The sequence below is a fragment of the Euleptes europaea genome, chromosome 1, assembly GCF_029931775.1.
Source record: "Euleptes europaea isolate rEulEur1 chromosome 1, rEulEur1.hap1, whole genome shotgun sequence".
Lineage (NCBI taxonomy): Eukaryota > Metazoa > Chordata > Lepidosauria > Squamata > Sphaerodactylidae > Euleptes > Euleptes europaea.
Window position 1 is genome coordinate 35782128 of NC_079312.1, and position 258795 is coordinate 36040922.

General features: G+C 43.0%; 2 protein-coding genes across 3 annotated transcripts; both read left to right on the plus strand.

Annotated features, from left to right (window-relative positions):
- Positions 1–34959: 34959 nt before the first annotated feature.
- SYNPR (synaptoporin) lies at positions 34960–202304 on the plus strand. Of its 2 annotated transcripts, XM_056861461.1 has the most exons (6): positions 34960–34977; positions 35127–35192; positions 177080–177204; positions 188241–188439; positions 198220–198411; positions 201030–202304. In XM_056861461.1, the coding sequence occupies exons 1-6, from the start codon at positions 34960–34962 to the stop codon at positions 201315–201317; spliced, it is 888 nt and encodes a 295-aa protein (XP_056717439.1). In that variant the 3' UTR covers positions 201318–202304. The 2 variants fall into 2 exon arrangements, with proteins under 2 accessions (XP_056717439.1, XP_056717447.1); XM_056861469.1 differs by lacking the exons at positions 34960–34977; positions 35127–35192 and adding an exon at positions 140326–140600.
- Positions 202305–221886: 19582 nt separating this feature from the next.
- Positions 221887–226223, plus strand: SNTN (sentan, cilia apical structure protein). The gene is made up of 4 exons (XM_056866942.1): positions 221887–221996; positions 222759–222793; positions 225261–225400; positions 226045–226223. The coding sequence occupies exons 1-4, from the start codon at positions 221887–221889 to the stop codon at positions 226198–226200; spliced, it is 441 nt and encodes a 146-aa protein (XP_056722920.1). The 3' UTR covers positions 226201–226223.
- The last annotated feature ends 32572 nt before the right edge of the window (positions 226224–258795 follow it).

Consider the following 258795-nt stretch of genomic DNA (forward strand, 5'->3'; position numbering starts at 1 on the left):
GAAGGTTGGCAATCCTTAGAGAGTTGACATCATACTGCTATGTAGCCAATTAGATTGGCTATGTATTGACATAAATATGGGTCATTGCCAGGCTGCATAGACAGTGCATGGACTGACCAGCGCTATGCCACACAGGCAGGAAAAGAGGAGGTTTGTCCTCCTGCCGAGGCAATGCAGAGACTCTTCCAATTTCCCTATGCTGCAGCAATTCCCTTCCTTGTACGTGCAGCCTCAGCCCCTCGGCAATGCAGGGATGCACTCCCTTCCCTTCCGCATACTAGACAAACACTTTAACTCTCTTCCTCTGAGAGTCGCCCTTTACTGCCTGTAAGCAGGACTGAGAAGGCAGGGCACACTTTGGCTCAAACCTAGCTCAACCATTTTTGTTTGTTTGTTTGCAGTCCACAATATTTTATTCTTCTCTGAAATATGGACCATTGTAAACCTCTCTGCGCTGCCTGTAAAGCAACCAGTTAAACAATGGCGAGGGGGGAAACAAAACAAAACCAACCTCGAAGCAGGCAATTCTTCCCCTACCATGGGAGAACAGGCCGTTTGGCCCCATCAAGTGGCCGCAGCGTAGACTGCAACGAGGAGCTGGAAGGATGAAATAAATGTGGCGCTGGGAGGAGACAAAAGAGGTGCCTTTCATTTCATTTCATTTCATTAAACATCCAGAACTTGCCAACCGGCTTTAACTGTTAAATGTTACACCAGAGAGACCAAGTGGGAAGATAAACCCTTCCAATGGAAGAACATCAGGTGTTACAGCACAATGCTTCAAGCAGGTATGTTGTACACCTGCAGATTTTTTACTTAAAGGAAATGGCACACATTTGGGAGAGCGGTAATGGGTTCCCGCAAAGTAAAAAGTGATTAGCAAGGAAAAAGAAAATAACTTTAATTTGGATATTTAATTTAGCGTCAGTTATTGGAGGTGGGGGGGGGCTAGAAAAAAGAGAAGATCTTTAGAAGGGTAGAATGCATATCGATGTGCTTTAAATATGTTTATTCATTTTTAAATAGCGTACATTTGTTCTTATCCTGTGTAGTGAATGACTTAAACCATCTCTATAGGGCACACTCATTTCTTTCTCATTCGTGCTGTGCTAGTTCGAATCTGCTCAACTGCTCAATCCACTTCTCTTATATTATTTATTTTATTCAATGTATACCCTGCCCTTTCCCATCCTAAGATGGGCTCGGTTCATGGGGCCATTTGGGATATTCAGGGGCAATTGGAATCCAGAATATGGCTGAAGCATACACAGTTCAGAACCCTTGTTGAAACTAAGCAAGTCTGATCTGGTCAGTGTTGGGATGGGTAACCTCCTGAGATTCCTATGTAAGTTGCCTTGTGTTCCATAGTGAAAAACAGGTAGGAATTTAGTGAATTGGGTAGTTCATGGAGATCTTTGCAGTAATGTTTGGTTTACATTATCATTCATGGACTTCTCTTAGGTTTAATTAGCACCAATGTTCTCTGGGAATGTTCATGCAGGAGAGGGCTATTCATGGCTACTAGTAAAAATAGATACTAGTCATGATGCATACCTATTCTCTCCAGGATCAGAGGAACATGCCTATTATATTAAGGTGCTGTGGAACACAGGCAGGATGCTGCTGCATTCATCTTGTTGGCCACCTGGTTGGCCACTGTGTGAACAGACTGCTGGACTTGATGGGCCTTGGTCTGATCCAGCATGGCATTTCTTATGTTCTTGTGTTCTTATGGGAATCATCACTGAAACCTGAATCAGAGTTTATCGGGAGCGTAGTGCCTCTGAGCATGTACAGAATATCTTTCCTGTCTTTCCCATTATAAGGCTCTCACTTAACCCTTTTGCTGGATGGTTGGGTACTGGTGCAAAGGAAAGTAGGAGTGTGTGTGTGTGTGTGTATGTATGTATATATATATATATACACACACACATACACACACTCCTACTATATATATATATATATATATATATATATATATATATATATATATATATATATATATATATATATATATATATATATAGGTGCTTCATTAAACACACAAAGAGATCCAACACATTTTGTTCTATGCTGCTTTTAAAATGTATATTGGCTGCTAAATATATCTGGGTAACTATTAGTTCAAATAGCACTGCTGCCTTATATTACCAGAAAGATTCCAGCTCTGAGAAGGTGAAAGTTATACAACTTTAGTGCAAATATTAGTGGTTTTCTTATTTATTATTTCTATTTATTACCCTGCTCTCCCCGGCCAAAGCCGGAAATCATGGTTATATTTTATAGCCTACCTAAAACTGATTTGTCCTTGATGATCTCAGATATATAATAAAAATAATACTGCAAAGCAGTCACAATAATAATAATAATAATAATAATAATAGATCAAGAAGCTGAGGATTTCAAAAAACCTCACACAAGGCTTACAATACAGGCATAAGAACTAATAACACGAATAGAGACCTAGCCATTGCAAACCCTCCTTATGATTAGTAATAACACAACCAAAATGTTGACAGCTGTTTTTGTTGGCATGGACTGGAGAGTAGCTTGACCTTTTGGACAGCTCTCTAATGGAGAGAAACAGTTAATTAGCTTCTCCCATGTGTGCCCTTTGTTATGTACCTGTAAGGAAAATGTGCTCTAAAAATAGACTGTGCTAATTCAAGCGAATGTAACAGCCCATCTGAAATGTGATCAGCTGGCACCCCGCTGATTGCTCCCGCTTTATTTTAGAACAGGGGAAACAATGCAGAGAGAAGCAAAGCGCTTGTACCACTGAGCAAAAATTAAAAAAACCCCAAAGAATTCTAGAACATATGCATGTAATCTATTGAGGTGGGCAGAAGGGTAATCTGCTGGTGGGCCGCTGGCAAATTTCCAGTGGCTTGTGGAATACCTGCAGATTGCTGGGATTCTTGCAAAGAATGCTGGAATGGGTGGACTTGGACATTTTATAAACAAAGACCTACTTCAGATCACTTAATCCATATTGGATACGTCTTAATTGTTCCACTAGCCTGAGTATATCCATGGTTGCAGTGGATGAAGGGGATGCTGCAAAAAATGAAACAGGAGACCACGTAAGAGTGAAATCAGATCATCTCCACAGCAGAGTACAATATACGGTTGAATGCTAACCCTAATGTCTGAGGAGTGTGCACATGTCACATTCTTCAAATCATGTCAACGTAAGTAAATTGATCAAAGCTGATATGGCAGGAGGCATAAAAACAACAATAACAGCACCAAAGCAGCCGTAAGATGTAATGGTGTTGTGATTTAGTTGACTGACTTGGAAGGAGTAAAGCTTTCCTAGAACCATTCTATTCCAAAATATAAGTGTCCAGTTGCATATTGAACTTGTGAGAGGGGCCGTGGTTCAATGGTAGAGCATCTACTTTGCATGCAAAAGGTCCCAGGCTTGATCCCTGGCATCTCCAGTGAAAAGGATCAGGTAGTAGGTGATGCGAAAAAGCTCTGCCTGAAACCTTAGATAGCCATGCCCATCAGGATGATCTTGACAAGCTGGAGAGTTGGGCTAAAACTAATAAAATGCATTTCAACAGAGATAAATGTAAAGCTCTGAAGTTAGGTAGGAAAAATCAAATGCATCATTATAGGATGGGGAGACTTGGCAGTAGTGTGTGCGAAAAGGATCTTGGGGTCTTAATAAACCACACATGAGTCAGCAGTCTGGTGCGGTAGCTAAAAAGGCAAATGCGATCTTGGGCTGTATCAACAGAAGTATAGTGTCCAGATCACGTGAAGTGATGGTATCGCTTTACTCTGCTCTGGTTAGATCTCACCTAAAGTACTGTGTTCTGCTTTGGGTACCACAATTTTAAAAGGATGTAGACAAGCTGGAACATGTCCAGAGGAGGGCAACAAAGATGTTGAGGGGTCTGGAGACCAAATACTATGAGGAAAGGTTGAATGAGCTGGGTACGTTTAGCCTGGAGAGAAGAAGACTAAGCATTGATATGATAACCATCTTAAAGTACTTGAAGGGCTGTCATATAGAGGATGGTGCTGAGTTGTTTTCTGTTGCCCCAGAAAGTCAGACCAGAATCAACGGGTTGAAATTAAATCAAAAGAATTTCTGTCTAAACATTAGGAAGAACTTTCTAATGGAGCAGTTCCTCAGTGGAACAGGCTTCTTCAGGAGGTGGTAAGCTCTGCTTCCCTGGAGGTTTTTAAGCAGAGGCTAGATGTCAGCATTTGTCAGCAATGCTATGACCTTAGGCAGATCTTGAGAGGGAGGGCATCTTGGCAATCTTCTGGGCATGGAATAGGGGTCACTGGGTGTGTGTGTGGGGGCGTAGTTGTGAATTTCCTGCATTGTGCAGGAAGTTGGTCTAGATGACCCTAATTGTCCCTTCCAACTCCACGATTCTAGGGTAGAAAATACTGATGTTGATAAACCAATGGTCCTCTGACCCAGAGGATGGCTAGAGCAACAGTGGAGAAAGACATGGTATGAATCCAACATGGCACAGGCTAGAGCTTCCTTTAAAACCTACTCTGTGGCAGGGATGGAAGTTAAGGAAGAATATTTTTCCTCTACCATTGCATCCACAGAATATAGACGTGGGGAAATGGATTTGTTTCCCTACTCCAACACATGAAGCCAGCTGGGTGACATTGGGCTAGTCACACTCTCTCAGCCCCACCTACCTTTCCTGTACGCTACCAGAGGCCCCACTCCAATATATTAGTCCCAATGTGGAAAAAAGACACATCAGCCAGCATGATGTAGTGGTTAAGAGTGGTGGTTTGGAGGGGTGGACTCTGATCTGGAGAACCTAGTTTGATTCCCCACTCCTCCACATGAGCGGCGAAGGCTAATCTGGTGGACTGGATTTGTTTTCCAAATTCCCACTCCTATACACAAAGCCAGCTGGGTGACCTTGGGCAAGTCACAGCTCTGTTAGAGCTCTCTCAGCCCCACCCACCTCACAGGGTGTCTCTTATAGGTGTATAAAAACAAAAATGGGGGGAATCAGTATTGGAGGGTTAGGGAGGCCAGCATTTATAGAGAAAACCATAGCTGGCCTCAACCATAAGCTTGGCGGAATAGCTCCATCTTGCAGGTTCTGCTGAATTCTTTAAGATCCCCCAGGGCCCTGGTCTCACTAAGAAGACTATGCCACCAGGCGGGGGCCAGGGAAGAGAGAGCCTTGGTCCTGGTTGAGGACAGCCAGATACTCTTTGGGCCAGGGACCATCAGAAGGTTGGTATTAGATGAACGAAGATTGCTCTGTGAAGAAGATGGGAAGGGGAGATGGGAGTGGCCTTATATTGGGATCTAATTGGCAGAAATCGAGACTATTAGCAAAAAATTGTGGCTGGCAGGTCAATGAAGGAAATAGAACAGTTTGAGACACATGTTGGTGGTTGCTTCCTTGGGTCCCAACTGAAATGCCTGGAATGTAGGTTTCTTCGCAGACAACGTCTGTACTGGAAAAACAGGTTTTGTGATCAGTGTATCATCTAAAGAAGTCGAAAGGAGGAAAATCTAAATCTTAAAAAAAATAGAATGGAGGAAAAGCCTGCATCCTTTAGACAAGGGCATATACACAGTTGCCTCTTTGAGATCCCTGTTACTTTTTCCACATTGTGAAGGATTCTGCAGGATCTCCAGCAGGACCTCTGATCCAGTCAAGTAAGTAGAGCATGAAAATTAGTTTTGGGCTTGAATTTTATCCGTGACATTGATTCTGCCTCTTTCCCTCTATTCTCCTGCAGGGCGAAATCCTCATAAAGTAAAGTCGCTGCTAGAAATTTGGATGAGAGAACTCCCCTCCCAGCTTGAACATTCCCAGTAGCCCAGAAAAAACAGAAAGAATTTAGTTTCTGTTCTTCAGGGCTGCATTGTTCTAACCACACCTAATCATCAGCAGTGTGTTATTCCCTATGCATATGGAAATACAGCTGTTTGCTTGCATGCTTCAGCATGCACTTGTCCATAAAGTGTTTAGCTTACTTCGACCTCTTGGGTGAAGCAAGAGTCAACTCTGTCCTCTGCCACGCATTTCCAACACATTTTCAAATCACACTGGAGTCCTTGAGCTCTCATAGCACAGAGCTGCTATAAGAGGGTTTATTTAAATGTTTCCCTAGCTACAAGGAAACTGGTTCTTGGTGAATGACAACTGCATATCTGGGATAATGTTTAAATGACCCAGGCGTGTGGTTGAAGGTTGATCAGGATGATCCTTCCCAGGGACATCCTGCCGGAGCCACTTCAATGCTATCTTAGCAGTGTCTAAACGCTTTACAGCAAAACAATTTCTGTGCAGCTGGAGCAGCAGTGCTGAGTGAGTCAACGCCTCTGCCCCCACACTTACCCCAGGGGACTGCAAGCCCTACTGAAGGCACACTGTGCCAGCAAACCCTGAGGCTGGGGAAGTCAGCTGTCCGGTAGCAGCAGGGTGTGGCCTTGGTGGAGTCTACTTGGGAGTTAGCCAGCTTGAAGGAGCCCAGCCGGCTCTCGGCAGCTCACTCAGGAGCAGAAACCAACCCACCCAAGTTCCTACCATAGATGAGCCTGACACTGAGACCCAACGGATCTCAGACAGTGGGGCAGGGAGAACAGACAGCACTGACCTTCTTACAGGAGGTTGGGTGGGGCAGCCAGCTATTTAAAGAAGTCCAGGGGGAAGGGCCAGTGAGCTCACCACTCCAAGGCAAGTATACATTGGCCCAGGGGCTAGTCATTTCCTAGGGTTGGAAAGGGAGGATTGGCTGAACCAAGGTTGGCCTTCTCTTGGGGAAGCATTTAAAGGGCATGCCCAGGAGCCACCAGAGAGGAAGAGCCAGACCCATTCCAAGGCAGGGGAAAATAGTTAAACGGCAGAGCAGAATGGGGAAATTAGGTGAAAAGAAACTCCCTCCTCTTGTTCTATTCTAAGGCTCTATCTTGGAGGCACTTGCCCAACTAAAAGCAACCTTGGAGTTGGAAGGTGAGATGTCCCTAGACTCAGACCCGACCCCAGCAGAACCTGAGAGTGGATCAACAAGAGGACTGGGGAAAGGACCCTGAAGAACGTCTGCCTCTGTTTTGTGGCTAGCATTTGTTACTAGTAGTTTTGAGGTGGAGCAGAACGAAGAAGAAGAAGAGTTGGTTTTTATATGCCGACTTTCTCTGCCACTTAAGGGAGAATCAAAACGGCTTACAATCACCTTTCCTTCCCCTCCCCACAACAGACACCCTGCGAGGTAGGTAACAGAGCTGTAACTTGCCAAGGTCACCCAGCTGGCTTCGTGTGTAGGAGTGGGGAAACAAATCCAGTTCACCAGATTAGCCTCCACAGCTCATGTGGAGGAGTGGGGAATCAAACCCGGTTCTCCAGATCAGACGCCACCGCTCCAAACAAGGGTTAAGGCAGCTACACAATCTCACCAGCTCTTCCCCTCCCCAAGACTGAGTGGTTCCTCAGTGGAACAGGCTTCCTCGGGAGGTGGTAAGCTCTCCTTCCCTGGAGGTTTTTAAGAAGAGGTTAGATGGCCATCTGTCAGCAATGCTGATTCTGTGACCTGAGGCAGATGATGAGAGGGAGGGCATCTTGGCCATCTTCTGGTCACTAGGGATGTGGAGGGGGATGTAGTTGTGAATTTCCTGCATTGTGCAGGGGGTTGGACTTGATGGCCCTGGTGGTCCCTTCCAACTCTATGATTCTATTATTCTAAGACAGAAAACATCCAGCTGCTGAACATAAGCTTGGTATCCTAGTGACAGGAGCTATTTTTCCCAAAGGCCATTGCTACAGAGTTTGTGAAGCATCAGCATCAGTAAGATCATAGGGGTGAAGACTTCACCCATCAGGACCTTCGTAAGACTTCCAATAGCCACCAATCACCCTGAGGGTTCTCAGAGCTGGGGGGGCTACTGATGCCATCTGTCAGGAGCACCAATGGTGATTGCAGAAACACCTAGAGTAATGGGGATAACATGTTTCTTCACTTTGATTCTAACATCTAGTATTTGCTATTACTACTCTTGAGGGAGAGCAGAGCTGGGAGCTACACCATTTGGTCATCAGCAGGGGTTCATTTGACCTCATTGATAGCATCTGGTATCCAAAAGAAGTATCATTTAAAGAAGAGGACCAGCTCTCTTTTGCCTCAGAAATGCTCTCAGACCAGCAAGATGACAATATGCAGAAAGTATCTTTGCCAATGATTAGATACATTCTGTGCCCAGCTTTGGCTGGGGAGGGCAGGGTGTGTGTGTGTTAAGTGCCGTCAAGTCGTTTCTGACTCATGGCGGCCCTATGAATCAATGTCCTCCAAAGTGTCCTATCCTTAACAGCCTTGCTCAGATCTTGCAAATTGAGGGCCGTGGCTTCCGTTATAGAGTCAATCCATCTCGTGTTGGGTCTTCCTCTTTTCCTGCTGCCCTCAGCTTTTCCTAGCATGATTGTCTTTTCCAGTGCAGGGTAGAAATGTAATAATATAAATACATTTTAATGGATTCCATCCTCAGCAGAACAATATTGTCTGCTGATCAACTGACTTTTATAATTGTGAACCACTTTGACAACCATTATGGTGGAAAACAATTATTAGCATAAATAAATACGTGTTTACAAGGCCTCTATATAACGTCCCTTCAAAGGTGCATTGTTCTACATCTCCGGGACTCACTTTTAGGGAGTAGGATCTCTTGCCTTGTTCTACAATATTTGTTGTGGTCTTGTTGACAAGATTTTCCAGTCCATGGACGATAACTAGTTACAGGAATAAAACTCCCAGAAAATCCCAAAGAATGGTTGGAAGGTATATAACATAGCAAGCTTATTTAAGCTAAGGATGTCCGGGATGGTTCACTGTCCCATAGAGGGTTCCCCGGAAGTTTCCTATCAGATGTCTTGAGTTCCACAATGGAAGAAAGGAGGCATATACATGTAATAAGTTAATAGTAAGTAAGTCAATTAGAATTCTTAAGTAAATCCAACAGTCTGTGTAGGATGATGTCCCAGGAACTCCAGGCAAACAGTCGGATGCTGTTTCAGCTCTCTCGGGGGGACAAACAGCCCGGGAAGCAGATCAAGCAAAACAACCAATAAAGCAGAACTGGAGGGAAGAGAAGAACCAGACAAAGATCAGCCTAGGAGGACTTTTGATGCAAATCCTAAGTCGCTTTCTCAAAAGGTTTACTAAGTGGTTCCAGCAGCCGCTTGCTGGACCACTGTTCTGGGATGCAGCAGCTAGCTTAAAGGATACACAGATGGCATAAGATGGTCAATGCATTTGATTATTTCCTCCACAATTGTCAAAATTTCCAGCAAAGCAGAGCCCACTTTTTCTTTCACGCTTGTTGATGTTAACACATCCTGAGGAGCTTGATATCCTACACAAGGTGTGAGCTGGCAACCATGTTTTAACACACATGGACTAACTATTTCTACATAAAGCCACACAAAATAAAAGACTTTTATATATCTTTTTTACCTTGTATAATGTGTATATAGATGTCAGGATGTGAATTATAACATTGTTTTATGTATGACCACTGAAGAAGGCCTATATAAGGCCGGAATGCATTTGGTCTAATTTTGGTCATTTTATGTATTGACATCAACTGAGTATGTGGTGTTAATATTTGTTCATGCTTTTTAGGTAGCCTACATCATAGGACCAGTGTTTTCAACATATATTTGTGCACAATATAATAAAATATATATTTATTCATTTATGTTTTATGTATCTAGCTCAATCTCTTGGGTTTCCTTTGACTCCCAGGTTGAGTTTCTTCTTTTTACCCCCCCCCCTTTTTTTCCATTTCATTCAGTTGCAACCCTAAACCCACCACCCAAGAGGTTCTTCTTCAGGATATCCTTCCTTTAAGTTTGCACATGTGCAGTCTGTTACTGCCTCATGGAAATTGCAGTTTCCAATGCATTGAGAAAATCCTTGTTTTTCAAATTTTTAGATTCATAAAAAAAAAAGGTCTCGGGGCTTTTTTTGTGATAGGAAACTAAAAAGAAAGGCAGACAAATTCTCCTGACCAGGATAATTTCCGGCATGCACATTTTCATAAGAAATGACTCAACTGTAGGTCATCTAAACAATGCTAGTCTTTTCTTGCAGAAAAAGGGTAAAGAATTTTGTAACCCCTCACGTTTGCAGAAAACAAAAACATATACTGGGGGGTTTAATCCCCCCTTGAATAAAATAGTATTGTTTATGCAAGCATGGATAACATACCCTACCTTCTCCTCTGTCAAGTGGCTTAACAGTTGAATATTCAGAAAAACTGCACCATTCAAAGTCCACTGAAGTCAACGGAGTGTAATTCTGTGTAGGACGGCACTGTTCGTTGATGATCTCTGCTTAAATATAGACAATGGTTGTGCTTCTTGGTTGTGGTTATTGGTATCTATCAGTAGCCTTTGATATAGTTGATCATGTCAGCATGCTGAGATGTTTGGAGGCAAAAGTAGGTATCAAAGGATGTGCTCTGTAATGGTTTAAAAAAGAGAATTGTTGTCAGAAGCAATATTTCAGAAGTGTGGGACTGGCCCTGTAAAGTTCCAAAAAGTTCAGTTTTATCTCCCATGATGTTCAACCTCTATGTAAAGCCCCTAGGAGAGGTCATTCGTAGTTTTGGAGGTGGGTGTTAGCAATATGCTGTTGACATCCGATTCTATATGTCTTTGTCTAGGCTGCTGGGTGCTGTTGTCGGCCATGCTGATGGCTTTTTTCACAGAACAGCAGGATACAAAAAACACCTGAATGAAACAAATAACCAAATAAATCATTTGAACACACGCCTTTTTATTATTACTGAGGGAGACTTACAAAGATAAGAGAGAACTCAACAAATTGATTCAATAGAGTCAGTGGCAAGAAAGCTAAATAAAGAAAGTAATTTCATTTACAGTGATTAAAGTACCTTGTCAAGATGAATTAATCAAGGTAAACAATAACCACGGCTGCTGTTTGCTGGTTTGGGCTTTTTTCATGCCCTTTTAAATGTCTTGAATTTGTTTGGCTATTTTTAAAAAACAAATCGTTTAATGTTAAATACATTTTTAAAAAACTGGTAATGATTTGGCAGTTTTATTACATCATTTAAAAATTTTTTGTTACAGGCCTTGACTACATTTTTCTTTAGAAAGATGACCAACAGTGCCATCCTAAACAGACACACTTGTAAACCCATTGACTTTCATGGGTGTAGAATGGTGTATACCTTTTCATCGTTTCCTTGTAACACTCAGTGTTTCTGTTCTCTCAGGTTAAATAAATGGAATGAAGGTGAAGAACTGCCACTGAAGGACATCTTGTTACCTATGAGAATTGAGTTTAGGCTCCTGATTTCCCAGGCCAGGGCCCTTGAAGACAAAGCCATGAGTTGCTTGGAGAAGAAGCCACATAGATAAAGAGAATTAAGAAGCAAGTCCCTGTTGAGTAATGAACACCAAATATTGTCATGAAATCAGCTGAGAAGAGATGTGGTTCCCTTGTTGTGAAAATACCCAAGACTAGACAAAATGCTCCCATCTTCAATGTGGAATGAAATAAATCGTAATGGATAAGTCCTGACTTGGGTTTTTCAGGGCTTCTTTCCATCCCAGGGGTCTTCTACAGGGTGTCATGATACAAATTACACAGATCTGCTTGAGCTGGAAAGGAATTCTCCTTACAAGGCGCTAAGATAATTTAATGTCACCAGCCGATTTACCCTCTTTTTTTCCATCCCTCTCACATCCTCTAGTTATCAGTAAGTGTTGCGGTTTCTCCTTGCTCTAACATCTCAGTCAAGGTTGACATGAACAGTAAGCATCCAGATTGAGTATGAACCAGCAATCTCTACTCATAGCCACACCGCTTTTTTCTTTTATCATGATTAGGGAGCTGTTCTTTAAGACAAGAACTTCACTTGTCTTGGGGTTGGAAACTATGGAAGCAGCCCAGTGAAAGGCAAGATGCCTGCAAGCCAGTGACAGGATATAAAAATAGCTTTTGCTGTCAGCATGGCTTTCTCTTATTTGTATTCCAAGGATCATTGCTTTGGCAGGCACAGGAAGCTCTTCCTGTTTGCATTTTATTCTGCCTGCGGAAAATTTACAGTTCAGATAACTTCGCCATGCTTCATCAGGCTAATCGGATGACAAATTGCTTGAACTACATAGAAGAGACCTTAGACAAGTGAGAATTGTTGTGAGATCAAAATTCTTTTAAAGCCAGTTTTAGTAGGAGTGGCCAAAAAGATGGGGGGTTTGGTTTTTATTTTTTTTATTTATTTTTTTGCTATTTTGATTTCATGTAACTATTCCAAATATTGTTTTGGATATTCTTGGTTAAAAAAATGAGTCACGTTACACTGTTACAAGAATCGCTGATTGCTGTTACAAGGAAAGGCAATGTTAAATTGGGGCGTTTGGTTGAGGACGTGGCTTCCATAACCCCACCTCTTTTGGCAGACCAGTGACTAATCCATCATGGGCTGACCTTATTTTCAAAATTTTGAACTGGTTTTCAAGATTAGTAGTTTTATAAATACTATGGACGACTGTCCTCAGAAATGGACAGAACTGTAAAAACAGCCAGATCTCTTTTTTGCTGTAGTGGATGACCTTGCCCCGAGTGGATGTGAAGCCAAGATGCTAAAGAGATGTTGCCCTAATTTTGCAAGCCAGACATAACATTGACAACTGTTAGTGCTTCAGATTACCATTTCAGTCGCCCTTGAATACAGATTTTAACTGAAATTTCTAGGCATTTTCCACCCTGATATTCTAGGCAACAGAAATTCTTTTATTGGACTGTTTGCTTTTTTAAAAAAATGTTTTATTTATTTATAATATAAAGGGAAAGGGAAAAGAGAAGTACAGAAAAAAGGGAAACAGTAAAAAAATAAAGAAAATACAAAAAAAATATAAACAAATTGTTACATGTTTGTGTTTTGCGGTACATGGTTTACCCATATCCAAACAGCTTTCCCAGCTTAAAAAGATAATCAATAAAGATAGCAAAATTTAGTATCAGTTCTATCCTTCTGGTATCTTCTATCCTTCTAATATTATCTATGATTAATCCTTTACATATTGATAATAGAGTTTCCAGTTTTCATAAAACAACTCATACCGTTGATCGTTGTTAGCTAAATTGGTCATTTTGGCCATGATTGCATATTGAGACAGCTTTTCCTTCCATTCTTCAGCATCTGAAAGTGATATCAACTCCCACTTTCTAGCTAGAACAATTCTGGCAGCTGTTGCGGCATATTTAAACAGTTCTCTAGATTGCACAGGCAATTCTGGTGGAGTACCGTCCAACAGCATGCTCTTGGGGTCTAAGGTGAGTTTTAAATGGAGCAGTTTTTTTAAATTCGTTACGAATGTTCCTCCTGGACTGTTGCTTTAATGATACAGACAGAACTGGGGCTCCATCTTCTGGAGCCTCTTTAGATCATAAGAAGAGGGAAAGAGTCAGACGGAGAACTCCTCCTTTCTCCTTCCTGAACAAATGAACATTGGTTTGCATATTCATCAAATGCATGCCCCTGATTACAGTGCCAACTTTAAATAATTTGATTATGCAATTCCATTTTGGGAACACCCGATAAGAGCTGCAGTCAAAACACTTGATTGCTAAATCATGTCTTCAGGGAATTACTTCTGGAGAGAGATGTTTTCTAAGTGGTTTGTAGCCAGAAATTCTCCAGAATTCAACATTGCAGTACATACGTTTTTGTTCCTAGTAGCCTGCTCCATTCATTTAACGGATTCTTCTTTTTTTAAGGTATTTGAGATTGATTTTTTTACAGCAAAATAGCCACCAGAGAAGATGCCTTATACTACTAGGGCTGTCGATTCAGTTCGTCCCGAACTGAAAAACAGCCGAATTTTCCCCGATTCGGTGGTTTCTACTTCGGATAGAACCGAAGTCAAAAAAGGCAGGAAAACGACGAGCCGAACTCGGTGAGTATGGGCAGACACCAAATAAATTTGTACAAATTCGGCGCCCCCGAAGAAGCATTCTCCCATGGCCAATCGGTGGCCAAGCTGGGTCTTCTTCTGGCCAATCAGTTGCGGGTGAGTGCGTGAGCCCGGCCACTGCGCAGCCCAGGGAGAGAAAGAAAGAGCATCTCTGTGTGTGAAAGAGAGATCCCTGTGGGGGGGGGGGGTGCACATTTTTTTTTGTCGGCTTGCCTTTCAGTCAGACCCCCGGGCCGGGGTAATGGTATGGCCCAACTGCCAAGGCAACCAGACCCCTGGCTGGGGTAATGGTACGGCCCAACTGCCGAGGCAACCACAACAGCCTTCTCCCAACTGCCGAGGCAGCCAGACCCCCGGGCCGGAGTAATGGTACGGCCCAACTGCCGAGACCCTTCTTGCAAGAACCCCCAGGTTTTGTAAAGATTGGGTCAGAGGGTCCCGAGATATAGGGCCCGGAAGGGGTCCCCCCCCCAAATCACCCACAGGAATAAAGCCACTTAAAGCACATTGGCAGCATTCTGTGGCTCCGGGGGGGACATTTTTGGAGGTAGAGGTCCCAAACCTTCAGGGTAGATTGAGTGGACTCTTCTTGCAAGAACCTTCAAGTTTTATAAAGATTGGGTCAGAGGGGCCCGGAATGGGTCCCTCACAAAATCGCCCACAGGAATAAAGCCACTTAAAGCACATTGGCGGCATTCTGTGGCTCCGGGGGGGGTATTTTTGGAGGTAGAGGTCCCAAACCTTCAGGGTAGCTTGAGGGGACCCTTCTTGCAAGAACCCCCAAGTTTTGTAAAGATTGGGTCAGGTGGTCCCGAGATATGGGGTCCCCCCCATCTGCCCATTGGGATGAATGGGAGCAGGCAATCCTTAATGTGCATCTCTACAGAGCGGCAAATCCAAGGCAAAACCTCCCATGCATAAATGGCCAGAGAGTCATGAGAGATCCTGAGCAGCTGCTGCTGCTTGCTGAAATCAGTATGGAGTACTCCTCCTGACCCCCTGCTTCTGCTGGAAGAGAAGACATCCACAGTTTGACCCATTTTGGGGCTTTTATCTATAATTTTTTTCCTGTGTGTGGGGGGGGAAGCAGATTCTGTGTGTGTGTGTGAGGGGGGAAGCCAAGGTGGGGTGGGTTTGATTGCCTCTGTGTGGGATTGTGCTTTCTTCTGTTTTCATCGGTTGCCAACTTCGTCTGGAGTTAACTGTGGGTCAGTGAGTCTCTCTGTGGATGGCTGCTATTGTTTCCAATGGGCTGTGCAAGCACTTCTGTTGTTTCTAATGGGCTAGCCTGTCATTCGTTTTAGTGCATCCCATGACAGTGAGTCTCTCTCTGGCTGGGCCGTTCTTCTCCTTCGTTTGGAATTTGTGTCTTCTGGCCAGGGGGGAGGGCTGTTCTGCTGGGGGGGGGCTTGATCTCCTCCTTGCCAGTGTGTTTGGGGGGGGTTGCCTGTGCCGGGGGGGCTTGATCTCCTCTTTGTGAGTGTGATTGTTGCTGTGGAAGTTTTAATCCAGCAGCATGAAATCTATCAATCCTGATGATACACAATTTGAGCAGGTTGCACTTACGCTAGTAGCCTTATGAGATGCACTTTGGCTGTGTTGAAATGAAAAGATACATTACCCATGCTAGTTACGCTGTTTACTTAGCTTTGAGCGATGTTGGATGCAACATCCAGTTACATCGGCTCTTAGAAGCCACAGACTGGCTTCTACTGTGTGGGGGGGGGGGAGCCAAAGGGGGGGTGCTCTATAGAGATGCACATTAAGGATCGTTTGCTCCCATTCATCCCAATGGGCAGATGGGGGGACCCCATATATCGGGACCCCCTGACCCAATCTTACAAAACTTGGGGGTTCTTGCAAGAAGGGTCTCAGCAGTTGGGCCATACCATTACCCCGGCCCGGGGGTCTGGCTGCCTCGGCAGTTGGGAGAAGGCTGTTGTGGTTGCCTTGGCAGTTGGGCCATAACATTACCCAGGCTTGGGGGTCTGGTTGCCTCAGCAGTTGGGCCGTACCATTACCCCAGCCAGGGGTCTGACTGAAAGGCAAGCCGACAAAAAAAATGTACACGCCCCCCCCCCCCACGGGGATCTCTGTCACACACACAGACACTCTTTCTCTCCCTGGGCCGCGCAGCAGCCGGGCTCACACCTGGGACCCTCTGACCCAATCTTTACAAAACTTGGGGGTTCTTGCAAGAAGGGTCCCCTCAAGCTACCCTGAAAGTTTGGGACCTCTATCCCCAAAAAATGCCCCCCCCCGGAGCAGCAGAAAGTCGCGAATGTACTTTAAATGGCTTTATTCGGCCAAATGTATTCCCGAACTCCGAATCTCATGCCGAATTGCATGGATCCGAATTGGAGGAGTTCGGACTTCAGCATTTCTCGAATTAAAACGGGCCAAATTTTGCCGAATCTGAATTTTACCGATTTTTTTCCCAACAGCCAAGGCTGTAGCTGGGATTTTCAGTACTTCCTCCATGCCAGTACTGTGTTGCTTTTTCCTTTTACCCCCTCCCTCTTTTCCTGCCAAAATCTTAAAATAGGTCCTTTGATCTGTAATTAAATCCTTGAGCAACTGCAACCTGGAGAAGATGCTTATTAACTCCTTTGCGCTATTGTTAGCTGCAGGCACACCTCAAACGGACCCCACCAGTTTGGGTCAATGCACTGAATAATATTCAAGCACTTAAATGTGAGCATGTTTGACAAACATTGATTTTTGGCAAAATGTTCAGAACTGATGAGCTGGAGATCTATCTCATGCATCTGTTGTTGGGGCATAATATTTCATATTCCTGGTAGAGTATCAAAAGTCTGAATGTGTTCCTAAATCAAATACTCTTTACACATATAAATTTAACATGCAAGGAATGGAAAAAAACTCAAGGCTATATTTGTTTCTGGTTGAGGGGTGGGGGAGAGCATTTGATCCTCAGCTTGCTGTATGATATGATGCCTCCCAGCAATGGATAGATCACGGGGACACCTGTGCCTTCTGCATCTGTTTTAGATGTCTGTCGGATGCTAAAACTGCAAAGCAAATCAAGTAAGTTCACTTTCTGGAGTGCTAAAGCGGTTATGTTATTTACAGAGCAATTCTAAGCATCTGGAAAATGCAAGCAAAACATGCAGGGAGAGCGAGGCGACTTCTGACAGGCAGAAAAGCCATGCATAATCAAATGGAAGCCCCAAAGCAGTCAGTGGGGGGACTGCGGGAAAACATCCGTGCATAAAAGGCCTAAGGCTACAATCTTATGCATGCTGTCTGGGAGTCAGCCCTGTGCAACATAGTTGGGTTTACTACAAAGTAAACACCCAAAGTATTGGGCTACATCTGGGGGGGGGGGCTTAGAATAGTGCCGGCTGCAGAACAGTAGATTTACTGCAGATGTGCCCCATTGTTACTCAGGGACTCAGTTTCATTTAAACCTTACAACAACCCTGTAGTATATGTTAAGCTTAGTCCGAGGTATAGTGGCTGAGAAGGGAACCAAACCTTAGTAAACCATAATCAAACCCAACTGTCAGGTTTGTATTATATTATACTAGCTCTTCACCATATTCTCTAGCCCCTACATAATTTCCAGTAGTAGTAAAGAGCCCCGTGGCGTAGAGTGGTAAGCTGCAGTACTGCAGTTCAAACTCTGCTCATGACCTGAGTTCGATCCCAACAGAAGTTGGTTTCAGGTAGCCGGCTCGAGGTTGACTCAGCCTTCCATCCTTCCAAGGTCGGTAAAATTAGTACCCAGTTTGCTGGGGGTAAAGGGAAGATGATTAGGGAAGGCACTAAAAACCACCCCGCAAACAAAGTCTGCCTAGAAAACGTCGGGATGTGACATCACCCCATGGGTCAGGAATGATCCAGTGCTTGCACAGGGGACCTTTACCTTTTAGTACAATTTCCAGTGGTGGTACAAAGTGAATGCCCTACACACTGCCTGTATGGGAGTAACTATTTTTTAGTTACTTCTGATATAACCTGCCTTTCTCCCCAATGGAGATCCAACGTGACTTATATCCTTCTCCTCTGTTCTATTTTATCCTCACAACCCTGTTATGTAGATTAGACTGAGAGAGTGTGACTGGCCTAAAGTCTCCCAGCAAGCTTCCACGGCAGGGTGAGTATTCAAACTGTGGCCTTCCAGATCCTAGTCCAACACTCTCATGCATTCTGAGTAATGATGTTAATGAATTCTGAATTTATTTTACACATTATATACAGGAGCTGTACGGTGCTCAGTATTCACATCTCATAACAGTATTTAATTTGGATAGCTCAATTTTGGCACATAGCTGCAAAGCCTAAAATTAATAGCTATCGCTAAGGAAGGCGCATATTCACACAGCCTGTCAGTTATATGGTGTGGCCAGTCATCCGTACATTGGGAACATGCTACATTTCTAGGTGTCATATTAGATGTCATTTATGCCTGGAATGCTATTGGGCATTTAAGCCTAAAGGACAACTTAAGTGCCGTGTGTTTTGGAGAGGTGAGTATGTTTCACTTAATGCTGACTTGACTCTGAGAAGTGTTAAGCTAACAGAAGTCTGGTATTACATCCAGTAAAGTCAACAAGAATAATAAGAATTCTAATAACATAAAAAAAGTCTGTAGTGGAACCTTGCCAACTATGAAAAAGAGCACACTACATTAGCTGACATCTTTAGAAAATAAGAGACCAAGAGATTCATGTATAAATCTATTTGGAAAAAACATATAAAACTAATATGTAATTTCCCTGGTTCTGACATTTATTCTGGCTATCATCCTTGGCATTTGTCTTGCTACCACTCTGTATACATTCTTACCTCAGATAAAGAAGAATTGGTTTTTATATGCCAATTTTCTCTACCTTTTTAAAGGAGAATCAAACTGGCTTACAATCGCCTTCCCTTCCTCTCCCCACCACAGACACCTTGTGAGGTAGGTGAGGCTGAGAGAGTTTGGAGAGAACTGTGATTAGCCCAAGGCCACCCAGCAGGATGCATGTGTAGGAATGGGGAAACCAACCCCGGTTCATCAGATTAGAGTCCGCTGCTCATGGGGAGGAGTCGGGAATCAAACCCGGTTCTCCAGATTAGAGTCCACTGCTCCTAACCACTACACCATGCCTTGAGAAATAGTAAACTGTCTTTACTATTTATCAAAGGTGTGTTTGCTGCCACCCATTAATCAAACAATGACTTCTTAATATTGCAAGCAAGAAACTAAAAGAAGCCATTACATTAACTTCTAACAACTGACAGGCAGGCTCCTGCAAACTGATGCTCCTAAGAAATGAGTAACATTTACACAAATGCCTTAGATGAAATTTAAATGACATACGGAGTGCCTTTTTATATTGTTTCAATTACCGTAATGAGTTCTTTAATACTTACCAAAAATACCCCAGGGGGTCTGATCCATCTGTTTAAACACCTTACATTCAGTCTACTAGATGAAGTGAATCTCCCACAGTATTTCTTCCGTGTTCCTTCTCCCTCCCTTTCCACACTACTTTCTTTTTTAAAATGTCCTCAATTTAAGGACAAAGGCAGCTGGATGGGTTATATAAGCAAAAGAACCAATTTAAACCTTTTTAACAGCTATATGTTATTCAGTGATAATACACAGATATGTTGATTATTTTCATTAATTTACTTTCCCTATGATTGCCCTATTTGTGCTAATAATCAATAAAAAGCAATTAAAACATGGGGAAAACTGTGCTCTGGTATTCTGATGCTGAGAAACTCTATGTACAGTTATGTTCTCCCAGATCTGTCAGGAGCAATTCAGGTCTGATAAAGCTGGTGTCCTTGGTCTGTGACACCAATGTAATTACAGTATCAGGCAATCTCTGTAACCACTTTCTGGTAAAACACCAACTTACTGGGAAAAACCAGTCCTGCAAATGTATACACCTCTCATACCTCCATGGCATTCTTTTAAAAATATGCTTTCTGAGCGTCATGCTTTCTTGTTTTGAGCTACAAAATGGAAATTGGATAAACCATGAATTAATTTCCCTGGCCAGAAAATCATAAATTTCAGGAAGCTGCCTTGAACACACATGAAGCTGCCTTATACTGAATCAGACCATCAAGGTCCATTTAAGTCAGTATTGTCTGCTCAGACTGGCAGCGGCTCTCCAGGGTCTCAGGCAGGGGTCTTTCACATCACTTACTTGCCTAGTCCCTTTAACTGGAGATGCCCGGGATTCAACCTGGGACCTTCTCCATGCCAAACAGATGCTCTGCCTCTGAGCCACAGCCACGGCCCTAATACACAGATACATTAATTATTTTCATTAATTTACTTTATACTGGCCTTCAGTGGAAGACATGATGCACATTGAAATTAAGGTGCATAGAGGGGGAGTGGACATAGATATGTGGATCCTACCACCTGCCAATTTATGATCACCAGTTTGTTAGCAGGAATCTACATGTGAAGAAAATATACCATGCATAAGCCCTATCCCCTGAATTGGGTACTCTGTTTTTTTTCAAACATTCCTGATTATGGAGATTCTGTAGGAATTTCAAATTAGAAATCCTTCTATGTAGAAAACCTGTAAGTTGTTCTACACTGGGGTGCATTGGTCTCTCATACAGTGTGCATGCGAGTATCAACCTCATAAAGCTAATCTGAAATTTATTATATAACCTGTCTATGTGTATACACCCATACACATGCCTGGGCTTGTATAAAGTTTTCTATCTATATATGGTCATACATTTGTATATGACATGTGTGTGTATTATATGGGTTTTTATTTGACCACTGATGAAGGCCTGCAGGCCGAAACGCATATGGTCTGTGTGGTTTAAGTCTATCAACTGTATGAGTTGCCATTGTGCCTTGTTTTATCATTTTTAATGTTTTTAACCTCAATATAAGCACTTTAAAATAAAAATATTTTTCTATTATATAATTTTACCTTTTCCACCCAACCTTGGGTACCCAGTTTATAATAGGAAGGGTTCCAATCAAATTCAAGCCTTTAGAAATAAAGTTCTCACAAACAAAACAGTGTAAGCTCTTGACCCATTGAACCAGAAATCACCACAGAGACAATTAGATTCCAAGCAGATGGCTTTACTGGTCAAATAGGCAATACAGTGCTTTGAAGGCAAGATGACAGCTATGAGTTGTCTTGCCCGTTATTTGGAAATATAAGGCAGAGAAACGGCGGGAGATTGCAAAGCATAAACAGAGCATTATTTCCCAGGAGTGGCGTTCCCAGGCTTTGGTATGTGTAGCCGTCCTTGAAGTCTGGACGGTTCAGCAGAGAAACGAAAGGAAACATCTAAACCGAGATAACAGCCTGACAAACAGCCTCGGAGGCCTTCCATAAGGCTGAAAGCGCAGGACCTTCTAAATAGTCTCTGGAAGGCCATTCCAGAGGGTGGAGAAAAGTAATCAAGCACGTAGCAACAGGAAATGTCAACAGCCACAACAGCACTGCAAAAAGGAACTGCTGGGCTGAATGAAGCTGGTCCACAGGTCCACACGGGAAGCGTTTATGAGTGTAAGGGATTGGCTGTGGGAACTGTCAGTTATCCTAATGCTACCAGTTTATTTTTTTTCAGCACTGATCTCCATTTGATGCTGAAACCTCTTCTAGAAAAAAAGATTAGGACCATATAAGCTAGGAAGCAGCATTTCAGCCCTAACAGGTGGATCCAAGGGGCTACAAGCTTTATCTTGCTGCTCTGGAAATCTGTGAATTACTGTTTTGCTACCCTTGTGAAGGGGAGATGTAGGTATTACGTTAGCTCCACAATCCTAAGCAGTTACACCTTATTACATCTCTCAACATCTTCTAAGGACTGCACTGTAGGAGTACTAACTTCTATTTTTACAACAGATGATGCTAAGAAATGTCAAATAATTTCCCAAAAAAAGGGGTCACACACCCACTAAAGGGGTCACACACCCACTAAATTGAGGCCATGTCTTCTCCACAGAGGTGAAGGAAGCATGTATAATCATTATCTCCTTCATGTTTTCCTTACTTACTATTCTTATTAATACTAAGGTGGGCTGAGGTGGAGTGGGGTGACACATCTAGCTAGCTATAGAGCAGTGTGGGAATTTGAACCTGATCTCCCTGATCCTAGTCTGACACCCTAAAAACTACACCACACAGGATTTTATACTCACAGCCATATTATAGCTCTAATTCTTTCAAGTATTTTCAGGAGAAGAGAAAGTTCACATTAATAAATTTGCTGCCATTTGCTCGATAGTAAGCTCCCAGTTACAAGGTATGACTTAGCCATTGTTGCATATTGGTTAGAGTGTTGTGCTACTAGGACCTGGGATTGAATTGTGAAACTTACTTGATGTGTCTGAACCATTCACCCTCTCTCGGTCTCCCCTACCTTCCCAGAGTTGCTGCGAGTATGAAAAGGTAGGCTGAGAGTATATGCCTGGCCCAAGGTCACTCAACAAGACTCATTGGAGAAAGGCACTGGCAAACCACCTCTGCTTTGCATTTGCCTTGAAAGCCCTTTGCTGGGGTAACCATAAGTCATCTGTGACTTGATGGCACTTTACACACACACATCCATAGCTGGAGTACAATTTGCAAGTCACTACACCACTCTCTTTTATGTCTTTCCAAAGACTGTATGGATTATATGATACAGTCAAATGAAACATCCACTTCCACCAAATACACTAAATATATAATATATTAAATTACTAAGATGCTACACTTGATTCTCACTGACTGGATGGTTTCTGAATTTCTTTCACAACAGTGGCCAAACCAAAACACTGAGGTGTAAAATCCAAGGGAAATATAATTTAGTTCCTAATAACAGAATTCCATTTCCTGCTCTTCCTTTTAATGCTGGCAACTACTCGGCATAGCAGTAAACTACAACAGATGGAAACGTTTGTGTATGTTTGTTCTGGGGGTGGTGGAGAGAAAAACAGAGGTATGAGAGGAACTGTCTCTGGTGCTGATCATGAAATGTTATTTTCAGAGGAAGGCTGAGCGTGTCAAGAGTCAGCTAGCCTGATATTTTAACTGCTAGGCTGTCTAAGGTTTGTCTGTAATCAGAGCAGATGTGCACACCAAAACAGCTGATTTTGGTCATATCGAAGCACAAGCACTAACAGCCATCTGGAAGTCTCAATAAAGGGCAGAGAAAGCAGCATTTCTCAGTTTATGCATAGGCTTGTCAATATGGGGTTTATTCATCCAATCCCTAAGAGCACCATGCAAAATCCAAACAGATTTGAAATTGAGATGTTTGCTCCTGCTAGCTTTCTTTGCAACACTACTAATCCTTTTTTTAAAAAAATAGAGTTTTTTCTGCCCGTATGGGTTTGAGGGTATATGGACATCTAACCCATGGCGCTTTGTATCAGAACCATTCTCTGTAACAGTTTATTACCAAACATACACCCTTTTAATAGATGCTATTTTCAAAGTTCAGTGAACACAGTGGTGGGTTTTCTTGAATATCAGCTTTGCTATATGAATGCTAAATTTTCATTTGTTATGTCTCTATTGCTTAATGACCCAATTATTTGGGGTCAGTTTCTTTGTTTAGAATTAACGCAAGAACTCTGTTTCTCTGTGATAGCTCCATAAAAACCCTCAGTCATTTCTCACCAAAATAATTAAAAATAAGAGTGCCCTTTAAACCAATACAAAGTTATGCTAATGTTTACAATTATAACAACTGCATTAACTGTTAGGACTCAAACTTGTGTCAGAAGTTTGGAGAAAACCAATAAACTGTATACCATATACCAATGGGTCTGATCACTTGGTGAATTCTAACTATTTGATAACGAAGTGGCAAAAAATGTACATGAACATTACCATAAAACTCAATCTACTTAACACTAAACATGGCCTGAGCTATAAATATTTACCTGAGACGTTTTGGAGAATATTAATATTCAGTTTTATTGGGGTAACCTGTAAATGCTGAAAAAAAATCAAACAAACCAGATGCAATACTGTCAACAAAAATTAAAATCAAGCAATTATAATAAATATTAATGCTGCCTTGTGAGTAATATGAAAAAGAGAAACAAAACATGGAAATGCAAAAACATGCTCATATAATGGCCAGATATTCTGGTGTTAAGTGATACTTGGATTTTGGCAAGTATCTCTTGTCTAGTGCTCAAATATATTCCATTAGATGCTTCTAAAAGCACACCTGTGCACACACAGAGAGACAGCATGGTGGAGTGGTTAACAGCGGTGGTTTGGAGCGCTGGACTCTAATCTGGAGAACTGGGTTGGTTTCCCCACTCCCACACATGAAGCCAGCTGGGTGACCTTGGGCTAGTCACAGTCTCTCAGCCCCACCTACCTCACAGGGTGTCTTGTGGGGAGGGGAAGTGAAGGTGATTGTAAGCCGGTGTGATTCTTCTTTAAGTAGAAGAGAAAGTTGGCGTATAAAAACCAACTCTTCTTCTTCTTCCTCTTTACATGCAAACACGTGCCCCATACCCACCCTCTCCCTACCAGTCCTCCCTTTCTTTTCTTTTTCCCCTCCTTCCTTGGCACCCATAATATGTTGTGGCAAACTCACTAATACATTAAAAACTACCTATTAAAATAATATTGGATGTTTTCAACATTTCTTGTCCTGTCTTCTTTTCTTCTCTTCATTTCTTCTCTAAATGCACAAACTCAGTTATAACCCAAATTGAGTTGTGATAAACATAATAACACAGTGAGACATACCTATATACAGTCCTCCCTTTCTCAAACAATGGACTTACCCTGCAATAGTGGGTAATGTGGGGAGTGGCACCTTAAACAGAGCCTATCTTACTTTTTCCCACCTTTCCCATCACGGCTTCCTAACTTGGTTGATGGGAACTGTGGTTTTCACGGCGTACTACATTGAAGCATAAGACCAAGGAAACTATGACTTCTATCAAACCCATCAATCCAATAAATTTTGAGCATGTTCTAAAAGCAACCACTGATTGGCAGTCAGTGTGAAGATGAATGTCATGAACTGGTCAGACACAAATATTCTTGAAATATCACTCATTTTAAAATAGAGAACAAGTCATCAAACTTTTGCTAAAAGGGTAACTTCAACTTTTGAATACATCATTATCAAGAATCGCAGCATCAGTGAAGAAAATTGCAGACCTAAAGGTATTCCGTTGGCTACCGCAATACCCTTTTTTTTGTACTGTCAAGGAGCAGCTTTTCAAGGCAAGAGGTGTTCAAAGGTGGTTTGCCATTGCTTGCCTCCATGTCACAACCCTAATATTTCTTGGAGGTCACCCATCCAAATACTAACCTGGGCTGACCCTGCTTAGCTTCTGAGATCTGACAAGATCAGGCTATCCTGGGGCTATCCAGGTCAGGCCTTGCAATACTTTTTTTTGTGCCAGAAGGCACAACTGACTTATGGTGACCCCATAAGGTTTTCAAAGGCAAGAGATGTTCAGAAGTGGTTTGCCATTGCCTGCCCCTGCTTGCCCCGCATCATAACCCTGGTGTTCCTTGGAGGTTGCCCATCCAAATACTAACCAGGGCTGACCCTGCGAAGAAGAAGGAGAAGAAGAAGGAGGAGATGAAGGAGGAGGAGGAGGAGAAGGAGAAGAGTTGGTTTTTATATGCTGATTTTCTGCACCACATAAGGGAGAATCAAACCGGCTTACAATCACCTTCCCTTCCCTTCCCTGTGAGGTAGGTGGGACTGAGAGAGTGTGACTAGCCCAAGGTCACCCAGCTGGCTTCAGGTGTAAGAGTGGGGAAACAAATACAGTTCACCAGATTAGCATCCACCGCTCATGTGGAGGAGTGGGGAATCAAACCCAGTTCTCAGTCCACAGCTCCAAACCACCGCTCTTAACCACTACATCATGCTGGCTTAGCTTCTGTGATCTGACGAGATCAGGCTAGCCTGATTCCAGCACTGAAACCTACATCATTAAAAATAAAATCCAAATTCATATCAACATACCAACCCCTGAGATCCTGTAAAGAGATGCCCTTTGTATACAAATCATGTATTCTGCCAATGATCCTTGCTCCTTCCCTTATATCAAGCATGCCATATTACCAGGAAATCTTTTGAATATTTCCAGGGGCGGGGGAGAAACAAAACACCATGAACATGGTTGGAGAATGTACCCACTATTTACCATTAATACTTAGCAAGTAAAAAGAAATAATAATAATAATTACATAATTAGGAAATTTCTGAAACATCTTGGATGATTAAAACAACCACACCCACTTCAATATTGCTTGAGAATTTTACCTCTGATAATTTTACCTCACATTTGATCACTATCCAGTGGATACAAAGAGAATACTAGGATGGTATACACAACAATAACTAGCTCTTTATTCTACTGGTAACATCAACAGTGATTTAAGCAGGGCTTTCTTGAACACCATAGTGCCATGGCTGCCTACAGCACAACGGAGTTTGCCTTTGTGAACATTTGGAAAACATTCTCCCCCTTTGTGAACACTCCCTTAAAGCATTTTAAATTGTTTTAAAGTACTGTACAATTTAGAGCACTTAAAAAAACCACATTGAATGAACCCATGGAGATCAGAAAATGTGTACAGAAAGCTATTGCGATTTTGGTCAGAGAATGAAAAGCAAAAAGCAAGTAAGTTGATGTCTGAAAAGCACTGCTGCTTAAAATACTTCTTTGAGGCTTGAAAGGGTGGACAGTGGTCTGCTAAAAGTTAATCTCTCAACTTTTCCTGGGGGGCATTTTTCACGGTAGATTTTGCTTCTGTTTTGCCACGGACTAAAAAAAAAACACAATTTAAATGTTTTTTTCATGGCCGCAATTTATCCCCGTCAATTATCTATAGTTTTGGTTTTTCATGGGAACAAAGCACGCTTTATTTGACAATGGTTTGGTCTGTCCCTTTTGTAGGAGGCCTCCCCTTCCAACAGGCTCATTGTTTATGCCTGCCAACAGCTCCGCCCCAACTCCGCCCAGCAGATTAGGTCGTGCGGTTCACCAGCCCCAGCGCTAAAAACAAGCACCAGTCCCTCTGGTCTCCTCCATTTTTCTTCCACCCTCGCTCTGTTCTGCTTTTGGAACAGATTCCAAATTGGGGGGGGGGGGGCAAGGCAGCGCTTTCCTCAAAGCTTCCCTCTATTTTCTATAGGTGTGGAACCCATTGCCCTTTAATGATAGACAGGATGGGGGGGGGCGGAATCCATGTGCCCAGAGAAGTGTTTAGCTGAAAGTGAGAATGGCGGGGGAGGGAGAGGAAAGAAGGCCCCTGGATTGCGTGCCGGCCATGATCCGGCCACATTGCATCGTGAGAGACAGGAGGGCTCCTAGCTTGCGCACCAGCCCCGATCCAGCCAGTGTGCATGGCGGGGGGGGGGGGAGAGAAGGCCCCTGGATTGCGTGCCGGCCATGATCCGGCCACATTGCATCGTGAGAGACGTGAGGGCTCCTAGCTTGCACGCCATCCCCGATCCAGCCAGTGTGCATGGTGGGGGGGGGGAGAGGAAAGAAGGCCCCTGGACTGCACACCGGCCATGATCCGGCCACATTGCATCGTGAGAGATAGGAGGGCTCCTAGCTTGCGCGCCAGCCCCGATCCAGCCCGTGTGCATGGCGGGGGCGGGAAGAGGAAAGAAGGCCCCTGGATTGTGCACCGGCCATGATCCGGCCACATTGCATCGTGAGAGACAGGAGGGCTCCTAGCTTGCGCGCCAGCCCTGATCCAGCCAGTGTGCATGGTGGGGGTGGGAGAGGAAAGAAGGCCCCTGGATTGCATGCCGGCCATGATCCGGCCACATTGCATCGTGAGAGACAGGAGGGCTCCTAGCTTGAGCGCCAGCCCCGATCCAGCCAGTGTGCATGGCAGGGGGGAGGGAGAGGAAAGAAGGCCCCTGGATTGCGCGCTGGCCATGATCCGGCCACATTGCATCATGAGAGACAGGAGGGCTCCAAGCTTGCGCGCCAGCCCCGATCCAGCCAGTGTGCATGGTGGGGGGGGGAGAAGAAAGAAGGCCCCTGGATTGCGCGCCGGCCATGATCCGGCCACATTGCATCGTGAGAGACAGGAGGGCTCCTAGCTTGCGCGCCAGCCCCGATCCAGCCAGTGTGCATGGCGGGGGTGGAGAGGAAAGAAGGCCCCTGGATTGCGTGCCGGCCATGATCCGGCCACAGTGCATCGGGAGAGAGGAGGGAGATAAGAGCAGGCTGGCCGCCCCTCTTCAGAAGAGTGATGGGAGGGGGTTTTGCCTTTGGTTTTCCGCTCTCACGATGCACATTTTTCCCATCCGAATTCTCAAAAATTCCCCCTCCCCACTGGGGTAGATGGGCCAACAGCCCCTTCCCTTGAACATCACCCCCACGGGTCCAGCTGCCCTAGACTGAGCTGCCACCACCACCATCCCCAGCGCGCGAGGAGCACATGGCGTGGCCCCGCCGGTCTCCCCCTGGAGCCGTCCGTCTGACATCCCCCTGGGCTTGGAGGTGTGGGCCCAGCTCCAAGGCCCATCCCGGGCAAGGGGCGGGGAAGGCGTGCGGGAACGGAGGGAGAGAAGTGCCAGGATTCTAGGCAGGCAGGCAGGCAGCAAAAGGGGCGGTATTCTTGTCCGAGCGCGAAACTCTCCCAGCCAATCACCGTTCTTGGGCGAGGAGAAAGGAGACGTCCCGGGGAGCAAAGCAAACTTTTTTTCATGGGCATCCGAGCAACAAAACACGCATCCACGGGAAAGATCGTCTCAAAAGTGGTTTGGATTGCCTCTCTTTTAATGCGGCTTGTTTTGCTCAGTGGGGGGAAATACGGATCTCCAGTGAATAACCAAAATTTGACTCCGATGCAAATCAGCGTCGAAACAGCAGCAAATCTCCGTGAAGAATACCCATGGGACTGGGGCACTCACAAGGATTCCATCTGGACACCAGATCAGAATGTGTTTCCTGTTGCCAATGTTTGTAGTCATGCAGTTCAGAAATCTACACAGGAACTTTGTACAGGAATAGAATGTTGGCTGCTGATTTTTATGAGTCTTTTCTTTAAACTACACACTAAAGAACAGAGCATCAGATAGAATGAGTAGGCAGACTCATCACTGAACCCAGAAGACTAGGAAGGAAGGTCTAGAGGTTCAAAATGATTGAGCAAATGGTGGTTTCAATGAGCCAGTTTTAATGAAAGCTGATTGAATATAATTGTGCTCAACCAGAAAGCATCTGCATTTTGTGAACATCCAGACAGCCATTTGTTTGACAGTGACACCCACAAAATGCGCACATGGATACTCATCCCCATACTTCCCATTTTCCTCCCCCTTTCCAAACCACAAACTTTGTCTTTTGAAGTGGGGAGGGGGAGACTTAACTGGCTATGCAGATAGCTCAAGTGGGGCCTATCTTTCCGGCAAATTACTCTTCCCAAATTTGTCAAGGATTACTTCCTGTCTGGGTTGATTAGAATTACATCCTCCTTGGTTTCCCAAAGTCAATTAGAAGGTAGAAGAAATTAGAATTGCTATCATCACTATCTGGGGAAGTTTGGCAAGGTAGAGTCTAGTTGGGAGCTAGCCTATATTTACTGAGCCACCTCCTATAACCTGCCTGCCTTCAGAAAGGTAAGATTTGCTGTTTGGGAGGAGGGTGCTGTAGTGACAGCAGGCATTTGTGAACCGTTCCAAATTGGGTACTTCATGAACTGGGTATGTTCATGCTTTGAGTTTCCAAATTCATCAGCATCACTAGTTTTAATCAATGTATTTCATCTGTTTATAGGGCAAGACAACTACTGCACATTCTAACTATGCTAAATGGGTTACAACAAGTAATATGGGTTATGGCAAAAAAGCAAAATGGTTTCACTGAAATGTAAAGCATGCATTCCCCCCCCCCTCTGAAGAAAAAGCCCCTTAAGTTATCTGGGAATGACAAACTCCCATTCTTTTAGGTAACATGAAATAAAAGGTCCTAGGCCATTTGGACAAGATCTGTTTACCTGTAGTCAATCATTTGCCTTCTTTAGCTATTTTCCCAGTTACTGTGCTACTGAGTTTCCCTGGTCTGGTGGTGATTTTGTCTCACTGCTCACCCAGATGCTTGTGATTAAGGAACCAGGAGAGAAGGAACACCAAAAGCAGCAGAAGAAGTTGAAATCAAGTTTAGTCAGTTTGGACTGATCATCACCACTCCTAAAAATGGGCTTAATTAAATGAATAACAACAAATATACCAAATGAGGTGGAAAATTGGCCATGATGATATCTCTGATCTGCAGAACCTGCCATGTTAATATTCCCAAAGTTATATTTCAATAGCTAAAGGAAACCACAGATCTGTCAATATGAGATGATACAGACAACCCCCCTACTATTTCTATGTCAGCCTATAAAGTGATATATTATTAAGCAAATGTCAGGAAATGCCACCAAACAAATGTCACAGCAAGCTAGAGAACACAGTGATATTGTCAAGTATATTTTACTAAAAAGCCAATAGAAAATCTTCAATTATTTTGCCACATGTATTTCAAGACCTGACCCCATAGCTGACAAATTCAAACTAGCATTTACAACTGCAATAATTCTGGAAAACCAGACGTTTTGCATTTAGTAGTAGCAATCACTGCATTAAAAATAAGATTTTGTCAATGGGCATACACAGTAGGTTTTTCTCTGGTTTAAATACTGGTTGTATAGTGACACTAACTGCTTTGATCTTCCAGGATAGAAGTTGTTTATCACTTTACTTTCCTCTATCCAACAAGCTCTTTTGGTTATCTATCACGGAAACATGCTGCAAAATGTGTGGGTAGGGTGGACTGTACCAATTCAGACTAGGGGAGGGGACTACCACTTTTCATTGCACCCCCCATTACAAATGGAAAATAGTAAACTAGTGAGAAAGTTCTAACTTAGCCCTGATCCAGCTTGCTAGCATTCTTTTTGCAGAGAGTTTTTAGCGCACAAATGTAATCCTCCAACTTCTGCTTTTCTCTGCCTGCCAAAAAATTAGCTAATTTTCCTTAATTTTTTTACAATTGTCTTTCATCCATTTGCATGTAACACAAATAACCAAGTAAATGCCAAAGTTTCGAGGGTAAGGAGATGAGGGAGATTAGAAGAAGAAAAAATATTGAGGAAAGGCAGAATGGGTTGGGGATACCCAGGGTCACTGCAGTTTTATCTTGCTTATGCTCAGATATCTTGTCAAAGGATAAATGGGCTCACATTCTAGCTGTATCAGAAGAAGTGAGTTGTGGCTGACGAAAGGTCATACCCTGCCAGAAATTTTGTTTCAAAAGGTGCAACTGGACTTTTGCTCTTTTTTATATCTTGTCAAAGACATTCATGTGCTGTTAGCCAGATGCTGTCATTTTTGTCAGGGTTTTTCCTTCAGTTCATTTATATTATTATTTATTATTATTATTTATTATTATATATTTTATTAAGTTTTAAGGGATACAAAAGAGAAAAAGTGGAAATGGGAAAAGGATAATAGGTTTTACAAATCTTGCTGGGTCGGCATCCAGGACGCGCCCTCCAACTCTATCCCATTATTCTTAAGTATCAAATATCAAGTCTTTCATTTCTATCTTTTGACATCTATTTGCATAGTTTAACTGCATCTTATAACTGTTCTAATCTATAACAGAAAACTCATGCTATTTCTACCCTAAATTCACAGTGTATCCATCATAAAATGGTTGCCATCTCTGTTCGTGCTCCTCCAGCGATTTCTTCTTCAACGGATTCGAAAGTCTTGCAATGTCTGCATATTCATACATTTTAGTAATCATTCTTGTAATGTTGATGTTTTCTTATCTTTCCAATGTTTTGCATACAGTGTTCTTGTGCTATTCCTTTGTTTTCTACCATTTTCAGGGCTTGTTTTAAAACAATACAGGAGTGTTTGAATTTAGATTTATCATGCAAGCTATTCTGACAGTAGTGTCAGCATTTCAGAGATTCCAAATGTTCCATGACAATTGGGAACACACAGCAAACAGGAGGAGGACACCCTGTGAGGTAGGTGAGGCTGAGAGAGCTCGAAGAGAACTGTGACTAGCCCAAGGTCACCCAGCTGGCTTTATGTGTGGGAGTAGGGAAACCTACCAGATTAGAGTCTGCCGCTCATGTGGAGGAGTGTGGAATCAAACCCGGTCCTCCAGATTAGAGTCCACTGCTCTTAATCACTACACCACAAAGGAATTTTCTCCCTCCCATCCTGGGACAAAAACCAACACAAAATCCTCCTCCTCCATCCAAAAGACTTCTACTAGTAATTTGGGTGGAATTTAATGATAATGCTGTGTACTTGCTGGATGAGTAGTGGATCTCTGACTATCATTCTTTGAGGCTTTTTATTTATTTACTTTATTTTGCGATACTTGAACAATACTATATGTTGAGGTTTCATAGCTTCTCACAACAAATTGCTGTTCACAACAAATATTTAACACAAAACCATTAAAAATAATCATTAAAACGCCATACAATTAACAGTAGCATCAACACCATAAGCAGCAAAACGGTCAAGTTCTCACAACAACTTAATACTGAATGCTCTGAGAGGGGGGCCAGTGGGTTGTAGGGGGTAGAGTGTCAGACTAGGATCTGGGAGACCCAAATTCAAACCCCCCACTCTCCCAGGAAGCTTGCTCGGTGACCTTGGGCCATTCTTACACCGTCAGCTTAATGATTGTTCATGACAAGTCTTTTTGTGTTTGAACAGAATTGCGAGTGCAATCAGGATCCCAAAGGAAGACTCCATTTGGGATTCAAGGCATGTGCTTCAAAATTGAGTGTTATCATGGTTCTCTCTATCCTGAAGGATGCCCTTTAAGCTTCAAGGTGACAGGTAGCATGGAAAATACAAGTTTCAAAGCGTGGCACCTGGAAAAAATGGGAATGCTGTGTTTATCCAGATGGTGTGAAGCGCATTACAGAAAGTGTCTTCTTTAATACAGAGACAGGTGGATTTAGCACAAGAGGCAGGTTCTTAGCTCCAACTATCTGTCACACTCCTTCCAAAGGACACTCACTCTGCACCCGCTAGCCAAGGGGTGAAAACACCATCTCTCCACTTTGACAACTGCAAGTGCACAGAAAATTCAGTCCCCATAGCCCCAATGACTAAACTGAGGCTATCGTATTTTGGTCACATTATGAGAAGACAAGAGTCACTGGAAAAGACAGTCATGAGGGCAGCAGGAAAAGAGGAAGACCCAACAAGAGATGGACGGACTCAATAAAGGAAGCCACAGCCCTCCGTTAGCAAGATCTGAACAAGGCTGTCAAAGATAGGACATTTTGGAGGACTTTCATTCATAGGGTCACCATGAGTCGGAAGTGACTTGATGGCACTTAACACACACACACACAGCCCTAAGCTTATAACCAACTTGGGGTTTCCATGGCTATTCCCTCCCATGCAGCCCAATCCCAGGCAAAACATCTCACATGAAAGCTGCCTTATACTAAACCAGACCCTTGGTCCATCAAAATCAGTATTGTCCACTCAGGCCGGGAGCTGCTCTCCAGGGTCTCAGGCAGAGAGGTCTTTCACACCGCCTACTTGCCTAGTCCCTTTAGCAGGAGATGTTTGGGACTGAGCCTGGGACCTTCTGCATGACAAGCGGATGCTCACCCAGTTCAACAGCGCTTACTCCCAGGAAAAGGGGGCAGCAGCCCAACCTTAAGGCTCCCCTCTTGTGAACACATGAAGCTGCCTTATACCGAACCAGACCCTTGGTCCATCGAAGTCAGTCACCGATTTGCCTAGTCCCTTTACATGCAGATGCTTGGTATTGAACCTGGGACCTTCTGCATGCCAAGCAGAGGCTCTACCACTGAGCCATGGCCCCTCTCCACGGCTCTCCGGCAGGGGTCTTTCACATCGCCTACTTGCCCGGTCCCTTTAACTGGAGATTCCGGGGGTTGATCCTGGGACCTTCTGCATGCCAACCAAACGCTCTACCCCTGGGCCACGGCCCCTCTAAACTGCTAGGGCGGACTTTTCAGTCACCACCCTCGGGCTCCGATTGCGCGCAGGCGGGCTGCGCGATCAGCCCCGCGTTCAGTGGCTGAGGCTGCCCGGGCTTTCCCGGCTGACCAGGCTGGACGCGGCTCTCCCTCCAGAGAGCTTGACAGCCGTCCCCCTCCGCCGGCGGGGGCGCTCATAGCAGCCGGGGGCGGGAACGGCGGGGGCGTCGCTGCTGTTTTCAGTCGGGCTTTCCCGCGTGACGTCCGGCGACCACGCGGCGGGGGCTGCCCTGGGACTGAGCGCGGGAAACGACAAGCCCGGGCGCAGAGCCGACCCCGCCCCAGCACCTTTCTCCAGCTCCCCGCGCCCCAGGCGGTCCTCCTGAAAGCCAGCGGGGGGCGGCGGGCGAGAGCGTGTGGAGCGGCGGACTCTGACCGGGAGAACCGGGTTGGAGTCCCCGCTCCTCCATAACAGTGGCGGGCGCTAATCTGACGCATTGGATTGCCCCCCCCCCCACTCCTCCACACGAAGCCAGCGGGGTGACCTTGGGCAAGTCACTCTCTCTCAGCCCCACCCACCTCACAGGGTGTCTGTTGTGGGGAGGGGACTGTAAGCCGGTTTTGAGTCTCCCTGGAGCGGTAGAGGAAGTCGGGGGGTAAAGAACCGACTCTTATTCTTCTTTGGGCTCCTTTAGCCGGCTGAGGGGACCCGGAGAGATCCTCCTGCCTTGCCCGCGCGCGCGCCTCGCCCCGGACCCCTCGGCCGGCGGCCCGGGCCAGTGGCGCGCGGGCACACGCGCGCGCACCAACACACGCGCGCGGCGAGGCTCGGCGCGAGGCAGAGCCGCGAGCCCGGCCAGCCCGCCCCCCTCCGCCCCGCGCGCTCGGCTCGGGCGTGGACGCTGGCAGGGAGCTTCGCCTTCGCCTCGCGCTCGCCCGGGCTCCTCGGCGCCGGCCGGCCGGCCAGCCAGCGCCCCCCCCCCCCACACACACACATACACACACACACACCGCGCCTCCCTCGGCGCGCGCTCCTGGCACCTGGAGCTGAACTTCGCGCCCCGAACGGGATGGAGACGGTCAACCAGGTAACGCGGGGCGCGCCTGCAAAGGGCGGGGAGGGGGGGGGGCTGGCCGGCCGCCCGCCCGCCCGCCGGGGAGAGCAGGCTCGCCCCGCCGCCTTGCCCTCCAGCGGGCTGTAACCCTCCCCTTCCCCCCTCTCTCCTCTTCCCCCCAGCTGGCCTCCAAGGGGAGTTTCAAGGCGGTGAAGGAGCCCCTGGCTTTCCTGAGGGTGCTGGAGTGGGTAAGTCGGAGCGCCCGCGGCGGAGGGGAGGGGCCGTGGCTCAGGGGCAGAGCACCTGCTTGGCATGCAGGTTCAATCCCCGGCATCTCCAGTTAAAGGGACTAGGCAGGTGGGGGATGCGGAAGACCTCCGCCTGAGACCCTGGAGAGCCATGGAGTGGGGCCGTGGCTTAGTGGTAGAGCTTCTGCTTGGCATGCAGGAGGTCCCAGGTTCAATCCCCGGCATCTCCAGTTAAAGGGACTAGGCAAGTGGGTGATGCGGAAGACCTCTGCCAGAGAGCCATGGAGTGGGGCCGTGGCTTAGTGGTAGAGCATCTGCTTGTCATGCGAAAGGTCCCAGATTCAATCCCCGGCATCTCCAGTTAAAGGGACTAGGCAAGTGGGTGATGCGAAAGACCTCCGCCTGAGACCCTGGAGAGCCATGGAGTGGGGCAGTGGCTTAGTGGTAGAGCGTCTGCTTGGCATGCAGGAGGTCCCAGGTTCAATCCCCAGCATCTCCAGTTAAAGGGACTAGGCAAGTAGGTGATGTAAAAGACGTCTGCCTGAGACCCTGGAGAGCCGCTGCCGGTCTGAGTAGACAATACTGACTTTGATGGACCAAGGGTCTGATTCAGTATAAGGCAGCTTCATGTGTTCATGTGAGGGGATAGCGGGGGCGGGCTGGAGCTCTGGGCTCTCCCGGGGCCGGCAGGTGTGCGGAGTTCGGCTGGGGTGGGGGGAAGCCCCTGCCCGGCCTCTGGGGAACCCTGCGGCGCGCTGGTGGGCGAGAAGGGCGGGGCTTCCCGGGTCGCCCCCTGTTCGTGGCCCTTGGCCCTTCGTCTTCGGGTGTCCCCTGCCGTTCCCGAGGCTGTCTCTTTCTCTTCCATCTGCAAGCACTTCCACCCCCACCCCATGCGAGTAAAAAAAAACCTGGGTTCGCCCCTGTTTGCAAACCCAGTGGGTTTTTTTTACTCGCATGGGGTGGGGGTGGAAGTGCTTGCAGATGGAAGGTGCTGGGACTCCTGGCTCCCTAGGCAGCAGCAAACACACACCCCTCTTTCTTCCAGGAGAGAGTTTTGGCTCAGGGGCATGTTCCCAAGGCTTCCTCTCTGGGAAATCCTGTTCCAGGTCGAAGTTCTGTGGGAAAGGGATGTGAGCCTGGGAAGAAGTGAACCTTACCCTTTGTGGTAAGAGCAAGGGTGGTGTAACGCTTTGGAGTGGTGGACTCTGATCTGGAGAACCGGGTTTGATTCCCCACTCCTTCACATGAGCGGCGGAGGCTAATCTGGCCAACTGGCTTTGTTTCCCCCCTCCTACACAGGAAGCCAGCTGGGTGACCTTGGGCTTGTCATAGCTCTCTCAGCCCCATCTACCTCACAGGGTGTCTGTTGGGAGGAGGGAAGGTGATTGTAAGCTGGTTTGAGTCTCCCTTAAGTGGTAGAGAATGTTGGCATATAAAAACCAACTCTTCTTCTGGTTCGGGGAAGGGGGATGTTCCCAGCAGGTATAGAAACTAGGAGGGATGGGCCAGAGTAAGAGTTACTTGAAGCAGGACTGACCGGTGAAAGAATGGTTCCTGAACTGATCCAAGAGCCTCTACATCCTTTCTACTTTGTAGCAACTGCCGCTTCCTAAAAGCCATCTAACCGCTCCCCTCTTATTCTGACAACATGTTCTCCTGACCCTATATACCTGTGAAAGGGTAGCTCGCTTCTCCTTCTTTAACGTTCTGGTGTTTCTGCCCAGAGTACAAGAGCCCAGCCATTGTGTTTGGCTTGGTTTTGTCCAGTGTTGTCCAAGGAATGCGCAGTCAGTGTTCATTTAAGTTCAAAGTGGAGACATTATTTCCTCACTATTATCAAATCTTCCTTCTCCCTCTCGCCTTATTATGCATTTAGCAAACTAGTCTCTGGGCTTGAGCAGTAAAATGCAGGCAGATAATTGGTTGGAAGAATAATGCCACTGTTGGCTTCTCTGATGGTTATTCGGAGTGAAGTCTGCAGGTCAAATGACATCCATTGCCAGTAGGTCTGAAGGAGGAGGAAGAACTTATCTGAACGGAAAGTTCAGAGCATGTCATGGAGGATTAATCATATTTCCCCTAACATGGAATGGCTAGGAATTATGTAATATATATGTGTGTGTCATGAATGTGTTTGTTTACATATCTGATGAATGTATAGATATCTGAGGCTGGTGTTGATGTCCACAATATCTTTGGAGAAGCAAAGTGTTGTTTGTTTGCTCAGTACACCTTTTTGTTATGTTTAATGGCATTTCTGAGCATGCTTGAGCATACAGTGTTGTTTGCTGCACAATACTGAAATGCTGTACTTTCTCCCTAAGGCTTCCAGAATCAAGTATTATGCATTGCTAGTTATTTTGGCTCCTGCCACTTATGCAGTTAGGAAACACTTCCAGATCAGTTTGTTTTGATATTGTGTGAAATTTTAAAATATCTATATCTCTCTGAAAGAAAAATGAGACAATGATGTGTTAATTGTTGTTCTATTATTTTCTTCCAATAATCATGTCTTCTGTTAAAAAAAAAACTTTAAAAGTTTTGGCTGCTGTTGAGAATGCTCAGTAGGAACAGCCTGCCACTGGCTGGGGATCGTTTGTTGTGAATGGATGTCTTTTGGTCCAGTTTTTTAAATATAGAAATGATCTCTGAAGGCAATGCTAGTTCAAGTCCATTGGCATTAGCTATCAGTACTTGGACTACCCTATGAGCTTCTCCAGTGAGTAGTGAAATCCTGGCATGTGTTCTGTGTTTCAAGGATGACGTAGGAGTTGGGTAGGAGTTGCCTCGTGGTTTATGCAGAGTCTGAAGACCACCAAAGAGGAGTAGACAAGGTGGCTGTTGGTAAGAGCTGGGAAGGCCTCACATATGACTAGACAATCTTTGTGCCATCTGATGGGTATAGTCAAAAAACTTTCTGTACAGTTTGACTGTAAATTGGATTGTAATTATGGTCTCATCAGGAGGAGTCATGTGAAGCTTGTCTGTGCAGCTCCTGAAACTCGCCATCCAGGTAGAAGATCTCAATGAAAGTCCCTAAAGGTCAAGTCGGTCCTTCAAACTAACTGTTTGTTTCTAGTTACAATTTAGGCACTGACTTTATATCACATGGATATCTGCCTGTCTTTGCTGAGCTTATGGACAAATCTATATTTGTTCTATGGCAAACCAAAGCTGCAGCCATTATACCTTAGCTATTTTACATATTGAAAGATATTTGGGGTTCCTATATGAAATGTCTTTTGTACTAGAAAGGAAAGAATCTAGATGTGACTGGTTTATGGTCAGTTACAGGGATTTTTGTGTTTTGTATCATATAACCAGTGCATTGTTTATATTGATTTGATATAACTTTTTGATGGAGATAAATCTATTTGGGGGGTAATGTTTTGTACTGTTGGTTCTACTTAAAGATCTGAAGGCCTAAGAAAACAACAGAAACATTGTTTGGGGAAAAACCTGTTTTTGTTTTTACTTTTCTGTTTTTGCGGTGGAAGTAGTATAAATACATGAAATATTCTGTCTTTGAAAATAATAACTGAAATGATTTTTAAAACAAGGTTTTAAAAGATTGCTGTAACTGCATTTTTTTTCTTAAAAATGCGTTGTAATAACTATGCATGATGATACATAACTTTGTGAGGTGTGAGTAGAACAAAAGAAAGTGTGCACACCAGTATCTCCCAAAGTGCTTTCAGCTCTTGTAAAAACTTTTGTCAGACTATATTTAGCCTTCTCTTGTAGGAACTTTTGTCAGACTATATTCAGCCTTATTTGTCAGGATGTTGATTTTTACAAGCTCTATGTGAGTGTCTTCTGTTTTTGGATAATGTATATAGAGACTTGTGTTCAAGCCCTTTGGATTACAAATATATTGATAGTTTCTATTCTTCAGACTTTCTTTTGGCAAGATCTAACTCCAAAATGTCTTAGCTTGCTATTTCATCAATCACACAGGGCATATTTGTAATTATGGTTTAAATAAAATGAAATGACTTGCAGTTCTGAAGTTTGTAAACATACTCAACTGTATGCATTGCATGAAAAGTTAAACATAAATTGCATACTTACATAATGTTTAAATATGATAAGAAAATAAGTGTTACATATATTTCCATGTTTACCCTGGGGGGGGGATACCCCATGAGTTAAAAATGAAGAAACAATCAGTCCTTTTGTACATATTTGAGATTTCTTGAAAAATAAATTCACTACTACTTTTACTTTTCCTTCTTCTTATGTGAGTTGAGCCCTCAAATGCTGAGCTGTACTACAGCTCCACAGTGAGTATTCCAGATCAGTCGATGTGCTTCCTGTGTCCTGCAGTGCTGCCTGGAATAGGACCTTGGAAGGGGAAATCTAGGCCATGAAAGAAAGGGTACAAGAGAGCTCACAAATGGAAGTCAATTTCCCATGAAGAAGAAATGGACCTTCCTTCCATCTTCCTTTCCCCACTCCTGCCAGTATGCCAAGATGAACTGAAGGGAGCATAAGAACATAAGAAAAGCCATGCTGGATCAGACCAAGGCCCATCAAGTCTTGCAGCCTGTTCACACAGTAGCCAACCAGGTGTCTCTAGGAAGCCCACAAACAAGACTGCAGCAGCACCTTGCTTCTGTTTCCAGGTCAAGCATAGCAGTGTGGGTTGGACTATTCAAAGGGGGAAAACGTGAATATCTTGAGAGTGTGTCTCCCCCCCACCAAAAAAAAAAACCTGTTGATAGTCTGCTGAAGACAGTTACCTGTGATGACAAGATGCTCTCTGGATGATGTTGAGCCAGTCATATTCTCTCAGCGTAATCTGCTTCATGTGGTTGTTGTGAGGATAAATAGGGAAAACAGAGCCTTGCATACTGCCCTGGGCTCTTCAGAAGGAGGACAGGATAAAAATGTAGAAGACAGAGAGAGATGGAAGAGAAGACTTGAAAGACAAATTCCTTCTCCAGCCCCAGGAACCCCATGTATTTCTGGATTTTTGGTTCAGCAATGTGATACACTTGAGAGGGAGAAAAGCATGACTCCATGTGGACAATTAAGGGAGGGCTATTCATCCCTATGGAGAACCCACTCCAATAGGAAGTAGGTTATGATTATGTGGACTGATATGCATTAAGTTTATCGACATTAGCATTGCAACAGTCTGGTTCTTCTGGAGTGAATGGCATAATTGTATTCAACCAGGATTGTTCTTGCTTGGGACCCAGCAGTCATTTTGTTGTATTGATCCTGAATACTCATGGCATGAATGAGGCCCTGGGCAGATTTTGGCCATGAGAATCTAATTTACTGTTTTTTAAAACAATGTATATTATTTTTCACATTTAAATGTTGCTGTTTCTGGTCGAATAGGCCATTTAAAATAACTTGCATAAAAATCATTAAACTTCTTTTTACTGGCTAATTTCCAGGTGGAAACAAACCAGGCTGTTGTTGGAAAGCTTTGTAAACACTCAAGTGATAACATTTTGCATGCCTTGCTTTGTTTCCCCCCCCCCCACTACTCTGTGTTTACAGTTCTGTCGTATTAATTTGCCCTTCTGCTTAATGACTTTGGAATTCCACTTTCATTTTTCTTGCTCTTAATGCTCCAGACTGGCTGCCATTTAGAACTTAAAATAACAAACCAACAACCTTCCACTGAGTTGTGTTGTGGTAAATTTCTGTGCCAGTTGGAAGCCATTGGCACATTTGCTCAGAACAGACCAATTATGTCCCTTAATTGCCAGATTTACAGCTGTATCAGTTTGTGTCTTAAATGCATGCAATATGACCAGTTTTTCTTTTTGCCTCTTTTTTTTTTTTAAAAAAAGTGCTGATTGCAGTGGAATTAAGCTGTTCCATTTTGTTTCCTGGCTTTCTACTAATACGTGAAGCATTAAGGTATTCAGGGTATTTAGAGTTATTAGAACAGGCTGCTGAGTTTGTAATAGGGATCTGCATGGCAAATTCATGTTTATCTTTGCCACAGGAAGTCAGACGACTCCGTTTCTTGCAGTGGCTAAAGAGGGCCTGCATCTGAGAGCAAATACTGGGTAGCAAACAGAACAACTAACACTCAGGACTAAGTTGTGAATCCTATATCGATCCCACATATTGAGATTAGATTCTCTGTTGTCAGCAGCAGTACTGTCATGACTTTGAGTTGGCTTGGGGGGACTAAAGAATTGATGAATCATTTGCTGTGCTTGTCATGCATTATACAGGAATATCCCCTATACAGTAATGACTCCTATAAAGCTTGTTCATTATAGCCACTCTTTATCCTGTGTGTATTTTTTTAAATAAAAAGTGGGAAAGGGGGCTGGGTGGTGGTTTTGTGGCATGATTGGTCCAACCATGGACCAATGGCTAACCAACATGGCTAGGTTGAAAGTGATGTGACATTGTTGTGGGTGGGATGGACACCTCCCAACTATGTCAAAGCTCAGTAAAACACCTGCACAAATAGGTATGGGGTTTCAGCAGGAGCTGCAGGGCTGACAGAAGAGGTAGTCATAGTTGTCCTATGTATGAGGAAGCCTCAACATGGAAGGCAACCTGGAGAGGCTTCGCAGGATACTCCAGCTCAGGAGGCTATCAGCTGGTAGTAACACCTCCTCTAGTTGCCACCTTCTAACCTGGTATGTTGCTTAACAAATAGTGATTCTGTGAATATAATCCCTATGATAACTAGCATTATTGGTAGCTTTTACAGAGAAAAAGAAGAGTTGGTTATTATATGCTGATTTTCTCTACAACTTAAGGAAGAATCAAACTGGCTTACAATCACCTTCTCCTCCCCACAACAGACACCCTGTGATGTAGGTTGGGCTGAGAGAGTTCGCAGAGAACTGTGACTAGCCCAAGGTCACCCGGCTGGTTTCATGTGTAGGAGTGGGGAAACAAATCCAGTTCACCAGATTAGCCTCTGCTGTGCACGTGAGCTGTTTCACTTAGCAATCTCTTTTCAGGAACATTAACTACAATGTTAAAAGAGATACGACTGTACTCAGTATGTCCCTTTTATGCAGCCCAAGTAGTACTGTTGCCCTCATCTCTGTACTTTGTCCTATTCTGGTCTCAGTATGTGTAAAGGCAGCCATTAGGGTTGTCAGCTGCCTAGGGTTGTCAGTGTCCTGTCTCTTAAATAACACCTCATTAACACAAGAGCCAGCTAGGTATAGTGGTTAGGATCAGTGGACTTTAATCTAAAGAACCAGGCTTGATTCCCCACTCCTCCACATGAGCGGTGGGCTCTAATCTGGTGAACTGGGTTGGTTTCCCCACTCCTACACAATGAAGCCTGCTGGGTGATTTTGGTCTAGTCATAAGAACTTAAGAACATAAGAAAGGCCCTGCTGGATCAGACCAAGGCCCATCAGGTCCAGCAGTCTGTTCACACAGTGGCCAACCAGGTGCCTCTAGAAAGCCACAAACAAGACGACTGCAGCAGGAGCTGCAAACTCTCTCAGGCCCACTTACCTCACAAAGTGTTCGTTGTGGGGAAGGGAAAGGAAGGTAATTGTGAGATTCTTTGAGACTCCTTAAAGGTAGAGAAAAAGCGGGGTATAAAAACCAACTCGTCTTCTATTAATCAGGTGATGTTCTTTATCTCCAGGCCATGAAAAGTTTCAGCTGTCCATTTCCACACATTAAGCTTCTGTTATAGGGACAGGGCATTTTTATTCCAGCCTGTTGGTAACCCTGTCATTTGTGCGGATGCCTTTATTATGGTTAACAGCAACCATACAGACAACATCCAGACCCACAGGAGATGTTACTTGTATGTTTTTAACCATGACATCACAGACACCATCAAGAGTGGAAAACTTGAGTACTGGGATTTCCTTGGAAGCAAACTCAGATCATCACAAGTGTGCTGACTTAGGCACATGTAAAGGGGGCGTGTGTGTCTTTCTAGCTAAGCATAGTTCTTTCTGTGCCTGTGAGGAGACTGGAGCTTGCTTAGATCTTCTTAAAAATACCCAATGCCCTGCCTGCTGTTAGTGGGAGTTCTGGGTTGAAGGAGAAGTTGCAAAGACACAGACACAGTATGTTAGACTGTTTCTTACTGAGAGAGAGTGAACCTTGTTTACATAATCTTGTAAACGGCAGTTTTTAAAAGATGATCCCTCACCTGCATTCTGAAGCAGTACAAGCCATTTTACCTCCTCATTGTGCTGCATACAAAGATGTCTGCCTGTCATTGCCAAGGAATCAAAACTGGAATGTATTTAATATTCCTCAGAATACGAGCGGTTGCTGACAGGCAGAGGGGTTAAGTGACAGGAGTGTTAGGTGGGCAGGGAGGATGAGGAGTGATTAACACAATACTGAGTCCATGTGTCTCCTATGTGGACTTCTGCAGATGTGTCCTGCGAGTCCCCAGCTAGAAATTCATGAGGGCCTGATTTGGATTGGGATTGGGGCATGTGAGGAGCAAGAGTTTCATTTCCTGACCTGAAATGGCCCTGGAGTGCCACTATTTGCTCATTGGGAAAACTTATCTATCTGTACAGCTACATGTGACTTTCCCCCAATGGAGCAACTAACAGCTCCCCAGGACCATTTCTGGTCAGGAAACTGGCATAGTGGGGAAGGCTGAATTCTCTTCACACATGCTGCATTCCTGATCAGAACTTGGTCCAAGCACACCTGGAATTTGAGTTCCTGACACATCTTACTCAGAGGCCTCATAGTGGCCACGTGCTTGCCATATGGACTTTGTAATGCGTGAATCACCTCTTAACTGGGTGGTGGAAGGAAGTGGACTGGGGAAAAAATCTGTGGCACGTAACTTGTAGTGCATGAGAAGTAGTTCTCTCCAGGCATTTAACTGGAGACTGCATATGTTGCATCCATGAATCTGTGACTGACTGCTGGCTTCACGGGGTCATTATGATTACACCACTGGGCTGTAGACAATCATTGTAATCACACAACTGAACACATGTAATAAGCTGTAGTATTACATCTTTGAACCCTCCACCCACTACATGTGTGCACATCCAGAAAAAAAAATCTATTTTTTTTCTCAGAATAACCTAGAACTGGGCTCCATAATACAATGAGTTTTGTTCTTGTCTTGTGAATTGGGCTGCAAACAGTTGTGACACAGATCACAGAACTCTGTCGTTCTGTAAAAGGCAGATTTCAAGTGTACAAGCCCCCAATTTGGATCAGCGCCACACAAGAAGGAGAGAGGTAGTTTAACCTCTCAACTTTCTCTCAGTTTTATTAATCAAAACTGACCTGTCTTTGATACTGTTAGCACAGAGGTTGACTAAATGAAAATCTTGTTGATGTTTCCTTGCCAAATAAATCAAGTGGGACCAGCTAGAAGTTGCCTCTGTAACAGGAGTGGTACCTTAAATGCACTTACGGCACAATCCTACGCAGAGTTACTTCAGTGTAAGCCCAGTGATTTCAATGGGCTTAAGACTGAGTAACTGCATAGATTGCACTATCCTTGGTTGCAGGAAATGATAGTGGACTTTCTTTCTTTCTTTTTTTTGAAATGGTAGGCAACGATGATTAGCTTGACGTTTATTGTCCTAAACTGAATGTTGAGACACTAACATAGTTGCCTAGAAGCCACTACGCCCAAGACAGGTAGCATTCACCTGTACAAAAGCTTGTATAGTGCTGAAAGTGTCAGACTGGGATCTGGGAGACCCAGGTTCAAATGCCATGGTTAGCTTGCTGAGTGATCTTGGACTGTTCACTCTTTCTCTCAGCCTAACCTATCTCACAGAGTGGTTGTTGTGAGGATAAAATGAAAAAGAGGAGAACAATATGAGCCACTTTGGGAGAAAAAACAACAACCAAGGAATAAATATCTAAATACATTAATAATAGATGGGACCAGAAGGGACACACCGTACTGCTGCAGCAAAATGTGGGACCCTCTTGTATCACTTTTACCTGGATAGTTTTTACTGACTATACCATTGCCCTGATGGATGATGTTCCCACTGGCAATTTTAGGATTGGGAGCAGAGGGTTTGATTTGGTAGCAGGTCTGTGGTTTCAGTAGCCATTGATGGCGCCCCTTCACTTTGGACAGTTCTACACCTGTTAGGGCACCTTCAAGAACTCACTATGGTGGAAGTGGGTTTTTTTTTGGGGAGGGGGGGTAACTTAGACTTTGTGTTGAAAGATTTCTGTTTTGTTTAGAAGCTGCAGAGTGAGCCTTGAAAGATCAGCTTTACTAATTTTAAAATGCTTTTTGATGACTCCAACAAAACCTAACAGGCATGTAGCTTGTGATCTGAATAGGTGTCTCTAAAAGAAAACATTAAGCAAAAATAAAACAGGCAGAAAGGCCTGTTGGTGGATCGATCCCTGGTTTTCGCTTACATCTGAGTAAAGCATCTTTGCTTTCAGTCATGCTTCAGTTCTCTTTCTTCTCTCTTCTCCCTGCCTCTCTCTCTCCTTAATTTGCAATTCATTATGTCTTGAGGCAGAAATTGCCAATTCTTTAATGTAGAAATAATGCTACTGCACTGTATTTATCTCTCCATCTGTAGCTGAAACTTTTACTTTTGAACTTCTATCACGGCAATCTTCAGATAATCAAAGTAGACAAGCCTCAATTTCCAACACATATCAGCACATGCCACGGGCAAATTAGGGCGAAACAGTATTCTAGGAAAGCTATACTCCACTGTGTTAGGGTCTGCATAACATGTATTTGCTTGATTCAAGCCCAGTGGGACCATAGAGACCAAAAATATTTTTTTTGGGGGGATAATAAGCTTTCGAGAGTCAAACTCCCTTCGTCAGATGCTCCCCATCATGGCCACCAGTCTCCCCTGTCCTCCCATGCTGGGTGGGTCCTTAAAGGGCTCACCCCCCCCTCAAAGCTCTGGTCCCAGTGCTCACTCCTCCCCACTCCGGAGCAGTTGTCAGTGGGTGGATGCCAGCATCCCCCCAACAAATATTTTGCATCCACTCAATGGATACTCAGTGGTCTTTCTCCAACCATACAGTTCCAAAGACTTAAAGACATGTTTTCTTATGAGGAGACAGTAATTTCCACTGATATCCCCTCTGCCCACTGAACTTACTGGGAAGCCAGTGGAACCTCAGGGACGGCATAGTGAAGGTTGACAATAGGATGGGGGAATCTATGGACATTGCAACCCATCTTAAGAAAATGTTTCATCCTTTGGGAAAATGGCACCAAAGAAGGAATATACAGGGGAAACAGGAGAAAGCAGTAATGGAAAAGATGAATATGTTCACAGTCTCTTTGTTTTGGGAAAAACTCTCTGAACCAAGAATTGAAACTGGGGAAATATTCAATGCAATTGCAACCCAACTGTTTTATTTCTAGACTGAGCCTCAGGGAGATCTTGTTCAAAACCTCAGAGAGATTTTGGTCAAAGGAGAATTGAGGTCTCCTTTCTCTGTCTTGTTGGTTATCTTGAGATAGAGATAGATATATGTGGAAACTGTAGCAGGTCTGTTCTGTCTAGCAAATGGATCATGGCCAACTATGGAAGCTGGGAAGTCCATAGTTCAAATCTAATTTCTGACAAGATCTCATTAGGAAAGCAACAGTTCTTTCAGTTTCAGCACCACATTGGTTGGTGCTGGGGTGTACACCGGTATTTTTTGGGTTTGAGATTATTAAACCTGAAAATTTTCAGCAAATCCAAAAACTCAGATTTTTCAAAAAATTTCTGGTTAACAAACCTGAACCTGAAAAATACTGGGGGTGGGGTGGGAAATAGGAAGCCAGGGGCATGCTGGTTGCCACTGTCTGTGCTCCCCATGGAGTCAGAGCAGGCAGGCAGCAGCAACAGAAGCACCCCCACTTTCCTCTCCGAGCTGCTTGAAAAGGAAGGTGCTTCCTCTTCAAGCTGCTTGCCAGATCAGACCTCCATGTGGAGGCCTGAGCCGGCAAGCAACATGGAGAGGAAGGCAGGAGTCTCAGATCTGCACCGCCCACCTTCTCCAGCCTCTGGAGAAGGCTGGCAGCTTGGATCTGAGTCAGCAAACAGGTAAGTAAGTGGGGAGGGGAGGGGAGGGGAGGGGGTAATGGCAGCGAACATGGCAGCGGGGCCCAAGTGGCCTGAATAATGCCAAATAAATTCAGTATTATTCGAGTCTGCTTTTTTGGCCCCCATTTTTTGGCTGCCATTTTTGTTGGTAACCCCCCCCCCCCGAAAAATACCAAAAATGTATTGGGGGGAGGGTTTTAATTTGGCATATCGATATGAACACCCTAGTTGGTGTTACATTATGTGTTGTAAGGATTAGAGAAAAAAGGGTCGATGTTATTAGAAATAAGAGTGTTCCTTTTACAAGCCTATGGTATTTGACCAAAGTCAGTGTTTCCTGAAATTCAATGTCCTCTTCTCAAATTTCTGCTTTAAACGAGATTTCTGTGGAGAATGTAAATGTAGAGGAAGGCTTGGAAAGAAACACAAGAATTTCAGTCTTGAACATATTGAGTTTGAGATTGTAAAGAGAAATCCAAGTGGAAATATTAGACAGGCACTTGGAGATGTTGGATGAGACAGAGGGAATAGAGAGAGCTGGATATCATCAGTGTATAAGTAGTACTGAAAGCCATGGGATTTGATGAGGTTATTTAGGGACAGTATGTAGAGAGAGAATAGAAGATGACTGAAGACAGGTCCCTGGGGCTACCCCAATGGAGTGAGGAAAAGCTGAGGAAGAGTTTCCTCTGTGGAAACAATGAAAGGGTGATTAGCTGGGTAGTAAGAAAAGCAGCTACAAGCAGATTCACATAAATCTAGGGTATGAAGGGAATCAAGCAGAAGAGAGCAATCAACTGTATCAAAGGCAACTGAGAGTTCAAAAAGCTGAGGAGTTAATCGAAGTGTTCAGATTTGGTGTGTGTGTAAAGTGCTGTCAAGTCGCAGCTGACTTACGGCGACCCCTTTTGGGGTTTTCATGGCAAGAGACTAACAGAGGTGGTTTGCCAGTGCCTTCCTCTGCACAGCAACCCTGGTATTCCTTGGTGGTCTCCCATCCAAATACTAACCAGGGCTGACCCTGCTTATCTTCTGAGATCTGACGAGATCAGGCTAGCCTGGGCCATCCAGGTCAGGGCTACCAGATTTGGTAGCAAGGAGATATTGCAGGTCGGCTCGATTACAGATGGTGGAATACCCTTTGGTATGACTACATCAGAGGAAGTTTAGCTGGCTGCCTGTACATTAATTGCACTTAACTGACTTTGTCAGAAATCATGATTGTAGAGTGTACGGCAGAAGATGATGAGACTAAGGTTTACCATGAAGGTTCTGCAAAACCTTCATATGGGGTGTCATATGAATATTACTGAATACATGTGGTGCTGCCTTAATCCACTGGTTCTCAAAACATTTGAAGTGGGACACTTTTCTAAGTTTACTCTAAATTTTGGTTCATGCTTGCAGTCTAACTCTTTGCTACTTAACCCCTCTCCAGCATAAAACTCAAAATCGGTAACAATGAGCAAGTTTGTATTTTGCATTGTTTTTATGTATAAATATTGTTAGTATGTATAAAGACAGTCATGCTAGGAAAAATTGAGGGCAACAGGAAAAGAGGAAGACCCAACGAGATAGATTGACTCAATAAAGGAAGCCACAGCCCTCAGTTTACAAGATCTGAGCAAGGCTGTCAAAGATAGGACATTTTGGAGGACATTTATTCATAGTGTTGCCATGAGTCGCAAGCAACTTGATGGCACTTAACACACTCACATAAATATATATCAATATCGACCAAGAGGCTGTATTTCACGGCCATTTCCTACATCATGTACAGAGGCAAACTTAAACTTTCCATTCAACCCCCTCTGCTAGGTCACCTTGTTCTTCCTCTTCCCTCCTGGCTTTGTGACCCATCTGTGAGGAAGTCATGACCCATAGTCTGAGAACCACTGCCTTAACACTCATGATGTCATTTCACGGCTGCTTCTAATACACCCTAGTCTATTGCTCAGTTTTGCTTCTGCTAGAGTAGTTTGTCCTGAAATGCCTAGTTTCATGCATGGAGCAGTATTATATTTTATTCTGTATTGTTTTTAATATTGCAAATATTATATTACATAATCCCTCAGTACAAAAGAAAAAGAGAAGGGTGTTTTATAACAATCCACATTAAGCATTTAATTCAAATACGTAACAAAAATTGCCCATCATTTACAAAAAGCAAACTATTTCTCTGCGTTTTTCAGTGATATGTCAATTTAGTTAATAAAGTTTCATGCCAAACACAAACAGTCTTTTACAGACGGTTTCCTATTATGCCCCAGTAGCCCCCCTTAGCAGCTGTTAAGGAAATTAAGACTAACTCAGAATCTGATAAAGCTACAAATCCTTTTCAATATCTTAGCAGTAGTATTTTAGGATCCAGTGGTATGTAACTACATATTGACAAACTGGTTCACATTGTGCCAAAATAGTTTTTGAACACATCCAAAACACATATACCTGCTTATTGTGATCCTCCACAAATTACTCCTACATATCAGTCAATTTGCCCTGTAATATAATAAATCACCTCTATTAATAGTGTGCACCAGAGTTTTCAGTGCTACTCTGGGACATTTCTTGCCCTGAATATATGTATTAATTTTCTAATGATATTTTGTCACTTTATTTTCTAAGCTGGGCATAGGCCTGGGATAAAATCTGGGGTTTTATGCTCTGAGTGGGATGAGCAGTATAAAATAATTATCCCCAGTGGAAGTCATTGCAAATGGGAGAAAGGCATTCCCTACAATCCTGAATGCCTCCCATTTGCCCCTGAAAGTTATGAATTTGTAGATTGTCTTTAAAGGATGGGTGGCATATGGCCCCCTTTTAAGAATCACAGAATAGAGAAAATATGTTTACAACATTAATTTCCCTAGGGAATGTGTATCTGAAAATAGTAATCCTTTTCCTGATCAAAGTTAATGGTGCCATGCTGGATAAACTACTGTTCAAAATATATACAAGGTTTCAGTGGTGCACATCTTTCCTGGGTAAATGTTCTAAGGAAGAAAGAGAGAGGAGGAAACAGATGTTTATATGCTGAGACTTCCTGCTGTGCCTGTGCTGTGCCTTATTCTGTTGTCTGCAAACCTAATTGTATTAAGCAGAGAAAGGAAGCTGATGCGGATCCTGCTTAATGTTATATGTATAACACATTATGAAGTTCCGCAACAGTTACCTGGACCAAGCAGTAGTCAAAATACTCTGCTCTTTTTGGGTTATTTTAAAGGAGAACTGTGTGGCATTACTGCTCAGTTATTTGAGACCAGGGACTGTGGAAACGGGAGAACAATTTTTAAAAAATTTGCTGTGCAAATGGGTTTCTCTAGTGAAGACAGAACAGAGAATGATATGACCTTTACATTTAAGTGACTAGACATGGTGACAAGAGAGGGTTGTTATTGAGATATACTGCATAATATAGCAGTACCAAAATGACAGAAGTAAATGTTTGACTTGCTCACTCATTACCCCCTACTGTAAATTAGCATAAACAAACATCTGGCTGTCAGAACTGGCTTTGTGAAGAAGCTACAAATTCAGAAGCTACAAATTCAGAAATGATAGAATCCCATGACACTTTAAAGACTAAAAATTGTGATGTGACCTTTATTAGGTCAGAATTTATTTCATCAGATGTGTGGCTGTAGCCTACTAAAATACATGCCACAACACATTTATTTATTAGTCTGTGCAGCATCAGACAAGCATGGCAACTGCTTGGAATTTATTACTGCATTTAAAATTCAGTATAATAAAAATGTTTACAATACGTTGCTGGGAGATGCAGTGACTGTGCCATTCAGATGCTTGAACTGTACGCGCCTTGTTCCTGACTTTAAAATTGTCTTGACCCAGTGGTGCAACCGCTAGACTCATCCTGATTGATAATTGAGTGCTAAAATGGCAGAATAATTGCATGGTGAAGCTTTTACTGCATGTTCCACTTTCTAACTGCAGAAAGGGGCTTGAATACATATATCCATCTGCAGATAGAAGACTAGCGTGTTGGGGAGAAGACAAAATGTTTCCCTTGGCATGCTATTTTTCCATGGAGAAGTATTTTTTTAAAAAAATGTGTCAGGGAGCATCCAGACATTAAATTTCTCCATTGCAGTTGGAAGAGGTGGAGTCCAGCAAGAGTAAACAGAGTAAAGCAAGAGTAAACTGATGCAATGAATTCATGTTTCAGTCTTAACTTGTGTTGAAATGCTGCAGACTAGGCAGAAATTGGCAGGTAAAGCTTTCCCCATCCTGTTCTTTTTCCACTTAGAATTTTCCTTTCCAAGCTGCTTTTCTTCTCAACAGGAAAAATTCTGAAAGCTCTTGGAGGTGGGAAAGAAAGCGGGGATAGTTTGAGCAGTCAAATAGTAGTAGGGCTGTCACCTTCTGGTGGCACCTGGAGATCTCCCACTATTACAATTGCTCTCCAGATGACCAAGATCTGTTCCCCTGGAGAAAATGGTTGCTTTGGAGGGTGGACTCTATGATGTTATACCCTGCTGAGGTACCTCCCTAAACTCTCCTCACCAGGCTCCACCCTCAAAATCTCCAGGCATTTCCCAACCCAGAGTTTACAACTCTAAATAGTAGAATCCTGAAAGGGATAAGGTTAAGCAACCCATCCTTGCACTGTTTCTTCCACTCAAATGGGCAGCTTGTTATGGTTACTTTTCAGTAAAAAAGGAAATAGTATGAAGATAGTTTTAATGTCTCCTATGAGTACCCAGCTTGCTGGGGGTAAAGGGAAGATGACTGGGGAAGGCACTGGCAAACCACCCCGTAAACAAAGTCTGCCTAGTAAACGTCAGGATGTGATGTCACCCCATGGGTCAGGAATGACCCGGTGCTTGCACAGGGGACCTTTACCTTTATATAACATTCACTTTGGTAGAACATTTCCATATGTGAGCTGGTGTTTGGTTGAAGGATGGTCACAACTAGGGTTGCCAGGACCCTCTTCGCCACTGGTGGGAGGTTTTTGGGATGGAGCCTGAGGAGGTTTAGGGAGGTGAGGGACTTCAATGCCATAGCAACCATTTTCTTCAGGTGAATTGCCAAAGTGGCCATCTTCTCCAGGTGAACTGATCTCTATCGCCTGAAGATAGTCACAACTGAAAAAGATATGTTCTAGGAATACCCACTCTGGTGAACAGAAATCAAGCAAACGGGCAGAACTGAGAGGAAACTCATAATGAGCAAATAAACAAAATATTAATAACTGAGGTGTTTTTAGATATGGGTGTTATTTAAGTTTTATGGTTTTATTGTTCAAGATCTCAGGTCTACAAACGGGGTAAAGGCAAGGAATATTAGTAATAATGTGTCACTATCTTAATTGGGAACTTCTTTTTAAAATTTCTCATTTATTAAAAAGTTGTATAAGATATTGTCGAAGGCTTTCACGGTCAGAGTTCATCGGTTCTTGTAGGTTATCCGGGTTGTGTGACCGTGGACCTGGTATTTTCTTTCCTGATGTTTCGCCCACAGCTGTGGCAGGCATATTCAGAGGAGTAACACTGAAGGACAGTGTCTCTCAGTGTCAAGGTAATGTGCTAATCATTGTCCTGTAAGTACAATGTAGCACATTATCTTGATACTTACAGGACAATGATTAGCACATTACCTTCAATACTTTGCAGGACAATGACTCAGCTCAAACCCAACCCCCTTCTGACTATATATTGCTCTTCCTACACACTTGACACTGAGAGACACAGTCCTTCAGTGTTACTCCTCTGAAGATGCCTGCCACAGCTGTGGATGAAACATCAGGAAAGAAAATACCAAGACCACGGTCACACAACCCGGATAACCTACAAGAACCAGTTGTACAAGACTTTGAGAGTTTTTAAAACTAACTAAACTTGAAGTGAGGCACAGGTTGCCAGGCTAGGCCCAGACAGCCATGTAACATTCTTCCATAGCATTCCAGTTTCGATATAGTACGGCAGGTCACATGTGACATATCTAACATTTGAAAACATTTGCTTATATTTGGGCACAGATACTTTGCAGTTTTATTGCTGCTATATCTGTGAACAACTTTGTCGCTTGTATTTTAGATTTTATTTTTTCAGCTTTTTACAATAAAAGCTAGGATTGTTCTAGTTCTGTTTTTTATTCACATCAAGCCATTGCAAGAGATCATCTTAACATTTGCAGCTGGGTATCATTTTGTTAACTAAGGGCTCATTCCTGAGGTTGGGGGGGGGCTATTGGGCTTAGGAAGTGGTGTGACCCGGCTGCCAGCAATAAGTGCCTCTTGTTCCATGATAAGAGGCACTTGCGCTGGTGGCGGGGGCAGTTCCGTCGGAGCCTGAGCGCCGCGGAGCTACACGCTGCTTCCCCAGCGGTGCAATCTCTCCAGGACAAAAATCCCAGAAGAAACATGTGGTGCCGATGTGTGTGGGGGGCATTCCCAGTGGCAGAGGTAATGTTAGTCAGCTTCCACAGCCCCTCCAGGCTGGAAACGCCCCCTCCAGGAACAGCGTTGCTGCACCAGGTTTTTCCTGGTGCAGCCTCACTGTTTGCAATGGGGCAAAATGCCCCATTTTTTAAAATTTAAAAAGTCTTTTTGCAGCCTTTAGGAGGCCAGGGAACCAGGGAGGCCAGGAGGCGCTGCAGCAGTGCCTTGGCCATGCCATCCCTGACTGCCAAAAGGCTCAGGAGTGGGTTGCCCTCCTCCAGATGCAGCTGTCTTTGTCCTAAATCAATGCCTAGGTGAGTTCAGTGGTAGGGAGAAAGATGAAATTGAATCCAGAAAAGATCTGGGTGATGATGGTTGGTAGAGCTGATGTTCTAGAGGGAACTGATTACTTGGAATTGGATCGTTTAACATTACACTAGCATGTAAAAAGCCTTGAATGCTTCCGAACCTTATATTGCTCTTTGAAAAACTGGTGTAGGCTGTGGCAAAGACTGAATGTTTCCAGCTGTACTTGGTAATGAAATTGCCCTCCTTCTAGATCCAGCTGGTCTGGCTACATTGATCCATGGTATTATAACCTTGAGCTTGATTATGGTAATACTCTGTGTGGCAGCTCCACAGCTCAGAAACATCACCTGGTGCAGAAGTCTTGTCTGCTTACTGAAGTAGGTAGAATTGAGCATGTGACACCCATTTTTAAGCTGCTGCAGTGGCTTCTAATTTGTTTCCAGGTACAATTCAAGGAGAAGAAGAAGAGTAGGTTTTTATATCCCACTTTTCTCTACCTTTAAGGAGTCTCAAAGCGGTTTACAATTATCTTCCCTTCCACCTCTCCAACAGAAACCCTGTGAGGTAGGTGGGGCTGAGAGAATTCTGAGAGAACTGTGACTAGCCCCAGGTCTCCCAGCAGGTTTCATGTGGTGGAGTAGGGAATCAAACCCGGTTTACCAGATTAGAGTCTGCTGCTCTCAACCACTACACCACACTGGCTTTCATAACCATGCTGGTTATTATATTCAAAACTGTTCACAAACAGGAGCTTAAACTTCTGAGGGGCTACCTTTTCTGATATAGCCCTGGTTGCATGCTTAGATCTGCTCAACAATCTTTTAACTGTTCCCTTTCATTGGACACTGCAGTTAACCTTGGTAACAGATCAGGCATTCTCTGTGGCTTCACCATAATCACAGAACAGCATTCCTGAAGAAATTTGACAAATCTTGGCTTTTAGAAAGGCATGTGAGACCTGGCTGTTTTTATGGACCTTCTAGGTATAGTCATTGAAGGCTGATGCTGGTGGTTATCTGGACATGGTTGTTATAGATCTGATTGCTGTCAGTAGTAAATCCTGTATATTGTGAGGTTGGGTTATCATATTATTTTATTTTGAACTGTGACAGTTGTTTTTTATGTATGTCGTTAGCCTCTCAGGGCTTTTTCAGAAGAGCCAGATAGAAATGATTTAAATATATAAGAACCAGGTTTACTGTAGATCAGTACAAATTTTTCTTTTTCTAAACAAAGGCCAAGTGCCTTGTGAAACTATTGGGCTGTCAGTTTGATGTTTATTGCATAAGAAGTACTTAAAACTGTAGCAGCAATATTGTAGAACACTGGATTTGAAATATATAATTGTGGACTTAAAAGTATAGGGGAGGGGGAAAGGGTGATGGAGTTAGTGGAAGAAAAGTCCTCCTAACACTCCAAAAGAAAATCCTTGCAATTATTTTAACCTAAAAGGAAGGATTTAAAGCATTGTGTATTTGAATTTTAAAAAACCTTGGCTTTGTGATGTTTGTCCTTCCAGCCCCAGCTTCTGCTGCAGCTAGTACTTTGCAATAAAATGTATTTCCTTGGATGAAGTGAATCTGAAGTTTTTTTGTGGCTTTGAAATTATAAATGTGCCTCAAAACCTTGTAATGTTTAGATATGGCACTTGGGAGTCTTTGTGGGGACTGATATTTATATGGATTTTATCCTTGTTCTGTGGAGGTGTTCATGGTATTTATTGCTAGTCATAAGAAGGTAACATGCAACAGAATAATATTTTTTCTTTAGTCAGTGTGAGCTAGAATTTTTGGCTTCATGGAGCTATAAACTGGAAAATGATATATGGGGAAACTACCAAAAATATTTGGCGCTATTAGGAGATGTTGAATGAATGCTGGACTTTAACTAATGAAAAGTGGGAAGGATTAAAAAAAAAACTTAACCAAGATCAATTGGGTTCATAGCCTAGGAAGGAAGACAGAGGGAAAAGCAAGTTCAGCCCTCGGTTACTACAGTTATTTGGTTACTGCAGGATGCAATGTAGCTGAGACTGAGCAAGATCTGTGACTAGGGTTGCCATGTTCCTGCTGAGCTGGGACATCAACTACCCACTGGCCCTCCCACAGGTGGTGGGAGACTCTATGGTAAAACCATAGAGTTTCCAGCAATTCCTAGAGAGGCATGACATCTTTTCTGGGTTTACTGGAGGTGACATCCCACCATCACCAGCAGCACTTTTAAAAAAAAATCTGTTTCCATCAATTCCTATTTCCTTAAAGATGCACTTCCAGTGACATCACACCATCGCTGACAGCCACCATGTGCCTGCCCCATTTGAGTCCCTGCTGGTTGCCAGGTTGGCAACCCTAACTGTGACTGAGAGCTGCTGCTGGTTGGAACAGGCAATACTGGTCTAGGTATAAAAGGTAAAGGTCCCCTGTGCTAGCACCGGGTCATTCCTGACCCATGGGGTGATGTCACATCCCGATGTTTCCAAGGCAGACTTTGTTTGTGGGGTGGTTTGCCAGTGCCTTCCCAGTCATCTCCCCTTTACCCCCAGCAAGCTGGGTACTCATTTTACCGACCTCGGAAGGATGGAAGGCTGAGTCAACCTTGAGCCAGCTACCTGAAACAGACTTCCGTCGGGATCTAACTCAGGTTATGAGCAGAGCTTTTGACTGCAGTACTGCAGCTTAACACTCTGCGCCATGGAGCTCCTGTAGGTATACCAGAGGCCATAATCCATATAAGGCAGCTGTACACAATCAGTACTTCAGCTGCTTTGTAATTTAAGAAGGGTATATGTCAGTGATGGTGAACCTTTTAGAGACCGAGTGCCCAAACTGCAACCCAAAACCCACTTATTTATCGCAAAGTGCCAACACCGCAGTGTGGAGCAGTTCAAAGCCCCCGCCACCCAGCTGGGCGGCGGGCAGTCCAGCAGCACATTTGAGACCAACAAGATTTGGGGGATATAACACATGAAGCTGCCTTGTACTGAATCAGACCCTTGGTCCATCAAAGTCAGTATTGTCTACTCAGACAGGCAGCAGCCCTCCAGGATCTCAGGCAGAGGTCTTTCGCATCACCTACTCGCCTATTCCCTTTAACTGGAGTCGGGGGGGGGAGGGGAATGCCCAGCAGCAGCAGCCCCAGAGCCCGTCTTCCAAGGCTGCTCTGAGGGGGAGGGCGGGAGACGATCCCTGGGGGCAGGAGAAAGGGAAGAGAGGCTCCCTCCCTCCACTCCTTCTCCCGCCGGAAAGATGGAAGCCGCCGAATGGGGGGAGGGAAGGGAAAGGGGGTGTCCGCAGGGCGGGGAGGGCGAGGGGCAAAGGGCCCCACCGGAGGAGAGGAACCACGGCCTCCAGTCCCCCCATCCCTCACCCGCAGCTCCTCGAAATCCGCCATTTTCTACCCGCCGCCTGACTCCTCCGATGCCGCCACCATCCTGCTCCTGCTGAGCACCCCGCCTACCCCCGGCTGAGTGGAGGGGCCGCACCAGGCCACGCCCCCTCCATCTGCCATTGGCGGAGACCGTTGGGAGGCGAAGCCGGGCTCAGAGGGTTTCCCGCACGAGCCTTCCTCACCCCCTCCTCCTCCCCCACAGGCGGACCGACCCTTCCCCGCTTCGCACGTCGGAGAAGCGGCGAGGTCCGATTTGGGGAAAGCTCACGCGGGAAGTGTTTTTTTTTTGGGGGGGGGGGTGAAACGGACCAATTTTGGCCAGCTGGGCGGCGGGGGCTTTGAACTGCTCCACGCAGCACGGAGCAGCACGGAGCAGTTCAAAGCCCCCCCTTCCCTGGACTGCCCGCCGCCCAGGGAAGGGGAGTTCAAAGCCCCCGCCGCCCAGCTGGGCGGCAGGCAGTCCAGGGCTGCGCGTGCCCACAGAGAGGGCTTCGCGTGCCAAGTCCGGCACACGTGCCATAGGTTCACCAACACGGGTATATGTAATAAAAATATGCAAGCAATTAAAGGGTAGGTTATATTCATGCACCTGATGAAGTGATCTCTGACTCATAAAAGCTTATGCTGGAATGCATTTAATTAGTTTTTAAGGTGCCAATGACTTCCACTTTGGTGTAATTGCCACCCCCACCCCCGACAAAGTTTACTTTCTGTGAAGACATGGTAGAGATAAAGGTTGTACTTGGCTAGCTACAGTGGGAACAAGCTGAGCCCACAGTTATAACACAATGGAGTTGCCAGTGCCTCAGGAGCTCATTTCTGTCTCATAGGCAGAGAACCTATCCTTTGTGTCCAGCAAGATTGCCACATTTCAGTACTTATGTAGGTTGCCTACCCATGCTGTAATGTCTTTCCATTTTTGTATTTAGAAATTTAGAAATCCATTAATAAGGAATACAAATACCAGATTACCTGGATGAAAGGGCAGAAAAAGAAAAGCCAACCTTTTCTTGTGTTAGATTTTCAGGATAGGAGTGTAACATCAGAATCTTACACGCAGTTTCCAGAAGTTGACTGACCTCCACGTGTATTTTCAATGGAACCCTCTCCCATTCCAACTATCAAAGGATAGTCCATGCAAACAGAAATGACATCCATTTGTGGCTCAACAAATCCCATGTAAAGTTCACTGCAGTTATATAACCTGGATGTGATCAGAGCATGTATTTTTCACATGTTAGCCAGTCGTTTCTTGAAAATGCTTTGCAGCTTGTAACTACATTTCTTGTGACCTTTCCAGTTTAGCCCTCAAGCCCCAAAATTTGTCATAACAGGGTTTGAATATTGTAAACTAACAGAAGGTACAGGGAGCTATTAATTGGGTCATTAATACTGGGTGCTGATATGGGAATCACTCACGTATTTTTTTTTTCAGATTGGTGCCTGAAGTTAAAGTAGTAAGTAACTGGAGAAATGTTGGAAACAAGTCCCATATGATATTTTTAGACACATTCTTTACCATCATGTACAGAGGTAATGAAAAGAAACATTTTTGCAGCTTACGAATAGTTGGGTATGCATTTTGTAAACACACTCTTAAACTGACCCCACACACATTTTAAAACTTTTGTATGGGGGAGGGGAAACATCAGAAACTTGCCCCTATATATTCATTCATTTGAACTCCTGAATTTCAGTGCATCTATTTGTATTTGATGATGATTAAATTTATAAATACTCCCTTGTTTAATAAATAACTGAGAATAAAAAAAAATAAACACCAAAATAATAAAGAATACAGACACTTTAAATGCAGCAATGGCAAGTGTTCTTGTGGCTTCCTCATTACAAATAAATTTAGACCATTTAATAAACAGAGCATTACTTATTTATTTGATGTTATTCATGGTCCGCCTTTCTCACTGGGACTCAAGGCAGATTACACAAAGTGAGTCAATACAATTAATGAGATGGGACATTCAACAAACAATGAAGTAGGATTTGGGTTGTGGATCCAACCAGAAGTCTAAAAAACAGAACTGAAGCAAAACCTAAGTGTTTACATGACACAATAAATGAGGCAAAATTACACAATTGGAGCCAACCCACAGCAAACTATACACAGGAGTACAATCCACAGTCCTCAATAATTTGTCCAAGTAACTTTTTGAAGCCTTTTGTAACAGTGCTGCCCTACTGCTGCCCTAGGGAGGGACTGTGGCTCAGTGGTAGACAGAAGATCCCAGGTTCAATCCCCAGCAACTCCAGTTAAAGGGACTAGGCAAGTAGGTGATGTGAAAGACCTCTGTTTGAGACCCTGGAGAGCTGCTGCTGGTAATATGCATGCTCCACCTAGCTCTCAACAACAGCTGAGCTGCGGCATTCTGCACCAAGTGGAGTTTCTGAATTGATTTTGAGGGGAGACCAATGTATAACACATTAGAGCAGCGTAGTCTCGATGTCACCGTGGCATGAACCCAGGTGGTCAGATCAGCTGTATCAAGGTAAGGGGCCATTTTTCAAGCTAGGCTGAGTTGGAAGAAAGCCTTTTTTTGTAACCACATTGACTTGCTTCTCCAGTGATTATGTTGGGTCCAGTATAACCCGAGGCTCTTAACTGAGTTGGTGAGGGGCAGCTGAAATCCATCAAAAGCGGGAACTGTAATGTCCTTCAAGACCTCAGCCTTCCCAACCATCATCACGTCTGTTTTTCCAGGATTTAGTTTCAATTTGTTCACTCTTAGCCATTTAAACACAGTAGTCAGCCAATGGTTTAGGATCTCTACTGCATCATCAGGAGATTTAGATAAGAGTATATACAACTGTACCATCTGCATGTTGATGACAGCCATTCCCAAAACAGTGAGTGATTTGGCCTTAGGGCTTTACATCAAGATTGAAGATCATGGGGGATAGAATTGTGCCCAGTTGCACCCCACAGGATATGTTTCATACTGATGATAACTTGCCTCCAGTGGCAATTCTCTGGGTCTGGTCTATGAGGAATGATTTGAACCAGTCCAATGCACAACCCCAGATGGCTACTTCTGCCTCCAGGCACCTCAACCAGATGGCATGGTCTACTGTGCAAAGGAAACAGATAAATCTATCAGGGACACCTTTGTCTACATTTAGATGGAGGTAATCAGTTAAAGCCAGCAGAGCTGTCTCTGTCCCATAGCCCAGTCTGAAAACAAACTAAAAGGGGTCTAGACTCTCAGATAGGTTATCCAAGAAGACCTGGTCTGCTACTGTTCTCTCAATCACTTTGTCTAGGAAGGGCAGATTAGAGACAGGGTGATAATTGGCTACATCATTTTTCTGTGGGGATGGTTTTTTTAGTAGCAGATGGATAACTTTGGTTGGTTGAGGGACGGTACCCTCAGTTAATGATTGGTTTATATTAGATACTAAGGATTTGTTGATGTGGTCTTTACATTACTTTAGAAGCCAGTATAGACAAGGATCCAGGACACAAGTTGTGGCCTTGAGTGATCCCAGGAGCTTGTCAACATCTGAAATTGAAATTGGGTCAAAGTGGTCCATAAATAACACAGGCAATGTATTAGGCCGTTCTTCTAGTGGACCTATGTTAGAGTCAGCATTTAAATCAGAGCATATTCTTGATATTTTATCAGAAAAAAAACTTTGAAAAGGTATCACAACTAATTGTCTGGTCCTGATACATTGAAGGCTCAGTTTTACCAGACATCAGATGCTGTGTTACCTTAAACAATTGAGATGGCCGTGAATTAACTGATGCAATAGCAGAGAAGAAACATTTCTTAGCTGCTGTCACCACCACTTCATAGGTCTTACATTGAGCTCTATAACATGATCTGTCAGATTCAGTACGAGTTCTCTGCCAGCATTGTTCTGGATGTCTCCCAGCCCTTTTGAGATCGTCCAACTCTGTGGTAAACCAGGGGGCTGGGTTTTGTTGCAAGGGCAGAAGAGGTCATTGAGAGGCGACCTTGTCGATAGCGTCAAGGAGCTTCAAATTCCACGCTTCTACTGAGACCTCAACTGAGCACATGTTTGGAATCCTAAAATCTCCTAGAGTATTCTGGAATCCAGTAGGAGTCATATGCCTCCGTGCTCCCTCTTCTGCAGGGTGTTGGAGCCACATTGACCTTGGTTTTGAGCAGGCAGCATTCAAACCATGGTTCAGGGCAAATCTCCAGCCCTGAAATCAAACCTTCCCTCAAAGATTCAATACAAAAGATTAGGTCCAAGGTGTGGGTCTCTTTCATGCATTGGAACAGTCACAATATGGGGGAGACCCAAGGCAGACAAAGAAGCTATAAAATCCTGTCCTGGGTAAGGTGTCCTTGTCATGAATGTTGAAGTCCCCTAGAACAATGAGTCTGGATGTCTTCAGTGCTACATCTGAGACCACCTCTGCCAATTCAGACAAGGTGCCCACTGGAGAGTTAGGCAGCCTGTAGTCTCTAATGTAAGGAGCATACAGTCAATGCCAGTGATGATTTGCACTGGAAGTCCGTTGAAGGATAATGGCCTGGAGGGTAATGACCATGCCTCCTCCCTGGCCAACTGTGCATGGTTGATGGAGGACTGCATAACCAGGCGATATTAATTGGGACAGACACACCACATCATTTTCTTCCAGCCCTGTCTCTGTAACACAAGCCAGGTCAATTTCCACTTCCTAAAACATCCCATATAGTTGTGCAGTTTTGTGCCTTACTGATCTGTAGGGTTGCCAGGTTTCTCTTCACAACTGGCAGGAGGTTTTTGGGGTGGAGCCTGAGGAGGACAGGGTTTGGGGAGGGGAGGGACTTCAATGCCATAGAGTCCAATTGCCAAAGCGGCCATTTTCTCCAGGGGAACTGATCTCTATTTGCTGGAGATCAGTTGAAATAGCTGGAGATTTCCAGCTACTACCTGGAGGTTGGCAACCTTACTGATCTGGTATTACATTGTGTACAGGTGGAAGAAATAGGCTCTCTTGCCTCATCAACACTTAGGAGGGTACGAAGGTTGGATAGGCAACAAGCATCCTTACCACATACTGGCCTTCTTTGATACATGCCACCTTCATATTTACTAGCTCCCAACAGACTTCCTGCTGGGGCAGCTGGGCTGAGCGCCATGTTTCCTGGACTCTCCAGGAAAAATCCAAGAAATGTTCAAATTGGGGTGCTAAACAGCACCTCAACCTGGTCCTAAACAGTGGACTTGGGAAGCAGGAATTCCCTGCAGCCACTTATGCGGTTTGACCTCCAGAACTCTCCGAGGGAGGCTTTCAAGCCCCTCGGAAGTTTTGATGCCGGTCCCGCGGGCAAGAGGGAAAGTCATCGCCGGAACATTTCATGGGTAATCAAGGTTCAGTCCTCCCCCTTCAATCACCATCTAAGAAAATTATCATCACCGTAACCTTATCATCCAACATCTGAGTAAGTTGCAAGAATTCTTTTGTCTTTACCTTGAAATTGAAGCTCTGGAAGATCGTAATAATCATCAATGCAATCTGCATCTCTCTGTCCAGAATATAAGTGACTTTGTTTGTTTAAAAAGAGTATAGTTGAACGGCAGGAGCCTTATCTACTCGATCTCTACTTTGGCATAACAAACGGGACGGTTGACAGACACTCTAGCTACCAATTAGAAGCCGAGGTGTTAAAAGGGGTGGGAGCGAATGGGTTAAATTCCTCTGGAGATGACGTCTTTCCGATTCATCAAAGAAAACCATCGAGACTGAAAGGGAAAGATCATACAGGAAATCAAATCGCAGGGCTTGAAGTGCGTCTTTATTGTGCAACAGTCAACATATTCCTACTACTGGAAAACAAGACGACTGAAGGTCCGCGATTTAAATAATGCCCAGCTCACCCCCTTTTTTTTACAATCGAGCAGAGTGTCAATAAAACTTGAACGCCCTTTACAACAACACTAATTGTTTTACAGCGGAGAGAAGAATTTGCAGCTATTTAATCCCGGGACCTGTATAATTGATGAATAGAACCACTACAAGGTTTTGGACCCTGCCAACATATTTAAAACAGCATTTCTTGGTATTGGTGAATTGTCAGAACTATTTTCAGAAATAAACATGGGAAAGGCCGACGAGAAAATACAGGAAATGTTAACAAAACACATGGATGCCTTTACTAAATAATATGAGCAACAATCTCAACGTCTGGCTCAGTTAACCAACATGTTGACTAGTTTAACTCAAACTACCAACCAGACTAGTCAGAAATTGGACATTTTGGCAAGCGAAATTACAAATATGAAATCTCAAATATCTACAATGAAAACTGATATGGGAAAAATGGATACTTCAATTAAAAAGGCAATTGAAGAACAGAAAGATATTAAAAATAAACAGATACTTCAAGGTAATAAAATTCAAGCTATACATTTCCAACAAGAAAACGTTATGGACCAACTGGCTATTATGGAGTTAAAATTAAGACAATCAAACGTACGTCTTCGCAATTTTCCAGAAGCAATGGGATGTACCAGAATAACTATCATAAAATCATTGGCTGACCTGATTCATATAAGTGAACAAGATCTGGATTATGCAATAAACAAAGTATATAGAATTCCTTTACCCACCAGTTTGGAGAAGACAAAGGCAAGAGATATTATGATTTCCTTTTATGATATAAGGATGAAAGATTATATTATGCAAACCCTCTATGATAATCCTTTGTCAGTGAATGGAAATCCTCTTATTATTCTTAAGGATATCCCACGACATTTGATGATGAAGAGAAATGTGTACAAAGAATTTACTGGGACATTGAAGAAGAATGGAATAAGATTCTGCTGGATCTTCCCACAGGGACTCACTTTTACCTACAAAGAGGTCAGATTTACTATCTCTTCACAGGAGGAGGTAAAAAACTTTTTGAAAAATTATGAAAAAGATCTAGCTGGCCTTAACCAGGAGTCACAACATCAACAAGAAGAGGAGAAAAAGGAGTTGGCCTTGACATCTGGACAAAAAAGACAGGACATCAAAAATAACAGAAGTGTTGGAAAAACAAAATCACAGCAAGAACAAAACTAAAAGGAAACATGCAGTTTATGGGTGATAGAGAGAAACAGAGGGCTAAACAGGGATTTAAATGATGACTAGGGAATTTTGTATTTACTGATCTAATCCTTTTACCTTAAGAACGGTTTTGAAATAAAATCTGTTACTATATATGAAATCAATAATAAACACGTACTAATTGTAAATGAATTGAATAATTTAGAATTAACTTAGTAATCAAGCTTGATGTATTTTTTTGGATTAGAATTTCTTTGCAAAAGAACAGATAAATTTATAGCAAGATGGAGGAAGGTGAGGGGGAAGTCTTTTATTTGAATATCTTTTCATTAATAGATGAATATGCTTTTCGATAACGCTGTTAAAGTTTTTTATTGTATGATTTATGAAATGAATGTGTTGTTGAAAAGTACCTGACAGTAAAATATTTTAAAAATAATAAAAAATTTATGAAAAAAAAATATTTACTAGCTCCCAACTGCACTGAAATATTGCATTCATCGGACATCTTACTATAGGTAAAGAATTGCCCCCCCTAATAAACCACCCAAACAACCAATGATCAACATGGTAGTGACAACACTGAAACTGTTACAACAGACTAGGAGTCCAGTCGTGGTGTGCTGATGTCAGTGTCACTCAAGAGCTGTAGTTTTATGTCACTATTCACTTACATAACTAGTGAGACTCTTTCCAGTAGTGGTGAATCTTCCTCCAGTCATTGTGCACCCAGGTCAAGAGCCGCACAGCCTCTGGCAAGACCTTGCCTTTAAAAAGCACTGTAGGTCCCAAATTCCTTCCATGATTCAAGGTGGGTCACAAAGTATCAAAAGAAGGCTCAGTCATGAAGGTGTTTCTAATTAGTGTTGTCCAACAGGTGTTGTAAATCGGAGCTGCTCTTGGTTCCAAAGTAGAAGAGGAAGAATTGGTTTTTATATGCCGACTTTCTCTATCACTTAAGGGAGACTCAAACTGGCCTAGGATCACCTTCCCTTCCCCTCCCCACAACAGACACCCTGTGAGGTGGGTGGGGCTGAGAGAATGTGACTGGCCTAAGGTCACCCAGCTGGCGTTGTGTGTAGGAGTGGGGAAACAAATCCAGTTCACCAGATTAGCCTCTGCCGCTCATGAGGAGGAGTGGGGAATCAAACCCGGTTCTCCAGATCAGAATCCACCACTCCAATCCACCATTCTTAACCACTACACCACGCTGGCTCTATGGCTGCTATGGCTTTTCTCTGCATATACTGGGATCTTCTTCAGTTGCTTGGCTGCAGTGGTGGGATCCTGGCTGTGCGCACCAGACCGAGAGCCATGGTGCTTGTGCCAAGAGGCTTGTGCCAAGAGGTAGGCTTATATGCCTACCTAAAAACCACAAGGAGAGAGAAAGCCAGCGGAGGGGGAGGGGGAGGATCCATCCATTCAGCTGCAGTCTATCCTAATTTTGTTACTGTTTTGTACTTTGGCTTGAATGCCTTAAAGAGAAAACTGTGCTTCTTTTTGAACGGGTATTTATTATTTACACAATTTGACACTTAACAAAGATATCAAGGAGATGTGCTGTAATTTAGGACAAGTCATAGTAAACTCCTTTTGAAGTTAATTCTTAAATGGTAAGAAGGTAAGGTAGTGGAACGTGCACGTCCTCTTTTCCGTTTAAGATATTGTGAATTTTGCATCGTCACTTTTCATATCAATTTAATTACTACATTTTTAATTATTTCACTAATAAGGGCTGCTGGTTTATGATAAATTTGTATTTGTGTTGAATTTTGATTGCCAAGCGTACATACTTGGCTAGAATACTGTTGTCTTCCTTGTTCCTATTCCAGTATTATTATAATCATTGTTATAGGTATGTTTTATACTACTCGTATTGCATTGCTAAATTTTGTAATACACCTTGATTTCTGTTAAGAATAGCGATGGTCAATCTGATCACAGGCGTATTTACTCAGAAGTAAGTGCCATTGGGTTTCATGGGGCTTAGTCCCATATAATTGTGTTTAGAATTGCAACCTTGAACATATGAAGCTGCCTTATGCTCAGTTAGACTGTTGGCCCATCTAGCCCTTCATTGTCTACTCTGACAGGCACTGGATTTCAGGGACTCACTACAGATCATTCCCAGTCCTACATATCACTCGCGGAGGTTGATTTATCTGGAGACAGCAGTGTTTGAACTTGGAGACTTTCTGCATTCAAGGCATATACTACTACTAACATATTTCCACCCCCACCTACTCTGGAAGAACTTTATCTCAAAACATGACCCTATTCTATGAACTCAGAACTCGAACTTGGTTCTCTTCACTTCTGTAATAAATTCCTTTGCAAAGGAGCTAACGCTAAGCATAATGCTGGCCCTTCTGACAGCAAGTAGATGTGCTCATAACAAGTTCAAATACTACACAGTATACACATTTTGTAGAATAAACAGAACTGCCAATGTAAAAATCTGCCCACATTTTTTTGCATTTTTGAAAGAAAAAAATTCTCAGGAATACATATATTGTACAATATTTGAGCTTGTAAAATTGGGTGTTGTAAATGCTTAATTCCTTAATAATATATGGTATTTATATATGTACATAAATGTGAAAACGACAGCGTTGTCTCTTGCTTATATGAACTTTTAGTTCTTAGTTTGTGCTTTTGTTGGGATAGGAATGTGGATGGCGGTGGGTTTTATCTGTGTTGGCCTGCTATCATGTATGGGTATATTACTAGGGTGGGGCTTGTAAACACGTAGAGATCAGCTGTAATTCTGGAAGATCTCCAGGCTCCAGCTGTAGGTTGGGAAGCCTACATAGAACAGCTATGCCCTTTAGCTGAATATTATATTTTCTTTTGATTTTGCCTTTTATACCTCAGCTCCACCCTTGGGCAAATTGTCTCTACCTTTGGATCCCACTGGCCACATTTTTGGGTAGGTGTGCCTAGTGGGCCCTGGGTAGGGCTGCCAGGTCCTCCCTCTCCACCAGGAGGTTTTGGGGGGTGGTTGCGCGTGACATACTGACGTCACTGCTGGTTTGAGTCCCAGAAGTGCCACATTGCAAAGGGGCCCCATAGGTTTGAGTGGTAAAGGGCCCCTTTGCGATGTGGCGTTTCCGGGACTAAACCTGGCAGTGTTGTCAGCATGTCATGTATGGCCGCCACTCCAAACAGGCTTCTGAATTTGCTGGCAATTGCCTGCCAGTTCTCCCTTGAGACGGACTAATAGCTCGCCGGGGATAATATGAGTATGCATTTCTTTCAAGTGATGTGAACCTTACACGTTGAGCAACTGTGATTATGTGCATCTTTCAGCGCTGGCTGTAGCTTATGTCTTTTCAGTGAATGAGTTTGCGACTGAAGAAACTTTGATGTGAAATAGGACCTACGTATACCTGATGCCCTTCTAGCCATTCGCTTTATTTCTGTTTATGCACTGTTTGTAACTTTCTCAATGTGACTTCAAAGGATTATGTACCTAATATAATATACAGAAAAGTTGTTTTGGGTACGTTAGGATTACTAACTGCTTGATTTTTGTTTCTGCACCCTTTTGAGACTTTGCATCTCGAAGGGTTTTTGTATTGTCCATAATATTCAATACATATTGTTCTATGTTTTGAGACTGTCAGCTCCATTTAGTCACAGTGCTATTGTTTTGCTGGTTCTAGCAACCTGGCAACCCTAGCCCAGGTACTGTCCCTTGGTGAGCCCTGTCCCTTGCTGTCTAAAAGCTGGCAACCCTTGGGTCATCATGACTTGATCATATGGGTCCTTAAAAATCCAGAACCTTACCAAATTAATTCCCAAATTGTTGAGGTCACTTCGAACACAAATGTTTTATCTACCTGTGTAGATAATTTATATCTTCATTTATACCCTGCCACATGTCTTAAAAAATCACCATAAAATCAATCAACAGAAGTAAACTCTAACAATTATTTAAAATGCAGTCATTGAAGCAGCAATTTTATGTGGTGAATAGATACTGTTTATGAGGAATATTTGTAAATCCGTTTTACCCTTTCACCTCTGCATTTGCCTCAGAGAATTGCTCGTCTCTTTCTGTTGTTTTGACAAAGAAATTACAAAAATGGGAAGAAGGATGGCATTTTAACACTAGAGGTTTTCATCTGCTGTGCCATGAGGAAGAGACATCTCAATGAGGGGCTCTGATACATAATAGAATCTTTATCTTGAGAGAGCAAATTGTGTGACCAGGCTCAGCTTGAGTGCAAAATTAACATGGCTGATTTTTAAGCCAGCCAGTTCTAGTGCTTTAACAATTTACTGTTGAATGTCTTCATCCCCTCCCTGCTTTTAAAGCCCTGCCTGGGTAACAATTATGCCACACAATAGGCATATATTAAGCAAAAGGCAAATTTAAAATATTCATTTAAAGGAATTATGCAACTAGGCTGTCTATTCTTCAGGAAGCACTGCAGTGTTATTTTGGTGTGAACTGTACATGTGAGAAAGATTTTGGAGCAACTCTTTGAACAGAGGGGTAGATTTGGACATTAAAATGTTGTCTACATTTCTCTGAAGTCTTGCAAATGCAGTAAAGTTAAAGGATCAAATCCCATTTCTTTATTGTTAATAACAGCCTGACAAGTTATTTTCAGCTTTTCCCTGCCCCACAAGCAGTACAAGAACAATGCTGGCGTATGTTATATGGTTCTATGGATACTCTAAAATAGGGGTGTCAAAAATAAGGCCCGTGTGGTAAATCCCTTGAGAGCTCTTATCTGGCCCATGAGCCAGCCAAGGCAGCCACACACCCCCACCCACACACACACACACACACAATATCCATATGGGATGGCGAGACATGGCCCGACCCAACCAAGTGACATTTATGTCATATCCAGCCCTCGAAACAATTGAGTTCGACACCCCTGCTCTAATATATGCTATATACACAATAAACAACTGTATAACTTAAAGGCTAACAGAATGAGCTGTGATCTGCTGGCTCAAAATTAATCTTAGTCATGAACTTTATCGGTTATTCCTCCAAGTTCAAGTATTATGAGAGAGGGAGAAAAAGTTATCTCAGTCTACTCTCCCCACCCCTTGCACAATTTTATAAATATGTTGAATGTCATCAAATATTTTGCATATAGGATGTGAACTGTTGCTGCTGGGGGGCAGGGTGAAATATAAGCACAACCTCACCAACTATTGCATGTTTATACAGCTGTAATACAGATTATGCAATGCAAAAGATAAAGTACAGCCTGAACCTGGTAGAAATTTGTTTGATTAATTGTGTAGATAAATACTGTGTAGATAAATACTGTGTGCACGTGTGAGAGATCTCCCCACCCCATGTTTTCACTTGGGTATCAGGTGAAACACATTTGATGAAACAATGCTAAATTAGCTTTCAAACTTCACTGAAGTTTTCCTTTAATTATTTAATTATACCGGGAAGTAACAAAATGAGCAACTTAATTATAACATCTAAATGCTGGAAAATTAGTCAATGGGCTCTTGCTTCTCTCCAGAGGGAGGATTAATCTTTCTTTCCTCTATTTCAAATAGAAGTAGGGGGACAAAATGAAAAGCTTATCGCCTAGGAAACATATGGTCTTAATCGCACAGGTCTGGCACACTCTTGAATTCGCAGGCAGTAAAAGGGCTTTCATTTAACTGGTCTCTTCAGAAGTACAAAAATAGGTGGTTTCACTTATTTTTACCATGTCTTTTTTGGTAACAGAAACAGGGGGGAAAACTCTGGAAGAAAACAAGCAGCCACTGCAGCTTGATGGCTCAGGAGAGAGATAATAAGATACCAAGATGTATTGAAGCACAAATATATATAAAGTTTTGCAAGTGTTCTTCCACTGTGAGGGATATCTTATGTTTATTCCATTGTTTCTCTGTTTTGCTAAACTGGCATTTGAAAAATCATGTAATCTTCTTTGTTTATTTAGCTCACGTTGATGAATGCTAGAGGCCTAATCCAGGCAAAGTTAAGGACTTTAGAAATTCATTGCTTTCAAAAGGGAGATTTAGTCTGCAATTTTAACAATACTTTCCTGAGAGCAAGAATACAATAAGACTTCCAAGTAGACATGCTTAGGACTGTGCTGTCTGACATGCCATCCTACTCAGGTTTATTCAGTAGTAGGGCTTACTTCCAGGAAAATGTTTTTAGGATTGCGCTGTTAAGCATCTACTTAGAACTGTCCCATTTAAATCAGCAGACCTTTTAAAATGGTTACATTTGATTGGGTTGTGCTGAAGAGCATGTGGGACTTTAATAATAATAGCATGACTGCTTTCCAGTAATGGATGACTGCAGAAGTATGGTAGTGACAGATGATAGATCATGAAATTTGGACACTTTCTGATTCTGTCACTATTCATCTATGACTTTTTAAAGGTTTCAGCAACTCAGGATATATGCTTAGAATAATGGGATCCAGGCAATGAAGAACAATCTTTTTTTATTATTCTGTTGGTATGTTCCCATGTGTACACATGAAATGTATGTAAAAACAGTATGTTAAATAAATTGTTGGTTTGAGATAACCTGCATCCTGGACACACATTGGTGTGAATAAGCCGAATGTTTTGGTTTTTTAAAAACTTGGGTCTAAATTCGTTCCTGGAAAGTGAAGAGTAAAATGTTTCTTCTACTTAGGGTTGCCAGGTCCCTCTTTGCCACCGGAGGGAGGTTTTTGGGACAGAGCCTGAGGAGGGAGGGACTTCAATGCCATAGAGTACAATTGCCAAAGAGGCAATTTTCTCCAGGTGAACTGAACTCTATTGGTTGGAGATCAGCTGTAATAGCAGGAGATCTCCAGCTAGTACTTGGAGGTTGGCAACCCTACTTCTACTTCATCTTGTACACCAAAGTGGGAGACCTGGCAGCCCTAGGTTGGAACTAGGCAGCATTTTCATTAAGTCTCACCCAATTTCCCTCCTTACTACAGTTTCCTTCTCACATGAATATGAGAAGAGCCTGCTGAATCAGACCAGTGATCCATCTAGTTTAACATACTGTTTCACACAGTGGCCAACTGGGCACCGAGGCTAACACCTTCCCCTGCTGCTGCCTCCTAGCACTTGTCTAGACCAATGTTGACAGGATTCTGTCTGCTGTGAAGCCAACTGTGCCCATCTTGGCTGGTTAAAGCCGGGGTGTGTGTGTGGTGGCGTGAACATTATCAATCTGTCCCTGAATTGAAGCTAGATTAGGATTGCCAATCTCCTGCTATTACAATTGATCTCCAGCCGATAGAGATCAGTTCACCTGGAGAAAATGGCCACTTTGGCAATTGGAATTCCTCCCCTCCCTAAACCCCACCCTCCACAGGGTCCGCCCCCAAAACCTCCCACCAGTGGCGGAGAGGGACCTGGCAACCCTAAGCTAGATGCATGAAGTCAGAGTGAAGTCAAATTTACTGGAATCAATGTTCTTCTAAAGTCCACTTCAAGTGTTACGTGTTACTTTTTCCTGTAATAGTGTGTGTGTGTAGGGGGTGGATAGAAGAACTGCTGTTATGAATCAGGCCATTTACAGATTTATTTATTATACATATATATCACATTCTCCAACAGGATTGTGTATTCATTTAATTCTGTATTACATTTCCAGTGATGGGTAGCCCGATGCCTCTGTGGAGTTTACAAGCAAGGCATGAAGATAATAGCTTCCCCTGTTGTTTTGTTCCCAGCTAGTGGGAAACAGAGCATGGAGGCTTCATTTGGCAGTCATGGCTAAAAGGCACAGATGGGCCTGTCTTCCATGAACTTGTCTAAACCCTCTGTAAAAAAAAAACCGAATCAGGAAACCCTAATCTAATAGCCCATTACCACATATTGCAGTAGTGAGTGCTGTAAGTTAATTGTGCATTGTGCAAAGACGTGCTGTGTACAGTCTGTTCTCTACAAAATACATAAATAACTTATAGCACTTTCATTGGGGAATCGTAATGTATTCTAGTAAATATTAAAATTAAGAGGTTTTAATGTTAAGTTCTGTAAGGATACTTACCGAATGATATGTAACATCACATTGAAAACATCTGTGTAAGGATCTTGTTGTATAAATTTTGAGGTGAAGGCATGGTAACTCAAGCTGACTAAGGGTCTTTTGCTAGGAACTGCAAAATTGTCAGGTAAGAATATATTGAGGCAATCCTTGGGAGTAATGGGGAAATAGTGTTAAAGGATTTTCAGGGATATTAATTATAATGATTGTTATTGTAGATGCAAGATATATAAGTCTGAAGAAGCAGATATAAATTTATACCCACGAAACAAGATTTACTAACCTGGGATCTTGTCAAGTTGGGGGGCGTTGCACCTACATTTCGGCGCAACTGCGCCTGGTGAACTTTGTCAGAAGGAACAAACTGTCCTCTGAGCAATATATATCTCATCAGTGGTTGCTGGACAAGCAGGAGTTAACAGCAACATAGAAGCTCTGGAGTAAGCTGCGTGATTGGTTTGCTACGGTCAGCTGATTGGACCGGCGCAGCGAGTGGACCTTAGAAGCGGCGCGGCAGACTGCGGCAGCCGATAAGAAAATCAGCATTGTTCCAAATCCTTGGCGTTTAATGGTTTGACAATTACAACAATTGTACACACGTTTGGTGGTTACATTCTTTATGTACAACAGGAGCATAGAGTATAGTGTATTTGGTGTGTTCATTTATTGGCGGTATAAATTATAAATTGTAACTTGAATAGAAGCTTTGAAATATAAAGAATTGTGCAGTGGCTGCGTGTTGAGATATATTTTCCGCAAGGATTTTTCCACAACCTTCAGATGATGGCTGGAGATCTCCTGCTATTACAACTGATCTCCAGGTGACAGAGATCAGTTTGCATGGTGAAAATGCTTTGAAAGGTGGACTCTATGGCATTATACCCCACTGAAGTCCCTCCCCTCCCCAAACCCCACCCTCCTCAGGCTCCCCCTCCAAAATCTCCAAGTATTTCCCAACCCGGCGCTGGCAACCCCTAATGATGGTACAAGTTTAGTTTTTAAGAAGGAAGTGTTCCAAATATGGGTTGATCTGATTATATGGTGGCTGAAGAAATTTCTTTTGAAACAGCACTACTCACCGGGAAGCTGTCCCACCTAATAGGAACTAGTAAACTATCTTTAATCCATACATAAACATATGTCAATTAAAGTCCCTGATTATGCTCATAGAACTGGATCAACCCTTTTTGGTTACTGTATTCCATTTTGGGTTGTATCTTATTATCTTGCTATGTGGTTGCTGGAATGCAAAAAGACTCTAGCATTCATATTGCAAAGCTTCTCAATTTTCCCAGAGCCCCAACTCATTTTCCTTGGTCTAGTGCAGCATATGAGCAATACCATTTAATCTTTTTAGAATTTCCTTGCTGATGTATTTGTATTATGATTGTTAAAGAGGGGTGGGGTAAGATTTGTGGAAGAAGGCATGAAAAATTCTGCACTGGGGCTTTGTCTTGGGTTGGTGGTCTTCAGAGATAAAACATGAAGTTTCCCAGTAACAGAGATATACAACATGGTGGAGAAACCAATTTTGCATTCTGTAAAAGTATGTGAGCCCATCAAGTATTTTGCATGTTCTTGATTGCTTGGTGTAGTGGCTAGGAGCAGTAGATTCTAATCTGGAGGACCAGGTTTGATTCCCCATTCCTACACATGAAGCCAGCTGGGTGACCTTGGGCTAGTCACAGTTCTTTGAACTCTCTGAGCCCCACCTACCTCACAAGGTGTCTGTTGTGAGGAGAGGAAGGGAAGGTGATTGTAAGCTGGTTTGGTTCTCCTTAAAAAGGTAGAGAAATTCAGCATATAAAAACCAACTCTTCTTCTTCTGTGTTATGGTGACCTTATGAATTAATGACCTCCAAAAACATCCTATCATTAACAGTCTTGCCAAGTGAAGGCTGTGGCTTCCCTGATTGAGTCAATCCATCTCATTTTGGGCTTTCCTGTTTTCCTACTGCCTTCAACTTTTCCTAGCTTTATTGTCTTTTCTATTGAGTCCTGTCATTTATTTATATACATTTTTAAAAAATGTTTGTGCCTTTTTTTCCTAATAGAAACCTGAATCCACACTGCCCATTGCACAACTCAGTGTTCCTAGAATTATTGTCAGTTCATGTTGCTTCTAGCAGTCTGTGTGACATTTCCTGTGATAGGCTAGAAATTCATCACCTGATTTTATTTTTAATTTTTGTGTGTGGCTATGGAAATCGGCCCGAGGAAAAATTTCTGTTATCAAAATAAACTGGGATTTTTTTCAGCCAACCAATAGTCAGTGAAGCTTGCAATAATATTTTTCCCCCTGTAAGACGCACTATGTAAGCCAATTAGTCTTTTGCTGGAATGAATTAGATTTTGATTAAGCACTTTTAAGCATACTCATTGCATGTAGTACGTATGACTCACTGAATATACCAGAGTTGTTTCTTGTGTGTAACTATTAAGTGTTTTCAAAGAGGAAACATCCCCCTCTGCCCCCATTACCCTTTTAACCCCCAGCTCTTGTAAATGCAGTTGTAGGGGCTAATACAGCAAAAGTAATTGACTGGTTCAACAGTTAAGCTATTCTGTTTAAAATATTTTCATGCTTCAGAGATTAGATATAATGATGGCCACTGAACTACATTTCTGAGTGAACTGGCCTCTATATTGCCAAAGTCAAGGTTGTTGTTGTGTTTTTTCTTAAATGTGCATGTATTGAGGATCAGTTGCCCTCACTGGAGCCAGCGTTGTATAGTGGTTAAGAGTGGCAGACTCTAATCTGGCGAACTGGGTCTGCTTCCCGACTCCTCCACATGAAGCCTGCTGGGTGACCTTGGGTGAGTCACAGTTCTCTCCAAACTCTCTCAGCCCCACCTACCTCACAAGGTGTTTGTTGTGGGGAGGGGGAGGGAAGGTGATTGTGAGCCGCTTTGAGACTCCTTAAAAGTACAAAAAAGTGGGATATAAAAACAAACTCTTCTTCTTCTGTTTCTTCTGCTGCTTCGTAATAGGAATGATCCAAATTTTCAGTCAGGACTTTAAAATAAATAAAATAAAAGGACTTTTTTCAAATTGTCATCCTGAAATCTTTATTTGTGATTTTGCCTTGTCTATATATTTAAGCAGTTAAAGCTGAAGTAAACTGAAACAATGGAACAGCATCTTAAAATTAGGGTCTTTTAATCTGGTTTTATTGGGGAACAAATAACCATAAGTAGTTGCATTTAAAATGTTTTAATAAAGCTGTCTTTTGTTCACCTTGGCAAGCTGTTAAAGCAGGTTAAAATTGTAAATAAGCTAAAATATTAACCATTTGTCTCTGAACTGCTGTCGTTTTAAGATTTTGAAGTTTTTTTTGATGCATATGGTGAATATTGGCATTACATGAGAAGTCTTTGATGTCAGATACCCTGCTCATCTTCTGAAATCAAAGGCCACCCTTTTGGTTAGCAGTAAATCTTTTGAGAAAGGTGCTCCTTTGAAAAGGAATAGCCACTTGTGATCACACCTGGCTTTCACAAGCACTGATAACCAAATGAGAAGGGGATTTTCAACAACATAACACAGACACAGCTCACAATTCAGAATAATTTATTCTCAATTGTTTCACATTTATTCTGTTCTTGTTATCCCAGAACTAAAGATGCAAGTGATGCTGGAAACTTACAGCTGCAGAAAATATGCTTGGGAAAGTGATACCTCATCTGTGCTTTCTATAAATAATGACAAATGGCTAGTCAGTAATCAGTCACTGTTTCTTTATGGCAATTTGGGACTCTTTCATGTCACTTTTTGCAAAACTGGGTTTGAGGGATTTTTAGTGCTTTCTTAAGGGAGACTTGAGCCCTTTGCCGTATTATTTAGCAGACTGGAACTGAGCACTTGATTCCTGTTGTCTCCTGGCTCCATGCTGGCAGATCTTGTTCCCTGATAGGATTGCCAACTCTGGGTTGAGAAATACCTGGACATTTTGGGGATGGAGCCTGAGGAGGGCGGGGTTTGGGGAGGGGAGGGACTTCAATGCCATAGAGTCCAATTGCCAAAGCAGCAGTTTTCTCTAGGGCAAAGCTTCTTAAACTGTGGGTCATGACTCCATATGGAGTTGCATAACTGAATGTGGGGGTTGCGAAAAATTTGGCATCCATCTCATTAGTATGCAAATTTGTTTTCGTCTTTAATAAATGCTAAAATTATATGTATACCAAATAAACATTTTAAAATAAATTTCTTTATGATTGATTATCCATAATTGTTTGATTTGTGTAACCATTTTATATACCTATATACCCGGGGTTGCGTAAAAATTTCTTGGGAGAACCGACCTCTGCCTTCAAAAATGCCCCCCCCCGAGCCGTGGAAAGCCACAAATGTGTTCTTATTCACTTTATTACAATGGACAATTTTTGGGGGGACCCCTTCCGGGCCCCATATCTCAGGACCTCCTGATCCAATCTTTACAAAACTTTGGGGTTCTTGCAAGAAGGGTCCCCTGAAGCTATGCTGAAAGTTTGGGATATTTACCTCCAAACATACCCCCCTGGAGCCATGGAAAGCCGCGAATGTGTTCTTATTCACTTTATTCCAATGGGCAATTTTTGGAGGGACCCCTTCCAGGCCCCATATCTTGGGACCCCTTGACCCAATCTTTACAAAACTTGGGGGCTCTTGCAAGAAGAGTCCCCTGAAGCTACGCTGAAAGTTTGGGACCTCTACCTCCAAACAAGCCCCCCGGGAGCCGCGGAAAGGGACAAATGTATTTTTAATGGCTTTAAACGGCCGGGTTTTTCCCCCCAAACTCCGAATCTCACGCCGAATTGCACGGATCCGAATCGGGAGAGTTCGGACTTTGGCATTTCCTGAATAAAAACGGGCTGAATTTTGCCGAATTCCAGTTTTACCAATTTTTTTCCCAACAGCCCTAGTGAAGTATAAACTACATAAAAATGTCATTTCTTGAAGGAGGTCTGGTTACCACATACAGCAGAAAGAGGTGGTAGAATCTGTAGGTAGTAGAGTAGACCCTACCACTACATGATGGAATGGGGGGTGCTGTTTGTTAAATATTCCCTAATCAGTGGTCCCCAACCTCAGTGGACACAAGGAGTAATTTAACATACAATCCATTGCACCCCGTCATCCTCCTGTATGTGTAGGCTAGTACTGTGAGAAGCTATGTCATTTCAGTTACTTTCATCTACTAAATATCCATTACATAGTTTAAGCCTATGATATATTTTGCCTTGAATTTGAATTCAGCTTGGTTTACAACCTCAAATCATCCCTTGTGACCTATCACAGGTTCATCAATTAAACCAAGAGGCCTGTCTTAAGAGAGCCAGCGTGGTGTAGTGGTTAAGAGCAGTGGTTTGGAGCAGTGGACTCTGATCAGAGAACCGGATTCGATTCCCCACTCCTCCACATGAGCGGCGGAGGCTAATCTGGTGAACTGGATTTGTTTCCCCACTCCCACACATGAAGCCAGCTGGATGACCTTGAGCTAGTCACAGCTCTCTCAGCCCCACCTACCTCATAGGTTGTCTGTTGTGGGGAGGGGAAAGGAAGGTGATTGTAAGCCGGTTTGATTCTTCCTTAAGTGGTAGAGAAAGTTGGCATATAAAAACCAACTCTCCTCCGCCTCCTCCTGTACAGAGCACATCAACACCGTTAGGGTAAATACAGAGGTCATACCAGGAGCTGTCTTCCACTGTTGAATTCTTTCTTTTTGGAACCACACCTGATTAAGTTTTGGAAGCAGTCCTGAAAATTCTTACAATTTTTATAATTGGGAAGCATTGTGTAATTTTGTATCAGAGCAGTTAAAGCTTGAAAGGGAAGGCCAGTCAAAGTACGAAAGAAAAAAATTGTAACTGAAAAAGGCTGGCTAAGCAGCTGTGTGTACCTTTTAGTATGAATGAGTGAGAGAGGAAGAGCCCTGATTATGAAATGCCTAGGTAGCAGCTGTGATGCACTCTGGCAAAGGATTACCAGATGGTTAAGTGATTGACTTGTCTCCATGGAGATCACAGGAATAAAACCAAGTCTCCAAGATGTAATGAACATGTTAGGTTCTGATTTTTTTAATTTGTAAAATAGCTCCCCCTCTCCCTCTCCCTCTCCCCCCTCTCTCAATATATACATATGTATGTATGTATTCATATGCATGCCAGGTTTGTTTATATGCCTTTTCAATGAAAATATGGCTGGTTGTTTGACATAGTGTAGACAGTTTCAGTAAACACTCTTGTCACAAACCTGTGCTGTTCCATTTGGAGGCATGACTCATTTTTTTTCCATAGGAAAAAGTACTTTGGTAACAGATTGTTCCTCCAGCAATATAAAATGCTGAGTTGTACAGCTGGGGTGCTAAGCATGCTGTCCTACAGAATGATTAAGTAAAAGCTTTAAAAATGTACATACTATCTCCATGTTATGGTCAGAGCACTACTAAGACAAGTGCAACTTACACCTAAGTGACTCTGGAATACCTAGTCAAGAATCCTGTTCTCTTCCAGCATGGAACATAACTCATAAAAACACCCAGCTCCAAGGAGCTGAAAGCATAGGAACTGTACTGGAGAGTCATAGGTATTCTGTGAACATCAGCAGTCAGAAAGTGACATTCTGTCAAATCCTCGTTATCAGCTGTATATGGAAACCTCTTCTAGGCAAGAATTCAGGTTCCATAAGGAAATCGTGCCCTGGGGAGCAGCTTTTTGCAAGACAAGAGGCACAAAGACAGCAGCAACTGAACATTCAGGAAAGGCATTTCTGCCAGTTTTCCAGTAGCTCACTGGGGGAAACTACTGGTGTGAGAAGAAGGGTTCAAATCCTTCCACGAGGGAAGCTGAGAGTTCAGTAAAGCTTATGTACAGCTTTGGGAATGTAAACTGTTGAACAGAGCAACCCAACTACTTAATTTGTTATGAGGGGTGTTCACTGTAACCTTGGTGGGTTGAGAGCATGAGGGCTGATCATTTCTGAATTAGGAGAGAAAAGAGGGGAGGGGCTTTTAGAAGCTCTTGTGTTTGCTCCAAGTGACTTCTGAAAAGCGTCCGCTGAAGAAGCAGTAGGCAGGAGTTACAAAGAAAGTGAATTCCGTTGGATTCTCATTCATGACCTTGCTGCTGGGCTGTTCCTTTTGGATCACTGAGCTGATTTCTTCTAGTGATTTCGTCTGTTGACTGAAATACCTTCCTGGGGAGGAGGTAGGCCCCCAGCCTTTCTCTTTGGGTTGGTAGCCTGGTTCTGAGAGTGGTAGTCACCTGTGGCTGTGCCAGATTCTGCAAGCAAACAGCACTTCCAGGACATTGGCTGTAGGACCTCAGGAGCTACTATTTGCCAAGCCAAATTTGCCAGAAGACAGTAGTTTCAAAACCCATGACATTAGCTGAGGGCTGTGCTCTCATTGAACTGTGAATAAGGGCCCTGATTTGATAGGCCATCACTTATCTTCAGAATCTGGACCTTTGGTTTAGAAGGGGAAAGGCATTTAGGGGATGGGGAGTACCATACTGAACAGTGCAAATTGTATTTTCCAATGTCACAATAAATGCAGTGGTTTGCTTTAACCAAAAGTGGGAGGCTTTTTAGAAAGGAGACCTTAGCCATTGAACTCGCCCTCAGTTCCAGCAGTTGCTTTTGACTTACCTTTTGGCTAGTCAGCAGCAAAATTGGAGGAAGAGGCAGGAATAGAACTATGCCATTTCCTAGCATTTTTCTAACTGCACTTCCCTTCATGACTGCTTGCCCATGATTGGTACAACTCTGCATACGTACCCTGTGTGGGAGAAACCATTATCAGCTGCTGAGAATAGATACGTTTCTGAGAAAACACACTAACCATCACGCGCATGTTGCAGGCAGAGGGGATAGTGCCGATAGTCACAGTTTGAGTATTATCCCTTGCCTACCTGTGTGGGATGTGTTGTCCTTTCATCCCCAGCTGCAATAGTGGAGGCTCCCATTTGGTGTTTGTGTCCTGAGGTGGACTATCTATAAATGTTTTAAGGAGGATAGCATTAGTAAACAACAATGTTGTCTGTACTAAGGCTGGTTTTTGTGTGCAAAGTTGTTAATAGTGGTTATTGTTTTTGATAAGAACATTTGTTCATTTAATGGTAACGTAAAAATTTGAAAACAGCTTCTTCCAGTAGTTAACTTGATGACTGAATTCCACTGAAACAGCACCTCTCAAATGGGGTTGCCAAGTTCCAGGTGGTACCTGGAGATCTCCCAATATTACAATCAGTCTCCAGATGATCAAGATCAGTTCCCCTGGAGAAACATGGCTGTATTGGAGGATAGACTCTGTGAGATTATACCCTGCTGTGGTCCCTCGCCTCCTCAAAACCTGCACTCCCCAGGCTCCACCCCCAAAATCTCCAGGTATTTCCCAACCCAGAGCTGTCAACCTCAGGCAGAAAGAGAAGTATAGCAAAAGACTATTCAAAATAGTACTTTGTAAATTAAAGAGAGAATTCAGAACTCAACCAGATGAGATCTGAGGAAGTTCTAGGAGGCAGGGGATGCCGAAGGCAGTTATTTATTGATTAAATTTAAGGGTGGACAGGGAGGAAAACTTCTGAGATAATCTCTTGTTTCTCAAATAAGAGGACCCATTTTCTGCCTGAACTTACATTGTCACTAATGAATCAATTTATAATTTAATTTTGATATTCACCTCCCCCCCACCCTTTCCTTTCAAACAGATGTGTCATATGTGGATTTTAGGGTTGCCAACCTCTAGGTGGTGGCTGGAGATTGCCTGCTATTTCAATTTATCTCCAGCCGATAGAGATCAGTTCACCTGGAGAAAATGGCCGCTTTGGCAATTGGACTCTATGGCATTGAAGTCCCTCCCTTCCCCAAACCCCACCCTCCTCAGTCTCCACCCCCAAAAACCTCCTACCGATGGCGAAGAGGGACCTGGCATCCCTAGTGGATTTGAATGTAAAAAATGTAGTTTGAAAATAGGAAAATGGCATGTACAGTTTTATCCTGCCAGTGATCCACAGCAGCTAATATAATAAACATGCTCCTCTGATCATGGGGAGAATAGATATGCCTCGTGACTAGTATCCATTTTGACTAGTAGCCATGGATAGCCCTGTCCTCCATGAACATGTTCACTCCCCTCTTGAAGCCTTCCACGTTGGCAGAAAGCCTTCTTTTCCCTATGCCACATTCCTGATATAAATTGTGCATCTACATGCTTTGGAAATGATATGTGGCTGATGATATGAAAGTGGGTTTGGGGGCACCCATAGCTGGCTCTCAAAAACTGCTCTCATCTAGTTTGGACACTAGACTATGAGCTGTTGCCTTGGTTTCCCTCATTTTCTACCCCAGTCCTGCTTCAGCAGAGAATTCACAAGGTCATAAGCAACCTCAACTGAAAGAAGCACATGAAGTTGTTAGCAAATGACCTTGTGTTGAAACAAAAAAGGGATGTATGCAGGAATGACTAAGAAGAAGGGATGAGCCCTATAAATACAGAGACATAGTGGAAATACTGCTATGCGTTTATTTCCTCTGATTTCAGAGGGAAGGTCTTCCCATAGAAAATAATGGCTCTTGAAAATTTAAAGGCACTGGTGATGCCACCAACCAGCTGTTTGATGAGACCAGCTTCTTCTCCTCCCTCCCTGTTCCAGCTTCCTTTGAGGGGAAGGAAGAATAGTTATAATAGTCTTGAATTTTCAGGACCCAGAAAAAAAATACCTGAAAAAAAATCCCAAAATAGTAAAGAGAGTCCTCAAAATTTAGGATAACTGAAAAGCATGCTGTCCCCAAATCCAGATCTGAAATTCATCCAGGTTTTTTTTAATGTGCACACCCTAGTTTACTCACATCTGAATTTAGAAGAAGAGTTGGTTTTTATATGCTGACTTCCTCTTCCTTTTAAGGAGAATCAAACCGGTTTATAATCTCCTTCCCTTCCATCCCAACAGACACCTTGTGAAGTAGGTGGGGCTGAGAGAGTTCAGAGAGAACTGTTACTAGCCCAAGGCCACCCTGCAGGCTTCATTGTATAGGAGTGGAGAAACCAACCTGGTTCACCAGATTAGAGTTCGCCACTCATGTGGAGTGGGGAATCAAACCCAGTTCTATAGATTAGAGTCCACTCTTCTTACACCACTACACCACACTGGCCCTTATACATATATGTGTATTCATCATCCTGGCAACCTTGTTGATGCATCTAAAATTATATTTCTACAAAAATATGAAGATTATTGTCCATTCATCACAGTGTATTGTTGCTGTGGTGAGAAAATATTACTTGAATGCATTTTACATGTGTAAAAGGCATGATTGAACACACATGTGAACACACACATGAAGCTGCTTTTTACTGAATCAGACCATTGGTCCATCAAGGTCAGTATTGTCTATTCTGACTGGCAGTGGCTCTGCAGGGTCTCAGGCATAGGTCACCTGCTGCCTTATCCTTAACTGGAGATGCCGAGGATTGAACCTGGGACCTTCCGCATGCAAAGCAGAGGGTATTCCGCTGAGCCACAGTCTCTGAACCTAGTTTTCTGGCCATGGGTTTGAGTTCTGTAAGCAAAATATATTTATATTTTATTTACCCAACAACCTAGTGGCTTTCTTTGCTGTGTATCTCCATAAACTATTTATGTAAACATGACCTTTGCTGAAAAAGGTCTGCTTTTTTTCTTTAAATGTTGGACTCTAATTTTAATCTGTTGATGCTAAAAAATATTGCTTTCAGAGTAGCGCTAAATGAGCACTTGCTGAAAATAATTGAAGCTTTTTATCCTGGACCTACTTCTGTAGACACATTATGCTTCTAGTTTTCATAACCAGATTGGGCAAGAGAAAGGTGGAGAAAGAGAACAGAAAGGGGGAGAAGTAACTTCATAATAAATTATCTGATATAGCCATTAGTGCATTGCTCACCCAATGAGTCAGGGACAGGAAATGAAACAGTTGTGATTTCAAGAATCTATGCAGGGAGAAGAATCCTGCTCAGCTTGTCCAGTTGTAGGTAGCTGTACTAAAATCATAAATATTTCATTAAAGATATTCTTTTCCTCCAGAAATATATAAACAGTGCAATAATGACCACTCTCCCCCAAGTGTCCTGTTTACTTTTGTTATAACAGAATAATTAGAACATAAGAAAAGCCATGCTGGATCAGACCAAGGTCCATCAAGTCCAGCAGTCCGTTCACTTAGTGGCCAACAAGGTGCCTCTAGGAAGCCCATGAACAAGACAACTGCAGCAGCATTGTCCTGCCTGTGTTCCAAAGCACCTAACATAAGAAGCATGCTCCTCCGATCCTGGATGAGCATAATACAGTAGCTACTGTAGAATTTTTTTCAGCTTTCACCCCAACCATCTACCTTTTGACAGATTCAATATTACTTTAAGCCTCTTTCCTTACTTTGATTTATTTGATAGCCATTACTTGGTCCAGTTGTTAGGAATAGAGTTCACATCACAATTCTCCTTTGTAGAAGCTTTAAGTGACCTTTCTTTTCCACCTAATTCTGAGGATGCTGTTAATGTTCTGAACTGGTACTTGGAGTCAATAATGGGCTAGATGAGGGTGAGGCCCTCTTGCATGCTCAGGCAATGCTCTTTCAAAAATCAGGGAGATTTAAACCCCCGGGTTTTTTTAAGTTGCAGGTTTTTCTGCAACTTAGGGGGTCCCCTAAGTCTGCAGAAAAATCAGTTGGGGTGAGTGTGCCATCATGGTGTAGTGGTTAAGCGTGGCAGGTGTCAAAGATTGCTCCAGCCAGTTTCCACCAGTTGGGCAGTCTTTGGTTGGGTGTTTAGGGTAGTTCACAAAACAAAACGTTAAACTCGGGTCTTTAAACCCCAGGTTAACGTGATAGCTGCCACCAACCCCGGAACAAAGGGTGAGCCTCCAGGCAAGGAATCCAGGGTAACTCCAGCCAAGCTCCAAATTCAGGGTGACCCTTCCCCTGCCAACTCTCTCAGCCTCACCTACCTCACTGTTGTGGGGAGCGGAAGGGAAGGAGATTGTAAGCTGGTTTGTTTCTCCTTAAAAAGGTAGAGAAAGTCAGCATATAAAAACCAACTCTTTTTACTCCTCTTCTTCTTCTTCCTCTTTTCCTCCTCCTTCTGCGGATTTAAGTATCTGCAGGCAGGGGCACACTTTGGAATTAGATATATAGATAATTTAAACATATTCCTGAAAATATATTGTATATAAAATATGAATGATTTTGGCAACAATTAATACACTGTAATGTGTTTAATGACTATATATTATTCAATAATTAAGTGTTTTCAGTGTTAAAACTAACTTAATATCCATATATGCTGGTAGTCCTGCCGATTGTGACTATGTGAGCGTGTTTCTCTCCAAATAATATACTTTCTTTTGTTTGCTGCGGAATTTGTTTTCTACCTCCAATTTTTATTTTTTGCTAACACTCAGATGACAAAAAATTAAGATTCATTTGTGCTGTGGTAGCATAAGGGGCAACAATTTGCAACTCTCTCTCAAGAATTGTGTATATTTGCAGTTTTTCTTATAGAAAACCGAGACATGTATATTTTAAAATTCCATAAGCATGCCAAATAGTACAATTTTATATGCTAAGTTATAAATGATGCATTTTATGTTGTTAAATCAGCAAAAACAAGTTTCTGGTTGCTAGGAACATAAATGCTGCATATATTTTATTTTCCCCCTTAAAATTTCTACCCCCCCTTTCCCTCCATGGTTCAAAAAATTCTGAAAATTTTACATCTCAGTATGCGATATATACAATATATTTAGCAGTCCTTTGATTCTTGCTGTAAACTTGCACTGACCAAATTATGCTCATTTGAGAAGCTCATTAATATACATTCCATGTAAAAATCAGAATAAAGCAACTGAACTCATCAGTTCAGCTCTGGTTCTATTTAGTTTAACACATCATTAATTTGATACAAATTGTTAACATAGGAAAGCTGCTTAAATGGGAAACGTTAGTTTGACACAGGAACACGGTATGCTGTAGATGTATTAGTACAGCTATTGGCCTTGGGCAATTCAGTTCTGATGAATGACAACAGATCCTTGGATGTAATAGGAATGGGGTTTAGGTTATTTACAGTGCCATTCTAAGTAGGTCTATTCAATCCTACTCAAGTCTACTAAGGTCATTTATGCATGGTCGCTTTGCCCTCCTTTATTCCCTGTTTCAGCCAGGATCAATTTTTTTAGTATGCACTCATTCCTGTTACCTCATTCCTGGGAAGCTCAACGCTGTTTCAACGCAAAACGAACCCAGCTTTTCCCATTCCTCTTCTGGCCCGAATTAAACGGTTCATCCTGGCTCATTCCAGAGTCACAGAGCGGGCATACTCCATTCTCGGGTTGAGCTTCACCCCACCCTTTTCCAAACTCCTCTTCAAGGCAGCATGCAGATAGCCAAATGGGAAGCACAGAAGATTGGCTTCTCTCACAGCCAATCATGAAGCAATGTGTAAAGAGGCAGGGATTCAAGTGCTTCCTGCTTCCTGCTACCTCGGAGCTCTTTCTGAGCAAAAGAAAGGCTTTTTTAAAATGAGGCTTGGATTCCCCCCCCCCTTCTTTCAGATTGCTCAGTTTTTTTGTTTTTTGTTCTTAAAATGGTTTTTTATGTGGAAGTTGGGTCTGGGGGGAAGGAAATCTTCTCTCAGGGTGAGTACTTTGAAGTCAGCCAATTACAGAGCAGCATTTAAAGGGGTGGGACTTGATTTGAACTTGGGAGACTGCTTTTCTGTATTCATGCCTCCATTAGCACACAGTTTCATCCCTGATCATTCCAGCCAGTGTATACAGTTTTCCCCAACCCGGGTTACTTTGATCCTGGCTGAAACAGGGAATAAAGGAGGTTAAAGCGACCATGCATAAATGACCTCTGTGGGGTATACTTCCAAGAAAGTGTTCTTAGTATTGTGCTGAGTCATTAGTTCAGCTATCAACTTGCATGTTCTCCATATTCTGATATCTAAAGTACACTTAAAAAATAAAGATGGAGGCACACTTTACTCTTCTCCGCCCCGCCCCCCGCAAGAATAGGATATGTTGTAGAGTGTAAAAACAATAGTTTGATCTGGGAGTGGGCATACCTTCTACATGAGTGACTGTTCTGAGTATGTCTCTTCATTGGAAGAGCAGGGATTCATGCAGAAATGTAACAGGCAGTTTCTTCTAAAGATAGATAAATCTGCTGTCTACCTCTGCATCAGGAATGATAGATCCAGTCACATTCAATGCAGAATGTGTGGCACGATTGCCCACCTTCAACTGAGGCTAATGGAAAGAAGGTCAAGGCAGAACTGTGAATCCTCCAGAGAGTCAGCAGGCAGACTCGCCCTGTAGATGGGTGCACAGGAGCCTTTGATGATTATTTTATTTCTCATGACATTCTAGCAGTGTTTCTGCTCCCTCTTATTGTGTTGGTTCTAGCACAACATTTCTGCTTAGACTAGAACAGTTGCACAAGCGGAAACTCTCTCATCCTCACCTACCTCACAGGGTGTCTGTTATTTCTGTAAATGTGTGCAGTCTTAACAAAGGTTTTAATTAACCACTGACGAAGGCCCTATAGGCCGAAACGCGTTTGGTATGAGGTTACAGTTATCAACCTCAGGAAATGCCATTGTGCTATTTTAATGCTTTTAAATAAATTATATTTTCAGTATTTATATACACACACACACACATATATTCTTTCCACCCAACCTTGGGTACCCAGTTTACACTGATATGTAGACATATTTTAATAAAATAGCTAAGGTAATAATATTGAAGGAAGAACCATACATAGTGTCAGAGTATTCCACATTTGGGTTTGGTCATATAAATGATGGATTGTGAATACAAGAATGAAATGGTGGGGTGGTAACATTTTGTGGCATTTTGAGTGGTGCGAAACTTTGTTATCTTGTAAAATGGAGTTTAAAGAGTTTACATTCTGTTTGCATTTATTTGATCAAGAATTTAGTGACACCTGGTGGCAGACTAAATATTGGCTCATAGAAGATTATTCAGCAAATGATGCATACTGCGGGTTGACCCACTTTTCATAATGGATTCCTTTTTAACCTTGCTTCTATGAAAAAAAAATCTACTTGTTCCCCTAATTAAAAGTGTGTGAACTGTAGATAACAGCAATGAACGGCTGTAATGGTAACAGGCTGCCCTCATTTCTCTCAAGACAGCTCAGAAAAATTCCATTATGTCCTAAATAGAGAACCAACCTTTTTAGAACAGGAAATCAATGAAGAAATACAAAGCAGCTAAACTCTTTAAGAATATTTATTCATTTTTATATTTATTTCAATTATATCTGCCTTTCTTTCCAATGGGGGATCCAAAGCAGTATACATCATTCGCCTCTCCGCCGTTTTTATCCTAACAACCATCCTAAGAGGGTGTGACAGGCCCAAGGTCATCCAGTAAACTTACATGGCAGAATGCAGATTTGAACCTTGGTCACCCAGACCCTGGTCCAGCACTCTAACCACTATACTACACTGCTTTCATATTCTTTCAGAGAACATGTATCACCTACAGTATACACCCTGTTCATTCTTGCTCAAACCTTTAGTTAAGCATGCTTGTATGCCTCCAGCATAGTAGTACATACTTTTTCATAGTTGGACTTGAGATGGCAGATTTGTTTGCACTGAGAATTGTTTGCACTGTGCCATGTAAAATTAGAAGAAGTTACTTTCCATCGGGATGCTGACCCCTAGTGATTTGTTAGGGGGGAAAACTGGGAAGAGTTGATTATGGAGATTAGTGGGAGTTTAGAATTTAAACGCTTGGTCTTTGTGCATGTGTGCGTTTGCAACAAAAAAAGAGAGAGATTATGTGTTTTGAAATCCTAGATGATAATTTTAATTTAATGGGAAACTTTAGTTCATTAATTTTTAATCAACCTCAGAAAATATGCGAACAGATCGGAATTCCACAGTATATATTGTCGAAGGCTTTCACGGTCAGAGTTCATTGGTTCTTGTAGGTTATCTGGACTGTGTAACCATGGTCTTGGAATTTTCTTTCCTGACGTTTCGCCAGCAACTGTGGCAGGCATCTTCAGAGGATTAACACTGAAGGACAGTGTCCTTCAGTGTTACTACTCTGAAGATGCCTGCCACAGTTGCTGGCGAAACGTCAGGAAAGAAAATTCCAAGACCACGGTTACACAGCCCGGATAACCTACAAGAACCAATCCACAGAATATATTTGGCCAGGAACTTTTCCAACAGTTTCCTGTCCTAATATTGTCGAAGGCTTTTACGGTCAGAGTTCATTGGTTCTTGTAGGTTATCCGGGCTGTGTAGGAAAGAAAATACCAAGACCACGGTTACACAGCCCGGATAACCTACAAGAACCAGTTTCCTGTCCTAATTAGATCCTATATTCATATTTCCCTTCTGTACATTGTACCCCCACCACCACCCTCACGTACATGTACACAGCTATTGGGGGGAATCTGACAGTAATGAAAGGCAACATGTCATGTAACAAAATGTTACTGCTGGTAACACTTATGAGGGTTTTGTGTGTGTGTGTTAAAAATCACAACTTATGCAATAACACCTTTCCCCTCTTTGAAACATTATATCCTGAAGCTACACTGCAAAGCAGGTCTCTTATTTTAATTAAAATAAGTTTGTCATCGGCAAAGTTTGAATCGACAGCCTGACTACACATTCCTTAAAACTTTAGACATTACAGTGTAAATAGGAAATATTCTATGTGAATGCTCTTAAAGCCATCAATTCTCGCGGTCATTCCTGTCCTCTGACATGGAATTCCACAGTTTAACTACCTGTTGAGTAAAAAAGTATTTGTGCCTGGAGTGGGGAAAGGGTTGCCAGGTCCCTCTTCGCCACCGGCGGGAGGTTTTGGGGGGCAGAACCTAAGGTGGGCAGGGTTTGGAGAGGGGAGGTACTTCAATGCCATAGAGTCCAATGGCCAAAGCTGCCATTTTGTCCCTGTACACCTGCAGGGAGGCGCCCAACCATCTACCCAAGTCATTTTTGCCCAGCTGAATGACAAGAATGTCTGGATGGCCCCTGGTATGTGGCAGCCTTAGTTAGGGTTGGCGTCAGGTATTCCCAGCACACGCCCCATCAGCTGAGCCACATGACGTTCTGTGCTTCCAGATTGCTTCCCCAAGCCCGGGCTGGGATCCCTGTCCAGACATCACTGCATGAAGATTCCCTCAGTGCAGGATGCTATACCTGCAAATCCACACTGCCTTCTTCCTAGCCTCTGAACCTAGAGAAACAAAAAAGTTAGAGCCAGGCCACCGTGTGCAGCTGCCCATAGGATTCAAATGCAGAAGACTTCACCCAGCCCAGTGTTTTATACTGCAGAGATGGGCAACTCCCAGGATGCCATCAAAGTAGTGGCCCCGATGTGGAAGGAATAAGTCCCAAAGTCCACTGTTGGGAGACCCACTGAAGACAGAGCAGCCCAGCAAACTGTTCAGAACCGAAATCTAGTAAGAGAGTGCCGGTCTTGATGTATTGGTAAGGGACCCATGCCTGTCTGGGAAGATTTTGAGAACTGCCCTGGTCTCACTCACTGGGCATGGTACAGGGTAGAGGGATAACTGGCTCCCCTATCCATCTGGTCATAGACAGGCATAGACAGCTTTTAAATGGGATTAGACAGATTGATGGAGGATAAGTCTATCAGAGGCTACTAGCTGTGGTGTCTAAAGGGAATCCGGTGACTAAAGGGGAACTTCTACATTCAGAGGCAGTAAACCTCTGGAAACCAGTGCCAGGAGGCAACATCAGGGGAAGGTCTTGGCCTGTATGCCCTTTTGGCCGCTGTGTGAGACAGGGTGCTGGGGCAGACAGACCACTAGTTTGATCTGGCAGGGCTCTTCCTATGTTCAATAGTATCGAATTATTTCCAGGAAATCTTAAAAGCAGAGAAATCATTTTCACCACTGTCCTGTAGAAGGAAGAAGACTTTGTAACATAAAACTTATTTGTCTGGCTTAACTGCATACATAATCAATTCTTAGTCTATTTATAGGTGGAGATGTCTACTGAAGCCAGTAGGAGAACTCGCATTGATTTTTCGAAATAGCTTTGTGTTGGCACCCTAAGAAAGAAACCATGAGGACTAGAAAGCTCCCATTTGAGGTGGCTGGATCGAAACCCAAATTCCTTTTTCAGTTGCTAGTATATATGAGGAGGCTGCAACAAATGTACAAAATATGTGGAAAGAGACTGTCAACATCCCTGGCCAATCCAAAGAGGTGATTTTAGATTGTAAGGACACGGGGGAGGGAAGGCAGTGTGGTATAGTCCAATCTTGGGAAGCTAAGCAGGGTTGGTACTTGAAGGGAGACCACTAAGGAAGCTCTGCAGAGGAAGGCAGTGGCAGACCACCTCTGCTTTTCACTTGCCATGAAAGCACCTTGCTGGGGTGGCCAAAAGTTGGCTGCTACTTGACAGCATTTTGCACACATGCATAAGGACATGGGAAAAGGAACTAGGGCTGTTGAAAAAAAATTCGGTAAAATTCAGACTCGGCAAAATTCGGCCCATTTTTATTCGGGAAATGCCGAAGTCTGAACTCCCCCAATTCGGATCAGTGGAATTCGGCACTAAGTTCGGAGTTCGCAAATAAATTCGGCCATTTAAAGCCATTAAAAACACATTTGCTGCTTTCTGCGACTCCGGGGAGGCATTTTTGGAGGTAGAGGTTCCAAACATTCAGTGTAGCTTGAAGGGACCCTTCTTGCAAGAACCCCCATGTTTTGTAAAGATTGGGTCAGGGGGTCCCAAGATATGGGGCCCGAAGGGGTCCCCCCAAAAAAATTCCCAATTGGAATAAAGGCATTAAAAACACATTCACGGCTTTCCATGGCTTCAGGGGGGGCATTTTTGGAGGTAGAGGTCCCAAACTTTCAGTGTAGATTGAGGGGACCCTTCTTGCAAGAACCCCCAAGTTTTGTAAAGATGTTTTTCTTGTCAGATAGAACCGAATCGACAGCCCTAGAAGGAACAAAGTTCCCGACACAGTGGAGAGAGAGCCAGCTTGTCTTCACTATGCAAATGCTAACAATGAAATTTGCTGCTGCAGGCCAGCAATAGTGAGCTTGTAACTCCTGCTGTAAATGTGAACCATAAAAGAAAACAGTAAATTCTGCTTTGTTATCCCTGATATTGTATGTGCAAAGCCTCTCCAGATTATGCTAATATGGACAGCACTTGGAGTTAGAAATTCAGTGTGATAATCCTGTCTGAACATTTTTGTGTTTATGTAAAATATCCAGATAAGGAAAACATTTGTATAATGCATATTTTTGTGCCTTACATAACCTTCTTAAAATGCTTATGTTTCCCTGGCTGAGGGTAAATAAAACTTGCAAAATGAGAAGATAGGTGAATGTGAGAGAGAATCCAGTACCAGAAACCTATAGGCCTTCTGCTTTGTAACCATGAGGGTTAAGGGAGGCTATTAAAGGAGAAAACACATTTATGTTTCCCTAGTGGTGGAACCAGTGTGATGTACTAGTTGTTAAGAGCGGCAGACTTTAATCTGGAGAGCCGGGTTTGATTCCCTACTCCTCTACGTGAAGCTTGCTGGGTGACCTTGGGCCAGTCACAGTTCTCTACGAACTCTCTCAGCCCATGCAGAGGCAGGCAGTGGCAAACCACCTCCAAATATCTCTTGCCTTGAAAACCCTACAGGGTCTCCAGAAGTCAGCTGTGACTTGACAGCACTTTCCACCACCACTAGTGGTAAAACCTAGGAGCTACGTGGTGTAGTGGTTAAGAGCGGTGGTTTGGAGTGGTAGACTCTAATCTGGTGAACCAGGTGTGATTCCCCATTCCTCCACATGAGCAGCAGACGCTAATCTGGTGAACCTGGTTGGTTTCCCAGCTCCTACAAATGAAGTCTGCTGGGTGACTTTGGGCTAGTCACAGCTCTCTTAGAGCTCTCTTGGCCCCACCTATCTCACAGGGTGTCTGTTGTGGGGAGGGGAAGGTGGTTGTAAACCGGTTTGATTCTTCCTTTAGTGGTAGAGAAAGTTGGCATATAAAAACCAACTTCTTCGTCTTCTCTCTGTTCTACCTCAGGACCCCCCCCCACCAACTTCTGCATTTAGGAATACAGTTTGGAACATGTGTGTGTCCACACAGTTTGGAACATGTGTGTGTCCACTTTCATACTTGAGGTGCCAAGAAGTATATTTATTTGAATTCAAGATAATAAGGAATCACACAAAAGGAACTCATAACTTGTTTATACTTAGATACTACATAAATTCTACCTCTCTCTTAATATTTTTATTCCATTCTTCTTCCAGGAAGCTCAGGACAGCATGAATTGTCCTTTTTTCAAGTTCAAGAGTACCTCCCCCCATGAATCTCGGCATAGCTTTGAAGGTCTATTTTCTTGGTTCTACTCCCAGGATACAGTTTACAGGTTGATAAGCCCTGGTCAGTATTTGGTGAGAGAGCTGCAAGGAATAACAAGATCAGGACGCGGAAGCAGGCAATGGCACAACCACCTCTGAATGTCTCTTTCCTTGAGAACCCTATGGGGTTGCTGGTGCAAGGCTATCTGAGAGGATGTCTGGCTGACATTGAAATAATCATAACCATAAGTCAGATAAAACAGTACAATTTTATTTTACAGAAGAATAAGAGAATCCTACACCAACTATCTCCAATGTATCTCCTGTCTCCCCACCATCAGCCCCAAGAGGTGGGAAGTGAGGCACAAAAATGGTCACAGTTCTGGGCAGCAGCCCACATTGTGCCAGGGCTGTTTCATGGCTGGGGCCAGGGCTCAGGCTGAGTTCCTGAGAAGGGGGCAGGGGAGTAATTTCTCAGAGGTTTTTATCTGGGAACCTAGCCTCTGTGCTTCATTGGATCTGCTACCTGGCGCCTCTCTTCCCTCCTAGCCTCCTCTTTTTCTGCCTAGCAGGGCCTCCACATTCAGCCACTTGAAAAAAATTTCAAACTGGAAGCAAGAGGGAATTATTACCGTCAGTTTCAGTTAAGCCACAGGTAGGCCGCCCCCTGCTCCTGTCACTTCTTTTGAAAATGCACAGTTTCTATGTGACAGAGGGGCGACTGTCACATTGTATGTAAATGTGTGTAATGAAGTCACAACTATTTGTAATGGGAAGCAATCTCACAAGGCTCATGTTCAGTGGCAGTGCAAATAAAAATAGAATGAAAGCAAGCATAAAAACAACCAAGGCAAAGAATACTCAGGAAATGTCTGGGAAAATACAAACGCCTTTACCTCACACGTGAAACTTAACAGATTCATCTGGTGCCAAGAAAATAGATGGGGAGAAGAAAGTTCAGAGATGAGATGCCTCAGTAGAAACAGGCCAGTATCTAGTAGCTGTCCTCTTTTTGCCTCTGAGAGTGGAGAACATAGAGCAGGGCCTCTAAAGAAGATTCCTTAATTTTGTGAGAACCAGAATACATGTGTGCAGGTTCATAGCTCAGTGTCTTCAAAAGCAAGTGAAGATTTTTATTTGATTAAGTGTTTTGCCCATTTTAATAGAGACAGAATTCACACATGCTGTTGTGGGTCATCACGTGTTTTGCGATTGAGTGAAAGTAACAAGTGATTTGTCCATTGTTTGTGTATCATGTCTTGGGATAGAAGAAGTTAAACTGAAGGCAAACCGAGCTATTCTGAAGGGGGGGCAGAGCTACTGAAGATGTGGCATGACCCCTATGTCAGTGAGTGCCAATTGCACCGACTAAGTGAGCACAGGTGCCGGTGGCATAGGTGCCCGAGGCTTGGGTGCTGGCGCTGCCTTGCTGGCAGCGTTTTTCCAGTGTAAATGCTCATGCCGGCATCCAGGGGGGTGTTCCTGGGGCATTCCCAGGGCCTTTTTGGCCCAGTATCGCCCCTTTTTTGCAGGCATCGAGTTATGCCTGCAAAAAGGTGGCATAACCCCATGAAACCTAATAGAGGGGTTTCATGGGGTTTTGTTTAACTTACTTTTTGTTCTTGTTTTTTCAGGTCGGGAAGCTTCTTAGTAGGCGGCACGGTTGCGCTGTCCCCCAACTACCCCCCCCCCGCTTAGGATTTCTCTGTACATGTATGTGATGTGTGTGCTATCATTGAGCCATGACCTTTCCTTTTATGTTCGATTTCACTGTTTGAAAAAGCTATAAGTTATGCATCAGCCCTTTGCAGGGAGGGGAAGGGAGGACTTATTTGCCTGTGCTGTGATTGGGATCTTTCTGCTAAGAGGGGAAAAATCGGATGCCTAATATTTATTCTGTAGCATCTTTTGAGGTAATCATGTGATTTGTTCAGCCAGACACAGGGCATTGTTCCTGCTGCTTAGTGATAACAAATGGCTCAGTTTTAATGTGTTGCAGATGTCTGAAATGGTGCATCAGGACACTGGAAAGCTTCCAAAGAAGGAAACCTTTGCTATTGAAACACCCATGTCACAGGCTGGAGCCGGAAATCAGTTCAGTCCATAATTGCATGCTTTGCAGTGGTGTAAATGAATCTGAAGCCCTAAATCTCAATTTGAGGTACATTTTGCAGATGTTGGTCATTAGGACAGTTTATCTGCTGCTCTGCATTCTCTTTGCTCTCGCCTCATTTGCAGTCACTTTATGCAGTGTGAGAGTACACATGACTATGAATAATTTATTTAAGAACATAATGGCTGCCTGAGTTTGAAACATGTTTTTTTTTCCTTCCTGAATTGTTAAGAACGTAAGAAAAGCCATGCTGGATCAGACCAAGGCCCATGAAGTCCAGCAGTCTGTTCACACAGTGACCAACCAGGTGCCTCTAGGAAGCCCACAAACAAGACGACTGCAGCAGTATTATCCTGCCTGTGTTCCACAGCACCTAATATATTAGGCGTGCTCTTCTGATCCTGGAGAGAATAGGTATGCATCATGACTAGTATCCATTTTGACTAATAGCCATGGATAGCCCTCTCCTCCATGAACATGTCCACTCCCCTCTTAAAGCCTTCCAAATTGGCTGCCATCACCACATCTTGAAAATAATATGGTCAAGATTATAATGCCCCTGTGTAGATCTATCATAAAGTTTCATCTGGAATACTGTGCAGTTCTGGTCATCGTATCTCAAAAAGGACATTGGAGCAAAAAGTACAGAAGAGGGCCACCAAGATGATTACGGGGTTGGAGCATAAGAACATAAGAAAGGCCATGCTGGATCAAACCAAGATCCATCAAGTCCAACAGTCTGTTCAGTGGCCAACCAGGTGCCTCCAGGAAGCCCCCAAACAAGACGACTGCAGCAGCATTGTCCTGCCTGTGTTCGAAAGCACCTAATATAATAGGCATGATCCTCTATGGGGAAAGGCTGACGAATGTGGGTCTTTTCAGTTTAGAAAAGGGATGACTAAAGGGGGAACATGGTAGAGGTTTATAAAATTATGCATGCGGCACAGAGAGTGGACAGATAATTTTTCTCTCTTCATCTCCTGAAGTACTGGAACTCAAGGGCATCAAATGAAACTGATGGGCAGTAGATTCATGATGGGAAAAAGGAACATTTTTTTTACACAGCAGTTGATTAAAATGTGGAATTCACCCCCAGAGGATGTAGCGTTGGCCACAGGCATAGGCAGCTTTAAAAGGGGATTAGGTAGATTCATGGAAGAGAGGTCTATCAGTGGCTGCCAGCCTTGGTGACTAAAGAAAACCTCCATGTTCAGAGAAAACTTGTTACCAGTGCCAGGAGGCAACATCAGGGAAGGCCAGCAGGGCTCCTCTTATGTTCTTATGGTGTTCCCAGTGTTCTGCTGTAGAAGAAGAAGAAGAGTAGGTTTTTATATGCCGGCTTTCTCTACCACTTAAGGAAGAATCAAACCAGCTTGCAATCACCTTCTCTTCCTCTCCCCACAACAGTCACCCTGCTAGGTAGGTGGGGCTGAGAGAGTGTGACTATCCCAAGGTCACCCAGCTGGCTCCATGTGTAGGAGTGGGGAAACCAACCCGGTTCACCAGATTAGCATCCACCGCTCATGTGGAGGAATGGGGAATCAAACGCGGTTCTCCAGATCAGAATCCACCGCTCCAAACCCCGCTCTTAACCGCTACACCATGCTGGTGATGCATATTGGAACAAAAATCCCAACTTCAAGTTTGTCCAAATCTTTTGAGACAGAGAGGGAAAGAGACCTTGGGGTCATAGTGGATAGGTCACCAAAAGTGTCGACCTGGTGTGCCACAGCAGTGAAAAAGCAGTGAAAAAGGCAAATTCTATGTTAGGGATTATTAGAAAAGGGACAAAATAAAATGGTCTTGATTACAGGGCTGACAAAGATTGCTTTTCATTGAATAATGAGATTTTACTCATAGAGTGCCACTTCCACTGAATTCCACTGAATTCATTGCAATAAAACGAAAAGAAAAAAAAACCCAGCAAATATCGTACACATACAGTTTCAAATTTTAGCCAGAGGCTAACGCTAGGTGGTATCTGGATAGTATTCCTGAGAAACAGAATAGAGGGGGAGGGGGGGTTGGGATCCGTGTTGTCTGCTTCTTCTGACTCCTTCAGCTGTAGGGTTGCAAACTGCCAGGTAATAGCAGGAGATCTCCTGCTAATTCAACTGATCTCCAGCCGATAGAGATCAGATCACCTGGAGAAAAATGGCCGCTTTGGCAATTGAACTCTATGGCATTGAAGTCCCTCCCCTCCCTAAGCCACGCCCTCTTCAGGCTCTGCCCCCAAAATCTCCCGCCGGTTGAGAAGAGGGACCTGGCAACCCTATTCAGCTGGCCCCTCATAATGGCTTCTGGCCTAGTGAAGGATAGGTGTTTCCCTACTGCCACTTTCATACTTCCCTCTTTTATTTTCTTCCACTTACACAAGCTGTCTCTCAGGTCTGTATAAATCCCAGGCAGAACCACAATGCCATGAGATTTCAGCTGAGAACTTTTCATAGCACTAGCTGGCCTCATTGTTGTGGCAACTTCCCCTCCCATTTTGCTCTGATATCCATATTCTTCCTCTGCTTGGGCACTTTCTCTGTCCCTTACATGCTTACACTGTGCACTCTCACCATATCTATACAGATAGATCACGATGGGTAGCCGTGTTAGTCTGTCAATAGCAGTAGAAAGGAGCAAGAGTCCAGTAGCACATTAAAGACTAACAAAATTTCTGGTAGGGTATGAGCTTTTGTGAGCCACAGCTCATACCCTGCCAGAAATTTTGTTAGTCTTTAATGTGCTACTGGACTCTTGCTGTTTTCTGTCATATGTATGCAGAATAATATTACCAATAAGTAAATATGTCTGTTAAATGAACACTAGTAGTTTAATCAGAGTCCAGCAGAGGGCGTGTATGCTTTTAAAATGGACTGTGTGTTCAGAAACATTTAATTCCAAAGTTTGTGTTTACATGGATCCTTGATAAGGTGTGGGGATTAATTTCTGACCCTATAAAATAATTAGGTTTAAAGATCCAATAAATTCAATTTGATTAGTAGCATTTTACTCCGAGGTGATTCAAATTGGCCGCTGAGAAATGGCAATTCAGGGATACAGCTAATATTTGCCAAAGGTTTTGAGTGTTTACCCAATTAATTTTGTGAAATATCTTCCTTGAGTGTTAAACAACAAATGCAATTTACTGCAGTGTTTACTTGCATTAATACATTAAGGATTTTAAATATTTTTAATTTCTGCTATATATTTTGTCTGTATTAAGATAGGGCTTTTAAAGTTCTTTTAAAGAATACTAAGAGCATGATAGAAGTTAATAAAATTATTCATTATGTGGGCAAAGTGGGTAGAGAAAATTTTGTCTTATTCTCCTAGAAGGAAAAACACATGGGACACCTAGTGAAGTTACTGGGTAGTACATTCAGGACAAACAAACAAAAATGTGCTACTTCATACAATACATAATACAATACAGCTTCACTTTTCTGAGCAGGGCCTTCTGGGGGGTGTCACCCTCCAAATCGCCAAGATCAACAAATGCCCATATAGATGCGTTCTCTGTTGTGGCCCCTACCTTGTGGAATGTTCTGTCTGAGAAGATTGGGGAGGCTCCCATGTTTTTGTCATTCCACAAACAATGTCAAATAGAATTGTTCAAAATTGTGCATTTCTCTAAATGTAGGACCATATTATAACAAAGTTCGTGAAGGTGCTTTTTATAAATTGAATGGGACTGTGGTCTAGGGTTTTGCACATCAAAAAATGTGGATTAATTTCACATTTGAGGATTTTTTTGGATTAATTTCACATTTGAGGATTTTTTTTCAGGTCCTGAAAATTTGCAACCATTTTAGCAACTGCTCCCCTATTTCCCTGTGGCCCCCCAGGCAGCAGGAACAGGGAGGGAGGGAGAAGAGGAAGCTGGTCTCACCAAACATCTGTTTGGTGGCATTTCCATCCCTTTAAAATAGAGGGAGGGAAACACTACCAAGGAACTTCAGTGGGCCCACAAGGGGGTGAGTGAGCCTCCAGAGCTGGGTCCCCCCAGGGGGCTGCCACACTGTGGGATTTGGGGGTGCACTGTAGAACTTCGTGGGACCTTGAGGTAGGGTTGCCAGGTCCCTCTTTGCAACTGGCGAGAGGTTTTTGAGGCGGAGCCTGGGGAGGGCAGGGTTTGGGGAGGGGAGGGACTTCAATGCCATAGAGTCCAATTGCCAAAGCAGCCATTTACTCCATGGGAACTGATCTCTATCGGCTGGAGATCAGTTGAAATAGCAGGAGATCTTCTGCTACTACCTGGCGGTTGGCAACCCTACCTTGAGGGCCTGTTACTATTATCTGGTGTGTGCAGTTCTGGAGGCTTCACTTCAAAAGGGATATGGACAGAACAGAGCGGGTGCAGTGGAGAGTGACAAGGATGGTCAGGGGCCTGAAGACCAAGCGCTATGAGGCAAGGCTGAAGGAATGTTCAGACTGGAAAAGAGGAGGTTCAGGGGGGACATGATTTCTCTAGTTAAGTATTTGTAAAGCTGTCACTTAGAGCAGGGCAGGGAGCTGTTCCTGTTGGCAACAGAGGATAGTACTTGCAATAATGGGTTTAAATTACGGTTGGAAAGGTACCGGCTGAATATTAGATTATTTTGTTTTTACAGTAAGAGTAGTTCAGCAGGATGGACTGATTATTCAATATCTAGCTACTCTTAACTTTATTATATTTTGTGACTTGGCCCTATGGAATTCAGCCTCCCACCACCACACTCATCACTGCCATTCTTTGTCCTGTATCCTTTTCAATATTAACCTGATTTCTACACCAGTGTGGTATAGTTGTTAAGAGCAGTGGACTCTAATCTGGAGAACCGGGTTTGATTCCCCACTCCTCCACATGAGCGGCAGACACTAATCTGGTGAACCGGGTTGGTTTCCCCACTCCTACACGTGAAGCCTGCTGGGTGACCTTGGGCCAGTCACAGTTCTCTTCAAACTCTCTCAGCTCCACCTACCTCACAAGGTGTCTGTTGCGGGGAGAGGAAGAGGAGGTGATTGTAAGCCAGTTTGAGACTCCTTAATGGTAGAGAAAATCGGGGTATAAAAACCAACTCTTCTTCTTCTTGTTGTATTTTAATTCTATTTTTAAAAAGCTTTATAATCCCTGTTATTCTGAAATGAAAGCTAACAATCTACTATTATTCACAGACACAGAAGTTTGTATAATGTTATAACATAAATAACTTATTCCAATTTTTATTTACTTTATCTTTTAAAGCAAGCGTTAGCTAGTGTGTGTTCTTGTCATTATCACAGATGTCTGTCTCTTTGACATACTTGTAATAAATTAATACTTTACCTTTGTGTACCATTTCCCAGTATTTGACTGCTTTTTTCCATTTTTGAGTGCACCGTTAACAAGCCTTATATCAGAACTTTAACAAATATTGGGAAAGTGGTAAGCATCTACGGCACCCACTTTGGAATTCAAGATACTCAGGACTGATGGCAGAGAATTGGATGCTGTTACCTAGAACTGTTAAATATTTTTACCAGTGTAGTGTGAGGCATACAAATCTAGGAGAACTTGGTGGAAAGGTAACTACAAACATTGGTTTGTTAGAAGGTGCAGAGTATGCATACTTCACAGCCTGGATCATAAGGTCGAAAAGGACACGAAGGATCCCTTGGTCTCATACCTCTTTCTTTGAGATGAAAGCCACCAGGTATAATTCCACTGAAAGATTCACATGCATGGTCCCGAGAATGTTATATGATAAGCGATGGATTGGGGTGGGGTGGGAAGGGGTGGACATACCAAACCAGAATTCATATTATTTCGTGATCTGGATTGTTAGTGTTCTTTCCCAATGAGACGGCAGTTTTGATTGAAACGCTTCAGTGCTAAGAAAACAGTAATGAGAAAAGAAATAAGCTTGATGCATTTCTTAATAAATTTGATCTCCACATTCTGTGCAAACCTCCACAGAGTTCTATATTCATATTTGATTATTTTCTTTCTGACAAATGCTGTTCTCTTGATGTTCCATAGTTTCACTCCTAGTCCTTTTCAGTCCACCCACCTAGTCATATGGGGGGGGGGGGAATAACATGCAATGACAACATGCAATTTGTTGACAGTTGTTTTAGCCTTTGGCAAAGTTACATGTGGAGATGGGATTATTTGCTTCAAGCTCCACAGCCTCATATTGATTTTTCAGTGTCTTTAGTTAAGAATTGGATTCAGTCAAAAAATAATATCATAGGCTCTATTTGAGTTGAATGTTGTAATTATATCAAGTGAAAAGATATGGAATGTTGAATTAGGTTCACTTTATTTTGCTTTCTTTGAAAGTGGTGGAATTTTAGTTGGCTTTACTTTTCATGCATACTAACCTGTGTAGTGTCTGCTTACATATGTAGTTCAAAGAGAATAAAGCAGATCCTTACTAACATATTAAAATTAGTGCTTGTGGGAAGGCCTAGTTCTTCTGACAGATTTCTCCCATTTATGAACATTTACAGAAATGTACACAGAATCTGAAGTATATCCTAAATGCACCCATGTTTTTTCAAAAAGCAAGCAAATAGAAGGGAAGTGTCTGAGAAATAATTTAATTTGGAAAGGAAAATTCAAGAGAGGCAGCTGTGTGGAGTCTGTTCCCATCAATACGACTGATTCTTGTGATACTGTAATCTGCTTGCCTATAACTATGGTTGCCAACCTCCAGGCACTAGCTGGAGATCTTCTGCTATTAAAACTGATCTCCAGCTGATGAAGAGATCAATTCACCAGGAGAAAAAGGCTGCTTTGGCATTTGGACTCTAAAGCATTGAAGTCCCTCCCCTCCCCAAACCCCATCCTCCTCAGGCTCTGCCCCCAAAGTCTCCCGCCAGTGGCGAAGAGAGATCTGGCAATCCTACCTATAACTGTAGCATAATATTTCATAGGCCAGAATGCTCTAACTTTCCAGCACTATACACGGTAAGATTCTGATCTTATTTATTGAGGTGTGTTCTACCATTTTTTTCTACTCATTGGGGACCCAAGGCAGCTTAACTGATGTCAAAGTATAGGGTTGCCAGCTTTGGGTTGGGAAATACCTGGAGATTTTTGGGGCGGAGCCTGAGGAGGGCTGGGATTGGGGAGGGACTTCAATGCCATAGAGTCCAATTGCCAAAGCAGCCATTTTCTCCTGGTGAACTGATCTCTATCGGCTGGAGTAATATCCCGCTATTACATCTCACTATTATTTTTTGACTGAAGAAGTCATATTGAATAACAATCCTGCTTTTCCTCATGACCCTCTACTAGGTTTTCTGTTGAATGAAATATGAAATTAAAGTGAAAATAATTTTAAAAGAAAATTGAGCAATCAAAAGGAACTTTTTCATTTGGGATATATCATTGCCTTGTAATAATGGATCATACTAATTTATTGCTGTGCTTTAAATAACTTCACTAAGCTTTTGTGTTGTTCCGTCTGGTTATTGAGTTTGCCTCAAGGCTGGATGGTATACACTCTGTTAATTAAAGCTGGAAGAAGTAATGAGCAGAGCAAAAAAAGGTGGAATGGGGTGAAATAAATATATTTTTATTAAGAAGCTTGATTAGTACAAGCAGTACGTAGATTGCAGTTGTAATTATTACAGAAGTCTCTTTAAAATATATTTTCGTATAGTTACTGAATATAGTGTTGCCAATAGGCATGGAAAAAATGTTCTGTCTCCTTAATAAAGGCTTAACAGAGTCGCTTTGGTGGCCCTGGTTGGGCAGAAGTATGGAATATGTGTAGAAAAGGGAAACTGAAGCTTTTACATGACTTGGAGGTAAACAACATCACCTGGAAAATAACATCCCATTAAGTCTCTATTAAATGAACTGGGTATTTTTCCTCTGGATAGGCAGCAACTATTGAAGAGACTGATTTGCTCTTGTGGTGACAAATTTATACCTTTCCTAAATGGATATTCCCCTTTGGGGAAGCCAAAGGGGGGGGTTACCTGTTCTGCTGTGGGGTGGGCTTGATTGCCTCTGTGTGGGACTGTGCTTTCTACTGTTTTCACTGGTTGCCAACTTCGTGTGGAGTTAACTGGGGGTCTGTGAGTCTCTCTCTGGCTGGTTCCTATTGTTTCCAATGGGCTGTGCAGCCGCTCCTGTTGTTTCGAATGGGCTAGCCTGTCATTCGTTTTAGTACATCCCCTGTAATGTATTTCAGTGGAGTCAATGCAAGTCAACTGACATTCCCCTCTCCCATTATTTTTAATGGGCTGGGCAGCCTCTGCCATTGCTTCCAATGGGCTGACTTGTCATTTGTTTTAGTACATCCCTTTTAATGGCTTTATTCCAATGGGCAGATGGGGGAACCCCTTCCGGGCCCCATAACTCGGGACCCCCTGCCCCAATCATCACCAAACATGGGGGTTCTTGCAAGAAGGGTCACCTCAAGCTACGCTGAAAGTTTGGGGCCTCTACCTCCAAAAATGCCCCCTCGGAGCCGTGGAAAGGTGCAAATGTGTTTTTAATGCCTTTATGGTTATGCTGCTGATTCGGAGCCCCCAAATTTGCTCAATTTATTCGGTGATCGCCCCGAACTCGCCGAATTCAGCTCGTTGTTTTCCCTCCTTTTTTGAATTCGGTTCCATCCAAACTAGAAACTGCTGAATCGGGGAAAATTCAGCTGTTTTTCGGTTCGGGACGAATCGACAGCCCTAATTGGCTGTCACCTTGTGGTACATCAGTCCTTGCCACCTCACAGAGCATACAAGCAAAGTGTTTGCATCTTTCCCTGAAAGTGACAGGTGATGGCCTTGGGAAAGGGAATTGCGCATGAAGGAAATGTTTGCCTATATCCCCCCTTTCTCCTAGTTGCCACAAGCAAAGCATTTCTGCAGTGAAGCTAAGTTCTTCTGCTTTTATAGAGTTAGAACTGTCCCAGAGACAGTTAACCAGCATTGTGACTGGGAGAAGTGCTGTATACAGAAACGTCCATCAGAGTTGATGCTTTGTGGTGTGAACATGGGCTACGTGTTCTGGTTTGGTGGCGTTCTTGTCACAGTTGGTGCACAATTCTGTTAAGTCACTCTGTCCCTGTTGCCCATCCCCTACCACTCACGGCCCACCAAAAAATGAAAATTTATAGATAGTAAAGGGTAGCCCAGGCCAGCCCGATCTCATCAGATCTTGGAAGGTAAGCAGGGTTGGCTCTGCTTAGTATTTGGATGGGAGACCACCAAAGTATGCCAGAGTCACTACACAGAGGCAGGCAATGACAAACTACCTCTGAAAGTCTCTTGCCTTGAAAATTCTATTGGGTCATCATAAGTTGGCGGCAACTTGACAACAAAAAGAAATAAAATGGCAGCTGCATACCTGGCCATGTCACCACATGAGCAACCACATCTGGCATAGCCTGCTAGGATCCAAAATTTGGAAGAAACTTTATGTGGACTACTTGCCCTTCTGAGGAAAACAATTTGGATTTGATTAATTGTGTTCCAAATGCATGAGCCTAGTTTTTACATCTGTTCTTACAAGGATAAATTTATGTAACATAGTTGTACACTTTATTTGTGTAAACAGATTTTTATCTTGTTAAGTCCAATTGTCAAGATAACAAATAATAATGTTGAGTTAATTAGAGATGGAAAATTAATGAGCAGAATAAGATGAGGGTAAATATATTTTAAACAGTACAATTGGTAAAAACAATGCATTGATTATAGATGTTATTATATTTAAACCCCCAGGATTTCAAAATAAAGGCAAGATGGAGTAGAGACGTATGTGTAAAGTATAGCCGAGTGTGTGGGTGGATAGCTAAACCCTGCCACCTCTCATGCCTTTCTGTGTAGCATTTTTCTTCCAGCCATGTCTACTTTGGTTATCAAAACCTGGATGGGAGAAAATTCCTTATGGAAATGGAGCATGGTTTTGCTCTCCTCATCTACAGTTGGTTGTTTAAAAATAGATTATCCCACTTTAGATGTAAATAGGATAATATTTGAAGAAAATGTATGTGGGATCTGCCTTCATATCTAGATTGGCCCTTAACTAACTAAAAAAAAAAAGATGAATGAAATTGGAAGCAAATAGGTTTGCTCCAGAAGGTGGGAGTCTACAGTCCAAGTCAATGGTTGGACCATTTTAGATGTGAAAAAAAATCATTCTCTTTGACTTACAGTAATTAGAACACAGAGATTACTGTTTACAATAAGCAGAACTTTTTAAAAATATTGCTGGATACAAACTTCAGAAAGAGATGGTAAGTGAATCATCTGTATATAGGAGGGGAGAGACTGGATGACCTACCAACTTAGGGTCATGAGGATTTTTTTCAGAAAAATTCTGGGGAAAGACCATGCCAAAAAAGAAAAGAAAAGAAAAGCTGAGGATCAAGAACACAACTCTGACGCACACCCTGAGTTGTAGTGACAGGATTAGATAAGCATTCCTAGCAAGTATAATGTATTCTCAAATGAGAGAATATATATAATTGCTTGATTAAAAATAATAACATAATTTGTCTGATATTGAAGTAATTTCAAGTTTGCCTTTTACCACAACAATGTTTTAGAAATGGAATTGAAAACTCCCTGCAAATCTGTAAATGTAGCATGGAATTTTTTGGATTTAGATGATATTTCTCAGCCAAATGTGATAACACTAATGTGTGATGTAATGTGGAGCTCTCGTTTCTAAATCCTGTCTGCTCTGGAACCAAAATCTGGGATTCTTGAATTCATCTGCTAGTTTAAGGTGCATACGTGAAACATACAGTTTACCCAGAATAGATAACAAACTCATTGGCCTGTAGTTAGCCAGATCATTACTTGCCCCCTTCTCATTGGTGGGAACTACAATTGCCTGACTCCACTGGTTGAGAATCTTCTCTGACCGACAGTAAAAACAGTAGCAATAGCAAATGACCACCCACCTGGGTCAGCTCTTAAAAGTTCAGGTGGTATTAAGTATGGCCCTGTTGCCTTTCCAGCCTTAAGTCACTTGATCAAGAACTTAACTTCATCTGGTATGAATGGATTCCAAGGAACCAGATCATCTGAATTATCACCTGATATCACATCATAAGGATTGTTAAACAAAAAAAAAGGGCATTCAAAGGCATTCTGCCTCTGAAAACTGATGTTCGGTTGAGGATGCTGTGGACCTAAGGTTGTCATTTATCCAGTAATGGCAGAGGACCTTCCAGTGATGCTCCTGAACCCATGAATGAATTTCCAAATTGCCCTGAGCAGCTGTGCCCTTTAAGGAACTGGAAAATATGTTCCAGAAAGATTTTTTTGTCAGTATTACTAGAGACCTGAAGTGATCTATGCCAGACCTTAAACTTGCATGTTCTGATTATAACCTTATATCGGTGCTTAACTTCCATATAACAAACAAGGTGTATGATGGTTTGAAGAATCTGTGGACCCTCAGAAACTGCCAATCCCATCTGGACTTCTAGTTGGTAATCTCATAATTTACTATGACTATCTGCAGTAGCATGCAGGGGTTATAGTTCATGCAGCAATTAGCCAGAATTCTCAACATACAGCTGAGGATTTGACTGCATTTATAATTTAACCTTTTTGTTCAGAGCCAGGTAATAATCTTGTCATTAGTTTTGGGGCATTTGCTGATAGTACAGGGAACCAAAAAATGTGTAGATATATATAAAAAATGAGTAACAGCAGTGATAAGGAATCACCCTGAAAACCCATCACAGCTTGGAAGGTAGACATTTTCTCAGTTACAAAAGATGATATAAACATATAATCAATGACGCTACAGCCATTAGCAGACAAATATGTAAAATCACCTGTAGAGTCAAGTGGCTGTAACCATTAATAATGCCAGCCCCAAACGGGCTGCAAATTTAATTAAACAAGAGCCTGCAAACTTATTATTGGATCTCTTCCATTTATATTTCCCAACAAAGTAGGTGGAAAATTACTATAACATGCTGGGGCACTTGAAGATGATTTTCAAACTACAACTTGTACAAAATGTTGCTGTGAGATACCTCACTGGGATATACCAGAATGAACATATAAAACCTGTGATCCTTCAGTTGCAGAGCTTCAGTTATGCTAGCTTCCAGTTTGTTTCAGGGCTCAGTTTAAGAAGTTGGTTGTAACATTTAAAGCCCAAAGTGGCTTCCATCCAAAGTACATGAAGGAACTCCTCCACCTGTGAAGCAGGTTGTGCTGTTCAAGTGACTAGGCTCTTAGAATGGACCACTTCCTAAAAAGTGATATGTTATCTATTCAGCCAGTCACTGAGTAAGCAGGACTCAACGACTTTACCTACCGGTACTTTTAAAAAGCAAGTCTTTTTATTGATATACTTCCAGTAAAATATGTGTAAATGTAAGTTACAACGTATGCAGTTACAATGTATGCAGTAAAAGCAAGTCTTACATACTATTCAGTTTTAAAATCCAATTCTTAAAATACAACAGTCAGATAAGTCTGATTCAGTTCAAAGTATCTAATTTACAATATCTAGAATATTATATTTAAATCCATACATACCTGGTTCTTTTCTTCTGAGAGCCTCAAAGAGGTTCTGAAAAGCTAGTCTTACTGTGCCTGTATTTATACTGTTTCAAACCTTTCAAAAGTGCCAATCTTGAGAAAGTTAGGTAGTGGAGCCACATTCTATTAGTAGTGTAGCCACTCTCTTTAGGTAGTGGGTTCTCCTACTCACTACCAAATAAGGACATCCTGTTCCTCATGCCTCTTTTGCTTATTTATAAACAATCAATTCTTGAGCCTTGTCATCACTCAATATGCTCAATTTTGATACCATTCTCCTCTCCAGGACAATTCACATTGATTAAATCTATTTATGAAACAATAGCTTCACATATACATGTTTAAATCATAAAACACAAATATTGCTTAGATTGCATTATGTCAGGTTTCAGTCAGTTGCAACTCTTAGCTATGAGCTCATATAAGGTAGTTGAGCCCTTTTTATCATTAGTCATCATTGTGTACCTTGAAATAGAGGATAGAAATTCCCTATTCTTGATAACAATGCATACTCTGAATGGGCAGATAAGATTGTAAAACCTTTCTGCTCTTTGAAGGTCAGGAAGGACAGCTAAGCAACACCTTGCTAATAGCTGATAGAATGAGAAAGTAAGAGCTCCTTTTTCTTGACATGGCTGGGGAAGTGAGTCAACTCTGCCCTAGGAGTTGCTACCAGCACTAATTCTTGAATGAAAGTACAGGCTTTTATTCCATTCATTTTAAAAAGGCATTTAACTTCTGCTGTTTGCTGTTTAGTGTGTGCAGTTTGTTGCTTACACTGAATGTCACTGCACATGTACAACATAATATCACAGTTCTCATACTATGATATGTCAAAGACTGTGACACCTGTATTAAGATGTCAAGCTTCCGGATGAGCAGATGGTGCCTTTCTGCCAGAATCCACATTATCTGAGGTCCAACTAGCTTGCTTTTCTGGGGTGAAGGAGGTTTTTCAGTTACCATCTCCAGACTGGGGAAAATCTTCCACCAAAAGATGAGATGGACACCATTTCTACAGGAATTCTGAAGCAAACTGAAGACTTTCTTATTAGGCCTTTGAACTAGATTCAACTAACAGGATGGCCCTTAGTGTTTTGTCTCCCATATATATCTTACCTTATGGTTTTATGGAGTTTCAGTCTGTGTTTTTAAATTTGTGATTTGTTGCATACTTTAAATTCTGATCAGTTAGCCACCTTATATGTAATCGCACTGATGAACTAGGATGATTGGGGGGTATACAGGGATATAAATCGGTCAGGAAATTTTCCTTTGGTGGGAAAGATCTGTGTAACTCAAGTAATTGATAAATAACCTTGTCATGTTTTCTTTAAAAGTAAAAAAATTAAAAAAATTAAAACTGTAAGCGTCTTCACTATGTATAGAAAAGAAATAATCTATGTTAAATCATAGCCAGCTTGGTGTAGTGGTTAAGAGCGGTGGTTTGGAGCAGTGGATGCTAATCTGGTGAACTGGATTTGCTTCCCCACTCCTACACACGAAGCCAGCTGGGTGACCTTGGGCGAATCACACTTTCTCAGCCCCACCTACCTCACAGGGTATCTGTTGTGGGGAAGGTGATTGTAAACTGGTTTGATTCTCCCTTAAGTGGTAGAGAAAGTTGGCATATAAAACCCTACTCTTCTTCTAATGTAATAATAAATCATAATACTTGGCATGTGTGCATGCTTAGAAATTTGAGTGGTTGCAGTATGCAGATGTTTAACTTAAACTTTAGGGAATTTAACATGGCAATGTTGACATTGTCATTGATTTATTTAGGTTACTGTACTTGGATGACTCCTCAAGTCAAGAGAAATGAACTATGAGTGGCACAGTGGTTGTTTAACCCCATTGCAGGTTGGAACATGCAGAATTATGTCAAAAATAGTTACGTCACTGGCATAGATTTACGAACCAACTACAAGGGTGTATACCAGGTTACTTCATTTTCACATTTAATAGTCAGTGAACTTTATATTTGTACAATTTCCCCTCCTAATTATGCCATTTGAATATTTATGTGAATTGGTACATTGTTGAAGAAGCTCAGCAGCTGCCATGCTTTGAGCAAGATGCAGCTAAAGCAAGCATTAATGTTGGGGTGCTGAATGAGTGGTAATTAACTTTATTCCTTGCGTTCCTCTGTTTAGATTTGGTCAGGAATTGCATACACTGGATGGCATGCTTGTTTTGTTTGCCTACAACTCCTGTTGTCCTTAAGTGTCAGCCAAAATAACTCAGTTCATTTTGTTCACATCCTCTCTCTCTCCCCCCACCCCCAACCTTCATTGTGTGCCTTCAGGGTCCAACAGGCCTATTGTTTTGAGGATACACAGCATGAGTGTTGGAAGGCTGACATATTTGTTGTCAAGAGGGAAAGGCTGTGGAAGGCTTTCTGAGTAGGTTTGCATTAAATGGACATGATTGTTTTCCACCACAGACTGGTAAGTGGTAGAGAAACTAGGACCGGAGGGTTGCTATAAGGAGGCAGAAGGAGGTGAAAGGAGCCCTGTCTACTGTATTCCATAAGTGGAGGACAGAAGAGAGAAGAAAGACAATGTTTCCCCTTTACTGTTCCTGACTGTCTTCCTCTAACCCTTATGGCTATTTGCCCTTGCAGGTCCCGAGACTCCAGGAATAATCTTGAATGGGGTCAAAAGGGACTGCTGAAAGGGAGGAGAACAGTGGGGAAATCCACATATGTAGGGCTGCCAGCTCTGAGTTGGGAAATACCTGGAGATTTTCGGGACAGAGCTGAGGAGGGTGGGGTTTGGAGAGGGGAGGGAGCCAGCGTGGTGTGGTGGTTAAGAGTGGTGGTTTGGAGTGGTGGACTCTGATCTGGAGAACTGGGTTTGATTCCCCACTCCACCACATGAAGCCAGCTGGGTGACCTTGGGCTAGTCACACTCTCTCAGCCTCACCTACCTCACAGGGTGTCTGTTGTGGGGAGGGGAAGGAAAGGTGATTGTAAACCGGTTTGATTCTTCCTTAAGTGGTAGAGAAAGTTGGCATATAAAAACCAACTCTTCTTCTTCAGTGGGGTATAATGCCATAGAATCCACCTTCCAAAGTGGCCATTTTCTCAAGGTGAATTGATCTCTGTTGGCTAGAAATCAGTTGTAGTAGTGGGAGATCTCCAGCTAGTACGTGGAGGTTGGCAACCCTGCCAGTGCCTTCTGCTATTGATTACATGGATCCAAGCCATTGGAAGGAATTGATTGTAACAGCGATGTCAATTTAGAGAAGACATCAAAAGGAAGGTGTAGGTGTGTGGAGCCTATGAAGCAAGAAACATTACACCATACAATGTCAGTATTGTATACATGGTGTAGAAGGTAACTAACCTTAACTTAAAGTGCCTTTTTTTTCAAGAAGGGAAATCCTTGCATTACATAGAGCTTCCCTGCTGAAGAGGGAGGAACAAAATTGTTGGAATGGGGGGATATTCCTATTCATTTTATGATGTTTTTGTGAAACGAGAGATGCAAGATTGATGAGATGATGTATCTCCTTAGTAGTTCACAGACAAATCCAAAGAAGCTTCTTTTTTCATTCCAAAGGTAGGGTGGAGACAAAACATTTAGGTGTAAAATATACCTGCTATTGCATCATTCTGTGCTCTGAGTGCATACTTTTGTCTGAGGCAAAGCCCAGTGTGAATCCAGAACTTGGAACATTATTAAACTACTACATTACTCAAGCCTGTGTCTTTGTTTTTGCTAAGTTAACATGGACTCCACAACTGCAGTTTCAGACTTTCTACCCAGCATTCTGGAAATGTTGTTGCCAGTCAAAGTATATGTGTTAAAAAATTCACCAGGGGGTAGACGTGAGGCGATGTTAGATGTGTGCAGCCCTGTAATCAATGACATAGTCAAGATCTTGAGGAAATGCTAATGTTGAGCTTTTTTTTATTTTTAGGCTGCAGTCTGCATGAGTTAAGCACACATCCTGCTTTTTATAGCTGGGACTGTCATCAAAGTCTCCCCTTAATGTTGTGCAAATAAGTTTGCCCCAGTACCCAAATAAAAAACATGAGACCACAAATTTCTCAAGACAGGAATTTTTGTTATAGAATTTTTCCAAAGGGCTTCTTGAGTTAAATTGGATTTGGTTTTGCTAGTTTGACATTCCTTCCATTTATAATAGCTAGAAGCAGTCAGGCTGCCCAGGCTACTGTTTGGTTTCCCCTAAGGAGGGCTAATGATATTTCCATCCTCTTCCTAATGTCTAGACGGAAACGCTTTTGATTTAATTTCCACCTGTTGGTTCCGGTGCAACCTTCTGGAGCAACACAAAACAACTTGGCACCATCCTCTATATGACAGCCCTTCAAGTACTTGAAGATGGTTATCATATCACCTCTCAGTCTTCTCCTCTTCAGGCTAAACATACCCAGTTCCTTCAACCTTTCCTCATAGGAAAGGTGATGACGAGTGCATCACTCCAGTAGCTGTTCCAGTGGGCTGTTATTGTAACCTGCCAAATTATGGATACTACAGCAAGTTGAACGTCGAGGGTCTTGTTGCACTCTTAACATAATGTTGGGTTTGTATTCTTTATTTTGTTGACTTCATTTACAGCCCACCTTTCTCATTGAGACTCAGGTAATTCACACAATTTAAAGTAATGCCATAGGAAAAATATACAGTAAATAGTAATACAAACAACGTATATACAAACAGTGCAATAAATCATATTACAAGCAATGCAATAAAGTGAAGGGGTTTTTTTTTTAGTAATTTTAATTACAGGGTTCTAAAACAGACCATTATAATCAATTATTGTCTCATATTATGGTTTTTAGAGAAGGTATGACAGAAACTATGCTACCCTGCAATGAATTTCTATAGAACAGCCTAATCCTTAATATTCTTGTTTGTGTTTAAAGTATGTTTGCTGTTCCTCTTTGCTTCCTCAACAAGCCTCTAGGTCTCCAAATGCTTATTTTGGAAACAAAAGCAGGATTGATTGGAATTGGTTTGGTCGTACCATCCGTCAGCCTTCCCATCCAAAATAAACATTCTTCTTGTTGCAGAGATGGTAAAATATGAACAATCCATTAATACCATTTAAAAGGTAGCCACCTTGGCCTTGGAAGCAAAGTCGTTGTGTGACGATTAGTTCAGTAAATGTACATGTGTGTTGCTGAAACGAGTTGCCAGTTTTTTATGTGCAAAGAATATGACATAATAACTTGTCATCACTCAGGAAACTAGCAGTTTCAGAACTTCTGGCTTTAGGGGATTCCAGCAGATGGGTGCCTTAGCCACAGATTTAAAAGGTTTGTGACAGTGTACATCACAGTAAGAGTCATCCTAGGACTCACAGCCTGTAAGTGTAATGACAGCTGGGGGGGGGGGGGAGTCTTCAAAAATATTTAGGGCAGTGATGGATTTTTTCTTGTGGAAAAAAAATGGAAATCTGGGGGGAGGGCATGAATTGGTAGCCTCTAGTCTGGACTACTGAAGCATACTCCTTGGGGACATCTGTAAGCTTCAGCTGCTCAAAATATGGCAGCTTCTTTACTGACATGGCTGTGCAAATATGAATGCATTACACCTGTTCTAAAACAACTATCCAGGTAGCCTACATGCTTCTGGGCTCAGTTAAGAGTACTGGTATTCACTGTAAAACCCTTCATAACCTGCAGGTCAAGTTCTTGAAGCATCACGTCTCCCTATATCAACCTATACGCCAGTTGTACTTCTAGCAATCTCTGCTCATTGTTCCTTCCCACCAAGTGATGCACACTTTTTGGACTAATTCTTGAGCTTTTTCCATAGTTGCTGCTATCCTGTGGAACAGTCTGCCTGAAGGAATGCATAAGGCACATTCATACCATTATTTAGGAAAGCCTGCAAGACAATATTCCTACTGATGACTGATGTATTTAACTGGTTTTTGTTGCTGTTGGAATCTGGTTCCTTTGTTGTAATTCTTTTTTGTGATTTTAGATCAAGGGGTCCAGTTCAGTAGGCCCTTAGCCATCGAATTTTTCTCCATTGTTTCCTACGGGGAAAGGTTCCATGCTATCTCCAGGACAAATAAGCCAATAACCACACACACAAGGGCAGCCACTGGCCAAAAGCCCCCAGATGCAAACAGAATCAGCAAGCCCAAGAGATCCAATGTCAAACCAGAGAATCCCAGCAGAACCACAGGATAGTTTGGCAGGCCAACCGCAACGAATGTCAAACCAGAAACTCTAAACCAACTTAAGCTAGGTACACTGCTGCAAGCCCAACAGAACCAGTGCCAAACTACAGAAGCCAAGCAAAAACCAGGACCAATGTAGCAAGCCCAACAGAACCCGTGCCAAAACAGATAATTCAAGCCAAACCTACCTGGCAAGCCAGTACCAAGGAAGCTCTGGCAAGACACTGACACAGACACTAATGTCACTTCTCCAAGGAAGGCCTCAGAAAGTGCTAGTGAGGGGGGTTTGGAGCGCCTGAGTTCTCCCTCTATAGTTTGAAGTCGATTCTGTCACTGGCTCTCAAGAGGAGCCTTAGGTGCTGCAGCTGCCTTCCACCCCATAAAGGAGAGGGACAGAGCAGCGATATAGCATGTGTGAGCTCCATTTTAGGTGCTTCTGTAGGTTCTGCTCCTTTTAATTGAGATACTTTCCTAACACTTCCTTGTTCTAATGAAAGTTGTGGGAGGGTTTTCTTTATGGGAGTGGCAAGAACAACATTTTTGGCACCATTTTCTACACCGAACTGTGCCGAGAAGTGCTGAGCCACACCAACATCCTCCTGAGTTCAGTTCAGAACACAATTTTAATTGTGGATTTTTATAATGTGCCAGTCAAATTGGATAACTTCCCTGCTATTTCTTTTCGACTTCTGAGTTTAGCGTTCTCAGTTTTGGCAAGATTATTTTTCCTCAGCCCCCCCCCCCCAACACATACTGAGAGGATACAGGCACAAGCACATGCTCACTTCACTCATGCTCAAAGTCCAGAGCAGGGTAGTTGAAGAGTAGCAAGCTATCCTTCAGGAAGGCCAACTGCTAAACTCTCCAAAACAGCAGACGTGGATGGTGTGAGCTGACAATGTCAGCCATCTGCAGGGGGAAATCACATTCACTGTACATTCATCGAAGGGCATGACAGGAGCCTCTGAACCACAAGAGAGAGGTCTGGCAAGACTGTCTCTTTCCTACTCCAGTAGCTCAGCAGACCAGTGGCATGTGACTCATAGGGCTCAGATAGATAGACCCTCACAATTGTGTCCACCAAGGCCTTTGTGCACCTCATGTTCCCACTGGTGCTGACTGTCTCCCCAATGACCTCCATCACCGTGGCCCTTTCAGGAGTGGCCATGTGGGGACTGTGCCCAGAATGGGAGGTGGCAGGGAAAATAGCAGAGCTACTTTCCCCCCTTCCTGCTCTCCTGGAGGCAGCATGCCCCTTTTGGACTTCAAGGAAGCTCAGCTGGCATACTTTGCAAGGCTGCCTTTGATACAAGGGTCATACCTGGTCACCAATAGCAGATCTACTAGTGAGAGCTTCCAGGTGGACTTGATGTCATCTTGCAACCTCTGCATCAGCATACTGGAGAAATGTCTGCAAGTCTTGCACCTGGGTCCAGAAAGGCAGCCACCTTCCCCTGAAGCAGTCAGATCAAGGGAAGGATGTGATGCAGCCTTGCTGAGTCAGAGAATAATGTTTTAGTGAACTCCTTAAAGAGCTTAAGGACCTTCACGGTCTGGGAGAGAGTGAGCCACTCCTCATAGCTGAGTGGTCACTCCCTCTGTACATTATCTGCCTCTGAGGCCACCATGTCCAAGGTACTCCTCCACCAGATCCTCAAGTATGATACAAGTGGAGTTCCAGCAAGTGCTGACTGATTAGATGGTACTCTGGCATGCCCGTCAGTGCCTCCTTCTGGTGCAGCAGATAGGTAGCCTTCACAATGCTCCAGAAGTGTCTCACAATATTCCAGAAGTAGGGATCAGACCCTGGTAATCATGGGTCACAGCATCCAATACGGGATTCTGGGCAGGAACCAAACCCAGGGCAGCCTTCACCACTTGGTGAAAGAGGTGGGCCATGCATTAAATGTGCTTCAGGTCCACAGCCTCTGATACTTCTCTACTATTTGTGCCATCAGTTACCATGTAGCCCATTGAGACAAGCCTGCCTGTCCATGCCACTAACTGCTTCTTGATGGCAGCAGAGATGTATTTATTGAAATATTTATATCCCACCTTTTCTCATGGTTCAAGGCGACTTACAATAAAAGTTAAAGTTCTCAATGAACTTAGCAGGGCGTAACTCTGCTTAGGATGGCATTGTTTTAGTGCAGTACCTTTATAGATATACTTGTAATTATTGTTTGAATGAAGTCAAAGTTTAAAGTTTTTAATTTGAAGTTTTTAATTTAAAGTTAATAATTTTCATAATCATATCAAACAGTAAAACTTCATATGCCAGCTAAGTTATACATAATGCATTTTATGTTCTAAAAGTAAGCTTAAAACAAGTAAGAAAACAAGTATTGCATATATGTCACTTTCCCAAAAACTTTCCGGATTCCCCAATACCCCATGGCTTTAAATTTTCCAGAAATTATACATTGCTAGATGGCTGATGTGGTATGTAGAGTAAGCTCAGCCAAGGATTTCAGACAGATGCTTTTGGTTAGCCCAGTCAGTGGGTCCCAGCACCCTGACCGTCAAAGGAACTTTCCTCCTGTTCTTCCACTGCTACTTGTTGAAAGTCTTCCTTAGACTCCCGAGAAATCTAAGTGCCTCCCATCAACATTAAGCGTATAATAGGGTGTAGACGAAATCACTTCAGTTGGCTTTGTCGAGAAGGTTACATGAAACCCATCATGGACTTTTTGGCCGTGATGGTTGCTGAACTCCAGCCTGGTCTAGCCAGCTGTGAACACAAAGTTGCCTTATCCTCTTGGCCCATATATCTGACAGTGGCTGCAATATGTACGGAGGAAGTGAAGACCTGCAACAACAACAAAAAGGCTCATTGAGTGCAACAGAGACCTGACTAGAGCAGCATATTTTCCATAATTACTGGGAATTAGAATCAACATTTGCATAATGCAGTAAGCCTCCAACTTTGCTAGGCAACCTATTATTTGCATGCTCCAACAGTTAAGAGAGCCATTCCTCCCTACCCCACTCACACTTGATCCCACTTCCAGTGGACATAGGTGGGCAGTCAAATGTTTTGGAAAGTAATTGGGTGCATTACACTTTCCCCGAATTAGAGAGGTTGCCCAGCTTTAGTTGCCATAGTGAAGAAGCTGAGTGTTCACGCAAATACAGCAATAATTATGGTGATTATGAGAACTTTTTTCCCCGTGCGTGGAGCAGATACTGCAAGTAGCTATATTCTCATCCAAAGTACAATGTGAATGACACGCTAATTGTTTTTGTGCCGAAGAGGAGGTTGCTCTTTTACTAAGAAAATTACTGTGAAACAAAGAGCCAGAGGTGCAACAAAGAATCAGCATGATAGTTCAGCCGCAGCAAAAATAACCGCACATTCAAAAGGGCATTCAGAAAGTACTTTAGTGTCAGTGGATTATAAATTGTCTAGGCCAGGTGTCTGTAAGGAATAGCAGTTCTATGGAAGACCTCTTCACATCTGTGACACTTATTTGTAACGAGATCACTGATTGTTGTCTATCATTAAACCTCTCTGCCTCTCAAAGGCATTGGCTATTAGGGGTGTGTATTTGGATATGCCGAACCAGGAAAAAAAGGCTATCTGGATGAAGCTGAAAAGCTGAATAAAATCGGCTTTTTTCCGGTTTTCCCATAGCCCAAGTAATTTAAAATTCTTTTAAAAAGTTAAAGCCCATTCACAAGGCTGACAATTGGGCTTTAAATTTTAACCGCCCTTTAATCTTACCTTGGCTGGTGCTCTGCTGGGCTTCCAGGTGGGTTCTGCTGGGCTGACAAAGGTGCCACTGCTTTGCTGGATTGCTCTGGAAGGAACAATCTCCTGCAGCCCTTTTCCTGTCCTTTGGTTGGTTTCCAGGGCAACAGGAGGGAGGGGGAGTGACATATTGAAGGGGCAAATGGGAGAGCTCACTGGAGCTTTCCTATTTGGCTAATGGCTGCAATGCATTTTGCATTGCATTTTTGCTAGGCTGCTGCAGTCCTAATGTGGATTGCAACAACCTATACAGAGGGGAGGGTGGAAGTGGAGGGGGGGCAGAAAGTTAGAGTGGCCAATAGGATTTAAGATTAGCGACAGCACTGCTCACAGAAGTTGTTTTTTTGCCTGGATTTCAAGTTTTTTTGTGCATGGCCAAAGAGCATAAAAAGGAGGTCTAGTTCTAGCAGACCCCATTCCAGACATAGGTTTGAAAGAGTTCGGTGCAAAGCTTTGCTTTAGCTGCTGCTCCTCCCTCTGAGTTTCTGGTGCTTCAACTGCTGCATCCCTCGGATTACTTCCTGCCTGCATTGGATTCCTGCTGCCTGGAGAAGACGACGTTGAACGCTTTGAAATAATTTTTAAATGATGGGGGGGGGGGTGTTTTTTGGTAATGTGTGGTTGTTGCATCTTTTTTGTCTTTGGCCTGTTGATGGGGGCTCAGGGCCTAACAAGGCCTGAAGGCCCTTCAATTGCCTTGAGGATGGTTTGGTTTCCATGTTGTTTGGTAAAAGTTGTTCAAAGATTTTGGGGGTGTGTTTTTGGTATTGTTAAGGCCTGTGTGGGTGGCTCTGCTGGTTCCCCCCCCCCTGAGCTGTTCTTGGGTGTTTGGGGGGGGTGTCATCCCTATCTTTTGCTTGGAAACCCTTGGGGAATCCAGTCTCTCCTCTAGCTTCTCCAGAAGCCTCTGGGTCCCTGGGGTGAGTTCCAGAGCCAGAACACTCCCATCCCCCTCACCCTGAAAGACAGGCTGCTGCTCCTCCTGCTGCTGAGTCTCAACAACAGCTGGAGGAGGGGCAGCTTGAGCAGCAGAATCCTGCCTAGGGCCAGTACCTGCAGGCACCTGTGCAGGCAGCACTCCAACAGCAGCCTTAATATACAAGGCCTTTTAGGGCCTCTTCATTGCACTACCTCAGCCAGAGGTTGCAGTGGTGGAAGGCAGCTGTGGAGCAGGCCTCTGCACAGGTAGGAGGAAAGCTGTAGCCCTCCCCTTCCCCTCTACTCCTTTGCCTTTCACCAGGTCCCTGCTGCTTTCCCTTCCACCGCTCATTCTGTCCCCTGGCCAAACTCTGTGTAACTACTTGAGGGAAGTTAGGTATCTAGCTATCTGTGCTACAACCCAACAGACTTTCAAGTTCAACCATGATTGAAGCAACACTATAGCAAAAGCAAAGAGACAAACAGAAGGAAACAAAAGGCCTTTGGGCATTACTAAGCCCTTCCGCGCGCCCCCCGCCCCCCCCCCCCAACAACCCACGACCAGGCCCAAACAACAAATGTACAGATAAACAACTAAGAAACATTAAATATTGGTTCTTGTAGGTTATCCGGGCTGTGTAACCGTGGTCTTGGAATTTTCTTTCCTGACGTTTCGCCGGCAACTGTGGCAGGCATCTTCAGAGTTGTAACACTTGACACTGAGAGACACTGTCCTTCAGTGTTACTCCTCTGAAGATGCCTGCCACAGTTGCTGGCGAAACGTCAGGAAAGAAAATTCCAAGACCACGGTTACACAGCCCGGATAACCTACAAGAACCAATGAACTCTGACCGTGAAAGCCTTCGACAAAACATTAAATAGTTTTGAAATTAACAAATTTGTTCAAACTAGCTGATGATCTTCTCCGGGCAGGCTCCAGTGCAGCTCCAGTCCCAGCAGACTCTCAGGCAGGAGCAGCAGCAGACCCCTAGAGCAGGGGCGTCTAACATAAGGCCCGCAGGCCAGATCCGCCCCCTTGAGAGCTCTTATCTGGCCCATGAGACAGCTGAGAGATCCCCACCCCACCCCTGCTCTCAATCTTGGCTGGCGAGGCATGGCTCGGCCCAACCAAATGACATTTATGTCATATCCGGCCCTCGTAACAATTGAGTTTGACACACCCCTGCCCTAGAGGCTCAGAGCAGCAGCTAAAGCTAAGCTTAGTGTGCAGCACACTCCAGAAACCTTTCTCTGTAGCTGAATCTAGCTGCCCCAGGACATACTTTTATACCCTTGGCACAGAATATGAAAGAAAACCAGCCATGGAACAATTGGTGTGATTGGGCAAAAAGCACTGCTCCACTTAACCTGCAGTCCTATTTGCCGCCACTTCCTGACCTCCTTCCCTCTATTCCTTGGGAAACATGTATTGTTGGATTTCACTTTTGAAACTATAAGTATAATAAATTAAGCAAAAATATTTCATTGAGTAATAGATTCAGGTCACAGAAGTCAGCTTTTTGTGGTATAGAGTTTGGAGTTTTATTTTAAGCTCTGCTTACACCTAGCCCTGGCCAAGAGCTCTGTAGTAGTGAAGATGTTTTGGCATCCAACTTAACTGCAGCGCTGTGAAGCCTGAGCCACAGGAAACAATAAAATTAATGTCTTTCTTTGCCAGGACTCGGCAGCCAAATAACCACTGCCTGTTGACACCGCCCTTCATCTGCCACATTCAAGCAGCTGTCTGGCCGGCTATAGCTTGAATCGAGAGAGAACTGGGCTGAGTTAAAGGCAGGTGCTAGGACTTTGTGAAGTGCTTTTAAATATATCTTGAGACCCCTTCCTCTGTCTTAGGAATTCCACTTTGAAGAAAATCCCTGTGTTCATACCTTCTCCCGCTTTTCTTGCTTTGGTAACTGAATATGGTGACTTTGGTATCTGTTGATACAGATGTATGCAAGCATTTTGAGTAGTACATGACTTCATCATGTAGAACGGAAAATTAATTCTTTAAAATCTTTGCATCCAACATCATTAATTAAATATGCATGGGAAATAAAATTCATTATCTTGTTGAAAATGCAATAGCTTTGTTGGCTGCTGTTGCAATATCTTGTAATCCTCAAATGGCTGGTTGACGGGAAAGTACAAGAAGTGAGTGCAGAAGTTGATTTGGTATCCCCTTTTGCCATCTTTGAAAATGCTGGAGATTTCTAGTTTATAATTTGTCTTGGCTATCATCAGAAATTTGATTTAAGAAAAGATGTAATGTAACCTGTTCCATATAGGTCCTGAACGGAATTCCTCATTTGTACTGTAATATGAACCACAGGGTATGTGTGGTGGTGGGAGTCTGTTACTGCCTTTAGGTTCCAATTCCTTTGGATCTCTTTATTCATCATTTGTTAGCAGTTTTCTTATGTGGCCACTAGAGGGCAACAGTGACTCAGGGTTATTGTCTTAGCCAACTGCGTGAAATTAGTCTGAGTAGAAAACTCAGTAAGGACAGGGATCCAAGATCACTGTGAAGGAGCCCGGCGTACAAGATGCACCTTTGTTTATCTGGATTTGTTGTGGTTTCTTATGTTTTGCAGTTACCCAGAGACTCTGTCTATAGAATGGAGTTGAAACAATACATTATCTCTGAATGCATCTGAGTCTTGGTTTTGCTGCCCTTTTGCCTCATTATATGGTTTTACTTCTGCGATGTTTTCATTATGGTGTCCCATATATCTATTACCTCCAAAACATGACAAATTGTGGGGATCGGGAAAAGTAAAAAGCCCTTCTAATTTTGTTACAAATCAGGGGATCAAAATGCCCCCCCCCCCCACACACACACACACAGAAGTAGAGGGCAGTGCGTATATGTTTCCCTCAAGCCCCCAGGGAACCCTTGCAGCAATGCATAGTATGCAGCCCTAGTCTTGGACCTGCTGAAGTAAGGAACTGTGCTGATAGATGCTTGCTTCCCACCTAGGTTTACCAACCTCCAGGTACTAGCTGGAGATCTCCTGCTATTATAACTGATCTCCAGCTGATAGAGAATAGTTAACCTGGAGAAAATGGCTGCTTTGGCAATTGGACTCTATGACATTGAAGTCCCTCCCCTCCCCAAAACCCGCCCTCCTCAGGCTCTGCCCCAAAAACCTCCGGCCGGTGGCAAGGAGGGATCTGGCAACCCTATTCCCACCCACCCACACAAGGCCCAATAGATGCATAAGAACCAGTGGTTAGGGCTGAAACTCTCCTTCTAATCTAAGCATCCATTGTCACCCATCTTTATTCCTTCCTGTTTCTATCTGGTATGTGGGGCACTCAGGCAACCCCCAGGTGGTGGCTGGGGATCTCCTGGGGTAACAACTGATCTCCTGGTGACAGAGATCATTTCCCCTGGAGAAAATGGCTGCATTGGAGGATGAGAACATGAACACACGAAGCTGCCTTATACTGAATCAGACCCTTGGTCCATCAAAGTCAGTATTGTCTACTCAGACTGGCAGCAGCTCTCCAGGGTCTCAGGCAGAGGTCTTTCACATCACCTACTAGCCAAGTCCCTTTAACTGGAGATGCCAGAGATTGAATCTGGGACCTTCCGCATGACAAGCAGATTCTCTACCACTGAGCTACAGCCCTTCCCAAATGTTATAGACATTCTATTTCGCACCAGATTAACAGTGTAATCCTAAACAAAGTTACACCCTTCATAGCCAATTGACGTCAGTGGGATTCGAAGGATATGACTCTGCTTAGGACCGCCCTTGTTGTCCCAACTATATTGGCTGTACTTGGGATAGCAGTTGGCTTCATGTACAACTAAAGAAAGCGAAGTTGAGAGAAAAATTTTAAAAATTCTTTGTGACGCAACAACTTGGGAATTCTGATTGATAGGTCCTGTTATGAAGCCGATACTGTGAGTTTAGCTAGTAAAATAATGATTTTTGTGTGGGAAGCAGAATAAGAAAGCAATTAGTAATTTAATAACAGCTTTCTGCTAGCTGGATAACTGAAAACTTAAAGCGTAGTTGACAGTAATTCACTGATTTTTTTACTCCTAAATAACTTTTAAAAATCACAATAGAAACACATCTTATTCCTTCCTACCCTTCAGAGGGTTTTTTTTTTTTTTTGCTTCTGCATGATTGGTGATGTATTTTAGCTGTCTTGTGTTTGAGAGACCAAAAAAGGAGGTTGTTACTGGAAATTAGTGAGTTATGGAGGAGTGGGTGTAGAAGGAACAGAACCATGTTAACATAATGTGAAAAATGCTGTCAGGAATTGTGGAGTAAAGTGCTTAGCATAAGAAACGGAAGAGTTCTCAAGGATGATCAAGAACACCAGAGACTTGCAAAAGATCTGTGGAAGAACCTTCTATGACTTCCCTGGTCACGTCCCCCCCCCCACACACACACACACACTATTCCACTATATTTAACCTTTAGGAAAACCTTCTGGATATACAATGTAAGGTTGCTTTGCCTCAGCTTTTCTTTAAGAGGATAAGAAAAGCCCTGCTGGATCAGATGAAGGCCCATCAAGTCCAGCAGTCTGTTCACACAAGTGGCCAACCAGGTGCCTCTAGGAAGCCCCCAAACAAGACGACTGCCGCAGCACCATCCTGCCTGTGTTCCACAGCACCTAATATAATAGGCATGCTTTCCCTTTTGATAATCATGGTTTTCTCTCTTTGTTTAGGGTTCAGTTCTGTTTGGATATCCCACAATGACTACGATGTCTCTTTCCTCACCCTGGTCTTATTTTTCTAGCTGTATGTTCTAATAGCTTAAATAAGTCTCCCGGGGCAGCCTGGCTGGCAAAAATGACCTTGGAAAAGGGCCCTGCCCCCTTTGCTGTGTTCTCCAATAGAGAGAGTAAGGGAAATAGAGCAGGTTCACACCCATCTTGCAGAGGACTGGGGCCATTGGCTCTTGGAGGCAGCAGTTCTTGCCCACCCTGCATGGGGCAGGGGTACCAGTTCACAGTGGATCTTACTGCCTCAAAAGGCGTTTCCAATAGCATTTTCTGTGGAGGATGAAGCAGAGGTATCGAATCCTCCTGTCTCCGCAGTCTAGGAGAGGCCTTCAAGAATTCTGAAATCCAGAACTGAAGTAGCCACTGAAGATACAAAACAATTGTGAATATCTCACAGGAAATCCCAGCTATTAAGGGAGACATATGATCAGAGAGTGGAGTAAAGTTATCCCATAGCAATCAGAGAAGATTGCAAAATATAGGGGAGCCCTGCTCTCATCTTTCTCTGAAACACAGTGAGACAGTGAGAAGAATGGGGTGAGGGCCACCCCTCACTTGGGGGTGGGGTGGCCCCTCAAGCCGTCATCCCATCAGGACTTTTCCCAGTGGCCTTAATGGCCTGTCCATATCTGAACATACACCCCTCAGCACACTCTACTCTTGCCCTGAGTAGAAACTCAGGAGCAAAGTATCACCTGAAAAAACTCACTCTCCACTGACTGAAGAAGTCAATCATTTTTGGTTTGTTTGTTAAAACATTTGCATGCTGCCTCTTCAGACCTGTTCCATGCAGTTCACACCACAAAAGATAAAATCATAAAGCATAAATTCATTAAAATTAACAACCATTAAATCAAGTCAATAAAACTTGGAAACCCAGAAGCACGTAAAAATTCAGACATATAAAATACTGGGCAGCCAAATGAATGATCCTAATAACATTTCTTAGGCTAGGAGCAGACTGTAAACAGAATTCAAAAGATCAAACCACTAGATGAAAGTAAAAAAGAAATGTTTTGGCCTGGTGCCTGAAAGCAAGAAAGGTGTGTGTCAGGTAAGCCTTGTTTGCGAGTGTGAACATACTTGTTAGGAAGAGACTTCTTTAAAAAGTTAACTCTCATTTCATTGTATAAAGATAGATGTAAAACCAAAAAGCCTGCCATTATGATGGTCATGGGTATGAGATCAGAAGAACTGTCTTTATACTGTGGGAACCCAATGTGTCTCATGTTTAATATATTTCTGTATTTTGTACTCTGCAAAACAGCACAATCCTTGCAGGGGGTGTCTCAGTTCATAGAGGCTGGGCCATCAACTGCCACAGAGTCCTATCCTTTTCTTCTTACCACTCAATGTTAAGAAGTCAGCAGTAACATTTTCTGGCTTTAAAGTTTAATACCATGTTCCATGGGGCTTCTTGTTAAGTCACGCCTCTAGGAACTAATTCCCAATATTTTGTAGGAGTTGAGGTGGCACTGTTGTGCTTCATGAACAGTTTCCCCATAGTTGTGTGAAATTCTGTAGGTTAGGCTGAGAGTGTGTGACGGGCCCAAGATCACCCAGCAAGCTTCTATAGCAGAGCAGGGATTCAAAACCATAGGCTTCTTAAATCATAACCTCTATGGCACAGATGGATTAAAATATTGCATATTTCCCCTATAGGCATAAAAATTGCTTGGGAGTAGAGATTTTGATTACAGTGCAGCTTTGAGGGAAAAGATTAAGCACCCTGTTCCCCTCTGTTTCTCCTCAGATTAAATTATCAATATGTTTATTGCTTAGCGTTGCCAACCTCCAGGTGGTGGCTGTGGATCTGCCACTATTACAACTGATCTTCAGGTTACAGAGATTAGTTCCCCTATAGAAAAAGGGCTGCTCTGGAAGGTGGACTCTACGACATTATACCCCATTGAAGTCCCTCCCCTCCCCAAACCCCGCCCTCCTCAGGCTCCACCTCCAAAATCTCCAGGTATTTCCTAGCCCAGAGCTGGCAACCCTACTATTGCTATGGATGCTTTCTTTCAAAAAAAATAATAATGTTGGATGGTTGTTACATGCATCAACCATGTAACAACTAGTTTGATTGTAAGAAGACCTTAAGTAAGAATGAATGCTGCTTCTTGTATGGTTTTGTACAAAGTAGTCTTCACAATCTGAAGATGCTTGTAATGTTTTGATTCTGTGAACGTGACTGCGGTGTGAAAACCTCCAGTGTTTGGTCACATGGAAACCAGGAAATTTGAAATATTTATTCAATCATGCATGTCTGGCTTGTAAAAAAAAAAGCTAGTTTATAGAAACATGAAACAATTGTCTGCTCCCATGTATAATCATCTGGGACTGCTCCCCTTGTAATGCGAATGTTAGAGCGTTTATTTATATTTCAGTCTTTGCTCAAATCCTAATAACCTTTGCAAGGAATGCTGAGTGTGATTCATGGTACAATTCTGAATACAGAAAATATTTCAAAGGTTTTCATTCAGCAACAGAGAAATGAGTTCACTGATTCTTCCTGCACTTTATATTTAGTTCATAACCGGATTCTTCATTCCAGTTGACACTGCTGCAAATTAAGAATAATTCTGCTGGATTACTGTTTTAATGTGGTTTTTAATTTTTCTTTACTTTTTCTGTTTTGTTTATATCTATAAAAATAAAATATTTTAACAACTTAAAAAAAAGGAATAAATCTGCTGAATTAATTCTCCAGGCCAGATTGGCCAGGGATCCTGGAGGTTTTTTTTTTTTGGCACCTTGGCCATCTTCTGGGCATGGAGTCGGGGTCACTGGGGGTGTGTGGGGAGGTAGTTGTGAATTTCCAGCATTGTGCAGGGGGTTGGACTAGATGACCCTGGTGGTCCCGTCCAGTTCTATGATTCTGGGTCTAGGTGATCAAATTTGCAAATACTTGCTTGTTCAGAAATATATTTTTAAATTGGATACCATCAGGTACCATTGGATACTCTGTTTACTTTTGGCATGCCAGAATTCTCTCTCTGAAACCAACTTACATAATAATGTGCCAGCCCTGGTTCACTCATTAGCTTTACAAACCGCAACAAGCCACAGATTGATACACATTGAACAATATTTGCATTTAGAATTGAATAGGCAAGTGTTCATTAGGTAACATGCAATTTTTGAATGGAAAGGAAAATGACTTCTAGTTGTACTCCTGGTTTAATTAATTTTGAGGCTTTGCAAAATTTAAAATTCAAAAAGTGTAACGAAATTTAGCAGAATGTGTTCCCTGACAAAGCGTTCCTGACAAGGTTCCTAGATAGTTTTTCCACAAGGTTTATTAGAAAACATGGTATCTTATTTCACAGTGGGTAGCGGTGTTAGTCTGACTGCAGTAGTAGAAAAGGGCAAGAGTCCAGTAGCACCTTAAAGACTAACAAAAATATTTTCTGGAAGGGTATGAGCTTTCATGAGCCACAGCTCACTTCTTCAGATACCCTACCAGAAAATATTTTTGTTAGTCTTTAAGGTGCTACTGGACTCTTGCCCTTTTCTACTATGGTATCTTATTATTTTAGTTACTGGGCACAAGACCCTACCATTCTGCACTTTATTGCAGATACCTTTACCTTTGAATATATAAAGTGTGTGTTAAGTGCCATCAAGTCATTTCCAACTTATGGGGACCCTATGAATTAATGACCTCCCAAACATCCTATCATTAACAGCCTTGCTCAGGTCTTGCAAACTGAGGGCTATGGTTCCTTGACTGAGTCAGTCCATCTCATGCTGAGTCTTCCTCTTTTCCTGCTGCCTTTGACTATCTTAGCATCATTGTCTTTTCCAGTGACTCTTCTCATAATGGGACCAAGGCATGATAGCCTCAGTTCGGCCATTTTAGCCTTCTACAGACAGTTCAGGCTTAATTTGATCTAGAAACCACTTATTTGTCTTTTTGGTAGTCCATAGTATCCATAAAACTCTCCACCAACACCATATTTCAAATTAATCAACTTTCTTCCTGACAGCTTTCTTAACAGTTCAATTTTTATACCCATACATAATAATGGAGAATACTACTATGTGAATTATCTTGACCTTGGTCACCTGCAACACATCCTTACTTTTATGGATCTTTTCTAGATTCTTCATGGCTGCTCTTTCCAGTCTCAATCCTCTTGATTGGACAGTTATGGGGGTAAAATGCATCCTTGTTTGACACTTTTGCCAATTGGAAACCATTCAGTTGCTCCACATTCTGTCCTAACAGTAGCCTGTTGTCCAGAGTACAGGTTGCACATCCAAACAATCAGATGCTGTGGCACAGCCATTTTTTTTAAAACCAACCATAGCTTTTCATGATTCAAACGTTTTGCTGTAATCTATGAAGCACAAGCTCATTTTCTTCTGAAATTCTCTTATATGCTCCAGTAACCAACACAAATTTGCAATATGATCTCTAGTGCCTCTTCTTTTTCTGAATCCAGCTTGAACATTTAGCATTTCTCATTCCATGTGTGGTAAGAGTCTTTGTTGTAAGATTATGCACATCACTTTACTCATGTGAGAAATTAATGCAATGTTGCTGCAGTCTTTGACGTCTCCTTTTTTCTGAACTAGAATGTAGATTGAGCATTTCCAATATGTGGGCCATTGTTTTTTCCCCCATATTTTTTTGCATATTCTTGTTAAGATTTTGATGGACTGTGTTTCTGTGGCTTGAAATAGCTCTAACCTATCTCTTCCTGGTGACTTGTTTCTCCCAATTGCTTTGAGTTCAGTTTTCACTTAGCTTTCTAAAATTGCAAGTTTTTCTTCAAAAGATTCTTTGAAGGAGTCAAGAGTATGAAGTTTTTATATATATCATGCAAGTTCTGGTGGTACTTAGGAATTAAATAATGAAACTCCAGAAATTTCTAAGGAATCAGTATTCAGACCAATGGCCTCAGGAAGCAGCAGTGTGATATTTCTACCATTCTAGTGGTGTTTCCTGTAATTCAGATGTGGTTTACAAGAGTATTATGAGCTGGGCTGATAACATGAGAAAGTCTGGGATGTTTTCAGTGCTAGTTTCCAATATAACTTTTTGTGGAAGCTAAAGCAAGGGTGTAGAATCCTTCTATCACAGCAGGCTAGAGAAGGACCTTCAGCAATTATGAGATACAAAGTTGAGGTAGCCACTGAGGATACAGAACAAGTGTGAGTATCTCACAGGGAAAACCCCAGCTATTAAAGGAGACATGATCAGATGGTGGGGTAAAGTTAGCCCACAGCGCCCTGAGCAGAGGAGCCTGCTAAACATAGGTAAGCCCTTCTCTCATCTCATCATTTTGACTGCAGGTGTGCATATGTACTGGGCAAATGCACCCCTCACAGAAAACAAGGAGTGATTTGTAAGTGTCACCCAAAGGGGTGATGTGGGTGAAGCAGTCTGGATTTCTGATTTAGCATGGCATACAATTACTTCTGAAATAGCCATAATTATTCCAAAAAAGGCCCAGTGGCTTCTTCTTTCTGGATGTCGTAATTTGAATGATTTCAAAATACCTTTTTATAAGGGCTAATTTACTAGGAATGTTTGCCATCTCTTGCACTCACAAGTCATTGGTTTCTTCTTAGTCGATACCAGGAACAAGTACAGTGATTTGGGAATGGCATGGGGGTTTTGAAATACAGAATACAGAGGGAGACAAAAGATGGTAAGAAACTTAGAGGGAGGAGAAGGCCTGCATTCTGTTGCTGCAACAATATCTAATGGGTTGATATTAAACCCAACCTGGAAATATAAAGCAACATTGTAGCACATGAAGCAGTAAACTGGTGTAGCAAGTGATAATCTTATTGCTTCTTGTAGGTTATCCGGGCTGTGTAACCGTGGTCTTGGAATTTTCTTTCCTGACGTTTCGCCAGCAGCTGTGGCAGGCATCTTCAGAGTAGTAACACTGAAGGACAGTGTCTCTCAGTGTCAAGTGTGTAGGAAGATATAGTCAGAAGGGGGTTGGGTTTGAGCTGAGTCATTGTCCTGCAGAAGTAATGTGCTAATCATTGTCCTGTAAGTATCAAGATAATGTGCTAATGACGGTGTGGTATGTTAATATGGAACCATTGTATCCTGAAGTGATCTGTTAATGTGTGAAGTCCAAAGCTAATCTCCATGGCTATTGTTGACTATAGTCTATGTTAGTCTGGAGACCACGGTTACACAGCCCGGATAACCTACAAGAACCAATGAACTCTGACCGTGAAAGCCTTCGACAATAATCTTATTGCCTCTTCCTTTTAATTAATGAGTGCATTTCTTATAACAAATATGTTTGATAAATTACTGCTGAAATAATTTACTCCAGCACTAAATCTAGCACTTCTAGTGTAGAAATGGTCCTATTGTGACCACAGAATACCATTTTGGTTTTAAAGAGCCTGGCTTGGATCCGGAGATCCCTGCTATATGAGCAGAAGGCACTTCCACGTGGGTGGCATGAGGTCACCAATTTCTGTTTCCTCTATTTGTTGTCTTCTGAGCTCATGCATTCATGCACACACACACACAACACAATACACAACAAGCCGGTCTACAAGATTTCCTGATCTTCTGGAGCCAGAGGTAGATATTCCTGAACCCTTGGATCAAAGCCTTTGAAATTCAGGGGGAGTTGTGGGAGAAGTCAGGAATGGGAGGAGAATGCACAATTTTCCTGATTCAGTGACTATGGGATTTTTGGATGGTAAGTCTGGGTTTTTCCCCTCCATATTTCTCAATTACCCCTTTTCACCATGTGTTAAAGTATACCTGTTGGTCAGTCTTGCATATTATTATCCTGCTGTTGTTACTGCATGGAAGAGAAGTCATTGTTCCACCTGAAATGTTGACTGTCACCTGTGTGTTGTCCAGTGTGGAAGACATTCAATCATAAAAGGCATAAAACAAAAATGTTATACCTCAGAATGAATTTTTAAAAGTTTCCTTTCTTTCCTGTGTAATCTGTATTTTTCTTTATTTTTACAGAGGTGCGACAAGACGAGAAAGTGAAATGGCCTGTCTTGAAAATCCCTTGGGAAAAGGAGAGTTGAGAGAGTTGTTCCTTGGATCATGTATCTTGGGAGTGCTAAATAGTTCACCAATTAAGTACACGTGTACAGTACAATCCTAAACAGAGTTACACCCTTCTAAGCCCACTTAAGTCAATGGGCTAAGAAAGGTGTCATTCTACTCCGGATTGCACTGCTAGATTCTTGTTAGCTGTTAGTCTGTACAACTTTTCACAACATTATTTACTAGCTTTGGTATGTCTCTGAAAATCATTTCAAGTCCGCGTAGAAGTGCAGATTATATGTAAGTAACCTGAGGAAGATGAGATACTGCAAGACCTTTCAGCACCATTTTCTGTTTTTATATTGTGCTTTTATACATTGGAGTAACATGAGAACAGGCCAGTGTTGTTTAACAGTGTAACATGGAAAGTGGTTGTCTGTGTGTATATATAACACTTTTCAAGGTTGAAAGGTGCCTGAACATTCTATGCCAGCATGGTGTAGTGGTTAGGAGCGGCGGACTCTAATCTTGAAAAACGGGCTTGATTCCCCACTCCTACACATGAAGCCATCTGGGTGACTTTGGCCTAGACACAGTTCTCTCAGAACTCTCTCAGTCCCACCTCACAAGGTGTCTGTTGTGGGGAGAGGAAGGGAAGGAAATTGTAAGCTGGTTTGATTCTCCTTAAAAGGCAGAGAAAGTCGGCATATAAAAACCAACTCTTCTTCTGTGTACTGGGACTATTCCCAAGCAGACAAATCAAAAAGAATGTACTGATGTCACAAAGAGTCATTTTGAGATTGTTAGATCAGCAAAGGAAATGTTTAAACCATTCCCTCATTATGAACAATCCAATGCCCTTGGTCAGAAACAGAGCTTTCTCTTGGCTGTCATTCTATTATTATAGAACAATGTACATCAAATCCCTTCCAACCTTGACTTTTGAAAAGTTTGCAAATCCTGACTATTCCAGAAGTAGCTCTACTGAAAGGCTGTGGACAGAATTCTGAGTTTGAATTGTTGACTATTGCACTATTGAATTATGAACTGTTAACAGATCATTGATCACTGAAGTATGGAATAATTTATTGAATGTTTGTATAACTGGTTGAGCTTTCAGTCTTACAACTGTATTTTTGTGGGATATTTTAAAGATTTTATCTGATTTCTATTTATTTATTTTTATTTTTAATTGTTAGCCACTACTAGTGGCAGGGTATATTTGTAATATCAAATGTTATAGAGTATGGAGTTATTCAAGCTCTCCCAGAAATGAAGAATAAATCCTAAATATGTATATATAGTAATAGTTACTTATTGTACTTATTTCTATGTCACTTTTTATAAAGCCATCAAAGAGACTTGCAAAATACCAGCATAAAACCAGCCAGTAAAGCACATTATTAAAACATATTGACAGACAGACAGACGGGATCAATAATAATGTAGAGATTTTTTTAGTCATCTGTCTAAAATAAAATGTTTTCTCTGGGGGTGTGCAGTTTTCTAGCAGTTTGCTAGCTAAGTTCCAGCTAAAAACAGTGCCCATTCATAAGTACTGAAAAATGCTCCAAATCCTAACAGAATTATTTCTGACATTTGCGGTCAGAAAATCTCTGATTGGACCATTTGTTCTGGTGTGCCACTGTTTGTTTCCTTTTGACTAGTAGTGGGAGGAGCAGTGAAAAAGAGAGTGACTCAGTGGATTACGTTATGACAGGGTAACCATCCAACCATCTTCTTGCCAAACAAAGTATTCTTGCACATGCTGGCAAGGCAGGCAGGGCTGCTGTGAAGAATAATTCTGTTTTGGATTTTTAAAAATATTATTTATAGCCTGCCCTTCTCATGAAGACTTAAGGCGGATTGCCTAGTGTGTGTGAATCAGTAGGATGACATATCTAATAAGCAACGTAATTGTACTATGATTACAGAAATCTGAAACAAAGCACAAATATTAGATATGACATAAAAATTCAGAAAATGGTGTTATATAAGTAGAAAATAAGACAGTGAGAGCAGAATAACACACCTAATACATACTGTATGCAGTAGCACAGTCCACAGCCTGTTCTTTATTAAAGAACCTTCCTGAGCCATTCCATTATCATATGATCCTACTATCTTTATAAAAATGCTCTCCAGTTCACTTCTGTTTTATACACCGTAGTTTGTGGAATGACAGAAGTGTGGAAGCCTTCCTGAACCCCACAGGTAGGCCACTCCACAAGGTGGGAGCCACAATACTGATCTATGTTACAAGATGATTGACTTACAGCTCATTCCTGAGCCTTGCAGCGACCGGGGATGGCATGGCTGAGGCACCACCATGGCGCCCCCAAAGAGGTTTCCCAGCTGCTTGCAAGGCTAAAAAGGGCCTTTTAAAAAACAAAAATTGAAAATGGGGAAAATAAGCCCCACTGAAAACAGTGATGCTGCACCAGCAAAAAGCTGGCGCTGCACCGCTGTGGCAGAGGAGGGTGTTCCCGGCCTGGAAGGGGTTAGGAAGCGGTCTACTGGCAGCACTGCCCACAGAATGCCCCAGGAACGTCTCCTGGGATGCCAGTGCAAGAACTTGCTCTGGCAGGACACCAGGGAAGGCCAAGCCAGTGTCCTAGGGCTGCACCGCCATGGCAGTCTTGGGAGGCCAATGCAAGTGGCATTTCGCTGGCATCTGTGCCAGTTTGCACAGCACAAGTGGCAGGGATGTCGGCGCAAGCCCCTCGCCGCCTCCTAAGCCCATTCAACCCCCAGGCTCAGGAATAAGCTGTTAAATAAGTATAAAGAAAAAGGGCATTATATTTTTATAAGAAAATTAGCATTATCATTGATACTTTTGCAGTTAGCCTTTGTTCTGTGACCACTTATTCGCAGCATTTGTAATACTTATGAAGATAAAATTATTTTTTACTGGGTCTTGGTTAGAGATTTCCGGCTGCACACCCCTGTGTAAAGTGTGAGTTGCCTCTTGTGCTACTAGCCATCCAAATAATGTTAATATCCTTGATACTAGATCTAAAAGAACTCAGTTGGGGACCTAGTCCCCCCAAAAATGATGCCACCATGATATTTTAATTAATCTGAGCCTAAAGCAAAATGTCTGGCTGGGAGAAAACAGATAGACTTATTATTTAATGGAATTCTGGAATATGAGTCTGGTAAGAACTGAATTCAAACCACCTCTGTTAGTCTCTTGCCATGAAAACCCCAAAAGGGGTCGCTGTGAGTCGGCTGCGACTTGACTGCACTTTACACACACACAAGAACTGAATTTGGTGGTCAGGGCTACATTCTGCTTTAGTTTGGGCTATAGCTGGGCAGGGGACTAGCAATACATTAGTCAAATAATATCAAATAATGGTCAAATATTAACTTTCTTAGACAAAAAATACTTTAATCATACACAGGGTTGATGCTTATGCTAATTATTTAAAAACTAGCTGTTAATGTGAAACAATGAAATTAATTTTTAAAAAATCAGTGTGTTATTTTAATAGTACTGGGTGAAGCTTCTATATATGTGAACAATTCAAGTATAGAATTTAGGCTGGGTATTAACAGATTTTTTCCATGCACTTTTCTAATAAAATGCTTTTTTAGCAATTGGTTTTGGCTTCCCTGCCTTTTTGTAATTTAATAGCTCACTCAACAACCATTATCTCCAAGTTTTATTTCGGCCAGTATTTTCAGAAATTCCAACTACTGTTTTTTTCTAGACCTCTCAGTCCAGTTTTCAACAAGAGTTTTACAAGTCAGATGAAGTTACTGGCAATCCTAGGCAGCCACCTTTGCCACTGATGACCTGACTGATTTCTGTATTTGTTTATTTTTGGAGATGCCTACCGTTGTTGCAGGTGGCCAATGGGAGATGCTTGGCTTTGCTGCTAGATCATCTTCTGACTGCTGTAGAGCTAGAAGGCAACCACCCTGTTGTGACAGATGACACCACAATGAATTTTTTTTTTAATGAGCTGCTATTCTTGGCTTCATGGAATATTTAGCCACAGTCAAATAACAGACAATTGATTGGATGGTCAGTTGCCCAGCATGTCAACCCTAGTTTAGACTGCAGTTATTCCTTTCCTTGCATTCACTCTCTCCCCCTCCTCTCTCTCTCTCTCTTACACACAGAACTGTATCTAAGACCAAAGGCAGTAGCACCTAAAACATCCTGAGACTGAATGGGATAATAACACGGGGAAAAGAAAACAGGAAATATAAAGCTGAGAGCTAAGCATTTGAGACAGAAAAATGGAAGGTGATGGCATCTGCACATTTACCACACTCTTTATCCCTTCTCCTTGATTCTGTATTCTTGCTAGTCACTTTCTGTAGACCTGTTTCTATCACAATATCCCATGTACGCAAGCCTTTCTTCCCAAACAGTTATAAAACCCCTGCACAAAAACTCCATTTTAAAAAGAAGTTCCCCATTCTGTTCTGAAGCCAAAGCAAGACTTTCAAATAATAATTGCAAACTCAGTCATTAGGATGTATTCCCCTTGGAGAATCTGGATTTCCTAATCATGGAACTGATTGCCCTTCCCCCAATTTCAGAATTCTCAGTTCTGGGATCATGTCCGTCATCACAGCTCTCTAACCCAGAAGCAAGAGGCCAAATTATTATCTTGGGTATGCTGATTCAACAGCATCTGGTTCAGTAGGCTTGCAGAACATAGTCCAGTGCCTCCCTTGGGTGTTGAATCTTCTTCTGATTAATCTTTTAAAAGTATGATGTGCATTAAAGTTTATTTTAAGATCAGGCTTGTTCTCCTTCGGCTTTGATGCTAAACTGAACTGCATAGTGTTCTACCTTCAACAAAAATAATGTTTCACTGCAGTGATAACACTGCCTTGTAGTTTCCTTAAGCAGATTTACTCAGTGGTCTGAGCAATGAATTATAAGTTAGCCCTGGGTCTGCTAGTGGGATGAAGGCGGAAAACGGTGAACCGATCTCGTTTCTATTCAGTTAATGCAAGTAAAGCATCACAGGGACCAGACCAGTTTCAAGAGCTATTTTGCATGACATTTAGCTGGATAATTTTAGATCCCCTGCCAACAAAGAAGAACTACAGATTTGAAAGCACCAGAAATCGACAAGCCATAGATACTGCTGACCCTTCAGTTATTTCACATGTCAAATGAGAGAATCATAGCATCACTGTACATAGCGGAATCCACACAGGAAAAGTGTACAAAGCCAGTATCAAAACAGTATTTTCCTGATAGTTGTGTCCTAAACTAATGGTTCTATGCAAAAGCATTAAACTGGGAGCACAGTAAGCTCCCTCTCAGTATGAATATAAGAACATAAGAAAAGGCATGCCGGATCAGATCAAGGTCCATCAAGTCCAGCAGTCTGTTCACACAGTGGCCAACCAGGTGTCTCTAAGAAGCCCACAAACAAGACAACTGCGGCAGCAGCATCCTACCTGTGTTCCACAGCACCTAATACAATAGTCATGCTCCTCTGATCCTGGAGATAATAGGTGTCCATCATGACTAGTATCCATTTTTACTAGTAGCCATAAATACCCCTTTCCACAAGCATGTCCACTCCCCTCTTAAAGCCTTCCAAGTTGGCAGCCATCACCACATCCTGGGGCAGGGAATTCCAGGGGAAGGTCCCTGGGTAAGGTAATGGGATGGATGAGGGCCAACAAACTCGAGTTCAGACAAGGCTGAGGTGTTGGTCCATGGAGAAGCTGCTTGGGGACTGTAAAACCAGCCTGTCATGGAGGCAGCTGTACTCTATCTGAAGGAGCAGTTTCATAGCTTGGGGGTGGTACTGGATCCTGGGCTAAGGTTGGAGGCTCAGTTCTCCTCCAAAGGCGCACAGTGCTTTTTATGAGCTCTGGCCGGTTCGCCAGCCGTTCCTTGAGAAGCATGATATAGCCACAGTGATCCCTGCTCTGATCACATCCAAGTTAGATTACTGCAGTGGACTCTGTGTGGGGCTGCCTTTGAAACTTCAATTAGTCAGCCAGGCTACTTTCAGGGCTCTGTCGCAGGGTTCGTATCACCTCTGTACTTAAAGATCTGCACTGGTTACCCATCTGTTTCCAGGCACGATTCGAAGTGCTGGTTCTTGCCTTTAACACTTTAAACAGCTAAGGGCCAGGGTACCTGAAGGACCATCTCCTGCCATACTATCCAGCCTGCCAGTTAAGATCTGCCTGTCAAGCCCTGCTCTCTGTGCCCCTACCTTCAGTGGTGAGGCAGGTGGCAACTAGAAACAGGGCATTTTCTGTAGTGGCACCTTACCTATGGAACACCATCCCCCTTGAGGCTCGCCTGGTACCTACTTTACTTTCTTTTAAGCTACAGGCCAAAATATATCTTTTTACCCTGGCTTTTAAATAGGGGTTTATTTACCAGGCATTTAATGATCTACTTCTGTTTTATAGATACTTTTTTACGCTGTTTGTGTCCAGTGGCTTGTTTTTAATACTGTGACATGGTTTTAGTTGTAAGCCACTCAAGCAGGTTTCTGAAGAGGCAGCACAGAAATAGCCTATATAAATAAATATGCCCCAAGAGAAAAAGAAAAAGTCAGCTCTGTTTATGCATTAGAACCCGTCTTAATAAACAGGAAATTTCAACTTTTTTTACCAGAAAAAAAAGTAAAATGCACGTAAGTCTGCACATGTTGCTAGTCTATTTGTGGCACTGGGTAGAAGTGGGCCCTGATTGAGCAGAAAGATGGCATACAGATCTTGTGAATAAATAAATAATACTATTGGTTTGGGCCTTGACATTAAAACCTAATCCTTGTTCCTCATTCTGAGATTGATTTAGCTGCAGAAACTATGGTACAGGTTGGAATTCTGCTATCTGCAAGAGCCTCCTCCCTGTTCATTTAAATTAAGGGACTCAGCTTGCCAAAAGAATATTGAGTCCCTCCCTGGAAATAAATGGGGATTTCTGTACATGTGTGAATCTGGGTACATTTGGATCTCTGGATCCGGGCCAGTGCATGCAGTTTGGAAATACCATGTTTGTATTCTAAGAAGGAGCTGGTAAACTGCTTCGTAACCCTGCAAAAATAGCAAATTGCCATACTGGTATCAGGCACGGTTGACCAATGTAAGATACAGTATATCTTAGGCTCCCTGTAAGACCACCATTAAGAGATGAGTTGTTGTAACGCTGCAGTTTCCACACATGTGCATGATGCATACACTCTCTCAGACAGAGCTGGGCGGAGTCAGCGAAAAGCTCATATTTTTCCTATTACCTGCCTGCCATATTTTTAAGGCATTGAGAGCCATTCTTTGAGAATGAGATGTTCAGCCTTTCTGTTGGCTTTTTGTTTTAGTCACTAAGGGCTTTGGGGGATGATTCTCATGTAGGCATGCCATGTGATATGGTGTGGTGGGCCTGGACATAGCAGAAGAGATCAAGACTCTGCCATGGATTCATGTGCCCCTGAACACATAATTCACTCTCAGCCTCAGTCCACCATCGGCAAAATGCAAATAAATGGCATTCCACACAGAATTCTTATGAAGTTATCACTTAATTGCTCTTTAATTGTGGCAATATTAATCTACCCTTAATCCTCGGTCTGGGAAACACACAATTCTGTAACATTTTGAAATGATACTATAAGCTATGCAGTGTGTTCAAATATATGATACTTTTCTTATACATCAGCTTCCAGAGACCATCTTTGCAAAAGCTTGTGTATGCATGAGAGTATTCTTAAGAGCCATCCTATGGGCACAAAATATTGGGTTGAAACTGGCTTTAGTAGTTGTATCACAAATTACACAGCTGACGAAGCAAATTCCATCTTGTTGTAAACTTATGAGACATGTCTGCAAACCTTTCGTATTCATACATAGGTGTATATTTCAAGCAACTCAGGTTTACATCTAAAAAATTAATGCGAATAGACACTGAGATGCTTACCATCACTAGTAAGCCTGTCTAAGAAATACAGGGGCAGGCAGGTATTGTCCATGGCATTATTTTAGTCTTGCGGCTATCTGGCGATTTAACGTCTGAATTCACCATGCGCTCCTTCCCATCCTCCATTTGTATCTATAGTATTTAAATAGGTTTAAATAGGTACAACTTCACAGAACTTGTCACTCATATAGGGTTGCCAACCTCCAGGTGGTGGCTGGAGGTCTTCCATCATTACAACTGATCTCCAGCCAACAGAGATCAGTTCACCTGGAGAAAATGGCCGCTTTGGCAATTGGACTCTATGGCATAGAAGTCCCTCCCTTCTCCAAACCCTCCCCAGGCCCCACCCCCAAAATCTCCAGATATTTTCCAACTCAGAGCTGGCAACCCTACACTCATACTATAGATCAGGTTTCCTCAACATGTTGCCTGCTGAGTGTTTTTAGAATGTGGGTGGGGCCAGGTGGAGCTTTTGTCCATCAAGGCTTCTGATTGGCCATTGGAGATCTGATCAGCTGTGCAAAAAAAATTTTAAAGTTTGCTTTGGGAGAAACTGCTACCACAGCACAAGGATCTTCACTGTAAAACTGAATATAAGCTGTGTGTAGGCAAGAAAATATCTTTAAACAGTGAGCTCATTTTAAAAGGCTTCCTGTTAAACAGAGCTTCTGCCTGAAATGTTGAAGAATTACTATCAGAGTTATGCATAACCTCACTCCCTGACACCAGCAGCCATTTTGTGATTGAGCCTGCCACCCTGTGTCAGAATTTCAAATGTACCCCCTGGCTCAAAAAGGTTGGGAACCCCTGCTGTAGATAGTCTCTACAAGGGTTAGCCATTCATAACTAATGGTTGCCAGCCAGGTGACAGTAGTGTTAACAATAGTTTTGTGAATGGTTGCATTGCACTGATGCAACCGAAGAGACATAGGAGGACTGGGGAGAATAATGCTTATATGTTGCACTGAGAACTAAATCCTTCATCTTAGTTTAGTGCTGTGCCACAAATCCCTCATCTCCACATTGTTCACTTACAGTGGCTAAACCAAACCACATTCACTAACAGGTATTAGAATCCCCATCTCACTGAAGGGTATCGAAAATTTACCTTTAGCCACCTTGATTGTAAATAGAATAGTGTCTAAAACAAATGTGATAGCCTTTATACCCTGTAAAGTGTCATCCTTTTCAGAGGTTACAATCACACAGACCGGGAGGGCATGCTACCAATGATCTTCCTTGTATGAGCTGTCACCCTGTTGTATAAACAGGCACAACATAGATATTTACCATGCGTGTACAGCTTCGGCATGCGTGAACGGAACGCTGAAAAGCCCAACAGTCAGTTTGTGCATACTGAAGCTAAATGCATATGATACATACATGAGTTGCCCCGTTCACACAATATGGCAATCATTCATATCGGAAGGATTGTAGGTAGAAGAAGAAGAGTTGGTTTTTATATGTCGACTTTCTCTACCACTTAAGGAAGAAGCAAACCGGCTTATAATCACCTCCCCTTCCCCTCCCCACAACAGACACCCTGTGAGGGAGGTGGGGCTGAGAGAGTGTAACTAGCCCAAGGCCACCCAGCTGGCTTCATGTGTAGGAGTGGGGAAACAACTCCAGTTCACCAGATTAGCCTCCATCGCTCATGTGCAGGAGTGGGGAATCAAACCCAGTTCTCCAGATCAGAGTCCACTGCTCCAGGTAGAACGCACTTCCATTGGTAGGCTACCTCTACTGTGATTGTAACATCTGAAAAGAATCTCTATTATAGATACATAGTCAATACAAGATTGCATGCATAAAATGAATGGGGTAGGCCATTTAAATGGGCTATTAAAAAATATTTAATTCCCACTGTATTCCCTTTCTTCCCAAGTACTGTAGATGTATGCTGAAGCCAGGGAAACCCAACTCTCTGCTTCATGCAACTCCCTGTTTCCTCTACATTGTATGTGTGCAAAGAGGATATCATGTTCTTGTGTCTTGTACAAACTCAGCAATGCAAACAAGCAGACTGAGGCTACTGTGAGTGGCGCTCTGGGCAATGCTGACACACAATTCAATGACAGATGCAAGTGTCAGACTTTCACACCCACTGCCCACTGAGCTGCATGTGACCTGCCTCACACCTTAGTTATAAAGACGATTGTGAGAAGCAGTGGTTGTTCCCCTCTCTAATCCTTAGGTATGGTGTTCCCTGCCTGAAAGCCCCCCCCCCCCACAGTTGATCAGTACTCTGTATCAGTGTTTTGCAAAAATCCATCTCTGTGCTCAAAGGCAAAGTTTCTGTTACCTGTGCTCCTCTGTGTTTCTTCTCAAATGCTTTTCACGTGGCTCAGAATGACTGTTCAGGCTTAGCACAAGCCCGAGACCCTAGCTTTCTTCCCTATGGCAGACTGACATTTTCAACAAAGCCAAATAGGGCATTCGCAGTTCTGAGTAATGAGCTTTTGCATCTTTGTGGTACTTGGTAGGCAACAGCGAAGTACACGCCGCAAAAGCAATCAGGGTCTCACCAAGGGGAAAGTATTCGATTCCTGTCCTTAGACTGTGTGTAGTCATTGTCTAATAATATGAGACCATTTCCCCACCACTACTACCTCCCCCTAGCAAATAAGGCTGTGGCTGCTGCCTGATTGGTATATCATCTCTCGTTCCCTGAGCATTGATTTTTCTTGCTCTCCTTTTATTTGCTTCATAAAAAGAGGGACAGGAGCTGGTGCTGGCTACTGAGGAGCTTTAGGGTGCCTTTCTTTTTAGCATGCACCTACTATTGTCTTCTTTCAGATGAGGGAAGTTGGATTATAAAACCTTTTGTAAATGTGTATGGTGATATTTGCTCCGGTAAGCTAAAATATTTTTCCCCACTTGCAACTGTAAGTGCAATGTTATTGGCTAGTTTTGTAACTGTAAGCTATTCCTGTCAGTGTGCGTATGTGTGTGCTGGGTCCTAAACCATGTATAATTTGTATGCTTTTCCTTGATGATATTTGGTAGTTTTGCTGTTTGATGTAAGGGAGAGAACTGTCTGAAGTGAACTTAGCTTGCGGTTCAGGAAGCTGCAGTGATTTGTGTGTATAAGTAAGGAATGCGGTAAACTTTATTTTCATTCCTTGTTGGATCTTTGCTTCAAAAAAGCCAGGGATTTTCAGAAAACAAGATCATGCTTTAAAAAGTAAATTAATACAGAGGTGTAGAAATGGATCTATGCGATAATTCTATAAGGGGGCAATAAATGAAAGCGATTAAGTGCAGGTATTCGTTGCTGCTTGGGTAGATTTTGACCAAAACAAGAGAAATAGTTAACTATTATAGTGATGATTTATTTGCTGAGCAGGTCAACAGCAGCTTAGAGGTACTGTTAACTGGACAGACTATATCTGTAGCCTTCTGTAAAGCAGAGATGTATTTTATTTATTCTCGTTCGTTGACTTTTTTCTGCATGTGCAGACATTCTTTTTTTTTAAATGTCATGTTCCACATGCCGTAGAAAACTCACATGAAGAGCACAACATACACAATTCATTTTGAAAACAACACAGTACAACTCTCTACAATCCCCACTGTAATCAAGCTGTAGTTGAGCAAAGCTTGTTCAAGTGCTGAACTTGCACAATAGAATTGCTGGGTGTGTGATGTGAAATGGGTAATAGTGCAGGGTTTTTTTTTAAGTACTAACTGGAACTGGCCATCTTTGACAACTAATGTTTGAAAAGTATCGGGAAAGTCTACTAATTGTTCTAGGCTAGAAACAAAGGTTTGCTTATGGTCATTTGGGGCTTATCTATTATTGATCAATCAGTCATATTTTTTTTGTTATGGTATCAATTGTTTAAAACAAAGAAGAGGCCAAGTTGGGGGAGGGGGAGGAATAGGCAGAGTTACTTATTCCGATGGAAGTTGAAAAGCTTAGGTTCAAAACTGTTAAGGACCAGTTTAAGAACGGGCATATGGGAACTGGAGCTCTTCCATTGCAGTTTTTCAGGACAAAGTACTGTTTCACTTTTCTTTCCTGCTAAACAGAAATCAATCCCAGTATTATTTTTTTCCAGCGTGCTCTCTAAGCAGTTATAGAGGAGTAATTATTATTATAGCCATCATTTAATATTATCTGAAACTTTGTATAAAATAGTGTTTGCTGTGGATAATGAATAATCTGTGCAAGGACCTCCGTTTCTGAAAATTACAGGATAGAGTATAAACAAGTGAGTCTTTTGATTACTGGACTTAAATAGCTTGCTACTGTTGTCAAAGATATTTCTAGCATTCAGCATCCAAGACATAATTTCATACATAATAATTGGAGTTGAAAAAATCTTGGGGCCTCAAAGATTTGATCCAGACACCCAGGACTATGCAATGTTTTTTTTTTCCCAGTTTTGATTTTAAACTTTTGGATAACTTTGGATAAAATTTGGCAGTTGTTTGGATTCAAGGTTTTTACATTTGACCAATGAAATCAGAGGGAGGAAAGGCAGGATAGTATACCCTGATCTCGTCAGATCTTGGAAGCTAAGCAGGGTCGGTACTTGGAAGGGAGACCACCAAGGAAGATACAGCAGAGGAAGGCAGTGGCAAACCACCTCTGCTTCATCACTTGCCTTGAAAGCCCCTTCCTGATGTCACTTGCAACTTGACATCACTTTACACACAATGAAGTCACAATGGTTTCATACGTCTCATATGAAAGGGATTGCCAATCCAATTGGCTTAAGTTACGAATGACTACTGCCCCAAACCCTTTTGGACTTTACTGGATTATCTGAAAGCAAGTGGTGTGGATGAGTCTTTTGGACTAAATGTCTAATTGAATTTAATTTGTTTTTTAATATGGTCGTTCTAAAGCCATGCTATGAAAAGGCAAGCAAACGGCACTGTACTTTAGCAACTTACGTAACCCAACACTCAAGGCTTATTAGGGTTCATTTGAAGACACTTAGGGCTTCTGTCAGAAACTGACTAGCCGGGAGTCCCCTGGAACTAAATAAAGGAAATGATAGAGACAGGAAGAAAAGGGACAAGGGTTTGACATGATGCATGGTGGGCACTATATGGTCTGCAGTCTGGGCAAACTGGAAATACTGGGTGCAACTGTCAAGGTGGCTGAGCAGCTTATGAAGTGTGTGCCCATTCGGTGAAGGGTGGGGAATGGACTCTTAACGGGACCGTTTTTAACTTCCCAGAAAAGCACACCAGAAAATTTGTGACGATCCTTTCTCTGCTATTTCAGGAACAAATTAGAAAGTGTTTCCCCATCATGCAAACATGTTTCAGATTAAACATTGTCCACATTGTTAATTTGTTTGGTCCCAGCAACAGGTTGATTGGGATTTGTTGTTCTGCCTGTGGCCTGGCAGGGCTTGGTCACATTTGCCACTGTGGCTTGGTTGCCGGAGACAGGGTTTTTTTGCCCCATCATGTGCAGCTTCCAGTTCTCTATACAAGTAAAACAACCAGACTGATGTTATTTGCCACCCAGAGATCTGGATAAAGTGTCTAATGAGCTGTGCTCCCACACGGGATACAACTGGTGCTGAGCACCTGTTTGTACATAGTATCTCTAGCACTGAATGAAATGATAAAGCACTGCATGGATGCCCACTGGCGTTGGAGGAGGGAGGTAAGGTGGCCACTCCTTACCACAGAAAGGGTAATATATCATCCAAAGCAGTGCATAGTCAATAATGTTTCTCATTTCTCTTACATTAGAAATAATCTTGCAGCCTTGAATAAAACCTTATTGATCAGCTGGATTTTCCACCTTTCTCACAGCTTTAGGATTTATCCAGATCTGTATGTACTCTGCACCAAGAAAAGGTCAACATTCTTTGCCAAAGTTGACCATATTCTGTGCTAATAGAACCTAGAAATATACCTAGAGTGGCATAGTATTTAGTGTGTCACACTATGATCTTGGAGATTTGGGTTCAAATCCCCACTACCCAGTGGAGCTCACTGGATGACTTTGGGCCAGTCCTTCTATCTCAGCTCAGCCCACCTCACGGTGATAGTGAGTACACACTGTGGGTGGAGTACAATGTACATCACCCTGAGCTCCTAGGAGGAAGAGTGGGAAAGAATGAATAGAAGGATATTATGCAAATTGCCTTGATTTGCATAAATTATTCTGCATCTGTTTCTGATAAAAGGACCCAGGACCTGGTTGGGATATTAAAGTCCTGCCCACTGGAAATGTTAATTTCTGTTCCTCAGGCACCCATCCCACCTTCTGAGATTACAAGGCATTAATTTTCAAGACTGTCTTTGAAAATTTAAACTAGCAAATTGCTTTTAAAAAAAAGAGCTCTTGAGGATGGTGATTCTATTACCTTAGGCAGTTCATGAGAGGGAGGGCATCTTTGCCAACTTCTGGGCATGGGGTAGGGATCACGGGGGGGGGGTGTGGGGGAGGTAGTTGTGAATTTCCTGCATTGTGCAACTAGATGACCCTGGTTATCCCTTCCAACTTTATGATTCAATAGTGTCGGACAAGGATCTTGAAGGCTTGGGTTGAAGTCCTCATTCATCAATGAAGCTCACTGGGTATCTGGCAAAGTGAGCTTTGACTCATAGGCAGCCCATTCCTTGGAAGGGGGGTGGATGCACAGCGGCCAGGAGCTGCACAGCCGCAGTGCCTCCACAGAGGCTTCCCAGAGGCTGAATTTAAAATGTAAACTGGGGAAAATGCCCCTATAGAAAACAGTGAGGCTATACCACCAAAAAAGATGCAACTGGAGGGGTCTTTCCCAGGGCGAAAGGGGTTAGGATGCTCCACCACCACCCCAGAATGCCTCTCAGGACGCTGGCCTGGGGATGCTGGAATGCTGCCAGGAGCCAGCACCGGCACAGCGGCGTGAATGCCCCCTATGCTGCCGTAAGTGCCCCTTATCCAGGGATAAATGGGCATTTACACCAGCGCAGGGACATGCCGGCTCCTATGCTGATTAGCCCCGCCCCTTTTCAGGATTGTGCTCAAAGCTTATACCCTGAAAAATTCTGTTGGACTCTAAGGTGTTTCTTGGCTTGAATTTTGTCCTGCTACTACAGACTAACACAACTGCCCACCTGAAACTATCTGACACTAATATCAAATTCACTGAGCAGAAACAAGCCTGCTCTTACTGGGGATAGATTTGCACACTACAATTAGTGTTTATAGGTGGGCATGCTTCAGTACCTTTTCCAATAACATATTCTTGATTGTATGTCAACACAATCCATAAGCAGTTGGATAGCTTCGTCCACTGCTAACAGATGTGTACAGGGCAACTCATTAGCTTGAGTGATTTAATCCGAAATGGTTTGGGGGATTAGGGCAAAAGCATTTCCTAATTAAAAAGTGGTTTCAGATGACATCACTGCAACTAGTTGGGAAAGAGCTTTGCTGACATCAGAAGAAGCTGGTCTAAAGATCTTTGAATGAAGGCATCAGTGGTGACGATACCTTCACAGTCCGATTGCTTCAGCCACGACTTGCCACATCGTCGTCATACAACGATGTCCACCAATTCCTGAGGCGCCGAAAATACTCGGCAACAGCTGCTGTCACTGCACAGTCATTCCCCCCCCCCCTCTGATACCATGAACATCCCAAGTTGTTTTCAGGTGATAAAAGCCCTAGTGTGATCACAGTCTGTGTACTATAGGGTTGCCAACCTCCAGGTAATAGCTAAAGATCTGCTATTACAACTGAGCTCCAGCCGATAGAGATCAATTCACCTGGAGAAAATGGCCACTTTGGCAATTGGACTCTATGGCATTGAAATCACTCCCCTCCCCAAACCCTGCCCTCCTCAGGCTCCGCCCCTGCCAGTGGTGAAGAGGGACCTGGCGGCAACCCTAGTGTACTGTCTTCACAGCCATTGTATGGCATAGTGCAGGCTGCTAAGAGGCAACAGCATGTCACTTCTCAGTCAGATATTGCACTAGCTGCAAATATTTTTGATTAGTCTTGGCAGTAATACAATCAAATATGTCTGGTCATTTTCCGGACCATCAGTACTGCACTGTATAATGGCATTATCCAAAACAAGTCTGGCGTAACATGAGCTAAGTCATGCCGATGGTAAAGGGCTGGGTGGATGACTCAGATGACCCCTTCCATGATTCTGAGTTTTGCAAAGCCTAGGATTGGGAACAGACCTAGAGTAACATGGCAGCATGGGACTCAAGACCTTACATTTTGCTTCACTGCAGTATTACTATCAGTATTCAGTATCCCACATTTCATTGTATAAAAACTGAATAGTAATCCTTATTCATGCTGGGAATCACCGCCCTAGTTCCTGTCCACATCAGTATTACCTTGAAATAAATTGGGTAAGAATTGCTGAGATGATGTACTTGCACTTGAAGTGTCATGTACATGCTAAACCTCATTATTTAAAATTCACCTTTACTTCAGAAAATCTTCTCTGGCCCTCTTGCCAGTGCCTTTGGGGAGGGGCCATGGCTCAGTGGTAGAGCATCTGCTTGGCATGCGGAAGGTCCCAGGTTCAACCCCCGGCATCTCCAGTTAAAGGGACTAGGCAAGTAGGTGTTGTGAAAGACCTCTGCCTGATACCCTGGAGAGCCGCTGCCAGTCTGAGCAGACAAAACTGACTTTGATGGACCAAGGGTCTGATTCAGTATAAGGCAGCTTCATGTGTTCATGTGCCTGAGCATTAATGCAGTTGTTCATCGCTCATAACAGCTTCTACTTGGAAGGAGGGTTGGCACGCCAGTCAATTGACTGGTCGAATATGATATTGTCAAATATTCCATAAAGCCAAAAATGCCACAGGGTAGGGGGCAGTTTCCTTTTTTTAAAATTTCATTACGGTGTCATATATTTGCAAAGGTGGTTGTGAGGGCTGCTTGACCCCGCGTCTTGCAACAGCCTAGTGTAAATCTAGCTGCAAATGACACGCACGGTGTTCTGTTTCTACTCTCTTTAAAAAGTATTGCCTGTCTCCAGTTGGTAATTAATGTTCCTGAGACTGGAAATAAGTTGAAACAGTTCCATAAATTAGATTACACAATTCTTTACATAGCACAATTCTACCTGTAGTTCTTAAACTCTGGCTTCACTGCTGTATTAGCTGTATGGTGTGTGTGTGTGTGTGTGTGTGTGTGTGTGTGTGTGTGTGTGTGTGTATATATATATATATATATATATATATATATATATATATATATATATATATATATATGGAACTTATCATGTCACAGTGCCCCCTCACCCCTTATTTTTAAAATTTTGAGCTGTATCTGGGCATTTGAGCAGTTTCAGAATATTTGGTCATTTGACGGGTCAAGCACTGTCAAATGGTTGAAAGCACTAATTTGATTAGATCTGAAGAAGTATTTTAATAATAATATTTTCATGCTTTTGTAAATAACAATAACAAATGTGTTAAGGAAAAAATGTAATCAATGTACAATGTAATGAACTTCCATGGGTGGTCCTAGGCCTTTGCCCTTTTTTGGGTCCTGGATTGGACTTGCCTGCAATTGTAGCAAGTATGAGAAATTTTGCATGATTGCTTCTGTTTGTCCCACCGCAACACTGTTCAAAGTCTCTTTGCCCACTCATGACAAGGGGATGAGTGTACTGAAGAACCATGATGCCTTGAATTGTGTAAATAAATGACAGTAGAATCATAGCATTGGAAGGGGCCATATAGACCATCTAATCCAACCCCATGCTTAGTGCAGGATCAGCCTAGAGCATCCCTGACAAGTGCCTGTCCAGCCTCTGCTTAAAGACTGCCAGTGAGGGGGAGCTCACCACCTCCCTAGGTAGCTGATTCCACTGACAAACAGCTCTTACTGTAAAAAATAAATCCTAATATCCAGCCAGTACCTTTCCGCCCACAATTTGAACCCATTATTGCAAGGCCTATCCTCTGCTGCCAACAGCAACAGCTCACTGCCCTCCTCAAAGTGACAGCCCTTCAAATACTTAAAGATAGTATGTTCCTAGCCCTAATGGGTGGCCTTCAGCAAGAAGTGATCTCACCAGTCTCATCCCTACCTTCATCTGTAATATTATACTGACAGATGCAGAGCCATTCGGGATGGATTCTCCTCCAGCAGAATGGGAATTAGCCACAGTATCACTCTTCTCATGTTGCTGGACTACAGTTTCTGCCCTTGCTGACGCAATCTCTCCAGAAACTGGGTTAAAACAGGCAGGTGGAAGGGTCATAGCATAAGTTCCAGCCGTATGATCCAGGGCTCTTCCTGTTATGTGGCAGAATGGGGAGGAGCAAATCACACGAGCCTCCAACGCCAGTGGGCATCCATGCAGTGCTGTATCATTTCATTCAGTGTGTGTGAAGTTGTGAAGAGTTCTGACTGCATTTGCAGAGCCTACTTCATATGATACACCTGTCTAGGGATGCTTACTGGAATTAGAGGTGGTGGGTGCACCAGCTGGGTTAGGAAGGTAAGACAAACTTCCCCCTCTTGCTCTCCACCATGTGTAGGACTATAACCTATATCAGGGGTGGGGAACTTTTTTCCGCCAAGGGCCATTTGGATATTTATAACATCATTCGCGGGCCATACAAAATTATTAACTTAAAAATTAGTTTCTTGGGCGGTCCTAGCAGCTCCATAGCTAACGACTCTTCTGCAAGGGGTGGAAAGGTTCCTTTTCTCAGCAAAACAAACTCACATCCGCCTTGAATAGAGGCTATTCCTGTCCGCGGGAGGGGGTGGATCACCAGTCTTAGATCCTTCTGAGCTTGAGATCTGCCAGGACCCACGAAGGGCCAGACCAAATGATTTCGCGGGCCTTAAACGGCCCCCAGGCCTGACGTTCCCCACCCCTGACCTATATTAACTGGAAAAATGAGAGAAAAGAAAGGACTAGGCTTAGTGTGATGTTGAAAAATCCAAAATGGTGCCATAGGGCCAAATTCAGTGCAACAGAGGAAGCCACATGTTTGGTTCATATGTCTTCCCCATCCACATATAAAGTGGCTATGTCGTCAACTGGTAAGTGTGGTCTACTTTTAACATCAAAAGGGCTCCACAGATGAGAAGAACAGAAGCATCCCCTCCAGATACATGCTAGAGATACTATTTACAAACAGGGGCTCAGCACCAGTTGTATCCACTGTGGGAGCATAGCTCATTAGACACTTTATCCAGATCTCTGGGTGGCAAATTATTATGTGATTACTAAGCATGTGTGCATATATTAAAAAACATCTGGTGAAGGTGGAAGCCCTTGTAACCCTCGCTCCAGTTTTTTCCCCACTCCCTTAGCTTGCTCACTTCTTAGCCACTAGCGTCTATGTGTCATTTGGGGTTGCTTTGTCCAAAACACATTGAATTTCTTTTAGTGATGTCTTCTCATGCATAGATACCACTATTAATTTAGGGGAAGGGATTCCTTCCCCTTTTTATTTAGAATCAGGTTTGCAGAATCCTAAATTGTAAGTGTAGGTAGGCCTGGTGAACATATGAAGCTGCCTTATACTGAATCAGACCCTTGGTCCATCAAAGTCAGTATTTTCTATTCTGACTCGCAGTGGCTATCCAGGGTCTCAGGCCGAGGTCTGTCACAACACCTACTTGCCTAGAGATGCCATGGATTGAACCTGGGACCTTCTGTCTGCCAAACAGATGTTCTACCACTGAGCCACAGCCCCTCCAAACATGGATCCACACATGGGCTAACTTCAGATGGATTGAGGGAGAGGTGGTTTGTATTTTTCCCCTAATTTCCATACTTTCCCCCCATTAACTTTTTTTGCTCTGTGTCGTGACACTTCGAGAATGTGTGAATAGTATCTAATTTCTTTAGTTGCAAGAAGGCAGAAAGAGTGAATCATTTATGTAGTGAATAGCAGTGTGTCAGGATCAATTGCTGAGCCCTGTTATCACTGAGCTATTCTGAGAATACACATTCCTCCCCGTTCTGCCACTGAACATCACCACTAGACAGCCCTGTCTGGGGGCCTCTACGGGAGTGCTTTTCAAGTTATTACCTTGGATACAAAGTGATGCGGATTGTTTTTCCAGAGAAGATCTGTGCGGAAGATACGAGATTCCTGCCAGCCTCCTGTTCACAAATTTTTCCAGAGAAATTGTTTTCAGCTTAATATTTCATGTGTGTCTTCTTTCATGAAGATAATCCCAAGAGCATACAGTGGGGAAAAGGTTATGCCAGAATACATTCTTGGCCTTTGTCTTCCCCCACCCCACCTCATCCCACACCATCCCATCCTCCATTAAATACTTGGCAGGTATATGAATTCATGATAGCCCAATCTCATCAGATCTCGGCAGCTGAGCAAGGTTAGTCCTGGTTAGTACTTGGATGAGATGTACTAGGGTCTAGGGTTGCTACACAGAGGCAGGCAATGGCAAAACACCTCTGAACATCTCTTGCCTTAAGTTGGTTGCAACTTGACAGCAAAAAAAAGGCATATGAATAGGGTTGCCAACCTCCAGGTACTAGCTGGAGCTCTCCTGCTATTGCAACTGATCTCCAGTCAATAGAGCTCAGTTCCCCTGGAGAAAATGGCCACTTTGGCAATTGGATTCTATGGCATTGCAGTCCCTCCCCAAACCCTGGCTCCCCAGGCTCCACCCCAAAAACTTCCCAAAAACCTATGAAGCTGCCTTATATTGACTCAACTGATTGGTCCTTCTGTCCCAGTATTGTCTGCCCTGGCAGCAATTCTCTAGGGTGTCAGGGAGAAACTTTCCTAGCCCTGAGCTCTACCACTAAGCTGTGGCTCCTCCCTAGGATGTGTTCATCCCAGGTCTTCCAAATTTCCTTCCTTTTGCCTTTCTAACAGACCATTCCTGAGCTCCGGGGCCAAAAGAGCTCAGGAGGTACGCAAGTGGCCATGCCAGCGCCCAGGCCACTTGCACTGCTGAGAGAGGCAGGGACGCTGGCGTTGGGGCGCTCATGCCAACCTCCCTGTGCTGGCGTGCCCGCGTGGCCCTGTGATGCCGGCTCAGCCTCCCAATGGCATCCCAATGGCACAAGTCTGTACGCCGTCATCCCAGGGGGTGTTCCTGAGGTATTCTGGAAGACGGAGCTGCCAGTAGGCAGCTTCCTGACCCCTTTCAGACTGGGAACACCCTCTCTGACTACAGTGTTGCTTCACCAGGTTTTTCCTGGTGCAGCCTCACTGTTTTCAGTGCCCCACTGTCCACAATAAATAAATAAATTGAAGGCTTTTTAAAGCCTTTCAGAGGCCAGGGAACAGCATTGGAAGCGCCATGGCAGCGCCTTGGCCACGCCGTCCCTGGCTGCTGAAAGACTCAGGAATGAGCTGTATGTCATTTGAGCCAAGGACATGGGCTGTGGAACCCTTCGTCTCAGGACAGCCATGGTTATTTAGAGTATCCAGTGCACAAAGATAGATCGTTTCAGTAGTGGTTCCGTTCCTGAGGCCATTTTCCAATGCAAATCTGTAGGATGGCTACATGCACATTGACACACATTGTCTGCATTGGGCTCTGTCAGTACGACACTGAAGATGAGCACAGCTGTGTTCCTTATGTATGTAGTACATACGATTCCTCAGATTCTCTGACTTCTGATCTCTAGTTTTTACTCACTGTATGTGCTGGAGGTGGAAGAACTATAGGACCATGAGTCACTTCAAGAGGCTTATTCATTGACTGATTGATTTGATTTGTATCCCACTCCTCCCCGACTGAGGCAGGGCTCAGGGGAACTCACATCTTTCCCAATAACAATAATAAATAACATTCAGTTTAAAATACATAGCACTCTGTTAAAACTTTAGTAAAATCTAAAAATTATACAATTTCATAAATCCGCAGGTGCAATTCAGGTGTAGAGTTATCCATCTAGTCAGATAAGGAAAGCTTGTTCATGGATAACATATACAAGAGCAACAAAGAAACTCTACCATAAATGTTTTTAAACCTTTGTAGTACATGTTGCTGTTTGTGGTCATTTCCCCAATTCTCCTGCATTAATTCTGGTCTCTTCTCTGCTAAAACCGTTGTAGTCGGTCATTACCCAAGTTCATGATAGGCCAGATTCTTGGTTTATATCAAAAAGAAATAAAATTAAGTGTCCTGCCTCTGGTTCAAACCCTTAATATGGCATCCTCCCATTGACTTCCCAACACAGTGAAAGCAAATGTGTCTGTGTTCTCACATGCACCACACTCGAATCCGCATTTAATCATGACATAGGTGTCTAAAAGATCAGTTTACAAAACCACCATCTGTGCGCCTTGCAAAGAAGTCACCTGAGCTGTTTACTGGGATCAGAACCCACAACTCTACACATTTACAGAGGCAGTCGAGACGTTGCCTGCAAAACCGTGGCTTCTTGTTGCAAATGATTCTGACAGAAGGCTGCTGAGAACAACTCTGTAGTGATGGCGGCTAGCTCCGAGGCCCCACACATCCAAATGTCCACTCGGCCCCAATCCACATGAAATATATCGAGACTCTTAACAACAAAATGGAGCTGGAGAAAAGGAACGATGTTACCCACTTCAATGCTAATATGCTGTACGGTGCACATGCATCCTCCATGGGAATAAAAAAAAATACATAATCGTTCTTCTTAAGCTTCAATGAAAGATTTTTTTAAAAAAGAGCTAAAGGTAACAAAATTGCATCAAGTTCTCAAAAATGCATCAAGTTCTCATGGAGAGGAATCACGAGAGACTAATGTTCATGGGCACAATGTCTGGCATGATACTGAAATTGGTGGCCTCATTAATTCAAAAGCATCTTGGATTAAGTGTAATCGAAGGTTGTCGGCAAACAATTTAGATTATATGTAATTCAGTATGCTAGAAAGACTGGGAACCTTTACTATAATAATAACGTATAGTTTACAGTCATCTGTTGTGATTTTGGAAGCATTGTTTCTGCTCCTGTATACCACTCTCTTCCCATTTGATTTCCTTCTGACATTTACCTCCATCAAAGGTAAGTACCATTATATTTTCTTGACAGTCATACTTTCCTCATGCTTCTGTTCAGTTCATTTTCTACTGCCTGTAAGAGCCAAGAAAATTTAACAAATGTATTTCATAATATAATGAAAGGAGGGACACAGCTAAGCTAAAGGTAAGAATAAAGCATCATTTAAAAAAAATATAATGAAGGTACTGGAGGCCAGGGAATTTAGGGCAAAGAAAGCCACTAAATGAGGAAAGGAACCGAACTGATGTATTTTAATCTTATCACTTTAAAGGGATTATATATTAATATTTTAAGTTGTTGTAATATTGTCTAGATTGTAAAGGCCTATGGCCATGCATAATAAACACATGACTGACTTTACTACTGGTGTTAGGTGCCATGAGTCCAGGTAGAGCTGGGAAATCCTATGTGCATTGTCTCCTGCCCAAAGCTACTGATGGACGATCCTCTTGCTGCTTGAGTTGTATTAGGACCCTAATATGAGCGTCCTCTGTGAATGATAGCTCAATGTTTTGATGCATGCACATTCTTGCTATGCTGCTTGGAAAATGCAGAGTAGGGGTGGGAAGGCCTTATTCACAGTTTTCTGTCCCCAACTTTCTCCAGTTCCTCTCTTCCATCCTGACCCAATATTTTCAAGGCTTGCAATGATCCTGAAAGTATCCTTAAGTACTCCTGGTCTTCTGTGGAGTACCCTGGTGAGGACATAGAGCCAGTTCAGATATTCTGGATACAATCACTAGCCATAGGATTTCTTGCACTGTCATTTCTGACAAGCTGTGTACCTGAGAAATGATGGCTCCTTCTGTGGACCCTTCAACATACATCTGGTATGTACTGAACATGATCAGTAGAGATCAGCTCATCATATGGAACAGCAGACTTTCTCCATTGCCAAATCAAGCCCACTGGGGCTTGTGGCGTATGCTGACCAGCTCTAATCTACTGTTCTCCTTGGACTAAGAAAAATCCTGGTACTCCCCCCCCCCCACAAAAAAAACACCATAGTGGTTCCCCTCCTATAAAACAACCCTTGTGTGGAGAGAGGCTTTGAAAACAGTTTCCATCTGGCAGTGCTTTAGATGGCAGGCATAACATTTGATGGGCCTTCACCACATGTAGGGCCAATTGTCTGCAGCATCTCCAAAGCCAGCACCCCCCATACCCCCCCCATGTGAAAAGCTGTACGTAGTGGATCTGATGCATGCGAAAAGCAGCTTTTTGGATCGTAAAGCAGATGTTCAGTGTCCTCTTAAAGACCTGCAACATTTATCCCAACATGACCTTTCGTGAGTCAGAACTCACTTCTTCTGATGCTTATTATCAAGTCTCTTATATAGAGCACTGCCCAATGAAAGTGTTTCTTGGCAATTTCTAAGTTGGAGCTTGTAATGTTTCAACTGACCCTGAACTCAAACATCAAAAGCTTTTCAGATCAGCAGCCAAGAATTGCTTCCTTCTCTGAGAAGTAGTTATAAAGTGTAGAGGATTTTTCCCCTTTTCATTATGATAACAGATATCTGCATCTTGTGCTAAATGCTGTTTCTTCTAACAATATAGTTGGGGAGCTTAAAAACAAATGCCAGTGAGAAAGAGCAGCGTTACTCTCTTCCCCTGGGAATGATGTCAACCAAATATGGGCCATGCAGAAGATAAAGGTCTTTGCAGAATAAACAAGTGTGCATATAATTTAGCAGGCATATCCTATGATAGATAAGTAGTACCAGCTTTTTTTTCTCCCTTGAATATTAATCCAGCTTTGATCATTAGCATTTGTGATGATAGAGCTTCCTCCATAGACCTGAACTCATTTTGCTCTGTGAAGTAGAATTCCCATTTCCCCAAGTCTGGTTATCTAAATGATCCACATTCTTTGAGTGTCCTTCATAGAATCATATGTTCTCACAGCCCTATAGAAATCCCTGGTTTTCAGCATCTAACATCTGAAATATCTTAAATGTCCCTTGAGCCATATGGCTTACTTCAGTTACATGGCTGGTTAAGGTTATAAAAATGGAACCACGTTTTAAGTCACCTCTTGCAAATGAGGCTTCTATTCAATTGGATGCTAATTAGAGTATCAGCTATAATACATAGTTTGTCAGAGGCTCCTAGAGAAAAGCCAAGCACCACATCTTCAAAAAACCAGGTCTCCGTCTGATGAAACAAGCTTGAGAAGAGACACATGATAATTATTTATTTACTTCATTTATACTCCACCTTTATCCCCAGTGGAGACCCAAAGTAGCTTACATCATTCTCCTCTCTTCCAATTTACCCCCACAACAACCCTTTGAGGTAGGTTAGGTTGAGTGTTTGCGACTGGCTCATGGTCACCCAGCGGGCTTTTGTAGTGGGGTAGGGATTTGAACCTTCGTCTCCCAGATCCCAATCTGGTTATCTGGTATATGCGTTGGCAAACTGTGGAGAAATAGGTCAGATGAGATTTGGTTGGTTCACAAAAGACTTTACGAGAGATGCGTACCTTGAGGAAGGAAATCACTGAGAAAACAGGAGGCTTTTACTGTTCAAGTGCTCTGAAGTCATTTTAATGGCTCGAGTGCAGGAGAACTTGGGCTGTGACCCACAAGTGGGATGTGACAAATGCTGCTTGTAGCTAGTTGTGAGATCCATCCAACTCTTCCCATGCCATCATTTGTATGGAGAAATGCAAAATAGTCTCAATAGCCCTCATCACTTTTAGAAACCTCTGGGAACTGAACATATCTATCATGGTGGTTCTTCATGAAATCACATGGTATTCAATGTACTGCTCAACTGTATAGTAATAATTAGTCTACTAACTACTGGATGAGAGATATAGCCCATTAGGTTTAGGAGCTGACAAGAAGAAGGGTCTTTGCAAAAAGATGCCCTCCTCCCATGTGGAGAAACCAGCCATCATCTTAATCCTTTAGTACATAATTAGGTTTTATTCTATTTCTATTAAAATATAATGAGAGTAGAGGACGAGTGGTCCATTATGTGGCTAAGCTAAATGGTGTGGGGGAATCGTTCTTTTAGAATAATCAATGGGAGATAGGGAAAATGGGGGGAAAGTCTCCTTTGACATACACTATTGTGCAAGTTGAATTTTTAAGAATATTATGGTGGTTACTCAGATAAAAACACTCTCAACACTAGTGCCATCCTCTATCAATTTAAGATTAATTTTTCAGTGGTTTTCACTTTAAAATGTGGACTTCTAAATTAAAATCTGTGCTATTGTGCTTTAATGGGCAGCAGCAAAAATGAAAACACAACTTGCTTTATGGTTGCCAGGTCTAAATTGGAAAAAAAATAGAGGAAGCTAGAAATAAGCTAAGAGGTATGAATGTGGGCGGGCACATCACCTGCATCAATATGGCTCAGCCTCACCAGGGTGTGTACTCCCAGAGTAGCCTTCGATTACATTTTGGTGCAAGTGCTGGTAGTCTTGTGTTCTCTAAGCAAATGGCTTTTATTTTTAATTTTATTAATTTTTATATTTATGCTCTATTTTTCTTCCTGATGGGCACCCAAAACCACGTACAACAATAAAATATAAACAAACAAAACAACAACCTGCATCTTAGGCCAGTCCTGGATCTATGAGCTGTTTCATATAAGGTCACAGGCTATGAGCTAAGAGTCAAAGGCAATGAGCCCTTTTGCTCCGCCCCTTCTGCTTATGCCCCAGACTACACAACTTTATCCCTTTAACAGGAAAGGAAAACAGAAGTTCAGCTAAGCTGTCACACAGCTGGCAGAGATGTCCTTCCTATTCTTTCCCTCCTTTTATCAGTATTGTTTAACTGGTCCTGGACAGCATGATTGAATACTCACATGTGAGGAAAAAACATTCATGCACGTAGAAACCAAAAATGTAAAGGATGAGGCTAGAACCATTCTCCCTAACATCTAGTTTCTATGGATTGGATCCAACCACTGTTTTCCTAAGTAAATGAGGAATCTTTCTATTATGGAGTTTCACTTAGCAGATGAAAGTCATGACAGCCAACCCTATGTTCAGGGAGCTTTTGTTACATGGTCTGCTTTGCATGCAGATGGTCCCATTTTCAGTCCCCAGCACCCCCAGTTGAAAGGATCAGATAGTAGGTGATATGAAAGACCTCTGCCTGGGATCCTGGAGAGCCACTGCCCATCAGAACAGACAAAAACTGACCTTGACAAACCAGTGGTTTGACTCAGGGTATGGCAACGTCATGTGTTCACAATGGTGTTACAGAGCTATGTTGGATATGTGCTGATGTCCAGTTGTCTAAAACATTTTACATGGAAATGCTGGGGCTTGAATCTCATGTATTCATCTCCTTGTGATCCCTTTTGTCTATTCTGATGGGCATCATTGTGCTAACCCTTTAATACTACCGTATCTGCCTTTGACAGCAAACAGTCTTACTGCTATACTCAAGTGCACAGATGGGATCCTTTCAGATAACCTACCTCAGTAGTGTTTCACAGTGACTTGAAAACTCATAAGGAATGGATAAATGTTGTTTGTCCAAATCCAGTCCTACTTAAGAATATGTACCTCATCTCCTGATGAGATTTTTGTTGCGAGTAAAAAACAACAACAACATTCAGCTTGGCTTTTTCTGTGTTCTTGGTTCAGCACACACAAAATTGGCATGCAGATTGAAGTCATATGAAGACTCACTTCCAGTCATCCCTGGAAGTGAGCCTTCATAGACCACTGCAATTTTTTTTCTTTAAATTGCCCCATTTATTGAGGCTGATTACACTTTCAGCAGGTCATTAGGGACATTTTGGGTCATTAGGGACATTTTGGACTATGATGTACACACCACTTAAAGGCCAGAACATTGAATTTAAGCTGATCTCATCCTATTGAGCTGCAGGGCTGCTTTCCACAGGTTGTTTTTGTTTGGGGGGTATACTCAAATATGTTGCTGTAAAGCAGAAATGGCCCTAAAATCCATAGAAATACATCTTAAACCCCAAATCTTCACCACCAACAAGACTCTATATAATCATCAGATGGTAACAAATTACATTACTTGCCAGCTCCATGGGTGACCCGGGCCTCTAAAGTTTTATATTCCCCTTTGATGGCCCTGTCTGCCCAGTAAGTCATTGTATGGGCTGTGGCTCAGTGGTAGAGCATCTGTTTGGCACACAGAAGGTCCCAGGTTCAATCCCTGGCATCACCAGTAAGGATCAGGTAATAGACGATGAGAAGCCCCATGGCGCAGAGTGTTAAGCTGCAGTACTGCAGTCAAAAGCTCTGCTCACGACCTGAGTTCGATCCCGATAGAAGTTGATTTCAGGTAGCCGGCTCAAGGTTGACTCAGCCTTCCATCCTTCCGAGGTCGCTACCCAGCTTGCTGGGGGTAAAGGGAAGATGACTGGGGAAGGCACTGGCAAACCATCCCACAAACAAAGTCTGCCTTGGAAACGTCAGAATGTGATGTCACCCACCCCATGGGTCAGGAATGACCCAGTGCTTGCTCAGGGGACCTTTACTTTTTTTTAATAGACGATGAGAAAGACCTTGGCCTGAGACCCTGGAAAGCTGCTGCCAATCTGAGTGGACAATACTGACCTTGATGGACCAATGGTCTGATTCAGTATAAGGCAGCTCCCTTTGTTAATTTTGCATATCACTCCTGCTTCTTTCCTTACACATAGTGCTAAATCAGTGGGGTGGAGTCGTGGGATTATCTGCTATGTGTACATTTTTCTGTCCACAAAGTGGTATCTAGAAACCATAGTATTGGATTCACAGTCCTTTGAAAACTGCTTCAGAACTGCTTGGCCAGCTCCATAATGATTGATCAGTGAAAAACATTCAGAAACCAGTTCTGTGCATTATACTTTGCCTATCATACGTCTGTTTTAGCACCTTTGAAAACAGCTCATTACTGACCTAATAACAGTGGTTGGTTTTATTTTTCACTTTAAAAAAAAGTAAAATAAAATCATAATTTCATCAAGATCCTACACGGTGTGAATTAGATTGAATGCTGGCCTGCTGTGGCAAATTCTGGAAGCTGGCCATGGTGAAAGCCAGTAATTTTTGTCATGCCATGTAAGTACTCCATCACCTTATTCTCCTGAAGCCCTTTTCATGCCAGCTGGAGGCAAAATGAATGGGGTTCCATGCAGGGGTCTAATGCCTTGAAGTCTCTCTCTCTCTCTCTCTCTCTCTCTCTCTCTCTCTCTCTCTTAAATTGAAATATTTTGAGGAGTGTGGTCTCGGTGCTCAGTGATATTCTCGAAAATGCCTTCAACATCTGTTAAGTCAACAAAGGCACTCATCAAACGGGGCAATTATTTTCTATTGCATTTAAAAAAAAATACCAAGCGGAGGAATCCATTGTTATATTCATTTTCGCCATCTAGAATCATAAAGACTGTAAACGTTTGTTTCTTTAGTAATGTATCCAATTCAGGTTTCGCTAACCCCAAGTAATGGTCCTAAAAGCCTTTGTAGTCCCGGATATAGCCATTCTTCCGGGGTATGCCCACTTAATAGTGTTCTCAATTAAATGAACAAAGTGGCCTTTTAAAATGTAAGAACATAAGAAAGGCCCTGCTGGATCAGACCAAGGCCCATCAAGTCCAGCAGTCTGTTCACACAGTGGCCAACCAGGTGCCTTTAGGAAGCCACAAACAAGACGAGTGCTGCAGCATTATCCTGCCTGTGTTCCACCGCACCCAAAATAATAGGCATGCTCCTCTGATACTAGAGAGAATAGGTATGCAGCATGACCAGTATCCATTCTAACTAATAACCATGAATACCCCTCTCCTCCATGAATATGTCCACTCCCCTCTTAAAGCTCTCCAAGCTGGCAGCCATCACCACATCCTGGGGCAGGGAGTTCCACAATTTAACTATGCGTTGTGTTAAAAAAATATTTCCTTTTATCTGTTTTGAATCTCTCGCTCTCCAGCTTTAGCAGATGACCCGTGTTCTAGTATTATGGGAGAGGGAGAAAAACTTCTCCCTGTCCACTCTCTCCAAACCATGCATAATTTTATAGACCTCTATCATGTCTCCCATTAGCCGCCTTCTTTCCAAGCTAAACAACCCTAAGCGTCCTAACCGCTCCCCATAGGACAGTTGCTCTAGTCCCTTAATCATTTTGGTTGCTCTTTTCTGCACCTTCACAAGCTCTGTAATATCCTTTTTTAAGTGTGGTGACCAAAACTGTACACAGTATTCCAAGTGTGGTCACACCATAGATTTGTACAAGGGCAGTATGATATCAGCAGTTTTATTCTCTATTCCTTGTCTAATTATGGGCAGCATGGAATTTGCCTTTTTTACAGCAGCCGCACACTGGGTTGACATCTTCATTGAGCTATCCACTACCACCCCAAGATCCCTTTCTTGGTCTGTTGCTGCTAGCACAGATCCCATCAGTGTATATGTGAAGTTGGGATTTTTTGCCCCAATATGTATCACTTTACACTTGCTCACATTGAATCTCATTTGCCATTTTAATGCCCATTCTTCCAGTATGCAGAGATCCTTCTGGAGCTCTTCACAGTCTGATTTGTTTTAACCACCCTAAATAATTTGGTGTCATCTGCAAACTTGGCTACTTCACTGTTTAACCCCAACTCCAGGTCATTGATGAACAGGTTGAAAAGCACCGGTCCCAACACAGATCCCTGAGGCACCCCACTGCTCACATCCCGCCATTGTGAGAACTGACCATTGATTCCTACTTTCTGCTTCCTATTTTTCAACCAGCTCTCAATTCATAAGAGGACTTGTCCTCTTATCCCATGACTATGAAGTTTGCTTAGCAGTCTTTGGTGGGGGACTTTGTCAAAAGCTTTTTGGAAATCCAGATACACAATATCCACAGGCTCATTCCTGTCCACATGCTTATTGACGCTATCAAAAAAACTCTAATAGGTTAGTGAGACAGGACCTACCCTTACAGAAGCCATGTTGGGTTTTGCCCAGCAGACCTTGCCCTTCTATATGCTTGACAATTCTATCTTTAATAATGCTTTCCACTAATTTACCCGGAACAGATGTTAAGCTAACTGGCCTGTAATTTCCTGGGTCCCCCCTGGAACCTTTTTTATAAATGGGTGTTACGTTGGCCATTCTCCAGTCCTCTGGTACAGAGGTTGATTGAAGGGACATATTACATATTTTTGTTCAGCAATTTCCCATCTGAGTTCTTGAAGAACTCTAGGATGAATACCGTCTGGTCCTGTGACTTGTTAGTTTGCAGTTTGTCTAGACGTTCTAGGACATCTGCCTTGTTACCACTATTTGCCTCAGTTCCTCATTTTCCCCTCTCCAAAATCTCTGTTCAGGAGAAGGAATCTGCCCTGTATCTTCAACAGTGAAGACAGATGAGAAGAATTCATTTAGTTTTTCAGCAATCGCTTTGTCCTCCCTTAGAGTTCCTTTACTCCCATTGTCATCCAATGGTCCAACCGCTTCCCTAGCTGGTTTCCTACTCCTAATATACTTAAAGAATTTCTTATTGTTTGTTTTGATAGCCCCTCAAAATCTTTTTTTGCATCTCTAATTATCTGCTTGCATTTCCTTTGTGCAAGTTTGTGTTTGCTTCTGTTCGCCTCGTTTGGGCACAGTCACTGAAGGAAGACTTTTTTTCTCTAATACTTCCTTCACCTTACCCGTTAGCCATGGTGGTGACCTCTTTGACTTATTACTACCTTTCCTGACCTGTGGTATACAAGCTAGCTGAGCCTCTAGTAATGTGGACTTGAGTAACCCCCAAGCCTTTTCCAGCGATTTAACCCTCTTAACTGTTCCTTTCAACTTCCACTTTACCAGTTTTCTCATTTTAGATAAGTTCCCTCTTATAAAGTCAAAGGTAATTGTATGAGATTTCCCAGTCACTTTCCCACTTACATCTAAATTAAATTTGATGCCATTGTGATCACTATTGCCAACTGACTCAACTACATCCACATCCCGCACTAAGTCACCGGCAGCACCACAGAGTATTAAATCCAGGATCGTTTCCCCTCTGGTTGGGTCTATGATCAACTGTTTGAGGGCACAGTCATTTAGGATGTCTAAAAATTTTATCTCTTTGGCTTGACTGGAGCATACATTTATCCAATCAATATGAGGGAAGTTGAAGTCTCCCATTATTACTACTTCGTTACCTTTACATGCTTCCCTAATTTCATTCTCCATCTCAAGATCACCCTGAGCCATTTGGTCAGGGGGCCGATAGAACGTCCCCAGTACTAAATCTCCTTTGGGGCCTGGAATCGTCACCCATAAGGATTCTGTGGACGAGTCTGCCCTTTTTATGGTCTCTAGCTTATTAGACACTATGCCTTCCTTGATATACATAGCAACACCCCCTCCAATACGCCCTTCCCTGTCATTTCTATACAGTTTGTAACCAGGGATGACTGTATCCCACTGGTTTTTTCCCCTCCACCAGGTTTCTGTAATGCTCACTATATCTATGTTTTCTCTTAAAACCATGCACTCTAATTCCCCCATTTTTGCTTGGAGGCTTCTAGCATTAGCATAGAAACACCTCCACACTGTTTCTCTCTTTCGACTTGCCTGGCATGTGCCTTTGGGCATCTTTAAGTGGCTATCCATCTTTTTTTTTCATTCCCTTTCATGTCTAAGTAATTCCTATGTGGGCAATCTGAATCAATTTTCCCTTTGTCCCTATGCACTGAGTTTGCCCGAACCAGATGCTTCGCAGCTCCTGTCGGCTTTCCCCCCATGTTCAGTTTAAAAGCTGCTCTGCCACCTTTTTTATATTACACGCCAGCAGTCTGGTTCCATCCTGGTTCAAGTGGAGCCCATCCCTTTTGTATAGGCCCGGCTTGTCCCAAAATGTTGCCCAGTTCCTTACAAATCTAAAGCCCTCTTCCCTGCACCACCGTCTCATCCACGCATTGAGACTCACCAACTGTGCCTGCCTAGCTGGTCCTGCACGTGGAACAGGTAGCATTTCTGAGAAAGCTACCTTGGAGGTCCTGGCTTTTAGTCTCCTGCCTAGCAACCTAAATTTGGATTCCAAGACCTCCGGACTACATTTCCCCATGTCGTTGGTGCCAACATGCACCACAACCACTGGCTCCTCCCCAGCACTATCTACCAGACTACCTATATGACGGGTAATGTCCGCAACCTTCGCACCAGGCAGGCAAGTCACCATGCAGTCCATGCACCCGCCAGAAACCCAGCTAGCTACATTCCTAAGGATTGAATCCCCCACTACAGGAAGCCCCCCTCCCCTCTGAGGCATATCCTCGGTACGAGAGGATATCTGTTTATCCGCTAAGGAGGAGGTCCCTTCTAAGGAACCACATTCCCCTACCTCCGTGAGATGGCCTCCTTCCCCAAGGGCTCCGTCATCCGTGACTGGCAGGTTGCCGTCACCTTGGGACTGGGATGTGACTATTTCATCCCCGGAGTTCTTAGTCACCTCTCTCTCTGCCTGCCTCAGCTCCTCCAGTTGAGCTACCTTGGCCTCAAGGAAGTGAACTTGCTTCCTGAGAGCCAGGAGCTCCCTGCACCGAGCACACACCCACGACTTCTGTCCAGCAGGCAGATAATCATACATGTGACACTCCATGCAGCACACTGGATAGCCCCCCGACCCCTGCTGGCTTTCTACCTTCATAACTGGTATTTTATTTATTTATTTATTTATTTATTTATTATATTATTCTTTGGTGTTGTAACCCTGCCTTTTACTCTCTTGCACTCTTCCTGTACCAAATAAGAACTGAGTGCCGAAGTTCCTTGCCCTGCAGCTATCTGCTACTAATTCACAGGGATATTCAAGTTGCTTGGTACTCCAACTGAATGGAGAGAGTTAATCACCCACTGGCACAACAACCACAATCCTCTCCCAGCAAACCTCAATTAAATTCTGTTTAGTTAGGCTTCCCAGCATTTAAAAAAGGCAAAGTTTAAACTCACCCCTGCCTGTAGTCCCCAGCTCAGCTGAATGTATTATAAGAAGGTACTGAAATGTGTTTTTGTAATAGCGGGGCTTGGTTTAGAAGTATTCATTATTATTATGTTCAGTGCTTTTATACATTTTCTATTAGTGTGGTTTTGGAATACATTCCTGTAGTTTTTGGAACACGTTCCTTATGTCTAAAAGGTTACTTGTGTATGTTATTGTCATGGTGTACAGCATGAGTTGTTTGGGTTCACCATCATATGAAGATACATGAATACACATGAAGATACCTTACATTGAGTCAGAATATTGGTCTTTGAAGGTCAGTTTTATTTACTCTGACTGGCAACAGCTCTCCAGGTCCTCAGGTGGACGTTTTTATGTCACCTATTATCTGATCATTTGGAGATTGGAGCTGGGATCTCCTGCAGCAAACTATGCACTGTACCACTGAGCCATAGTACAGTTCAAACCCTCCACTTATAAACACATGAACACACGAAGCTGCCTTATGCTGAATCAGACCCTTGGTCCATCAAAGTCAGTATTGCCTATTCAGACTGGCAGCAGCTATCCAGGGTCTCAGGCAGAGGTCGTTCACATCATTTACTTGTCTGGTCCCTTTAACTGGGATTGAACCTAGGTCCTGCTGCATGCCAAGCAGATGCTCTAACACTGAGTCACAGCCCCTCCCCACTTACTATCCCCTTCCCCTCTGTACTCAAGCTATATGAAAACAGACCAGCTGAAATTAGTGAACAAGCTTCCAGATGTCATACACTCAAGTCGTCTTTTGCTGCTTTCCAGCTAGATTGACATGTCAAAATGATCATTTCACTTACCAGTAAAATGTTGTTTTCTTCTGCAAGCCTAACGATTAAATATGAAATTCAAATGTGGCAAAATGTCTATTTATTTATTTGTTTCTGTTTGTTTTATTAAATTTCTCCCCCTCCCCAGCCTAGGCCAGGCTCAGAGGGGCTACAGAGCCTAGGGTTGCCAACTTCCAGGTACTAGCTAGAGATTTCCTGCTATTACAACTGATCTTCAGCCAATAGAGATCAGTTCCCCTGGAAAAAAATGGCCACTTTGGCAATTGGACTCTATGGCATTGAAGTCCCTCCTCTCCCCAAACCCTGCCCTCCTCAGGCTCTGCTCCAAAAATCTCCTGCTGGTGGCGAAGAGGGACCTGGCAATCCTACAGGAGGAAGGCAAAGTGTTACGCATTACAGTGATTTTATGCCAAATGTATCTACACATATGCTTCTATTAATCAACTGGAATTTGTAAATTACTTCACTTAATTACTTATTAAATGTTTGTAAGATGGGCAGCCCAGCTGTATCTAGAGGCTGGCAACCCTACCCAGTGGCCATCTTGCCTCAAATGACCAACAAAGAATACAGACTAAAACCTTCCCCTGATGTTGCCTTCTAGCACAGGTATTCAGAGGTATGTGTGAAAGCATTCAGGGCCAGTGTGCAGGTTGCAGTCCAAATGATGCAGATACATGCTCTGTGCAGCTCTGGAAAGAGTGGGCATGGCAGTGGAGTGGGGAGATGTCCAGTCTTTGCTATGCAGACTGCACCTTTGGCCAGGGACCATAGTTCCACTAAACACCAGGGGTGGCAACAGAACTTTAGAAGGCTCGGATGCCTTAGCAATTGCCTGGCACAATGAGAGGAAAGAAACCAGAACCCACACAATGGCTCTATTTTCTTCCAAGCCTCCAAAATCTGCAAAGTGCTCTGTTTTACCCATAGCCCCAAAATCTGTCCAAGGGACAACTAAGCACCAAGGAAATGAAGGATCAATCCAGTGAAGGAAATCATTATGAGGACTACGTATGTTATCTGAATACTCTTTTCGGTTATGTATTTTATGCATGTAAGAAGGCTAAGGAGAAACTCTGGCCAACTATATCCTTTGTAGCTGTAAAAAAAATCACTTCACAACTAGATTGTTCTGATACTTAATACTTCTCTTGAGCAATCTCCAGGTCTCTGTTCCTTGTTTGTTTGGTGCTGCCCTTCTGTTTCTTTATCATAGGCCTCTTGAAACTGTTTTGATTGTTACTATGGGTGTAGAACATAGTTACTCATCCTATTTACCAAACAGATATTTGGATTCAAAAATCCCAACAGAATTGATTTAGATTTCTCCCCTGACAGCCTATTAACCCTTACCTTCAAACAGACCCAACAATGAACATAAAGGAGACTAACCGATGACTGAAATATTTGCCTTAGGTGGAATGTGGTACTATTGAGTAACGATTCTGCTACATGCCTATCTTTACCACTGGGGTGTTAGTCCTTTTTGTTCACTCTTTGGCTGCATGCTCTGTTAGGGTGGCCAGGTTCCTCTTTGTCACTGGCAGGAGGTTTTGGGGGCAGAGCCTGAGGAGGGCAGGGTTTAGGGAGGGGAGGGACTTCAATGTCATAGAGTCCAATTGCCCAAGCGGCCATTTTTTCCAGGTGAACTGATCTCTATCGGCTGGAGGTCAGATGTAATAGCAGGAGATCTCTAGCTAGTACCTGGAGGTTGGCAACCCTATCCTCATGTAAGATGATGCCTATCAAGTTGCTGTGGCTTTCCTTTTGTAAACAAAAGACTGTGCCTTATTTCTATGAAGGCTGTTGTACCCTGCTTTCCGCACACCCTAGAGATAAAGTATTAAAGGTGGATGAAGTCGATAGCCCATTTATACCCTCCCCACATCCTGCAATGTGTATCTGTTATGGCTCAGATAATGTAAATGTGGCTGTTACCACACTAGGTATTCCCAGCAATGTATTAAGAGTTTGGAAATGTTATAAAAAATATTGTTCGCACTTTCTATGTATTCCCACTGATGCATTAAGAGTTTGAAATTGTTATAAAAAATACTGTTCACACTTTGTTTGGCCCCTTTAGCCGTGAAGACATCTTCCAACCATTTTTTAGCCGTAGTACCCAAAAACCCTTTTAAAGTGATGTTTTTTTATAACATTTCCAAACTCTTGATACATCGCTGGGAATACCTAGTGCAGTAACAGCTTGTCTGCTCCTTCCTCTTCCTGCTTTCTTTTCCCTGGAGCTGCTATAGCTGCATATTGCTCCAGTAATAGCCACCCTTTCTCCTTTAAAATGTATTTATGTAAGATCACTGAAATAGCTGATTAGGAACAATCATCAGAATGCTAATGATATGCAGCTCTAACCTAAGGTGTCCCTAGCCGTCTTGAAATTCCTGGGCATCCTGAAATATATGTAAAATATAAAATGGAGAGTTTCAGTTCCCAGTGACCTTGAATGCACTATGTATGACTGTTGGGTCAGCCCAATGGAGTGCCTACCTAATCCAGCATCCTGTTTCGCACAGTCCCCCTCTCCTCAAAACGTTTTTGGGGCAGGGCTGGGGCAGGGATCGTGCCCACTCAGCCACACACGACGCGATTATGCCACTTCCGGTTTGCACCCAGAAGCGCTGCATCATGACAGGCTGCTTTATTGCTCAAATTCCCAAACTGCTCAAACAGTCCCCAAACAGCAACTTGATAGGCATCATCTTACAGGAGGAAGGCAAAGTGTTACCCATTAAAGTGATTTTATGACAAAATGCTTCTACACACATGCTTCAGTTAATCAACTGGAATTGGTAAATTGCTTCATTTAATTACTTAGTCGGTTTTTGTAAGATGTAAGATGGGCAGTCCAGTCATATCCAGAGGTGGCTTTATCTAGAGCTGGGTATCATTAGCAGCCCCGACCCAGATGACCCAGGCTAGCCTTACCTCATCAGATCTTAGAAGCTAAGCGGGGTTGGTTCAGGTTAGTACTTGAATGGGAGACCACCAAGGAATACCAGGGTTGTTATGCAGAGGAAGGCAATGGCAAACCACCTCTGTTAGTCTCTTGTCTTGAAAAGCCTACTGGGTTGCTATAAGTCAGGTGCGTGCGACATGACGGCACTTTACACACACATCATTAGCAGGCTTATAACTATTCCTACTCCTTTTTTTAGGCTTCAGCACATAACCCTTCCTAGGATCTGGTTGTCTATTTCACTTTGTTTCTTAATTCTGTAGCTGTGGGCAAACTTTTCATGTCACAGATCTGTCCTGGGATCGCCAAAGCTAGCTATTTTTCCAAAATGTTGATAAATTGCTCAGTTCCCCCCCCCCAAGCTCTCTTTAAAAAAAAAAAACCACCAGCATACTGGCCACCTCGTTCACTTTTTTTACAGCTGCGTGAATGTTCTTCTTCAGTAATAACAGTGGTTCCAGTATAACCTTGCAAATGGGTAAGACTGGCAACTGCATCTATATACCTGCATTATTTGTTGTGGATGTCTTTGTGAAACACCTTGCCTGAGGAAGTCTGGAAAGCTCCCACGCTACTGTCATTCTGCAGAACATGCAAAACAAATATCCAGAAGGGGATTCTTTAAATTAAGAAATTAGAATTGCAATATAGTGTCACAGTCTGCAGAGGGCGCTTTTATAAGGGCCTATTGCAATATGTATTGTGTGTATCATCTTGCTTGTACAGCACTGTCTTCTATAGGGTTGCCAGGTCCCTCTTAGCCACCGACGGGAGGTTTTTGAGGCGGAGCTTGAGGAGGGTGGGGTTTGGGGAGGGGAGGGACTTCAATGCCATAGAGTCCAATTGCCAAAGCGGCCATTTTCTCCAGGTGAACTGACCTCTATCGGCTGGAGAGCAATTGCAATAGCAGGAGATCTCCAGCTAGTATCTGGAGGTTGGCAACCCTAGTCTTTTACCTTAGGCAATTTTCTGTCTGCATGGTTTCTAATTCTGTAATCCTTGTTTTATGGCATTGTGCATTGGCTGTCTGATGTTGATTGAATTATTTCTCCATTTTGTAATCCGCCTGGAGCCTCATTGAGAAAGGCAAGCTACAAATGAAGTAGATAAATAAGCAGATAGTAAGCATGGCCTCTTCTCAAGTTGCTTTAACCACTGCTTACGAGAACTGAGCTATTGTCCAGATTTCTTTCTTTTTTTCATTTGCTAACCTTTCTAGTCGTTGCTGAACCCAGAGCTCAAAGCTATAAAATACCAAAAATGGAACTTGGGCCAAGTAAAAGCTTTTTTCGTGTGTGTGTGTCAGGATAATAATAATTCCCCATTGAGCACAAAACCGGAGGGGAATGTCTCTTAGTGATGCCCGTTTCCCTCCCAACTGCAGCGAGAGAAATGCTGACTCCCCCCTCCCAGCTCTTCCGAAATGCGCCAGTGACAGTGGCTGCTGGCTAATTGTCTTGCCTTACTGGCTTCATCTCTTCTGAAGCTGCAGCTCAAGGCATGGGGAACCGATGACCCCTCCGCACTACGATAATACGTCTTTTTTATGCAGCACGCTGAAATCGCAAAGCCCTTCTGCCTGTGTTGTCGAGTTAATCTTCAAATATCATTTTCAGCAGCATAGCTGCATATTATTATTAAACGATTCCAGTGTTTGAAAATGTCCTTGCCCTGTGGAAAAGTGGCAGGAAGGATGTGTGGCGTATAAGCCGGGCCAAACTCCGCTACATGATTGTTGGGCTTCAGCTTCATAGGCATCAGTTTCTCATCATAGAATCATAGAGTTGGAAGGTACCACCAGGGTCATCTAGCCCAACCCCCTGCACAGTGCAGGAAATTCACAACTATCTTCCCGCCCACACCCCCAGTGACCCCTACTCCATGCCCAGAAGATGGCCAAGATGCCCTCTCATGATCTGCCTAAGGTCATAGAATCAGCATTGCTGACAGATGGCCATCTAGCCTCTGCTTAAAAACCTCCAGGGAAGGAGCGCTTACCACCTCCTGAGGAAGCCTGTTCATGTTGCTTTTGTGACACAGAATTGCTCCTGTAAGCCACTCCCCTATTTTAAATACCATGACTAATAGGGTTTCCAGCTCTGGGTTGGGAAATGCCTGGAGGTTTTGGGGGCGGAGCCTGAGGAGGGTGGGGTTTGGAGAGGGGAGGGACTTCAATGCCCTAGAGTCCAATTGCCAAAGCGGCTATTTTCTCCAGGGGAGTTCAGTCATAATAGCAGAGATCTCCAGCTACCACCTGAAGGTTGGCAACTCTAATGATTAGCTATGATAAAGCTGTGATGTCATTACTATCTATAATAAAGCATAACAGTATCTTTCTCAGATTTCATAATGTGTATGAATCCTTCCCACGTAATTTGTATACATTGTGAGAAGGAGCTCCAAATCAGGGTTTTGTTATCAAATCAATGCCCACTCAAGAGCTGACAACTCAGAAGAGATCAGATCAGGTTAAGGCTGATGACAAGAATCAAATTGTTATGTTGGTCTTCTGGGAGGAGGAGTGAGAGCCAGAAGAAACTTAAACACACTGCAGCCACTTACAAGAATGTATGAAACACAAAGAACCACAGTGTGTGAGGCCCACAACAGTCATGACAAAATTATAGAGGAGGCTCTAAGGTGGAAATGTGTTCCTTTGCCCAATCTACCAGATCCAAAAAGCGACTGGGATCCTGAGCTGGGATACCAAGTTTCCAACATCTCTGAGGTTCTCTAACCATGATGAACCAACATAAGGCAAGGAAAGTACTTCTGAAACTTTTCTAAGGTGAAACTTTTCAATACTCCTTACTGTGGAAACACAAAATCAAAGGGAAATGATGTAATGAGGACTGGTCAATGAGGTTTTCTAAGACTGCCATTTGTTATGCACTGATTCAAAGATCCAAGTTGCCACCTCCTAGTCCAGGGGTGTCGAACTCAATTGATACGAGGGCTGGAAATGACATGAATGTCACTTAGTGGGGCTGGGCCATGCCTCCCCAGCCCAGATAAGAGTTCTCAAGGGGCCGGATCCGGCCCTCGGGCCTTATGTTTGACATCCCTGTCCTAGTCTGTTCAATCATACATGCATATGCTTAGTCAGTTGCTTAGTCTAAGTCCACTGGCTTATAACTTTGTTTAGCATGTACTGTGAAAATCATACAGAGGTGTTCTCTAAAGGAAAAGCACGTAAACTAGCATCTGATTGAGAAACATCATGCTTTGGGTTCTGCTTCATTGTACCTGAATGAATGTGCATCATTTTAAACACTGAATGGCTGCCTTTTATTATTAAGGGATCCCTGAACTCCTGCAGGAGTTGCAAGACCATCGAGAATGACTACACAAAATGACTGCTCGCTCTGGACATATGCATAGGTTTGGATCTTATGAACGCGTTTCATGCATGCTAGACAGCCTCTTCCATGGGACACACTTCCTCTTCCACGTAGGCTTCTGTTTGCACAGGGACCCACTAAAAACAATTGGTCTTGGGCAAATTGAAGTTTTAGTGGAAGAGGAAGCACAACTCGCAGCAGAGACTATCTAGTAATCACAGAATTCATTCATAGATTGAAGGACATCGTTGTGGCTCAAAGTAAACAGATGTTTTCAGTGACCCAAATCCAGCTATAGGGTAAAATGGGGGTAATGAAAAAGGTGATTAAATTGTGGAAAGGTGATTAAATTGTGCCCCAGTATGTGGTGATGGCTGCCAACTTGGAAGGCTTTAAGAGGGGAGTGTGCATGTTCATGGAGAAGAGGGCTACTAGTCAAATAGTATCCATGGTTACTAGTCAAAATGGACACTGGTAATGATACATACCTATTCTCTCCAGGACGAGAGAAGCATGCCTATTATATTAGGTGCTCTGGAACACAAGCAGGATAATGCTGCTACAGTCATCTTGTTTCTGGGCTTCCCAGAGGCACCTGGTTGGCCACTGTGTGAACAGACTGCTGGACTTTATGGGCCTGGGTCTGATCCACCATGGCTTTTCTTATGTTCTTATGTGATATGTATGTGTGTGTGCGTGCACACATGCACATATATTAAAGCAGCTGTAATTTGATTAAGCAAACAAGAACAAAATGCCTTTTTTACAATGCAATTCCGAGTCTCCCAAAAATACATTGTTTTCTGACTTTGCCTCACAATTAATAGCTGCATGATTAATACCAATTTGCATTGCTGCTTCCTGTATAACTCAATTAATTCCGTGTGAAGAGCAGCTACCAAAATGGTTTTTTTTCTACCCCGGAGAGAATGATGGAGCCTCATTTGCATATGAGAGGTCTATTGTTCTTGACATAGTATCAACAATTATAGCTTCAGTGTAAATATGCAGCAGCAACATACACACTGGGCCCCATCTTCCATTTTATCGGCCAGCATTTTACCCCAACAGTTGTACCTACCTGACTCTGAACACGCTGTTTCATTAGCATTTCATTATGTCTTGCTGTTGTTGTTAGCCAAAGACCCAGTTCAGATATAGCTGCAAAGAGCTGCATTTTCCCCTTAATAATCATGAACCATCCTGTTGTATTTATACACTGTGCCCTTTCTGTGTTTTAATAGCATTGGTGGGGTACTCTGCTTTTCCATAGTTCATCCCACAGGCCTTTTGTAATGCTTTCAGAAGGCAGTGTAGTGCAGTAGTTAGCATGTGAGTGAGACTACAGAAATTCCCCTCAACTTATTGGATGAACTCGAGCCAGCCATTCTCATTCTCTCTCTCTCTCTTTCTTTCTCTCTCTCTCTCTCTCTCTCTCTCTCTCAGCCTAACCCACTTCACAGGGGCATTGTGAGGATAAAATAGAGAAGGGAGAACCATATATTCTGCCCTGAGCTCCCTATGGAAAAAGCAAACAAAAACAGATAGATGGGAAGGGTTGCCACCAAGTGGGGCTAGTCCTTACCATAAGGTTGCCAGGTCCCTCTTCGCTGCCAGCAGGAGATTTTTGGGGCGGAGCCTGAGGAGGGCGTGGTTTGGGGAGGGGAGGGACTTCAGTGCCATAGTCTAATCACCAAAGTGGCCATTTTCTCCAGGTGAACTGATCTCTATCAGCTGGAGATCAGTTGTAGTAGCAAGGCATCGCCAGCTAGTACCTGGAGGCTGGCAACCCTACCTTACCATGCAATTGGGCACCCACTTTTCTGGTGATCAGGCCTTTAAGCATTAATACCACTGGATGTGTCCACAGAAAACAGCCCCCATGCTGCTTCTGTCATACCTAAAAAAGTGCCAAGATGTGGGAGGGGGTTCTAATATGTGTAAGTGATTGTGAATGCAAAACTAGGGAGTGGTAGATTTGCTAGGTTTCAAAGGTATGATCTTTGCTGTGCAAATTATTTTGTTCATGTTGCATGTGTGTAGTCTTGACTTTGGCATTCCCCAGCCCTTCAGAGCTGGAGTTGATAGCATCCAGTTGGGTTTAAGCCCCTGGGGCTCAATGAGGCATTTGTAATCAAGCAGCCCACAGTCCTGAGAAGTGGAACGAGATACCTACTGTGAATGAACTAGGAACAGCGCCAAGGCAACAAGAGACCAAACAAAATGTGAAGAAGTCTTAACAAAGGAATGCTAGGGGAGATGTATTTGAACATGTGCTCCTCTGGCAACAAAAGGGAGGTGCCCTCCAAGAAGATTTAGCACACTGATTGGAATGTGCCAGTACATGTTTATCTTCCAACGGTTCCTATTTAAATGGGCACTTAAGTACTCTGTAGTACTGGCTTGCTATTGTGCTTTATTGTCTATACCGACTGTCTACCTGCCAGCTCTAGTTTGTTGGCAGTACTCTGTCTTGGAAACCAGACTTCACTGCTTTCCGAACCTGCACTTTTGTCTTGAATAATTAAATTTTTAGGGGCCCGTGCTTCTCCATTGAGATCTAGTGCTCATGCACAAATAGGGTTGCCAACTTCCAAGTAGTTGGCTAATCTCCTGTTAAGGAAAAATATCCCAACACGCAGCCACTTCCAATTCTTTTGTTATTTTTATATTTTTCCTATGCTTAGTATCTCTTTAAATACCAGTTCACAAAGTTTTCATAACACGATTTACAATACTAAATCACCATAGACAAGATAGATAAATTGTCCACAATGTCCTGCAATCCAAGTCCTCAAAGAGAAATTACAGATGTCTTGCTGCACAGTGTCGTCTTGCAATATGTCTTCTAAAAGTCAGCTGACAAGCTGACCAATAGGATTCCTCTTTTGCACAGCCGTTTAACAATCCATACTCAGTATCCACCATAGTGAATATATGCAGGCTAATGCAATGATAATATGACAAGCAACCGGTTATGCCTTGTTTCGCTGGATTTCTGCTTCTTCAGATAATTACAATTTCATCCGATCACAATTTTGCGATTCAAAGACCATGGAACTTTGAATCGCAAAATTGTGATCGGATGAAATTGTAATTATCTGAAGAAGCAGAAATCAATACCAAATGGACAGGGCTTGTCCTGTCTCAGCACGGCAAAGCATAAGTGATACTGACAATCAATCCACACTGATCACCTTTCATGATGAATCGTCACAGCAAACCAATAGACATATTGCTCCTGAGAAGACAATACTGACTTTGATGGACCGAGGGTCTGATTCAGCATAAGGCAGCTTCATGTGTTCATGTGATCATTGAGAAGTGGAAATATTAAGAGCTCACAAAGCATTATTTTTTCCTTATTTCTGTAGATTTAAGTATAGGATTATCACCATGGGGGAAAGCCCAAACTGTATGCTCTGGTTAGACCTCACCTAGAGTATTGTGTTCAGTTTTGGGCACCACAATTTAAGAAAGATATAGACAAGCTGGAATGTGTCCAGAAGAGAGCAACAAAGATGGTGAGGGGTCTGGAGACCAAGTCCTATGAGGAAATGTTGCAGGAGCTGGGTATGTTTAGCCTGAAGAGAAGAAGACTGAGAGGTGATATGATAACCATCTTCAAGTACTTGAAGGGCTGTCATATAGAGGAGGGTGCCGAGTTGTTTTTTGTTGCCCTAGAAGGTCGGACAAGAACCAATGGGTTGAAATTAAATCAAAAGAGTTTCTGTCTAGACATCAGTGGAACAGGCTTCTTCGGGAGGTGGTAAGCTCTCCTTCCCTGGAGGTTTTTAAGAAGAGGTTAGATGGCCATCTGTCAGCAATGCTGATTCTATGACCTTAAGCAAATGATGAGAGGGAGGGCATCTTGGCCATCTTCTGGGCATGGAGTAGGGGTCACTGGGGGTGTGGGGGGAGCTAATTGTGATTTTCCTGCACTGTGCAGGGGGTTGGACTAGATGACCCTGGTGGTCCCTTCCAACGCTATGATTCTATGATTCTATCAGGGTGGCCAACAGGCCAGGAAAACAATGTTCTGTCCTTTTAACAGAAATTTAATATTCAGAAATGGGTAGTTAAAGCTTTTCATAGTATGGAGCTAAACAACATCACCTGATAATTTCTGTAGTTTAAAGGGACAGCTGAAGGAACTGTTTAAAAATTAGCAACCCTATCTAAGCATGTGGTTTGCTTTTAAAGCAGGGGGTCCTACAGGGCCGCTCTCTGCTCATCAGATGGATATTGTTTGTGCCTCACAGACGAGTGGTAGAGGCTAATTTCTTAATTCAGGAGTATTTTTAAACAAGGAAAAATATGTGGAAGGAAAACAGAATAGAACAGAAAAAAGTACAGAAGAGCGTACTAATGAATCCACCGTCTTGGCATAGATATAAAAGATTAACCAACAACTTATAATTATTGGTGATCTTATAATTGTTAGCTGTTTAAAGCAGAAGTGCTTAATTTCTTACCCCAGAGAACCTTTCTGAGCGGCCAATCCTTGAAGATTATAAGGGAAAAGATTTAGTCAAACTCAGAAGCACATCTCTCTGAATTCAGTGGGACTTCTATTGTTTTTGCTGTCAAGTCACAGCTGACTTACGGTGACCCCGTAGGATTTTCATGGCAAGAGATGTTCAGAGGTGGTTTGCCATTGACTGCCTCCGCATCCCCACCCTGGTATTCCTTGGAGGTTTCCCATCCGAATACCAGCCAGGGCTGAGAGTGTGTGACTGCATACATTGACTCTCTACTAATCAATATACAGTGTTAGCATGAAGCAATCACTGCTCAGCTGCTGACAAACCGACATAGAGTTTTGATTGGATACAGGGTGAAGGGAAAGCCATTTCAATTATTCTTTCATTTGATGGCATTATATTGGATACTACTACATTATTTTTTTGTTAAATTCCTTACCTCACAGGTTGCAGGGGGCAACCTCACAGGGGGGCAGGGTGTGCATATCCAGGGGAACCTACAGGAATGTAGGGAAATGCAACTTCCCTTCTTTCAATACCAAACTGGGGGAAAATATTTATCCAGAAGGGTTTGCACATGTGCCTGAGGTGCAAACTGATAGGGCTGCAAAGGTATCCAAATCAGCCCATGAATTTACATAGATTTTTTGTCCCTTTTGGGGTTTGCCTTAGTGATGCAGCCAGAAGCCGAGCCTCCATCTCCTTGTGTGCCATGGGCCTTGCTTGGTATGATGCCCTTGGCCAAGTGTCGGGCATCCGGTGGGATTCCCATGCTTGGCAAAAGACTTGGGGGGAGCTTTTAAAAATAAGTATTTGTTAAATCGCTATAGTGGTACACCAATGTAATGATCTATTGCCATGACCTACTAGTTCCCTGCTTTCTTTTTTCAAAAGTAAGCCTCTAGCCCTTTTTGTTGTGGAGATACAGCAGGTGCCCCTTTCCCCTTATATCTTCACAACAAAAATGTCTTAGAGACTTACTTTTTAAATGAAAGTTGGGAATGCAGAAGAACTAGTAGATCATAGCAATAGATCATTAAATGTTATTATGCTATAGCCATCTTATGTTTTGAAGTGTGAAAAAGCCCCTGGCTGAGGCAAGAAGAATGGCACTGATGTAGGCCAAACCTTAAAAATGCATATCTTCCCATCCACACAGCATGACTGTGATCTTTCCAAAAAGATTGTATCAAACCAGGTTTGGAAGAAACCACAGCCAAACAGAGGAATACACAATAAATGGATGACTGGGGATGAGACATGTGGATGCTACGGAAAAAAATAGCTGTTCCACTTTGAACACCAAACCGGAGTGAAACTTCTATGTAGAAGCAACCTTAGTTTCATGAAGTCATCTTGTGAGATTTTGGGCAGCATTTGGGGTAGCTGTAGCATCCTGACCAGATGCTATGACCTGCTTACACAGTTTGAGCTGGAGAAAAAGGACGAGAACAATGATGATGAAGAAGGGGGCGGAGAAAGAGGGGGAGGGAAGATCGATGGTGAAGCAGGAAGACTCCCAACACACACCCTTCAATTCTGTACGTTATCCACTAAATATATAAAACAGTTAAATCATTTTCATGCAATAACTGGGTTTCAATATCTTCCTTTGGGAGCTGCAGGTCTTTGCTGCTACTCTGAATTCAAAGAGGGCTATTTGCTCACTTGCAGCTTAACCCTGGTGCAGTCCAGACGTCCAAAAGAAGATGCTTCAATAAGTGGTCGTTGACTGACTCCTTCCCTTTCTCCCCCATATGACAGCAGTAACTGGACAGCAGTCATATAAACACCTGCATATGCCAAAATGCCAATAGTGGATCAACTAAAATGATAAATGTTTGTCTTTTCCTCAGCTTTTTGCAATCTTTGCATTTGCAACATGTGGTGGCTATTCTGGAGGACTACGGCTCCGCGTGGACTGTATAAACAAGTCAGACAGCGACCTCAGCATTGACATCGCCTTTGCCTATCCATTCAGGTAATCTCTTGAAGCTCTTTACCAGATGCACACAAAGGTATAAGGTATCCCTGGAAGCACTGGTCAAAGCACCATTGACCTGTTGGATTGTATCTTTGTAATGAGTCGGCTGATTGGAAAGTTCTCATAATAGTAACCAATGGGGATTTTTGCAAAGCTCCTGTGGGGGCATTTTGGGGGGTAGAGGTCCCCAATTTTCAGGGTAGTTTTCAGGGACTCTCCTTGTACGAACCCCAAAATTTGGTGAAGATTGGGTCAGGCAGTCTGGAGTTATGGGCTCTGGAGAGGTCACCCCTTCCCTCTCCATTGACAAGCATTAGCGACTCGCGAAGGAACAGAGAATCTGACTCTTACCTTCCAATGCATGTCTATGGAGGCAGGAGGGGCGACTTCTTCCCCATAACTTCGGACCCCCCGACCCAATCTTCACCAAACTTTGGGGTTCTTGCAAGGGGAGTCCCTACAAGCTACCCTGCATATTTGGGAGCTCTACCTCAAAAAATGCTCCCCAGGACTGAATTTTTTCGGGAAACCCGAGAATAAACCGAATTCCTATATTTACCGGTATGGGAATTCAGCTTATTTCGGGTTTCCCGGAAAAAATCGGGGCCAATAAACTTGAACCCAAATTTTATCAGATTTTTTTTTTTTGCACACCCCTAAGCAGAAGGGGGGAAGTGAGAAAGTCTTGCTCCACTCACAGAAATGTTTTAAATCCACAATCCATAATTTCTGCAGGATCAAATCCATCTGTTTGCACTTGGTCATCACAACCATTTGTTGACCTTATTCCCATGGTAAAGAATTAGGTGATACCATTTTATGAGGCCAACTGTGTTTCTTTCTACAGCTTTTTAAAAAAACCTTCCCTCCAGGAGGAGGATTAGGAGCTAACTCACATGATCTCTTTCAATGGCTAGTTGGTACTTTCATTTCAAATTACCCCATATGACCTTTCCATCATGCACAAGGACCATAACTGAAACACCACCACACAATAGACATTTGGAAGCTTTCAAGATAGCATATATAAAAAAACCCAAAACTAAGGTATCCTGGGTAGAGGGACCATACAAGGATGATTTTCCCCATGCCAATGAAACTTCATTCTCTGGCACCTGAGGTGAAAGAGATCTAGGTGTCCAAGGAAGCTGGTAAAGTCCAAGGAGAACCCAGAACTTTGCTGTAGAATGCAAAGACCACAGAGAATTACACAGAAAAACATTCAACTCTGTAAATTATAGAAGGCTTTTACTTGTAATCTGTGAATGAAAGCATGCATCCTGAAGTGTGTGTGATGGAATTAGTTGTTGCATATTTGCTATATCCAAGGCATTTGTTTTCAGAACAGAGAATCTTTGCTAAACTTCCCCCCACCCCACTTAAATATCTGTCCATCATCAAACTAAAATTACTTTATTAAAGATGAATATTTTGAGAAATTCAGAGGGAAGGGTAATGTTGAGATACCATGTCCTATAAAAGATCCTGGGCAACTGATTCAAGCATCTGGTCCATTTTGGTAGGCGCTGAACTCCACTCTGTTGTCTTGTTTGATAAACATCCATGGAAATAAGGGTGTGGGGCAAGCAGCACCATTAACAATGAAATGTAAACTAATCTGCTGTTAATAACATATTCAGAGAAAGGCTGAGAGAAAGGTGTGGACGACTGTCTTCTCCCCTCCTAATAAAATGTCATGTGGATGCGTCTTTTTTAAAAATCCTGGCATCTAAAAGTAGAATTCATAGATGTCTATAAATGCTTTATTCCCAAAAAAATTTAAGAGGACTATTTTAAAAGAAGATACCACCATCTATTTGTAAAATGGCTATTTCTGTCCATCATAATTTGCTGTTTTTCTTACAAATCCCTTTGATGCATTTATTGATAGCAATGATCTTCCTTAAATGGATCTGAGCAGCTGGCAAAACTCCTAAATTCTTGTTAATTTCAGCCATATTAATGGCATACTTATATTCTGCAGACTAGTGCTGCCCTTTATTACAAGCACAAGATTTTTGCTAATGTTGCTGTTCTGCAAAGTTCTTCTCTCTCTCTCTCTCCGTATTCATCTTAGTATTCATGAAGCAGTTTCAGAAAATTGAGTTATATAAATTTATAATTTGATTCCCTTCCAAACACTCACATTTCATGAACATTCCTTATAGGAGAAACCATGCTGGGGGGGAATTCTTTAATAGAAATCATTCCAAAAATATAAGTTATGAGAAGTGTCAATAAAAGATCACTCAAAAAAGTCGCAATATATCTGCCACTAGCAGTACCTTCATGCAGTGTTTTGCTTTGATAAGAATGCCCATCTGTGGCCTCACTTTTAAAACTGTATTGTTCCTTAAGAGAATCATAGAATCATAAAGCTGGAAGGGACCACCAGGGTCATCTAGACCAACTTCCTGCACAATGCAGGACATTCACAACTACCTCCCCCCTCCACACCCCCAGTGACCCCTACTCCATGCCCAGAAGATGGCCAAGATGCCCTCCCTCTCCTCATCTGCTTAAGGTCATGGAATCAGCATTGCTGACAGATGGTCATCTAACCTCTTCTTAAAAACCTCCAGGGAAGGAGAGCTTACCACCTCCCAAGGAAGCCTGTTCCATTGAGGAACCGCTCTAACTGTTAGAAAATTCTTCCTAATGTCTAGACAGAAACTCTTTTGATTTAATTTCAACCCGCTGGTTCTGGTCCGACCTTCTGGGGCAACAGAAAACAACTCGGCACCCTCCTCTACATGACAGCCCTTCAAGTACTTGAAGAATGTTCATTGACAAGTAGCAAACAAGTAATATCGACAACAGATAGTTGGTCTCAAAATGGTGTTGAAAACATAGCGGAGAATTGCTTCCACTAATACCAGCAAGGAGAAAACATAACCCACACCAGTCGGTATATCCTAAGAATAAAAATTCATTTTTTTTTCAGAATTCCAAAAGGGTAGCCATGTTTGTCTATTGTATATGTATCATTTATTAAGACAATAGTAGTGTTGTGTGGTGTTGAGAGTGTCAGACTAAGATCCAGGAAACCCAGGTTTGAATCTGCCATGGAAGCCTGCTTCATTATTATTTCCTAGTGGTTTCAATGGAAGTCCCCCCTTTTCTCGAGTCTGTACCTTAATATTTTCCCACCCAAATCAGAAAAAAAAACCTCAGGGTGACTGTAGTATTCCTCGATGACACCCACACTGCCAAATTTCAGACAGATTTCAGACAAATTTCAGACAATGTGCACAGATTCTTCATGTGGTGCAGCAAAATCAACAAAATAACTAACCATGAGTGGTTTTCATGTAAAAAAAATACTGCTGGGGAGGGGGAAGAAGCCCTTCCTCCCCCTGCAGAACTGTTCCAAAGTGTTTGCTCTCTCTCTCTCTCTCTCTCTCTCTCTCTCTCTCTCTCTCTCTCTCTCTCTCTCTCTCTCTCTCTCTCTCTCTCTCAGCTATTTCACACATGCCGAATAATGCACTTTCAATCCACTTTCAATGCACTTTAACGATCCTTTTAAGTGGATTTTGCCATTTCACACAGTAAAATCCATCTGCAAAGTGCACTGAAAGAGGATTGAAAGTGCATTATTCGGCATGTATGAAAGCACCCTCTCTCAGAAAAAGTGACAAAATGCAATGTATAGTGTGGCTCTTAACCACTACATGGCCATTAAGACAGTGACTTACTTCTAGCTTTGAATATTTTTAGTAGATGTACTCGACTCAGGACTGGAGGGTAAAATAAAAAGGATGGAAGGCTGAGTCAACCTTGAGCCGGCTACCTGAAACCGACTTCCGTCAGGATTGAACTCAGGTCGTGAGCAGAGCTTTTGACTGCAGTACTGCAGCTTACCACTCTGCGCCATGGGGCTTCTCATCATCTATTACCTGATCCTTACTGGTGATGCCAGGGATTGAACCTGGGACCTTCTGTGTGCCAAACAGATGCTCTACCACTGAGCCACAGTGGATGGGAGACCACCAAGGAATACCAGGGTTGTTGTGCAGAGGAAGGCACTGGCAAACCACCTCTGTTAGTCTCTTGCCATGAAAACCCCAAAAGGGGTTGCCATAAGTCTGCTGCGACTTGATGGCACTTTACACACACACACACACACACAGGAAGACAGCTGCAGGGTGGAGGGAAAACATGGAGTACAGCCTTCACTGCCATCCCAAGCATTGGATTCCTGTGCTTGTCCTTTGGTGTCTTGTGCGTCCCCATAGGAATCTTCTAAGAAGCTCGCTTCTTCTTCGTCTATTGTTAGAGAAGGGAAACAAGCTGCGAGAAGTTGGCTTGCCAGATCAAGACCTTCCAGTGAACTCCACTGAGATCAGAACTCTGGGCTGTGCCCAGCACGAGACACTAGAACCTGATTCGGGTCTGTTGTGCTAGCAAAACATCTATTTATAGATGGTGATGCAAGTCTTTTTTCCTGTCACTGGGCACACACTCCTCATATGTTCCTAAATTTTGTCCTCTGGGTTCAGTCTACTCAGCACTCTGCATCCGTGTTCAATAATGCATCGGTACAGTTGGAGATCTAAAGCTCGGCTTTCTAATTATAAAAACTGTCCCGCCAGGATGGACAGCGAGGAATAGGTCAACGCTCTTATGATCATCTTCCACGATTCATTGTCACATCCTGGTCCCGGCAGTGCCTATTCCTCTCTATAATTTGGGGTCTTTTGTAAATAGATTTGCCTAAGCAGGCATCTCTCGTGTTTCCTCTTTAAATTGTCCCAGTTCACACTGGAAATGAAATGAGCGGAGAGGTTAATGCCGTGCCCTGCTGAGCGGAATTCGGGAGAAGTTTTCCTTCTGGGCACACTGAGCTCTCATTGTGACATTTTGAACAGCTCAATTCCCCTTTCATATTTAATGTGACCTAATAAAGGGAAAACAAGCCTAAGGCTCAAGAATCTTGGTTAGGAAGGCAAAAAAAAAATCTACAGTGGTTGACTGTGGCTTCAGTTAAATGCTGATCTCTGTGTTATGGAATTATTGGAAAGAAGGTGCCTAAGATATTTGCGCATGCTGCAGCCACATATTTATTACAGATCTTCAGTTTATTAACCCCTTATCCCACCTGTCACCTATGCTTAGCCCCTGTCCGAGATATCCTCCCCCAGATTATATGCAAAAGACAAATAGAGTTAGTTGCTATCTGCATAGTGATGACTCCTCACTCCAGATCCTTGTATGATGTCATCTACTTGTTTCAATTCGATGTAGCATGGAGGACACGAGAAAGCCCAGTAGCATGAATGCAATAATGAATTAATATTCTCCTAGTGTTACCCTCAAGAATACAGTGTGGTGTAGAGGTTAAGAGCGGTGGTTTGGATGGGTGGGATCTGATCTGGAGAACCGGGTTTGATTCCCCACTCCTACACATGAACAGCGGGGGCTAATTTGGTGAACTAGATTTGTTTCCCCACTCCTACACATGAGGCCAGCTGGGTGACCTTGGGCTAGTCACACCCTCTCAGCTCTACCTACCTCACAGGGTGTCTGTTGTGGGGAAAGGAAGGGAAGGTGATTGGAAGCTAGTTTGATTCTTCCTTAAATGGTAGAGAAAGTCGGCATATAAAAACCAACTCTTCTTCTTCATCTTCTTCTACACTCATAATGACTGGGTATATACCAGCTTAATCCAAGTACTCTAATTTAACTGATTATTGTCCAAGGCTGTACATATATGTAAAGTAAATATCCTAGAAAAAATGGGCTTTTACTAGGTTTTTGCAGAGCTGTGAATGCATTTTGAGCATGAGAAGGGTCACTCTACCCATGCACAAATGTCTGCCAATAGCTGTAAATTTAAAAGCCTAGCCAACTTCATGGTGCTGTAATGAGGACAAATTAAACTCTCAAGAATGCAAAAAAAGAACTTCAGAAATGTGATGGAATTTCCCGTGAGGTTCTCAACAATGAACAAATTGCCTACCTCTGCATTAGAAAAAGTGCCCTTCCTTACTTCTTTTTCTTCTAAAAGATCATTTCCATTGTGGTTTTTTTTTTTTTTTTTTTTGTCAAATGGAAGAAATCAATCTTTTGTAACATTGGCTCTGGGATGTGCTATTTAAAATACATTTGTCCATTGTTTAGCAGACTTTCATTTAGTCCTGCATTCACAACCCTGATGGATAGAGTATGTAAATGATTATTCAATCGACATTTCTGATTGATGGTTCCTTCTAGCTCAAAAAATTGACAGAACTTGCAGCTTTTCAAAGACCACTGCAAAAATGGTTTGCCATTTGATCACTACCCTGGAAGTTATCAGTTATCCACAGTTCATTTCTTAAATGCCCCAAGATACCCATACTTTTTAAAAATTCCCAATCATGAAAACCTTTTTAAAATCCCTAAATACTGGGTGCCTGTATGCTGGAACCAGCTATTGCTATTGAGAAAGAAATGGAGCCTCTGCTTATATTATTAGTGCTCAAGACCATTTCTTTGTATCTGACAAAGGAAGCTTTAACTCTCAAAAGCTTATAATTTGAAAATCTTGTTAGTCCCTAAGGTGCTACTGGTCTTAGATAATACTCTTCTACTGCTGATTTTTTTTAATTGTAATTAGCAACCTAGTTATGATTCCAGCTATCCATCACAGAATAAAACCACAAAAATTTCAGCAACATAGTTCAAACCCATCTAATAATTATTTTTTTCCTCAGCCTGCAAAAGTTTTCCTAAGCAGAAAACTTCTAAATCAACTAAAGTTAATAGGTTTAGAAAGGTGTAACTTCATTTAGGATTGCACTGTCAATGGTCCCCCTCCTTTTTAAAAAGGCATTGAGTCAACTCATCCAATGGGTAATTCTCCAGGTGGGCTTGCCATTCCCCCCCCCCCACAATGAATACAGATTTAATCATTTAATCATTCCTAATAACAGGGGAGCCTGTACAGAATGACATTTTAAAAATGCATTCAGATTCATTTCAGTCAATTCATATTTGCCCTTCTAATGATGAGGGCTTTTTAATTTTTTTGAAAGGACAAATAGTTTTAATATGTACCAATCAAGGGGAGTCTGTCTTTGCTAACGCTGCTGGAAAAAAACCTGCTCGGAAGAACCGAATACCTGATGTTAAGATCCCAAGAGTGGCAATGAGAAAACAAGAAACTGTAAAGAATAGATCATCATTGCGATGAATACTGCCAAATTACAGTCCCACTCCTGTCAATCTGTGTGTTGAAGGGTTTTCTTTCTGGGAAAAGAGAGGGCCAGAAAGGAAGAGTCATGAGCCACAAACCATCTCGAAATTTCAGACTCAAAGGCTGTCAGGTAATGATGATGGAGGATGCGGCGATTAAGAGCTCAATTTTGGTGCAACATCAGGACCCTGAAATTTCACTCCACTTCACTGCTGTCAGACTTTGACAAAGATTTCACAGCAACCATCTGTTTCAGTTTCCTCTGAAGAAAGTGTTCTGTTACTGAGAAAAGTTCCTTACACTTGAAAGCCCCTCAGTTTTCCTGTTCTGCTTGTTACCTTTATTTGTCAGGAGCAGGCAGGCTGTCCTTGTTATGGCTTCTCAGCCTCAGCCCCATCTGCCAGTTTTCACACAAGGGGGGAGAGGAGAGGGAAGGGTCGAGTTGTTTTCTGCTGCCCCAGAAGGTCGGACCAGAACCAACGGGTTGAAATTAAATCAAAAGAGTTTCCGTCTAGACATTAGGAAAAATTTTCTAGCAGAGCGGTTCCTCAATGGAACAGGCTTCCTCAGGAGGTGGTAAGCTCTCCTTCCCTGGAGGTTTTTAAGAGGAGGTTAGATGGCCATTTGTTCATTTGTGTTATATATATACCTTATACACATAGCTTGAAGGTAATTTTATACAATATTTTTAATAATTTTGGGGAACCTGCTGGTGGTACAACTGGCCTGCACACCTGCCATTTTATTACTCTTTGTGGATCCTGAAAAGTGTTGGATTTTGGATGTCGGATTTCTGGAAAAGGGATACTCAACCTGTACAATGATCAGCTACTGGTCTTGTATTAGCAGAGAGAACATATCTTCTCCATCTTCTGCTTCCGATTATGTAATCTATTGGATTTCTGTAATGGCCATCTGATGATGTCCGGTTGGGATAAGAAAAGACATATGTAGTTCTACTCAGAACTAAATCCTGTTGATTTCAATGGGACATGCTTCCATGTAAGAATGGATAAAAGCAATAATTTATCAGAGGGTTGACAGAAACATTTCTTCCTATGATATGCATACATGTTTATTTTGTCCCTCTTTCATCCATGGCCAGATTGGTTTTGCAGAAGCAACAAAACATTAAACTCTGCTTATCAGTGTCAAAAGTTGACTGTACATGCCATGAACATCAGCCCATAGCGCAAAACATCTTCACTTTTCCATGAAACAAGCCCCATCATTGATTCTCCAGATGACTAGCATTAACAACTCTGTTCTGTACAAATTCTATAGCCAACTTTGAGTCATGTTACATGGTTCCCTTTCTGCCATGTGGTGCTCTTTCCATACCATTGTGGAAGTCAGTCCTTACTTGCCCTTTTCATTTGGTTTTTAGTACATGACTCTTTTGTTCTGATGCATTTAGCAAAGTCAGATTTTCTATATGGATATTTTGTTTTTGCTGAAGTTAGGATCTTTCTGTTGTGGGATGGGCCCTGGCACAACAGCAGAGGATCTGCTTTGCGTGCAGAAGGTCCTCGGTTCAATCCCTGGTGTCTCCAGTTAAAAGGATCAGATAGATGATGTGAAAGACCTCTGCCTGAGAACCTGGAGAGCTACTGCCAGTCAAAGTGAACAATACTGACCATGATAGGCCAAGGTTAAGAAGTCATCTTGGAGTTGCCATCCTCCAGGTGTGTCCTGGAATTCTCCCAGAATTAGAAGTGATCTCCAGGCCACAGAGATCAGTTCCCCTGGAGGAAATGGCAGCTTACAATGGTATATCCCCAGCTTCCTCCCCCTCCCCAGGCACAGTCCCCAAAGCTTTGGGAATTTATCAAGCCAGAGTTGGCAACTTCAGCTGCATGCGATGAGGTAATGTAGGTTTCTGTGGTTTCTGTTAAGCACTTTGCAATAGTTAAAAAAGAAGATGGGTCCTGCCAGCACATTTATCTTCTAAGAGAGCTTAATTCGTTTCTCTACTATAAACATCATTATTTTATTTCCCCCCTCCAATGTACACGTAATAAAACATCTCCTTAAAAATAGCTTTAAAACTAATCCATATAATACCAATTTCAAAACACATTTCATGGTTTGAGAGGCAGGAGTTCCACTTCAGGCTTCGATAAGGGGGTTAGGAAAGAGATTTCAGCAATATGGGCAAGATTCAAAGCCCTTCGTTCACTCAATATTAAATTGCCACAAGAACAGTGTCTTTTAAGAGTGCAGATAATATTTTGATATCACATAATAGAGATATAGGTGCTCCTTAGGTTCAAAATGAGGTTATAGTATTCACTGAGTGGCGTCTTTGATAATTAGAGATGATTTTACTATGCTTTCCCCCCCCCCTTGCATAAGTACTTAGCCATAGCCAGATTAAGGGTGCCCGCATACAAACTGCTTAGGATAACAACTGGCAGTGTTGGATAGATGCTGAAGGAGGTATGGGACTAAGAGAGTGATCCGAAGCCAATATGTTTTATCATTGATTGATGATATACAACATTGGAAATACATTATAAGACCTCTGTGTGAGCCAATTTAATTGGTGAAAATTCCATGTTTTACAAGTGATAATGGGCCATACAATATAGAAGGTTATCACTTCTATATACAGCACTTTATTTATATATGTATTTCTGAATGGGTTTCTAAAATATGTAAATGTTTATATGACCACGGAAGAAGGCCACATAGGCCGAAATGCGTCTGGGTTATTTATTGGTCATTTACATAGATTTTTTTTATCATCAACTATGTTGGAAAATGAGCAACTATTTTATATATCCTTTTAATTGATCGGCCTGTACAATTAAGGCCCAGTGTTTTTAATTATTGTACAATGCATAATAAATAAAATCAGTATTTTGTTATAATGTTCAGCTCAACTTTTTGGTTCTTTTCTAGTTAAGGTTGTGTTTTTTTTGTTGCTGTTGTTCCCTTTTTGTTAGTTCCTAAACAGATCTACTCAGAAGCCTAGTCAAGTCTACTCACTGGGGCTGACTCCCAGGGAAGTGTCCTTAGGAGTTCAGTTAGTCAACATACTAAGCCTTCTCAGCCCATGTCTACCCTGGCGCCAGTGTGAAAAACAAATTCCCTCTGCCTGCCTACTACCCAGCCCTGGTACATTCTCAGACACTGAATAATCATAGCTGTCCCAACCACGATATAAAAACCCAGCAATATCTCGCAAAAACCCAGCAATATCGGGAGGAGCCATGGCTCAGTGATAGAGCATCTGCTTGGCATGCAGAAGGTCCCAGGTTCAATCCCCAGCAACTCCAGTTAAAGGGACTAGGCAAGGGGGTGATGTGAAAGACCTCTGCCTAAGACCCTGGAGAGCCACTGCCGGTCTGAGTAGACAATGGACCAAGGGTCTTTAATGGACCAAGGGTCTGATTCAGTATAAGGCAGCTTCATGTGTTCATGTGTTCATGTGCAGTATGGGACAACACCTCTCTGGCCTCCAAATACACTCAGAACCTTTGAGGTTCTTCACCCCAGCACACAAACTGACCCGGACCATCCACTCCCCCAACTGAAGATGCAAAGGCAGAGTAACCCAAGAGGATCCTCTCTGTCTCAGATTTTGACTGCACACACACATACAACATGAATTTGCTCTTTATCAGCTCAACAACCCTTCCTTCTTTAGCAGCAGCTAGCAGTGTCTCCTGAACAAGAGGCCACAAGATAAGTATGGTCAAAGAACTTCACTGAGATAGAAGCACAATAGCATGCTGGTGTAACCCCACATGCAAATGGAGGAAACGGGGAGCATAACCACAATTTTGAATGACAGGATTGTTTTGTAAAGAAGGAAAGTATTTTCTGATCTGCTTCTCACTTTGGATTTTAGGTTGTACCAGGTGAATTTCGATGCTCCCACCTGCGAAGGCAAACGGCGAGAAAAACTTTCCCTCATAGGAGACTTCTCTTCTTCTGCAGAGTTCTTTGTCACGATTGCTGTCTTTGCCTTCCTGTACTCCTTGGCAGCCACGGTGGTGTACATCTTCTTCCAGAACAAATACCGTGAAAACAACCGGGGCCCTTTGATTGTAAGTGTGTGTTAAATCAACACTGACAAACTTCATTGATTCTATTTATTTAGTCTTTCTCTTTGAACATTCTCCATTGGGTTAATTTGATCATACATTGTGGGTGATACAGCAAGATTTTCTGTCACATGAGGATTTGTGGAAATGCACACCCCCAAATCATCGAAATTGAGTAGAGCAAAGAGAATCACAGAGGATGGAAGGGACTTTGTATTTGTTAAAGCCACACTATCCTTCAGCACATGCCTTTCTGTGAGACTACTTCTGCAGTTGCTGATTTAAACCAAGCAATGCACATATTTATGGAGCATTAATAGTGGTGATAAGCACAACAAAGGCCATGGAAATATCAGAATTCATGCACAGATGTTGTAAAATCAAAATTTATCAGACAGGACCAGATGAGAAGCCAAGAGGAGATGTGATAAGAGTACTAGCAGGCTACGAATGGACATGCAAAATCCAACTAGGAACATTCAGAGACTTTGTCAGCGAAGATGGGTGTGAGGAGGAAAGAAATAGAGACTCGCTTCCCAAGTACAAGGAATAGCATGATAAAAGCTACAGTGATCTGAAAGGGGGATCAGAAGGACCGAAAGAGGTAGGAGACATACTTAGGCATTCCACAAATTTCATGGTGAACATTTTCAACAACCACACATACTGTGTTCATCTGCCCCGAACGCAGGAGAGCTGATCACCCAATCTGTTCATCTCCTAATGAACAACTCAAACAGCTGCTGCACAGAAACTGCTTCCCAAATTTGTTGCTGAATCCCTGCCTTGCAGTGACCCAGAGGGAAGTTTAGAGGTCGAGATCAGGGCGGTAGCTGTGTGTGTGTGTGTGTGTGTGTGTGTGTGTGTGTGTGTGTGTGTGTGTGTGTGAGGAGGCTAGTCACCACCCCTCTGGCATGCAGAAAGGGCAGCAGAACTGCCTCTCCTACAGGAGGAGCGGGCCAGGTAGGAGAGGCAGTTCATCCGCCCTCTCAGCATGCCTCAGGGGTGGTGGCTGCCATCCTCCCCCCCCCTCAGTTATGGCTGTGTTGGAGATCAAATGCTGCCTGTCAGCAACACGAAGAGCTTGGGGTGGGGAGAAGAGGAGCAACTGGCTTCTTTTCTCCTCCACCCCAAATTGCAGTTTCAGTTGCAGACTGAAACAGCAGACTGCTCTGGTTCTCTGTAGCTCAAGCAGTTTGGGTGTTCTCTTGACTTGGGCTGCAAAGAATGTGGGCCTATGGTCCTTATTCTTTGCAGCCCCTACATCAGTTTCAGGTGGAGGTGAAAGAATCATTTTTTTTCCTCCACCCCAAACTGACAAAAAGGGATTAATAGCTAGTGCTGCTTCCCTTCTCTGCAGCCCAAGCTGACAGCTAGAGGAGTGGAGAAGCAATCTGCTTTCCTCCACCCCACCACAAACTAGGGCTGCCAGGTCCCCCTTGGTGGGGGATGTGGGGTAGAGTTACTAGATCCAGGTTGGGAAACTCCTGGAGATTTGGGGATGGAACCTGGGGAGGGCAAGGACCTCAGTGGGGCACAATGCCATGGAATCGACCCTCCAAAGCATCCATTTTCTCCAGGGCAACGGATCTTTGTAGTCTGGAGTTGATCTGTGATTTGGGGGATTCCCCAAGTCCCACTTGGAGGCTGGCATCCCTAACCCAGGCTGAGAGCTTGAACTGCAGAGAATAGAAGCAGAAGCACTCTGCTTCTAGGGGAGGAGGCATGGCTCGGTGGTAGAGCATCTGCGTGGCATGCAGAAGGTCCCAGCTTCAATCCCCAGTATCTCCAGTTAAAGGGAACAACAAGTAGGTGGTGTGAAAGACCTCCACCTGAGACCTTGGAGAGCCGCTGCTGGTCTGAGTACACATACAGACTTTGATGGACCGAGGGTCTAATTCAGTATACGGCAGCTTCGTGTGTTCATGTGTTCACTCCTGTTCTACTGCAGCACAGCCTGTCAGGAAGGGGGCGGGGTCTGGTCCTATTTTCAGCCCAAACTCTCATTTGGGGGCGGGAGCATATTGCTTGTCTCCCCCCTCCTCAACCTATCATCTTGGGCTAAAGAGGATAGGAGCAGATCACTGCTGTTTTCCTTAGGGCTGCCAACTGGCCTGGAGAAAAACAACCTTGCCCTTTTAACAGAGGCTTAATGTTTGGATATGGGTAGCTGAAGCTTTTCATGGGACAGAGGTAAAACGGTCAATAACATCCCATGGAGCCTCTGGTGAAGGGGTGGTGATGAAAAAGCAGGGCCCCCAGTTGCCCAGGGTGACTTGTTGATGTGAAGGCAATTTTCCAATTTGCATCTGCTTCCACGGCCCTGCTCCATTCTGTCTGTGTTCCAATGTGGAGTGATTTTCATATTAAACACTTGCAGTCCCCCTGGGATAAGTTTTCCTCCTTTATAAAAGAAAAAATGCTCAACTGCTGCCACCGAAGGTTTAATTTTCTTTGTTGTAAATTTAAAATGGTGTTTCACAGTAAGGTTAGTATTAAAAATCACGCCCAGATATGGAAAGCTAGCGACTTGTTCCAATTGAGTATCGTCAATTCTCCAGGTTATAGGAGTGAATATCTTGGCTTTTGAAAATACCATAACTTTGGATTTGAATAGTTGATCCTGATTTCCTCTGTTTTTACAATATTTTGATAACTAGCATAATAGTCTTTTCAGGCCCACCTGAGTGCGAGATAGGGTTGCCAACCTCCAGGTACTACCCAAACAATATTACTCCTAGTTGTGCTGAAATAGTTCAATATAATGTACAACAGTAGGCTCAATTAATATCAAACAATATCAAATGTATTCAAAACAACAAGCCACAGACGAGGACTATGCAAACAAACAACAGTGCTGAACAATAATAGTGTACTATATACAATATTTACAAAGAATAGTCACCACCAGATAAGTCCATCAAGCTATCCAGCTTATAGGTACTTGTATTGTCCGGATCAGGAGAAGGAAAGCAGATCCATGGTATTCATTGCGTTTCACCTAAGGCTTCATCAGCCTGAAGTATATAAGAAAATGCAAATACAGTCCTATATAATACTTTAAACATTATCTATAAGTTATACAATTTATTAAAATTTAATCTAACCCAAGCTAAACAATTATTTTAACTACAACAATGTAAACATACCTCAAATTGTTTCTCTAGTCACCCAGTATACTTCAGCGAGTTTTCCAATGCTTATGCTCAAGAGAGCTAAGTTAGTTTTCCAAGGCTTATGCTCCAGAGAGCTAAGTAAGAGATTATAAACACAAAAATCACCAGTCCTTCCTGAATGCAGCCATCTCCTCAGACTATCAACGGATCTGGGATCCTCCTCCTGATCCGGTTCTGAACACCTTGATTCAGTTGTGGTCCCCGCCAGACATTTGGCATTACCCTTTTAAAGGAATTTCAAGAAACCGAAGAAGCCGGGTGCTCAACTTTGAGTCTACGGACAATACAAGTACCTATAAGCTGGATAGCTTGATGGACTTATCTGGTGGTGACTATTTTTTGTCAATATTGTATATAGTACACTATTACTGTTCAGCACCGTTGTTTGTTTGCATAGTCCTTGTTTGTGGCTTGTTGTTTTGAATACATTTGATATTGTTTGATATTAATTGAGCCTACAGTTGTACATTATATTGAACCTCCAGGTACTAGCTGGAGATCTCCCGCTATTACAACTGATCTCATAGAATCATAGAATCATAGAGTTGGAAGGGACCACCAGGGCCATCAAGTCCAACCTCCTGCAGAATGCAGGAAATTCACAAGTTCACAACTACCTCCCCAGCCAATAGAGATCAGTTCGCCTGGAGAAAATGGCTGCTTTGGCAATTGGACTCTCTGGCATCGAAGTCTCTTCCCTCCCCATACCCCGCCCTTCTCAGGCTCCGCCCCCAAAACCTCCCGCTGGTGGCGAAGAGGGACCTGGCAACCCTAGTGCAAGACAAGAGAATAGCATCCTCCACATATAAAAGTAAAGTTAGGGCTTTTGAGGCTAGATGTGGGAGTGTGTTCAAATGTAATCTAGACAGGACTCTTGCCTTATTTGTTTGCACTTAAGTTATGGTTCAGAAAAATGCACAGGGAGATCAGTGTGCTGGGGGCATTTTAATCACACGTCACTCTGAAAATTACCTGGAGCTGTGACTTGCCTTGCTGAATCAGGTGTTCAATCATTGATTTTTGTCATTCCCAGAAGCACTCCTGCCTACTGAGGAATGGCCGGTGAATGGGGGATGCTGATTGGAAATTCAAAAGGCTGGTGGATGCAAACTCGTGTGTGCATTTCAAGGCACGCGGGAAAATCTTTTTTCAGGAAAGCAGTAGTCATTGTCTATTCCATTGTGAAAAACTACAAAGACTTTGTAAAACAAACAGCTTTAAAATGTGCTATTGGGGCTGCTGTAACACGTAATGTAGTATTAATGCAGGGACATTTCCCTGAAGTAACAAAAACAAACAAAACAACCCTATAGCATTTGAGTAATTAAAAATATAAGATCCAAAGCAATTCTAATGATGGCACATTATCAATTATTCATGGACATTTCAAGGTATGGTTCCTGAGCCTTTAAAAAAAACTTTATTTTTATTGCAGATTGATTTTTGTCATGCAAGAGGCAGTTTTTAAATGGGATTCAATATTTTCTAATGAAAAATGCTTTATTTCCCTTAAGTAATACAGCGTGAATGTACAGCAACTAGAAATGGTGGTGCTCAATAAATGTTTGATGATGGTAAGGATTTTGTGCCACCTTTGAATCTGCAGATGCCTCCATTTCCCTGCAGATCAACAGTTGTTCTAACACTGAACTGATCCATGGGGGGGGGGGGATTTGCAGTTGCAGGATCGGCATCTGCTTAGCACAGACAATTAAGGGGTGGCAGAATATGTTGTCAGGGCTTGAATATTTCAAATAGTCTGGGAAAGAAGAAGAGTACCATTGGGCATGAAACAACTGGGCATAGGGACAAGAAGTATTAAACTTAAATGACAGGCATATAGATTTATGTGAAACTTCTTCGAGAAACAAAACCTCATGCATTTTGTTATAATAAAAAGTGTATGCTCCAGCACAAAAACAAGATGCCTAAAAAGGTCAAAAAAAGTTAAAGATGACACTGGCAGAATATCGATGTGGAGAAGTTGGACTAATTTGTTTATGGAATTTACAGGTCTAATGGGAGGGAAGGCGGCATGGTATAGCTCAATATTGTCAGATCCCGAAAGCTCAGCAGAGTCAGTACTTGGATGGGAGACCACCAAGAAAGGCTATGCAGAAGAAGGCAATGGCAAACCTCCTCTTCTTAATCACTTGTCTTGAGAGCCTCTTGCTGAGGTTGCCATAAACTGGCTGCAATTCAACGGCACTTATGTACCTGTGTGGGTTGTAATCCCTTTTTCCATAAGAGGTTTGTTGGTAGGTTTGCCAGCTTTGGGTTAGGAAATACCTGGAGATTTTGGGGGTGGAGCCTCAGGAAGGTGGGGTTTGAGGAGGAGAAGGAACTCAGCAGAATATAATGCCATAGAGTATATATAATGCCCTCCAAAGCAGCCATTTTCTCCAGGGGAACTGTTCTTGGTTGTCTGGAGATCAGATGTAATATTAGGAGATCTCCAGGCCCCTAACAAACACCCATTGGTTTGGCTCACATTCTGCCTGCTGGAATCACTCCGGCTTACAATCACCTTCCCTTCCCCTCCCCACAACAGATACCCTGTGAGCTAGGTGAGGCTGAGAGAGTGTGACTAGCCCAAGGTCCCCCAGTTGGTTTCATGTGGAGGAGTGGGGAAACAACCCGGTTCACCAGATTGTCGTCTGCCACTCATTGTGGAGGAGTGGGGCATCAAACCCCCTTCTCCAGATTAGAGCACACCACTCCAAACCACTGCTCTTAACCACTACACCACGCTGGTTTATGTAAGCCCTACAGCAGCCATCTTTTGTGTACTTTTTTTGTTTGTGACTGCATGTGTTGTATGTACTTAATTCTAATAGGGTTCTCTGATCTCACAAGCATGTCTGAATATTCAACAGGCAGCATTCATTATGTTGGCGCCCTTGATCCCTCTGCACACTGCCTCCCGCTCTTCTGTGGAAATCTAATTTCCAAGTCATGGGCTACATCTGATCTGATAGGTCCCACCCTCACACTGTTGTGACTCTGCCATTTTTAGGAAAGAGAATCGGGATCAGCAGCAGTTGCGACAGAATCTATTTTCAACCATTTAGCTCTGCTCCATGAAGCCTCAGCCGGTTTACAAGTAGAAAATAAGCAATAGCATTAAACCATACAGTAGTTGTAAAGGAGGCATTTTCTTCATCTACACTCAGTGAATTAATTGGAACAGCCTTAACATTCTGTATAAATCAACCTTATTTTCTCATGTGGTCTCAGGGAAGAGCCAAATGAGAGAAACCAGAAATAGAAGAAGAGTTGGTTTTTTTATATGCCGACTTTCTCTACCACTTAAGGAAGAATCAAACCGGCTTACAATCACCTTCCCTTCCCCTCCCCACAACAGACACCCTGTGAGGTAGGTGGGGCTGAGAGAGCTCTAAGAGAGCTGTGAGTAGCCCAAGGTCACCCAACTAGCTTTGTGTGTAGGAGTGGGGAAACAAATCCAGTTTACCAGATTAGCGTCTGCCACTCATGTGGAGGAGTGGGGAATCAAACCCAATTCTCCAGATTAGAGTCCATTGCTCCAAACCACCGCTCTTAACCACTGCACCACTACACCAGTCTGAGAGAGCTTCCCCCCCATCCTGAATAAACTGGTGTCATCGGCAAGCAAAGCTTCCTGACTGCTCACCCCCTCCCAAACTCCAGATCACTTAAGAATGAATCAAACAATACTGTTTTCCTATATTGATCAGCAAAGCACTCATTGCTTAATTTTGTTCATTTCAAAAGAAGAAGAGTTGGTTTTTATATGCCGACTCTCTCAGATTAGCGTCTGCCACTCATGTGGAGGAGTGGGGAATCAAACCCAATTCTCCAGATTAGAGTCCATTGCTCCAAACCACCGCTCTTAACCACTGCACCACCTCACCAGTCTGGCTGGGAATTCTGTTTGTATCCAGTTGCGCTTGCAAGGATTCCACAGTAAATTGTAACTAGGAACTGTGAAGCCCACATTTTAATTATTTATAATACTTCTACACCACCTTACTACAAAGTGTATTACAATAAAACATCTGAAACAGAGCAGGAGGCTCAAATTTTTCTGCACACCTGAGGAGAGGGTCCCCCAAGTTTGGAGGAAAATCTCCTTTCTGTCAGTGTGGGTCCAATCCACAGGTGTAGATATTCGCAGATTGGCCCACATTTGGCTATTAGATTTATAGATTGTAAGATATATGCATAAATAGTGAACAGTGTGGTCAAAAGGCAACAAACAGCAAGAGGAACAGTCTGCAACATTTCCGTGCAAAAGTATCTAAATGTATCTCAATTAAGAACAGTGATTGGTAATAGTAATAGACTCAGCTGAGACATAACATGAAGCCATGGGTTTATTTTTGTTGTTGTTGTTAGTCCCCTACTGTGGACTTTCACTCCACAGAAAGATGTCCTCGTTTGCCTTGACAAATTCTGGCTTTCATTGCCTTCTTTCTGTAGCTTCAGAGGGCATTGCCAGAGAACAAGCTATGATTAAAGAAGGATTAAGCAAGGATGTCTGCATTCAGATATCAGATAAAAACATAATGAAGAAAAACGTAATTAAGACAGAAACACAATAAACACAATAAGTGAATTCCAATCATAGGTTCAGATCTTGGCTTCTTGTACCCTAAGTTACTATAGTCATTTATTTATTTACTTCTTTTTTACCCAGACTTTCTTCCCGAGGGGATCACAAAGAAGCTTACTTCATTTTATCCTCACAACAACCCTGTGAGGTAGGTTAGGCTGTGTGTGTCACCAAGATGACCCAACATGGCGTAGTGGGTTAAGAACAGTGGTTTGGATCAGTGGGCTCTGATCTGGAGAACCAGGTTTGATTCCCCACTCCTCCACATGAGTGGCGGATGCTAATCTGGTGAACTGGATTCGTTTCCCCACTCCTACACATGAGGCCAGCTGGGTGGCCTTGGACTAATCACAGCTCTCTTAGAGCTCTCTCAGCCCCACCTAGCTCACAGGGTGTCTGTTGTGGGGAGGGGAAGGGAAGGTGATTGTAAGCCGGTTTGATTCTTCCTTAAAAGGTAGCGAAAGTCAGCATATAAAAACCAACTCTTCCTCTTCTTCGTCTTCCATTGCAGAGTGGGGATTTGAACCTGGGTCTCTGAGATCCTAGTCTGGCTTTCTAACCATTACCCCACACTGGCTCTGTTAGTGGAGTGACCTAATTTCAAACAATCGTTTCAACCGTGGTTATATTCAGCCATGGTTTTGTGCCAGTCTTATGCAAAGTTCCTCTAGCCCATCAAAATCAACTCTGTGTTGTAAATCTCCCCTTTTGCTGGTGTTTCTTCCCTGGATGTTTTGCATATTAGGCATACGTCTATAACTTACTTTTTTATTCCTTTATGGTTGAAGCTTTATGTATGCAATTATTTCCTTTGATGTGGAGGCCTCAGTGAGGAGCCTCGGGGCTAGGATTTCTACCCTGCCACGAAGTACTTTAATGTTTACATGCTTGTGATTAGCTCCTTGGTTTTAAAACACAAACTCCAAGGGCACTGCAGGGAGGTCAGCACTAATAAAAAGTTAGAGCACCTACGTACCTTGGGCAATGTTTTCCTGTCGTTTCCATGCCCATCATTTCCACATTAGCCTTTCTTTGGAATTCAGCCCCGTGTGCTGAGACCTGGGGTTTTTCTTTCCTTCCATTGTTCCAGAGAACATTTGTTTTGTCTTGATCTCCGAGATATGGAACACACCAGCCCTCAGTATGCGGAAACATCTTCAGAAGAAAGGGCTGGCATGCAAAACAATAATGGGCAAAAACTGCGACATGATGGCTGTGCCACACAAAACATGAATGTGTGAATCAGGCTTGAATGTGTTACCAACCCTGAATCTTCAAGTATGTACTCTAAGAACGAGGAGGAATGTGATACAAACTAGAACACTACCTATTCAGAATATGTATCTGCTCAGTTGGGACATAACACAAAAACCACGGTTTATTTTAACTGTGGTTAGTTTCTGAAACCAGGGTACTTCTCACAGTCACTCAGATCCTGGTCGAACCCATGAAGTTGCCTTATACTGAGTTATACCCTTGGTCCATCAAAGTCAGTATTGCCTACTCAGACTGAGGTTTTTGACATCACCTTACTTACCTGATTCCTTTAACTGGAGATACCGGGGATTGAACCTGGGACCTTCTGCATGCCAAGCAGATTCTCTACCACTCAGGCAGAGGCCTTTCACATCACCTACTCGCCTGGTTCCTTTAACTGGAGATGCCAAGGATTGAACCTGGGACCTTCTGCATGCCAAGCAGATGCTCTACCACTGAGCCACAACCCCTCACCAGGACAACCTTCCCTTTCTTTGTATGTCAGCCAGATGGACATGTGGATTCTTTTATTATTATACATGCATAGTCACAATATTTGATTTTGTTGAGGGTCATATGGGGGGTGCAGGTGGAATTGTTGTCCAGGGCCATAGGGTGGCTCTCATCAGCCCTGACCACAAGTCGTTCTGGCCACATGACCTGGCTATTGTTGGTTTCCCTCCTTCTGAAAAAAACTTTCTTGTTTTGCCTGCATACTAGACACCTAACTTCAGTGTTTGATCTGGCTTTTTGTAGGACTTCATCGTGACAGTCGTGTTTTCATTCATGTGGCTAGTGGGTTCCTCTGCTTGGGCCAAAGGACTCTCTGATGTGAAGGTTGCGACTGACCCAGATGAAGTGCTCTTACTGATGTCAGCCTGCAAGCAGCAGTCCAACAAGTGCATGCCGGTGCGCAGCCCTGTTATGTCAAGTCTGAACACTTCAGTTGTAAGTATCTCATTCGTCAAAAGAAAAAATAAAATATGTAAAGAACAAGGGCATTTTCTAGGATTGTCAAGAAGTCATCCCCTGCCAAACCGCTGGTGTCCATCATGAAGTTCATTACTGAACACAGCTCTTTGTGTTGGTCATTAAGAACATTATAGAAGCAACAGATTATAGTCAAAGTACCTGCCCAATTTAAGTGACAAGCTTTTCTTACAGGATGATTCAAAACAAATCAGTCTTCTGGTTGCATTTGACCATCAAGATGCATTTATTAAAATGGCCCAGAGTGTTTGCAGAATAATTTGGTAATTAGATGGTCTTGAATTTGGAGCAAAGAGATTCCTTATATACCTGTGTCTTTGGGCATATGATATTATTGGCTTTATGTATAATTTGTTTTGAGGTGAGTGTTATGTGTCCTTTACCTTAAAAGTACTTTTAGTAGCAGCACAATATGGAAAAGTTAAGTTGGTGGCTCATAGCGAGGGTTGCCAGCTCCGGCTTGGGAAATACCTGGATATTTGTGGAGTAGAGCCTGAGGAAGGCGGGGTTTAGAGAGGGGAGGGTCTTCAATGCCATAGAGTCCAATTGCCAAAGTGGCCATTTTCTCCAGGGGAACTGATCTCTGTCACCTGGAGATCAGTTGTAATAGCAGGAGATCACCAGCCACCACCTGGAGGTTGGCAACCCTACTCATATCCTCTGCCAATAGCTCTTTGATGAACAAAGCCATTCCCCAGTCAAAGCACAGGATCAAGGTAGAAGCAGCCTTGACAGATTCTAAGCAGGAGTCTTGTAGAATTTCAGAAACCATCAAGTTTTTATTCTAGCACAAGCTTTTGTGGACTACGGCCCACTTCATCAGTTGTGCATAGGAGAGTGGTCACAACTATTTCTCCAGTGGGCTGCAACATCAGGAGAGTAGGCTCTTGGAAGCTCGATAGCAAATTTGTAGTGGGTTGCCCCACAAGGAGGCACTCTGATAGTCTGCCTAACATTCCCTGAGGTTCAGCTACATAGGGGGAGGGGTTTTATGAGGGTCCCTAACACTGCCTTGGCAAATGCCAGGAGATTTGGAGAGCAGTACTGGGAACAGTAGAGTTTGGGGAGGGTGTGATGTTACTTCCGGGTGATGGTCTAGGCTGCTTTCCCTTGTTTCTATGGTCTTTACCTTAGAGACTAGGAAAGATTCCTAGAGCATCACTATGTGGAGGCCATTTTTCCTCCTACTCAGTTCCTCAGGGGCAGGAAAATGGGGCTTGGGGCTGATAATTTCCCACCCCAGGGAGTAAATAGGAGGCCTAGAGTGAATGTGACCTTTTACTCCTTCTTCTTGCCCAATACGTCTGACTAATCTAAGATTCTTTTTTTTCCTGCTGGGAAGGGGGAAAGTTATGCAGAATTCCAGTGCATGCCTGCCCCAACTGTAGAATAAGCATAGAAGTGGGTCCCACTTCAAAAGATTTAAGAACTAGGCTGAAATGTGTGTCTTATGTGTGTGAGGTTATGAAATAAAAATTGGAAATAGCAGGGTCAAGTGGCCATGAAATGCAGGGTGAGATTATGTAAAATTCAAATGCAATCAAGAAAAGTACAGATTCCACTCACAATAGCAGTATTTGGCAATCTCCCTAGTTTTGCTATGTTAGTCAACATTGGTAATGGCTAAGGAATCCCGAGAAATCCTTGGAAGCTTATATCAAATCTCTTGATGAATTCTACTTGAGCTGTTTTATGCTGGAGTCTGCCATGAATGGTCTCGGTGTTTTCCTGACTACATTTGAATTTTACATAATTATATCTCATCCTTTATTTCCTGCATTTCATGGCCCTTTGACTCTCCTGTAGACACTTTTATTCCTTCATCACTTTGTATGTACAGTGAGCCTAGTGAGGACCCACTACATGCATTTAACAAAATGAGCCCTAGTTCACAAAAGCTTGCGCTAGAATTTTTTTTAAAAAACTGGTAGTCTTTAAGGTGTCGCACATTTTTTTTTTACTGCACTAGATTAACCATGCAACCCTATGCAGAATTACTCCAGTTGATTTCAGTAGCCTTAGACTGGAGTCATGGTGCATACCTATTCTCTCCAGGATCAGAGGAGCCTACTTATTATATTAGGTGCTTTGGAACACAGGCAGGACAATGCTGCTGCAGTTGTCTTGTTTGTGGGCTTCCTAGAGGCACCTGGTTGGCCACTGTGAGAACAGACTGCTAGACTTGATGGACCTTGGTCTGACCCAGCATGGCCTTTCTTATCTTCTTATGTGTACGTTTGCTTAGATTGCACTGTAGCATAGTTACCCCTTCTAGTTTTCCAAATTACTCCTATAGCCTCAGGGCCATAGCTCATTGGTAGAGCATCTGCTTGGCATGCAGAAAGTACCATGTTCAATCCCCGGCATCTCCAGTTAAAGAGACTAGGCAAGTAGGTGATGTGAAAGACCTCTGCCTGAGACCCCGGAGAGCCGCTGCCAGTCTGAGTAGAGAATACTGACTTTGATGGACCAAGGGTGTAAGGCAGCCTCATGTGTTCATGTGTTCTGAAACAATCTAGCAGCTAGATATTGAAATCCCATCAGAACCCTAACACCCTGCTTTGCTTCTTGTTTAGGTCTTTGGCTTCTTGAACTTTATTCTCTGGGCAGGAAATATTTGGTTTGTTTTTAAGGAGACTGGTTGGCATTCTTCGGGCACAAGGTACCCTCAAGACACCATGGAGAAGCAATCCAGCAGCTATAACCAAGGTGGCTACAACCAAGATAGCTATGGGCCAAGTGGTGGGTATAACCAGCAGGGAGGCAGTTTTGGCCAACAAACCAACTATGGCCAAGTGGGTGAATTTGGCCAGCAACAAAGCTTTAGCCAGAGTGGCCCAACTTCGTTTGCTAATCAGATTTAGCACTGGCAAAGTTCTGAGAGTCCTTACCTTGAGTATTATATGTAGAACGTCGATTCACAGTGGCAGCAGATTTTTGAAACTCTTAGATAAGCGTGGCAGAGAGTTTAATGTAAATCAAAGATCTATGTGGCCAATCAGGGAAGATGGTTTTGGTTCGTGTCTGTTTATATACGATGCATTTTCTCCTTGTGAGTAGGTGATGGATGACATATTCATCACAGGTGGTGGATTGGAGTAAATTATTGTTGTATGTACTGTATAGATAACTTTACAGTTGTTTTGTATTGTACGGTAGAGGCATTTTGTAGTCTTGAGTCTATAGTCTGTGATATGCATAACACAATGAAATCTGCATTTGAGTTTGTTTTTTTGCATTACAGTGAAGGGCAAAATATGTTTTCATATGATTTCAGAAGATTTCTCTATATATCACAATGCATGCACCGTAACTCCTAGGTTTTCAGCATTGCCTGTGTATTACTGGTAGTTCCTCCTATTTGGTTTTTTAAAAATTATTTTAAAAAATGTTATTGAAGATCTTATTAAACTTCATTAATTAGCAGCATGTCCTAGTGCATGAAGCAGCAGAATTTTTACACCAACAGAATATTATGGGCTGTATACATGGAATCTTTCAATAACAACATCTCCTAATTGGTTTGTTCAATATGTTTTAGAGAATGTATGTATGCCTGTTTTATATACTTTGCAGAACTGGGTCAAACTCTGAGTGCCGCATATAATTAAAATGATTTTCCTCAAAAAGGCATTCAGAAATATATATGCTGTAAACGGATGGATTATTTTCTGTTTCATCAAACTCAGTATTCCTTCTACAAATCCATATTTCTATTGATGTTTTGTGACTCTTTGAACGTGAGCTGTGTAATATAAGGACCAAGTAACTGTGTTTACATGTTTACAGAGGTATTTATTTAACTAGGGTAATGGAGGTGCAGATATCAGTAAGCGAAACCATGTGGGGGGGGAAACACCACATTGATTGATAGGCACAACACACAACACAGTTGTGTGCTGTCGAGCTGTTGCTGAACACTACAAAATAACAGAATTTCCTATATTGCCAACAGTGATGACAGAATGTGTTTCTCTCCATGCTGTTTCAAAATTGCTCAACGACTATTCAGTCCAGTCATTAGGATGAGTACTGGATTTGGTGCTATCAGTAAGTAGGAGAGTGTCAAATGTACGATCTCAACCATCAAAAAGAGAGGGCCAGTTTCCTGGCAAAATATACCAGGGGCCTAGCTAGTTTACAGTTTATGCCAGTTGCCCATTGCCTGCAATACTTCCCAGAACTGCGGTTTCCATTCAACTACTGCTTATCAGAGAGCATTCCTTCACTCCACCGCAAGTGAACAAAGTCAGAGCTGCCAATGGATGGCTCAGCTGTCTTTTCTCCAGCAACAGACAGATTCCCACCGTGGCAGAAAGGGCTCATATTCAACTTCCACTGCTCAGTGGAAGTCAATTTGAAAGCAGCCTCTTTGATAACAGCAGGGGAGGTTTTCAGGCAGCCCTTCAGGATGCTGTCAGATGAGGCAGACTGCTTCATGCATAGCAAGACTAACACCTGGTCTAAAGGATACACTCACTATAGGGAGCTGTCTGCTTTCACACGTTTGGCACGCTGACCTTGCCGCCTCAGGAATATACCTCAAGGATTCCATGATGATTTGACGCAATGTTTTTAGACCGTGGCATTTTGAACATTTGCATTGTGCTCAGAGGGACAAAAGTAGCCATTGGGTTCTGATTCCAATCATGTGCAGGAATCAAGACTATCTAGCAATCTGCGTGTCTATGGCTCTCCTTCAAAGTAGTGGTTACAGATTGAGCTTCTAAAATTCCCCTTAGAAAGTTAGCAAAGATTCATGGGCTATGGAAGTTTCAGAGCTCTGAGAGAGGGAAGGGGAGGGAATCACATAATGGAAAGATTTTTTAAAAAATCCTTGACACTACTCAGTGCATATTATCATTTGCAACAGTCAATATTTATGGCAAGCACTCTCGTCAGACATCGCATCACTCTCCAGGAAGGTGGTCAGTTTATCGCTTAGACCATGCCTAAGCCCTCCTCCAATGTTAGCAATTACCAGTGTATGCTTGTATGAACATACATACTGCTGCAGACAGGGTAGAGAGAGAGCTTAGAACCCTTCCTTTGTGACAAGTCTAACTACCTGGACAGCTCATTGCTGGGGTGAAAAATGGCTGATAACCCCCGATCTAGATCATGAGAGATACTGTACATCAAACATCAACCCCGCCTCCCCTTTTCTAACTCAATTTGAAGCCTACAGCAGAACACGCCATAAACAGACACTGAACATCTGCATTTCTAAATACAAAAAAAAAAAGTGTATTGGTCTATAATAATATCATTGTATGAGTTGTAAATGTTCAAAGCATCTTTTAGCATTAAACAGCATAGTCACTTATATGATTGTTGTAACCAATGTATGGATGCTTGGTGGATGAATCAATATTGTGATATATCTATTTGATCCTAATAAATAGTTTATTGCATACAGTGCTTGCTTGAAGGTGTATGATGCTGTAAAGCAAAGTGAACTACACAACCCCCCTGCATCTTCTTCAAAGAGACATTTTCAGTCGGTTACACAAAGCATTCTCTAATTTCGGAGGGGGGAGGAGGAGGAGGAGGAGACGAAGAAGAAGAAGAAGAAGAAGAAGGAAGAAGAAGAAGGAAGAAGAAGAAAGAAGAAAAAGAAAGGAGGAGGAGTTGGTTTTTATATGCTGACTTTCTCTACCACTTAAGAGAGACTCAAACTAGGGCTGTTGATTCGGTTCGGCCCGAACTGAAAATCAGCCGAATTTCCCTTGATTCGATGGTTTTTAGTTCGGGACGAGCTGAACTCAAAAATGGCGGGAAACCGGGGAGCCGAATTCAGCGAGTTCGGGAGTTCACGAATAAATCCGGCCAATTCGGGGCCGTCAGTAAGCAGCATAACCGTCAGTAAGCAGCATAACCGTCAGTAAGCAGCATTCTCCTCCCCTGGCCAATCGGTGGCCAAGCTGGGTCTTCTTCTAGCCAATCAGTCAGGATTGAGTACTGGAGGAATCAGCTGATGTGCAGCCCGGCTGGGGAGAGAGAGAGAGAGGGAAATCCTTGTGTGTGTGTGCGGGGGTGCTTGTGCACATTCGCTCCTTTCCGTGGCTGCAGGGGGTGCATTTTTTGGGGTACAAACCCCAAACTTTCAGGGGATATTCAGACAAGCCTTCTTAAGAGACCACCCAAGTTTTGCAAACATTGGGCCAGGGGGTCCCGAGATATGGGCTCCCCCCTTTTTCTTTCCATGGCTGCAGGGGGCGCATTTTTGGGTGTGCCGACCCCAAACTTTCAGCGGAACATCAGACAAGGCTTCTTAAGAGACCCCCCAAGTTTTGTAAACATTGGGTCAGGGGGTCTTGAGATATGGGCTCCACCCCTTTTTCCTCTCCCCCCTTTTCCATTTCTGTGGCTGCAGGGGGCGCTTTTTTGAGGGTGCAGCCCCCAAACTTTTATCATAACTTCAGACAATCCTTCTTAAGAGACCACCCAAGTTTTGTAAAGATGGGTTCAGTGGGGGCAGAAATATCGGCTCCCCCCCTTTTCTCTTTCCGTGGCTGCAGGGGGTGCATTTTTGGGTGTGCCGGCCCCAAACTTTCAGCGGAGCTTCAGACAAGGCTTCTAAAGAGACCACCCAAGTTTTGTAAACATTGGGTCAGGGCCCCCCGAGATATGGGCTTTCTCCTTTTCCCTATTGGGATGAATGGATCACCCTCGAGAGATGCATACATATGGATCTCATATTGGATACAAATGGAATCATATTGGATTACCCAGCCTCCCAGCCCCTCCTGATGGAACAGAAGACAGCCACAGTAAGACCCCTCTGGGGGCTTTAATCTGTAATTTTTCTTTTCTGTGTGTGTGGGGGGGGGAAGCAGAGTCTGTGTGGGGGGGGAGGGAGCAGTTTCTGTCGGTGGGGGGGGAAGCCAAAGGGGGCTTTTGCCGGTTCTGCCTGGGGTGTGTGTTCCCCCTCCAGTCTCTCTCTCCCTGGTTTGAGGGGGGGCTTCATTTTTATGTCTTCAGGTTTTCCCTCATTCATAAGATCAGTTAGGTTATTTTAATGCTTGCTCAAAACTGGTTTTGAAATGTTGACTTAAAGAATGCATCTGCCTAGTCCCAAGTCCAATGCAAAAGGAGAAATTCCACCCCCTCCTGCTCATTATGCATAGCTAGCTGCCTCTGTCCCTTTCCATGGTTTGCAAACTCCCAGGTGTCAGGTGTTGCTTTGCACTGTTGCAAAGGTGTTGCATTGCGTGCTTGTGTTGCTTTGCAGTTGTATTGTTTTGCAAAATTCTTCACACCTGCCCCGCCCTTTGCATGTTTGCAAAGGTGTTGCTTTGCAGTTGTGTTGCTTTGCAAAGTTCTTAGCACCTGCCCCGCCCTTGCTCTCATCAGCTGTTTGTCGGGGCTGGGAGCTTTGTGCGTGGGCGGCAAGCTCTGCCCAGAGATGCACATTAAGGGTGGGGGGACCCCTTTCGGTGCCCATATCTCAGCCCCCCCTGACCCAATCTTTACAAAACTGGGGGGGTCTGGCAAGAAGGGTCCTTTGAAGCTCCTCTGAAAGTTAGGGACCTCTACCCAATGCCCCCCTCCAGAGCCGCGGAAAGGCGTGGTTGTGTTTTTAATGGCTTTATTCGGCCGAATTTTTTCCCCGAACTTTGAATTCCCGTCAAATTGCACAGACCCGAAGCGGGGGAGTTCAGACTTCTGCATATCCCGAATCTAAACGGGCCGAATTCAGCCGAATCCGAACTATACTGAATTTTTTTTTAATTCAACAGCCCTAACTCAAACAGGCTTGCAATCGCCTTCCTTCCCCCTCCCCACAACATACACCTTGTGAGCTAGGTGGAGCTGAGAGAGCTGTGACTTGCCCAAGGTCACCCAGCTAGCTTTGTGTGTAGGAGTGGGGAAACAAATCCAGTTCACCAGATTAGCCTCTGTCGCTCATGTGGAGGAGTGGGGAATCAAAACTGGTTCTCCAGATCAGACTCCACCGCACCAAACCACCACTGTTAACCACTACACCACGCTGGCTCCCTTCCCTCGGAACTGGGAAGCAGAATTGTATATGTGTTAACTCTGTGTCGACCATAATGGATCAGCATGGATCAGTGTATGTATATGCAAACTTTTGAGTTTCATGTAACAGTTTATCAAGCAGACTGGAAAGGTTGCAACGTTTTAAGAATATAGAGAATGAGCTGGTTACAAGTGAGCATATTGTGGATAATGGACTAGTTTCAAAAGCAGGTAATGAATGACATTTGCATTTACAAAGCATTCAGCTTTCGCAGGTAGGGTGCTTGCAATGGTTATAATTATTTAGAAATCCTTGATTAAAGCCGTTGACTATATTGCTATAAAAAGTGTCGAATTCTCATTCCAAGGCATGACTTTTTTAATCTTTTGTCGAGATTTCCTGCTTGCAAACAGGTGCTGACCTTTCCATGATACTCTTGAGCTCCAAATTCGCAGGCGATTGCTTGTCAGCTATGTAATTTTCGATCCAGGAAATCTATGCCACATGCCCAACAGGACTAGCTGAGAACTCAAGTTCACGGGGAGGAAAACACAGCGGTTCTTTCCTTCTTTGACACCTGGCAAAACAGCAACATCAGAATGGCTCAAAGAAGCAGATGGAATGGGCGCTGAGCAGCTGGTGGTGTAATGCCTTCAGTCAGGCCAACACTTAGCATAAATGTCTGACTAAGACGTATAATAAACAAGGAAGAAAACAATGAATCATGGCCTATTTTCAGACCAAGTTTCTAAGTTTGGAGTAACTTTGTCCCCATTTGCTGCACAAAGTGTGATAAACCTCTAACTTACATGATGGCAAAAATTCAGAGCCCAGCCCAGAGGTTGTTGGCTGCTAATAACGTCCTGCATTTTATGCTAAAGAAGGAGCCAAGTATAGTGTCGTGGTTAAGAGTAGTGGACTATACTCTGGAGAACTGGATTTGATCCCCCACTCCTCCACATGCTGCCTGCATGTGACCTTAGGCTAGTCACAGTTCTCTCTGAACTCTCTCAGCCCCACCTACCTCACAAGGTGCCTGTTGTGGGAAGAGGAGGGGAAGGGGATTGTAAGCCGGTTTGATTCTCCTTAAAAGGGAGATAAAGTTGGCATATAAAAACCAACTCATCTTCCTCCTCCTCCTCCTCCTCCTCCTTCTGGAATATGTCCACTAGTTTGCCTGCAGTTCTTTGTCTTGGTCTCACCCTTTCCTTTAACATATGGCTGCTCAGCTCTTCACAGATGTGCCTTTTTTAAGGGGACTTTACATGTACAGATGCTGCCAAAGAATAAACTTTCAGTCTGAGGCTTTGGCATAGGCCAGCCTATGTAGCTTCCAATAGTAGTGCTTTTAGAATACTCTTATTTCCATTACTTTATAAATCATAAGCTATTGGCAATGGATTCCGGAACATCTCATCTGTTCCACCAACATGCATACATTTATATTGGTTTAAGTGTTACAATCCCTTTTGCTCACCCCCACCCTTCCCAATCCTTGGAATTATATTTCGTGAGTATGCTGAGAATCCTCTGTTAGAAATCCATAGTCTGGTTCACAGTCTACAGTTCCCAGGATTCCCTGGGAAGAAGGAATGACAGCCCGGTTTTACATCTTTGTGCAGGTAGTCCCCAAAATGGTGTCCTACCAGTGAAAGTTGAGTCCTGCTTATAAAATCAATTTTACAAAGGAGCAACTGTGTTCTGTTGTTGCACGCCACATCAAGAGAAAGGAGGAGGAGGAGAAGTGTTGGTTTTTATATGCCAACTTTCTCTGCCACTTAAGAAAGAATCAAACCGGCTTACAATCACCTTCCCTTCTCCTCCCCATGACAGACACTGAATAGGTAGGGGCTGAAAGAGCTCTAAGGGAGCTGTGACTAGCCCAAGGTCACCAAGCTGGCTTCATGTAGAGGAGTGGGGAAACCAACCCAGTTCACCAGATTAGCCTCCGCTGCTCATGTGGAGGAGTGGGTAATCAAACCCGGTTCTCCAGATTAGAGTCCACTGCTCCAAACCACCGCTTTTAACCACTACACCATCCAGGCTAGCAATGCAGATATATTAAAATAAATAATTGCTCACACCCATACTCCCAGTCATAGAATGGATCATTTCTCCTGTTTGGCAGCAAATATGTAATTCAGGTATCTCTTGAAAATTTAATTCCTGAATTTTATTATTGCTCATGTCACTGAGATAATCTGTTTCCCAGGTGCAATCTATTAAGCATCCTTTATTCATGTCTTAACAGTTAATCAATACTATTGTTCATAAAATGAACAGTACAAATTGTCTCTCTCATTTCCATATGAAATGCTGTGCATTATCAATTACACACTTTAGTAATCGTATATTATATGTAGTCATTCCAAATGTGAAGAGAGAACCTCACCAGCTCCCCAATTATTAAGGTAAAGGTAAAGGTCCCCTGTGCAAGCACCGAGTCATTCCTGACCCATGGGGTGACGTCAAATCCCGATGTTTCCTAGGCAGACTTTGTTTACAGGGTGGTTTACCAGTGCCTTCCCCAGTCATCTTCCCTTTACCCCCAGCAAACTGAGTACTCATTTTACTGACCTCGGAAGGATGGAAAACTGAGTCAACTTTGAGCCAGTTATTGGGTATTATCTATTAATGTAATTCATTATTCAGTAATAGCAATTTTAGCTATATTTCAACTGTGATTTCTTGATCCTCATGCCCATTGTTCAGTTTTGAATGGATCAACAACTGTTACTGCTATTTTCTAAAATTAATGTTCAGTTAATAATATCCCAAAGGAGCCCCGTGGCGCAGAGTGGTAAGCTGCAGTACTGCAGTCAAAGCTCTGCTCATGACCTGAGTTCGATCCCGACGGAAGTCGGTTTCAGGCAGCCGGCTCAAGATTGACTCAGCCTTCCATCCTTCCGAGGTCGGTGAAATGAGTACCCAGCTTTCTGGGGGCCAAGTGTAGACGAGTGGGAAAGGCAAATTGGCAAACCACCCCGTAAACATAGTCTGCCTAGTAAACGTCGTGATGTGATGTCACCCCATGGGTCAGTAATGACCCAGTGCTTGCACAGGGGATTTTACCTTTTTTAATAATATCCCAAATCTGCCTACTTGCATGCTGAACAGATACTTTGGTTCATATTCCTTGTCTGTCGGAGGTGTGCTAGGTTGGCTACTGGAGTAAATTTAAGCAGAGTTACACCGTTCTACGTTCATTGACTTCAAGGGTGTAACTCTGCACCAAAACTGTAGAGTTCCCTACCCTAGGAGGCCTGCTCTATCATTTCTCTCCTAGCCTTCAGGTGCCAGTTTTTATTTATTTATTTCAAGAATGGTACACAAAATTCCTCACGCCTGTCTTGTCTTGGCCACATACAGTTCTGTCTCAAAAGCTTCTCAGTTACAATATTGTAATGATATAAGAATGCTGCTGTCTGTTTTATTCATCCTTGTTCACTCTCGAAATTATTTCATCTTCCCTAAATTAAAAATGTTCATTTCCCCCCGCTTTTAAATATAGTATTTGTTCAAACTGCTTGATCATCCCCACACCCAACCATATGCCTGGGAGTAAATACCATTGAACCCAGTGGGATTTGCTTCTGAGTAAATATGCCTAGCGTTTGGGGCTGTTCATTGATTTTTCTTCTTCAAAGATGCCTGAAGGCAAGGATTTAATAAGGCAGCTTGCTTCAAATGAGAGAATTAAGTCACTTGCTAAAGGAAGACAAGAAGGATCTCCAGGCAGCTAATGACTCTATCCTGGTATGAGGGTGAGGAACAGTAAAGCCATGAGGAAAGCAATGCAATTCCTTTTGAGATCATTAACAATGCAGTCCTATGCAGAATTGCTCCAGTTTAAGTCTACTAAGGTCTCGTATGCTTGGGCACTTTGACTTACATTTTCCGTTTGTCTGACTTGGCAAGAACACCCTCCTTGACAGAAGAGGGAAAAAGTTAACTTCCAGAAGGGGGATCTACACACATGTGCATTGTCTACCAAAGTGAAAGGATCCTGGGTCCTTCTCCTGAAGACCAGCATAGGTGGCGGGCCAGGTTTGATTACACATGTTTATTAAGAGGGTAATGTATGGATTCGCCCTGCCCTGGATGGCCAAAACTAGCCTGATCTTGCCAGATTTCAGGTGCTAAGCAAAGGCAGCCCTGGTTAGTATTTGGATGGGAGACCACCAAGGAAGTCCAGGGTCACTACACAGAGGTAGGCAGTGGCAAACCACCTCGGAACATCCCTTCCCTTGAAAACTCTACCAGGTCGCTACAAGTCAATTGGCACTTTTCCCTACAAATGTGCGGAATCACCATAGAGGATGAAGGTAACTGAGTTGGTCCAAAGCAATATCCAAAAACAAAAACCATGGAATACTGTTTATTGTTATTTATGTTATTAGGATTATTCTCATCATCATCAGGTATTATATCACTTTTGTTCAAGGTAATCAGTCCATGTATCCTGCATTCCCAGTTCTCCCCTACCTTTTTTTTTAATCCTGAAAAATGGTTTGCTGCCATTCTGTTGGTGGAATTCCTGTCCGTCTATCTCTGGGTATCTCATCTATTAGAATGCACTGTATGAATCAAGAGTAAACACCATGTGAGTTTTCCCATCTCAGATTCATCTCAATGAATGCCCCAGCAGTGGGAAGGAAACTTGGTACATGAGTTCTAATGTTTACTTCTTATTTGTTAGACTACTGGGGAATTACTCAACTTTAAGGTTGACAATGGGCGAAAACGCATGGTTGCTTTGGCCTTCTTTATTCCCTGTTTCAGCCAGGATTCAGCCAGGATCGAACGCATGTTCGGCAAAACACATGCATTCGATCCTGACTGAATCCTGGCTGAAACAGGGAATAAAGGAGGCTAAAGCGTTTTCGCCCAATGAGAAAATTGAAATAGTTGAAGACTTTCTATTCCTTGGCTCCATCGTCGGCTAAAAGGCAGACTGCAACCAAAAAATCAGAAGGAGATGGAGATTGGGAAGGGCAGCCATGAAGGAGCCAGAAAATATTCTTAGGATGTGTCACTGGCAACCAAGATCAAGTTAATTCATGCCATAGTATTCCCTATTACTATGTATGAGCATGAAAGTTGGACGATGAAGAAAGAGGAAGACCCAACATGAGATGGATTGACTCAGTCAAGAAAGTCAGAGCACTCAGTTAGCAAGACCTGACCAAGGCTGTTCACAATAGGACGTTTTAAAGGATGTTGATTCATAGGGTCACCATGAGTCGGAAGTGACTTGATGGCACGTAACACACACATTTGTGAGACTGGTGATATTTCCAAAATGAATTTTTTGCCACAAAGATGCTGAGCTTCACAGTTGATCCTCACACATTCTCTTCAGAGATTTCATTTCTTGGAAAGTGGAAAAGCTGGGACAATGATTTTAAGGCAAATCATAGCAACACTTCCCTGAGAATAGTTCCGTTACCTCAGAATAAATCAATATGAAAGAACACAGGTCGTATTATAAGATGACAGCACCAAGATGTACCTATGCAATATGAATCAACACTGTGCCTGAGGTTAACGTAATTCTGAAATAGCTCTTTTCTTTTAGTATGATGAATTCTTCCTGAACCATAGCTAGAACTGAAGTGATAAACTGATATGTCCCCTCTCCCTACAGTCAGAGACCAATTATAACACATTTTCAAAATGACATCCTACCTGTTTTATCTTCAAATGGCGTTTATTAATATCATAATCATTACTGACCCACAGAGTTCAATCTAACTGTCAGAACTGCACAAAGATTGTTTTCAGCTGAAGAGCATCACAGATTCTAAATGGTTTTATGCAAGGGAGGGCTGTGGCTCAGCGGTAGAGCATCTGCTTTGCATGAAGCAGGTCCCACATTTAATTCCTAGCATCACCAGTTAAGAGGACTGGGTAGCAGGTAGGGTTGCCAGGTCCCTCTTCACCACTGGTGGGAGGTTTTTAGGGCGGAGCCTGAGGAGAGTGAGGTTTGGGGAAGGGAGGGACTTCATCGAGTCCAATTGCCAAAGCGGCCATTTTCTCCAGGGGAACTGATCTCTATCAGCTGGAGAGCTGTTGTAACAGTAGGAGGTCTCCAGCTAGTACCTGGAGGTTGGCAATCCTAGTAGCAGGAGATGGAAAAAACCTTTACATGGGACCATGGAGAGCCACTGCCAATCAGAGTAGACAATACTGACCTTGAGACACCAGTATAAGGCAACTTCACATGTTTGTGTCCACACCTGATTCTTGCCATTTAGGTCCACTAGTTAAACATAGCTGTAATATCCTGCTTTGGCAAACCATTTACACTACACATTATGAAAAAAGTTGTATAGATGAGTGGTATCCACACCGCAACTTATACACACTAATAAAAAATGTGTACCTGCATGTATATACCCACACACACTTTTCCTTCAACAGCATCTTGGAGGTATGTTATGCAGTATTGTTTCTGGTTCTAGAAGTGCCCTCTCCAAATCCAAGACTCAAGAAGAAACAGACTACCTATAGATCAACATTGCAACTTGTATGCAGGTGAGGGCCAGTGTGGTGTAGTGGTTAAGAGCGGAGGACTCTGATCTGGAGAAGCAGGTTTGATTCCCCACTCCTCCACATGAAGCCTGCTGCGTGACCTTGGGCTAGTCACAGTTCTCTCTGAACTCTCTCAGCCTCACCTACCTTACAAGATATCTGTTGCGGGGGAGGGGGAGGGAAGGTGATTGTAAGCCACTTTGAGACTCCTTACAGTAGAGAAAAGTGAAGTATAAAAACCAACTCTTCTTCTTCATTGGGTCCTGTTGGGAGATAAACCTCATGCCAAAAGTAATGGCACATTGAGGCAAAATATGTCCCATTTCAGACTGTTCAAGTAATCAGATTGTAGGAATCATACTTGTGCCAAATTTCCTTTCTGAGAGCAAGAAGTACATTAACCGCTGTACACTTCTTGTCCTTTATTTCTAGCGTATACCTTTACACTTGTATATCTTCCAGACTTTTCTAAGCTGCATCCACATATAGCTGGATATAGTACTGTCAATGCACTGTGGCAATCATTCACAGCTAGATTGTCTACACAGGAAAATCAATTGGTGAATGATTGCTATAGCACAATTTCCAACAGTGTGCGCATGCAGCATCATAATCATAGAATAGTGGACTGTGTGTGTAATAAATTGATACTTCCTGGGTGACCTGGAAGAACAGTAACCATTGGGACACATACTCCTCACTCTCCACTCCTACAGAGAGATTTTGGGTCAAAATACATAAAACACTGAAGATCCATGACTGGTTCCCTACCATTTAACTGAACTGCAAAAAGCACCCAAAATAAGACCTGTTCACAAATTATAGTGAATGCACATACAGTCCATGTACAGCAATACATACACTTAATTGTTCTTTGTGTATGGAGCAAGTCTCATGTTACAGTCAATGCATGTACTGCTGAACAAACAATACAAAATCCACATTTAGTCAAGGACTGTTCTCCTGTTTCATTCATAAAGTGGATGCACACTGTCTCTTTCTCACAAACATTCATTGTAACATGTGAACCGGGCTTCCATGTACTGTATGCGCTTGATTTTTCTTTATGCATGGATTAATTCGCATGTTACATTCAATACATGTACAGCTGAGTATGATACAAACTCAACGTTTATCCAGGTACTAGTCCCAGTTTCACTGGAAAAGTGAACACATGTTGGTTGTTTCTTACAAACAGGATTACGTGCCTTCACTATCACATGTGAACATCACAACTTTAGGGCCCTGGTAATGGGGAAGGATGGGTTAACTCTTTTTATTTTTTTGTATTTTATTCAATTTATACCCTGCCCTCCTCCAGCATGGTGTAGTGGTTAAGAGCGGTGGTTTGGAGCAGTGTAGTCTGATCTGGAGAACCTAGTTTGATTCCCCACTCCTCCACATGAGTGGCGGAGGCTAATCTGGTGAACTGGATTTGTTTCCCCACTCCTACACACAAAGCTAGCTGGGTGACCTTGGACAAGTCACAGCTCTCTGAGATCCACCTACCTCACAAGGTGTCTGTTGTGGGGAGAGGGAGGGAAGGCGATTGCAAGCCGGTTTGAGTCTCCCTTAAGTGGTAGAGAAAGTCAGCATATAAAAACCAACTCTTCTTCTTCTTCCAACACAAGTCAGGCTCAGGGCAGCTTCCAACAATTAATGCATGTGATCTTTTCAGAAGGAACAACTATTGGTTAATACCATCAATAATTAACAACGATAATTATAACAGACATGTTAAAGGTCATGAATCCTTCCTGCAGACATGCAGTGCTACTACAGGTCAATCTTCATAACCTTTTCATCATGAGGACCTATCAGTGGCTACTAGCCATGGTGACTACAGTCAGAGGTACCCTCCGAATCCTAGTGCTAGGAGGCAGCATTGGCCTCTATGACCTGTTGTTGGTCCTCCAGAGGAACTGGCTGGCCACTGCGTGAGACAGAATGCTGGACTAGAAGGACCACTGATCTGATCCAGCAGGGCTCTTCTTATGTTTTTACCCTTGTCCAGTGAAGTTCGGGTTGCCTGGCGAATGTTATCTTTGTTTCCTTGAATCACAGCCTCATCAGATGTTGAGGGAGATTGTTCAAACGTGCCAGTGTCTTTCACTGGATCCCTTCCCGTTTCCAAAGTTGAATGTTGGCATGACCTATTGGTTCTGATGGTCCCAGATTTTGTTACCTCCCCAGATGCCAGTCACCATACCACCCCATTAAAAATGTTCCCACCCAGATTGACACAAACACCTGCCTTTTACTTGAACAGCCCAAGGGGGAGGAGTTTCAATTGGAGAAAAGCGGTATGGACGGAGCTCAGCGGGGTATGATACCATAGAGTCCACCTTCCAAAACAGCCATTTTCTTCAGAGGAACTGATCTCTGTAGTCTGGACATCAGTTGTAATACTGGGAGATCTCCAGGCCCCTGTTGGAAGTTGGTCAACCTAAGCCCTCCCCTTGTTTTCATTTTCTGACCCTCCGGGGACATAGTCACTCCTGATGAAGCTGTTTTTGAGGGTTTTCTTTTTTACTTTTGGTCAATTTACAAATGTCACATTGTCCTGCATAGGTACTAAGCCCCGGAGCATGTAGACATTTCTGGGTGATCCCATTGTCAGCTTTCCTTATCCTCACAAAGACCAAATAGCTTATTATTGGAGTGATTTGGAAATATAACAAAAATGACTACAAATGTGGAAGTCATTTCCTAATTTGAAAGGTCACAAGAGAGAGACAGAGCCTTGAATGTAAAGAGTTACTCCAGTCAAAACTCATTGAAATACATAGACTTAGACTGGACTAATTCCACACATGCAAGTGTTCAGCAGTGTAGTAGGGTACAATGTTTTGCTTAGGTCCTCAGATAACATGGGTTAGCTCTTCTTTCCAGTCCTGCAGCCAAAGTATTTGGGTTTTGCAGAACTATTTTGGGCTATCTGAAGGGCCTTGACACCCACCCTGCCCTCCATACCATGAACTTCCAACTCCCCCTTGCAGCACTGAGTGGATTCCTTATCAAGAAACCAAGTCCACAAGGGTGCCTTGGTTATTGTGATGTAATGTCTCTTTAAGTAGAGGCCGTCTCTCAGCACACCTGTACTGTATTTATTATCTTAATGATCTCTCAGCTTGGTTGCCATCGTGGTTTGCTGGCTGATTCTGTTTGGTAGCCTTCTGTGTGGAGGCTTTCAGAGATGCCAATAAAGTAAGTTCTTTTCTTTATGGGACACCTGACTATTTTTGTGAATATCTTCAAGACCTTTATGTAAGGTCAGGACATTACAGTTATTGGCCAATGATCCAGGTCTACAGCTTGGCACATTAACCCAAAGCAAGAATGGGGATTAGGCAGATAAAACAGATTTGTGGAGGACAGGTCCATCAATTACTACGAGGCATGGTGACTCATTCACATCCAGAGGCAGTTAATCTATGAATATCAGTGCCAGGAGGCAACTGCAAGGGAAGGCCTTAGCTTCTGTGCTCTGTTTGTTGGTCCTCCAGATCCAACTGTTTGGCCACTGTGTGAAACCAGATGCTGGACTGCGTGGACCACTGGTCTGATCCAGCAGAGCTGTTCTTTTGTTCTTGTAGTTTTTGTGCCTCACTGTGGGGGTGGGGGATCTGAATTATTATTCAACCTAGAAGTCAGGACTTTCCTGTCATTTTCAGCCTGGAATCAGATTCCCAAAACTAAATTTCTATGTAGATGTAATGTGTTAATTGAAGAGATAATGAGCATGGGTTCCCTGCATTTTGGCAGTGATGTTGTAATTACAGGCTGTCTTTTATTTATAAGCCTTCCTGCATAGAAGTCATCAGATATCTAACAAAAAGTTTAAACTTTTCCAAAGGGGCAGGAGAAAAATTGTTTGAAAGATGAAACACACTAAATGGGGGAGAGGGAGATAAGGAATCATCTCCCCCCCCCCACAATTATCTCTGAGAAAGACTTAAGGTGGCAAACATCTGCATTTATATCCACTTTAGTAAGTTCCCTTTCAAATAACCCATCAAGGTGGATTCTCAGGAGAAGTCTCTGGATGGTTCCAACCGGCCTGATCTGGAACGATGTTCTCAGGAGAAAAGAGGGATCTCACCCCCTCCCATCTTCCCACAGATGAACTGGTTCAACTCATTAAGATAGAATCATAGCATCATACAGTTGGAAGGGACCACCAGGGTTATCTAGTCCAACCCCCTGCCCAATGCAGGAAATTAACAACTACCTCCCCCACACATCCCCAGTGACCCCAACCCTCCCCCCACCATGCAGGATCCCACAATCAAAGCACTCCCAACAGATGGCCATCCAGCCTCTGCTTAAAGTCCTCCAAACATGGGGACTCCACCACCCTCCAAGGCAGTGCATTCCACCATCGAACAGCCCTCACCGTTAGGAAGTTCTTCCTAATGTTTAGGTGGAATCGCTTTTCTCTTAGTTTAAACACATTACTCCGTGTCCTAGTCTCTGAAGCAACAGAGAACAAGCTAGGTCCCTCCTCAACATATCCCTTCAAATATTTAAACATGGCTATCATGTCTCACCTCAACCTTCTCTTCTCCAAACTAAACAAACCCAAGTCCCTAAGTCTCTCCTCATAGGGCATGGATTCCAGACCTTTCACCATTCTGGTCGTCCTCCTCTGGACACGCTCCAACTTGTCAACATCCTTCTTAAATTGTGGAGCCCAAAACTGGACACAGTATTCCAAGTGAGGTCTGACCAATGCAGAATACAGTGGTAGTATTACTTCCCTTGATCTAGACACAATACTCCTATTGATGCAGCCCAGAATTGCATTGGCCTTCTTAGCCGCCATATCTCACTGTTGACTCGTGTTCAGTTTGTGGTCCACTAAGACTCCCAGTTCTCTTTCACATGTACTGTTGTCAAGCCAACTCTCTCCCATCCTGTACCTGTGCCTTATATTGTTTCTACCTAGGTGAAGTACCTTACACTTCTCCCTACTGAAATCCATTTTATTACTTATGGCCCAGCTCTCTAGTCTATCGAGGTCATTCTGAACTCTGACCCTATCCTCCGGGGTATTAACTACCCCTCCCAACTTGGTGTCATCTGCAAATTTGATTAGTATGCTCTCTATCCCATCATCCAAGTCATTTATAAAAATATTAAATAGTACTGGTCCCAGGACAGAGCCCTGTTGCACCCCACTGGTCACTCCTCTCCAGGATGAAATTGTGCCATTAATGAGCACCCTTTGGGTTCGTTTGGTCAACCAATTACCAATCCAGCTAACAGTAGCAGTGTCCAGCCCACATTTTACTAGCTTTGTTTCAAGAAGATCATTTGGGACTTTATCAAAGGCTTTACTGAAATCAAGGTACACTACATCTACAGCATTCCCTTCATCTACCATACTTGTCACTCTTTCAAAAAAAGATATGAGATTAGTTTGGCATGACCTGTTTTTGAGAAATCCATGTTGACTGTCAGTGATTACAGCACTTGTTTCTAAGTGCTTACAGACCGTCTGTTTAATTATCTGCTCTAGTATTTTACCTGGTATTGATGTCAGGCTGACTGGGCGATAATTGTTTGGGATTTCTTTTTTCCCCTTTTTAAAGATGGGGACCACATTTGCCCTCCTCCAGTCTGCTGGAACTTCTCCTGTTCTCCATGAATTCTCAAAGATTATTGCCAGTGGTTCTGAAATCACTTCAGCCAGTTCTTTTAACACCCTTGGATGCAGTTCGTCCGGCCCCAGAGACTTGAATTCATTGAGAGTAGCCAGGTATTCCCGTACTATCTCAGTGTCTATACTATGCTGTAATTCCCCTATCTGCTCCATTATTCCCAGGTTGAGCCCTATTCCCTTTTGGGAGAAGACTGATACAAAAAAGGAGTTAAGTAATTCTGCCTTTTCTGCCTCCTCTGTTAATAACTCACCATCCTCTCCACGCAATGACATGATTGTTACCTTGATCTTCCTTTTGTTATGGACATAACCAAAAAACCCTTTTTTGTTGTTTTTAACTTCCCTGGTTAGCTGGAGCTCATTCTGCGCTTTAGCCTTCCTGACTTTCTCCCTACATTTGCCGGCTACTTGTTTGAATTCCTCTTTGTTGATTTCTCCCTTTTTCCACTTCTTGTACATGCCCTTCTTAAATCCTATCTCAACCAAAAGTTCTTTAGACATCCACCCTGGTTTCTTCAAACCTCTACCATTTTTTCTCCTCGTGGGAATTGATTGAAATTGCGCCTTCAATATCTCCCTTTTTAGAATTTTCCATCCTTCATGTACTCCCTTCTCATTCAATATTCTCACCCATGGGATCACACCCAGTTTTTCCCTAAATTTTTTGAAATCAGCTTTCTTAAAGTCTAGTATACATGTTTGACTATCATTGCTTCTCCTTTCTGCTGTATAACAAACTCCAGGAGAACATGGTCACTCCCACCCAAAGATCCCACTCCTTCTACCCCATAAACCAAGTCATCATTATTGGTTAAGATCAGATCCAAAATGGCTGTTTCCCTTGTCGCTTCTTCCACTTTTTGGACTATGAAGTTGTCTGCAAGGAAAGTGAGGAATTTGTCGGACCTAATTGTTTTGGCAGAGTTAGCATTCCAACAGATGTCAGGATAATTGAAATCTCCCATTACTGCTACATCTTTCTTTTTTGAATGTTTGGATATCTGTTCCAGGAAAGCATCATCTAACTCTTCAGTCTGGCTTTGAGGTCTATAATATACCCCCACAATGACATCACTATTTTTCTCCCCCTTAATTTTTACCCAGATGGTTTCAAGCTGGCTTCCATTGTTTAAGTCCTGGATCTCCTCGCAGGTGTAATCATCCCTAATGTATAATGCTACTCCTCCCCCCTTCCGATTTGGTCTATTTCTCTGAAATAGGTTATACCCTTCAATTAATACATTCCAGTCTCATCCCACCAGGTTTCCGTAATGCCTATTATATCATATTTGCTTTGTACTATTAAAAGTTCTAGTTCATCTTGCTTATTTCCCATGCTCAGTGCATTAGTGTAGAGACACCTTAGACCACAGATCCTTCTTCTTGGCAGCCTATTTAAGATTGTTTCCCTCCCATTATTAAGTTTTTGAACGGTCTTTCCTTGTGTATGTGCTACCCTCTGCAGATCATTCATATCTATATTTGCAGTTATTGTCCTCACTTGAGGCTTTAAATTGACGTCTCGTTCCCCCGGAAGATTTAGTTTAAAGCCCTCCTTATCAGGCTTGCAAGGCTGTGGCCAAACACATTTTTACCTTCCTTTGTGAGGTGCAAGCCATCTCTGGACAGAAGAGCCTTATCCAGGTAGCGTAAGCCATGGTCCAAAAAACCAAACCTTTCCTGGCAACACCATCAACACAGCCACTCATTTATTTCCAGAATTTTTCATTCTCTTCCCAATCCGTGGCCTATTACAGGAACAACCAACGAAAACACAACCTGTGCTCCCAGTTCCTTCACCTTTTTACCCAAAGCTGTATAGTCCCTTTTAATACTTTCTGGGCTGTGCCAGGCAGTATTGTTTGTTCCCACATGAATAAGAAGGAAGGGATAATGATCCGTGGGTCTAACAACTCTATCCAGACTTTCCATCACATCCCAGATACGCGCTCCCAGCAGACAACACACCTCTCGAGACAACAAGTCCGGTCGACACACTTTACCCTCTACCCCCTCAGTAGGGAATCCACAATTGAGAGGGGTAGAGGGTAAAGTGTATGTGCGAGTGACCTTAAGGACTAGGCTGTTATCATAACAATCTGCAGGTGTTATTTGTGTGACCAGTGTGAGCTAGGCCTTTGGAAAATTACTGAGACTTGGACACACTGAAATGGATTACATTAAGGTAGCAAAGAACATAGTGGTTCTCCTGCCTTCACAAGTGGGTACTAGCCATGGTGACTACAGGGGACCTTTATGTTCAGAGGCAGTCATCCTCTGAATCCCAATGCTAGAAGGCAACATCGGCCTCTATGCCCTGCTGATGACCCTCTGGAGGAACTGGCTGACCACTGTGTGAGATGGGATACTGGACTAGGTGGACAACTCTGGTCTGATCCAGCAGGGCTCTTCTTATGTTCTTCTTATATTATGGCACGTGACAGCCAAAGAATATCAATCATCATTTAAAGGAAATTTCTAGCTCTCATGACTGTGAAGGAAATCTTCGAAATAATGATCAAGATCTGGCATGGATCACCAATATCCAGTGGGTGGGATTTCTTTGCCCTGCATTTCTCTCTCACACATACTTCTATTACTTGCAACATATAATGCACAACATTTAAAGCACTTTTTACAGTCCCTGGGTCTGAAAGCCTATTTAATGTCTATGTCAACAGGAACAATAATTTGTTTTAAAATGGTTTCTTCCATTGTCCATTAACATCCCACAGGGTTAGCTAGTTTATGGGGGGGAAGGGGGGTTATGAGGTTTATTGTGGATGCATCAGATGTATGGCATATGACTTCAGGTGGTATATGTGTGTAAACACACACACACACACTCATATATTCTATAGATTTGACTTCTGTGTAGAAATGACATCACACTCTGTACCTTTGGCATTTCATGGCCTTGGACCCAAATCCATTTGCCTTTATGGTGCCACGAAGACTTCTATTTGTTCTAGGAGCAAGTCAGACTCATGGGCACCTTCTGCATCAAGTGAGAAAATCCCGTGTGTTGCAAACAGTGACTAATCCTTCAGCCGTGTTCTTGTACTTTGCTTCAGACTGATTTATTTAGCCTTCCTTGGGACAACCAGGTAGCCTTTCCACAACTGAGCGGCCCAGTCAAAGAACAGGCTGGGCCAGCTTCACCCGTCACAGCACAAAGGCTGGAGTTTGCCTGTTTGCGATCCCTCGAGTTGCTTAGAGATCATAAACAGTGCTCAGGCTGTAGCAAAGGATGTGCGGCTGTGCCTCTAGTTCTGGGGACCCAAAGTCGTATTCTCTAAAAAAAGCAGAGGCTTCTTCAGCCAAAGATACCACTTCAAAATCAAGGAAAATGCCCAAAAGGTAAGTGATAGTTCTGTTCTCTTCTTCTTCCTGATCACCAGATATTTGTTTCAAAGTTCATTTTGGGTTGGGGTTTTTTATCCCGCACATCTACATGTGTGAGGAGGTTCCACAGTTTGTGGGTAGGAGTCTAAGTAGTTTCTCATGCTTTAGCAAAAGTAGTCATTCTTTTATTAAAATTTTAAACCTGAGGAAGAGTATGAAAATCCTCCAAGACGATTTATTCAATAGATTTATTTTTTAAACACAATAATGTATCATATCCCATTCTTGCTTTTGAAATCTCAGAGTTACTCATGTGAAGAAGAAGAGTAGTTTTTTATATGCTGACTTTCTCTACTGTAGGGGAGGGGCTGTGGCTCAGTGGTAGAGCATCTGCTTCACCTGCATAAGGTCCCAGGTTCAATCCTTGCCATCTCCAGTAAGGACCAGGTAGAAGGTGATGTGAAAGACCTTTGCCTGTACCCTGGGAAGCAGCTGCCAGTCTAAGTAGACAATACTGACTGATTCGGTGTAAGGCAACTTCACATGTTCATGTATGTTCAGATAGGAATTGCACACAGATATTCCATTCTCATGTTCTGGCCAGTCTCGTTAGCTGTTTGTCTGTTTGAGAGCAACTTTTATAAAGGAGACAGATTAAATAATAAAAGCCTCCTGCTATCATTTAATAATATTATATCAATGAAACGGCACAAACAGAAATCCAACTCTTGTCAAAACTAACCCCATAGTAACAGTGTCTCTCTATTTCATTCCCAGTATTCCAATATCCAAGCAGCTGGCTTCCATCAAAGGTAAGGTGGCTTACTCCAGTTGTCTACTCCTGGGTACTGGGACAGCATCAGATTCAGTCAATAAATGAGAGCTGGTAATCCTAACCAAGAATGGCAGACTCCATAGCCCTCCCAAAGCCAAGCATTTCTGCAGTTCCCTCTGTTATTTAGGAGTCACATTCTATGGCTCTTCCAATTTGGACTCAAGTACCTTCCCATAATGCTAGGAAATAGTAATGCTAGGAAAAGTTGAAGGCAGCAGGAAAAGAGGAAGACCCAACATGAGATGGATTGACTCTATAAAGGAAGCCATGGCCCTCAGTTTGCAAGACCTGAGCAAGGCTGTTAATAATAAGACGTTTTGGAGGACATTGATTTTTGGGTCGCACTGAGTCGGAAGTGACTTGATGGCACTTAGCACATACCTTCCCACTGAGAGCTGAACCATCAGAGCTAATCTGACTATGAATGCAGGTCAAGGCTGGCCTCGAATGCGACCAGCCTCCAGTGGAAAATGTTGTGCAATACTGGGTTTCATAGAAGAAGTGCAGTATGAATCTTTTCCATAAGTTTAGTTTAGGGGAAGGCAAGGACCTGACCTGCTGTCCCCATTCCTGTCCTCCTCATTTTCACCCCAAAAGACTAAATTTGTACATGTGTAGGATCTCTATTTAGACTTTTGGTACAAAGCATGGAGATCATGATTGAGGCGAATAGGCGCAACTGTGATTCAACCTTTCCCACTTATTCAGTGAATGTGGATAGGTCTAAATTGTGTGTGTGTTAAGCGCAATCAAGTTGCTTCTGCATCATGGTGACCCTAAGAATCAATGTCCTCCAAAATGTCCTATCCTTAAAAGCCATACTCAGGTCTTGCAAACTGAGGGCTGTGGCTTCCTTTATAGAGTCAATCCATCTCTTGTTGGGTCTTCCTCTTTTCCTGCTGCCTTCAACTTTTCCTAGCGTGATTGTCTTTTCCAGTGACTCTTATCTTCTCATAATGTGACCAAAGTACAACAGCCTCAGTTTAGTCATTTTAGAGGTCTAAATTACCCAACCAAAAAGGAGAACCCAGAAGTTAAGGTCACAGTTGGGCAGCATGTCATTTACAAAATAATTCATTCATGAAAAAAATTAGTAGGAGACTCACAAGAGCAGAAACATTGTCTCAGGAGTCCAGATGACAGTAGACTGCATGGCTTAGTACTGTATTGTTCAAGCAGTCTGCTTAAAGACACCAGCATGTAGTCTCAGCCTCTCTGTTTCCACCCTTAAAGAACAACATATGCAGAAGCTAGGACTATGTCAACCAATTGGTAGTTTTCTCAGAAAGCTGCCCTGTCAGGTAAACAGCACCAGGGTCCAGAAAGCCAATAAACTATACATTCTGCCTGGCTCCATTTATAACCTGTCAGGTTCTGCCCATATTCCATCCATATCCTGTGAGAAGCTGTCACAGCTTTGCTCTTAAGTCACTAGAGTCTATCCCTTTCCTCCTGGATGCTTCCAGGATCCGTGTCTGACCAACTAGGTTTTTCTGCCTTGGCTCCCTTAACAAGTCGAACTGATCTCTATAGTCTGGAGTTCATTGGTCATTCCTGGAGATCTCCAGGTCCCACCTGGAGCTTGGCAACTCTATTCCCCCTGATTGCCCTTGCCTTCAGCTTTGGCTTCACACTCTGCCTCTATTCACAGGCCTTTTGCAATCAAATGTGGCAAACCTAGCTGCAGCTTCATAACAGCAACTGCAATTAGTGCTGCCAACCTCCAAGGGAGCCTGGAGATCTCCTGGAACTACACCTAATCTCCAGATGACAGGGATCAGTTCCCCTGGAGAAAATAGATGCTTTCGAGGGTGGCCTCTTTGGCACTATACCCCACTGAGGTCCCTCCCTTCCCGAACCCCACCCTTCCTAGTTCCATCTCCAGATCTCCAGGAATTTCTCCACCTGGAGTTGGCAACCCTAAACACAGACAGTAACATTAAGGTTTAGAGTGCAAAGGCCTCATAGGTTTCACCTTGTCTCAAGCAGTTGCTCTTTCCTGAGACCCAGCATCACACACATCATAGTCAGGTAGGTTTGCCAACCTGCTATTACAATCGACCTCCAGACAATAGAGATTAGTTTCCCTGGAAAAAATGGCTGCTTTGGAGGGTGGACTCTGGCATTATACCCTGCTGAGGGTCCTTCCCTCCCCAAACCCTGCCCTCCCCAGGATCTACCCCCCCAAATCTCCAGGTATTCCCAAACCCGAGCTGGCAACCCTATTATCAGGCTTGTTTCTACTTCAAGTATATTTTCATTCAAGTATATTTTTCCTACTTCAAGTATATTTCCTAGTCTCTCTTAAAATCCTATAGAGAGAAAATTCCACACTGGGGTGCCATATCAGATCCATTAATGTGGGGGCAAGATACATTTGATCTGACCTGTGGTCTTTCTAGAAAGTGCTTTTCTATATCAGCTCAAGTATTATTTTTCCTCAGCTCTAGGGAAAGGCTCTGATCTAGAGAAAGCTGTTACTACTTTAGTCTTAGTGTACAATAATGCTGCAGACGCTGACGGGAAACTCATCAGATCCGAAGCTAAAGAATTGCTCCAAACTCAGTTTACGCATTTTATACAGGTAAGAGGATTGAAGTGAATTTATTTCTTTACTTACAACATTTATATCCCACTTTTCTGCCCTCACAAGGGCCACCAAGACAACTAACAAATTAAAACATACATAATAAAATCTCATTTTTAAAACCAACCCGCTACAACAACAATACGTCATTGAAACCATTAAAACCAGAGCTAAAATACATACAAAGACACAAAAACAATGATCCATTAATGTGGGGGGCAAGATACATTTTAATATATCTATCCCTGGATATATTAAAAATAGGTTTGTTTTTGTTTTTTTAAAACGAGTATTTTAAGGAGCATTTGTTATGTCTCAAAATAACCATATCCACTTCAATTGCCCTTTATTTTAAGCAGAGAAATTTGTGGATTCAACATGCCTACCAAGTATATAAACTCATATAATGGTTCTAATGGTATCATTAACCTTTTAGAACCAAAGATATGGAGCTCTTGAGGAGAAATCACACATAGTCTGAAGCAGCAGGAGGCCATCACCCTTCTCACCATTCATTAAATGGGCCTCTGATCCTGCAACCTACCTATGAAGTGTGTTTCATTTCCGAACCGTTCCCCTCATTAGTGCTGATGAAAACAGATTCCATATTTTGCCACCAAATAATTCAATTTACTTTACAGGGGCAAGAAGAGAAACCAAAATACCAGGAAATCCTTGCCAGTTTCGACGAGAGCAAGAACGAGCCAATTGACTTTGAGGATTTTATGGTTCAGACACTTAGTATCACTCTGATGTCTGACCTCCTGGAAGACATCAAAAAGTGTGCAAAAAAATGAATGACTAAGAAGACTGGCTGCAACTGTGAAGAAACAGTTAATAATAATAATGATAATATACTTTTACAGGAAGATCTAGAATTGAAGATTGCTCAACAGGTAGCCTTAGTAGAATTATGGATTAGTGGAAATTACCAGGGGATCAAGGCAGAAGCCTTATCTGCCTTTGGATATCAAAGATCAGCCCAATCCCATGCATGTTTTGTGCAAATAATTGTTGAACGGATTGCAACCTAAAGCTAAATTGTATGTACTCTTACTGCATAGGATTGGTCTGTAAAAGATACTTTGGATACACTGTATGACAATGAACTAAGGACCTCTTGCTGTATGGTAAACCTCCTGTTCTAATCTAATGATAATTGAGTACAACTAGGTGCTCTTATGTACTTATGCTGTGGTGACTAAAGGGAACCTCCATGTTCAGAACCAGTAAACCCCTGAATACCAATGCTAGGACCAAGCTTCTGAGAATAACCATGCAATCCAAAACAGAAACACATTCTTATAGGCCCACCAGGTGAGGCCTTGGCATCTATGCCTTGTTGCTTTCCCTCCAGGGCAACTGGTTGGCTGCTGTGTGAGACAGGATGTTGGACTAGATGGACCAGCAGGGCTCTTCTTATGTTTGCATGTGCTGCATTTGTTGTAGCATTGACTGCAACAGACATGTGTATGTGTGTCGCTATCTCGGTGTCCATGTCGCTATCTCAGTGTCCTTTTTCAATAAAGTGCGGAGTAAGCGGCGCCTCAAAATTTCTTGCACGAATCCTAGAATGATGTTCTGATCTCGTCCTGATAGGTCTAATTGTACTGCCTATATAGGAAAATCCGCATTTACATAAAAGGAGATTGCCAGTCCAGCTAGTACCTGGAGGTTGGCAACCCTACCTGGATGGCTGCCATGCAGGAGGTAAAGTTTAGGTTTTCTCAGTACCACCCATAAGGCAGCCATTCTTTCCCCCATGCCAACAGGGGGCATTTTTCAAATTGACCATTGGATACTATTATATTGATATGACATTGTAACAATATGTTTAACAGGCTCACGGAATTCCCATCGTTCATTAAAAAAATAAGTCTCTAGTTTCTTGCCTTGCAGGGGTAATAAGGGGGAAAGTATACAATGGGAGGGGTTAGATATTTTTTAAAAAAACAAAAGCTGAGAATTCAGAGAACCCGCCATGCTTATTATTTTTTTAACTGTCGTATTTTAAAAGGACAAAATCATTTCTCAATAACTATTTGGAGGAAATGAAATGCCCTTAAAAGGCTGTAAAGTTACTGATGCAATCAAAAAGTGTTCCAACCCCTTCATTTTCTCTGACTTGCTGAGTCGAGGAGGCGGGTAGGCGGTCCTTCAGCCTTGGCACATTCTTATTTTCTTTAAGCAGGAAGAGGGATGTGTTGGGAGGAAAATTAGCCTACTCACTGGTGACCTTTGGTGCTAATGAAAGGACTTAAGGGACAGATTTAGCTCACTGACACGAAAGGCATTGCACTGTCGTGATGTGCAGTCGCCTGCATTCCCATGGCTGATGTCTGCACATGGCAGCAGGAGTCCAAAGTCTCTCACCTGTACACTTAGACAAAAGTAGCAGTGTCATGCGGTGATAAATCTACGTCTGGACTGTATCACTTCCAACTGCAATTGGCAGTTGAGTTAATGTTCTTCCGCTTTTTAAAAAGTCCCTGCATATAGAGAATTGCTGAAGAATTCTAGCCTAGCCTTTTCTTAACGTACCAATTTTCCACGTGTAGGAATTGTTTTTCCCTCACAAGAGCCCTAACTTTGCCTGAATACACTCCTAACACAGGTTTACCCCCTCATTTGTGGTTTGTAAGAATAAGGGCTCAACAATACATGATACTGATCCATGAACAGACCAAGGATCCATTCCACGCCTCCCGAAAACTCAGTTTTTTGAGAGCCCGCTCTAATCAGGACCATGGCGTAGGGTTGCCAGCTCCAGGTTGGGAAATACCTGGAGATTTTTGGGGTGCCGCCTGAAGAGGGTTTGGGGAGGGGAGGGACTTCAGTGCCACAGAGTCTTTTCAGGGTTCTCTTTTGACAAAACAGAATTGATACGAAATGGATCCTGGCCCATGAACGCACTAGAAACTTACCTCGCAATTTACCTGCGTCCAGTACAAAAGAATCCAATACGACTTTAAATTTCTGTTCCCACCGCGCTGCCTTTCTCTGCTGCATTTGAAAAGCCCAGACCGGCACGCTCCCACGCATGCCCAGTCGGTGCTCCAAGCAAGGACGGCGATTGGGCATGCGTTAGTAAGGGAGGCAGGGGGAGTGCGGGGGTTGGCTGGCAGCAGGAAGTGGGCTGGCAGCAGGAAGAGGATCGAACACGCATTGCATGTTCCCACTTTCAGGCACCGGGTGTGGAAGACGTGTTATTTTTTTAATTCGACGTATAAGCGGATGCGCTTAACGTGGCGAAATTGCGCTCTGGAGAGATCCTCGGAATCCTTCGGGTAAGTTCAAGTGGGAAATTGCAAGGAAAGCCCGCAGAATTCAGAGCCGCAAACGCGCAGTGTGGACATGGCACTGAATTCCTAAAAAGAGGGACAGACACTGATTGTTGGTTTTCAAGGAGAACTTGGGTACAGAGGAATCAAGAGAATTCCTCTTAAGAGTGCTAGTGACAGAGGGAAGTAACAGTACAGAAGAGCTCTCCTGAGAATTTCCTTCCCTACTAACACAGTCGCTTGCCATGCATGTGGCATGAGGAAAGAGAGCTTCCAGATCAAGTCTGTAGCCCCTTCTCTCTGTGGTCAGAAATCAACCACTTTCTTCTGGTTAAAGGGATGGTGGAGCAGCTAGTCAGTTCAGGAAAAAAACATGATCTAAATAAACTCTCCATTTCTCCTTCGTAAGGCCAGCATGGGTCGGATGTTGACGTCAAGTTCTCTGCATTTGATGAGCTTGGAGTGTGTGTGTGTCTCTCTAGATCTCACTGCCTTGAGCAACTGCAAGCTCAGGCATGTGCTTTCATTCAAACCCGGTGTGTGTCATTTGTGGTTTTATATATAACCTGAAGGCTATTTCGTCAGATACCTGACGAGAAGCAGAAGAAGCTGGCTGCCAGCCATCCCGAGAGTGGCAAAATCAATAGCAAACGAGCGTCAAGGTAAAGGATCCTCCTTGTGAAACTTTGCCTTACCGGACATATTTGCAGTCCAGCAATTCGTCAAGTGATCGCCAAGGCATGTCAAAGAGCTTGCTGCACAAGCTGTCTTTAAAGAAATGCCAGCCGGCACAAGATCAGGCAGTAGCCCTCCTGAGAAATTGATCTCTGTCATATTATTAGCCTTTAAAAAAGTAGAAGAAGCGGTAGCAAAATGGCAGGATATATAAGTACCTGGAAAGAAACTGAGGCAGTAATGTAGTGCGACGTGGCTGCATTCCAACAGCCGCTTGTAAACTGATCCTTCTCCTTTTAGAACACTGCCTGCTTTTAGAATCCAAGCAGAAGTCAGACATATAGGGTTGCCAACCTCCAGGTAGTGGCTGGAGATCTCCCGCTATTACAACTGATCTCCAGCCGACAAGAGATCAGTTCACCTGGAGAAAATAGCCACTTTGGCAATTGGACTCTATGGCATTTGAAGTCCCTCCCCCTCCAAACCCTGCTCTCCTCAGGCCCCACCCCCCAAAATCTCCAGGTATTTCCCAATCTGTAGCTGGCAACCCTACCGACAAATGGGATAATAAGGGCTTGTTAAAGAACACAAGGGTCCTATGTGCAGAGTGAGGGTAAGCTGGGATCATCTGGTTATGGATGCAGAATTCAGCACCTTCACACAGCAACTACTGTGTATTCATTGGTCATCATAGGAGCAAATGGCCACCTGTGCATTTGCTTTTCATGTCTATTATTTTGTAAAAGCTAGAAGGCATACCGAACAGGCAGTCCATAACAGAAACAAAAATCTCCAAATAAAGATCTTCTGCCCTCATATATTGCTTGCCAAATAAAGTTAACGTAACCAATTCAGCACTGTTCCAAATTTCTCATAACAATTTTTTAAAAACCTAAAACCACACTCAAATCACTCATACTAAAGCATCTTGCTGGATCAAATCCAAACCATCAAATCCAGCACTCTTTGCAGTTTGTTGGTACAAGGTGATATAAAAGAAATTGGCCAGTTGCCCACCCATGGACAAGAATCTCTACTTTCTGGTTATCCTTATAAGCACACTAATGGTGCTATATATGTGTGTGTATATTTATGACATCAACATTTTCTGGATTTTTTAAAAAGAAAACGTTTTCTAGCCCTTATAGTTGTAAAAATAGGCTTATATGCATGTAACTGCCACTTGGTAAAATTTTAGAGTCAGACATCAGTATGCTTTGACCGTATTCTTGATTCACAGAAACAGCCTAGGATTTGCTAAAGTCATTCAGATTTGATTAAGCAGCATAATTTAGTCTCTGAATCCCACTTTTCACAGCACAGAATGGGATTTAGATCAGTGCAAAATTTCAATGCGCACTTTGAGGAACAGCTCAAACACAGCTCTGAGGTTCATTATGATGAGTAATAAACTATATCCTTCTGCCTGCCACTTTCTTATAACAGATGATGGTTGTCATGCTGGGACTGAGGAAAGATGGGCTGGTGGGGGGGGGCTGTGGCTCAGTGGTACAGCATCTTCTTGGCTTGCTGAGCTGAAGGCCTCAGGTTCAATCCATGGCATCTCCAGTTAAAAGGATTGCATAGTAAGTGGTATGAAAGACCCCGGAGAGCTGCTGCCAGTCTGAGTGGACAATATTGACCTTGATGGACCTATGGGCTGATTCAGTGTAAGGCAGCTTCATGTGTTCATGTGAGCAGAGCTTTTGACTGCAGTACTGCAGCTTACCATTCTGTGCCATGGGGTTCTTTGCTTTTCTGTAGAGATGGTATTTTAAGTAGTGGACAAATGACATCTCTTTGGGTGGCCAAAGGATGGTGCCCTGAATCTTTAATTGATTTATGATAGACATCAGTTACTAATTTGTGTGGTTCTTACATGATTGCAGTGACCAGGATGGGCAAGGGTCAAGAGCACAAGCCATAGAATTCACAGATCCCAGGATCCTGTCAACATCCATCATGACAACTATGTTATAATAACCCATAAACAGACCAGACAATGTGTTAGATGTTTCTTCTGTCTGATCCGTGTTACATCCAGCATCCAGATCAAAAGTCATCTTCCTGATGAACAGACAAATGGAACCCATAAGTTTGCATAAAACTAAAACAGGAACCTAGCGGCGCTTGACATTGAATCCAGCATAAGTTATCATGTGTTAGTTTATCAGAAGTGCTTGCTCTCCAATAGTAAAAAACAGTCTCAATTAGTCACAGTTGGAAAGGCAGAACTTGATTTTCTGGAGAAGGCATGAAAGAATTGTGCCCCCGCCCCAAATGAAACAGGAGTCCAGTGTCACTTTAAGCAGAAGCAACAGTAGAGTGATACCAGGACCATCGAAAATCACCTTGTGATTCCATTTGCAAACTTCCATTTGCAAACTTCCATTGTGCTTCCATTTGCAAACCACCAATCCCAAACTAATTTCATAGCTGGAAGTTAGTCAGTTTGTTTTGCCTTTCTACAGTTTTGCATTATTTCTATGCATTCTTGAAAAGATTGGCTGAATACAACAGGGAAAAACTAATCCCTGGAGAATCCTTTTTTGGGGGAAGCTTTTCTCTGCTTACATTCCTGTGTTGTTTTCTGGCTTTGTAGCATTCAGAATCAACTGAGCTGTGTGCTAAGGAGCACAATGCAAGATGGAATTTGCATAGATAATTGTGAAGAGCAAGGCAAAACAAAAAGGTTTAAGAAGACCCTCCCTCAATGTATCCTGTTTGGGTTTTTTCCCTGAGGCTGCTTGTGTGGCGAAGAGGGACCTGGCAATCCTATTCATAGCAGCCACCCACCACTAGTATTTGTCTATTGCAGCCTTCAATTTTAAAGCCGTTTGAATTGAGGCTTACTATTTAGGTCTCTCTAGGTCCCTTTGGTGTCTGCTCATTATGAACTAATTCTGACTGCCAATGTTTCTCTAGGTTTTTAGGGAGAGTAACATTTCCCATTCTGTTTGTTGATGTCTGTGATAGTGTACCTCCATTTTTTTCAGTTTGCATTTTATACTGGACTATTAGCATTTTATACTATCTCCTGGTATGCCCCTCAGAGAGTTTTACACTCTACAAATAATAATCTCCTGGTGGTCCCTGGCACAAAGAGTGTCCAGCTATCCTCGACAGCTAGTTTTCGGCTCTGGCCTGGTGGAACTCCCTTTCCATCGAGACTAGGGAAAGGGATTCTGCAGGGCCTGCAAGATAGAGTTATTCCACCAGGCCTATGGTTGAGGACAGCTACCATTTTGTCATCTTAAGCTGGCCTCCCTCCCCTCCCCGCTACTTTTGTTTATTGAATCTATGGGGGGGGTTGCTGCAGGCTAGGGTTGCCAACTGCCAGGTAGTAGCAGGAGATCTCCTGCTAATTCAACTGATCTCCAGCCGATAGAGATCAGATCACCTGGAGAAAAATGGCCGCTTTGTCAATTGAACTCTATGGCTTTGAAGTCCCTCCCCTCCCCAAACCCTGCCCTCCTCAGGCTCAGCCCCAAAAATCTCCCGTCGGTGGCGAAGAGGGACCTGGCAACCCTACTGTAGGCCCTGCAGCGATGTTTATGCTCTTATGAGCACCATCTGTTGTTTTAATTGTTTAATCTATGTATGATTATGTAGTTCTTGGGATTTTATTGTATTTTATACTGTTTTACTTGATTATTGTATGTTGTGAGCCGCCCTGAGCCCAGCCTCAGCTGGGAAGTGAGGGCAGGATATAAAACTAAGTAAGTAAATAAATAAATACTGTGTCACCAGAAATACTGCCTAATGGCAGAAATGATATAATGGTATCACACCAATTTCAACTTCTTAAAACAAAATATTGAGACAATAGCAAGCAGTTCAGATGACATAAATAATGAAGGAAGAAAAGAAAGAAGCTAATAAATAAGTAAACTAATGTAACTAATGTAATGGCTGCATTCAGAAGTCATGATAAATTGGAGTTTGCTTACACCAGGGGTGCGGAACCTTTTTTCCGCCAAGGGCGATTTGGATATTTATAACATTATTCGGGGGCCATACACAATTATCAACTTAAAAATTAACTGACCAAGCCCCAAGCACACAGCTGCCCCAGATGACCCCCCCTGTGTGGGCAAAGGGTTAACACAAAGGGTTAACACAGTTTCTTGGGCGGTCCTAGTTGATGACTTCTGCAAGGGGGGGAAAAGGCTCCTTTTCTCAGAAAAACAAACTCACATCCGCCTTGAATAGAGGCTATTCCTGTCCGCGGGAGGGGGCAGATCACCAGTCTTACATCCTTCTGAGCTAGAGATCTGCCAGGACCCACGAAGGGCCAGACCAAATGATTTGACGGGCCTTAAAAGGCCCTGGGCCTGACGTTCCCCACCCCTGGCTTACACAGTTGGTGTAACCAACTCTGGAATTAATTTACCAGACATAAGTATTAAATTTTGGTTTGGGCATACATCCTGCTACAAATATCTGACCCGCTAGCCAACAATCAGCACGATCCACTCTGCTGAAGCAAAGACAAAGGTAATGCCTTTGTAATAACTGCTCCTGGTGCCATTGGCCTATGGTCACCATCACCTCTGGATGATTTTACTTTTCCTGTAGAGCCAAAATTGTTTAGGAATGGCCCCGCATTCACTCACCATCCGTGTCCGCCAGTCTCTGCCCTCAAGTTTCCAGGTTCCAACCTTGCTCCAGATTCTGCGATGGCTTCACCCATGATGAGCCAGTTGAGTGGATGAAGCTGCTTTTATCAAGTCCGCTCATCAGTCTAGTTGTGTCAGTGTGGTCTACTCTGACTGGCAATGTTTCTCCAGGCTTTCAGGGAGAGAAGCATCTTTTCCAGCACCTGTTATCTGAGATCCTTTAACCGGAGATGGCTAATGGGAGCGTCTGTATTTTACGACTGAGCCCCTGTGCCTGAATCTTCCCTTTGTGGGCCTGAGCTAAGGGTTAAAGAAAATAATGAGAGCAGCTTTCTGAGATAGATGAAAGGAGCTGTGGATTCATGGACTTCTGATGGGGTTGTAGGAGACAAGAGATAACAAGTGTATCCACAGTCTCCCACAGTTTCCTCTGTGCCCTGTTCTAAGCATCAGTTGTTTCATTAGTTTGCTGATGAGGCAGTTGCTTTGGCCAAGGCCAGAATATAGAGGAGTTACTTAGCAGAGTAAATTGCTCACTCTAAAGGCTGAATCGCCGCCATTTTTTATCATGGGTTGTATGAAAGCCTGGGATGTGGGCTTAACATGACTTTGTATGTCTAAGGTGGGAAGAGAATAATGTAAAGAGGAGGAGAACATGAAGAGCCTCATGGCACAGAGTGGTAAGCTGCAGTACTGCAGTCCAAGCTCTGCTTACGACCTGAGTTTGATCCCAACAGAAGTCGGTTTCAGGTAGCCGGCTCAAGGTTGACTCAGTCTTCCATCCTTCCAAGGTTGGTAAAATGAGTACCCAGCTTGCTGGGGGTAAAGGGGAGATGACTGGGGAAGGCACTGACAAACCACCCTGTAAACAAAGTCTGCCTAGTAAACGTTGGGATGTGACATTACCCCATGGGTCAGGAATGACCCGGTGCTTGCACAGGGGACCTTTACCTCTAGGACAGTGATGGCGAACCTTTTAGAGACAGAGTGCCCAAACTGCAACCCAAAACCCACTTATTTATCGCAAAGTGCCAACACGGCAATTTAACCTGAATACTGAGGTTTCCTCCCAGCTGGGCGGAGGGGAGTCCAGGGAAGTGGGGGCGCTTTGGAGCCGCGGGGAGTCCAGGGAAGGGGGGGCGCTTTGAACTGCAGAGTCCAGGGAAGGCAGATGTGACGGCTGCTTGTGTCCACAGAGAGGGCTCGACGAGCCAAGTCCGGCACGCGTGCCATAGGTTCACCAACATGGCTCTAGGAGAACATGACGTTTGTAATGACTGACAACTTGGCAAGTATATAAACTTATGCTGGACTAAAAATGCTTGCTTTTGACTGGAGCCTGTTATTCAGCTGAATAATAAATCTTTAACCCTTCTCCTTGGTGTGCTTATTGGCCTGGGACACCAAGGGAACGATGATGTTGGTTTTAAACTGTCGTCCGCCAACACCTTCATCTGTCAGATTCTGCTAAACTGTTCCCAAGACTTGTTAAACTGTGCCGAAACTTCATTTCCCTGCTCTGCACCAGTTCCACACTCTGACACTTTTAAAAGAGTTTTCCTTTTAAAACAAAGACTTGGCACCTGTGAGGTTGGATCTCATTGATCATTTCTGCCTCTTCAAGGAGCAGCGAGTTTAACAAATTGCTCCCTCCTGCGACAGACTCCGTTAGCAGAGTTCCAGGAGGAGTTTGGCACTACAGCAGGGAGACGTTGCCTTCTGCTGATGTGATGGGGCAGGAGTCAGACTGAGACAGAGAGGGAGACGGGGTGTTGCGTGGAGCCTGCCACCCAGCTGCTGCCAGACTGCCCCTCTCAGCTGCCTGGCCAGGGCTAGCTGGCTTGTTGGGTGGTATGGTGCCCCATCTCCCTGTGTCCCAGTTAGGGTTGCCAGCTCCAGGTTGGGAAATACCTGGAGATTTTGGGGGTGGAGCCTGAGGAGGGTGTGGTTTGGGGAGGGGAGGGACTTCAATGCCATAGACTTCAATTGCCAAAGCGGCCATTTTCTCCAGGTGAACTGATCTCTGTTGCCTGGAGATCAGTTATAATAGCTGGGGATCTCCAGCCACCACCTGGAGGTTGGCAATCCTAGTCCTAGTCTGACTACTGACTTATCCCAGCTACCTGTCAGAGGCTGGGGCTGGCTTAGCATTGCCAACCTCCAGGTACTGTTATGACTGTGAAATGGTTTTAAGTTTTAATGACCATAACACAGGAAGAGGTTGATAATTTAGAACAGTTTGTTTATTAAGCTCAATAATACATACCGGGTGGGAGCTTCCCAAAAGCGGAGGACAGCTCGCACCCCGAACAAAGGATTGCAACCCCAATTATAACTTCTGGTTAGGGATGTTCCAATTACGTAGACTTACTAGACATTGGTTATCTCTCTTACTTTAATTAACATAGTGTATAGAGATTGGTAGAAGCTGTCTTTAAGCAAGCACTTGGTCTTGTGATTCACATTCCTAACAGTGAAGGTAAGACACTGTTTGTCTTTACAGGGGAAAGCCTGTACCAGGCAACGTGTTCTATTGGCCTCTTATAGTTATGGATGCCAACGTTCCCAAAGTTTCCATGTGTGCGGTATGAATACACAGTATTCCAAACCTGCTTTTATACTTTAGGCCTAGCTTTTCCAGAAGAGCAATTATGCAAACTGAACACATAAGCATACAATAATGATTACATGCATTACAGTACTAGCTGGAGATCTCCTGCTATTACAACTGATCTCCAGCTGACAGAGATCGGTTCACCTGGAGAAAATGGCTGCTTTGGCAATTGGACTCTATGGTGTTGAAGTCCCTCCCCTCCCCAAACCCAGTCCTCCTCAGACTCCGCCCCAAAAACTTCCTGCCAGTGGCAAAGAGGGGCCTGGAAACCCTAGGCTGGCTACATTGGCAGGCAAGTGGGTGGGTGCTCTGTGGTGTCCCCTCTCCCTCATGCCAGAGACAGGTCAGCAGCTGCAAGGTGGGTGTCCCCCCTTCCAGCCTGGGGCCCAGGGCAGCTGCCTCATAGTGAAGACTGCCAGTGAGCCATTCAATAGGAACCAGCTAAATCTGCTGACTTGGGGTAAGAGGCAGGAAATACAGGGCTTTGAATCTTTCAAGCATTTTTTTTTCCAAACTAACAGAAAATCAGAAGAACGCTGAGCAATAGGGCTATCAATTCGGTTCGGCCCGAACTGAAAATCAGCCGAATTTCCCTTGATTCGGCGGTTTTTAGTTCGGACGGATCCGAACTCAAAACTGGCGGGCAACCGGGGGGGGCCGAATTCAGCAAGTTCGGGAGTTCGGCGAATAAATTCGGCCAATTCGGCCGTCAGTAAGCAGCATAACCGTCAGTAAGCAGCATTCTCCTCCCCCGGCCAATCGGTGGCCAAGCTGGGTCTTCTTCTGGCCAATCAGTCAGGATTGAGTGCTGGAGGAATCAGCTGATGTGCGGCCGGCCGGGGAAAGAGAGAGAGAGAGGGAAATCCTCATGTGTGTGTGAGGGGGTGCTTGTGCACATTCGCTCCTTTCCGTGGCTGCAGGGGGCGCATTTTTTGGGGTACCGACCCCAAACTTTCAGGGGATATTCAGACAGGTTTTTTTAAGAGACCACCCAAGTTTTGTAAACATTGGGTCAGGGGGTCCCGAGATATGGGCTCCCCCCCTTTTTTCTTTCCATGGCTGCAGAGGGCGCATTTTTGGGTGTGCCGACCCCAAACTTTCAGCAGAGCATCAGACTAGGCTTCTTAAGATACCCCCCAAGTTTTGTAAACATTGGGTCAGGGCCCCCCGAGATATGGGCTCCACCCCTTTTTCCTCTCCCCCCTTTTCCATTTTCGTGGCTGCAGGGGGCGCTTTTTTGGGGGTTCAGCCCCCAAACTTTTGTCATAGCTTCAGAGAATCCCTCTTAAGAGACCACCCAAGTTTTGTAAAGATGGGTTCAGTGGGGGCTGAAATATTGGCTTCCCCCCCTTTTCTCTTTCCATGGCTGCAGGGGGCGCATTTTTGGGTGTGCCGATCCCAGACTTTCGGCGGAGCTTCAGTCAAGGCTTTTTAAGAGACCACCCAAGTTTTGTAAACATTGGGTCAGGGCCCCCCGAGATATGGGCTTTCCCCTTTCCCCTATTGGGATGAATGGATCACCCTCGAGAGATGCATACATATGGATCTTATATTGGATACAAATGGAATCATATTGGATTACCCAGCCTCCCAGCCCCTCCTGCTGGAACAGAAGACAGCCACAGTAAGACCCCTTTGGGGGCTTTAATCTATATTTTTTCTTTTCTGTGTGTGTGTGGGGGGGGAAAGCAGAGTCTGTGTGTGTGTGTGGGGAGGGAGCAGTTTCTGTGGGTGGGGGGGGAAGCCAAAGGGGGCTTTTGCCAGTTCTGCCTGGGGTGTGTGTTCCCCCTCCAGTCTCTCTCTCCCTGGTTTGAGGGGGGGCTTCATTTTTATTCTTCAGGTTTTTCCTCATTCATAAGATCAGTTAGGTTATTGATGCTTGCTCAAAACTGGTTTTCAAATGGTGACTTAAAAAATGCATCTGCCTGGTCCCAAGTCCAATGCAAAAGGAGACATTCCACCCCCTCCTGCTCATTATGCATAGCTAGCTGCCTCTGTCCCTTTCCATGGTATGCAAACTCCCAGGTGTCAGGTGTTGCTATCACTGTTGCAAAGGTTTTGCATTGCGTGCTTGTGTTGCTTTGCAGTTGTATTGTTTTGCAAAGTTCTTCACACCTGCCCCGCCCTTTGCATATTTGCAAAGGGGTTGCTCTGCAGTTGTGTTGCTTTGCAAAGTTCTTAGCACCTGCCCCGCCCTTGCTCTCATCAGCTGTTTGTCGGCCGGGAGCCGGGAGCTTTGTGCGTGGGCGGCAAGCTCTGCGGAGAGATCCACATTAAGGGTGGGGGGGACCCCTTTCAGGGCCCATATCTCAGCCCCCCCGACCTAATCTTTACAAAACTTGGGGAGTCTTTCAATATACGTCCTTTGAAGCTCTGCTGAAAGTTTGGGACCTCTAAGCCCAAAAATGCCCCCCCCAGAGCCGAGGAAAGGCGCGGTTGTGTTTTTAATGGCTTTATTCGGCCGAATTTTTTTCCCAAACTTTGAATTCCCGCCGAATTGAACGGATCCGAAGTGGGGGAGTTCGGACTTCGGCACGTACCGAACCCACAAGGGCCAAATTCGGCCGAATCCGAACTGTACCGAATTTTTTTTTTGACAGCCCTACTGAGCAACACTGAAGGCTGAAGTTGGAAGAGTTTATTACAGTGATAATCAAAAAGGGCAAGAGTCCAGTAGCACCTTAAAGACTAACAAAAATATTTTCTGGTAGGGTATGAGCTTTCGTGAGCCACAGCTGAGCTGTGGCTCACGAAAGCTCATACCCTACCAGAAAATATTTTTGTTAGTCTTTAAGGTGCTACTGGACTCTTGCCCTTTTTGACTACTGCAAACAGACTAACACAGCTACCCACTGTGAATTACAGTGATAAGGTAGGGTTGGTTGAGTGGTTCGGTTTTTTAAAATGGCCAGAATCATAAAATCACTGCAATAGACCGGCAAGGAAGGAGATGAGTTCTCCATATATATATTTTTCTATTCTGATTTAGGTGTTTTTCTAAACTCTGGTTGTTCAGCCAAGTGCCACTTAATAAGCATGATATGGGAAGAATTGAAGGGAATTCAATTGACCTTTCCATTGCAGGGGGTTCACATCTCTTCCCATCATAAGAAGTACAGTTCAATTGACAAATGCTCCGTGGCAGGGAAATGGTATTCACCCACACACTAGGATGAGCCCTTAAATGGATTTTGCTTTAATACTCTCAACTGAACTATATAGATTTAGAGAGGGGATGGGGTCGTAAATAGCATTCTCCTAGCATTCTTTGTATTCTCTGTCCTCAAAAATCTTCCCAAGATGTTGGACTCTGTGATATAAATAAAAACAAGATTTTTTTAAAAAAAAAACACCAAGCCAGCATACAATAACCAAAGAACGTGGAAAAGAATTCCAAATGGATTGTTTTTGCTGCAAAAAAGGGGGAGATTGTGGGAATCTTTTGACTAGCTCTAAGCTACCCTTACTTATGCAGCTGCAGACAAAATATGTTCCTGCTTCACTTCCCTTTGTGCGTTATGTGTTTTTTAGACATTTGAACCCCTGCCTTGGGATTCTAAACCTGCACGGATTGGTAGCTATAACCATTTTGCTTTCAGGCTCTCTTTCCACCTGTTTGGCCTCTTGAGGAGGAAGTAGCAAACTATTGGAACACCTGAAGTAACTGTCTCTGTCCATTTTTGCATGGCGGTTTCCTCACAGTCGTCCGGTCGACTACTTCGGGGCTTTGCGTTGATGATGCTTGCATTGTCAGGGGTTGCCTTGCTCTCCCCACGCATTTTGCCCGCATTTTTTGAATTCCTGTTTAGCCAGCATCCAGAAAACGTGGGGGAAATGTGTGGAAAGGTGCGAGGAGAGTGAGATGACCTCTGCCCCTCAGAAAAACGCATGCCTAATCAAAGCAAAGCCCCAAAATAGTTGGCGGGGTGACCATTGGCGGGGAGGAAACAGCCATGCATAAATGGCCATTGAGTAGGCTTCTAGTTTGGGGTAAGTAATAATAAATGTCAGGTGACATTTTGACCGTTTGAAATTAGCATATTCCTCAGCTGAGAGTTGTGTGTCAGTTCTCTTCATAAACCTTCCTCCTGGTTACACACTGTCCATACCTCAGTATTCCTTCCAAGTTTGTAGTAGCACCTTCCCACCAACAAGTATCCCATAATCTTCTTGTGTGGGTTGCAGCCTAGATTTAAGGATATCTTTAAATCCGTTGTCGAATCTAAGCTATCTGCTCTTGGGAGTGAGAGGCAGCAGACAGAAGACTTTACTCCATATACTCCGGCTATTTTTGTGGGGATTGAGGCCCCCATGGTGACATATTCAAAGGGTGACATATTCACATTGACGTACATTCAGGTCCACCTGTCTTCTGATGATACTTTCCCCCCAAAGAACAGTAGAATGGTATAGTCACATTAGCAAAAGAAGTGATTTGATTTTACTGCCCACTCGATAGATAGTTGATTGAAGACAAATGTATTGGCAAGACCCAGGGCTTGCAATGCTTTGATAACTTAGAACAAAACTCCATCTTTTAAAGAAGTGAACTAATAAGGGAATGATAGAGGAGAGGAAGGACAAGTGCTAAAAGGGGTGAAGATAGGTGAGAAGGGCAGAGAAAATTCAGACATGGAACCAGATTGGGTGATATGCTGGTACTAGACACGGTAGGGAGTGGAAGGAAGAGGGAGAGCACTTTTGCTCTTCTCCAATCTGGCATGCTCTATGCCCATAAGCATCGTCCATGTATTGCCACATGTTCAGACCTGGCACACTTAGCCTCCATATACACAGATAAAGCCTAGATTGCATATGGAATCTACATGGAGTGCCAAGTCAGATGATACCGTGATATGTGGATGCCTGCTGGTTCCTGCTTTACTAGGTTGATAACTGCACACATCATATAAGGGAGACATATGTAAACCAGTATTACAACTAGAGTCAATCTTACCAGATGTTTGAGTAATTGGTAATATAGTATACAACCTATATGCATGCCTCGTTTGATTTAAACTGTTTGTATATGTATATATTTCTGTAAATGTGTGCAGGTGTTACATGGGATTGACCACTGATGGACAAAGAGGCCAAAACACGTCTGGCATGTGGTTAGAGACATCAACTGCAGGAGATGCCATTGTGCTATTTTAACATTTTTTAAATAATTTTAATCTAGACATAGCGCTTCCAATAAATTATATTTTCATTATTTATATCTATCAATCAATTGATCTCTCTCTCTCTCTCTCTCTCTCTCTCTCTCTCTCTCTCTCTCTCTCTCTCTCTCTCTCTCTCTCTCTCTCTCTCTCTCTCTCTCTCTCTCTCTCTCTCTCTCTCTATATATATATATATATATATATATATATATATATATATATATATATAAATTCTGCCCAACCTTGGGTACCCAGCCCCTGAGGCAGGGCCAGTGCACTGGCTGGGTCAGGAAATGCCCTGACTCTGGTTCCCTTTCATGTGTGGGGCAGCCATACCATCTGAACCAGCCCATGGTAGAATAAGGTAAGCAAAGCAGTACACAGTTGGCTGAAAGTCATTTCTCTATCACTTCCTCCTGCTGTTAGATTCATTCTAACAGCAGCATTGTATAGAGTGTTTCTATGTGCGTTCCTGTTGCAGAGCAACCTTTGATTTTGCTCTCGGTATTCACTGGCACACTTTCCTTTGGTAATTATCGTGACTGAATTCTTTATGAACACATGAGATTGCCTTATACTGAATCAGAGCCTTGGTCCTTAAAGGTCAGTATTGTCTACTCAGATGAGCAACGGCTCTCCAGGATCTCAAGTGTAGGTCTTTTATCACCTGAGCATTTTAAACTGGAGATGCCAGGGACTGAACCTGGGACCTTCTGCATGCCAAACAGATGCTCTACCACTGAGCCACAGCCCCTGTTTCAATACACAGGGACTTCACCAGGTGTCTAGTCTGTTGTTCAATCTCAGCGTTGTCTTCTAGGGATATTATTTGCACGAGCTTTTGCCAAGGAGTCCAAGATCCTGATTCAGTGTTTGGTGGACACGCAGATCTTCTTGACTGATCAGGCTCCACTGTAGTGGAAAAGGCAACTGTACAAGTATATGTACTTGAAGGACTGCCTCCTCCCATACAGTCCAGCCCGATAGTTAGGATCTGCCTCAGAAGCCCTGCTCTCTGTGCCACTGCCTTCAGGGCTTTCTCAGTAGTGGCACCTCACTTACAGAATGCCCTTTGCCTTGATCAGGCTCCACTGATCAGGCTCCACTGTAGTGGAAAAGGCAACTGTACAAGTATATGTACTTGAAGGACTTCCTCCTCCCATACAGTCCAGCCCGATAGTTAGGATCTGCCTCAGAGGCCTTGTCACTGAACACATGAAGCTACCTTATACTGAATCAGACCCTTGGTCCATCCAAGTCAGTATTGTCTACTCAGACCGGCAGCGACTCTCCAGGGTCTCAGGCAGAGGTCTTTCACATCACCTACTTGCCTAGACCCTTTAACTGGAGATGCTGGGGATTGAACCTGGGACCTTCTGCATGCCAAGCAGATTCTCTACCACTGAGCTATGGCTCCCATGTTGCTTTCTTTTAGTCCCCAGGCCAAAGGGTTTCTGTTCACCCAGGCTTTTAATTAAGGGGTTGGTCTTTTAATATTATTTCAGTCTGGAAACTTTTATTTTAAGCTGTCAGTGTTCTGTTTTGTGGTCTGTATTTTTATGCCAGGCTGGGTTTCTAAAGCTGGATTTTAATCAATACAGTTTAAAGTTATTTATTATTTTTTTCCAAGGCACCTCAGGTAGGTTCCTGGAGAGATGACATATTTTTCCTCAAAATAAATGAGTAATAAAGACATAAATGTACACAATGCTTTTGTCCACGTGGAGCTGCCCACTGCACTATAATGAATGGGAAAGCCCCTACAACCAGCTGAGTGCTGTTTATACCTCAGAAATCCCACTCCAACACAAGGATTTGGCTGAACTGAGGTTGTAGTCCTGAATAAGTCATTTAGAGTTGCCAACTCTGGGTTGGGAAATGCCTGGAGATTTGGGGGTGGAGCCTGGAGAGGGTGAGGTTTGAAGAAGGGAGGGACCTCAGTGGATAAAATGCCACTGAGGCCACCCTCCAAAGTAGTCATTTTCTTCAGGGGAACTGATCTCTGTAGACTGGAGATACAGATGAAATTCTGGAAGCTCTGAAGGTGGGCAACCCTAACTGACATTAATGGGATTTTTGTGCATACAACCGTGAGCAAGACTGAAGCCCAAGCATTTTATTATGTACTCTTATATCTTCCAGGAGCCCCATGGCGCAGAGTGGTAAGCTGCAGTACAAGCTCTGCTCACAACCTGAGTTTGATCCCAATGGAAGTTGGTTTTAGGTAGCAAGCTCAAGGTTGACTCAGCCTTCCAGCCTTCCGAGGTCGGTAAAATGAGTACCCAGTTTGCTGGGGGTAAAGGGAAGATGACTGTGGAAGGCACTGGCAAACCACTCCATAAACAAAGTCTGCCTAGTAAATGTCGGGATGTGACATCACCCCATGGGTCAGGAATGACCCGGTGCTTGCACAAGGGACCTTTACCTTTTACTGATATCTTCCCAGGACTAAAATTTTCTGGGCTGGCCACCCTCCCTATGTTCTTTTTTTCTCAAGCTCTCCCTCCTCTCCCCTCTTATATTTACATTTTAATGAAAACTGTACAGTGAGATGTAACATCCACTAAGAACTGTCTTAACAAAAACACTGTGAAATAGAGAAAATTAAGACCCATAGTTCTATCTCCCTGATCCTTGGACCTGGCAATAAAAGATATATGCAATTTGATTTCTGATGTCCCCAAATCCAAAGAAATGGAGAAACAGATGAATCCACCCTGAGATTAAATTTAGAAGCTTTAAGAAAGAATTACAGAAAAGGGGGCGAAAGGAATGCCAGAAGCCCAGCAAGATTTCCAGCAAGAATAACTTTAAACAGAATGGAAACCCAGATGATATACAGAGCCGATCGAAAAACAAAATCTAGCGACTTTTGGGCAGATGCACCTAATTTTCTAAGGAAATCAAATAAGCATAGATACCACATTGACAAAGCATTAGCGAAATGAGTTACCAAAGCCGGGCATCACATCTTGTAGCGTTTAGGATAAGATTTTTATATTTATATGATTGTTATTTTTACAAGTTATGTGAATTTGAACTTTGGGAATTACAACAATGACACACAGCTGTACTATTCACGACAAGATTGTTAAGAAACTCAAAGTGGCATGTAAAAGATTTTATGCAACATACACATACACAACCAAAAGCCATAGTAGCAGAACAACAGAAGGAAAGAGAAGGCCCTACACATAATAAAGGCCATACCTGAGACACTAGAAAGGCCCAATACACCATCTGGCCTGTTTATGGATCAATTTTGATCTATTGTAATGGATACCAACAAGATCCTGGGACCTGTAAAGTCCACCACTTGCACTATGCACCTTTGTCCATCCTTGTTACTGAAATCATGTAAGTATAATATCAATACAGTCTTGGGTTGCCAGGTACCTCTTCACCACTGGTGGGAGGTTTTGGGGCGGAGCCTGAGGAGGAGAGACTTCAATGCCATAGAGTTCAATTGCCAAAGCAGCCATTTTCTCCAGGTGAACTGATCTCTATCAGCTGGAGATCAATTGTAATAGCAGGAGATCTCCAGCTAGTACCTGGATTTTGGCAACCCTAATACAGCCTTGATGGCTAGCATAAATCAATCCCTAACTCAAGGCACCTTTCCTTGGTCCCTAAATCAGGCTGTCATCTGTCTGCTGTTTGAAAAGCCAGTCTCTCATTTGCCCTTCCCAGTCAAGCAGTTACAGAACAACTTCAGGCTGTTCTGGATGTCTCTTTAGAGGGCTGGAATTGTCAGCATCTGATAAGGGGTGTCCTTCTACACTGCAGTCTCTCATCTTCTCATCCCCAAAAGAACTGCAGGCCCTTGGGGGCATGCGACCTCTCTGACTCCACAGGATGTAGTGGAATCTTTTTTCCAAGGTGGTGCCTGGCTCACCCAAGACCATCCTATTTCCTGTAATTGCTTAAAACAAAGCAAAAACAGATTGCCTTTTCTCGTCCTTTGGACCAAGGATAGCAAAGTCTGGCATCTTTCCATGAAAGCCATATAGCTGTGCTGTCATTATCCAGCTTCCCTTTGGTGAGAGTGCCCTCAAAATGAAGGAATCCATCACAGAGGATAAATTAAAAAGCTGCACGGAACAGAACCCACCCACTTCCTGATGGACCTTTTGGACCTTCTTTTTGAAAATAACTACATTAGGTTCAAACAAAATTTATATAGACAAACTAAGGGGGTAGCCATGGGCTCTGTGGTGGTGCCGTCAGTGGCGAATATATTTTGAATTGTTGTCTATATTTACAAATGAAATCTTTAAACAACATGTCTTGTACAATGGCAGATTCATGGATGATTTGATGATTTGATGATGATATTCGGTGAGAAATATAACTTTGATGATGATATTCGGTGAGAAATATAACTTTGATAAATTCTGTAAATCCCCATATACGTTTTGACTGTAAGGCTCATGCACACAGCATAAACTTTCTGGATATCAATGTGAACAAGGGGAATAAGGGAGAAATATGGGTCTCACCATATCAAAAACCTACAGATAAAACGTTGTTACTACATTTTAATTCTAATCATCCTGGCCATTTAATACACAACTTACCTTATGGCCAGATGCTACGACTTAAGAGGAATTCCACTAAACGTGAAGATTTTGAGTGTTCAGCTTTGAATTGAAAGGCAACACTAATAAAAAGAGGCTATCTAACAAGAGTCATAGATCAGGCTAAGGAACGAGCCGACACACGACAATGCAAGGATTTATTCACACATACAAATAAGGCACACAATAGGCTAGTCTCCTCCTTCCAATATACACCATTGATTGCAGGTGTAAGAAAAATAATTAAAAGACATTGGCATGTTGTCGCATCCCTCCAGGGCTGCTCCATACTTCCGCTACTAGGATACAGAAGAACTACATCCTTAAGGGACAGATTGGTGCACACAAATAGAATCGATCCTATCATAGACAATAGTGTAAAGGGCCACTATCGATGTGGCTCATGTGTCATGTGTGCCTATGCTTTACTGGTTAAGAGCTTTACATGTATAAAAACTGGATTCAAATTTGAGATAAGATCATATACCAAGTGTAATTCATTGAATGTGATTTATGCCCTGATCTTCCCGTGCCAATTGATTTATATAGGCAAGACTAATCGATCACTGAAGCTACGGATCGGCAAACACCGATCGCGCATAAGGAATAACGTGTTAGAGGCACCAGTAGTTTCACATTTCAATCAGCTCAGACATCGGGACACCGATTTAAGGTTTTTTGCTTTGTGGCAGTACCCAAAAAAGCGATTTGCCAAGGATAACATTGACAAAAACTTGTGCCAACAAGAGGCATGCTTCATTACTATGTTTAATACGGTAATTCCCAACGGATTGAATGCTATGTGCGATTTCTCAGCATTTTTGTAAGTGCATCAGCACTTTGCCCACTAATTGAACCACTCCTTGAATGCCATTTCCCTTAAATAATGGGAGGTTTAATTTAGATGTATCCAACACGATGCTACTGAAAGAATATGTTGTGATAGGCGATGAAACATTGTTGGTGAGTCTTTTTAAATAATATGGAAGGGGGCTTTGCATGTATATGGATAATTAACCAATGGCACAACTTTGTGATATAACATTTTTAATAATTAGAATAAGAACATCTCTGGAATATACAACCTATAAACCTACCTTGTGTGTGTGTGTGTAAAGTGCCTTCAAGTCGCAGCCGACTTATGGTGACCCCTTTTGGGGTTTTCATGGCAAGAGACTAACAGAGGTGGTTTGCCAGTGCCTTCCTCTGCACAGCAACCCTGGTATTCCTTGGTGGTCTCCCATCCAAATACTAACCAGGGCCGACCCTGCTTAGCTTCTGAGATCTGACGAGATCAGGCTAGCTTCTGAGATCTGACGAGATCAGGCCATCCAGGTCAAGGCATAAACCTACCTTATCAAAAGGAAATATTTGAAATTGCTGAAGCTTTATAAGCGGCAACCAGCAAGCAACACTGCTGGAAAAGCAGCTGCCAGAGAAAGAAGGACGGCATTTAAATGGACTTTCACGTCAAACAACTGAGGAAATGTGTTTTGAGACAGGGTACTTACCGGAATTCTGTCTTGTTACTGTTGATTTTTGACATATTTTGTATTGTGTTGAGTTGGAAGTACTTACTGTATTTCATATACATGTGAGTAAGGGTTGCACACTGTGTTCCAAGTGCAACTGAGCATACTTCATATGTTGTTTCTAGCATTTGTGAAGTAACAAATGACTAATATATAATGCTATGAAGATATTCTGTTATTGGTTTTTGTTGAAATATTCTTAGCCATAGTGGCTGCACATATTTGATTAACCTCCAGGTAGTAGCTGGAGATATCCTGCTGTTACAAATGATATCCAGCCAACAGAGATCAGTTCACCTGGAGAAAATGGCCGCTTTGGCAATTGGACTCTATGGCATTGAAGTCCCTCCCCTCCCCAAGCCCCACCCTCCTCAAGTCCTGCCCCAAAAACCTCCCACTGTTGGCAAAGAAGGACCTGGCAACCCTATCTCTGACTGGGATATGAGGAAATAGGCAGAACTCTTTTTTTTCTACATAAGAACATAAGGAAAGCCCTGCTGGATCAGACCAAGGCCCATCAAGTCCAGCAGTCTGTTCACACAGTGACTAACCAGGTGCCTCTAGGAAGGCCCCAAACAAGACGACTGCAGCAGCATCCTGCCTGCGTTCCACAGCACCTAAGATAATAGGCATGCTCCTCTGATCGTGGAGATAACAGGTACACATCATGACTAGTATCCATTTTAACTAGTAGCCATGAGTACCCCTTTCCTCCATGAACATATCCACTCCCCTCTTAAAGCCTTCCAAGTTGGCAGCCATCACCACATTTTGGGGTAGGGAGTTCCACAATTTAACTATGAGTTGTGTGAAGAAATACTTCCTTTTATCTGTTTTGAATCTCTCACCCTCCAGCTTCAACAGATGACCCCATGTTCTAGTATTATGGGAGAGGGAGAAAAACGTCTCCCTGTCCACTCTCTCCAAACCATGCATAATTTTATAGACCTCTATCATGTCTACAAGAAGCTAAACCCATTTACAGTCACGGGAGGAGACTGTGGATGAGGTGAAGTGCAGAGAGAGAGAGAGAGAGAGAGAGAGAGGGAGAGAGAGAGAGAAATTGGCTGTGCTCTCTAATGATGGGCTCGTCTTGGTGGTTAATTATGTTAATGTGAACAGCAGCAGGGAGACATTAAATTATAAAGGGGGAAAGCTCATGGTTCCCAGTGGTCCATGTCAAGAAGAGATGGACATCTTGGGGAAATGATGCATTGGGCACTCCGTGGTGTCATTGCAAAAATGCCAAGCAGTTCTTTGGAGCTCGGTTGCTTAAATTAAACATGGTGGAGGGTGGCAGGTGGGAAGGAGATGTATCACACACCAATGCATTTTTTAGAAACCCAGCAAAATCCCTTGCTTCTTCAGGCTCATATCCAGCCTGCCATTCCTTGACGTGACGCAGGCCCTTCTCAAACTCCAGAAGCATTTGCCATGTTGCTGTGAGTGTTACGGAGTATGCAACTTTATCACACGGCAGGGTCTCATCCACCCCATTGTGCCTGTCACTCGCAGGCTGCCAATGGATGGCTCTCTGTCTTTCTCGTGTGCATTCATTATCCAGATCTCCATGCTGGTTTTTTTATCTATCACCATTTGCTTCCTTGGTGGTTGACAACTCAAAATGTAGAGGATGAGAACACAAGACATTTGTGGTGGTTCAAACAAGGTGGGTGTCTGCCCTCCTCTCTCCTAGCGTGCTTTGTGGCTGAGAAAGGAAGACCAAAGTTATGCAGGGCACAGTTCCTTGTACCGTGAATCCGCTGGCAGGGGCTGGTTAGCGTGCAAGTGATTTATGGTTATTTAATCCACTCTGCATCAAAGAGTATTTTCATGAGCGCTCTAATTATTCTCAAAATCGCGCCATTCATCATTCAAACAATGGAAGTAGGAAAGCTGTTAGAGACAATCATGTATATTCATGCCCAAAGTCTAAGGAGATTCTGAGCCTAATAAGAATTACTGAGCTCTTTCTAGGATGAAGAAAGTTGCACAGAAAAAAGGAGAAAGGAGTCCAATACCAAGTAAAGGTGGGGGGACAGTGGTAGTGCCACTTTTGACTGAATCATAGGACAAGCCCTGAGCATGCAGGGAATTCCAAGAACAATACAGCTGAGTGCACAGTGAATCAGGGCATTTGCACATGTGGCCTCAAGTGGTTCTAGCCTAAGCCAGTTTGTGATGCAAATGTCAAAAAACACATTGGCCAGAATGCTCCTGCATGATTACAAAAAAACCTCTCTTCTGCATACTCTTTTACATTAAGAATGATGAAAAAATAGTTCCATAAATAGCACCAGAAAGGCTTACGGACAATTTAATACACCCACCACATATTCAAGCACCCAAAGTCATTTGGTTTACAGGTAAGAGGCCATGGATCAGTGGTTCAGCATCTGTTTTACATGCAGAAGGTCCCAGGTTTAAACCCTGGCATCTCTAGTTAAAAGGATCCGAGAGGTGATGAGATGAAAGACCTCTGCCTGAGACCCTGGAAAGCCACTGACAGAGCAGAAAATGCTGACCTTGATAGACCAACGGTCTGACTCAATATAAGGCAGCTTCATTTGGCCTGGTTAACTGGTAGTTCATAATGAGGGTTGCCAGCTCCAGGTTGGGAAATACCTGGAGATTTTGGGGGTGGAGTCTGATGAGGGCGGGGTTTGGGGAGGGGAGGAACTTCAATGCCATAGAATCCAATTGCCAAAGAGGCCAATTTCTCCAGGGGAACTGATCGCTGTCACCTGGAGATTAGTTGTAACAGCGGAAGATCTCCAGCTACCACCTGGAGGTTGGCAACCCTATTCATAATAAAGCTTGTAATTCTCACCTCATCACTCAACAAGAGTTGACCTGTTCAGATTGAATATTACTTACCCTTAAAACATGGCATATGAACTCTGGCTCAGAACTGATATGATTATAAAATGGTGCCATACAAAGTTACAGCCGTTGCTGACAGTGCAATCCTAAACAGAGTTAGGCCCTTTTAAGTCCATTTACTTCAATAGATTTAGAAGGGTACAATCCTGCTGAGGATTGCACTAGAATGACTGTTCCTTTGGAAATGTCATGCCTTAGCTGGCAACTAATTTTTAATAGTGGGGAGAGGCTGTGGCTCAGTGGTAGAACATCTGCTTGGCATGCAGAAGGTCCTGTGTTCAAGCCCTACAATATCTAGTTAAAAGGATCAGGGAGTAGATGATGAGAAAGTAGATTTGTTGGTACAGGTTGGGTGACATGGTTTTAAATATTGGTGGGATGTGATTTTTTTTTTTTTTTAGTCATTTGATGTTGTAAGCCACTTTGACCCTGACCTGGATGGCCCAGGTCAGCCTGATCTCGTTGGATCTCAGAAGCTAAGCAGGGTCAGCCCTGGTTAGTACTTGGATGGGAGACCACCAAGGAATACCAGGGTTGTTGCTATGCAGGCAATGGCAAACCTTCTCTGTTAGTTTCTTGCCTTGAAAACCCTACTGGGTTGCCGTACATCGGCTGCGACTTGATGTCACTTTACACACACACAAGCCACTTTGAGTCGTCATTTCGCAGAGAAAAATGTGTCTAAAGTACCACAAATAAATAATAGACTGTGGCCCAGTTATCCCTCTGTGCATCTAAGTAGACTATATTTTGACTTGCAGACATGAGAGAACAACTGAGATTCAGCGCTGTGCTCTTTGGTGGAAGTAACTCATAAAGAGCCCTGTGTCTGTGTATGAGCTTGGGGAAAAATAAGCTGAGATGTATAAGGGTGTATGCATGTGTAATGTCCTTAAGAATAGAGGCTATGCTACAAGTTGAATGAGAAACCTTCGGGGACCAGATTTCACACCAGGGCCTCCAGTTGTATAGAGTTGGCTGACATATCTGTCCAAACTCAAACCCAAAATGCAGCACTGCCTGTCAAAGTCTTGGCTATATATATAAATGGGAGGGGGATATTTTTGCCTCCTTTTAGAAAAGGTTTGGGGCTTTGTGGAAATGCTTTACTCCTGCATAATGAATAATGTCAAAGCTGACTCATAGTGATCCCATCCATGCAGACACGCACAGCAGTGGTTTGCTATTGCTTTCCTATGCATGGCAGTCTAGGTCTTCCTTGGTGATCTCCTATCCATGTACCAACCATGGACTGATGAGCTTGGGCCAAGCTGGGCTAGTCAGGCTGCCTCATACTCCTGTATACAGAGCCATCTGAGAGACCCATGTGCACTGCCTTGAGCAACTAGGAGGAAGAGTGGAATGAAAATTCAGTAGTAGGTTGAACTGGTCATTCCATCTTGTACTCTGATTAACTGATAGCCCATAGTAATGAGTAGTTCTTTCTACATGTCTCCTTACCCACTGAGAGCAAGTGTGTGTTGTGATAGAGTTAGGGCTGCCAGATCCCTCTTTGCCACTGGTGTGAGTTTTTTTGGGTGGAGCCTGAGGAGGGCAGGGTTTGGGGAGGGGAGGGACTTCAATGCCATAGAGTCCAATTGTCAAAGCGGTCATTTTCTATTACAACTGGAGATCAGTTGTAATAGCAGGCGATCTCCAGCTAGTACATGGAGGTTGGCAACCCTAGATAGAGTATTGGACTAGAACTTGAGAAACCTTGGTTCAAAACCACATTCAAGCATGAAACTCACTAGTGAATTTGGGTCCCATCATTCTTTCTCAGCATTACCTCAGCATAAGATTGTTGTGTGACTAAAATGCAGGAGGCAAGACACATGTATAAACTACCTCCAGCTCCTTGGAGAAAGGGTGTGCTATGGTAGATATGCTATGGTGCTGTTTTGTGGCTGTAGGCACAGGGCATGTTCAAAAGGCAGCAAGAAAGATTAATGTGCGTGGCATCAGCTTGGCCCATTGAGCATCATGAATGGGTCTTTTCAGGGTTTGCTGAATGCTGCATCGCACTTGCACAAGAAACTGTAAGAAGGAGGTCTGTTTCTGTGCCAGCAATGCCTTGTTTCCTTTTATTGCACAGAGACTGTAAAGAAGATAGCTGTTCCAATTATTCTTTGCTGATCAATTAAGCCGAAGCAAGTCAGCAGGTATAACCAATCAATAGGTGAAATCAGTCTCTTTCTGTAGCTGCATGTCTGTTTCCCCAATGTGGCAGAGCATGGCTGTGCGCTGCTGGCTGCACACAAGACAGATGATGGTGTGTGCCCATCATGAACTTAATGGAAATGTCAGTTCCTCTCTTCGAGGGCTGATATACTGGAGGGTCTTAACAAATGATTTGCATTGAGAGTCAGTCATCCAAAGGTAAATGAATTTCAAAAAAAAGCCTGGGAACAAAAACAGCCATATTGTTTAGGTCCTGTTTCTTAAACTTATTGAATTTACTACACAATTTAAAAAATGCACCCTCCATACTTTTTCCCCTTTGTCTTCAATGCTGATTGTCTTCTTCTGCAAGGGGAGAATAAACAGAAGTCTCCCACTGAACAATTCCAAAGGACTTGGCTCCATAGCAAAGTCAGATGTGGAAGAGTCGGCATTCGATACTAATCAAGACTCCCCTGCTCAAATGTAACAGATTTTTCATTTAGACAGCACAATGTGATTGAGGTAAACAAATTAAACTGAGCCACCTAGAGAAATCATCACAAGTAACCGGTGATGAAAAATAAGAATGAGATTTGTTTTCCCCATGAAAATTTGGCACTGGAGCTCTTTTTAATTTCATTTCTTTTGTCAGGTATCAAATTCATAATAAAAAAGTAAATGATCAGAGATATAGATGGCAGGCTAGAAATATAGTGTTGTAGGTTAGAAATGCAACAAATGTTAATCGTAACATGTGGGGCATTGTTCCAACTCAATTCAGTACAAAGAAAGCAATTGACCAAAATCCAGTTCAAAGGAAGCAATTGACCAAAATCCCTCTTTAATTAAACATTTTATTATTATTTCACACTTATAGCCGTGCTCATTCCCAGTCAGGGCAGGTAACAAGCTTTAAAACCACATAAAAGCATAAAACAACAAGATTAAAACACAGCAAGCATAATAACTATAAAAACAGCTACAAAACAAGATGGCACTCCGATAAAACGATAGTTGCCACTATGGGACCAAGCAAGCAGATTAAACCTCAACAGATTACAAAAGTGGGGGGAAATGAGGAGGCCATAAACTATGGACAACTGCCCTCAGTTGTAGGCCTAGTGGAATAGTTCCCTTTTGCAGGCCTTGCGGAACTCTTTAAGGTCCCACAAGGCCCTGAAGTCACCAGGAACACTATTCCACCAGGCCGGGGCCAGGGCCGAATAAGCCCTGGCCCTAGTCGAGGACAGTCACACACGCTTCAAGCCAGGAACCACTAGTAGATTGTTATTTCTTTTATTTATATATCAGATTTATAATCCGCCCTCCCCAGCCTAGATCGGGCTCAGGGTGACTCACATAAAAATAATAGTATCATAAAAACATGTTAAAACAGTTCAAACTGTAATTAAAACCCAGCCCATACAAACATCTTAAGGTGCCACTGCTCCTCCAGAGCTGCTAGTAATATAATACACACGACATAATACCATGTATTGTGCATTTCCCTGTTTCTTGTTCCACCTTATTGGCTGCTGCTTATGGAGGTAGGGCACCATAATGATATTACATCATTCTTTGACATGGGAGCGAAGCAGCTTCTTGAGGAATTCAAAGCAACATTTCCAAAAACTCTTCATCCATGACCAAAAGTTTGTGTAGAAAACCCATCAAACTACTACATTCATTTTATCTGCAAAGACGAGCAGAGAAATAAATCACAGTTTTGATTAAATCTGATTCAGCAACTGCAGAAGTCATGTTTCCTTCGGGGAGTTCATTGACATGCTATTTTCAGGAGAGAGCTTTTGAGATAATGCATATATATTTGTAAGTTCCATGTTTCCCCTCATAGGTTCTTGAGGGACCTTCCACTTCCTGGCTCCTGACTTGCTGTTATACTGATAGAGATTCCCTGTGACTAGGAGAAAACAAAAACACTGACATCATTTTGGATAATTAGCTGTGACTACAATTCATACAACGTAGGTTTCATTCCACTGAGCCAAGTGAATTGGCTACTCTCCTGGAATCTGGAGGCATCATTTGCTGCCAAAGGATTTTTGAAATATTAATTACAAAACAGATATTTCCATACAACCCAGAAAACACATGTAAGAGATTAATCCACACCATCTCACTCCCAAAATATGAACTAAGGCCGTTTCTGCACCATTCACTTACAGCATATTATCCTCGTGGTCAATCTATGAGGGTTGGCTACGAATTCAGAATTTCTGTCCACATTTTACCATGTTTTCCATTTTATACCTTCTTTCCAGAACATTTTTTCCCTGTCCACACCTTCTAGGAAAAGGACCATGTTCCACAGGGAAGGATCACGTCATTCATGATGTTACAAATGCCCAAGATGCTCCCCCTCTTCCCCTCCCTTTTTTTGTTTTTGCACATGCACTCTAGCATTGGTGCGATGGTGCACAGCGATTGGCTGCCGTCTCACCAGGTTACTTTTTTTTGTTTTTTTCCCTTTTGCTACTTTTGTGAGCTTGTGTTCGTACACCATTTTGAGAATCACTTCATTTGCATGGAATGTAGAAAGACCCTCACCACAATGTCCAAGCAGGTACATTACCTCCCCTTCCCCCACAACCAATCACAGAACCTCCTCACCCACTTTCTTGAGGTATGTCCTGTGAAGATTCTACTTTGCACCTTTTTTGGGAGGTGGCTGTAATTTGATTGTCATTAATTAGGATGTGGAAAAATTAAGTGCTTTTGAATAGGATGCCTTCTGGGGGACACGTCGTATGTGATAAGCTGATATTCCATGTAGTTATGAAGAAAGTATAATACATAGTTCAAAATTAACTCACTCAATAAAACAGCAAATACCTTGTTGATTACAATTCCCACAGAGTTCATTATAAATCTGACCAACAGCAAAGTGTTAACAAAATGTTACCTGGATCTTGGGCTTCTCCATCAAAGACTGTTTCATAATCAGTGATTTCCTTAAGAGGAAAAAAAATGCATGCAGTACATTAAGATAAAGAAATGACTCCATTTCTAGCCAGCATGGTGTAGTGGTTAAGAGCAGCAGACTCTAATCTAGTGAACCAGGTTTGTTTTCCCACTCCTACACATGAAGCCTATTGGGTGACCTTGGGCGAGTCACAGCTCTCTCTGAACTCTCTCAGCCCCGCCTACCTCACAAGGTGTCTGTTGTGGGAAGAGTAAGGGAAGGAGATTGTAAGCCGGTTTGATTCCCTTAAAAGGTAGAGAAAGTCGGCATATAAAAACCAACTCTTCTTCTTCTAGTAATTCTCACGTCTGTCAAAAAAAGAAGGCACTGCAGAACATCTTGATGAGTGCAATTAAGCAGCATGGATCTGCAGATCCACTTCTGTGCATGCAATGTGCTGCAATTAGTGGCATGCGCTTAAGAAATTGTCATTTTAATTCCGTATCAGAAAGGCGGGAAGGGCATGATCATCATTTTAGGTAAATATTAAGGGAAAGTTGGTTATTTAAAAAAAATTACTTACTTTTATCACTTCTAATCTTTCTTTTTGGGTTCCTGTTTCGACAAGAAAGGTATTTTATTTATGGGAACTGTATGACTGAAAGGCACAGTCCTTTTGTTGATTTAGAAAATTTGTATGCTGCCTCATCAGAGACCTGCGCAAGGCAGATCACGAGGTTGGAACAATACAGTGAACTCATAAAAACAGTGACATAACAATTATCAATATTAAAAGCTATAAAACAGGCCATAACAATTATATTCACACATATAGAATCATAGAGTTGGAAGGTACCACCAGGGTCATCTAGCCCAACCCCCTGCACAATGCAGGAAATTAACAACTACCTTCCCCCACATCCCCAGTGACCCCAACCCTCCCCCCACCATGCAGGATCCCACAATCAAAGTGCTCCCGACAGATGGCCATCTAGCCTCTGCTTAAAGACCTCCAAAGACGGGGACTCCACCACCCTCCGAGGCAGCACATTATATAACATTATATGTTATATACATATAACAAAACCGAATTCTTACAAAATAACCATAAATTAAAATAACAAAATGATTCATAGTAGCAAAATAGCACTTACCGGGCCGGTAAGTATTTATTCTGTAATACAAGTAAATATAAAGGGAATCAAATATATTTTAATAGTACCAAGAGAGCACTTTTCCTATTCTAAGAACAGTGCACATAGAGAACGTATGGCACCATCAAATGCCTCCATGAACCATCATCTATTTTTCAGTGGGTACGGAGAGCTCAGGTACATAAATCAACTTATTGGATCAACCTATTGAAGTCTGCTCAAGGCAGAAAATTGAAGCAAAAGGAATACTGTTCTAAGGTAGAATGGTATTCCACCCCACCTCCAGTCTTCAGAGTAAAGACATCTGGTACAAAACTCTAGCTTTATGGGTAATGTGAGTCAAACTAACATTGTTGTGGTTCCTTAAAGAGTAATGACTTGATTGCGGCATAAGCTTTTGTGATCCAGACTCCACAATGTGGATGCAAAATGTGTGGTATTCTCAGGGAGCAATAGTAAGCAAACCCCATTTTATTTCATAAGGCTTACTACTAGAAAAGCGTTCTTAGGAATGCAGCCCTAGCATCTTTGGGTGCTGGGCAGTATTCTGAATTCAAGCATACTATGTTTAGGGTTGCCAACCTCCAGGAGGTGCAAAAACAATCCGCACAAGGCTCAGTTCTATACATATATTCAAAAGGAGATAGTCAATACAAAATGTAGTGCAAGCAATATCTATAGGTGAGCGACAGTCAAACAAGAGAACATTATACAGAAATATCAAAAGACAAGTCAAAGAACAATATATACAACAAATCTATGTCTAATGTTTCTCTTTGAGTCTTAAAGACTTTCCAGTACAATTTCAGTGGGTAGCCATGTTAGTCTGTCTGCAGTAGTAGAAAAGGGCAAGAGTCCAGTAGCACCTTAAAGACTAACAAAAATATTTTCTGGTAGGGTATGAGCTTTCATGAGCCACAACTCACTTCTTCAGATACAGCTAGAATTTTCTTGTTTCATATGATTTAAATAACATACGGTAGTTGTCAGTATCAGTAGGTTCTCCTTTTGTAGAGTATATACGGTAACTCAGAGAGAAGATGCACTCGGGAAGTTATGTGCTAACACCTGTTTTGTATTTAACTGTGAGTAAGAAGGAATGGTTTCTGCTACATTTGTATCCTACTGGGAACTGGTTTACATTGCTGCTGTAGAAGATTGAATTGAAACAGACTATTTTTTATGTAATTGATTTACTACAAAATGGATGTAAGTATGTATTTTTATTATATTTTGATATTGGTGGTTAAACTATATTGGTACTATTTTAAAATAATATATCTAAATATAGGACATACTATGGGGCTGAAGAAAAGAATGTGAAATGGCCGTCGCCCATTTTTTGGATTTATACCTGCGATTAGATATCCCAAAGGAACTGGTTATCATTGAAATCCAGAAGAGGACCTTTGCCTCTTGATTCACACCAAAAACTACTTCATACTTACCTTGTATCTTTGTATATATTTAGCAACTTAGTAGTTAAGATTCTATGTTGTACACTTGTCTTTGTCTTTTCTATTTTTGTCACCTATTATATATTGCTACTTTGTATCCCGTCTATGTGGTTTTTTGTACCATTCCTCCCGTGCTAATTTCCAAACCTTATGGTATAGGCATGGAGGTGCCCTTGTTTTTGATTTGCTAACCTCCAGATAGTGGCTGGAGATCTCTTGCTATTACAACTGATATCCAGCTGATAGAGATCAGTTCCGCTGGAGAAAATTGCCGTTTTGGCCATTGGACTCTATGGCATTGAAGTCCCTTCCCTCCCCAAACCCCGCTCTTCTTAGTCTCCACCCCAAAAAC

Excerpts from the sequence above, each read along its gene's own strand:
- SYNPR (XM_056861461.1), top strand. Across the intron at positions 35,193-177,079 it reads TCCTGAGGGTGCTGGAGTGG|CTTTTTGCAATCTTTGCATT; the intron begins GTAAGTCGGAGC and ends TCTTTTCCTCAG. Across the intron at positions 188,440-198,219 it reads ACAACCGGGGCCCTTTGATT|GACTTCATCGTGACAGTCGT; the intron begins GTAAGTGTGTGT and ends GGCTTTTTGTAG.
- SNTN (XM_056866942.1), top strand. The coding sequence starts at position 221,887 with ATGTGCGGCTGTGCCTCTAGTTCTGGGGACCCAAAGTCGTATTCTCTA. Across the intron at positions 221,997-222,758 it reads TCAAGGAAAATGCCCAAAAG|TATTCCAATATCCAAGCAGC; the intron begins GTAAGTGATAGT and ends TTTCATTCCCAG. Across the intron at positions 225,401-226,044 it reads AGTTTACGCATTTTATACAG|GGGCAAGAAGAGAAACCAAA; the intron begins GTAAGAGGATTG and ends TTTACTTTACAG.